We start from the raw sequence: 288,358 nt of genomic DNA, 5'->3' as shown, positions 1-288,358 counted from the left end.
CATGCACCATCTCCCTCCACACCCCCGTTTCACTGAGAACCTGCCTCCAGTCTCCCGGGCAGCACATCCATGACTCAAGTGGTCCCAAATAAATTATCATCCAATTAACCCATTCCAAATTGTAGTAGATATCCAATAACAGACATCATGAGAAAAAGTATCATCCAATGTAAACACATATTATATACACACCTTAATTATTGCAAGTTACAAAATGCCTAAGGGAGACATACATTTTTCCTGTAACAGCCATTATTCATTCTCAAATTATGTGTGAAACAGCAATAGCAATTTGCATGTAAATGATATGTTTCTTATGAAGAGCTGGACGTGCTATGGTGTATTTATTTACACACACTCACACACATATACATGCAGTAAATTATAGCTATTAATACTGTCCTAATATAAGAGAAAATACATTTTCTCTATGGAAACTGCTGATAGTGATTGCTGCCATCATTCACATTTTAAATGCTGGGACTCTTGGGTTCTGAGGAAAGAAATGATTTGCCCAAATCCACACTCTGTGCCTGTGGAAGAGTTAGAAGTGGGGACAGGGCTGAGGTGTCACTGTCCGGGGCTTGGTTGCTGTGTCCTCTGCAGACACCCTGCGTCGAGGGAGTTTGGCGGACGGAGCCGCATGCCAGCAGACAAGCTGCCTCCAACTGGTGTAGGTTTGAGAAAAATTCTCACCTGTATCTGTCCACATTCTGCCGGAACCTCTCAGGACCAGCAGAACCCTTGTATGTGACACCACCCAGCTTCCTTCCTCAGGGACTGACTCCCTCAGCAACGACTAGTTTTTAAGGGTCAGTAAACGTTCGTTTCTCCAGCTAATTTGCTCTCTTTTGAGATGATCGTGAACACTGGATTCTGAAAGCCTCAGAAGCAACACTGATGTATTGAAAGCTGCCTCCTCTAGTGGACAACGTGTATCTATGAAATGTCATCTCTAAACCTAAAATCTGGGCATGAAGTCTCAGTGTCATTAGAAAGCAGTTGTCTAAAGCCATCAAAGCCCCAAATGCCATCCGCTCTTTTCTGTCCTCGCCCTGTGGATCGGGGGTGCTGTCTGGGGTCTGCAGACCAGACACTGGCTCCACAGGAGGCTTCTGTGCTAATGAGGAAGGGGACAGAGGCGTCCCTCTCCCCCTCGGGCTGCATCCGCATTCCTCACAGGCCCTGTCCTGAGAATGTCCGAGCTGTGTCCCGGCACTCCATGACCTTCTGCCTTCATCGTGGGCTGGGCTACCGAGAAAGAGGGTGGTGAGCATGAAGCATGCTTTGCGATGTTGTGACCTCCGGGCTCCGTGGTTTGCTGGAGTAATCTTGCACAGGGAGCTGTCACGGAGCCCTAACACACTTATCAAACTCATCACCCTGCCTCACTTCTGAGCCTAACGGACCTAAATGTACATATTCACATCAGAACTTTGTTACCCATGTATTCAAATGTCGTTTTGGGGAGCGTGTGATTTTCCCCAGGGGGAAGTGATGGTGCAATCAGGAGACTCAAGTTGACCCAACCATCCCAAACCCTCATTTTCCAGTATCCAACCAAGCCCTCCCACGGGTGCATTTCAGAGGAGAGGGCGTCGGGGCATGCACATGGGAAGGTCTTCTGGCCATGGCTTTCCTCAGTGGCTCTGAATTTTCACATGTTTGCTTATGTTGTTTCATAGATCAGAACAACCTGTGCATCTTTGCTGAGTTTGGAGCCAATAAGCTTCACATATGACTCAGGTCTGAGTCTCAGTAGGCAGAAGCAGAGACCCGAGGAGCATGGTTGATTCTTTGGGGTATAATCATATTCTCCATGTGTATAGGAAATAAATGCGTTTCCTTAGGAAAACTGTCCCACCTTTCCAGCCTGTCACAGTCTGTGCTCTGGGTCCAAGCCCACCTGGAGAGGTGCCTGGGGCACACCGGGACTTAGTAGCAGCAGTCAGCAAATGCCTGTCCTCATGTCACATTTGCCAGGGAAGCCAGTGACATAGCACAGAACCAGAAGGATGTGGAGAATCCCCACCAGCTCTTTATTTTTCTGTAAAATAACCAAATAAACTTTTCTGGTTGATCTTTGAAATAATAGCAAAATATAAAAGATTGCTATACTCCTAACCTTAGAATCATTTTCTTTTAGTTTCTCAAGGAAGAAGAGAAGGCAACGTACAACTTGAATGCAGCCTCATGAGCCCATTCTGCTCTCCCCAGTGGCCCTGTGATAAGGGATAGATGTCTCATTTGTAATATTTTCACAATAAAATATTATGGGAAATATTAGGCATTTGGGAGTAGCAAGTGAAAAGGTCCCTAGCTGCACACACTTCATATCAGCACAGCGTCACTTGAATAAACCCTAAATTTCTAGTGCGTGTCTCTCCTCCAAGGTCAGTAAGATTTAATTAATAGTAGGGACTATATTCCAGGTAACATTTTCTAAATGACTTTGACTTTACTTCAAACTGTTCTTAAAAACATTCTCTGAATCCTGGCTTTGCTTGAAGGGTTTCTAATTCCCTTGTGCACAGGCTGTGAATACTGGTGGCCCATTTTCTCTTGGACTTGGGAAGTTTCAGCACAGACCACCCGGCCCACAGGGCCACACGGCTCTGGGGTCACTGGAATGTGGAAGCTGTGACTTCATTAAAAACCCGACATGGAAGTAGACGGCAGCAGGTGACCCGCTGGGCTGTGCTGCGGGACCGTCCCGAGCAACCCAGGGAAGGGCATCCTCTCCCACAGTTAAGGAGCCCAGGGGAAGAGAAATACTCCCACCACCGCAGCACCTGTGTTTTCCTGAATGGCGCCTAGAAATGGGATGGTTAATATCAGAGGCTGTTTCTGGCCAGAAGCGGCTAGGGAGGGACAGAGCTTCAGACATGGCAACAGCGGATTTGAATATTGATCTCTGAGGGTCCATTAGCTGTCTGCTGAGCACGGCTGACATCACAGATTGATGTCTCTCTAAACTGTGTCTGAGAGGGAGCCACTGGGGGAGTCTGGCGTTGACCTGCCATGTTTGGGGACCCAGGGAGCAGAGGGGGCTTTCGGGCCATCTCCTCCTCCCCGACTTTTTCTAACCTCCGGTCCAGGTTCCCTTCCTTCTCCTTCTACCCTGTAATTCGCGCTTCTCAAGTTTTGTTATAGTGGCAAAGTTTAAATATTCTTTTCTCTAAGGTGAGGGTATTCCTGTCCCTGGATAGGTGCAGCCGCAGCTCCATGCTGCATGTGGCAAAGGATTGCGAATCGTCGTCTTGGTGCCATATTTGTTTGGATCATGAATAAAACCACAAGCGCATAATGATAAGGGGAGTAAAGTTATCTTTTTTGAGTTATGTTGTAGACCTGATTTATTAGTGGGCTATTTTGATCGATGATAAGGTCTGGAGGAATGTCAAAGTTTGAAAAAGAAGGGAGAATTTTCATCACAGACCGACACATTAACAGGTGAAAAATGGGGAAAATAATCTTGGGTGAATTGGAGACTGTCGCTGTGTGAATGTGAGTCTGACTCACCCTGACTGTTCACAGATCCCTCGACTGTTGAGATAAGCACAGGGCAGTGTTTGAGGGACAGTTTCTGATAGGGGGATGGTGACACTGGTCACAGCTCATCTCTGTCCACCCCATGTCCTGCGCTCTATCAATACATTGAAAACATAATTTGTATCAGCAGTTGTTTCTATAATTAAGAGCTCCTCCAAATCTTCCTCATTGATTCATGCCATTAACTTATTGACTGGATGGCTTATGCTGAGAAGGTAGTTTTGCCGAGTGGCTACCTCTGACTGCGCGTGTCTGGTTACAGGAAACCGTCTTAGGAAGACCAGCGGGAGTAGTGTTTTGGAGCCAAGCTGAAATTCATATATTTTAATTTAAGTGCACTCTGGTAGTAAATGCATTGGAACCCTGAGGAAACATCCTAACATGTTGGTTTTAAAATGGTTACAGAGGTCTACAACGAATAAAAACTTATAAAATTCAATTTAGAATTAGCTAACCAGAGCATAGATCCTGACATTGAAACAGTTATAACTTTTAAAGAGCAATGATGAGCCTTTCGCCTGAGTGAGACGCCAAGAATATACTGGGATATTTGGGTTTTTTTTTTAATTAACTAGATCTTTGTTTCATATTATAACCCAAGTAAATCCTAAATTATAGAGATATATGCAAAAATTAAATGAGACAAGAAAATGAACATAGACTCAAATAATTATGTGATCTCTTGATGAGGAAATTTATTTCAAGGAAGAAAATCAGTAATGTGTCTCAGTGGCAAGACTCCATTTGAAACATCTGTATGGCAACAACAAAATTAAAAGACAAAATCTAACTGTGAAAAATCTCTGTAACAAATATGACAATAGGAAATATTCTCAATATATAAAAGCACTTAGGTGCCCATAGGATCATCACTAATGTCCTCAATGTAAAATGGAGGCAATAAAATGAATATAAATTTTACAGAAGAGAAAGTGGAAAATGGTTAATAACCATAAAGTAGTACAATTTCATTAGTAATAAAGTAAAACAAAAATAAAATAACTTTAAACATAAAAAATTTATAAAACATAAATATTATAACATTCAATACTGGAAAAAGCTTGGCAATATAGCCTCTTTTAGAGATTATGGTGTGAGAAAAAATTGATACAACATTCCATAAAATCAGTTTACCAAAAATGTACACATGTTCATGGTTTTCATCAATACTTCCACTCATATAAATACTGTTTGCCCAACAGAAATAATGAAGACATGATTTCCATTCAAAGACTTTATTACAGCATTAGTTTAATAGTAAATTTGAAAAATTTTTATAAATATAAAAAAATAAGGGAATAGTTCTATCGACATGGTACAGTTGAAATAGCAGTCATTAAAATGATACTTCAAAGAAATGCCAATATCAATGTATAATTAGTGAAAACCAGTAAGGCATTACATAGTAAAGACTTGAAAAATATTTCCCACAATGATAATATATCACTTTTAAAAGTATTAACAATTTTTAAAAAAATCTCTGACTCAGGGAGGTGGAGGGTGGGGGGAGAGGATGGAGGTATGACTACATGGTGAGTACCAGGTGCACTGTCTGGGGAATGGACACGCTTGAGGCTCTGACTCAGGGGGATGGGCGGGACATGGGCAATATATATAACCTGAGCTTTTGTACCCCCATAATAAGCTGAAATAAAAAATAAATAAACAAATAAACAAACAAATAAATAAATAAAGCAATGAAAGGCAGTTGGGGTGGGGTGGGAAAAAATAAATAAATAAAAGGTAGCTGAAAGCAAAAAAAAAAAAAAAAAAAAAATCTCCTAAAAGGATATTTACATGAAAAAATTAGTTTTGGGTAAGTTTTTTTTTCTTAAAATTGCTTGGTCTATACACACACACACACACACACACACACACACACACACACACATGTTTACAAATATGATTGTAGTTGAATTTCCCATCCAGGAACTGTGTCAGGGGCAATAATTTTATTAGTGTATTTGGAAATGATAAAATTACACAGGCAAGATAAAGAAAACAATGAGTTAATTACTGAGCCTTCATTGTGCTAATTCTCACATTACCCGAATGCATCCTTCCAGCCACCTTTGCGGTAACACTCTCCAGCACCGAGCCCCCGCTGCCTCGAGGGTCAGCCCCAGGTACGTGTCCACTTGGACTCCCCTCCCCGCACCTGGCGCACATCCGCTCCCCCAGCAGCGATTTCTTCCCCAAGTCCACCCTGCCTTCCACCGGGAACCAGGTGTGCACCTGCTGCCCCTGTCGGCGCTGCCTGGTGCCACAGCGGGCCGGCGTCCCCGCCGTCCTTGCAGCTTCCCTGGGTTTCAAATCAGTGTTTACATTCACATCCAATATTTTTAAGTTTATTTTCCTTTTTTTCTTTCATCTTAATTAATGCTCGTGATATACATGGCATTAACTGATGCATTGTGGGCATCCGGACTTTACCCAGCATCAACTGTCATGTGTCTTTCCGACTCCTCTCTCATCCTCTATCCTCTGTCCTCCTCCCGCCCTCCCTCTTCCCACCTGCAGAGACACAGGCGCAAACCCCGACCCCTCACCCAGCTCAGGAGAGAGCACCTGTGGACTGCTCTTACGCCCCTGTGAGTCTGCTTAGGACCACTAAATGCACTGATTTCAGAGTTATTTCACTCACATTGGGCAGTAGGACTGATTCTCCCTGTGGCCCCTGTGCCTGGGCCAGGAGGCGGTTTTGCAAGGGGACCTCATGTGAGCAGCCTGCCTTCGGTGACGCGGGCGGCAAGAAGTTCGATTTGTGCTTATTTTAATGAGAGAGTCCCGATTAACAGCTTTCCCAAACAATTCCTCAAAAATAATATTTTCCCTTTCATAGCAACATGTACCGCAGACAACAAGCCTGTTTTAAAAAGAAACAAAACAACTTAAAGAAAAAGGAAAAATACGGACAAATCCCAACAAGGACAAAAATAATGGCCAAATCACACCGAGGGAACAGACCGACCTGTTAAAAATCTGTAAACAATTTGGCAAGCCAGGCACATACAAGTGAGTGAAAAATGACAGATTCGGGGAGCTCCGTTCCTCCCTTGTGCTCATGGCTGTTGCTAACGTGCAGCTGCGGGGCCTTCTTATCCACTCTGTCCCCTGACACCTGCAGACAGAGGCTCACCTGGCGTCAGCACCAGGACGCAGCCCGTCTTTAAAGTCTGACTTGTAAAATTACCTATAATCATTTCCAACACTCTGTATTTACTATTATAGGAAAAATTGCTAGAGTTTTAATGTGTTAATTAAATATTAATTTTTTTGTAAAATCTTTGTGTTTGGATAGCAAGAATGAGAAACTGGAAAAAGAGATGAGCCGGGTGCGGCAGCTCACACCTGTAATCCCAGCACGCTGGAAGGCTGAGGGGGGCGGGTGGCTCGAGGCCATGAATTCGAGACCAGCCTGAGCAAGAGCGAGACCCATCTCTACAAAATACTTAAAAATTACCCGAGTGTGGTGGTGCACACCTGTAGTCCCAGCTACTCAGGAGGCTGGGGCAGGAGGATTGCTCGAGCCCAGGAATTTGCGCTTGCAGTGAGCTATGATGACACCACTGCACTCCTGCACTCTAGCCCGGGGGCCGAGCAAGACTTTGCCTCAAAATTAAAAAAAGAGAGATGAATAGTTTGAAAATGATTTTACACTTCTTATAGCTTTGGCAAAATATAGTTATGCTATTCTTATTTTTCCTTTTTTTTAATTTCAGTATATTACGGGGGTACAAATGTTTAGGGTACTGTATTGCCTTTGCCCTACCCAAGTCAGAGCTTCAAGTGTGTCCATCCCCCAGATGATGCACACCACACCCATTAGGTGTGAATACACCCATCCCCTCCTCCCCTCCTCCTCCGTGCCCAACACCCGATGAATATTGCTACTATATGTGCGCGCAAGTGTTGATCAGTTAGTACCAATGTGATGGTGAGTACATGTGGTGTTTGTTTTTCCATTCTTGGGATACTTCACTTAATAGAATAGGCTCCAGCTCCATCTAGAATAATACAAGAGGTGCTAGATCACCATTGTTTTTTTGGCTGAGTAGAACTCCGTGGTATACATATACTACATTTTATTAATCCACTCATGTATTGACAGGCACTTGGGTTGTTTCCACATCTTTGCAATTGTGAATTGTGCTGCTATAAACATTTGAGTGCAGATGTCTTGCTGATATAGCAGTTATGGTATTCTTAATGGATATAAAATTAAAGATTTCAGCTACAAGGCATAACTGTTCAGACTGAAAAGCAAAAGAACGTATTTCACTTTGTTATGAAGACGTTGAAATAACTATTTTTACGTCCTTTACACCCACTAGGTGTGAATAAAACCAGAGGACATATGACAAGAATGTCTACTCCCAAGAGCCATCACCTGCTGTCCCTTCCTGTCTCAGGGGGCAGGGGGTCCCAACAGTCACTCTGAGCAGTTAGTATCCTCAATCCACCCAACAACCTTTCTAAGGACAAACATTATTATTCACATTTTTCTATGAGATAAGAGACTTAGAGACAAGAAGGAACTCACTCAGATCCCAAGGACACAAGACCCAGTCCACAGGAATCCATGTCCCGGAGCCCTTGGCCACCAGGGGACACAACCCTTCCTAGGCAGCTCCCCTCCCCTCCTGACATGGGGTACCTATGGGCTGACTTTAAGTTGCAGACAATGTCACACAGTTACACACAGTATTGCGTGTGCTGGCTTACCCCATACACCATTTAAAACATTTCCACAAAATTAAACTGCTCCCACAGAAATTGTTTATTTAGCCTCCAAAACATTTTGAGCACACCTAGGTAAACTGCTGGCTGGGTGAGAGAATCTCCCTTCTGATACTGTCCTGACCAGGAGGAACAACAAAACTTTGGAATGGCTATGGAGTCGCTAGACATGAGCAAAACTGAATCAAAACTGGAAAACCAAATGGAATGTTCTCAGTGCTTATTAAGTCTTTTGAAAACTATTTGCAAGGCTATTATAAAACATTAAAATAACATTAAATGCCAGGAATGACATAGTTTTATTTAGAAGATATTAGCCATAGATTAAAACCATCATTCAATTTCATGACATTAATTCAGTATCCAATAATAGTTAACGTCAAGGAAAACAAATTCTGTTAAATATTTTAGTGTTTCATAGACAAAATCATTAGTTAATTACAGAGTGACCAGCTCTTCTGGTTTCCCTCCCACTTGAATGGAGTGAGCGTGGGAAGTTTCACATCCAAGCAAAGCAGGATGGAGGTCACCTTAGCGATTTTGCAGTAAGTGTGAAAGGGAGACCAGTGAGAGGCTCCCACAATAGAGAGAGAGAGAGTGAGTGTCCGGAGACTCTCTGGGTGATGTGGTCCTTGATCTCAATGGTGAAGGAAAATCAGGCAAACAGAGGTTTAGCAATGAGCCTGTGGAACAAGGGAGAGGAAGAACAAAGGCATAAAGAACACAAAGCAGGAACTGTGAGGGGCGAGGGCCAGGCATGCACAGAACGTTCTGGGTTGCTGGGACAGCCAGGGGAGCAGAACAGAATGCAGGAGGTGGCGGGAATCCCACACCCAGGCCTGAATTAACACAGTGGGAGTGCAGGTGGGGACACGTCTTCCAAGAGGCAGGATCCAAAGGGTTTAGTGCCCTTTTTGTAGAACGTAAGACAGCAGTAGAGTAAGTTTTCTTCATTGGTTGGATGTCATTAGCCATGATGGGAAACCAGGAGGAGGAGTATGACTTTTTAAGGAAGACCATACATTTTGTTTTAGATGGATTGAGAATTAGAGATTTCCTGTTCACCCAGGTACGGATGTTCAGCAGACAGGCAGTCAGAGAATTAATCGAAGCCTGGAGTGTGCATTTGGGATAACGGCAAAGAATTAGTTCAAGTGATTAGATCAAGAGTGCAGAAAAATACTCTAGAGAGAAGAGAAGTCCTGGGAAGTTGAACAAGACTTTCGTGGAAGAGGAAAAGGAAACCAGCAAGTAGCAAAGCAAACAGAAATGTGGCTTTTGTAGCCAGCAATAAATAACTACAGATTTGTGCAAAGAATGGCACTCTAAAATCTGAAAAGATGGTAATGAATGTTCAACAATATGTTTCAAATTTAAGCATAATAGGTGATGCAAAACACTAAAAATGCTACAAGATTCGTTTGACCTCAAGAAGACCACCCCAGTCTTCATTTACCCAATAAATGACATGAAGTTTCTGTCCTCATGATGCATAATCACATAAACATTGGGAGCACCTTTGAGGTGCTGAGGGAACACGTATACCAGTGAGAATGATCTGGTTCCCAGATCATTCTTGTGGTCTTTTAGGGGGTGCTATTCATTAAAGAGAAAAATTTACATACAGATGACAATTGCAGCACAAAGCTCCGGGGCTATGACAGCGGTGTGCAACACAGACTGCCACGATGGTGCACAAGACATGGGTGACGGATGTTCCTGGGGGAGGCTGGACGGACGAGGACGTGGAGTCTACACCAGCGACAAAGCTGGTGGTGAACGTGGGGAGGGTTGCTGGGCAGAGGAGCCGTCAGAGCAGAAACGCTACGGAAAGTGGTGCCCAGAAGGTGGAGTGTGTGCACTCGCCATTAGGGGTAGGACGGGAGTGGGGCCGGGGCAGATCTCTCCTGCCAGGTGCCTCGATGTTCTCACTTGGGAAACAGCCATGTGAATGTCTGGAAGTATCACTGGGCAAGGAGAAAGGAGACACAGACACAGAACAGATAAATGCTGAGCCAGCCACCAGCAATGTGTGGGCAGAGCAGCATCTTGGCCGAGGAGCTGTTTCCAGCCTCGCTAGATGAACTGCAAGAACAAAGGGAAATTCGGTGCACTGTGTGTTAAGTACAGATAACGCCAATGGCCAGAAAGACCTTTCTACACTGGGTGCTTGGAGAGAACGAAATATAACGGTTCCTCAAACAAGGAGGTCGGTGAATACTGAGCAGAAATAATGCATTTTAAAAAGTGCAATTAAAGTGCCCGAGTCTTCAATGAACTTGGGAGAGTTAACAGAAGAGTGCATGACTGCAGGAGAATCGGACAAGTCCACGCTGTGCATTTAAGAGTCTTTTTAAAAAAAAATATTTGTCCTATAAAATTACATTAACTATGGGTGTTGGAGAATGATTGAACTTTCTTCTAGCTCATTGCCTGGTGCTCCTGAAGGAGGGGTCTCTTTGAATGATGCTTTCCCAACAGGACTCTGCACATCCCCCACATTTATAGAGGGCGAAAAATAAATCAAGGAAACAGTGTGAGGAATTCATGTGAAATTCTTGCTTAATGATTACTTAATATATTTTACTCCAAGTTCAAAATTTCTAAGATAGTTTGATGATATGTTGATATTTGTTTAGAATGCAAAATCAGTGACAAAATTTAACATAATTCTTAACGTTTTTGTTCAATCTGTCTCTTAAATATCAACTGTTATATAAACCCTTTGCACCAATACATATTATTAAGCCAAAAGCAAATTGGTAAAATCCAAATTTAGGCCAAATAAATTATTGCTTAGTATTTGCAAAAAAAAAGTAATCTTGGGTATGAATCGCATTTATGTATAGCACATACCTGTCAAAGGCTACACTTTAACATTTCAAATATCATTTAAGGAATTTATAAATGGATGAAACTCTGTCTTTCAAAGCATGTAATTGTAAGGTTGTTCCTGTAATACCCCAGTGTCTTTAGGACAGATACCTTGGAGGACTTGCATAGATTGGTAACTAGTACACTATACTAATTATGAAAACCACAATCTAGATTTTAAAGTTTAAGATGAGAATGACCATAAATATTTAATTTTGTAAAATGTTTCAAAACATTATGAAATTCAAGATTTATGGAAAACTCAGCCATGAGAGGTTCAAGTTGTTTTGCTCTTAGCAAAGGGAGATGACCTTCCTTGAGACAAAACCTTCAAATGGCTGGAAAATCCCATTCTTAAGGCTCCTTGAACTTCTAAGAGCTCTTACAAATAAACATTTTCTTAAGCTAACTTTAAATGGATTAAAAACACATGGTCAAATTGTCCTGAAAACACAAAGGACTTATTTTCTAAAGGATAATATATTCAGCAAGATGCATTTTGAATTTGACAGATCCCTTTTAACACTAGAACGTGCTGGAGATTTTGAAGTATCTAAACCGTAACTGGTTTCTCAGATTCAACACCCAAAGCTTCAGAAAACAAATCCATGCATTGGTGATGCTCATGAGATAAAATTAGACTCGTTTATAAAAGAACATGCCTTAGAACCTCCTGTATTAGGTGATCTACAGTGGGTTTTTATATGTGACACATTTCTCTGGGAGACTTTTGGAAGAGAAAACATTTATGTCAATGATTTCCATCCTATATGCAATATTTTAGAAACATCCCTAAATAGATCATGGAAAATATCATTCTAAGAGGTAAAATAGTCTGTAACATTAATTGCTCCAGAATAATTCCCAAGAGTTCAATATCGACCAAAATATTGTACAAGGCATTATGTGATTAGAAATAAAGTAAAAAAAAAAAATCTCCAGAAATTTTAAACCTAGTCTTAGATACAAGCACACTTCTAGGTAAGAGACCAAAGCTCGGGATCCAAAGAAGTCTCTTGCTAATGCACATGACCTTTTCCTCACATCTGTCCTTGTCCCCTGTTTGCAGCACTGTTGTCAACAACGCGTACTGTGTCCTGAGCACCCTTTACCCACACGGTTTAACTCCCCAGCAGCACAGAAAGGGAAAGAGCAAAGCTAGAACCGTTATGAATTTTTAATGAAATTACAGCAAAGCAAATTTCAATTATCACACCCAGCACTAATGATCACTTAGCATATTCAGGGTTTATTGGCTTGCCCTCCCTTCCTCAAGCTTCCTAATTCTAATAATTTGACATAATGTGAAAGGTTCAGGATGTCTTTATTAATGATATATACATAGTGATTTATTTTATTTATAGACAAGAATACACTTAGTATATTAGCTCCGTTAGCAAACATGAAATTTACGTAATCCCTTTCCTAGAAAGTCTGGAACCAGCTCCTCTTCCTCCTCTGTCCTATTAGAGGAAAGAGGACAAAAGGCCACAATGCAGTTGGGGTTCTCCACACGAGACATAAAGGAAAATAATATCTATGTCCTGACATATCCAACCACCATTAAGAAGCCAAAAATCATAGGAGATGAGGAAGAACTGTAATAACTGAAATTTGTAAAGCTGATTAGTCACATTTTTAAAAGCTAGATATCACAGCTTGTTTTTTTATACCAGTATTTAAGTGCAGGTGTGTATGATATATATGATATACACGCGCACACATACACACCATGAAATAGCCTACAATATTAGATTTATTCCATAAATTATGGTGCATCTACACATGCAATGCCATGAGAATTCAGATGCTAACCTTACACCAGAGTATCTGTGTGTCATGGAAACAAAAAGCATCAAGATCCTCCACTAAGCCATAATTATGCATTTTTGACCCCCACGAAGCTATCAGCCCCTTAAGAAGAGCAGATGTTCACCTTCAGCAGCTAGCTTTTAAATGCCATTACATTTCTGGGATTTTTTTTTTGTTATTTATTTTTATTTTTAAAATTCCAATTTTCCTCTGCCACAGGGGTTTACTGTTTAACACCTTGCTCCATCCACTGACTAGAGGTGGGATGCTTCTTTCAGCAAGATAGGCATCTGTTCCAGTTTCAGCAGTGTGTCTGCTCACAGGGTGACAGCAGCAGGCTTGCAGTGTGTCTGGGAGTGCACAGGCCGCAGAAGAATAAGGTACGACCAGGTATGCAACCTCTTGCTCTTACCTTGATTTTGCTGTGTAACAGACGTGTAGCCTGAATTTCTGAGTAACATTATTCTTTTGGAAATAAGTGACTTACATAAGTACAATTTTTCTTCTTAAAAAAGTAAAATAAACCCTGCATACAATTCTACATATAATTTGAAGTGCTTTACCACTATTCAAAGGTATTGTAATACAATTTAAGAAATGGATTCAATTCAAATTCCCTAAATGTTTGCTCTACATGACTGACAATACCTGGAGAAACAGGCCTCGATTCCAAGTTCTCCCAAAGCAGAAGGGTATCCTATTCAAAATGATAATCCATAGATACCAAAGAAATGATTGAAAAGAATACTAAAATATAAAAAATAATATATTTTTGAAGATGACTCAGTCTAATAATTGCTCTGGCTAGTACTTCCAGTACTATGTTGAACAGAAGTGGTGAGAGTGACCATCCTTGTCTTGTTTCTAATTTTAGAGAAAAAGATTTCACCTTTCACCATAGGATATGATGTTTACTTTGGGTTTGTCATACATGGCCTTATATTGTGTTCAGGGGCATTTTTTTTTCTATACATAATTAGTTGAGAGTTTTTATCATAAAAGGATGTTGACCTTTGTCAAATGCTCTTTCTGCATCAGTTGAGATGATCAGTGATTTTTGTCTTCCACTTTGTTCATGGAGTGAATCACAGTTACTGATTTGCATATTTTGAACCAACCTTGCATCTCAGGATAAACCTCACTTGATCATGGAAAATGATACTTTTAATGTACTATTGAATATGAGTACTTTGTGGAAGTTTTTGCATCTATGTGCATTAATGATTTTGGCCTGTAGTTTTATAAGTGCCTTTGTCTGGCTTTAGTATCAGAGTAAGACTAGCCTCATAAAATAAATTTGAAAGTATTACCTCCTCTTCAATTTGTTGAAGACTTTGGAAAGGGTTGGTATTAGTTCTTCAAATGCTTGATAGAATTTAGCCATGAAGCCATCTGGTCATGTTCTTTTCTGTCATGGGAGATTTTTAATTACTAATTCAGTCTCCTTACTGGTATTGATCTGTTCAGATTTCCAATTTCTTCATGATTCAGTGTTGGTAAGTTATATGTTTCTATAATAAAAATGTATGCATTTTTTTTCCAGAGCAATTGAGAAAGAAAAGGAAACAAAAGGCATCCAAAAACAAAGATGTAAAATTATCTTTTTGCTGATAACATGATTTTAATACAGAAAATCCTAAAGACTCCACCAAAAAACTGTTAGAACTGATAAAGAAATTCAATAAAGTTGCACAATACAAAATCAACTTGTAAACTCTATAGTGTTTCTATACACTAACGATAAACTATTTGAAAAAAAATAAGAAAAAAAATCCTTTTACAAAGCATCAGAAATTCAAATACTTATAAATATATTTAACAAAGGAAGTAAATAAATTTGTGTACTGAAAACTTAACACATTGATGAAGTAAATTAAAAATGGCATAAATAAGTGGAAAGACATTCTGTGTTCATGGATAAGAATTAATATTGTTAAAATGTCCACACTGCCTAAAGAGAGAAACAAATTCAATGTAATCCCTATCAAAATTCCAATGTCATTCTTCACAGATACAGAAAAAATGTCATAAAATTTGTATGTAACTACAAAAGACCTTGAATAGTCAAAATAATCCTCAACAAAAAGACAAAACTGGAAGCATCACACTACCAAATTTCAAAATACATTACAAAACTATAGTAATGAATATAGCAGAGCACTGGAATCAAAACAGAACCATCAACCAGTAGAACAGGATAGAGGGCACAGAATCAAACCCACCCATTTATGGTCAATTGATTTTCAACAAAGATGTCAAGAACTCACAATAAGGAAAAAACAGCCTTTGATAAATGATGCTGGGGAGCTAAATGTCCACATACAGAAGAATGAAAATGGACCCTTAATTCACCCCTTTTACAGAATCAACTCAAAATGGATTAAAGACTTAAATGTAAGTCCTAAAACTATAAAACTCCCATAAAAACAAACAAAAAACAAACAAACAAACAAAAAACCCAGATAAAATCCCCATGACATTGGTCTAGGCAGTGATTTCTTGGCTATAAGCCCAAAAACACAAGTAACAAAAACAAAAATAGACAAATGGGATTGCGCCAAACTAAAATGCTTCTGCCCAGTGAAAGAAACAATTAATAGGATGAAGAAACAACAAACAGATTAGGAGAAAATATTTGCAAATTATACACTGATGAAGGGGCTAATATGTAAAATATAGAAGGAACTCAAACCAGTCAATAATTAGAAAACAAATAACTGTATTAAAAAGCAATGGGCACATGACCTTAGTAGACATTTCTCAAAAGCAGACATACAAATGGCCAACAGATATATAAAAAAATGTTCAGCTTCACTAATCATCAGGGAAATGCAAATCAAAATCACAACGAGGTATCACCTCACACATGTTAGTTTGGTTATTATCAAAAAGATAACAAGTGTTGGTAAGAATACAGAGAAAAGGGAACTCTTTTTTTAAACTTCAGAATATTTCAGGGGTACAAATGTTTTGGCTACATGGGTTGTTTTTGTACTGCTTGAGTCAAAGTTATAACTGTGCCAGCTCCCATATAGTGTGCATTGTACCCGTTAGATATGATTTTATCCATCCCCTCCCACCTGAATGATTTCCATGGAGTTTTACTTCCATCTGTGCACATGAGTTCTGACTGGTTTGCTCCAATCTAATAATGACTACATGTGGTGTTTTTTTTTCCATTTTTGTGATACTTCACTAAGGAGAATGGTCTCTAGTTCCATCCAGATTGTTGCAAAAGATATTAATTCATTTTTTATGGATAAATAGTACTCCATGGTATACATATACCACATTTTATTAATCCACTCATGAATTGATTGGGTTGATTCCACACCTTTGAGATTGTGAATTGTGCTGTAATAAACATTCAAGTGCAAATCAATAGCATTTTTATACACCAACAATAGTCAAGTGGAGTATCAAATCAAAGGCCCAATACCTTTCACAAGAGCTACAAAGAAAATAAAATACCTAGGAATATTTTAACTAAGGAAGTGAAATATCTCTACAAGGAGAACTATGAATCACTGAGGAAGGAAATTGCAGAGGATATAAACAAATGGAAAAATATATCATGCTCATGGATTGTCAGAATCAACATTGTTAAAATGTCCATACTACCCAAAGTGATTTACAGATTCAATGCAATCCCCATCAAAATAACACTGTAAGTTTTTTTTTTTCAGATCTATAAAAAAATAACTCTATGCTTCATTTGGAAACAGAAAAGGGCCCAAATAATAAAAGCAACCTTGAGCAAAAGGAACAAATCTGGCAGCATTACTTTACCAGACTTTAAGCTATACTACAAGGCTATAATAACCAAAACAGCATGGAACTGGCACAAAAATAGAGACATAGACCAATGGAACAGAACAGGGACCCCAGATATAAAACGATCCACATATTGCCATCCAATTGTTGACAAAGTAGACACCAATGTACACTGGGGAAAAGAATCCCTATTTAATAAATGGTGCTGGTAAAATTGGATAGCCACATGTAGAAGATTGAAATAGGACCCATATCTCTCACCATTCACAATAATTAATTCAAGATGGATAAGAGACTTAAATCTAAGACATGAAATCATAAGAATTCTAGAAGAAAATGTTGGGAAAACTCTTCTAGATATTGGCCTAGGCAAAGAATTTGCAAAGAAGACTACAAGGGCAATCACAGAAACAACAAAAGTAAATAAATGGGACTTGATTAAATTAAAAAGCTTCTGCACAGTCAAGGAAACTATCAACAGAGCAAATAGACAACCTACACAATGCAAGAAAATATTTGCATGCTATATATTTGATAAAGGGCTAATAACCAGAATCTACAAAGAACTCAATCAAATTAACAAGAAAAAGTCAACAACCCCATTAAAAAGCAGGCAAAAGACATGAACAGAAACTTTTCAAAAGAAAATAGACTAACAGCCAATAAACATGAAAAAGTGCTTCACATCACTCATGTTCAAATTGTGTCGTGCAAATCAAAACCACAATAAGATATCACCTAACTCCAGTGAGAATGGCTTTTATCAAAAAGTTCCAAAACAATAGATGCTGGGGTGGATGCAGAGAGAAAGAAATTCTTATACACTGTTTATGGGACTGCAAACTGTTACTCTAATACCTACAATGAATATCTAGGGCACTCTCACTTGTTGACCCTGCCTGCTCCCCACTCTACTATTTTTTAAAGATAATTGAATTTTTTATTTTATTTTTAAATGAAAATAATAATTGTATATATTTATGGGCTACAATGTGATGTGTCAATACATACATACATTGCAGAATGATCAAATTAGGCTCATTAACAAATCCCTAACTTCAAATATTTACCATGTCTTTGTGTTGAAAAGATTTAAAAATCTCTTTTAGCTATTTTTAATGATATAATACATTATTATTAACTATAGTCACCATTTCTGCTGTCTAACTGAAACTCCTTGGTCACCACCATTCTACTCCTTCCGGGAGTTTGACCTTTTTGGATTCCACATATGGTGAGATGACGTGGTGTTTGTCTCTGTGTGCCAGGCTTATTTCCCTTAGCATAATGTCCTCTAGGTTCATCCATGTTGTCTGATGTGACAGAATTTCGGACGAGCTTCTCCTTTGTCGCGGGGCCTGTCCCCTGCACTGCAGGTGCTTCGCGGTGTCCTTGGCTTCTACCGCTTAGGTGCTGGTAGAACCCTCCCCCGAGTTGTGACAATCAAAAATGTCTCCAGACATTGCCAGGTGTCCTCAAGGGGACAAAATAACCCCCAATGGGGAACCATTGGCACAGTCCCTCAGGTAAGCTGGAGGCTGAGGACAAAGTATTCCTCCGCTGCCACCTCAGATGCGGAGCAGGCTCTCCATAGCCTGTGAGCAGGTGGGCTCAGAGGGCAATTATGGAAACCTCTATGGAACCTCTATGGAAAATAGCATGGAGATTCCTTAAATAACTAAAAGTAGACCTACCATTTGATCTAGCAATCCCACTACTGGTTATTTACCCAATGGATAAAAGGGAACTGTTTACACACTGTTGGTGGCATTTGTAAATTAGTACAGCCATTTTGGAAAACCATATGAAGTTTCTTAAAAAAACTAAAAATAGAATTACTATATAATCCAGGAATCTCACTTCTGGGTATATATCCAAAGGAAGTGAAATCAGTATGTCAAAGAGATGTCTGCACTCCCATGTTCACTGCAGCACCATTCACAATAGCCAAGATACAAAAACAAATGAAGTGAACACCAAGAGATGAATAGATTTCAAAAATGTGGAATATATACACAATAGGGTACTATTCAGCCTCTGAAAAGCAGGAAATTCTGTCACATCAGACAACATGGATGAACCTAGAGGACATTATGCTAAGGGAAATAAGCCTGGCACACAGAGACAAACACCACGTCATCTCACCATATGTGGAATCCAAAAAGGTCAAACTCCCGGAAGGAGTAGAATGGTGGTGACCAAGGAGTTTCAGTTAGACAGCAGAAATGGTGACTATAGTTAATAATAATGTATTATATCATTAAAAATAGCTAAAAGAGATTTTTAAATCTTTTCAACACAAAGACATGGTAAATATTTGAAGTTAGGGATTTGTTAATGAGCCTAATTTGATCATTCTGCAATGTATGTATGTATTGACACATCACATTGTAGCCCATAAATATATACAATTATTATTTTCATTTAAAAATAAAATAAAAAATTCAATTATCTTTAAAAAATAGTAGAGTGGGGAGCAGGCCGGGTCAACAAGTGAGAGTGCCCTAGATATTCATTGTAGGTATTAGAGTAACAGTAGATGTGACTTCACTCTTTACAGTGAAAGCTAAACTATAAAAAAAATTCTTGTGGTCATCCTTTAGGTTAATAGTTAGGAATTTACCAGGCTCTAAAACAGTAAAGAAATTAGAGTCTAAGAAAAAAAAACCCATAATAGATGGTAATAGATCAAAATATCAGTTATAAAAATAAATACAAAGAAATTATTACAACCACATTAAAAAATAAAGTTCAATCAAAAGCTGTTTTCAAGAAAGAAACCTAAAACTACAAAACAGAGTGAAAAATATGATTGTTAATAATTATGTTACCAAACACAATAGCAATATCAATGCCAAATAAGTGGAATTAAAATTAAATAAAACTAAATAGTACCAAGATAATAATTTGTATTGATAAAATGTAATGTAAAATAGTGATTGACTTCTCACCAAACTTTAAAGGCAAATACTATTAAAAATGCACAAAGAAAAACAATTTGAAATACAAGAAATCACTCTTCATGTATCAATTATTTTATACTTTCAAGAAGTAGATAAAATGACATAATATACACACAGCTCTAAATAACAGAAAGAATACAAAAGTAGTTAAATTCATGTATTTGAGTTAAAATTTACATAGAGTAAAATGAAGAGATTGTAAGTGTGTAAGTAAATGGATTTTATAAATACATGGGTCCATATGACCTACATTCTGGTCAAGATTTAGAACATTTCCATTATCTTGAAAAGTTCTCTCATGCCTTCCAAAAACACTTTATTGATTCCTATCAGCTTGGATTTCCTTTGTACATTCCTAAAGTTTATACTAGTGGAATAATTCAGTATGTACTCCTTAATAATTGGCTTCTTTCACTCAACATAAAGTTTGCAGGAGTTGCACGTATTAAGTTATGCGTTAGAAATTCATTCTATTTATTATCATTAATATTCCACTGCATAAACACAGCAATCTGCTTATCCATTCTACTTTCAATGGCCATCTCAGTCATTTCCACTGTTTGACCATTACCCATAAAGCCAAAACAAGCATTCTTAAACCAATTCTTTGGAGGATGTATGTTTTTGATTCTTTTGGGTAACTATCTAGGAGTGGAATTGCTGGATCATACAAAAGGTATAAAAGCCAGTTTATTACCAACTGCCAAACATTGTTTATGTTTTATGACAAGAATTTCAATAAGTATGTAGAAACACATACATTCCTATGATATTTTACCAAGATTATCTGTCTCATAAAATTATTGTATATGTTAAATGAGATATTGTGTGCAAAATATTTAATACACAAAATGCTTCAATCTGTTATTAAATGTTAGCTCTTTTTGTTAAAGAAAAAAATTGAAGAGAAATGCATTAAAATATTATAAACTGAAAAGGAGAATTAAAGTCTTTGACAAGTTTTGTTTTCTTACAAATAAATGGTTTTCTAATCAATTTAAAAATTAATTTTAAAGGAAGATCATAAACAGGAATATGCTTTGCAGTAGAAACCTATTAACATAAAAGCAACAGAAGACGTTTTTATTGTATTCATTAGCAAATGCACAGAGCTTCCAGCAAGTTTAAGCCTTTAAACATTTGTTTTTTTACAGATATTACTTAGAAACAAGAATACCAAATTGTTCAAATGGAAAACATATTTCCTTCAATGTATAACACTGTGTGAAAGAATATATTTTTATCCAAAACATTTGTTTGTGTTTTTCTGTGTTCTGGGATAATTGGGAAGTAAACTCCTCCTGAAGCGTTTCATTGAATTTCTCAAGGGCTTCATTACAAGTTTAATTCACTGTTGTTTTAAACATTTTGAACTGCAATTTCCTCACTTTTTTATTACTGAACAAATAGTACATAGCAGGTTTACATTTTCATCTTTACCATGATCGGAGTTAAAATATTAGCATAAGCATTGGACTAGCTCATTGGAAAATACTTTACAAATCAAATTCAACCATTGTTTTCTTTGCCATTAGCTACCATTTTCTTTCTTTATTTAAAAGGGTACTTAGAACTTAAATAGCCTTAGAGTATAATTTTTGTTGTGCATAAAATCTGACCTCTAAAATATGTTTTGAAAATGTCTAGGCCAGTGCAGGAACTTTTTCAGCTCTAAGACTTTACCCGTGTTATAGGTGTCAACACGTGGCCGGGTCAGGCACAAAGAATCTACGCGGTGGGGCGACACCCACCAATGAGCATAAAAGCGTTTGAAGGAAGCTTGCCTGGGAAGGTGGGTGCCAAATTAACCTAAGCTTTGTTCAGTCTTCCAAAGCATATGTTTTTGTTGAGGTGCATAATTGCCCTCTGAGCCCACCTGCTCGCAGGCTATGGAGAGCCTGCTCCGCATCTGAGGTGGCAGCGGAGGTATACTTTGTCCTCAGCCTCCAGCTTACCTGAGGGACTGTGCCAATGGTTCCCCATTGGGGGTTATTTTGTCCCCTTGAGGACACCTGGCAATGTCTGGAGACATTTTTGATTGTCACAACTCGGGGGAGGGTTCTACCAGCACCTAAGCGGTAGAAGCCAAGGACACCGCGAAGCACCTGCAGTGCAGGGGACAGGCCCCGCGACAAAGGAGAAGCTCGTCCGAAATTTCCACAGTGCGGAGGCTGAGAAACCCAGGTCTGTGCAAATGTAAACACACCGGGAGAACCATTTTTGTTTGTGACCAATAAATAAGCATAATATTTTCCATAAATCTTTCAAATGTGTGGTTCCAAGGAAATACAGCCATGGAGGAAGAACCAACAGTTTCAGCTATGTATGTGCACACCTCAAAGGTTTATTTTCTTTTATGCCGTTACCACACACATACACAAGACATCATCAAAAACGGCAGCTTTCCTCTGTGGGTGGGATTTTTGCAGTGGTCCTGCGAGAAGCAGCCCTGCTTCCCTGCTACACACCGCGAAACAGCCCCCGGAGGCCCCTCAAACCACCGCCCGCAGGTGCCTCCGCTGGGAAAGCCGGGCGGGGCTTCAACACACCGCCCACCACCTAGGACCCGTACAGCTGCAGTCCGTGTTACTAACTCTAATAAGAACACTTCAAATAATGTGACATTTTGATTTATCTAATTTTTTTTTCTTATTGCAGTTTATGTTTGATGAGAGGACTTGGCATGTGTCATGCTGTTGGCTGACATTGTCCACTGGCGTGGATGTTCTTTTCGTTCCCCCAGCCCTAATGATACTCCTCTAGGTTTGAAAATCTGAAAGGTGTTTTTGTTATTGTTATTGTTTTGGCTCTAAGTCAAGATAACATAAAAAAAACAGTGTTTCACACTATGACAGCTTCCAAAGTCTCTCTGCCGGGGTGTTCAGTGTGTTTCTTTCTATAGCTCAACCGGCTTCCATCCTCGTCCAATGCATGAGTCCTGCCTTGGAGCCCTAGCTTTCTAATCCTTACACATGCTCACCTTACTCAACTCTTTTCAAAGTAACCTGTTGTGAGTGAGTCTATCTTGTCGTCTGTCGTAAAAGCCAGATGGCCAGGGGGCAGCTCTCCCCGCCTTATGCATGTCCCTCCTTCCCCAAGCTTCGGGCTCAGAGTGACAGCACCTGGGTGAAGGACACAGCAGGTAGGAGGTGGCTTCTTGGCTCTCCATGAAGCCAATTTGTGGGATACTGCCATTGGAGAAGACTGGTCCCAGTGGACCACCCCCTCCCATGTCTCCCACTGCCCTAATTAAGAGGGAATGTGGAAGTTCTTATTGAAACGAATGCCACCGTTTTGTGGCCAAGCACGATGAAACTCAGGCATCAGGCAATTTTTTACCACCCCAATAAACAAAATGAATGCTTCTCCCTCAAAATGCAAAGCAGCAAATCTTCTGAGAAGCAGACAGATACTGAGCACGCAGTGGGTCTTGTTTTCTTTCAAGGGCGACAGCTGCGATTCTGGATTATGGTAGCACGAGGATGCCGTGGGGAAGGACCCCACCCTGCTCTGCCCCAAGAAAATCTGTGCAAGACACGTACATTTCTGCACGTGGCAAAGAACTAAAGTCCCTATTTCCCCCTCTCTTCTTATTTTAAAAATTCTAGGAAGAATTTCTAACTTGAAACCCATCCATCTGCCTGATTTCCCCAGCCCTGAAGTTCCTGAAGTGGTAGCCTCTTTACTGGAAGATTTTTCCTGGATAGACGAGGGGGGCCGGTGAGAAAAAGGAAAGCAAGCAACACTGTGATGATTGGAAAGAGGTTGGGGGTTCTTTAGAAACAGTGGTGTGCTGGGGTGCAGGGTGCGGGTTGGGGTAAGTCTCCGCGGGTCGGGTTGGAGCCCGCTCTGGCCACATGGAGACCGGCTCACACATCCAGGGCTGGTAATCTGATCATCTTCCTTCTCGTCTGCACTCTGTGCTTTCTTCAGAGCCCCTTCTCCTGCTTCCAGCCTGCGACAGTGCGATAAGACACAAGACATTTAGTCATCACGGCGGCGGTGGAGGAGCTGGGGAAGGGATTACGCTGTCCCATAACCTCACATTAGCCACGCCGGGCCGCGCTGCGACCGCAGGACTGCACACCGCCGTGCTTCCCTCCCCGGCTCCTGCCTGGTGGTATTTCTGTCCTTTCTTATTTATATATTTACTCCATAAAAAGAAAGCTTTGAAAGATTAGCCCAGACATAGTCAGCATCGCAATCGGCTCCCGGAACCTGGGCGCACAGCACTCAGCAGTGGCGTCCCTGGCAGCCTGCTTCTCCCCTGCGCGGCTCCGTGACTGTCCAGGCTCTTGTCACCAGCACTCATTCATCTGCCTTTCTGTCTTTATTAGCAAACCCAGACGGGGTGAGCCGAGCAAGTCAGCTCGGGACACAGGGCGCCAAGGGGACCGCGGTTCTGGAGAAACAGGGTGGGCTGCAGAGGCCAAGCAGACAGGGCTGCTTCCTGTCGCTGGCGGATGCCACGGTGTTATTTATTTGTTTATTTTTGCCAAGAGGCTTTTGCTAACAAAGGACGATGCTTTCTGGCCAGGGCTAATGCTGAGTGCAAGCTGGACAAAGTGCAGAGATGCCTCGGAAAATGCCTGTCGGTGGGAAGTCTGCTCCGCAAATCTTTCTTCGCAGAGCTCCTACTCGTAGTGAGAGCAGTTAAAAACGAGTTAAACAAGAAAGAAAAGCCATCAACCACAACTTTACAGCAAATATGTTTCTTTGGGACAATCTAAAATTATGTGGAAAAGATGACAGTTTTTCTCTATAGAGAGGAAAGGTGATGTAATTTTTATGTAATGCGTGGGGAGGGCAGATAAAATATACACACATGCCTTTGCATAATGCCACAGGGATCCTGTAACTTTCAAGTTGTTGCAAATAGAACCACAAATCTAAAATAAACAAGCAAATGATGGTCTGAAAAATCAATTTTCATCCAATAGAAAGCAGGATGACTAAAGATCTTGGTTCAGGGTCTTGTAGGAGAAGAGTCCAGATGCCAGATGTGTGCTCAGTGCTGTCTGGCCACGGGTTCCCCCCTCATCTGTAACAGCCACAGTCATGTTTTCCCCCAAATGTTCTGGGTTTTGTCAAGTGAGATAGCACAGGTGGAGCCCTGGCAACGTAGCCTGTGCTCACCAATGCCAGGGAAACCAAATGCCATCATGGCTGCAGCAAGGGTGGGGTGAACGTGAGCAGAGCAGTGGGGTCAGGCAGGGTGGGCGGCAGAGTGGTCCCTGGACCTGCCGGACCAGTGCTGAAGTGGGCTTGAGACAGGGCTCGCTTGGGCCTTCAGTGTGTGTGTGTGCTCCTGCCCACTCTCTCTCATTCCTGCAAATCAGATGGTACCTGGCTGGCTGCCCACGGCTCTCACTCCTAGGAATGCCGCAGTCTGGTCTGTTAGCATCTTTTGGGGCACGCCCAGGCCACGGCACTCTGCTTGCCACCAGGCCTCGCTGTCTGCTGCGGTGACGATGCCCATCTCGTCACTGATGGTTAAGCTCTGCCGCTGTAGGATGCCATTATCCCCAGCGATACTTGGGACTCCGTGTCAGCACATCTCACCTGCGCCCTGGTCCTGTGCTGAGAGCATCACTCGCTCCCCAGATGCAGGAGAGCCCTCTGGGTCCTTTCCCAGAGTCACCATCAGGTGGCCTGTTTGGTCTCATGTAATCAGTGCATTGCCCAACCCCCTCCCTGAGCCTCCTACGCCTCCTTGGAACCCTGGCCGCGCACATGGGCTTCTCCTGCGTGTAAGTCCAGGCTTCTGGGAGCTGCGGAGGCAGCACAGTCAGGTCCTCTTGGTGTCCTAGTTGATAATTCACACTCCAGGCCACAGGACTGCTCCCATGTCCATACCCGCTCTCCCATCCAGACCTAAATTCTGACCTCCCCGGTCTAACACCTTCAGAATCCATTCCCAGCGTCTCTCCCAGGGGTTGCCCAGGCATGTTAGAGAAATCTGCAGTTCTTTCGGTTAGTGAGCGACATCTCTGCAGAGCAGAAAACAGAATGTGCTGCTTCCCTCTGCTGTGACATGAATGTTGTCACTGGTCTGGAAGGAATGAGAGACAGTGTCAAGGTCACATCCAAGGGGATCGACCTCTGAGGCTGAGATCTGAATCCAGGCTGTTCACGGGCTGTGCTCTCAGGGACACACCTGCGCAGGTGGGGGGAGGAGGGCCGGGCGAGAGGAGGGGTGGAGGGATGGCGCAGCCTCTGCCTCCAGGGCCGTCCTCGGCTGCAGGTGGCCCTCGCCACTCTCCTGCACCGTCCACTCACAATGTCCCCACCATGACAACACCCCTGCTGGTCACCAGGTCCGTTGTGGGCTGTCACCGCTAAATCATCCCTTGTGAGCACAGGCCACAGGAGCGCGCTGTTGGACACGCCAGTGGGTCACCTCTGTGCCAAACGTATCTTCCCACCTGCTCTTATTCAAGAACAGCCTCATCCCTTCCCGGTCGGAGCCCCCCTGCCTGCTGGCCCATCAGCACAAGGAGCCTGAAGTGCTGGAGGAGCCGGGACACACCGAGCCGTGGAACCCCCTCTGGGCGCGCTGCTGGGAAGTGCTGCCCTTCGGAACCACGACCTCCAGCCCACAGGGGAAGCGCAGACTGGCCAGGTGAGTCCCTGCGAGGGACGGCAAGTGGGCCACTCTGGCGTCCAGTCTTGGTCCCCGCCAGTGTGCTCTGCCTTTTGTCTTTCCTCCTGGGGACCCGGCCTTTTCTTCAGCTGGTGGGCTAGGGTTGGAAACGAGGCCAGGGGTCCGTACGACTTCCTGGTGGGGCGGCTGCCGCAGCTCCCTCATCTTTCACTCTCCATTTCTTTTGGTTGTAAGGATTGAGCCTTTTCCTTGTGACAGTCCGTGCTCTTGGCTGCTGGGAACACCATGGCGGAGCTGCTCTGAGACTGGCGCCAGATCAAGGGTGTTCACGTAGTTGCACCCGCCTTGCCCCCGTAGATCAGGTGTTGGCGGACAGGCCTGGCTTTTGTGGTTTTAAGATCCCCTCGCCACACGGGTGGCAGGAAGCCCGGTGGCAGGACAGTGTGGTCCACTGTCAGGTCAGACAGACGCCACTGAGCATGCTGAGGACACTGCGCCTTTCCTACAAGTCTGTCTTCTGACATTTCAGTAAACAGAATGTCCAGCGAGCACTCCCACACCACGCGGTTCCGGTCTGTCTCATTCCCGAGCGCTGTGGTTTCTTCCTCTCTGCCTCTACCACTTTGCGGGGCGGGCCTGGCATTTCTACTTGACTGGCGTGGGCCACCGTTTTCTCCCAGGAGCCAACTGAGCACTGTCCCAGCGCCATCTCACAGGGTCCTTGCCGGGGTTGTAATTTCTGTGTGATGAGTAATCCTGTATGAAAAATCTTGAACAAACTCTAACCCAACTTTCTATTCCATCCTCTTTAATCGAGAACCCTGAGGACACAGTACCACACCGAGTGTCCGGAGTCCTGCTGGCGTACATGCTCTGGGAGCTCAGCTCCTTGGCAGGCCGAGCGTTCCTGCGGCAGGTGCTGACCTAACACAAGGCATCGGTCTGGCATGTGGGAGGGGAAGGCAGTGCGAATCTTCAAGGGGTGCATACAGTTTTATGTGGCAATAACCTCTGCACTATTCTTAAGTAGTCAGAGTGTATAAACATTTATTATTTGCATATTTAATAATAGATACTGTAAGCCGAATTTTTAATTTTCTTTTTTTTTGAGACAAAGTACCCCTCTGTTGCCCGGGCTAGAGTGCCGTGGCATCAGCCTAGCTCACAGCAACCTCACACTCCTGGGCTGAAGCGATCCTCCTGCCTCAGCCTCCCAAGGAGCTGGGAATACAGGCTTGCGCCACCATGCCTGGCTAACTTTTTCTATATATTTTTAGTTGTCCAGCTAATTTATTTCTATTTTTTTAGTAGAGATGGAGTCTCGCTCTTGCTCAGGCTTGTACGGGGCTCCTGAGCTCAAAGGGTCCGCCTGCCTCGGCCCCCCAGAGTGCTAGGATTACAGGCTGAGCCACCGCGCCTGGCCTAAGCTGGACTTTTAATGGGGGGGACCCAGATACTTCTCCTGTCAGTTGAAGCCAAACCACAGCTCCACCCATCCCAGAGGCCAGGAGGGGTGTCCGATGTGTGCACTTCCATGAGTCTCCATGCTGGGATTTACTTACTGAAAACATTTTGAAATTCCAAATATTTGATGTCAAGGCTCCCTGCATTTTCATATGGGGCTCTGAAAGTTATAACCGGTCCTATGGACAGGGATGGGCGCAGAACACGGGGGATACACAACCGACAGAATCAACGTCTGCCCCACTGTAGAAAGGCATCTGTACCTGCAGCGTGTAAACGCAGAGAGTGGGTGGGGCTAGACGTGCATACAGGTAATCCCGAGCCTGTGTGTGGCGGAAGGAGCCATGCATGTGAGCCGGACTCGTGCGCGAGACAGAGGCTCCTGAGGAAGGCATAGGCCGAGGGTGGACGCTGAAAAGCCAGGAAGATCCTGAGGGACCAGGAGCACGGTGTGGGGGACGTCTGTGGGGGACTGTGGAAGCGGGAAAGTGACAGGTGCACACCCCTTGGGAGCTGTGTATTTCGCAACAGAAAGGATTAAAAAAAAAAAAAGACACAAATGGGCGGTGGTTATAAGATAAGGAGTAAAATGTGATTCTTAAACTTAAGTAAAAGTAGGTAATACCCCCAGCTAGAGCCCTTCCAGTTGAGCGGTGGGCTCAGAGGAGCAGGAACTGAAGGTCAGGGCCAACCCCGGATGCACCCTTTGCAGGGCTGGGGTGGGAGGAGGCAGCAGGGGGACCGTGGTCACCAGGCAGGATCTGAGACAAAGGGGGGCTTTAAGAATGGAGGGCGCTGAGTGAGCGCCTAGGGTGGGAGAAAGAAGCCAGTTGTGTGTGTGCGTGTGTGCATGTATGTGTGAGTACGTGTATGTGTGTGTGCAAGTGTGTGTGTGTGTGTGTGTGTGTGTAAGATCTGGTCTCACAGGTAGTTATGATTTTTTATATAACATAGAGAGTTCTCTAAATCGACCATCCTTTTCTGACCTGGACATTTTAATTTTGACAAACCTCCTGACACGTCTAAGACATTTTTCCCTGTGGAGTTCTTACTTTTATAAACACTGGCAGTCATTTTTTCTTCTTCCTTAAGGCAAAAAGTCAAATGACAGAGTAAAACATAAGCCTTCCAAACCCAGGGAATGGCTAAATTTATCAATGTTCTCTCAGTTTATGTGAAGTATTAAGTTGAACCTTAATTGGTGTGTTTTGTTTATTTTCTTTGGTTTATTTTCCCCTTTCTAAGGGAAATTTATCATAGAACAGAGAATTATATCTCAAAAGTTTCATGCAGTTGACTATATTTCTTGGTGAAAACCCCAGGCTGATCTAGTTGAGAATCCACTGTTTAGGTCCAGGCTGGAGGTCACTTGGTGGTTTTGTGTTTTGTTTTGTTTTTAAGTGACTAGATCATAAAAAATAAAAAAGCCCCCAAACTTTCAAGCTGCCACACTGGGGTTATTAGGAAGAAGTGTAGCAGGCCATGGAAGAACAGGCTTTTCCTCTTGGTATCAGAAAGAACAGTGAAGTTATCACTGCACTGATCTGTAGATCCAAGGTCATGGTCGTGCTGGTAAGAATAATTTCAAAGATTCTGATGCAACTCCCTATTAATAAATTGCAGGCAAGGAGCAGTGCACAGACTAAATGCTTTACAAATTATAATAAACCATAAAAATATTTCTGTCATCCAAGGACACTAAATTTAAACCTGTAAATTTTAATTTCATGCAATGCAGATATATACAAACAGTGGATTCTGAGGTCTAATTTGAATTCTTGGCATGTAACAGTGTTGTGATGAACTTTTCTAACCTAGTGTTAAGGTTTCAGGAAAAACAACTTTCTGTTTCTGGAGGAGTAAGATGTTTAGTCTTAGTCTAGTGAAATATTGATAAGGTTCTGATTTGCAATGATTTTCTGTCTTTGCTGATTTTCTCAGTCTGTAGTCAGTTCACATTTCCCTGTGATTTGCACACATCCAAAGTCAGATGAAATTAGGCCAGAGCTATTTCACCGCTGCCCACAGTGACAGTGATGTCCCCAGATATAGGAATTTGCCATTACATTGCTTCTGTATTTGGTCCACCATAAATATTTCATGCAGTCCCTAAACGAGGCAGCTATTCAATTCACAGTGATGATGTATATATGGTAAGATTGTTTGTAGTTCATTTAGAACATGCTAATTTTTAAATTGTCTGTAAAATATACACTTTGGCTATCTGGATCATCAAGTTTTAAAAAGATATATCTATGCTAACATTCACAAAGTAAATTTTAGGTTAAGTCATATGAAATTACCACTATTTGAGCATTTTGGACACTCAAGAAGGCAATTTCATATGGTTCAACCTAAATAGTATTTCCTGTGATACATGTACTCACATGGTTCATCATACTTATGAGCGACCAGAAATAATTTGTAACACAGCTTATAGGTTTTTTTTTTCTTTGGTGAAAAAATTCTCTCAGTTTATTTTTTTATTTGTATAAATTTATGGGATAAAAAGGTAATTTTGTTCCATGTACAGATTGTGGGGAAGTCGGGGATTTTAGTGCATCTGTCACCCAAATAATAGATATTAAATAATTTCTCACCAAAATATAACACATGTTGAGGATGTGGAAAAAGGGAACTCTTAAACACTGTCGGTGGGAATGTAAGTTAGTACAACCTCTGTGAAAAGCAGTATGGAGATTCCTCAAAGAACTAAAACTACAACTACCATTTTATCCAGCAATCCCACTAAGTCTCTACCAAAGGAAAAAAAAATGATTACATCAAAAAGATACCTGCCCTCCTGCCACCGTCCTGCCACCTCCCCCACCCTTCCAAGTCTCCAACGTCCATTATTCCACACTCTACGTACATGTGTGCACATTATTCAGCTCCCACTCAGAAGTGAGAACATCTGGAATTTGATTTTCTGTGTCTGACTTTTTTCACAGAAATGGCCTCCAGTCCCATCCACGTTGCTAAAAAGGACACGATTTTGTTCTTTTTTATGGCTGAGTGGTATCCCATTGTGTATATATACCACATTTTCTTTATCAGATATCTGGTGATGAACGCTCAGGTTGATTAGGTATCTTTTCCTTCGTGAATAGTGCTGCAATAAACATATGAGTGCAGGTGTCTTTTTGATGTAATCATGTTTTACTTTTGGGTAGAGACTTAGTAGTGAGATTTCTGGATCAAATGGTAGTTGTATTTTTAGTTGTTTGAGGAATCTCCATACTGTTTTCCACAGAGGTTGTACTAATTTACATTCCCACCAGCAGTGTATAAGAGTTCCCTTTTTTCCACATCCTCAACAACATCTGTTATATTTTGCCTTTATATATTTTGCCATTCTGACTGGTGTAAAATGATATCACATTGTGGTTTTAATTTGCATTTCTCTGATGACTGGTGATGTTGAACATTTTTTATATGCCTGTTGGCCATTTGTGGGTCTTCTTTTGAAAAATGACTATTTATGTCATTTGTCCAGATTTTAATGGGATTATTTAGGTTTTTGTTGTTGTTGTTGAGTTGTTTGAGTTCCTTGTAAATTCTCAGAGAGAGTCCCCTGTCAGATGCACAGTTTGCAGATATTTATCCCATTCGGTAGGTTGTCTGTTAACTCTGTTGATTATTTCTTTTTCTGTGCAGAAGCTTTTTAGGTTAATTAAGTCCCATTTGTCTATTTTTGGTTTTGTTGTCTATGTTTTTGAGGTCTTAGTCATAATTTCTTTGCCTAAACCAATGTCCAGAAGAATTTTTCCTAGGCTTCTTTTCTGGTATTTTTATAGTTTCATGTCTTAAATTTAAGTCTTTAATCCATCTTGAGTTGATTTTTGTAAATGGTGAGAGACAGAGGTTCAGTTTCACTCTTTTGCATGTGGTAATCAAATTTTCCAAGCACCATTTATTGAAAAGGGTGTTCTTTCCCCAATGTGTTTTCTTGTCTACTTTGTCAAAGATCAGTTGCTGTAAATATTAATGTATGGCTTTATTTCTGAGTTCTTTATTGTGCTCCATTGATCTCTGTGTTTTTTTATACAAGTACCATGTTGTTTTACTATAGCCTCATAGTATAATCAGAAGTCAGGTAATTTGATACCTCTGGCTTTGTTCTTTTTGCTTAGGATTGCTTTGGCTATTTGGGCTCTTTTTTGGTTCCACCTCAATGTTAGGACTTTTTTATCCTAATTCTGTGAAAAATGACATTAGTATTTTGATAAGGATTGCATTGAATCTGTAGATTTCTTTTGGCAGTGTGGTCATTTTAACGATATTAATTCTTCCAATCCATGAACCTGGGATTTTTTTTTTCTATTTGTTTGTATCACCTACGATTACTTTTATCAATATTTTGTGGTTTTTCTTGTAGTGCTCCTTCATTTCATTTGTGAAATATATTCCTAGGTATTCTTTGTAATTACTGTAAATAAAATTTACTTCTTAGTTTGGCTCTCAGCTAGATTGTTATTGATGTATAGGGTGCTACTGATTTTTGTACATGGATTTTGTATCCTGAAACTTTACTGAATTCAGTTATCAAATCTAAGACTTTCCTGGTGTAGTCTTTACCTTTTTCTAGATATAAGATACATCATAATGGATACAGATAACTTGATTTCCTATTTTCCAATTGGATGCTTTTTATTTGTTTCTCTTGCCTGATTCCTCTGGCTAGGACTTCCAGTACTGTATTGAATAGGAGTGATAAAAGTGGAGATTTTTATCTTGTTCCAGTTTTTAGAAGAAACAGCTTATAGTTTCAATGGGATAAATAATAAGAATTTATTATTACAGGCATTTTAATTGAGATACTTTGTTTTAAATATTTTTATGCCTTTGATGTTATAACTATCTTATTTAATTGAAAGATACCACCAGAGTGTAGAGATCCAAAGGAAAGTATTATGTTTCCAGTCTTAAAGACTGTAAAAACGGGATTATATAATTTCCAAATTCAAAATAGGATGACTCTCTGAATGAAATAAGTTTATTGCATTAATGTGTCGATGTGCATGAAGTTTTTGATTGTTTAGTGACTTGTTTTGGAAACTTCACCAAAATAGTAATGCAAATATATATACTTCTAATCATTATAGCCAACAGTTTGCAACAGACACTATTCTTATCATCACTTTACAGCTGAAAAACTATGGTATGTCAAAGTTAAGAAACTTGCCAAAGTCACACTGCTGCATAGTGCTCCATCAGGGCTAATTTGGGAATATATACATATTCCTAGGAATATGTATATATAGCAATATATATATAAGAATATATACATAGGATTATTTAGGAGATATATATGTGTCTCCTAAATAATATGTAAATCACATATATTTAACTAAATCATATATATTATAAATTTTAAATATTTAAATAAATTATAAATTTAAATAAATTATAAATATAACATTATAAATAAATAATAAATTATAAATCATATATTTAATCATATATATTTAACCCAAGTATTTCCAAATATTGTTCATTTTGCTATAATGTGTATAGAGGTTTCTAGCTTTTACATTTGTAAATCCCCAAGGTTATCTCAATACATGGAGATTTTAAATAGCCTAAAGAAAAACATACTGGAAGAAGGTGAAGGAAAAAGAAAGAGCTTGAAAATAATATTCCTGTCCATAATCCTGTCTTGGTATGTTTGGGTTGCTATAACAGAATACCAAAGATTGAGCAACTTATGAACAACAGAAGTTTATTCTCACGATTCTAGAAACTGGAAGTCAAAGACCAAGGCACTGGTAGGTTTGGTGTCTGGTGAAGCCGTTTTCTGGTTCACAGATGGTGCCTTCTTGTGTCCTCACATGGTGTAAGGGGCAAGGGAGATCGCTGGGTCTCTTTTACAAGGGCGCTAATCCCATTCATGAGAGTTCCACCCTCATAACCTTATCTACCAAATGCCCCATGTCCTAATACCATCACATTGGGGGTGAGGATTTCAACATATGGATTTTTATGGGACACTACATTCAGTCTATAGAAAACCCCATGTTTAAAGAGGAGATAGAAGAACAAAGACATTCAGTGCAGAGTCTGTTTAAACTCTTCTTGTGTTTCCCAAGCCATAGAATAGGGTCAGGCACAGACTAGCATCGTTGAGAACATTCCTGGTCTTCAACTTCCAGATGTTATTACTCAAATCCTGCTGCTGACACTTGTTGGCTGGAAGACTAGACCATAGTTTGAATTGAATGCCTCATTTAAGTGTAATAATGTATTGAGATGACCATACTCTATTGCAATACACAGCAGATGAGACTTGGTTGAGCGAAGAAAAGCAAGGAACATGACTTACAGTGATAAGGAAGAACGTAGCAGAGCCAGGGACTGATTGACCCACAGCACTGGAGGAGGGAATGAGTAAATGTGAGACTATTTCAGCTGGTCAGCACAGCAGCAGGCCCCCATCATATCTTCCCATCAAGAAAGAAAGTATCTTGATTTTTTAATAAGAACTTGCCGATTCTCTTTTTTGTTTTTGACAAGTTGACCATAGTCTTCAGTGAAAGCCATTAGTTGCTGCGTTTGCATGTTACTGTAACTCTGAATAACGTAACAGGGAAATGGCTCTCTGCTATCCTGCCAGGTGCACAAGTGGCCCCACAGAACACAGCCAGGATGGAGATCCTGACTACCTAATTGAACGTTTACTGTTTTCCTTCACTCTGACAAGAGTCTCAAGAAGTGCCTAGGAGGGCTTCAAGAAGCCGCCAAGTGCCAGTGTTGGAACCTGGAAACCTGGAAACAATCCTACTCCATACAAGGAACTTGAAGGTGGAGATCACCCTCTTCCTCTGGTTCAACTGTTACGTTTGTGTCACTGCTGTTACTTGGTTGTCTATATTCCTCTTGAGGAGAATCCATTCCCCGGAACCACAGCCAGCATTACCACTGGTTTCTTTCCTCTCCTCTTTCCTGTTCTGCATGTCATCCTGAAATGCTGTTCCCGGCACGGAATCTCACCGCAGCCCCTCTGTGCCAGGCAGCACCTGCACAGGTGGGGGGGGAGGCCAGTGCTCAAGAGTGAGGGCGTGACTGCCTCCCTCCAGCACCGACAAGGCCGGAGCCTCAGGGTGTGCCAGGCTGGAGGAGTTTCTCCCAGAGTTTTGGCCAATTCCACTCAATCAGAGAAACACAGGAACTGTGTCAGCGAAGAGTGGACCCGGGCGACACCATACCTTCCAGATCAATCTTGGAAACAGAATACAGACCATAGGGCACCGCAGCAAGGATGGCTGTAGGATTGCTCTCCATGTTTCTCCCAGAAACTCCTCTAGAAAATGGGAGTTGGGCTTTTAAAACACTCAGGAACTCCTAAGTTATTACTCTATCAAGTTTAATCTAACGATCCTTTACTTGTTCCTATTTGTCAGTTTATGATCATTATGTGGTTTTATTTTGTCTCATTTATTTTGCTTTTTGATTTCCTTTAATGTTCATATTTGTATTATGATTTCAGCCTTTTATTATTTTACTTATATTGTTTTATTTTTAAAACTGTCATATATGTTGTACCGTGACATATTAAAGTACAGGAAAATCCACATTCCTCCCTGGATTGCAGACCCCTGAAGAAAGGATTCTGCTGGATTGGAATCTCTGACACATTAGCAGGGTCTTACCCTAATGTTTGTTAGGCAAATGGACTTGAATTTCAACTGCAGTGAAATATAGCATCATAATAATCTGGACAAACAAAGCTATTGAAGATGTTAAGGACCAATGCTTTTCTTTATTTTTCTTTTCTTCCCCCCCGCTTTTTGGAATTAAACTCACATAGTGTGTAAAAGCAAATAAAGTGCAAACACACTCAGAGCTGCACACACCCGCACAAAAGCTGCCCTGGGTCTCCAGCGGTCCGTGCAGGTAAGGGGATCCGGTTTTTGCATAAGGTCCCTGCATTTCCATAATCGCTCCTCTGTGCCCGGCACTCACTCACCCTGTTTTCCACTGCTGATTTATAACGGCATGCCTAAGCCCCATCAGTATTCAAGTTAGCACTCTAAAATGAAACTATAAATTTCAATTTGGAGAAAATAAGCCCTCATTTGGGTTCATAAGTTTTAAATAACACATTACCATTGGCTACATCAAGTTTGCATTTCTAATGTTATTTTATGCATTTGACAATAGATGTTCCACTCTGCTCGGGAGAGGAGAGCAAGTGCATGTGAAATGTAAGTCTGCTTAAAATGTAGGAATTTATTAGAGCTGTCAGTCAGCCCTGACAAGAGAGTGAAATTATTTCTGAAGATATTTGAGCCATTTGCGTCTGTGCCGTTGTCTGCAGGTTCTGAAGTTCCAGAATCCTGTCTCTAAAACCTCTTCAGCATATTGTATCCAGATTTTTAGGGCCTGCAAAACAAAGCAGGGCCCAGTTTTAAAATATATCAGGAAAATAGTTCCATGCCAGTCTAAAAGCCAAGAGCCGGATGTCCAGAGATGCCCAGGGCAGAGCCCAAGTGACAAGGACCACCGTGTCCTGGTGACAGCCACTCCCTCTGCTCTGTTGTTTCCCACCTTGTCCACACAAGCTAAACCCACATTGCTGCAACGCGTGAGAGACTGTCCTGTGCTGCCTTCTGCCTTCTTACCAGCATTTATTGTGCATTTGTTACTAATAATTATCTGATACTTTACTATAAAATGCAAAAAATTTAGTGAAACTGTATTATATATCATCTCAAAAAAGCTATCACTCAGAGCGAAGTCATGGTCAATACTGTAGTGCAAATGTTTTTGAATAATAGTCACCCTAAATTGCAGAGAAATAATAATACAATATTTTTGAGAAGTCAATCAGCAGATCTGTATGAACACGAGGTTCATGGCAGAGTGATTTTTATGGGAAGATCCCTACGTTTTGTCTCATATGGTGTCCGATATCACAGACCTGTGCATTGAAGTCACCGTTCTACAATATCAGTGGGTAGCTTAACATTCTATTATTGTCCGGCTACATCCAGGTCATGTGTGAGGGTAAGTGACGGCCACAATTCTGAAGCAGAGAACGAGCATCACATTCAACGTTGAGAACCACACTTTCCACGGGCAGCAGCCAGAGGCGTTTACCTACCACACACGCTTTCTGTTTTCACTGTCAGCAAGCACGTGTCAGAAGAGTGGAGCATTGTCATCACTCACTGGGGAACACTGACTTCAAAGTGGGTCCGCATCAGCCCTTCTGCACCCATGGCCTTTGCCAGGAGACCCTGCTGCCCTCCCACTGGACAGCAGGATTCATTTCCTCCCTTTGAGTCAGGTTGACCTGGTGCCCAGAGCCCCACGGCACTGACAAAAGGGCAAACCCAGACTAACGTGCTGGGGCTGAGAGCACAGGGAAGGTGGTCTGCATGGGCCAGTCTACCCAGGCCAAGCCACGCCAAGCCATCCCTGAGCACAGTGGCATGACAGAGCCCAGCTGGCCTGTGGGCTGCTGAGCAATGACAAATGCTGATTGTCTGAAGTTCCTGAGTCGGGGGATGTTTGTTACACCACAACTAACAGATACACTATCACCATTGCCATAATTACCATTCATTAATATTAGAGTGCACCACATGATTTTTCATGCATTTATTGTTTTAATAAATATGAAAACCCTTCAAAAACGATAATACCATTTTCAGTTTACAAAATGAGACTGAGGTTAAAAAATTTTGTCCAAGTTTTTGAATATAGGTCTATATTATTCCAAATGTTTAGCAATCCAATTGCCTCTTTTACCATAAGAGCACTGCCCCGTGGTAATCAAGGCTTGCCTCATTACTTTGCGCCAAAATCTTCACAATCCTGCTCTCTCCCTCTTTCCAGACTGCGGGACCCACTCTGCACGTTATCCACCCGCAGTCAGCTCCCGGCCTGGGAAAGGGCGTTAGATGCTGCCTCGCGTGGCTTCCAAGTGGCTCTTGTCTTCCTTCCTCCCCCCGCTGGAGCAGGGAGATCTGCTGCAGCTGGGAGCCGTGAGGGCGTTAAGGGTCATCTAGTGTCACTGTATCATTTTGTAGATAAGGACAGCGGACATAGGAAAGGTGACAGAATCACATGATTTCACAGAGCTAATGTGTCACCACTCTGGGACGTAAATCCACTTCTACAGTTTCCCTCTCACATGTCCTTCCTCTCACATGGGGACTTCCTGGGAAGAACATCAGGAGTGATGCCTTTTTGTACATAATTTCTCAAAGCACCTGTGGTCGTCCCTGTCCTAGGAACCTGCATGGTTGTTAGACCTACCTGAGACACTCACACACAGGTACGGACACAGGGGACCGCAGCTGGGCGGAGCATCTCCTCAGTTCTTGGCTAAAATTGTCCATGTGGATCTGCGGGTGTCAAGGTGGCTACGCAGTCCTTGGAAATTCTCAGACACAACTTTTTAAGAAAAAATCGTTGGTTTAAATAGACTTTCATAAAATTAATTCTCTCTTCTCAAAAAGCTCTGAGAAACAGTATAATTTCATTTTGTAAAAATGTCTGGCAGCCAAGAAGTTGCCACTCCATCCCAGCAACAAGTACAAGTCTGAACAAACTGAAAAATCAAGAACTCTTTTTAGATCTGTCAGAGAAGCAAGGTCAGGGCAAACCCCTGACCTCGGTTGGAGAGACAGGCAGACAGACACAGAGAATCACGACGTTCCAGAGCAGAAACCTCTATGGGAACGACTGTTAGGGTAGGAAAGCGAGCTGTGACTGATGAACTGCTGGACGCTCAGTGTGGACAGGCTCGCAGTGTGGACAGGCCCAAGCACTGCAAACCCCGGGGACCCAGTGAAAGGCACCCCCACACTTTGTGATTTCCACCGCCAGGAGCTCCGCCAGTCCTCACGGTGAACACGGGAGATGGGCCGTTTGTAAGGAAAAGGAGCCACTGTTAAAATACACTGAAGCATCCTGTTCTCCTGGAGAATGCCTCCCTCCAGAAAAATTACTGAGCTTGACCCACTAGATTCATTGTAACCTAACCTACCTGCGGAGGGAAAATGCCCAATTCCAGCCCCTCTGGCCTCCTCGTTCCACGCACAGGGAAAGCTGGGGAGCACTTGTGAGGCTCACAGCCCAGGGGAACAGATTCACCAAAAGACCAAGACTCAATTCTAGGACTGTAGGACACGTGTCCACACACACGCTTTACCACTATGTTACTAAAGGCCTGTTGACCACAGTCCTTTTTGTCCAGTGAGTTATGTCCACCTTTCAACAAAAAATTACAAGTCCTATCAAAGGGTAAAAACCACAGTTTGGGAGACTCAGCAGCATTAGGACCAGAGTTGGATATGGCAGGAATGTTGAGATCCTCAGAGCACAAAATTTTAAAATTATGATTAATATCTAAGAGCTCCAATAGATACATTAGACAACATGCAAGAACAGGCTGATAATGTAAACAGAGAAAGGAAAATTCAAAAAACCAATCAAAAATAAATTAGGAGATCAAAAACACTGTAGCAGAAATAAAGAATGCCTCTGATGGGCCGATTAGTAGACTGGACACACCTGGGGGAGAGTATCTCAACAGAAACTCCCAAAACTAGAAAGCAAAGGTTAAAAAAAAACTGACAAAAAACAAAATATCGGACAACTGTGAGAAAACTACAAATGATGCAACGTACCTGTAATGGGGATGACAGAAGGAGAAACACAAAAATAAAGAAAAGCAACATTTGAAGCAATAATAACTGAGAATTTTTGCCAATTAGTGTCAAATACCAAACCACAGATCCAGGAAGCTCAGAAAACACCAAAATCAAACATGCAAATAAACAAAAACACTACTCTGAGGCATATTATATTCAAAGTTCACAAAACTAAAGAAATCTTAAAATAAGTCAGAAACAAAAACATCTTACCTATAGAGGAGCAAAATAAGAGTCACATTTGATTTCCTGTCAGAAATTACACAAGCAAGAATAGAATGAAATAAAATATTTAAAGCATTAAGAGAAAAAATCTGTCAACTTAGAATGCTATATTCTGTAAATTATCCATCAAAAGTAAAAGAGAGAGAGATTTTCTCAGGCAAATAAAAGTTTAAGAACTTTTTGCTAATAGTTCTTTCTTGCAAGAAATGTTTAAATAAGATTGTGAAGGAAAAATATACTTCAGAAACTCAGATCTACAGAGACAAGAAAAGCATTGGAAAATAATAAAGTAAGTAGAAACTTTTATTCTTCTTATTCTTAAGTGATCTAACAAATAATTTGTTCAAAATAACACACACATGCACAAGTATAAGTGACATAAGTGATGGCAGTGATATTAGGGGTGGGCGTGAGGAATTAGAACATTTTTATTATAAAGTATTTCACTCTGTAAACAATTATAGTGTTATGTGAAAATGGACTTGGATTAATAGTAAATGTGTATTGCAAACACTACAGATACCACTTAAATAAGTAAAAAAAAGAAAGTATATGTAGTGAAAAAGGACAAAAAATTGAATCTTGTAAATGCGCGATTAAAAACAGAAAAGGAAGAAAAAAGAATGTGGAAGACAAAATTACGAACAAAAACCAAAGACACCAAATAGAAAATAGTAACAAATATAACAGATCAATTCAACTATGTGAAGAATCACTTTGAATCTTAATGATATAAATATATCAATTAAAAGAGGTTTTCAGAGAGGGTCCAAAACAAGAGCCAACTAGATGTTACTGACAAGAAACCCACTTACAATACAAAGACATGTGTACATTAAAAGTGCATGGAAGGAGAACATACACCATGCTAACATCAATCAAAAGAGAATAGGAGTAGCTACAGTAACTTCAGACAGAGCAGATTTCAGAGCCAGGAAGTTTATCAAAGATAAAGAGAGGTGTTATATAATGATATGAGGATCAATACTCCAATAGCAATTCTTAAAGTATATGAACCTAATAACAGAGAGTTAAAGTATGTGAGAAGAAACCTGATAGAACCACAAGGGGAAATAAATTAATCCATGAAGAGTTGAAGAGTTGAACACTCCTCTATCAAAAATAGACATATCCAACAGGTAGGAAATCGGTAAAGGCCTGTGGAACTCAACAGCACCACCAATAGGCTAAAGAAGAAGAAAAATCACATGTTGCAAAATCAGTAGTTGCAAAAATTTGACAAAATTCAACACCTACTCATGATTTTAAAAAATCCTCAGCAACCTGAAAATACGGGAGAACTTTCTCAACTTGATAACGTTTACAAAGACCCTACAGTGAACTAATTGTGCTTACTGGTGAGAAGCCTGAAGCTTTCCTGCTAAGATCGAGAACAAAGCAAGTGTGTTACCTCTCACTACTGCTTTTCAACATTATAGTGGAAGTCCTCGCTAATGCAATAAGACAAGAAAAGAAAATTAAAATATACAGACTGGGAAAGAAGAAATAAAACTATCTGAGTTTGCAGATGAGCTGATCATCTATGTATAAAATCTGAAAAAAAATTGACAGAAAATCTCCTGGAATTAGCAAGCAATTTTAGAAAGTTTGTAGGATACACACTTAATATACACGAGTCAATCACTTTCCTATATGCTTGCAATAAACAAGTGGAATTTTAAATTAAAAACACATTGCCATTTATATTACCACTCCAAAACATATTTAGGTATAAATCTAACAAAATAGGCACAAAATCTACATGAGAAAAACTACAAAACTCTGACAAAATATATCAAAGAAGAACCAAATAAATTAAGAGATATTCCATGCCCCTGGATAAGAAGAAAGACACAATATTGTCAAGATGTTAGTCCTTCTCAAATAAATCTATAACTTCATTGCAACCTTGAGCAAAATGCCGGCAAGTTAGTTTTTAGTTTTTTTAGGAAATTATTCTAAAGTTTATTTGAAATGAAAGTCCCAGAATAGATAACTCAATATTGAAGGAGTAAAACAAAGCTGGAAGACTGACACTACGTTTTGTACAACTTGCTATACAAGCTACAGTAATCAATCTAATGTGTTATCAATGAAAGAATAAACAAATAAATCAATGGAACAGAACAGAGAGTCCCAAATAATTACAGGCAATTAATAGACCCAAATAATTATAGCAATTAATGTTTTACAGAGGAGTAAAGACAATACAATGACACAAAGATATTCTTTTAAACAAATAGTGCTATAATAACTGAACATCTGTGTGCAAAAAATAAAAATGAAACAACACAGATATTACACCCTTTAAAAAATTAACTCAAAATGTATCATGGACCTAAATGTAAAATGAAAAACTATAAAACTCCTAGAACATAGTATAAGAGGAAACGTAGATGACCTAGGGTATAGAGATGACTTCTTAGATACAAGACCAAAGGTACCATCTAGGAAAGTAAGAAAGAATAAGTTGGAGTTCATTAAAATTAAAAACTTCTGCTCTATGAAAGAATATATCAAAAGATTTAAAAGACCAGTCACAGGCTAGGAGAAAATATTTGCAAAATACATATCTGTTAAATGACTATAACTTAAAATATACAGAGAACACTTAAAAGTCAACAATGAGAAAGGAAACAACCCAGTTGAAAACCAAGCCACGGACCTTAACAAACACTTCACCAAGGAAGATACACAGAAGGCAGCTGAGCCTGTGCGTGGGTATTGAACATCCTGTCATCCAGGAACTGAAAAGTGAAACAGTAATGAGAGACCCCGACATACCTACCAGCCTGGCCAGTATCCAGGACTCCAGGATGCCACATGCTCGCCGGGCTGTAGGACAGCAGGGACTCCCATTTGCTGCTGGTGGGAATGCACAATGGTGATGCCATTGTGGTAGAAAGTTTGGTCGTTTCTTACAAAACCAAGTGTATTCTCACCGTCTGATCCACCCATCATGTGCCTTGGTATTCATCCAAATAAGGTGATGACTCATATTCACACAAAACCTACATATGGATGTTTACAGTAGCTTTATTAATAGTTGCCAAAAATTTTAAGCAGCCAAGATGTTCTTCAATAGGTGAATGGATATATACACTGTGGTACATCCAGAAATAAAATATTACCTAGTGCCAAAGGGAAATGAGTTATTGTGCCATGAAATTATGTGAAGGAAACAGAAATGCTAATTACTAAGTAAAAGGAGCCCATCTGAAAAGGCTACATAGTCTATGACTCTACTCTATGATGTTCTGGAAAAGGCAAAATTATCCTACAGAGACAGTAAAAAGATTGGTGGTTGCCAGGGGTGAGGGGAGGCAAAGATGACAGGTATCGCACAGAGGATTTGGGTGTAGCGAAACTACTCCGAATGACCCTACAGTGCTGGGTACCAGTAAACCTTCATCTGAGCCCCCAGGGTGTACAATCCCAAGAGTGAACCCTCGTGTGAACCGTGGACGCTGGGTGATGACCACACGTCAATGTGGGTGTGTCAATTGCAGCAAAGGTGCCGCCCTGGTGGGGTTGTCAACAGTGGGGGAAGATAAGCATGGAGGGGGCAGGGGGCACGTGGGAATTCTGTATTTTCAGCTCATTTTGCCGTGAACCTAAAACTGCTCTTAAAAGGAATGTTTATCAATTTTGAAAAAAATCTACAAGTTGAGATAGTCATTTGATTCTCTTTTTTTTCAGTTTGCCTTTAGTGTGCCATAGTTTTTCATACCAGGGAAAGAAAGATGTACATATAGAAGCCTTTGTTTTATCACTTCTTTAAAAAGAAAAAAAAAAAAAGGCTTGCACAGAAAACATTAATATGAATCACAAAGCATCCAGAATGAAAATAAAAGAGTGTTTTCCACAACTCATGTCTTGATATTATAGTAGGAGAGCATTTTTTTCCACTGAGCAGAAACTCCATTATCATATTCTCCCAAGAGCAGCTCTAATGATCTGAATCCAGAATTTATTTTTAAGTGAGAAGAACAAATTGGCTTAATAGGCAACCATTTGTTGCCAAACAAATTAACAAAATATTTAGACATGCAAGGATCACACATTTGTTGAGGAAAGGAATAATTTATTTTACACTTGCTGAGTTGTACCTGTTGGCTTAGAGAGCTGAGATCTGCAGAGGGCAGCATGGTGCCCCCTGGTACAACAGGCAGCCAGCGCCTGGGATGGGACTGGCGTCCCCACCCGCCCCTGATCCCAGCCCTCTCTGCCCTCCTTCCTCAGGGGACACAGCCTTTCTGCCCACGTTCCTCCCCCACCCTCACCTTCGAGCTGGTCTGCACTAAACTTAATAGATTGCTCATTTTTGCTAAGATGCCACAAACTTACCCCAGGGATATCTGCATTTTGAGAGCTGTCAGAATTTTAAGCAAAGACGTGATGTTCAGCTGACAGGCCAGACCCGAGGGTGGGGGAGGTGTTCTGATCCCTGGGAAGCCCTGGCGTCTTCAGGCACGCAGCCTCCCACGGCCCTGACGGGAGGGGGCGAGCCTGCCAGGAGTGATGCGCACTTGGCCTTGTGCAGCTTTTCCATCAACACCCCGCACATTCCTCAAATAAGAGTCCTTACCTGTATTCCTTCTGCCAACATTGAGAGTTCTGATTTTCCTTTTCTCTCTTCACCTTTGCTCCAGTGTCCCTGAGTTATGCATTATGTTTACGGTGGGAGGAGCTCATGGGGAAGGTTTACCCCGAACCCCTCACTTTACAGATGCGGACACCAGGAGGTCATGAGGTTAGGGGATGTGCCCAAGTTTGCTGGGGTGCTGGTGAGCATGGAGCAGCCTGAGGGTTAGGATTCAGGCCTCACTGCCCAGGGCAGACCCCTCTCGTGGGCATGGCCACAAGGGACCACCCACCTCCAGATGTTCAGATACGATGTTGAGAATGGTCTGAACCCCACAGACTTTATCAGTGACTTTGTTCTGCAAAAACAGGGGCATAACATCACTGGGTTACTTAGAAGGAGGCTAATGAAGAGCTTGGAAAATTTAACCAGAATATATGAGAAACATACAAAATACATTTATGTTTAATAAAGGTGCGGGACGGTGGTGGTAGGAGGGGTGCTTGGTGTTTCTACTCTTTGATAAGAAATTAAGGATCTTTTATGTCCTGATACCTTTGTATACATGAAATTACAAGCTGTAGGGTATTGGCTCATGTGATTATTGGCCAAGAGGCTCTATAATTCGCCATGCACAAACTGGAGCCAGAGGAAAGCTGGCATTGCAGTCTCAAGGCCTGAGAGCCGGGGGCTGAAGGTAGATTCCAGTCTGTGACCAGATGCACCAGGGGTAGGAGGGTATTTTTAAAATAAAATTAGTTTTCTTATTGTTTGTTTTAAGATTCATTTCATGTCTTTTGTTTGGAGCTCTAGGCTGTTTGTCTCATTTTGTGTCCAGTATAAATAAACAAATCTGGGACACAAGGAGGTGATCTCCTTGTCATGACGGTCTCTCAGGGACTTTAACAACTGCCAGTGTGCTCCAGTGAGCAAACCTGGTCAGGGCACCTGCCAGCAAACGAGGTCCGGACACCTCCGGCCTTCAGCCAGGAGACCTGGCCGTGTCTGTCCCGGCTGGGCTCCTTCATCAGTCATGTCATGTCTCCTATGTGATTCGGGCTTCAAGCCTCCCAGCGCTGTGTTGAAGTAGACAGTCCTTCCACACATAGACAAATAGAACCAGGGGACTGAAAAATGAACGCCCCATTCTTTCTCTTAAGATAGCTGTTCTCACGGTAAACTACCTGTAATAAACATACGAATACTAAGGAGCACAGCTCCTAAACCCAAGCATGGAACTTCCTTTGTTCTGCTATTATATCCGCTTATGCATGTCATAAAAATGGCCAAGAAAATGAAATCGAAGTGCTCAATTATGTCATTAGCATTTAATTCCAAATCAAACTTCCAGGGAAAAGAATTGGTGATTCAAAATATAAATGTCTCCAGCCAGAATTTAATAATCTGTGAATTATGCATTGAGATCACACGCACAGAAGTTATTGCCATGCTAGTCACATTATTAATGCATCATCATCTTCCCTGTTTGCAGGTTGAAGATGATCATTTCCCATCTACCCAACCTTTCAAATCAAAGGTGAATCCTGGCTTAACAATCATCACCGTTGTGTTTATCTGAGTCCTCCCCCCGCCCCCGACTCTGAGCACTTCATCCACCCTCTGTGGAGTAGTCTTTCCATGTAATCAAGGTGCTGTATCAAACACAGAAGAAGTCTACAGTGGGCAGAATATTTCAATTAAAAAGTGCAAGTTTGGAAAAAATAAGAAAGGCTTTCATGTGCCTCCATGTCCCCGAGCTGGATTAGCGTAGCTGGGGGCAGGCTGGGTAGTGAGCTCATCGCCCGGGGAAAGTTAGCAGGCAATGCTCATTTGCACAAGCAGCACTTGAAAGACCCCAGCACAGCCCTGCGTTCCTGGCCACAACAAAAACACCTGCTTGAAGCGGAGACAAAATGCCAAGCTGGAGAGAGTTCAAAAGCACAGGGTGAAAATCACAGCCCTGAACAACGACAACAGCAATCCAATAACTGCAGCCTTTTGTCCAAGGCTGTGTGACGGGGGGAGACCTGGCCAGGCTTGGCCCTTAGAAATTTCTAACAGTGCCTTGACCTTTTCTGTCGAATCACGACCAGCTCATAATGGGTTCAAAAGATGTGTCAGGTCCAATTCAGACATACTGAACCACACATTCAGAGCCAGAAAACATAAAGGGTTCTGTTGCCTCGGGACAATCCAATTGACCTATTTTTCGTGGTTTTCCTTCCTTTCTGCCTGTGCCTGGAGGCACCTGGGCAGCCCTTAGCGTACCAGGGTCCCTGGAAGAGTGGGAACCCCCTGGGCCCTGCCCAGGGTCCTTCTGGACAGCGTGGTGGCAAGTAGTTCTTTGCACAATGTTGCTTGCAGGGCCAGAATTTAAACTTGTATCCACACCCAGAATGTGGTGTGGGAGATCTGTGATGTCTACGAACAGGACATACCCGTGCTCAGAAAAGGCATAAACACACCCCCTGTGACGAAAGCACAAGCTTTATTAAACTTTTATTTAAAATGTGGGGCGAAGACACCAGGAAGCAAAGGAAAGATGAAGAGACAAGAGATGGGCCCAAGAGGCAGGAGAGAAGGGGAGAGCTCTGAAGGCAGGCTCAGTCGATTCTGCCATGCCGTCCGGTGTTGGCTCTCACGCTCTTCCCGTCACTGCAGGGACAGTCTTCTGCTTCCCTCTGTCCCTGGGAGGGAAGAGAGTGGATGATCAGTGAGCCATGGCTCCTTGCTGCAGCCTCAGGAAAGCCCGGGTGGGTGGGTGGTGCGTGGCTCGGGCTCTGCGGAGAACATGACTGACAGGAGACACAGTCATCCCACGGGCTCCGAGGGGGATCAGCCCCGGGACCCCCTGCAGACACCCAAGCCCATGGTGCTCCAGCCCCATGTATAAAATGATGTGTTCTGTGCACATAACCCACGTTCCTCCTCTCTTACGCTTTACATCACCTCTAAATTACTTACGATACCTGATAAGAGCTTTATGTAAATAGTTTTTATGCCACAGTGCTTAGGATATAATGACAAGAAGAAAAGCCTGTACATGTTTAGTACAGACAAAATTATTTTCTGAATGTTTATAGTCTGCAGTTATTTGACTACATGGATTCGGAACCCATGGATGCGGAGGTCTGGCTGTATACACACACGTACAGAGGTTTATTGGGAGGGATCGGCTCGCGTGATTATGCAGGCTGGCAAGTCCCAAAGTGTGGGGGACAGTTGGAAACCCAGAGTCCCAGGAGTGCCACGGTGTAGTTCTAGTCCAGAGCCGGCAAGCTTGGGACCCAGAGAGAGGCTGTTTCTGTTCCCAACTAAACTCAGGAAAAAGGCAGAATTCCTCGCTCAGAGTCAGATAGGCAGGAATCATTCGCTCTGTTCAGGGGAAGATTAGCCTTTCCGATCTACTCAAGTCTTTAACTAATTGGCTCAGACCCACCCACGTTAAAAAAGGCAATCTGCTGGACTCAGGCTACGACTAAATGTCAAAGTCAGCCTCACAGAAACACTCAGACATTGTGACCACACGTCTGGGCAGCCTGTGGCCCAGTCGAGTGGACACACAAAATTAGCCATCACAGGAGGCAAAGCGAGGTGTGAAAGAGGCCATGCCGGGACATCGTGCTGCCAGGGTGGGGTCCCCCACCAGGACTGGACATGTGGGCCTGGCCGGGGAGGTCTTTGCAGGCCGCCCGCAGGACCACCGCACCGCGGAGTCTCCACAGAGAGAGAGGACAGAGGACCTGTCCCTGCAGCTGAACAGGAGCCAGTAGAGGGAAAGGACTGTCACATCTTCCGAAAACCCGTGATTCCAGACATTTACCGTTATGTTGTTCAGTGTTCTTAATTTAAGGAATCTGGTGACCATTTATTGTTCCAAATTAAATTGTAAAAAGTCTCTGGACGGACAGGCACACTCCCTTCATGTGAGCTAGTGGGAAGTCTGGCAGATCATACTTCCTTCTTTGCTACGGCGCCTGGGCAGCCTTCGCACAGACAGCTCCCGGACCCAGGCGCCCTCCCGACGTGAGCATGGCTGGGAGTTCCGGATGCCTCTGGCAGACACAAAGGCAGGGCCAGGACTCAGAGCCGAGTGGACGCCACATGGACGCAGGGGACGCACCTGAGCCTCTCCTAGTGGTCCCCTGTGCTGGGACTTCCCCTTCCAGTGATGCTCGGCCCATCTCCTCGCAGCCAGTCGCTCCTCCGGCTCCTCCGAGGGGTCTCCTGGTTCACTGTGGGCGGCCTGATGTTCCCAGCACAGACCTCAGGGGCAGGAGCGTGTTTGCAGCAGTAGGTTTTTGTGAGGATAACTTCCCTGGAATTCAGAATCCGAAAGCTAAAATAGTTTCCTTCTTGGCTAATACCCACAAAGTGCATTTCTGATTACAGCTGCAGGGGATGTGGACTCCCCTAGGAGAGAAGGTCTGCAGATCTCAGAAGGGCGCAGCCTTATTCCAGCACAGAGCTGGAGGCCCCTCCAGAGCGTGGCTTGGGGCAGCGTGAGGCCAGCGACAGGCCCCCAGTTCGGCGTGACACATCTGGCCTTCTGTGAGCATCCCCTTGCTGGTCAGACCTGAAATATGCCTCAGAGAAATCACAGAGGTTAAAGTGTTGGCAACACCAATAACAAAACAAATAAATAAACCAGCAACAACAAACAAGTCTTTGAGGCAAGGGGAGGGAAGGAGTTCGAGCCCGCAGGACAGCACCAGGTCCCTGTACGGAGTGGCACCAGCCAGCGGCAGTTAACACTGTTATATAAACATCGTGGAATGCGCCCGGCGCTCCAACGATGGTCATTAGCCACTGGGGGCTGCCCGATGCCCCCCAGCTCTCCAGCTGCGATCCAAGTGTGTTTAAATAAAACTTAGCACTCTTAACAAGGAGTTTGATAGAGTGTTAACAATCCTCAGCTTCAGGTCGAGCTGTTAACCAACAAAGTCATCATTAACTGCTGGTAATGACTGCGTTTCTTGGGATTATTGCTTAATTATGAACTGGACAGCCAGAGTCCTGCCTCCTGACTTGGGGAAATATTTTTTCATCGTAGTTGTGTAACTACAGCCTTCTTTTTCTCCACCGACAGTCTCTGCCTTTTGGAACTAGGGAACATGCTGCAGGCGATGGCGCCGTCGAGAGCCTTTGTTTGCACAGCGCGGGTTGCTTTTGCGTCACCAGCGAGCCTGGATTCTCAGGGACCACTGATTTCTCATAAACCAAAGTCGCCCCTCCAGTGGGGAGATTCCGCGTCCCGACTGGCTGAAAGAACTTAGGGGTGGGAACGCGAAGCCCCTGCATGCGCACACATGCACTCTCACATCTTGGCAACGTGCGAGGGAGGTCATTTCAGAGGGTCTAAGATGCTCGTACTCACTGTCACGGTGTGGGGACGTGGATACTGACTTTCAAGTTCAGGTCACCAAAACTCATGAGGTCTGGACCCATGTGGATGTTCCCACAGGGAACCCACAGTAATGATTTCCCCCAAAAACAATTGCCTTAGGCTGCACTTCCTCTTTTGAATTAAATCAAAAATATCCATGGAAAAGGGCGAGTGTTCCTCTATCCAGGACAGATCCTCTTCACTGACTCTATACCCTCACCCACAACTTCCTCCAGGGCAATATTTGTGAGTGGCGTTGACATTTCCAACACTGTCCGGTTACAGTGTGCAGCAACCATGCATCTGTGTGCGACAAAGGCCGTTTGCACCATGTGTTCACCACGTGAGACGGTGAGAGGTTGTGTGTGCTCCTGTGACGTTGCAATTTGATTCAGAGTAGCTCACCTGCTCCCGCCGACCTCACAGTGTGCGACACACCTGAGAGGTTCATGCCATAGTAGTTACTCAAGAAACGCCTGCTGAAATGTGTGTGTGTGTGTGATTCTGCACGAGTGCAAATCATATTGTAAATTATGAATATGCCTTTCTTTTGGGCTTGCTGTGAGCACACAACCTTCCCCTCATTCCTCTAGACATTCCCCTGCCTGGGGCAGTTAGTGTTTGTCACAGGAGCATAGACAAGTTCCTGGAAGTAGACAACTGTTGTTGTGCCAAAAGCGGATCCTGCAGAGAAAAACAAGCTTAGCGAGCCAAGCAATTGTCTTGAAAAGGATCCTCCGGCAGTCACCCTCCCCTTCCCTGAGTGGGGCCGTTCCTCAGGCCCACGGAAATTGTGGGAGGCATGAACCCCCAAAGTGAAGGGCCTCAGGACTCCCCTCGGAGAGGGGACTGTGTGCCCTGAGTGAAGGGGACCCCAAGGGCAGAAGGAAACACTTTCCCCTCCCCACCTCCTCCTGGGACTCCGTGGGGGCTGCCGCAGGCCCCCCCTGTGTCTCTGGCCCTGCACCTCCAAGGACACTCAGGGAAACCCCCTGAGTCTACGTCCCCTGAGCCTCCCGGGGGTCCCGGGCTGTGCACTCCCCGGGGAGCAGGGAGAGTGGGCTGCCGTGTGGGTGAGGGCTCCAGGAGAAGGCCGGCCCGTGGGGTGACAGGCAGCCCTCGGAGGGTCCATCCCGGGGGGAGCGAGAGAGTGTGCCTGGGCTCTGCCCACGCAGGTCAGGATGCCCCAGCCAGGCTGGAAATGCAGGTGGTGGCAGGGGTGGTGGACGAGAGCCTCGGCCAGAGAGCCAGGGTGCTGCCAGGACCCCGGCTGCCCTGGGGAGCACAGCCCCCCTGCCCCCCAAAGGCAGCCCTGCGGGAGGGTGGGGGAGGACTGGCCCTGTGCGCAGCGAGGGCTGACTTGGAGAGTCGGACCACCCCGAAAGCATTTTTGGTTGTCCAGGTAATTCTGGCTCCTGCCAGGTCGCAGGTGGGGCCAGGGAGGGTCGAAGGACAGAAAAATTAACTGTGTGGCACCGGCATGTGCGCTACGTGAGTCTGGGGGTGTCACCGCGTCAGCGGCACTTTCTAGATCTACATTTGGTCCTTTTACTGTAGAATATGAAAGGCATAGCTGAGATTTTTGTCTATCTCCACCCCTTGTTTGTAAGAAGCTTCTAGCATGGACTTAGGGGAAACGATTGTGCAGACACATTTCTCTGTGCCAGACTTAAATGAAAGCAATATTAAAAATGCCTTTGAACGTGTTACACAAATTTGGAAGAATATTTGTAAAACGTGCTTGGGAGCACACGCTGCCTGTCGTCCCCGTGAGCAGCACTCGGGACGCATCTGTGGCAGACGGAGCTGCAGGTGCCCAGCACCTCCCGGGTGGCCGGGCCTCGCCCCTGTGACTGCCACCAACGGCCAGTCCCCGGCCTCAGGGAAACGGACTCCACGCAAGCAGAATTGAGATGATTAGTGTTGACAGTATGTACTGTGTTACTTACATTCTTACACTTAATGAAATTAAAGAAGATTTAGGTTGAATAAATATGCTATAAACTGGCTGAAGGTAAAATTAACTCTCTCTCTCTCTCTCTTTCTTTCTGAAAACACTAAGCTAGGCGTATTTTCACAGCAATGCAAGGGACACTTGCAGAACATACAACCATTCAGACAACCAGTACAGTCACTTTCTGCGAATGTGCTGTTTGTTATTTCAGACCACAGAGACACTAAGTTCTGGGAAAAAATGACATATTGTGTATCTGGCTTCCACAGCAAACAAGCTTGTTAAAGCATAGTGGACATAATGCATAATATATATATATATATCCAACTCCACAACACACACACACACACACACACACACACACACACTCAAGCAGGGCCGGATTGTATAAAAGTTAAATGTACGTAGGAATCTCACCTCTGCTCATTAGGCCTGACACTCAGTTCTCTCCCAATTTGCCTACGCGGGACATGAGAACTGTGTCCCATATGCCATCTTGGTCTTGTTCCTTCCTCGTCTTCTGCAGCCACAGAGCTCTGGTGAGCCTCTTGCTTCCCCACAGACGAGCAGAAGATGACGTCCCCAGCATGCGCCCCAGCGGGCTTTGGGCCCCCAGGTCCCTGTGTCGGTGTGAGGAGTGCCTCTGGCAGTCAGGAAAGCCCCGCGCTCCTGAGCCATCTCTGCGTGTGTCGCTTTGATATAAACAATACAGTGAGTTTAGGTTAGGGTCGCAGTGCTGTGTATACTCTGAATGTTAAAATATTTGCATATGGTCCGTGAAATGCCTCTTCTTTGCATTACAACCATGACGTGGAAAGCTTTGCATTTTTGGAAAGGCCAAAAATTTTCTTTCAAACTAAAATATGTCACACTTGTGGATGCAAGAGAACTATTTTTAAAGAGCATTGTTAGTCTTTTTCCTTCTCCTTGATTTGTCTCACATTTCCTAATACCCCCCAAAATCATGTTAATAATACACCAGTTGGTGGTTTTCTCATCTGCAGTATGAAGACAGGCACCATAGGTGCTGTTATTCTGTGATAGATGTTATCATATTAATTATTAATTGAGTGAATATGAGCTCTCATGAATTGTATAACATTATACTGTATGAAATTATGACTGAGAATAGAATTTTATTTCTTTGGCATTGAATTAATAAAACTGTAAACTGGTATATAACTTGAAGTCATGCAATCATAAAATTTTCAAGAAATAATAATTTTTAATGAATGAGCAACTCAGCAAGACTAGCCGTCTTGGACAACTGAAAGTTCTGTGCCTTAAGCTCTGTTTTATGAATGTTTCTTCTATACATTTTAAAGAAACACCTAGGAAGAAAAGGTACCTGTTGTCAAAAGGGACTTTGATAACCGTTGTATGATTTTTGGGCCTTATAGCATATTTTGCTGTGGGTCTCAAATATGGTTTGAAAATGAAATTTATAAAATATAATGTCATTATATAATGTCTTCATAACAACACAATAACCACCTCGACACCCCAAATTTCAAACTGAACTAAAGTGGTCATAATGGATAGCAGGGTTAAAGGCTAAAACTGATAACTTCATGTATTAGTGTTAGATGTAAAAGAACTCAAATCTTATCAAACCAAGAGAAATAAACGGCAAGCGGCCAGCAAGAGCCATGCCTATCTCCCTGTTTCTGTGAAAAGAAGACTAGGGGCAATGTGGAATTTCCACCCCAGCTGAGACCCACAGCATCACAATCAGGACTTAGCATCAACATCACCTGGAAGATTGTGAGAAATTAGAATTGCCACCCAAGCTGAAAACAACTACATCAGAATCTCCACTTAGCAACAACATCACCTGAGAGAATAGGGGCCATGTGGAATTTCCACCCAGCTGAGACCCACTGCACCAGCATCTCCACTTAAAACATCACCTGGAAAACTAGGGGGCAATGTGGAATTTCCACCCAGCTGAGACCCACTGCACCAGAATCAGGACTTAGCAACATCACCTGGGAGACTAGGGGCCATGTGGAATTTCCACCCAGCTGAGACCCACTGCACCAGAATTAAGACTTAGCAACATCACCTGGGAGACTGGGGACAATGTGGAATTTCCATCCCAGCTGAGACCCACTGCAGCAGAATCAAGACTTAGCAACATCACCTGGGAGACTAGGGACCATGTGGAATTTCCACTCAGCTGAGACCCACTGCACCAGAATCTCCACTTAGCAACATCACCTGGAAGACTAGGGGCAATGTGGAATTTCTACCCCAGCTGAGACCCACTGCACCACAATCTGAATTTTAGCGTTGTTTGAAAAACACTGGTCTAGATCATGTTGCTCGCAAATATTTGTTAAAGGAGAGAAACCGTGTTTTATAGGAAATGTGCAAGTAGAAGAATATTATACAAATGAGCAATTGTGGGAATTAACTCCTTTTTGTGAATCGTGATGGGATCTAGTCCTTTCCCTTTGGGCCGCCGACCTTACACACCTTTACCCTGGTTCCTGCTCTCTGCAGTGGGGTGTAGTTTCAAAATCAGGGGTATGCATTGTGTTTGGAGTCTCCAAGATATACGAAATTTATAAGTGCCCGATATTTCATAGTTCAGACTTACATTGAAGTTATTAGGAACAGCATCACGGTGGCCTTAGCCACAGCGTGGACGTGGTTTCACGGTGTAGCCATGCACTTGTCTGGTTCAGTGGCTGTCAGACAAGGCCCGTCATCACAATGGTTGGGGAATCTCACTGTTAGAATGCAGATCCCACAGGGTCAGAATTTCCAAGGGTAGAGAGTTAGCGATCTGTTTACTGAAGACATCCCCTGCTGCATTTAAAAGAGTTACAAGAAATCCAGCTACAGTCTTCAAAAGCGCAATATCATGTTTCTGAAGGAATGTTTTTTGTCTTGACTTATTCCAATAAGTGCTTCAACTCTGTATCTTTCAGTACAAACCCAGGTTTTTGCTTTACATTTCTAATTGTGTATTTTCTAGATTTATACAAAATGTAAGGATTGCTAACCACTACCTGATATTACCAATTTAAGATTATTCCCACCGAAGCTAAAAGCTTCCCACACTATTATGAATTGTTTTCTCATAGAAACTAGAGCAACAATGTTATCACTGCAGTTTTTGTAAGAGGGTGAGGCGTTTGTGCTTTGTGCTCTGTGTGTGCTGATGCACGTGCAGCCTTGAGTAGGAGAAATATTTTGTGTTGTCCTAACATGTTGTTAAAGATTATTGTTGTGTAAAATGCAAAGATGTAAAAGGAAAATAAATTTTCGTATTTATTTAGTAAATTAGCCTGGCATCCTGATGAAACTGAAAATGGGTCCTCAACGTAGGAGGGGAAGAAGTAATATTCTGCATGTAACTTTCCCAGGACACTGAATCACCCACACACCCTGTGGTGGGGACACTTATGTTTCCCCTGTGTAGAGGGAGCTAATTTGTCATGCTATTTGTCACCCCCACTCTCTGATTTAGGAAAAAGGACCAGAGAGATACTATGAACATTTTATCTCCATTTACGTTTTATGCTTAAAATTGTACCCAGGTGCTGAAACAATGACATAGATAAGCATGACAATGGGAAGAAAAATGACTTTAAAAAGTCTCTGTCCTTGAGGTCAGATGTGTTTGTTCCCATGGGCTTGGAGACGAGCCTCCACTGATGGCAGAAAACTCTCCTACCAGCCGCAGAACTTGCAGGAGCCTTCTGTGAGGAAGGGAGAAACCTGTTTTGTCTGCGTATTATTGCTTTTAAGTATTCTGACACACGTTCAAAGAGTAAGGAAGACTTCACTCAGGACTTTTGCGACAGGTGTCCAAACTCTGTTGACAGGGGAGAGAGAAGGAGCTCAGCTACAGGAGCAGCCAAGGCAGGTGCGGCCCGGCAGGGCGGGCCCGTGGGTGGCGATGCCCAGGAGTGGGTGCTGGGGGCCAACCAGGAGGGCTGTCACTGCAGGCAGGGGGCATCAGGTGGCCCAATGTCCAGGGTGGTCAGATACCAAAGCTAAGAAGTTCCCACCAAACTAAACAGAATCCGGCTGGAACCGAGCTCTGCAGGCCCAGCAAGGGCAGAGGCCAAGGTCAAGGCTAGTGGACAGGAGAGGTCGGAGGAGCCTGGCTCAGGTGTGGCCCTAGGGAGAGTCTTTGCCATGTCCACTGTGAAACCCAGCCTGACTAGACAAAGAGACCCCGATGATGTATTTTAAGGGCGGGAAACAATATTTGTGCTGACTCAGCAGTTATGTGGAGTTATGTGCCTGAGTGTGGGAGGAAGGTGCTACTGTGAGTCGACAAACACTGACCGGAGGGGAAGACTGGGAGCACAGCGTGTGCCCCTCTGCAAGAGCAGGCTTCTCTTAGCTTTTGTGCTTCGACCCCACAGATGGAAAAGGCATCTGTCCCCGGCACTCTCCAGCCATGATGCACAAAGCCCAGTGAACAAAGGCGCCTGCCCGGCTGCTCTGGGGCCGCTCGGAGGCCGGCCCTGCGCTGTCACTGCCGTCTCCGGAGGCCCACAAACCGCATTAGCTTGAATTACCAAGTCAGAACTTTATGTGCACTCATCTCCCCACGGTCTTTAGCATTTTTATGTCATAATCCCGCCACGGCCCCCTCCCCACATGCCATTACATTATTGAAAAATTCTCAGCGGATGTCATCGGAAGATGGATGTAGCCAGTCCCTGGTGTTTGGGCTGGAATCTGAATACTGCTGGGCTTCACTGAACACACTGAGGGAGGAAGAGTCGGCTAGGAAAATAGGACAGGGGCCAGCAAGGGTGGTCTCCTCCTCTGCTTCCCGGGGCTCACGGGTGCACGGTCTTCACTACTAGAAGACATACCCTTCCCTCCCGAGTGTTGGTTGGCGGGGAAGCCTGGGGCAGGTGAGTCGGTGGGAAGGACGGCAAGCCCAGAGGTGTTTGATCTCAGGGCAGCAGACCAGCACGGGCAACCTCACTGCCCTAGCATGTACTTGCTCACGCAGGAGGCACGGGTGTGTCCCTGCTGCGGGAGGAGCCCCGTGCGGTGTTGGGAGGACGCAGGTGCTCTCTCTGCAGCCGGGGCTCCTGGGGACAGGTGTGGAAGGGGCAGGTACCAGCGGGAAGAGAGAAAAAGCCAGCCCAGCAGAGCCTGGCAGGGACCCCAGTGCAGGAGACGAGAACATGTCCACAGCGCAGAGCCAGGTGCAGGCAGAGGAAGCTGCTACACGAGCCGGGCCCAGGAACGAAGCCGGCAATTGCAGGGTGGAGCGAGAGGGGCAGGTCCAGACAGTGGCGTTGAGGAAACGGGTCACCATCTTGTGCCCATGGGGGACCAGGAGCCCCTCTAAGGCCCATCTCTGTGCTTCAGGAAGAGCCTATCCTAACATGGTGCAGAGGCACAGACTGGGCAGAAGAAAGCAGAGCCAGGCGAGCAGCGGAACGGCTTGTCGTGCAGACAGCCGACAGGGCGCTGAGAAGGGGGACTGAGCAGGTGCTGAGGGCCACGAGCACCTGGGAGGGAAACTCCCCAGGGCACCCGGGGACCTCAGCACCTGGCAATGACGGGATTGGGGGAGGGAGGAAGGCTGGCTCCAGGCAAGCATTGGGCACGCTCCGTGGTCAGACACGCAGGGTCCAACAGGCTCGGGGCATGTGGGGATGGGATCATTTTGGACACAGGGAGTGTCAGGTCTGGGGACTTGCAAAGCAAGGACATAGGAGCTGGAGATCTAGAACCAGGTAATCCTCAGACCCTACGTGACCCGTGATGACAGGCGAGCTGGGGGGAGCTCAGAGGGTCCCAGCATAGGCCTGGGGATGAGCAAGGACAGCGGGAGACAGGGGAGGCGGAAAGTGGCTTCTGCAGGCAGCCTTTGGGGGAGGGGCAGGGTGGTGGCCCCGGTGACAAAGGGGCCAGGGAGAGGGTGAGAAGTGAACCCGGGAGCACAGGTGCCCCGTGGAAGGCTGGCAGCACAGGGAGCCGGGAGAGAGCAGTGGTCAGAAGAGGAGCCAAAACAAGCAATGAAATGGTGTCTGTGCTTTTAAGGTGGCCCCACTGGAGCACAGTGTGAGACTGAGAAGGATCCATGGAGAAAAACAAATGGAAGGTACGGAAGAGGGAGAGTCACGGCTTATAAATACGAAAGAAAATAATAGTTTCTTCTCACCTGGTTTTGTCCAAGGTTGAAAGTTGGAGATATTTTGAATTTTGCTTTGTCCTCTAGGATCTCCTCAATATGAAAAAAAAAAGAAAACCAGTGATTGGGTTGGGGTCAGCCCACATGCTGTAGTTTGAGCAGGGCGACAGCCAACCCCAGGCTGGTTTAGGAGCATCTCGCGTCTGTTTGCAGGCAAGTGCAGGTCCTTGGGGAGCTCCACCAGGGAGGACAACTACCCTGCCCCAAGAGCATGGACATCTGAGCCCGATGTGTGACACCTGTCCCCACATTGTCTTTGTGACATTGCACAAAGCCTGTCCGTGCCTCAGTTTCCCCATCTGCAAAGTAGACTTTGGGGGAAAAGTGCTTATGATAGTAGATTTATGCCCCAAGGCATTATTGTATGGGTTTAGGGACACACTTATGCATCCAACATTAGGACAGTTTTTTCTGACCTCACATGTTCACTTGCTGTTGCTATTAAGCATGTCTTGCATTCATTAATTCTGAGATTTTACTATACCGGGGGTTCATTCGTTTACTACCTAGTTACTTTATAGATGGTTTTCTTTTACATTTTCTTCTTTCCCTAAAAAAGCCTGGGTATGTCTTGTCAGTTATCAGATGTTATTGTGGCATATATTGCCACCAAGTGTTACAACAGAAATGTGTCATTAATTAGTTTACAGAAATCCTATTCTGTACGTATAGGTGGAGGTCGTGCTTCACTTCAAGGTAAACCTTCTAGGCTGAAACCTTTCAATCATGGCAGAAGAATTTAGTCGGTGACTATACATGACATTAAAGGACTTTTCACCACGCAAAACCATCCGTGTTCCTTGGGGCTGCCAGAGTTAGAGATCATGGCCCAGGTGACATAGGACTGTCCCTTGAAGGTGCATCAGAGTGTAAGAAAGACCACTGCTCAAATGACACCAGACCTCCAAGAAAATGCAACTTGACGCACGAAAGTTCGTACATATTCCATGCCAAACTGAGTTTTACTTTATTTGATTCTTTTGTTTTACCTTTCTGAGTTTGCTTTGGCCAAAACCTCAAAGCTGTTTGTAAGAGAAATAATGTCGAGAGGACTAAACTCGGGAGGCTGCGCATGGCGGGGTGGGGGTGTTGCCTCTCAGGGCCGTGTCTGCTAGGGAAATGCGTTTCCTATGACAATCTCAAACCCAGTGACATTTTATTCCGGGCAGGGATGACAGTGAGACCCTCAGCATCACCTTGGACTTGAATACACTTTAAGGCCAGAAGACGTCTCCAGCTGTCTTCTCACAGTGAGTGTGTCTGGGCCTTAAGAAGTCACATCGCTTTCCCAGGGTTGAACCGATTTGAGCATCGGTCCTTACGTGACTGTCATCAGAACGCTCCTTTGTTCCCCTGAGAGCTCCTGCGCGTGGCCTCACCCAGTCAGTCATCAGATCAACTTGTGCCAGCGTCCCAGCCGTCCTCGGGAAAACCATCCCAGCCTCAGAGGGACTGGCGGGGGGCGGGGGCCCCCTTGCTTCCCTTAGCCCTGGGGGCTCATGTCGGGCTGCCCTGCACCCACGGGACTCAGGGCTGCTCTCTCCAGCCGCGGACTCACCAGGACCACACGGGAACCCTCTGTGCCAGCCGCAGGCTCTACCTGCTCTGCACCTGCCCGATGCTCTGCCTCCCTCGAGAGTGTCTGCACGGCCCTCCCCAGTCTGCCCCCTCCCCGGTCTGCCCCCTCCCCAGTTTCCCCCTCCCCGGTCTTCTCCCTCCCCAGTCTGCCCCCTCCCCAGTTTCCCCCTCCCCAGTCTTCTCCCTCCCCAGTCTGCCCCCTCCCCGCACTGCCCCCTCCCCGGTCTGCCCCCTCCCCAGTCTGCCCCCTCCCCGGTCTGCCCCCTCCCCAGTCTGCCCCCTCCCCAGTCTGCCCCCTCCCCGGTCTGCCCCCTCCCCAGTCTGCCCCCTCCCCGCACTGCCCCCTCCCCAGTCTGCCCCCTCCCCAGTCTGCCCCCTCCCCAGTCTGCCCCCTCCCCTGTCTGCCCCCTCCCCTGTCTGCCCCCTCCCCGTCTGCCCCCTCCCCAGTCTTCTCCCTCCCCGGTCTGCCCCCTCCCCGCACTGCCCCCTCCCCTGTCTGCCCCCTCCCCTGTCTGCCCCCTCCCCAGTCTGCCCCCTTCCCGCACTGCCCCCTCCCCAGACTGCAGACTGGGAGGCTCTCCCCTTGCTGGCCGTCCTGCTCTTCCCACGGCATCAGAGCCTGCCGACCTCCTGCACCCTTCCCGTTCCCACGCCTGGCAGGGATTTCAGCCTCTCCTCCCCGACTTGCTACCGTGTCACTGCACTCACGTGGACGGTGGCCTTGCAGGTCAGCAGTGGAGCAGGGGCCACTGGTCCCACTGCAACTGATCTTTTCTTTTCTTTTCTTCTCTTCTCTTTTATGTTGACTTTTTGTTTCCTCCAATTATAATTATACTTGCAATGTCCTGGAATCTTCTAAAGTGCTTTTTGATGTTGTTGTTGGTTTTTTCTTTTTGCAGAAATTGCCAATATTCATTTTAAATTACCCCAAGAAAAGTGTGTCCTTCTGCAGTTTACAGAGTTTTTTTGCCTAATCAATGGATACGATTAAAAAGCCACATGAACAAGGCTTTGGTCTTGTTAAGGCTTTTCATTCTTACAGAAGCAAAAAAAAAAAAAAAAGATGAATGTACATTTTCTAAGTGTTCCTAAGTATCATCACACTATCATGCCCTGACTTTCTATTCAAACTGTCCTGCTCCATCAGCCAGAACATTGCTAACAGCCTTCTTATGCCACACAACTTCACCTTCCTCTAATAAACTTTTATCTCATCTTAGGGAAGTTCTGATTCTTCTTTGCTCAAACTCTACCTACATTAAATTCTAGCTTGTAAAATTAATTCTAACCTAGTCCTTTGGTTACTCGTGGGCATAGACTAACAATTGGTAATGTTACTATAAACATGACTACTGACCTCTTCTTATGGTTATTATTTTATCGCCATTTAAATATGGCTGTGTGCACGTAAATTAATTAAAGTGGTAATATGGTGGCACAATGTTTAATGCCTCAAGCAAATTTTGCAGAAAGCCTTAATGCATTGATCAGAGGCAGGAGTATTTTATGTAAAGTTTGAGGAGTGAAGGTTTAAGTATGCTCATTCCACACATTTGCTCGTGGAACAAAACTTTGTCTGTGGGCCTAGTCTCGCCCTGAGTGGCAGAAGATGCTGTAACTTACGGCCCTACACCTGGGGCCTTGCGCACTGCTGGGGAAAGTTAACATTTGAAAATATAATTATTACATAATGTTAAAAGATATTGGTAGGGATGACGAACAGAGGGCTTGGGAAATCCAAGGAAGAAAAACCTAGTGACTCATTTTGCACACATGACAAACAGCTGCACGAAAAGACAATGTTTTCCCCTAAAAAATACGGAAACCTGAGAAAATCGTGCCCAGGACGGATGCTCTCGCCAGCGAAAACTGCTTTGCGGTGAGACTTTCCCTGCTGGGTCCCCACATGCTCCTCCAAGCCCTTAGACATGCGGCTTGGTCTCAGCACAAGGGTCTGTGTGGAGTTAAGCGTGTGGGTCTGCGACAGGGTACCCGGGCACCTGGCAGAGCAGGTGAGCAGCTTTTGTCAGGGTCGCCGGCCCCTTGATGTGCCTGTGGGCGCAGCCCAGCCCCGAGCCCTGCCCACCCTCGGTGGGCCCAGGCCACCGGCCTGCCTCCGTCACTCCCACGTGGCAGGGGGACTGGGGTCCGAAAGGCCCAAAGAAGGAGAGCCACGTGCCTGACTTTCTGGACACCTGTGCAAGACAGGAGGTGTCCAGGCTTTGCTGTTGCCACTGGACAGAGATGGACATGGTCCTATTTTCCCAATGTCCAAGGACCACCACCATCTGTCACAACCTCACCCCAGCCCTCTTTGTGTCCCTTCATGAGCTCTGGAGTAATTCACATCCAGCCTGCTCCTTCCAACCCTGTTGCTTCTCTTCACAATCTTCTCTGCCCTAAGGATGCTCTTTCTCTGTCCCTCCTTATTCCTTGGGATTCAAACACTTCAATTTCAGACACAGAGAAAGGACGACCTACCACTCCATGACAACCGGCTGGAATCTTCCTTCTGGGAAGGGGTGGTGACATTTATGATGCCCCCAGTGAAAAAGGAGGCGGCATGTCACCAGGACGAGACCTTGAAAGCCGGGGCCAGCTGCATCCTTGAGGTGGGGGAAGTGCGGTGAGTACAGGGTGGGGGGCGGTCCTGTGACCCGAGTCTTAACAGAAATCACAGAAGGACCAAGGCGTCCCAAAAGTGCAGGGGATAGAAGATAGATTGCAGGAGCTTAATGAAGAATGTGTGGTTACTAAATGGTAGAAATGAAAAGAAACAAACAAAAACAAAAACCTGAAGTTTCAGAAGACCAGTATCTGCAGAATAAGTTGAGACTGTTATTTAAGCCGCTGGCCCAATCTCTTCTTAGAGGATAAGGCGTCTTTGGGAAAATATTTTCAACGACCTCTTGAGGAAGAAGCTGTTGTTCTCAGGCCACGTGAGTCCACGAAGCCCAGGCCGCGGCAGAGCTGGGGAGTGAGGGACGTGGGGATAAGAGGAGAGCAGGAGGACGGGGCTGGGGAGAGAAGCCGGGGTTGGAATGAGCCAGACGCAGCAGCCAAACCAGGGGGACGTCATCGCCGAGGGACAGTTCATGTGTTCATGTCCTTAATGCAATTTTGAAGCTTTGCTAATAGACAGACCTTTTTGCTTTTTTCTATAACCTCCCACTGTGCCAGGAACTGGCGCTGCATGGACACATTCTCACAATTTGTGCAGCAGAATGTCACAAGGGATCGTCCCTGGGAGGGTGAGCCATCGGGTACCCTGGAGCCAGGTCTTCCCAAGTTGTCTGTGGGTCCTGGTGCAGCAAGGTCACCACGCCACTCGGAGGCTGATGAGCAGTGAGTTGCAAATGCAGCGTGAAGACCAATGTTCTGTTCTGAAGGTTTAATCAGAGAAGCTGCCACTTCCTCACGGAAGGCCGTGGGTGGTCCTGCAGCGAGCGGCCCCAGCTAGCTGCATCTACAGTCGCTTGTATCTAGACCTACTCAGCACTGGTTTCTAATCACCGAGTCCCCACAAGGATATGACAATCTCAGCTTCTGGCAAAAATCCAGATTTAGTTCTCAAAGTCCCAAGTGACGTAAAGTAATTTAGCCTCACAGCAGCCCGCCGACGTGGCACCACCCCCTCTGGCGGGAGAAACTTCCTCGGGCTTGGAAGTCCCATCCGAGTCCAATGCCGCTTTCCATGGAAAGTTCCTCAATGCCCTTCCCCAGTTTAAAGTAAATTGCCTTCTGTTTTCACAGGGTTTTGTTCCTCTCCTCCGCACACGGCGGGCATCAGCGTGTCCATGTGTCCGGGAGCTGTCGGGTTTCCCATACCGCGGTGTAAGTGCTGAGGGTGGGTGCTTCTGTGTCCACAGCCTCCCGTTTGCAGCGCGTAGTAGGGTTTGGGAAATGCTTGCTTGATTGAAAGTCTAAGCCTTTGCAGGAGACAGATGAACAGTGCTGGGAAAGAAGAATGCTGGACTCGTAGCAGTGGAAATATTTTAAAAAGGAGATGTGAAAGCTTAAATAAATAGACTTGAATTTAATAGTTTCTTAAGAGTTTCTTAATTTTTTTCCTTCTGTATTTCTTAGGAAAGTTAAAGGTTCCTGCAAGAAAATAATAAACAAATTGTTTCTTGACCTCTGACCACAGCTATTTGAACATCTGAAACGGTAGTTGAGTTGTGTGGGTGCTGTGTGTGTGTGTGTGTGTGTGTGTGTGTGTGCGCGTGTGTTTCCCATCAACAGTTGTAGCGTCTTAAGGATCCCTAAAGAATTTTCTAGCCCACCACCCGATTTTAACTTCCAGAATATGAGGAGCGAAGCCTGAGGTCACGTGAGTGATCTACCCAATCTAAAAAGCTTCGACATCTGGCCACAGTCACATGCTGGGTTAATCCAATTATATGGAAATGGTAGTTTTTAAAGAAAACAAAGCTCATGCTGAGTTTTGGCAGAAAACTTAGTAGGGTAAATGAGAGGCTCCTTTTCAGAAATCACTGGTCCTGGTCACATAAGTAATTGAGTTTAAACAAACTGGTGCTTCGAGGTGAACAGGTCAGTTGGCGCAAGCTGCTGTTTTACACGGGCCCTCCGTGTAATCGGGGAGGGTGCGGCCCCCGTGGGAATGGGCACACTAGCCCGCGGGACTCCACGCTCCAGCTGGGGTTGACTGTCCTTCAGTTATCTTTTCTGTCTGACTCTCCTTCAAATGCCTGGGTGCTATTATTTTGAGGCCAAGTTCTGATGTATTCTCATTTGATTGAGCTACATAGAGACAGCACTATGCACATCAGAACTTACCTCACTGCAGGAGGGATTTTATCAGCATCAAGTAAAATTAACTCTTGCAAACTTGCCCTACTAATCCTATAAGCAAATAAGAGTGAGGATCAAATTCCAGCTTCTGGGAGGAAGTTCTCTGAGCTCTGAATGTGGAGTTTTGTGTTTATTACTACTATAGAAAGTTCTTGGCCTTTGTTACTTCAAATACTCCTTTGGCTCCGTTTTCTCCTACCTGTGGTATTCCCTGTGTGTATGTGAGAGTGTGTGCGTGTGTGTGTGTGCGCACCTTCTGAAATTGTTCCATAATTCTTGAATATCCTGTTCTATTTTATTTCTATTTATTTCTTCCTTCTTTTTTCTCCTACAATCATATTTGGGAAGTTTCTATTGACTCGTCTTCAAGGTCATTTATTCTTGTGACTTCTCCAAAAGTTCTGTGCTTTTGTACAGTTTTGATTTTTAGCATTGTCTTATTCTTTCCTAGAGTTTCCATCTCGCTGCTTGCGGCACCCTGTGTTCTTCATGTTGCCACTATTTCATTGTGTCCCGTACCATATTCTTCATAGGCATCTTAAATTCCCTGTTTCATATTTCTAATATTTGTGTCATGTATGAATCTGGCTTTCTTTGTCTCTTCAGAATTCCTTTTATTTTCTTTCTTGCCTTTTGTCATGTCTTGTAATTTTTGGTTAAAAGCTAAACACATTCTGTTTGGTACTACAAAAAGCTACTGGCACCAGAATTTTGGCTCTAGTGGCTTGTATGTCAGGTAGGCAGGTCTCACCTGTCACTTTCCATGCTTGCCTGTGTCTCCAGATTTAAGGGTGACAGTTTTCCCTGTAAACTCAGTTATCTTTTAGGTCAAAGAAAGTCATTGATTTTTTATTTGTCCATCTTTTTTCTTGTTGTAAGAACAGGAATTATACCTTTCATGTTCTTTATATATTGAAACTGAAATCGAAAGTTCAATAACTAGATTTTTATCCTATTACATAAACAACAATAAAAAATATCTCCGTGCTTCATCTGACCAAGATACAGGTAAACGGACACTTTACTCCATGTCTACCGTAGGTATGAAGCAGTGCACATTTTTGAATGAAATCAGCTATAAAGTTTTTAATTCTAATAAAATATTTGATCCAATATGCCCACTTTGGTAACTGTAGCCCATAAAAATCAATGCAAATATATAAAGGTAAATATGTAAGAATGTATACTGCTGCAGAAGATTAAAATGATAATAACAACTTGTAATACTCTAGAAAGAACCAAAATGGCCACTGACGTGGAGGCTGGTTGAATAAATGAAGAAACATCTGCACTGTGTTAAGTTGCTCAAATGGCCTCAATTTTTTAACCCTCTTGTAATCCTTACCTTTGCCATGTAAATGTGCCGCCCTCCCTCTCTGTCTTTGGGGTCAGCTGTGAGACTTGCTTTGGTGACTAAGGACACAGAATGTCAGCATACATGACACAAGGAGCCACTTAGGGAGCATTTGCAAGACTGCACTTGCTATTGGCTCTGGAGCTTCTGCAGCCACTGTAAGAACATTCCCCGGGCTAACCTACTGGGGGAGGAGGAACACACAGTTGAAGAGGCCACCCCACGTCCCCAGTCTGAGCCCTCTTAGATCAGTTGGCAGGCAGATGGCCCCCTAGACACGCAAGCAAGCCCACAGGTTGCCTAGGCAACTACCCAGCTGCCTGCACAAGAAACATTTATTCTTGTATGTCCCTTAAGTTGTGTGGTTGTTTATTCCACAGAATTATTGCAGCAATAGACAGCTAATACCCCATGCCTATTTTTAAAAAGTAATCTATCTATGGACCTAGAAAGAGACATATTGCATATTGTCAAAATTTTAAAAGACAAGTTGTACAAATATATGTTTTCTAAATGTGTGTACACATGACTGGGAGAATATGGCAGTAGGCGTGTGGGATATGACCCAGACTTGAGGGGAATGCACGGCCTCCCAGAGATCCCGAAAAGGAAACGATGAATGAGGAGAGATTATTAATGTCTCTTTATGCTTCTTTAGATTGTTCCACTATCCCTGCAAATAGCACCTTTTCTTAAATTTGTAAAATTCTAATAGAAAAAAAATTAGCTTGGTTTGTTTTTCAAAATTTAAAAATAGTACATCTTGAAAATACTTTATTTTTTTTCCTCTCTTTTTTCTTATAAAGTATAGTGGTTAGTATTTTTCCTGCGGATTGCCTCTTAGTTTTTAACACCCAAAATCTTATCAGGTACATATTTTTCAATAAAATGTTTTTTGGCCAATGATAATATAGGAAAATTTTATAATGATATCCTCAAATTTCAACAAACATTTTTAACAAAATGAAGTGCCAGAAAACTGTTGAGTAACTTTCCAAATACAATTAGGCATTCATCAAAATCACACTGAGCCCTTTTGAGAAGTGTGCCGAGGTCACTACAGTGGGTGTTCTCAGACGCACTGGTGCCCACGGCACACTGGCCTCTGGGGTGGGATCCACCCTCTGCCCTGGTACGTTGGTACTGGCTGCTTTCCCACATGCTTTTTGTGGTTAGATCTTACTTTTGCCTAGTTCTTGTTGGAAAAAAATGGTGGTACAACTGTTGAATGAGGAGCAAAATGAGTAAGAGAACTTATTATAATAAAAAGGAAGATACTGCAAACAAGCAACTGCCCACAACCACAGTAATTGGACATCAGAAAGCAGTGTGGTAAGCATTTTCCATCCTAACATGATAGTTTAATTGTGTGTCTGTCATGTTTTATATTATTAGCTATAAGTTTTGGACCCATGTGTCAGATGCTGTAATTTTTTCTATGTACAATATTTGGAAACAGGCACCCACTTAGCGCTAGCAGAGTGATTACTAGGAATGGATTCTTGATAGTCAGTGCATGAGCTGGGTCGGGGGACAGGGTTCCCTGAATATAGTTTCCTTAAAAGCCGCACTGGGAAGTTGAGGTGAACTCAGGGCCATGACTGGCCCATAGGCTCTTCTCTGTGGACGGGGAAAAGCCACAGTGCCGTGCATGGGTTCACAGCTGGGCAAGGGGGTGGAGTGGAACTGTCCCCCCAGCCCCAAGACAGTGCTCCCATGAGGAGCCACCTGTGCAGAGGCTCTGAGGGGGAGGCAGGGCCACCAGTGTGTGTCGGACACTGACTGCATGGTTTGCACGTGGGATTGCTGACTTTTCAAGCCATGAGCCAATGAGGTAGTCACCATTATCCAAATGTCACAGACATTGGATTATTTTCCAGACAATAAAGCTAGACAGGTGAAGTACCCTGCCTGCCCTGCCCAAACTTACGCACCTAATTAGTGTCAGGACCAGAACCCAAATTCAGGTCTGTCTACTGGAGCCACTTTCCTAACAAGGGTTGGAAGTTGCCATGAAAGAGCAGCACGGCAAGTGAAGTGTGCACGTGAGCCGCTGTCACCGGCCAATTCAGTAGGATTTTGTGTCTGGGGATTGAGGGGAGCAGAGAGGGAGAGAGCGGGGGTGGGGGGAGACAGTGAGCAAGTTCCAGAGATGAAGGTGAATATTCCGTGCATCTCTGGAGAACGGGAAAGGACGTGAAGAGCCCATTCTCGATGGCTGATTTGACAGCAAAGACAGTGAGTGGTTGCAGACAGAAAGTCAGCCCTGGACGGAAGGTCACTAGTCCCTTAATGCAAAGTGAATTGGTAAAGATAATAGTAGCATCGGGTTGGGGAAAAGAAAAGAAGTGATCTAACCATGCAAACCCACGAGCGCAAGATGCCGGCAGAGGTGTGAAGACACGTTCCCTGCCTCAGCCTGCCAGGGATGGAAAACCAGCCCCAGTCACACAGTGCCACTTTTTCTGCCCAGAAGGAAGGCGGCTGAGTGAGCACAGAGTCCTCAGGGGAGAACGCAGCTGGGGCCCGGGACGGCGGCACGGAGCACGCTGGACACAGCCTTCGGAAGGCCAATGTGACCATGCTTCCCAGGGCAGGGCCCTCCCCCTGCGCAAATCCAGTCTAACCAACCTGAGGAGACAAATGTATAAAGTGGAATAAATTCGTTATTATGCAAATTGTCATTGCTAACAGGACCTGGCACCGCTGCTCTGGCCAGTCCACCCTGTCCCTATGGGGAGACAACACAGGTGGCCGAATAGTAGTCTGGAGGCAGGGAGCAATCAGGGAGGGTGTGGACATGTGGCCTGAAGGCCCCACGCACCGGCTCCACGTGGGAGCCTCACTGCTCCCTCAGAGGCGTCCCCTCTGACCGCCCACTCTGAGAACCCCTGAGGCACGTCCCGGCCACTCACCAACTGGAGTCCTGAGCCGAGGACGTGTGCACCTGGGCTCCGTGGAAGCTGGTCCAGCAACTGGCCTGACACCTCCCTGAACCTACGGGCCCCTCAGAGCTCTGCACACTCAGCAGACACCATATATATTTGGGATCATTCAATCAGTTAAGTTGTGAGGCACTGACAGAACTTTCATTATTAACGTAGACTCAAATATCAGTGAGAAATCACAGCCTGGGGGAGGGAACGCAGCCCTGACTGCAGAGCAGGCCACGGAGGCGTGGCAGGGATGAGTTGCTTTTGCCGGGGCAGCCAGCCTGTGAATTTGCACATCCTTCCCGAAAAGTTCTCCCTGACCCTTAGCCTGCATGACTCACGTGCATTTTAGTGACTGATGCTGGCTGGGTTCTTGTGTTCCCTCCAACTCCACGTATTGAAGCCCTAACGCTCAGTGTGGTGACATTTAGAGTTGGGAACTCTGGGAGGTGATCAGGGTTTGATGTGGGTGGGGTCCTCAGGGTGGGATTAGTGCCCTTATGAGAAAATATAGCAAAGATCTCTCTCTCCGCCAAGTGAGGACACAGTGAGAAGGCAACCGTCTGCAAGCCAGAGCCCAACCTTGCTGGCACCTTGGTCTCAGACTTCCAGCCTCCAGAACTGGAGAGAACAGATTCTGCTGTTTGAGCCCTTAGGCTGTGGTGCTCTGTGATGGGAGCCAAGGTGACCAAGACAACATTTACTTCCAATTCTATTACTATTCACAAGTCATGAATCCTTTTCCAAATTGCTGTAGATTATACTAAAATATTTTATTACTGGCACCTACAGTTCTGGGATATGAATGGTACCTGGTGAGGGAACTATCTCTCATTAAGTGAGTTAGTCCATGACCCAGTTGGTCCAAAATTCAGTCAGTGCAGCATCTCCACAAAAATAACAGCCACTAGAGCACTGAAATCATGGGCCAGCTCTCCTATGGCATGTAATACGGTCTATAATTTTTATTTCCTTTAACAGTCTATTTATAAAAATTGACTTCAATAGGTTCTATAAATTATAAGTAAAGACCCAAGTCTCTCCCCTAAAGAGCACCTACCATCCATGCCCCCGTGTTTGGCATCGTGCTGTGACGCTCACGGCCCCCTCAGACCTGCAAACCGGTGATGTCCTCCCGGGCACTCGTTAGCTTGTGGCTCCCTCCCCCTGGGGGGCCTCTCGGGCTGCAATGGGGAGCCAAACTCAACGCAAACCTGAGTGCACAGTGATGAAAGAGGAAGCTCCACCCTGAACCGTGCAGATTGAGGATGGACAGCTTGAACTTCATGGGAAAAAGGCATGATTTTGGTTTCACCTCAAATGATTTGTATCAAGAACACAGTGCAACTGTGAACAAGTTAACACGGTCTCAGGCCTTATGGCCGGACGAACCATTCCTGACCTAGGGAGTCACAGGGCATGAAGATCCTGGGTGCTTGGGTCACGCCAGCCGGGAAGGTGACATCCCAGGGTGGGACAGGGGTCTGGTGTGCAGGGGAGCAGTCAGTTCTGGATGCGCAGCACCCTGCAGAGGACGTGGAGCTTTTGTCCCCTGAGACTGAGCCACCAGTCCCCTCCCAGGAGCAGCCCCTGTCTTCTTGAAGGAAAAGGGCCGAGATTTTCTGCTGAATCACTCCAAAAGCCAAGGGAGCCAAAAGGGTGGTTCGAGTCTCAGTACGATGCTGGGCACTGAGCAGGGAGCTATCTGGGCTGGATGACACCTTTTCCACATGGCACCTGGCTCTCGTGGTGGTGGCTGGTTTAGACCAGGCACGCTTACCATCTGCACGGACCAGCGCCCGTGGGGCCTGGGCACTGCACCTGGCGTGTGGATGCCGCTCTCCTTAGACGCCAACCTGCCCTGGGAGCACAGGAGCCAGGGCGCCAGCTCAGGGCAGCGGCAGAAATGCTGGTGTCACGCTGGGCACCCACCACCTCCAGCAGAGCAGAGCAGCCAGCAGGCTCACTGCACACTTGCATGACCGCTGCCTTCCGGGATGAGGAAATTAGCAGAGACCACCCAGAGGTGAGAGCGCAGAGATATATGTTCAGAGTTCCTGGGGCCAGGGCGTCAGCTACCTGTGACTTGCACTTGTCAGGGACTCAGGGCAGGCAGGTAGAAGCTTTGTGGTGGGGAGAGGGGAGCCTTGGTGTGCTCGGCCGACAGGCCAGGTCGTGTCCTGGGGAAGCTGGGGGTGGCCCGCTGGAGGCCCGGCGCCCTGTGAGGTTGGTCACAGGGGCACATGGGCTTTCTCTGGCCGGCTCTGAGCTGCAAGCGGGATAGGAACGAGGAAAGCTGGAAGCCATTGGGTAAGTCCTGACCACTCCGGGCCAGCTGCTGCAGATGCTGTGAGTCGGCTTCGGGGCAGGCTGTGGCAGAGGTCGTGGGTCAGAGTTCTGTTGTCACCTGACCACAGTCTGAGGGCACAGTCTGTGTCTCAGAACCTTCTCGTGCTGGGATGGTGCCATCAGCTTCTCACAGTGGGCACGGGCAGGAGGCAGGATGCCACGATCCAGAAGGCCCCGCAGGAGCTGCAGAAACGTCTGGAGGTTCCGGGAGGATTTTGGTGCCTTGGCCGGAGCAGGTTCCTCACTGTTTGGGTGAAAACTGTTGCCATGTCGCCTGGGCTCCTGCCCCTGTTACCCTCCAACCCCGTGCAGGACTCATCTCAGTGAGAGAAAGATGGGTTGTTTAATTTATGACGAAGGTGACATTTTAGTTCCACTTAGTGCAGGGACAAGGAGAGCTCCCGGCCTCCCTGCATTGAAGTTGGTATTTCACAGAGCCGGGATTGTGCCTTTTAAATACTCACCGGGGCAGAAAAGCCCCTCGTCACGGGAAAGTCCTCTGTCTCTATTAATTGTTCTGTGGCTAATAAGGCCCAGAATGACACATTGTTAACCTAAGGGCCCTATAACATTTTTATAAGCCGTTTAATCTCCAAAGAAAAGACTACTACAGCCACTTCTACATAAATCACACTCAAGCATGGCTTCTCTCCTTTCATGTTAATAAAATTCCGTAACCACTACACAGAGAGTACCCAAGCCCGCTACATCTCAGCAGCACGTATCGAGTCAAAACAGGTGGATTAAAAAAATAAGTCATTTTCATTTTTGTGTTTGACTCCCCATATTAAACAACTTTCAATACCTGCAGTGTCAGCAAGAGTGCAGGAAATCAGAGCCTGGGGACCAGGGTGGCCGGAGCTCCAGGTCTTTGGCCTCCAGGCACTGGGCCACACAGCCCTGGGCGCCAGGTGGCCAGGCCAGCGGCTGTGTCCCGCCTGTGCACAGTTTAGGCAGCCATCGTGGCTCTGCCCGCAGGCATGGAGCGGGCTCTCAAGGTAGGGGCAGGCTGGGCCAGGTCTCCCCGCCTGGGTTCACAGAGGCCCTGCGTGCGGCGCGCCAGGGGGGCCCAGGGCCCCAGGTCTTCACCACGCAGAGCTCACCCTCTCTGGTCCCCACAGCAGGGACCACATCCCAGGTCAACTGCCTGGAGCAGCTGGACCCTGCGTGCCGTGGCTGCAGCCTCTGGGAGCTGTCTCCCGGCACAGGGACTCACCCAGGGCACGGTTACCTCCAGAGCAGTCCAGTAGAGGCTTGCTTCGAGGAAGGATTTCTAGGGACGTGCGAGAGAGCAGGGAGGCTGCAGTCTGGAAAGCAGCCCCTGGACGCAGCACTGGCCCAGCCTCCACCGTGTGACAGGCTCTGCGAAATCTCTCCCGCGCTGGAGCCGAGCCCGGGGTCTCTCACCGATCCAGTGGGGTCTTCACTTTGCGTGGCAAGAACCGGGCTGAGCTCCGGCCTCACGGAGGGGCCGGGGAGTCGTTTCCTTGCTGAGCGATGATCTCAGCTCGCCGCCTGCACCTCGGTGCCTGGGACCCGGCTTTGTCAGAGGCCCAGCTCTAAGCGGACAGACTGGCGGCTCTGCAGGTGTGAGGGCTCCCCAGGCACCTTAAGGGACCCTCTCCATGGGACCCCGAGGGAGGCAGCTCGAGCTCCCCTCCTGGGGACGTTGGACAAAGGCTCAGGACTTCACCTGACACCGGCAGATTCAAACTGGGGATCAAAGACACGTCTGAGACTCATGAGCTCTGAAATAAATTATTATATTAAATATGAAATAAACAATATCACTGAGTAACAAACTCCTTTTTGGGCATTTGCCACATTTTCATTTTATCCACATGTCTAGACACCTTTGAACACCATAATTCCCAGAATGAAGCAATACATAATCAGAAGCTAATCTGCTTTCTGTGGCAATACCATGATATATAATGGTTGTTATAATTACGGGAATTACAGAGATTCTTTAATGCTTTCCAAATGAGATGCCTATTTTGTCAGCTCTAGAGGACCTACTTTAATTTAAAATTCAAATTACCTGAAGGATTATTATAATTTATTAATTATAATAAATGTAAAATTATATTGTTAATAGTATTGTCAATAAAATATTCATAATATATAATAAATATAATAATCATGTATTGCTATTTATAATAATTAAAAACAAATCAGATCAAGAGTCCAAGTAGCCGCAGACGTATGTTGTAAATATTGAAGATAGGTGCAGACTTATTTGTTACTTATTTTGGGGGCCTCTGGGTTCTTTGGCCAGGAAGCTGCTGAGCCCTGTTTGTGCCTTAGATCACACTGCACCAAAACTCATTTTCTGACCTTCACATTCAACTTGGATTCTGCGTCATGGTCTAAGCAGGAAACAGGCCGGTGAGAGTCAGAGGAGCCCCTGGGCGGGTCTGCAGATCGGGAGGGTGTGCGTGTTAGCCACGGGCGTATGGGAGGGAAAAAAGCCAGATAAAAGCCTTTTTCAAAGACAGAAAGTAATGACTATGAGGAAGAGAGAGGGGGAAAGAGAAAGGGTTTTTGTGTTTTTAAGTGCAAAGAAGAAATTCCTTCAAAAACAAAAAAGATTCCTTTTTTGTTTGTTCTTTTCCTGAGACGGAGCTGTCTGGCCTGGTACTTCCAGATTAATCAAGTGTTTAAGTCGAGGGGCTCCTTGACATTCTGAAGTGAGTTGAGACTGAAGTGGTTCACCTCTGACACCTAGTCCTCAGTGGTGAATTTTTATATTTAATGGGATGCAGGGGCATTTCCCATGAGCGAGTTAGGGGACCTCTGTCGCTTCTAAATGCGATTCTCCCCTCAGAAGTGCCTACAGCTGATTATTAAGCACGATTCATAAATTCTTCAGAAGGTGATCAAGTTAAGTGTATATACCCGGGCGCAGGCAGGCGGCAGCCCTCTCTGCAGCCGTAAACACCCTGAGCAGCTACTACTTCAGGGCATTTTATTTTTCTTTTCTTCTTCACCTCCTTTTATTTGTACAGCATCCTACTTGAAAATAATGTGGAACCTCCTTACCTGCCTTTGAGAATGGGAGGGTGAGAGTCGGTGGAAGTCAAGATGCGAAGTCAGAAATGGAAACTGGCTCTCGTACCCCAGATCCCAAATGACAATTTCCAGGAATCACTGATGATGGCAAACACATTTGAACAGCAGAAGGGACAAAAAGCAATAACAAATGGGCACCAGGTTAGTGCACCTTCTGCACTGAATACATTCCAGCTTCCTAGTTTCATTTGTGAACTCGAGTTCAGCACACACATTCGAGGGGCTGATGCCTCTCCCACATCCCACGTCCTGCTAGGTCCCCGGTGACCCGCTCCCCAAGGCCTGCACTCAGGGCAGGGGCTGCTTCCACCTCACACAAGCGCAGCCTTTCCTTCCTGGCCAAACATGAAAGAAGACTCAGGCCAAATCTATTGACACGAGAGTGTGTATGTCCTCACGTGGAGACAATTATGAAACATGCACTTGGAGCCCGGCTTCCTCTGCCATGAGCTGTGAGGGCGTGAGCAAGATGGTAGCCCTGCTGGGGGAGGCTGGGCCAGGCTGGCATCATGTGGGACGAGGGGACGCCACACTCCTGGCCCTGCAAAAGCACGTTCTTTTATTTTATCACAAAACTTCCAGGTTTTAATGGTGGGGTATGGCCTGTGGCCTGGTTCTTGACCAAGAAGCCAGGAAATCCAAAGTCATAAATTTAAATTTGACCATCCATCTTTCCGAGAGTGGAAATTTCCCTTTTCTCTCTGGCCTCCCCTCGGTAAGGACTTAGAAAAGAATTAAGAAACTGAAAATGAAAGTCCTAACTAACTAAGGGTGAAACTGTTAAAGAAGGGCCCCCATGAAAGAGACTGTCAGATGTCCACCCCGTGGAGCCACGTTCGGTGCGATCTGCAACGTGGATGTCACGAGCAGTGGCCAATCTGGGTGTGCAAGTGTTCAGGGACACATTTGCTACTTATGCTGACACTTTAACAACACAATTGGAAAAAGTGAAATACTCAGTTAATACCTACAAAGTTCTTTAATTTTGAGAACTCCTTATCTTCCAGTAATTTATTTTGATCCAAGCTCCATTAGAGATATTACCCAGCTGACAACTGAAACATTGGAATAAATTTCAGAATTTTTTTATTAAAAGGTTAACACCTATTAAAAATATGGGTACAGCTGATGTTTCCCGCTTATATTGGATGTTCTATGCCAAACAGATTAGCACATTTCTTTGTAGTGTTTGGTTAAGATCCTTAGACTAGCACTGTTAAAATAGTTATACTCAGGGAATATCAAGTTGACATAACAATGTAATTTCATTCCTCTATGCCTGGGAATTGGTTTTTAATAGAAATAAAATTCTGTCAGCGTTGGGATTACTCAGAAACATAATCCAGTGGTTGTCCTTCGGTGATCAGAACCTTTGTGTTTACTCTTTTAGGGTATCGTGGGTTGAACTTCATCACCCGGAATGTCTGTGTTGAAATCCCAACCCCCAGTAGCTCAGAATATGACTGTATTTGGGGGTAGGGTCTTTAGAGATGTAATTAATCTAACACGAGGTCCTATGGGTAGACTCCAATCGAATCTGACTGGTGTCCGAATAAGCAGGGAAATGAGGACACAGACACACAGAGTGGGAGACCACATGGAGACACAGGGAGAAGACGCCGTCTACACGCCAAAGAGAGAGGTCTTAGGAGCCAGCCGGGCTGACACCTTAACCTCAGACTTCCAGCCTCCCCAGCTGTGAGACGACAAACATCTGTTCCAGCCCGCGGACTGTGGTATTTGTCATGGCGGCCATGGCACACCGACACACAGCTCGAATGACAGCACAAAGGATTTCACTTTTTTTTTGAGTTACCAATAGATAATTTCAGCTACCACCATTAATACTTTACCTTACGGTGTTTTGATAGAAACCTCAAATCAACACTGTCCTGTAACAGACACTTGTCCTCTGAAGTGGCCCTCACCAAGGTCACTAACCTTGCCACAGGTATTGGAGGAAGGTCAACAAGCGTGGCCCGTCCACCCGAGGAGGTGGGACAGGACGCTGTCACCAGGGTGGGGCGGTGCCAGCACAACACACGGAACTGAGTGGCACGGGGTTATTTTATAAGGTAATTCCCAAGTCTAAACCTGAATATTAAATGCAGGGTGAAAAGCAAATAGTACAAAATTAATCTCCTTAAAACAGAACCATAAATCTCATACTTCCAACCACTCTTGTTCATGCCTGAGCAACAGATGTTAATATTTGGCTATGAAATTGCTTCCACCAGATGTTTAGCAACCCCAGGCTCTCCCAAAACACAGTATCGGCTTCTAGGCCGCACTGGCGCTGTGTCCACAAGCAGGGTTTTGTGCAGTGCGGTTCTGTGTCCTGGTGGGCGGGCGTTTTGCAGAACCATTCGGACCCCAATTAGGGATGCTAGTAACGGCTGCCCATTTGCCTGGTGACCCACCACGCCAAGCTGCTGTAGTGGTGGGTCAGGTAGAAACGCAGATGTGCCCAGTGGTGGTCACGCGCTGGGCTGGTGTAAACCTACGTCCGTCCCCAGCCCACGGTCACCACCAACACAGCCCACCGGGACGCCGCCCCCGGCAGCCTGCTCTGCCCAGCTCCGGGACCACAGTGCCCGCCAGGAGAGAGGAGAGATAAAACAGAGCCCTGGGGAGGGGAAGGCAGCCCCTGGGGCGATGGCAACCAGACCTTCCCCGAGTTGGGCAGGGGAAAATATCCCTGCCTTGGGCCCAGCAGTAACCGTGGTGACGTTTCCCGGGCTACACGGAAATGGGTGCTGAGGTCCAGGAAGGCAGACTCCACTGTAGAGTGGGGCATGCGGGTCCCTGAGTTGGAGGCCAGTCCCCGAGCCCCATCCTGCGGACTTCAGATGTGCGTCCCCAGCCGGCTGCACATATGCAGGCCCTGCGTGGTGTGTCTGAGCCAAAGCCCCAGGTGGCCTGGAGCCTCCTCTGGGAGCCGGAGCTCAGGCAGGGAGAGGACATGGTGGGGTGGGGCCTGCACAGAATGAATGACCTTCCCCAGACCTGGCCGGTGCCCTCCCACCGTGTCCCTGGAGGTCCAGATGGCAGACTATGCAGCAGGGCTGGCCCGTACCCACCACCCACGCCCGGCCCAGGTAAACGCACATGGCGGGCCTCCTTAGCAATTTTTACCTAAAATCAATGTGTCTTTTCAATGCTCCACCTGCTGGAACAGAGCTCCCCTTGGAAGCGCAGAAAGGGGCTCAGGAGGACCTTCCCAACACCCAGGGACCAGAGGCCTGTCCCCTGAGACTCAGGCCTCCCCGCATTGCTCAGCGCAGACTGGCACACTCAGAGTGGCTTTGTGTTGGGTCATCCATTCTCCTTAGCCTTCTTGAAGAACATCATGCTGTTATCTTGCAAAGTCAAGGGGCCAAGATGACTATCCATTTTCAATAGACACATTTCTAAAGCTTTTTTAAATTTCACATTAGATCTCTCTCCTTTTAATATTATTTGTTGTCCTTTCTCAATAAAGTTTTAAAATTTACTGTATGTATATGTTAAGAAACAATGTGAATTTAGTCATATATTAGCCAGTAAAAACTGCTATTGAATAAATATTTGATATTCAATTGTAATAATGTCTAACTGTGAGCCAAAAAATGTCAAATGCATACTTACTAGAAACATTTATTATATTCATTAATATAAAATTTTAATAAGAGGTAATCTAAGGATTATTTTTCAGTAATGCATGTCATATTCCTTATTGTATTTGATTTGTTTCATAAAATTTGCTGTTTGATTAGGGTGATAATGAAATGATGCACATGTACTAGCCTGATGGCTCTCCTTGGCTTTTGGCCTCTTTATATTTTAAAGAATTATTGAAGAATCCCAAAGAGCTTTTGTTTATGTGATGTATGTATTTACGGAATCCATCAATATTTATCATGTTAGAAATTAAAATTGAGAAAAATGTTAAAAACATATGCAATATTTAAAGATGAAAGCATGGCACGTCAACATGTGTTAATATAACATTTTCATGAAAATAACTATGTTTTTTTAAGACAAGAAAATGGAATGGTTGCATAGTTTTTACATTTTCAGGTATCTTTTTCACATCCGGCTTAGCAGAAGGCAGCAAGATGACCTGTTTTGAATCCACTGGACTCTCCCAGGTAAAGCATCCCCCCAAAGACCCCGCTGTGCACTTGTGGGAAGACCAGTGAGAGTGCGAAGGAGTTAGCATCCTCTTGTGACTGTGACCGCGATTAGGAAACGGGGTGGTGCTGGTTGTGCGAGGAGCGGCGGCCCAGGTGACGGCCGTGCAGGGAGCTGACATGTTCACGCTCCACGCAGAGTGGTAAGTGCTGGAAGCTGGTGGGTCCTGAGAAAAGCAAGCTCTTGAAAGCACCACAGGAATTTTTAATACGATGCTCTCAACTTTCAAATGGGAAAACTGACGTGTGGGTGTTATGGTGTGATGTGTCTCCCAAAATCCTATGTTGAAAATTGCCCCTGTGATAGCGTGAAAAGGTGGGGCATTTAGGAGGTGATTAAGGCATGAGGAGGGAACCCTCACGAATGGGATGAGGGAGTCAATAAATGGGCTGGAGGGAGGGGGTCCACTCTCCTCACTCTTCCGCCCTGTGAGGACACCTAGACCCCGTCACCTGTGAGGACTTCGCCAGGCACCAGGCACGCAGGTGCCTTGATTTGGTGTTGAACTTCCCAGCCTCCAGGAATGTGAGAAAGTAACCTCCCTTCTTTACAAATCACCTAGTCTGTGGTATTCTGTTATAACAACGTGAGCTAAGACAGTGGGCAAGTTTCCATAATAATCAAATTCACATAATTAGCGGAAGCACTGCGCCCGGAAGCCAAAGCTTAGAAGGTTGGTTTAATGACGTGCCCCATCCACCCCAGTTCTGTTTTTCATGAATGCCTTTAGTTCACGAATTGTTGTCCCATTTAGTAGACTTTGAAAGTAATCCACACAGTCCTGGTCCAGTGTGAGTTCCCGACCTTCATAGACTGACCTGGGGTGGGGCCCAGGTTTCTGCGGGATTGCACTCCGAACTCCCGATGACAGGCAGACGGTGCTTAGCGAGCTGCCCACCTGGCATGCACGGATTCCTGCACCAGGGTTCCAGGGCTCATGCACTGGCATCCGCTTCTGTGAAAACTGCCTGCTGGCACGCAGGGCTCAGGAGCTGACTGTATCCTAGCTCAACCCCACGGTGAGCAGCCTCCCAGAGCACCAGCACGGCAAGTGTTAACTGAAGCTGCTGTTTACGATGACTCCATTCCTCACAAAATGGGACCTAAGGAAGTCTCCTCCTCAAGAGCAGAGTGTCTCCCACCAGGGAATTGCAAATATGGGATCTTGTAGACGGCAGGAAATGTTAAAATTGTGCATTGTCTCCAGTTGTCTACCAAGGATTACTAGGAGAGGGACCAGTTTGTTATTCTGCAGTTTCCAATTTACAATAATAAGCCTTTTTAATTGTTATTTGAATAACTTCCTTCAAATAATTATTTTCTGACAATACAGTTATTTCATTTTGATTCTATTTTCTGTGTTGAGTTTGGCATCTCTGTTTCTCCAAATGACCACTTTGTCTGGACTCGCCTGAACCTGCATCGCACCCAGCTGTCATGGGTACTCACTGTCCTCCTACCTGGAGGCAGGTGGAGAGGCTCAGATGAGAAATGTGGCCTCCTATTTGGAAACTGAGAAAGAGATGAACTGTGTGCTCTGGACCCCCGGTAATGGCCTAGGAATGTAGAATCTTCTTAGGGGGTAAGTGAACATATCATCATAGAAAAGAGTCATAAACTGTAACAATTTGCCAAATTTTGAGAGCAAACTTTCTGTCTACCCTCATCCTGCACATAATGATCAGTCTGCAGCCAGTTCCTTTCCCCAAGACATCATGTCATCCACGTTCTCTGCAGTGTCTCAGTCCCGGTGGCCGCCTGCTGACTCCGGCACCCAGGTGGGAGCAAGGTCTGAGCTCCTTGAAGTGGTTTCCCTGGTAATAGATCCAGCACGTGGAGATGCCGCCCCCGCCTCACAGGGTCCGTGTACTTCACTTATCCTATAACCCCGGGAAGGTAAGATGAAAATCTCCTAAGATATTAAAATAAGCTCCGAGACGTGGGATGTTCTGGCCACATCTGCTGATGCTCAGAAAAAAGAGAAACAGGCACAGACAGAAATGTAGAATTTTACATAAAGGAAAAGGGCTAGGCTGGCATAGCCAGATCAGAAGTACTTTTTCTAAGTACTATGATAAAATATGTCCATGAGTACTATTAAGAAAAAATATGTCCATGAGTACTATTAAGAAAAAATATGTCCATGAGTACTATTCTGTGCTACCCAGTGAGGTTTTCCTCTTTAGGGATGAGCGCCGGGTGCATACATACACATGAAAACCTTTTTTCCCTCCTTCACTGGTTTCAATTGTCTTGCTCCAGCAAGTCCTTCTGTTTAAGGACTTTAAAGCTCACAATTTAATAAGTGAAAATGGAGTGGGTCACCTCTGTGTTGATCCTGAAATTAATAAACCTGGATCTAAAGCCAGAATTCTGCACACCATTAATGCTGGATGTGAGCTGACCTTCTGCACATTTCCAGATCAAACTCAGGGCTCGATTTAGATTTGCACACACTCGAAGTTCACCAAGACCCAAGTTCTATTCGAATGTGAGGTTTTTGTTGCACGTAGCTTTAATCAAAAGTAGAGCTGCGTGGAATGACTTAAATTTAATCCAAACCTGGGTGAATTTCATGAATCTGCCTCCTCAAGCTTGATGCAAGTGGGCTCCTACATGCTATTTCTGCTTTGTGTGTGATGTGTGCAGCAGCCACTGCTCCGGGCTCCATGACAGATGCCACAAACCAGAGTTTCCCTTGGCCTTCATGCAGATTTTGTGGCAAAAGCAAAATACAATTCATTCTATTGATTGACGATGGGTAATAAAGTATGACTTTTCCTTGAATGGGCTTCACTAGTAACTGGCTCGGGCCATAGACAGGCAGGATTAAGAATCCGATGATCCAAAAAGGCGGTATATGTGCCATAGCAAAGAATGTGTTGCCAGTGTGTGTGTGTGTGTGTGTGTGTGTGTGTGTGTGTGTGTGTGTGTGTGGATGCTGGAGTTGGTATGAGGAACAGAGAGGGCTTCGGTGGGGGTGTAGGAAATAAAATCCTTATTAAATTAAGAACATAGGATGCTATTTCACATTGGAGTTGAATGGTTTATCTCACTGGAGAAGAAAATATTGAAATTTATTCAGGTTTTAGAATTTACAAAAATAGAACAGGTAATATGTAGCAGCCTTAAAATTTCAGTAGTAAATTCAACGTGTCTCTACAGTCCTTTATATACTGTCTGAAAGGAAAGAAAGGTCAAACAAACGTGAAGAGCCATTTGTCAAAAAGTATGAAAAGAAACTTGACCCTAAAGTCGGTTAACCCTTACGTATAAAAATAATTTTAAATATTCCAAGCACACTCAGAGAAAACTGATTTTCAGGAATAAATCGACTTAGAAAGGACAGCGTACTCAAAGACCGTGGAAAGAACTGAAGTGGTGAAGGATAATTTCTGACTTGCACAAAATGAAATGTTCTGTGTCACAGACAGCTCTGCACTGGCCCCAGACAACTCTCTGATGGAGAAGATGCCTGGAGTCGGGGACTCACTCCCAGGAGGGGCTGAGACCCAGAACACTCGGCGTCCCTGGGGAGCCCTGAGCAATGAGTCGGGGCTCAGCAGTGAGCGCCCAGCAGTCCAGCTCTGAGGGACGCCCTTGCTTTGCTCTGCGTGCTTCCCCTTCCTCACCCCTTCCTCACCTGCCACCGGGGTAACCCGGCAACCCACCAGCAGACCTTGGCCTCACCCGCTGCTTGGGGAACAGTACCCACTCCCTGTCTGCGCTTGGAACAACACAGAATTCTCTCCTCCCCTTGATTCTGCACAAGAAATGGTACTTTGTCTTATGCCAGAGAGAGGTGGTAAAAATCAAATCTCATTAAGAATTTTCTTTTAGGGCCCAGGAACAGTGGCTCATGCCTGTAATCCTAGCACTCTGGGAGGCTGAGGTGGGAGGATCACTTGAGGTCAGGAGTTCACGACCAGCCTGGGCAAGAGGGAGACCCCATCTCTACTAAAAATAGAAAGAAATTAGCCAATTAAAAATATATAGAAAAAATTAGCCGAGCATGGTGGTGCATGCCTGTAGTCCCAGTTACTTGGGAGGCTGAGATAGGAGGATCACTTGAGCCCAGGAGTTTGAGGTTGCTGTGAGCTAGGCTGATGCCATGACACTCTAGCCCAAGCAACAGAGCAGGACTCTGTCTCAAAAAAAAAAAAAAGAAGAAGAAGAATTTTCTTTTAATTCAATATATTTTTAAATCAAATATATTGAGGTATAATTTAATACATGGATCAAAAATCACCCCTTTTATGTTCCTGAGTTCTGATGAATGTTTGCAGTTGTGTGAGCAGCACCACGCTGCAGAGGTAGAACAAGTCCATCAAATCAAAAGCGTCCCCTGTGCCCTCCGCACCCCGAGCCCACCCCCAACTCCTGGCAACCCCCATCTGATCCTGGCCTTTCCCACCACGTCACATTGACAGAATTATACACCAGGCATCCTTCCAGGCCTGGTTTCTGTCACTTGGCAAATGCTTGTGAGGTTTGCCCGTGCTGTGGTGTCGGTGTGGATGGCTACTGCGCCCCTGTCCCACTTTACCGCCGAGTAGCAGTGCACGGGATGAATGTGCGAGAATTAGTTTCTACGCTCACCAGTTGACGGGCGTTTGGGCTGTTTCCACTTTTTGGCTTTTGTGCATGATGCTGCTGTGAACATTTGTGCCCAGCGTTTGTGGGGACGTTTGTCTTCACTTCTCCTGGGTGAGTGCCTGGGAGGGAAAGGGCCGGGTCATGTGGTCAGTGCACGCTTAGCTGCTGAAGATCCTGCAGCTGTTTCCAAGCTGATCGTAGAACGTTGCCCCGGCAGCAGCAGCGTACGAGAGTCCAGTCGATTTGCGTGTTTGCTAGTACTTGGCACTGTCAGTTTTTCTCCCTTTTAAAACATATTCCACTGGGTGTGTGGTGTTGCCTCACTGTGGTTTAATTGTGTTTTCCTAGTGACTAATGAGGTTGACCATCTTTTTATGTGCTTATTGGGCATTATTTATCTTTTTTGGTAAAACGTCTAAATCTTCTATGAATTTTCAAGAGCAGTTTTAGGTTCACAGCAAAATTGAGCGGAAATAACAGAGGGTTCCCACACACGCCCAGCCTCCCCGCTGTTGAAATCGCCCACCAGAGTGTGGTGAACCCACATGACACAACAGTGCCTCAGTGTCTCCCAAAGGCCACTGTTTGCATTCGGGATCACTCCTGGAGCTGTGTTTTCTATGGTTTTGGATGAATATATAATGACATCTATCCACCATTATATTAATAGTATTAAAAGAATAATTTTGCTGCCCTAAAAATCCTCTGTGTCCCACCTGCATATACCTTCCTCCTCTTAGTTCCGGCAACCACTCATCTTTTTCATGTATCCATGGTTTTGCTTTTCCAACTGCCATATAGCTGGAATTGTATAGGATGCACCCTTTCCAGAATGGCTTCTTAGTAACATGCATTTATGTTTTCTCCATGTCTTCTCGTAGTTTGATAGCTCCTTTCCTTTTAGTGCTGAATAATGTTCCACCGTCTGGACATCCTACTGTTTTTTTAATCCACTCACCTGCTGAAGGACATCTTGGTTGCTTCTGGGTTTGGACAGTTATGGGTAAAGCTGCTGCTGCAAACATCCACGTGCAGGTTTTTGCATGAACACAAGTTTTCAACTCCTTCAGGCAAATACCAGGGAGTTCAATTTCTAGATCCCATTGTAAGAATATACTTAATTTTGTAAGAAGCCACAAAACCATAACCTGTCTTCCAGAGTGGCTGCACCCTTTGCCTCCCACCAGCAAGGAGTGAGAGTTCCTGTTGCTCCACATCCTCGCTAGCACTGGATACTGTCACTGTTTTGGATTTTTACCATTTTAATAGTTACGTTGGTGTGGGTTTTCAATGTGAGCAGATGCTATGTTCTCTAAATGATTTGGAATTTGAATTAACTAGAGCAGACTCCAGAAATTACTGCAGTGCAGGCTCTGAAACTTGAGGCATCAAGAAGAGACCCTCCCTGGGAGCTGCCTTTGGTCCACGTTTCCTAGACTGGACGTCTTGTTAAAGGGAGCACTGTCTCCTCCAAGGCCCCCAATCTACTTCCTTTTTGCCTGTCACTAAATACACCTACAACTCCGTTTGCTGGGAAAGTGAAAAACAAATAACCAGGAAAATGTCAAATTCTGAAGAGGGAACTAGACTCTGCTGTAGAAGGTGCGTCTCTGTCTTACATCAGTTCAGCCCAACCTGTGGGAAACTCGTCTGGAAAATTCAGACCGAGCATTATACTTCAAGTTTAAATTGATCCAATAATCTTATAATCTCCAGAATAATCTTTCACCAGAAATACCAAACATGTGGTGACCAAAAAATTATCCCGATGGGGTCTCATGTTGTTTCCATGTTTAGATGCAGAAAAAGTGAAAGGGGAGGCTAATTCCTTCTCCCACCCACCTCTTTGTTCCCGCCCTTTCCTGCTAGAATTGTCAGCAAAAAGACTAAAACTGTTCCCTTCTTACTGGGTGTCCTTCCTCATCCCCTCACAGTCTGCTCAGCCTGGAGGGAGACCCCTGGGAGACCCACACTCTTCTCTTTCTCTCTTCACGCTTCGCCTGTCTCCCGCACACTTGCCCATGGTCTGTTCACGGGCACGCAGGGCGGGCTCCCTCCTGCTCCAAGATCACCTTGTCTCAGCTCCCAGGGCCAACACAGGAGTTTAAGACTTTGCTGAAATGCCCAGGTCACTGTTTCTGTGCACAGTCTACTCCCCGGGCTTGTTCTCTTACTTTTCATGTGAGGTCACGGAGCTGACGGTCCTGACAGGAAGTAGCAGACGTGCGTTTCTAACAGGCAGAGACGGACCAGAGCCCGACCGACCCCAACAGAGAGAGGGTCTACGGCCCCCCGGTCCTCAGCAGGATGGCGCTGGAAGAATGCGGGTGTCGGGTCCCAGAATGACACAAGTGGGGTCCCTGCAAAGCAGGGTCGTGCGTAGGATGAAAGGGTTGAAGTACAGGTCAGACAGTTTCCCTCAAATAATAAATACATGACCAGAGCAATGCTGAGGAAGTGGCCAGTGATGTCAGGTTTGGCCACTGAATTTTTGCACCACCTGTCAGAACACAAGACGTCAAGAACACAGGACCCCAAGAGCACAGAACCCCAAGAACACAGGACCCCAAGAGCACAATACCCCAAGAACACAGAACCCCAAGAACACAATACCCCAAGAACACAGGACCCCAAGAACACAGAACCCCAAGAACACAGGACCCCAAGAACACAGGACCCCAAGAGCACAATACCCCAAGAACACAAGACCCCAAGAGCACAGGACCCCAAGAACACAGGACCCCAAGAGCACAACACCCCAAGAACACAATACCCCAAGAACACAGAACCCCAAGAGCACAATAGCCCAAGAGCACAGGACCCCAAGAGACGCCAGCTTGGCATACTGAGTGTTGCAAACAGACAAGCCAAAGAGAACTGAGAAAACCGCAGAAGCAGGAAGGTCACTCTCTGACCTTCCCCCCCTTTTACCCCTCAGGCCGTACAAACAATTCTCCCTCCTTCCACCCGAAGACCCTCATGTGCTGGAGTCCGGCCCTAGGAAAGGAGACACGAAGTCAGAGAAGAGTCGGAACAAACCGACCTTGCCAAGTTCCCCCCATTATTGCCGCTGGATCTCAGCCTTTTTGTCCCAGCCCACACCTGGGTGACTGTCCTCTCATTCTCCAGCCAACCTAAGCACAGAAACAGGTTCCCTGGCCTTGGGGTCTTCAGGTGCAGGGGCCCCATGTCACATACGACTTATGTGTGTCCACTTTCCTCTTGCTCCTCCGTCTTCTGTTCTGGGAGTGTCAGCCACACACGTGGTGCTGGTGAGGAAAAGGTACTGATTTTTCTCCCTTACAGACTCAATAAGCAAACAAAAAACCCACCTAAGATTCCATAATAAATTACAGACGTGCACACGCACACGGATGCTTGTGTGCCACACGTGTGAATTTCCTTCTGATGAGTCACAGAGAGTTACGTGGGCAAACTCTCCTCACAGGTCCCACGTGGGCCGGTGGGGATTCGCTCGTCCCGCCCTTGCTTTGCTCCTTCTCTGTTGCTCCCGCCCCATCTCGGCTCATTAACCCTCAATCTCCCCACAGTTCCAAAAGCGCCACCTGGAGCATGATGCTTCCGCTCACACCGTGAGCAGGCAGATTGTCTTTCTCTCCAAGCTAATGGCACCTGTCTTTCTTTTTAGTTCAATCTCTATTTTCATGTTGACACACCACGAAATTCGCATTTCCAAAGAGCACTAATCCAAGTTATGGATGTGTTTATTTTTGTTAAAATATTACTTGAGGGAGGTGTACCCTTAAGGGAATAATTTTGCTTAAAGTCTTGTGTGAATTCATTGAATCGCAATACAATACACTCCAGCGACCATTTGTCTGTGAATATCATCTTTGATTCCATCCGGACAAAATGCAATGCAGGAAAAGCATGCTGAGGGCCAAACGAGTCAGCCTCGTGGACCATCCTGTTCTCCCGTTGTTCTCACTGTCTGGTAGAGCCCTTAGGTGGAGATGGATGTTTTCAGGGGAGCCTGGAAGGGGCCTGTTGCTGCCTCCTCGTCACGGTCTCAGGTCTGGTCCGGGGAGGGAAGCTGCACCTGCACCACACTGGCCACGGCACAGGCTTAAACCGTGTGGCAGACCACAGGAAGGAAGGAGTTCAGCAAAAGCTCAGGACATGAAAGGGATAAAGACATACACGCAAAGTTGACTCGGGGTCTGAGATAAAGCCACATTTCCCAGCGGAAAGAGAAGACGCAGGAGGCCCGGGGCACAGCCAGCCCATTACACGGTTACGACCGTGGAGACGGCGCTAACTCCCTCCCGCGGGAGCGGTTAGCAGGTGCTGCCTCTCAGAGCTCTGCACAGCGCATCATTGGGGTTTACTCACACCATTTAACCTGTCATTTAAACAGACAACTAAATAATGCACAGGGATATTTTCCCACATTGGTTTTGAGGAGATCTGTAAATCTGAAAGACATTTCCCATCATTGCACGTTATACTATGCTTATCCTAATCTACATGCTTTCCCAAACTTTGACAGCAATAACTTTTTATTGTAGTAAAATATACATAGCATCTAAGTTTCCATTTTAACCACCCTGAGTGCACACTGCAGTGGCGCTAAGTGCACTCGCGTTGCTGTGCGACCTCGTCACCACCCACCTTCAGGACCTTTCCATCTTCCCCGGCTGAAACTGCGAACCCATCAACACGAACTCCTCGTCTCCCTTCCCTCCACCTTTCACCAAACACTGCTCTACTTCCTGTCTTCGTGAATTTGGCTACTCTAGTTTTCTTAAATAAGCACAGACCGTATTTGTGTCTGGTTTGTTGTGTTAACAAGTACCTAATGTCTTCAAGGCACATCCATGTCGTAGCTTGTGTCGGGATTTCTTTCCCAGTCTGAATAATATCCCCCTGTACGTGGGTATCACGTTTTGTTTACACCTTCGTCTGTCCGGGGTGGTTGGGTTGCTTTCACCTGTTGGCTGTTGGGGTTAGTGCTGCTATGAGCACAGACGCACAGATGCCTGCTCAGGTCTCTGCTCTCAGTTCTCTCCAGTGTGTGTTCCACCGTGAGCAGATTACTAGATCGTACAGTAATTCACTTTTGAATTTTCTGAGGACCTGCCATATCTATTTTCCACGGCAACTGTCTCATTTTGCACTCTGGACAGCAATGCGTCACTTATGTGTTCCAATTTCTCCATGTTTTTGCCAACACTTGCTATTTTCTGTTTTGTTTTTTTTTTTCTTTTTTTGATAGTAGCCCTCCTAATCAGTGTGAAGTGGCACCTCACTGTGATATTGATTTGCATTTCCCTAACAATTAGCGATGTTGAATATCTTTCCATGTACTTATTAGCCATTTACATACCTTCTTTGAAGAAATGTTAATTTAAGTCCTTTGCCCATTTTTTTTAATTAGATTGTTTGTTTTTTGGTTATTGACCTGTTAAGTGGTAATTTTTTCCCATTAGTTTTTCGAATTCACAACTCTGCACTACAGTTTATGAAGCAGATACATTGTGTGTAGGACAACGTCCTTATTTGGGAGTTTGATAAATAATTGTGATTATTTATTTTCGATAACAAAACGGGGGTTTGATAAATAATTTCTTCATTAATGAGGTATATAAAAGCTAACAGTGACGTGTCTGGTACATGGTAGGTACTTGATTAATTTTAGTTGCATTTTAGTCGAATGAATTATCTTGGTTGGATGTTCTATGAGTGTGCTATCTCTCTGAGAGGAGAAAAAGAAAAGAAATGCAATTATCTGACACAAGATATGTTAGTAGTGCTTTTTATTCTGTAATGTAATAACAAAGTGAAAGGGCAAGATAAGTGAATTTAATAAAATACTGTACAACATTGAGTGTTTGTATATATTAATGGTGTACTTAATGCATAAAATATTGTATATGTAGCAAATAGAGATAATTAATTTTATTTCTTTCAAGAACCTGCTTTGTTTCTCTTGGCCACAGAGTGTTTTCTGAGACAGCTGAAACTACCCTCCCGCAGGATGAGAAAATGCATCGCTGTTTTGCCTGAACAAATGGAGCCAATATGCTAGTTCAAATCTGAGATTTTTTTTCTTGGAAAGTTGAGAAGAAAAAACTTTCAACCAAACGCCATAATGCTTTACGAAGACTCTTGCAGAATATCATGTTCTGAAAAGATAATGGTTAAAAAGAAGGGCGGATGTTTACTTTTTTTGACATCTAAGGTATTTTCCCCTAATTAACATCCTTTGAGACTCATAATAAAACTGCACATACAGGCACAAAACAGGGGACTTAGTTCTGTTTTTCCTCTGCTTGCCATTGCGATGGACAGAAGGGTGGTTGGGGAAGTCGTCATATTAATATTTGTATTAAAATCCACCTAGAAGCCTTCTTTTTTCCTCCCATGAGTGGTTGATATAATGAACTTTATACATCCCACGCAGGGGTGCAGAGGCACCTGCTGACATAGCGGTGGGTGTCTTTGGAGCAAAGCGCCGTGCAAACCAACACCCAGTTTCTCTCCAGCCTCCCCACAGCTCCTGTTGCCTGGCAGCTGCCCGGGCCCTGCAGCCTCCTCAGCCCATGGCCTTCTCAGCCCCCTCCTCTGTGTCACCCTGTCCTTTGTCCTCGTCGGCGGCTTCATGCCTGTGGACAGCCTGGTAGGATGGCCAACTCCCACCCTGGATGCTACTTTTGCATATTTTCCAAAGTCTTCAGCCTACGGTCACTTAGCACGATGTCAAGGTTCCAATGGTTGAACTCTTGTTGGTGGCATACTTGGAAGAGTGGAACCTCTTGAATTAAATTTATCTCTCTAGTCTCAAACCCACGCCATCCCCCAAAACACACACACACAGAAATGCACACACATGCCACCCCTTGTGAAGCATAGGCAGGGCCACAAGTTTCAAAGATACAAGAGAGCAAACATCTTAATAAGGTTTAGCCCGTTCATAGCAAACGACAAAGCTGAGTCTGCATTTCGCTGTTTGGATCACCAACTGCCTTTTTCAATCTATAGCTTAAGTCCGTTGTCTCCAAGTTAAAATAATTTGTACAAATTAATTCTCATCTGCTTTCTCCATACACATACTGGTTATTGACTTCAGGTTGCTGCAAATGTCTATATATGTGTTTTTCTACTGGCAACAGGTGAGAGACAACTGCCTGCAGTATTCCTTAGCAAAGCACGTAACAGTCATTCACTCACTCAGCAAATACCACCCAGGGGCCGGCGTGACGCCGGGCACATGCTGAGCACCAGCAGTCCAGAGACAAAGGACACTCTGCCCTCCCTTGGAGAGCAGTCCCCCGCGCTGCACAGGGGGACTTTCTGTGACGGTGCACATGTTCCACGTCTGCACTGCCAACGCGGTAGTCACCAGCCACACGTGGCCACTGAGCACTGGAAGTGGGCCTGGTACAATGCAGAAACCGAATTTTTGTTTTTATTTCATTTTAATTAATTTAAATTTAATGGCAAGTGGCTACTGTGCTGGTGGCTACTGCTGCGGACAGCACACGATTGGTGATAAACATGGGGCCCCACCCCCAACTTCACCATTCCAAAAACAAACACAAAACACTGCTTTGTGAATGTGCCAGGCAGCATGGCAAAGGGAAATAAGAGTTGCAGGTGGCATTAAGGTTGCTAACCAGCTGACTTTAACATGGAGAGATTATCTTGAGTTATCGGGGAGGCCCAAAATAATCGCCAGGCCTTGAACATGGAAGAAGGCGGTGGAGGAAGAGAATCAACCAGAGGGACCGTAGCTAAGAAAGGCACAGGAAGATGCCACGTCGCTGGCTTTGAGGATGAAGACAGGCTGTGACGAAGGAACCCAGGCAGCCTCTGCCAGCTGGGAGGGAAGGGAACGCCTCCTCCCCTGGAGCCTCCAGGAAGAACCGCAACCTGCTGACACCTCGCGTCCCGCCCAGGGATGCCCGTGTCAGACTTGCCTCCAGAAATGCAAGGTGACACGTCTGGGTTGTTTGAGCCAATAAGTGTGTGTAGCAAAGTGACACACATGGCAACACAGACACCTGAATCTGACGAGTCCTGCTCCGTTTGGGGTGGTGGTCCGGACCACGGTGCATAACGGGTGGATGGAGGCAGCCCAGCCGCGCACTGAGGAGGCTGTCGGCGGCACGCGGGAGGACGGGGCAGGAGGACCTGCCTGTCCCGGGCAGGAGAGGCAGCTCTTGGGACCCTTGTCCTGCACGCCCAGCTCCTGCCCGGCTGAGCGGAAGTGGGGGCGGCCTTTCTGTGGACCCCAGGCCTGCACAGTTGTACTCAGAGGGAGAAGCTGTTCCTCACCAGCCAGATCACCGTAGTTTATTTATGGGGATAAGATTTGGCAGCATCAGGGCTCAAAATAATACCTGGCCTGATCTCTGATCTTTTATACATTTTTAAACCAAATGTCTTCAGTTATTTAACCCAGAATATTGTTATAGCACACGTCTCTTTTTCAAGAGAGAGAAAATAAATACTGTTTCACACAGAATAAACCTCAGCGTGTTGACTGACAAGTTGGATATTGCTTCCTTCCCACCACCAAGACTCTATGATCATAAATCAATTTTTGAGAAATATCTCCTACGGGGTAAAACGATCTCCGTCACAACATGGAAAACACGCTCCTCCATATAACACCACTGATGACAATAATTTAAAAAGTAAAATACTATATTTTTAATATTTTTCCTTAAGAGGTGATTATTTTGTGTGTACATTGAAAAAATAAAGTGCTAGAAATATATATTGAATGCCCACTGGAAATGAAATGCTATATTGTGTTCCAAACATCAGTTTATTTTTCAATTAGCATTCAAAAGCCCAAGCTGAAGCTCCACCCTCTGCTTTGGTGCAGCTTCCTTCCAGTCGCTTGCTCTTGCTGTGGACTAGGTCTGTCTCCCCAGACTCACACGCGGAAGCCCTGACCCCCACGTGCACACACAGGAAGCGAGTAACTAAGGCTAAGTAAGATCGTAAGGTGGGGCCCTGATCCAGTGGGACTCACGTCCCTGGAAGAAGAGACACAGCTGTCTCTCCACCGTGTGAGGGCACAGCGAGGAGCTCGGCATCTACGAAGCAGGAGGACAGCCCTATCAGAAACCAGCCCCTGCTGGACCCTTGATCTTGGATTTCCCAGCCTCCAGAACTGTGAAAAAATAAATGTCTGTTGTTTAAGCCACAGAGTCAATGGTATGTTGCTATGGCAGCCAGAGCAGACGAAGACAGAGTTCACTAAATTCTTAGAAAGTCCCTTTGCACATGGACTGCAACTCAAGAGGAAACGCTGGCTGATCTGCTATGACACTGTAATTATGTTACAGAAAATTCTCTCTGGTGTCCCCAGGCTGCACCCTTTTGTATCTACGATGTGTTGATATGGACCCAAAGATAATAAAACTCTCCGAATGTTAAATGAAGAGATGATTATACATAAAATATTTTAAGGCAAAGCCAATTTTACATCAGAGGTTTGTGTTCCAGACACACACTTATGCTGAAGGGTGATTTTTCTTTGCTTAAAAATAAACCTGCATTTTAATTTGAAGCAAAGTTTGGTTTAAACTGTTTTCTTTTCTTTATTTGTCCTGACTGCACGTGCTCTCTCTTGCTGCGGAACACTTTTTATAATATTGCATTTTATTCGGCAGAGTTTCTATTTTCACAAGAGCAAGGCTTGATTTAATAGTTTCCATTTATGCAGCAGACACCCAGAATAAGCAGAACATTTGGTGCTGTGATTGCTTTGGAGACAAAATGTCTCTAGTAGGTAATTAGACAAATGCCCTTAAAAAAAAAGATTTTCCTACAAGATTTGTTTTCATTAGCTCAAATATATAAAACCCACAAACCTCAAAGCAATGCTGCAGTGTGAAATCCGTCACGGATGCACAAATGCTCCACGGCAAGTTGCAGAAGGGTCCTCCCCAAGCAGGGGCGGCAGCGCCTGCAGGAGCACTCGTGTATCTGTGTCTTCAGCAGAAACACACAGTGGGGTAGGCGTACGTACGGCCCTCGCCTGGTTTGAATCCGCGTCCCACCACTCTTGGCTGTGTGACCTTGGGCAACTGACTTGCCATCTCTGAGTCTGTTTCCACATGTGAAACGTAAGGTCCGTACATCCTCCGTAGGGTATTACGAGGACCAAGTGAGTTAAAATATGGAGCAGCCTGTGGGGCAAAGTGATTGCTCTCTGCTGTTAGCAATCACCACTCTTTGATCCGTGGGGTGAGGGGCTGATTTAAATCCATGGATTTTTTGAGGATGGGAGGTAACTTTTGCTGATCATCATGAATTAAGTTGTGTCCCCCAAATGTCATATGTGGTGCACCTAACCCAGAACTTCCTAAAGCAGGGACCATATTTGGAAACAGGGTCACTGCAAAGGTGATTAGTTAAGATGAGGTCGTGCGGCAGCAGGCTGGGCCCCTGGTCCGGTAAGAGCAGTGCCCTTACTGGACAACAGCTGCGCACGGGGAGAAGGAGGCAGAGACGGGTGATGCTTCCACCGGCCGTGGAATGCCAAGGTCGCCAGCAGCACCGGAAACCGGAGAGAGGCCTGGGACAGACGTTCCCGCACAGCCTCAGAAGGAACCAGCCTGCGACTGTGCCTTGACCTTGAACTTCTAGCCTGCAGAACCGTGAGAGAATAAATTCCTGTGGTTGAGGCCCCCAAGCAGGTTGTACTTTGTCAAACAGCCACGGGAACCTCGTGTGCTGGCCGCCCGCTGTGTCCCCAAAGGCAAAGGCTCTGCGCTTCTCCCAAAGTGAGCCCCAAGTCTGAGAGGGGGATTTGTGTGGTGATTAATCTTTCTGTTCCCACATCAGGGGACAAAGAGCTTCTCCCTGGGGAGGGTCTTCCTGGGTTCAGGTGTGGTCCAAGCTGGATGACACATGGCTGCAGAGCAAGGAGGCTCCCCCTTCCTGGCTCCCTGGGTCCCCACTTCTCCAGGGGACAGCTCGAGTCTGGCTCCTTGTCCCTGGCTGCCCTTCTCCCCATCTCCCGGCCATGGTCTCCCAGCAGTTGGGCTGGCAGGTGTCTCTGGGCCCCGTTCAGCCTGCACTTGCTCCCCTCACACCTCTGCCCACGGGGCTTCATCTGTTCTCTGCTCCCAAATCCCTCCCTGCCCAGAGTCCCGGCCAGTCCCCCTCAGCCCGTGATGCCTGCCAACCCCACGGGCTCTGGTGCCCCAAGAATCCTGTATCCCCACTGGTCCTTCCCCCTCCCTTGTCACCTCGGTTATAGCTGCTGTGATTCTTACCAAGCCGCAGGTGTGGGGCACCTGAGTGAGTGTGCACAGACTCAGCACCTCCCCTTGCCCTACGAGTTCCCTCGGAAAGCAGAGGGGCAGCCGGGCTCCCCCGTGTACAAAGGGCTTGGCCAAGCCTGATAAAACCCCGGAGCTCAACCAACGCCAACCGTGACGGTTGCTGTTCATCAACAGGGGCCAGCATGACCCAGAACAGAGATTCTCAGTGTGGGGCGCAGGGTGGGTCTCGGTGCCCAGCCATCCTCACGCCCGAACTTGCAGCCGCGCAGCTCAGCTTCAGTGAGCTTAAACCTCGCCCTCCTCAGCGACGCTTCCTTTGGGGAGACGATGACCTAGTCCAAACCTCTGAAAATAACTGATTTAAAAGATGAATCCTAAATATAAGGAAGATGCCCTCCTATAGGGAAAATATACATGAATGGAGTTCAGCTTCCCACATCTGCAAATTCAACCGAGAGTGAACTTACAGTGCCAATCCCCGCCTTGCGAAGACCACTAGTAGCGTGGCAAGCCTGCCTCTCCCTCCCCCACCTCCTGCACCCCGTGGGCGGCCTGGCACCTGCTTTGTGGGCCGGTGGGGAAGACGCCCCAGCCCTGGACTCTCTCACTGTTGACATCTGCCTCCACATCTGCTCGGGGATCCTGGTCACACACCAACAATCCGTACTTAAGGAACACGGCGCTGTGGGAATGAGTCTTTGAACTCCGTGGCCTCCCTCCACTGCAAGGCCAAGTGCGAAACCCGCACAAGCTCTGCCCGCGTGGGGGGTGGTGTTGGCTTCACCTGCCCACGCTCCCCACACGGCTCCCAGGTTTCCTCTCCTTGCAGAATCACTTCCTGCTGCACTTGCTTCATTTTTTCCACATAAAAGCAAAGAATCAAACAAAATCCGTTCTCTTGGCTCATTGCCCCCTGGAGCTTCCCCTCACTTCTTTGCCTTCCTTTGCAGCAGAACTCCTAGGGAGTGTGTTCTCTGCGCCCACCCACTGCGCTGCCCACCTGCTCTCGAAGCAGCCGCCACCAACCGTCACAGTCTAGGTCCGTCGGTCACTTCTGCACTGTCCTTTTACTCAGCGGGTGGAGCGTGTGTGCTGGGGACACTCCCTACCCTCACTCCTGGGTCACCTCCCACTGGGAGGCCCCTCCAGCTCAGCCTCCTCCCCCGAGGCTCTTCCTTGTCCATGGGGTCGTTTGGCGCTGGAACCAGGACGCAGCCTGCGACCCTCCTTCCCCACCTCAATTCAGCCCTTGGTGAGCTCATCAGGCTGTGGCTTCTGGTCCCACCAGATGTCAACATCCCAGGTTCATTGCCCAGCCTTGTCTGCGGTGCTCCTGCCTGTCCAGGGGGGCACCTTCATAACAAATGAGCACCTCCCTCCACAGCCCCGAAACTCTGCAGCCCTGAACCGGTGTCTGGTGCGGGTCTTCCCTCCTCAGCCGACAGGAAGCCTGGCCCGGCCCGCCGATCTCTCAGGACACAGTCTTGGCTGCTGGGCTGCTTTTGTTCCGTTCTCATCCCTCAGGGAAGCGTGGCTTTGCCGTCCACATATGGTCTGAATCGGACCACCTCTCACCACCTCCTTCCAAGGCTTGCTCAGACGACACCTGCTTAGCAGGGCTGAGCCCGACCACACTGCTGAAAACAGTGATATCCAACCCGAACCTCCAATTTCTCTCACTCTGCTCTCATTGTATTTATACGTGGCACGTATCACCCGCCAATTGATATGCTGTTTTATTTACTTTTCAGTGATATTTATAGTCAATGGCGATTGTCTTCTGCTATGATGGAAGCCCCACAAGCCTCCAAATCTCTGAGTCTCTCTCTGTTCATTGATGTACCCCAAAGTGCACAGCAGGCAACTGGTAATTTTCATATATCAATTGATAGAGTTAATGTTTTTATATATCAGCTGATAGAGTTAATATCCCAAATATATATGTGTATGTGTGTATATAAGTATACACACACATATACAGTTAAACATGTGTGTGCATGTGTATATATATATATATATATATATATATAAAAGAATATTGAGAAACTGGAGCAAGGCTCCAGACTCTAAGACCCAAGCGAGCACCCGAGGTGCCCTGCCACCCTAGTGTGTGCAGGGGACACTCGGCTCCCACCCCTGCCTCTCTCCCTCCGGCCCGGAGGAGCCGCGCTGAGCAGCCTTTCCTGAGAGTCCCTGGCTCTTTCAAGTCAGAGTGACTTGTCTGGGGATGAAACTCACTATCCTCGCTCATGCATGACCCATCCTGGGGACCCGCTGGGCTCACCCGGACCCTGCACTCCACTGCGCGTCCTGCTGCCTCCCTGCGGGGCAGAGCAGCCAGCTCTCCTCCTGCCCCCCGACCTGCAGAGAGAGGGCGCAGATGCCCCCACGGCCGTGGGCTGGGCACGATTCCCCAAGGCAACTTTACCAGAAATGGAGCAGATAGTTAAGCACCACCTGAGCCTCGTGAGTATCTCTCAGCTGATGGAGAATCACTTACGAGAAGGAAGAGGGGGGATATGGTCCCCCAATCTCTTGACAAAATACATGGAAATAAACTAAACGGTGGCCTTTGATGGCAAGTCTTCAGCTACTGCTCTTCTCTCCTTTGAGAGTCCAATCCTGTACTCCGATTGCAATCGCCCGTGATAAATGTTACTGGACAGAAAAAAATAGACACTAAATATGATCTTAATCATAAACACAAAACAGTATCTGATGTATCCACTAGGAAACTCTTACGTAACTTTGATTATATGTTTATTAATTGGCTAACAGTTGAACATTTATAATACTAGACGTTCTCACGGTACCTAGCAGAAGGTATTAGAAACATTCTACATTTGCCACCTGGGCATTTGATACTGTGCGTTTCAGATAGTGTAGTATCAGATTCTAAGACTGAATTGCTAGATTAGGGACTCTGGGTGATGAAGATATTTTTTTAAATGATTTGATGAGGTTATCATAATGTAGAGTAAAAAAAAAATCAATATTTAATCAAATTCACCTCTCAAGCTGAACACATTAAACTTAGCTGGAATAATACAACCTCGGTAAAACTATCAATGATTGTATTAGATGTTGCCCTGATAGTCTGAGGATGTCATAATGTCTAGTTCAAGGTGAATGTCTTACGAATATTAAAAAGCAGAGGTGCCCTCATGATGGGGAGATTAGGAGGAGGAGGTGGGATTCTACGGCGTGTTCACAGCTGTGAAGCTGAGCCACGTCCTAAGAATGTGGAGACTGATTAGGAAACAGAACACCCTCCACGGCTTCCTGGATGTTAAAGCCCTGTCTGTGCGGGGAGCAAGGTGGAACACCGTCCCTCTGTCCGTCCTCCACGGGGGAGAGTGGGCAGCTCTCTCACGGCACCCGTGGGAAGTTACAGGTGGGCAGGCCCGGCCAGAAGCCCCCCAGGCCAGCTGCCTCCCACCCCAGTCAGCTCTCTGGGTTCTGACGTCTCCTTGGGCACCGATGGCCAGAGCTTGGCAAGGGCACAGCCCCTCCGACGGGGATCAGATCGCCCGGCCCGTCTGCGGCAGAGGGTGGTGCCCTCGGCCTGTCGGGACACAGTGTCAGGAAGACGCCCTCAGCCTCAAAGGAGCAGCTTTACTCGCCCTCCCGGCTCAAATTTAAACAAAGAGAAAGCCCTGGTCTGTGCTTTTCTGGCTGCAGCCACGGTTTATCAAGCCAGGCCAAATCCAGTTAGCCTGCGGCCTTCCTCCCGACCTTATTAACCTGCTCAGCTGCCGGGGCTCCACAGCCCTGCCAATACCCGATTTCTCCAGCGCTGATAGGATCAGGGGAGACAGTCAATGGGTTTCCTTTCACTTCGGCTCTGGCGCGGCCCGGCCGGGGCATCTCAGCCCTCCTGGCCTGATCTCAGGAAAGGCGGCAGCTCCCAGGCCCACGGCGTGGGTAGGACGGCGACGGGCTGGGTGGGGGCGACAGCGGCCTGATGCCCCTTATCAGGGCCGGCCCACAAAGCCCCGGCCGCGCGATTAGCATTCCTGGGCGAGCGCGGCAGGCCTATTTCTGTCACACAGACAGATTGAGCCTTTCACTCAGCCTCGCGAGTGAGTGACACATGGCCCGACCGGGAGGACAACATTGTTACTTGAGTTAAGAAATCAATTTGTATCAAATGTACACTGTAATTTATTTGTTGGCTTTGAAGGGAACCGAGCTGAGATAAATGGGAACGGGCTTCTTTCTTTCCCCCCCTCTGCCGAGCTGATAAAGTTCTTGTGAGGCCCCGGATAGCTGCAGTCAGAGCCAAAGTGACAAACACGTTTAAAGTTGCACAGTGATCTTTAAATCTCAAAAAGAACACCTTGTCGGACATGATAGAACATTTTTTACCTTTTCCCTCTATCTGTCAGAAAGCTGCTGTGACACATTGCTTTAGTATTTTTGCTGACATTTTCTTTATCAAGCACATCTGTTTGTGGTCGAAAGATGCTTATTCCTATTTTCTTCAATCTACAGAGGAGGAGAAACTGCCAACAGGAAGGAGGAAAATGAGCCGCTCCATCCCGGCGGCAGGCTCGGGCCCTGGCAGGCTGATGTCTGTCTGCTTTTTAAACGCTGATTATGTTTCACCCTGAATCCTTGGGTCCCCTCCTCTTCTCCTCCTCCTCCTCCTTCTCCTTTTTCTCTTTCACACTGGTCTGCATCTCCATCTCTGTCTTTATAAAGAATTTCTTTTTATTCAAATTCTTCTTGTCTTAGAGAAAACCACAGAGGGTGACATTTCCCGCCCGCTGCTGTTGCAACGCGTGTGTTTGGCCTCTGTGAACGTGTCGTTGTCTCTGAGACTGTGTGAACAGCGGTGGAGCCCAGGTGTGGCGCCAGTGTGTTGGTGCCATCGCTGGGCGGCACGGGAGGATGTGCCCAGGCCCACAGCCCAGGGCAGACCCACTTCTGGACATTCCAGTGCAATAACTCTGTTGTTTATCTCTTTTCTCCTTCTTTTTAAAAACAGCGCTGTACAGGTAACTTGCCACGCTGGCCGAAGGCATAGAACATCCATCATTTTTCAACCTGCCTTTCCTGTGGCTTGGGAATTCGCCTCCTCTCAGGGCTAGAAGGATTGTAGATGTCCCGTGTCCCTGGCCTTCTGTTTGGCCTTGTCTGTCCTCACTAAGCATTAGGACAAAGCTCATGGGGATTCCATTTATTTTAAGCTAAAGCTGGAATCTTCCTGAGACAAATGTTACACAGTGCTATCGCAGCACCTGCTCAGGGTATAAGCCACTGGCCCCCAGGTGGCTGGAGGGATTGGGTTCAGTAACCAGTAACGAGGGAAGTTTTCCATGTTTAATGAAATGTCACTTCACTGCTTAGATGGCATCACACTGGAAGTAGAGCACGTGTAACTAGTTATTTGTTAATTATTAAAAATTGAATTTGGATAATTTCTGGGGAGTGCAGTATGATTTCACACTCCTTCATTCAGCATCCATCTGTTTCCTGACTGCCGCTTCTGCTCTGGGCTCTGGGATGAGATCGTGGCAGGCAGGGGACTGGGGGACAAGAGGCCATGGCGTGACCTCGCCCTGGTTGGGAGGGTCACACTCTGTCCTGGCAGTGAGCATCTCCAGGAGCTGCTGCAGGGGGTGACGTGAAAGCAGGACACCGGCATGGTGGCAGGGTTGGTCAGGGGACTGCTGGGCTGGCCTGTCCTCTCCGCACCTCCCTCATGGCTCCTCCTCCCCTCCTGCCCCGGCCACCTGCCTCAGCAAGGGGCCCCCACGGCTTGCCCTCCTCACCCGCCCAAACACACTCACCCTGGACTGGCCATTGCAACACCTCTTCATGCACTGGCCTCAAGATGTCCCATTTGTGGATCTAAGATATGTGTCCCCAAGCCCTGGAGGCCCTCTTTGCATAAAAGGACACATAAAGTTTGGAAGTAAGTGGTGAGCCAGCCAGGCCACGGAGCTCTGACCCAGGGCTCACGAGCCATTGTTTTGTTTTGGTAATAGCTGTATCGACATACAGTTCACCCATTTAAAGTGTTCAAAACAATGGCTTTTGGTATATTTACAGGCTTGTGCAACCATCCCCACAGTTTTAGAACACTTTCATCACATCAAAAAACAACTCTGTCACCTTTAGCTCTCAAGCCCACCGCTCCATTGACCCTCCCCCAGTGCTGGACAACTGCTAATCTACTTTTATGGACTTGCCTGTCCTGGGCATTTCATATAAATGGAATCACATACGCTGTGGTCTTTTGTGACCGGCGTCTTTCACTCCGTACCGTGTTTTCCAGGTTCCCTGTGTTGCAGCATCAGCGCCTCGTTTCCGTCTGTAACAGGATAACGTCCACTGTGAAGACAGGTCCTGTTCATATTGTTTATCCCTTCATCGACTGAGGGACGTGTGGGCTGTTTCACGTTTGGCTGTTACGCATAAGGCTGCTGTGGACACACACGAACAGGTCTGTGTGGACGAACGTGTTCATTTCTCTTGAGCCTTTACATCCCCAGCCGAGGGAGGAACTGCCAGACTGTTTTCCCAAGTGGCTGTTGCTACGTCCCGGTTTTAGATACAGTTCAAACAAACTGGATTAACTCTTGTTCATTAAACAGAAGATCAGAAGCAACAAATTAAAAATAGCTCTAGAAATGTTGTCGTGGAAAAGCACAATGAAGCTGCAGAAACCACCGCTCAATGCCGATGAAGAAAGCATAAAAATTAAGGGTGCAGGGTAACAACTTAGAAGTGTTACAAGGGCCCTGGGGTCAGGGATGCGAGCTGAGCAGCCTCCGTCCGTGTCCGGAGCCCACACAGGGCTACTGTGTACTTGGAGTTTGAAATGTTACCTGTGTTATAAGGAAGATATAAAACCGCACCCTGTACGTTCAACTTAAGAAGTCATACCAAGGTGTATAATTCCATTTAAATATCATACGAGCTACAAACAAGGTCAAGTATAAGTCTGTGGGTGAGAAAAGCACACGCTGAGGTGAAACACTTTCTTCCCAGGTGCGGCCAGACAATTCTGGCCTCCTTGAGCCCACGTGGGTGCAGCACGACCCTCGAGGACACTTGCACACCCCAGTCGGCACCTCAGGTGGTGATGATCCTGCTCAGGGGGAAGCTGCACAGGACCCCCGCACCCCCCGCCACCCGAGAGGAAGGGAAGCCTTTACAAAAGTAAAGAGGTTCTTGAAAATGAGTTGGCGTTGACAAAATATTGCTCTGATTAGCTGAGTGTTGAAGAGCAAGTGCATGAGGAAATGTCGTAGTTCCAGAACACATATTGCTAGCTATTCAATTACCTGTGTCTTTGTTTATGCCCTGTGAAGTTGTAGGTTGCATTTCTGTTTTATTTTTTTAGTTATTTCTAACCATTAAAGTGATTCTATTTATTTTCAGCACACGTGTGTCTGCATACGGTGTTAATGGCTGACGGAGGCCAACACGGCACTTTACGTGCCCACGTTGCAGGGTATCCCGGGCTGCCCGCGTCTAGGCCTGGCCACGGAACGTGGGAGCAGGTGCCGGGACCTGAGCAGGACTGAGACCCGCGCCTCGGAGCAGCGGACTCCTGCCTGGCTCCACCAGTCTCGCTCTGCAGGATGCAGCACTTTGTATTTCATGTGACGAGGTAACTTTCATGATAATTCTACAGTATGATCAGTGTGAAAAACAGACACATAGTTTGTTATAAAATGTGAGAAATATTTTATAACAGCAAGGACCGGGCTGGAAGGAGAGGTTCATGCTCGTGACAGGGGACAGTTTATGGAGAAACAAAAAATCAGCCCACCTGTGTGCCGTGTGTCTGGCCAACGGTGCCGTTACTGAGCTCGATCTCACCCCAGGTCCTTTCTCCTGTTCGCCCCATGCCCGGTTCTCCTCCAGGAAGCACCGAGGCAGGCAAAACGCACACGGGAGGGCAGGGTGTCCTCCAGCCCGAGCTGCAAAGCTCACATCTCCTCCTGTGCCCACCCCAGCCCACGCCTTCGGTGACCAGCCACATCCAGTGCACCACATTCTGCTCACAATGAATGAATAAATGAGCAAACAAAGGGACAAATTTTTCTGCATCTCCTGAGGGAACCAATGGTTATACTTTCTCAAATATAATTGGGAAATTGGCCAGTGTTGTGGGCACTGTGATTATTCTTCATTAACAAAAAAAGTTATTCTTTCAACTCAGAAAATTTGTCCAGTGTTTATTGGGCCAATGTGTGGGTCCTTTGAAACTAGACTGAAGCAGGCAGCCTACATTGTCAACCACAGGTACAACTCAATCAGGAATAATGGTGGGAAAATCCTGAATTATAAAATGTCTATTTAAATTCAGTTTTATTACTTTCATGCTACACAGTACCAAGCAAAATATAAATCTGTATTACTATTTGGAGGTGGGTTCGTGAAAAAATACAGTATCATCTAATATATTACAATTATAAAAACCTAGTAGCCCATGGAAGTTAATTGCTAGGCTCAGAGCTAACATAATGCAAAGACATCTTAAACTTACTGATTCCTTGATTTGAAACAAGATTGTTTTTAGGTTGAATTTCCTTATGAGTATCCTGACCATTCCGACACATTTTTTGAGATATGTAAATTTCAATAAAAAGTCCCATGTGCTGGGGAAGTGACAGAAATATCAGAAAGGGTAGAGTTCAAGCTATTGTTCAAACAATATTTCAGGAACAGAATGTGCCACCAAGGCAATTATTTGTGGATAGATAGATAATATGTAACACAGTAGCAACATACGTGGAATTAAAAGAGAAAGATACATTGAAAACATTCACTTATTAAGATCCCAGAAGTGTTTATACTATTTGTTATTTAAAACAAAAGTTAATTAAAGGGTTTACATTTTACCAGGAACTGTAAAGAATTCCTGACAGGCGTTGTTATGATATGAAATGCTTCTGTCGCCAGCAGAGTTTAATTTAGAGCAACAACAAAGATGGAAGACAACAGAAATGACACCGCAGAGACATTGGGAGGTGCCAGCTCAGGCCCCAGGGAGACCTTCCGGGAAGCGCGTGGAGAGAGCTCCGCACGCCCAGGGCTGTCCTGGGAACCATATTTTTCCTGAAATTGTTCCAGGCTGAAGTGTTTATGGGAGACCGTCCGCAGGTTATATACATGTCTTTGACTACCTGGTGGAGATGGAAAGCCTCGATCATGGCTGGCCAAGGTAATATCAGAGCCCCGTGTTCACTCAGCGAGGAGGAAATGGCCCCGGAGTGGCATCTGCCGCCACCTGCCTGGCTGTGTGGACACAAGCCACGCGCCTCTCGGACAGTCTGCGGCCAAACCACAGAAACCCTTCTCTACAACATCTGCCTGCCTTTACTTCCTTCCATGCCTCTGCCTGGCAAGTTCAGAAGATGTTCCAGAGAAAGAATGTCCTTTCATTATGATAACCATTTATTACAAAGAATTTTACAGAAAATGAATAGAGCAAGGCAGTGGCAGGAGGCAAACGTGTCAGCAGTAACCGACAAGGCTCAATGTTCGGCCAAGGTGAGGCGCCTGGCCCGTGCGTCCCCAGACCAGAAACCCTACGGAGCAGAGGATGCCCGGCATAGCACTGAGATGCTGCAACGTGTATTGACCCAATGTTCCTCCTGCAGACAACGTCACACGTACAGAGACCTCTGCTTCCAAGGACACACTTATCCTCTGCCCCATCCCATGTTTTAATAGGATTCTACTGTATCAAGCCATATGTTAACAATGTGCCAGTTCACTGTACTTTCACAATGTTGCCTTTCCCTCCAATCAGAGAGGACGCTCCTGGGAAAGGGAGACTCTGTCTCATTCACCCTCTTACTCCTCTGCCAGAGTAGACATCAACACATCGGGAAGAAGGAAGGGAGGAAGGAAGGGAGGGAAGGGAGGAAGGGATAGAAGGAGAGGAAGAGAGAGGGAGACCGGGATGGGAGAGGAACCCCAACAAAAGACCAGGAATTGGATATTTTTGATAAAGGAAACTGAGTGTATGGCAGTTTCTATTATAGTTCTTTTAAAAATTCTGAAAATACAATAGATTCTGTTAATACTTATAGGTCTTCAATTACCTTCTCAAAAGTTAAAATGGTAGAAGTTTAAAAATATCAGCTCTCATATCGTCTTTATTTAGTACTTTTTTCAAAAACTCAAATATCCATATTTTGAAAGTCTCCAGCAAAAGGGAAAAAAAATGCTGTATTCATAATGATGTGCTTGTCATAAGAACACATTTTTCAAATCTAAATCTATGTAGAAGTCAATATTTTAATGTGTTGGTCTGTATGAGGTTTTTGACATAAAATTTTCCCCCAATGACCTACTTATGCCAAATTTATTTGGCTCATACCATAGTAACAGGGGATCAGATGGAGTGTGTGTACCGGGTGTGGTCAACACGGATGTTTGTCTGCAGCAGATATAACCAGTGTGTCCTGATTTACAAGGTTTGGGGTGTGATGAGGTCCTGTGTCTTTTACTAGAAAATCAAACAGTCCTGAGCTAGGGGCGCAGTTTCATGGGGAAAGTTATTTGTCTCCTGACCTGGGCCCTGGCAGCCCCACCGAGCTGGCATCGCTGAGGGCCCTGCAGGTGCGGGGCTGGGCCTGTGGCAGACACTCGGCCTGGGCTCCCTGAGCAGAATTCACAACTGCAGCTTGTTGGGCCCCAGCGTCTATTGCTGCAGCTCAGCACTCCTGCCTGGAACACCCCTTGCCCACGCAAGGTGCCTGGCAGGCTTCGCGTCCCCTGTGTTCATCCCTTGGAAACACCCCTTTTTCAGTACAGAGCCCATCCGGGCCACCCTTCTGGACGTTGTAATGTCCCTTACACATCTGCAAAATTGGCATTTGTTATGAAGAATGAAAGCCGTGTCTTCTAAAGTCAAATCCAAGCTTAAGCACAGGCTAAGCAGGTTCACCTAATCAAAATGATTCCAGCACTGCTGTGGGGATTAGTCACCTTGACCGAGGCTGGGCCAGAATCCTTTGAGCAGCCATCTTATATGTGGGGATTTTCTCACATGCTGTGCCTACCCCGCCCCCCAGAGAAGAGACAGGAACTCACTTTCCCAAATTCTCTTGCACCTGGGGTGCCACCCTGTGACCAAGGCTTCCCAGTGATCTCCCCCAAGGAGCTGCCTCAGTGTGGGGGCGGATGCCAGGTGGGCCCCCGTTCGGGGAGGAGGCTGGGCACCGTTTGGGCGCAGCAGTCGGGGAGGCTCTGGGGCCCAGTGACCAGCATCGTTGGTGAGCACTATGTCCAAAGCCAGCAGCGGTGGGTGGTCTGGCCTTTCCAGGGGGCTGGAGGTTGTCTAATAATATTTAATATTAATAAATCCTGTTTTCCGATCAAGGTAGCAGAGGTGAGTTCTGCTGTTTATAGTAAATTATAATTTTTAAGATAAAAATTGGAACCAGCTGGGAGGTTCGAGGATTAGTACAGCCTCAGTCATCTGAGTCCCCTCGGACGTCCCCATTTCAGTGCTGGGGTACCCTTCCTTCCTGATCAAAGCCCCAAATCCCTGAGGGGTGTGGATTCAACCAGCCTTGTCTTGTGTCAACCCCCAGCTTCCAACCTGGAGCCTGGCCGTGGGAACAGGGATCTTTCCACCCCAGGCCCACACAGCCAGGCCCTGCTTCTCTGACGGTGCTTCGAGTCGCAGGTTTGAGAGTCTGTGCCCAGGACCACCCTTCCCTGAGCAGGTCCTGAGTAGCCAGTCCCGTGTGTGCCCCCAGCCCCCGCACCGTCCTGTGACATGGCCTCGTGGCCTCCCGGTTTCTTGCCCTCAGCAGTCGCCTGGCTCCAAGGACCACAGGCCATCCCCGAACTAGATCTCTCAGTCTCCCTAAGTCTCCCCTCCCTCAGTCGCCAGTGACCTGCAGAACAAGCCAGGTCAACCCGCATCAGGGTTCTCAGACACAAAAGGTCAGCGCTTCTGCCAGTTGGGACAGAAAAGGGATTTATCAAATGAGACCAGGACGCCCACAGGGAAGCGCGGCTGACGCAGACCTGTGGGCGGTTCCGACCCCTCGCACCCGCCGCTGAAGGCACCTGTTGAAACGCGAACGCCCCGTTCAAGGGCGGCGAGTGACCCCTGGGCCGGGTTTGTGCAGGGCGGCTGCACGGTGCGACCTGCCAGCAAACGGCGTTTCCTTCCAGACAGGCTCAGCGCCTGGGACGCTGGATGCGGAGTCCCCTCCCCTGGCAAGCTGGCGTCTGTCCCACCCTCGAAAGCCTGGGATGGAGGGAACTTTGGCTTCCTGGGTGGGAAGCAGTTCAGAAAGCCAAGGGGTCCGCTAGCACCACCTGAGCTGCTCCACCCACGGGGCTCTGCGGGCACCCTAACCCTTCCCCAGTGAAGGTGCCGCATGGGCATCGCCCCACGGGGTGCAGAGTCAGACTTCGCACCTGTCCCTGCAGCAACCGAGGCCTGGCGCTGCTCCTGCACCCGCCGCGGGCCACGCGCCTGCCCGGCGTCCCTCCAGCCCCGCTGGCACAAGGCAAAGCTGCTGTTTTCCTCCTCGAGTTCCCGCCGGTTCCCGTCTGCTGAGGGATCCTGAGTTTCTTCCCTCTGCAAGTCCTTTCCGCTCTTCTGGGCTCTCTCTCAAAAAGAAACATGTTGTCCCTATTATCATCCCACAAATAGAGTCCGGCTCTCCTTTTTATTCACTTTCTTTAATGCGCATTGGGTCCCAGGGAGACCCCAGCGCTGCCTTCCACCCTTCCACGAGGGCTTTGAAGCTCGTGGCCAAAAGTCAACACAGAAGAGACCACTTTAAAAACCCATTCACAACCGTTTAAAACGGGGAGGATAAAAGGACCGAGCACCGTGCAGGTTCACCTGTTGCAGTCCGCAGTGTGTGTTACCGTGCAGGTTCACCTGTTGCAGTCCGCAGTGTGTGTTACCTGTTCAAAAGCTGCGATCTAATGAGTCCGCCCGGCTTGCTCGTGAGCGCGTGCAGACACGGCTCTGCTGGCTTCTCCCACAAAGACGTTGCTCTTCACACTTGAAACAGAGATGCATCTTCTCCGAGAAAACGCCCACAGCGAATGTCGCTTTCTCCAGGCAGGAAAGGTGCTTGTCCCCAGGCCGTGAGCCCGCGCGCAGGACACAGGGCTGGGCCCACGGCCGCCTTTGAGGCTTCCAGGCTCCCTGCATTTGTAGCAGGAGGAGGGAGAAGCCGGACTCCGCAGGGTGACACTTCAAAACAGCCTGCTAAGTTGGAGATGACGTTCTTGGAGCACCCTGTAGGAGGACTCACAGGTGTTTGTTGACACAAATAAGCCTCTTAGACACACCAGACTGGTGCCTATTTTTCTACCTGGAAAAAACCTTATGTAAGAGAAAAACAAAAGGATATCATGGCATGGTGTTGCACATTAACTATCCTATTAATAGACACCATGGCAGATAAAATTATGTTCTACTATCATCTGTGGCATTAATGTCACGATTACCACATTTGTGACATGACCTCTTTACACTCCAAAGAAATAATCTGCTGCACAGTTTGTTTCCTTCAATATTAGATTTTGATTCTAAACTAGTAATGAAATTGGTCTTTATTTTGATGTATCTTACTTTATGCCAGGGACACACCAGTTTAGCCAACAGATTGGATCGAGGATTTTTCCACCTCTGATCAAGACATGATTGGAGACTTACACAAAATAAAGTGAAATTATTGTCATTTAAGACATGAGATACAAACAAATTTCCTCATGAAGGATTACGTATGGACCCACTGCTCTTGTGACCAGCATGCATTCCTGCCCGTGGCAATTGAACACCCTCATCTGCAGTACGTGTCGCAGGGCAATGGAAATGACATGAATATATACATATGTATATATACACACACCACACACATGCACGCACACATGTGACAGGTATATATTGTTGCAGGAATTTCTCTCTGTATACATCAACCCTCCAAGGGCAGGAATCTTTGCCTTTTGTGTGTACTGATGTATCCAAGCACCTCACTGTGCACCACTTGGTACATGCCAGAAGCCCAACACACAGGTGTGAAATGAAAAAAGAGCCTGTCTCCCCGTCCCCTTTGTCTTCCCTGAAAGGAGAAAGCCTTCTGCTTCATAGCTCAGCGAAGGGATTTCAGTGCCTGAGAATTGCTTCCTCTCCAAGAACACACATCGGGTGCCTTTTTTCTACTCACACCCCAACGTTTAGGACTGGAGACTACACGGCTGTGTTGGGACACTGGTCCTAGATCTGGTACAGAGCGACCATAAGATCCACAGAGGTCTAAGATGTGTGGTCAGTGTTGCAACAAGATGATGTGTAAGGTCACAGTGTGTCCCAGGGGTCTTGTGAAAAATGAAAAAGTAAATACATAAACTGTTAAAATCCTTCAGTTTGTTTTGACAAATATTTTGAAAACCATAGTGTAGATCCAAATAAAATTTATGTAAAACCATCCAATATTATATGACAAGTATTTATTATTGTCTGAGCTCCTTAAATAGGAATCTGTAGCTCTAGTGGGCCAAGGATTTACAAAGGCATCTCCCAAATGGTGTTGGAAGGGAAGGCAAAGTTGCCAGAAAATCAATGTTCACTTAAAAAGTGGGCTAAGGACATGAACAGAAACTTTTCAAAAGAAGACAGACTAGTTGTCCAAAAACATGAAAAAATGCTCAACATCTCTAATAATCAGGGAAATGCAAATCAAAACTACAATGAGATATCATTTAACTCCAGTGATAATGGCTTTTATTAAAAAGTCCCAAAACAACAAATGCTGGCGTGGATGCGGAGAGATAGGAACACTCATACACTGCTGGTGGGGCTGCAAACTAGTACAACCTCTATGGAAAGTAGTATGGAGATAACTCAAAGAACTAAAAGTAGAATTACCATTTGATCCAGCAATCCCGCTACTGTGTATTTACCCAAAGGTTAAAAAAGACATTATAGGCCGGGCGCGGTGGCTCACGCCTGTAATCCTAGCTCTGGGAGGCCGAGGCGAGTGGATCGCTCGAGGTCAGGAGTTCGAGACCAGCCTGAGCAAGAGTGAGACCTCGTCTCTACTAAAAATAGAAAGAAATTATCTGGCCAACTAAAAATATATATACAAAAAAAAATTAGCCGGGCATGGTGGCTCATGCCTGTAGTCCCAGCTACTCGGGAGGCTGAGGCAGTAGGATCGCTTAAGCCCAGGAGTTTGAGGTTGCTGTGAGCTAGGCTGATGCCACGGCACTCACTCTAGCCCGGGTAACAAAAGTGAGACTCTGTCTCAAAAAAAAAAAAAAAAAAAAAAAAAAAGACATTATATAAAAATGGTATATGTACTCAAATGTTTATAGTAACACAATTCACAGCTGCAAAGATGTGGAAACAACCCAAGTGCCCATTAATACACGAGTGGTTCAATAAAATGTGGTATATGTATACCATGGAGTACTACTCAGCCATAAAAAAATGGTGAACTACCTTTTGTATTAACCTGGATGGAGCTGGAGCCCATTCTTCTAAGTGAAGTATCGCAAGAATGGAAAAATAAACACCACACGTACTCACCATTAAATCGGTACTAATCAATCAAAACTTATGTGAACTTATGGAAGTAACATTCATCGGGTGTCAGGCAGGTGGGAGGGGGGAGGAGGGGATGGGTAAATTCATACCGAACGGGTGTGGTGTGCACTGTCTGGGGGATGGACACATTTGTAGCTTGGACTTGGAAGATGCAAAGGCAATTTATCTAACTAAAGCATTTGTACCTCCATAATATTCTGAAATTTTAAAAAATTCACCCAGTAGAAAAAGGGTAAATGGGCTGATTTTCAGAAAATTGCTGTGGCTCATCAGATAATGAAAAATTAATTTAAATGATGTGATTTGAAAAATAAAGGACTAGCATTTATGACATCATGAAAATACATGTCTTAGAGAATTGCTGTTTAGTTACCCAAAAGTAAAGGCAGCATTAGAACTCCACAAATAAGCTTGCTTGTTCATCAGCTCATTCAATAATTGTGTGCTTTTAGTGTCAAGCACTGAGTTGCATTTTGGTGATTCTTTCCCCAATAATCAACAGCTTCATCTTTTTTGTTGAGGTTAAAATTTTATGTTGTTTCCAGCTTTCTGGATTTTGAATCTTGCAACCAGAAATGAAATAGTAAAGAGAATATCCACTTAATATTTCTTAAGTATTTATTTTTGGATTCTGGAATTTGATCATTTTCTTATTATCTAAACTAAAATTAAATATTCTCTAAAAATTCAAATAAAAATTATGAAACATGCAAATTATGAAGCAAATCAACATATTGAAGATCAATTATTTAGTCAAACATTTGGTCTACATTAAAAGAAACAAGGTTTGACTGTTGGCGGTCAGTTGGGTGGCAGCTTCAAGGTGACCTTCAGCTCTGCATGTGGGGAAGAGAATGCCCCCCAGGCAAGCCCTGGGCAGGGGCCAGCCCCTCACTTGGCTCCATCTCTCCCTGGCTTCCTCCTTATCTGCCATCAGAGGTCCTCGGAGCTCTCTGATTCTGGAAGTATCCATTGCCCATAGCTGCTGTAACTATTACCATAAACAGGTGGCTCAAAACAATAGAAATTTACTCTCACACGGTTCTGGAGGCCAACAGTCCAAAATCATGATGTCTGGGGATTTTTGAGTATGAGCAATTTCAGGTAAAATTATGACTTTCATTAGCCCGGCTCTGATGGGCACAGCTCTCACAAACGGAGTACCCACCCCGAAGGGCAGTGCCTTAACCACCGAAGAAGGAACCGTTGCTCTGCCCAGACTCCGGGAGCCTCTGTCTTATTCAAGGACACAGCGGCCTCTGTGTGTGCTATGCTTGACGTCACTACGAAGTCACTGCTTCACCGGCCGCTGGATCAGGTCATCCTTCTGGACAGTTGTATTAAACGGCTGCTTCTTTCAGCTTCCACGAATATCCTGTCCTTCCTGCTCACCGAATCCTTCTCTAAAACCAGCTCTGTAAGTTTTTAAGACCAGAGTTATATTCCACAGTCCTTCTGTCCATGCACAATCCCTTCTGCCTTCTGGGCAGGCTGTCCCCAGAGGCATTCCTGAGCCCCTGCGGCCCTGGGCCCACACTCATGTGCACCCAGGCGTCAGCACCTCCTCCGAGCACACCTCATCAGAAACGCCCTCCAGCGAAAACCTCGGTGATTCCAAGGACACCGCAGCCCCCACCCCCAGGACCATGTCACCTTTCCATCCAGGACTGGTTGGGGTGGAGAGGGTGTTTGACCACATGATTGAACTTTCCCATGGCCTCCACGGAGGCTTTCCTCGCCCTTGACTAAGTACAGGTAAAAGTTAAATTAAGTTGGTAGTTGCTATTTAATAATTCATCCCACTTAAAATTCAAAGCGCTTTGCGGAGACTTTTATGGGGCTGTGAAAGTCTTCCAGAGGCCTCGTGAATATTGCAGTTCTGTTGATTCTGTGAAGGATTGATTGGTTCGTGCAGCCAGTTCACTGGTTTAGATCTCTGTCAATTACTTTTAACCCCCACACGGTACCAGAGCCCTCCTTGTGCGGAATATGATCTTCGACCATGAAAAAGCCTTTTGAGAGAATGCCCCCATTCTTAAGAGGGCTCGGCAGATAGAGATGACAAATCTCTCAAGCCACAAAGTGGCATAAATCCAGAGGTAGAGAGGAAAATTATTGCACTTAATTTTACTTTGTAGGAGAAACATTTTAATAAAGTTTAATATATTAAAGATCTAGCACATGGTGGTCTGTCTGAAGGAACAATGGCATTGTACCTATATTTGTACAAAGATTTTTTTCCAAAGATAATTTGTGCTCAAGTCAAATTTCACAGAGCTTTTAGCTTCTCTTTATTAGTTGTGCACAGCTTGGTCCCTTCCTGGCCATTATATATTACTTATGTTTCTAGTCTAGTAGTTTCTGTGAGATCCCAGATATGCCCTACAGAAGGAATAATAAAGCTAAGTAAAATTTTATTACCAGGGAAAATGCCCGTGGCTGTAAAAGCCTTTTTATAGTGGTAATGTTTGGTTTTAATATTTAATAAGCATAAACCACCTTAAAGAAACATAACATTATGTTCAATCCCTTGAAGGATGGTGAGGTTTGAAATTGTACAGGTAGAATCTTATCTGATGTGACTAAAAAGGGTTTGGAAGTACTTCAAACTTAGATCCAGAATCCAGATGTCTAGTCTCAGCCCCAGCAAAACCCAGGGCTTGCTGGTAACGAGTTCATCAATTGCATGGTCTAAAGAAAGAAAAATGCAAGAAAGCAAGAAGTTGCAGGTATGTGGAAGTGACTCATGTCTCTAACATCTGAGGAAGAAGTCAGAATGGGGTTTGTTGATATAATAAATCTAAGCCACAAGTAAATGGCTTTAGTGGCTCTAACTTGGATCAATATAAATTATTTTATTTTAAAAATTGAATAACTGCTCCTAAAATTCTTTGAAGACTGTTAAGTAAATGATGATGCCATTGTTCATAAACATTAAATGACAACGCCATAATTATGCTTTGGAGCCCAAGTTTACTCACTATTATTTTGAAAATGGTGAAAAATTTAGTGTTAAACTACTCAGAGAAGAGAGGTCAAAGGCTACTTATTTCGACTTTGAAGGCGTTTCCTATTCTTGAGTTTTAGAGCTGTCAAGTGACATAGATTAATAGCAATCAATTTCAGAACCTCCAGGGTACATGTGTTGGCTTTCCTTCCCTTTCTTATGGTCATGATATGTGTGGATTCGTCTCCATCCCCCGTGGAAACACTAACTAGACTTAAATGCTGGGGTTGAGGTGGAGGGGACAACTTGAAATTTAAAATACACACACCACACACACACACATACCACACACACACACACACACACACCACACACACACACACACACACACCCCAAACACACACACATACCACACACACACACATACCACACACACACACATACCACACACACACACACACACACACACACACACACACAGATATATATATTCACTGCAGAGACATTAATTTTTGAAAAGTAGAAAAATACAAGAAAGGCAGCATTATGACTACGATACAAAATAAAAAAGAAATGTTGTTCACTGTGTTAAAAACTGGATCACCCAGTGAAAAATAAGTAAGATTTGTATGTTTGTTTGGAATTAACTGTGTAAAACATGGGTAAACGTATTGCAGTCATGCCTCACCCCATGGAGACGTCTAGGTCAGTGACAGACCGCATGTATGAGGGCTGTCCCATAAGATCATAATGCAGGTGAAAAGTCCCTATTGCACTGGCACTTCCCACTGTGTGCCAGCTGCTGACAGCACCTGGTGCCGAGACACGCTGTGCAGGTTCGAGCCCCAGGAGCAATGGGCTGCACCACGCAGCCTCGGAGTGCGGTGAGCTACACCATCCAGGCCTCTGTAAGTACATGCTGTGATGTTCACACAAGAATACCTACTGACAAATTTCCCAGAATGCATCCCAGTCATTAAGTGACATATGACTGTAATTTATTAAATTTGGTACCCAATTGTATCAGTTCATCCCATAAATTACAGCAATTGCATGGCCATGGGACTCTTCCAAACATATTTTTTCACTGTCATTCTTCACACTGGCCCGTACATCCATGATGATCAATTTACTGAAAATCCTGGGATAGTAACCAGCAGATTTTGGCCCTGGTGGAGTCAGGTTAAGTTTACACCCTAACTTTACAGCTAATATAAAGTTATTGCAGTTTTACAGTCAGAAATGGTTTGACTGAGTGTAACTGCCAGTGCACGTAAACTGATTATCGGGAGATAATATATACAGACCTAATAAAATAATCATATAAGTTAATCAATTCTAAACAACGAGCTATAATAAATACTCTATATAGTATTAGTCTCAAAACTAATAACTCTAGACTTAGGTCCTTAGGAAACAGCCAAGGTCTACTAACCATCTTCTGTCTAGGTAAGAATTTGGCCCTTCTAAGGCCTCAGAAAACTAGGATCAGGTGACAGAGTCTCAGCAAAGAGGAAACCAGGGTCAGTCCAGTCTGACTGGTGGGAGAAGGTGGAGCCGCAGCTGTGGGTGCTGGGTGATGCCCATGTGTGCTGAGCAGGACGCTGACTGGTCCAGCTAAACAGAAGGAGCGTGGAGAATCTTCCTTGCAAACTGCATTATATTGTATCATCATTACACCTATAATTTTGATAACACACCAAATTCTCCTTCCAAACCTAGCCCTTAAAAGTATAGTACTTAATGTTTTGGAAGTTTTACAAAATTATTTTATTCCACTCATATTTGATTGCCATAATTTTAGTTCAACTTAACAGATGTTGAAATGTCTTGAATATTTACAGTTAGTAGTGTATGTCACATTAAGCTTGTTTAATTGTTTCAACTGGGGAATGACAAAGTCCACAGAAAAGAATATGCTGCCATATAAAGTACATGGTTCCATATTTCTCTGCATTTTAAATCATATTTTCTTTGCAATCCCCTGGGTTTTATTTAAGTCATAAGAGGGACCCAGGAAGTCAATTAAAGCATGAGTTCCCACTCCTGAGAATCTGATTCAGCAGATGAGGTCACAAATTTTTAATTTTTAACAGGATTCCCAAATAATTTTGATGCAGGGACTCCGTGGACATGACTTTGAGGAATACTGTCATAAACAATACATTTTACCACCTGTAAATTTTTATGAGGAAAAGGCAATAACATCTATTTATCTTGACACTAGCAAAGATTGTTTCAGAATCATTTGAGATTCACCTTTGGCATTGCTTGCCCTGGACACAGCAATGGGACACAGTATGCTGCCTCCAGAGCCAGCCCAGGTGTGATAGAGCCAGTTTCATCCCTTACCAGCCAGGTAAACTTCACCCACCATCCATGTGGCAGTACAAAGTGTGTCTACAGGTACACTGGAGACGTAACAAGAATGTTAAGATAAGGAGGATTGGATGAGCTCTTGTATGTCTTATGCAAGATAGTTATCCCAGTGCCTGGCACATGGTCAACAGATAGTAGTTATTGCTGTCATTGTGGTTATTTGTTTTCCATTATTACACTGAACACATTTCAGAAGCTGGTCATGTGTCTTATTTTATTAAACAAATTATCGACAAAAAAAGGCATTATAGACACAATGTGAGATTATCAGTACCATTTAATAAAATTAAGAACTAATCTTACTCCAGTTAAATGGCTTTTATTAAAAACAAAGATGCTGGATGGATGCAGAGAGATAGGAACATTCACACACTGCTGGTGGGACTGCAAACTAGTACAACCTCTAAGGAAAAGTATGGAGATTCCTCAAAAAACTAAAAGTAGACCTACCATTCGATCCAGCAATACAACTACTGGGTATTTACCCAAAGGAAAAGATGTCATTTTATCAAAAAGACATCTGTGTCTGAATGTTTATAGCAGCACAATTCACAATTGCAAAGGTGTGGAATCAACTGAAGTGCGCATCAATTCATGAGTGGATTAACAAAATGTGGTACATGTACATCATGGAGTACTACTCAGTCATGAAGAAGGATGACTTAATGCCTTTTTCAACAATCTACATGGAACTGGAGACCATTATACTGAGTCAATTATCTAAAGAATGAAAAAACAAATACCACATGTGCTCACTATTAAACTGGAACTAAGGATGGACACACGTGCACACCAGTAGATAAAACTCAGTGGAAATCAAGCAGAGGAAAGAGTGGAAGGAGAGGGGATGGGTGAAAACCTACCTAATGGGTACAATGAACAGTATCTTGGACATGGGCACACTTATAGCCCTGACTCAAACATTACAAAAGCGATCCTTGTAACCAAAAACATTTGTATCCATGTAATATTTTGAAATTTTTTTTTAAAGAAGCAATGCCCTCATGCCTGATCTTCAATGTGCTACCAAAGCTTAGGATATAGCTCTGTATTCTACCTTGAATATTAAACATATGACTACTTGTTCAAGTCTTTCCTTTAGCATGGTCATCAGTGAAATATTTTTATCGGTAAATTAGGTACAACGATGCACGTCTCCCAGAACAGTTGTGGCATCACTGACGCAGTGTGTCTGGAAGCAGCTAGAAGCATAACAGGCAAATCAACTGTAAGGGGCTGCGTATTTCAGCATCAGTCTCACCACACTGAAGTCATCACGGCTGAGCTTCCTCAGTGTCTCAAATCACTTAACTCTCGTTCCGTGTTCACAGTTTCCTTAAGGTCATAAAACACTTGTGAAGAAGGTCTGCACACCCAGACCTATAAAGTGAGCTGGGACGCGACACATGCCGAGACACCTTGGCAAGGACAGGTGAGCCCCAAGGACAATGGAGAAGTGCCTGGCCTGGGCGGAGCTCCTGACATTCAAAGCAAAAAAAAAAGAAAAAAAAAGAGAAGGATTTTGCACAAAAAAGGAGAAGTGAACATAGTTTGTGAAATATATTGTGAGTATATTATAAAATATGAATAGAAAATTAGGCATTTGTTAAAATCATTAGTAACCCCCCCCAAAAAATAAAACATGGATCCTAGAAAAAGTAAGAGGAAAAAAAACAACAGATTGGGTTTTGAAAAAGAGGCTAGAACTACAGAAAAAACTATAAAATATGAAAATTGAAGTGTTTTAAAATAGTATTAAAATCAACACTGTAGCTGGAAAGAGAATCAGTGCTGTGGAGGGCCAACTTCAAAAAATCAACAGAAAACAGAATAAAACCACAAAGCAATTATATCAAAGACGTATAAGAATGTGAGGAACATAAACAAAGATTCAATATGTTGATAAAATGTATAATATTTCTAAAGAGGCTCAAAGGACAAAGGCAAAGAATCAACTTAAAACAGTGATCCAGAAGGAAATCTTTTTGAACTAAAGAAGACATCAATGTGCAGATTGTTTTCCAGGGTGGGAAAAAGTATAGACAAGTGAAAGCATTGACTTTCACAAATGCAAATTCAAAGAAAATTGCTCCAACAGATATTCCTAACCCAATTCAATGTCTTGGCAGGAAACTGGGAAATTATTTCTAGTTTCTGTTGGCTTCACCCATGAAGTCATACTGAGATGTAGAGTTTATATGAATATTCATAGCCAGCATGTAATTGTATATATTAAATATATATGTAGTCATATATAATGTTAAAATATATTTCTTTAGAATTTTAAAACAATCATTCTTGGAATATTTCTGCATGCAAATCTCTCACTGATGCTTAAAAATAAATTTGATGCAGAGAAAAACATAGTGCATGAAAAGCAGAGAATAAAAAGAGTGATCATTTAAAAAGCTTACATACACAAATATGTTTCTATACGCCTGGTATCTTAAAGATATTCTAAGAGCACTATATGCTAGAAAAGCAATGCAACTGTAGCACTTTGAGCATGTTAGAAAATATGGTGTCTTTAGCTTGGAGCGACTAAATTTAAATCACAAATACACTAAAATGATTGCTATCAAAATAAAAGATTGCCACTCTAGTTTTAGGTAGGAAATCTGAGATTATGTTGCAAGGTTCGGGTAGATCGGGGGTTTCAAACACTGATTTGAGAATTGCTGCAGGTGCAACATATTCCAAGAAATTGAAGCCATCAAATGTAGTTATGCTGTATGTTTCCATTCCTGGTAGTTTAAACCTAGGTCTCCAGGGCACCAGAGCCACATGGAAGAAGCTCAGTTGCGCTGCCGCCCCTACTGGTTCATCTCCCTCCTGAGTCGCTTAGTCACTGTCATGTGAGCACAGGAGCCATCCTGGATCTCTGGCCCCAGAAGGAACCACAGAAAGGAGAGGAGCTGCTCTGCTATGCTCAGGCTCCTAACTCCACTATGAGAAATAATAGTGTTACTGGTGCAATCCACCAAGGGTCTGTGTGGCTTGCTAGTTGTCTGTCAGTCGACAGCTAAAAGATGCATATGTCATATAATTCATATGCTAAAGTATTATTAGCATGAGAGAGAACACAAAAGAAACACAGATATCCAAATACAAAAATGTAACCAGAAGCACAAAATTATAATAAGTTTGCTGATTTCCTTCAATATAATCTCTTAAAGTTTCTTAAGTTGCATTCAATTAACCCCAACTTTTATAGATCATTCAAAGATTGCTTTAATATTTCAAAGAGAATGTGAGAAAATTTATAGTAAATATTATATCCAGTTTGCTTTTTCAATTTCTTTAGACAATATTAACCATATCTGGAATGTGCAACTAGAAATAGTTGCAAATGGCAGACTGAAGTCTCCCTGTATATTCTGATTAGAAATAACATGAAATTTATTAAAATGTAAACCAACTAATTATACAAAGCACAAATATAGATGTTTCAAATAGCAGGACAGAATAGCAAGATTTATACATCTTTGATATCATAGCTTGTACTTAAAGTTCATCTGTATCCTAAAATCATTTGATATTAAATTAAATAAGATGACACTTTTTAATCAAATTATTGTTAGTTAATACACACGTAATTGAAAATTTAAAAAAAATTGTTACATGGGAAAAGTGAAAATGTCTCTTTAAATTTTAACTACTGCTATAGAATATATGAAAATATAAATTAAAATAAAATTTAATGATATTCTGAATTAAAACAATTTTAAAAAATAACTCCTTCATTATATAACAGATGAAATGCTTAAAAGAAATTCCTAAGGGAAGATATTAGCTATGTTAATGCAAAAGGAGTTTATGGATCCAAAATGTCTGGGAAGCCCTAAGCTAAAATGTTTTAGTTAAAAATTCAAGTTTTCCTTCTTGTTTATTTTTTTTTTTCTTTTCTTTTTTTTTTTCATACAAATGACTAGGATAGTTTATTATGGGAGAGGATATGGGTGGGTGCAGGGAGAGGGTATATGGTCACCTGTGTACTTCTTGCTTAGTTTCGCTGGGAACCTGAAACTCCTCTAAAAAATAAATTCTATAATAAAAAAAATTCAAGCTTTTCTCGTAATCACTCAGTGGGCAAACCTCCATCACTGCTCCTGCCACCAAGTGTAGGCAACAGACATATTGCTAGAGGAGACATTAGCAGGGAACTAACGAGAAGCAAACATGGACAGGGGTGTTTGATGACAGCTGTGGAGCCCCGAGGTTTTCCTTCATCCCCTTGCTCGGTGCTGAGCGGGGCGCCTGATGCAGCTGGGAGGGAGGGGTAGGTCCTTCCAGGGAACATGAGGCTGCCCAGCAGACCCCACCTCCCGAGCAAAAATGTAACCACCCCTATGTTGATCAAGTAGGAGATTTAGTAACTCCTGAGTAAAGAGCCAGGGGGAGAGACGGCAATGCCTTACTTCTCAAAAAGGCTGTGAGTTTTAGAGAGCAAGTGGGAATTCTTTGATGCTGTCTTAGAGATCCCAAAGTCCTTTAGGCAATCATGCCTTCCAGAAGGTCCAGACTCAGCATAAAACACCATGACCCTTCCTACTTAGATGTCAGGGGGAAAAAAAAAAGAAAGAAAAGGGAATGTTATAGAGGGGGAAAAAAAATATGTTCAGCACGCAAGACCTTCTGGGATAAAACTTCATAAATTCATCCCACAATCAGCAACGCTGATGTTTTAAAAGACCGTGGACTGGGGAAGGTAAACAGGTAGTGAACAGGTAAAGAAAACCTGCTGCCACTGCGAAGCCATCGCCTAGCATTGCACTGGGAAAGGGAAAAAAAACAGGAACGGCACAGAGTTTTAAAAAGATAAAAATCCTCCGCCTTCAGGAACTGACCGTTTTAGAAAGAAAAGAGAATCCATGATGTAATGGGAGAGGGGTCTAGCAACATCAACAAAATCAGCTAATTTCACTGCGATGAAGTCAGTAACTTCATCCTAACAGGACATTATCAGCCGAAGGGATCTGATCTCGTGAGCTAACTGAAGACCCCATCCCCTGGTCGGAGCTGTCTCTGTCCCCTGCCCAGGGCTCACCATTCTCTCCTTCTGCTCAGCTCCGGGAGGCTCAGCCAAGGTTGCATGCCCTTGTTTGGGGTCACCCTCTCTCTCAATTTGCAATGTCCCCTTCCCTTGCTATTCCATTTGTTCTCCCTGTCTAAAGGTATTTGGCCCCAGGACACAGGCTGGGTGACATAGAAAATGAACAACAGACTGCACTGAACTTGAATGGAAACCAACTGGCCTGTATCCTCGCTAAAAACTTGACTAGAGTGCCAACTTCAGAAAATACCTGAAAGAGTTAAGACATTTTATGAGCCCTGCCTAGGATGCTTCTTCGTTGAGAGTAATTCCTTAGAATTTTGTACTTACATTATGTGACCGTGTCTGCTTTACTTCAACTCTATCATCAAATGCATTATTTTTCCATCCAATTTGGGTCAACAAGTTTAATGTTTTGTTCCAGGGATGACAGGAAGAAAAGAGCGCACCCCTCCTGACTCCCTATTTTGAGATTTTTTACTCCCTCTGCATTTCAAGACAAGAGCCACGCAAGGCGACACACTGGCTCAGTGTTCCCCGTTCTGTTGGGAATTCCCTAAACAAATCACCCCGGTTCATAAAGGGGCAGTGATGTGCTCCTCTGTGGAACCGTTTCCCGCCAGGCCAGACGCTCACGTAGCTCACGGTGGGGCTCCAGCAGGGTGATCTATGCACATTCCGTGCGATGCTTGTTTCCCTCAAATTCACTAAGATCTCTAGCCACGAATCATTTATTATCCTGAAGCCGTCTTTTTGGAGGCATTATGTTGTGAGCTAACTAGGAAGAGCTCTTCCATTTCTATGAGCCAGCCATGGACTGGTTCCCATTGTCAGAAGCTGCAGGGGTTGCAAATACTTGGCATCGCCTCACGCTTTGCTTGGGAAAGTGCTCACATCCCAGCGCGGGAACAATGTGCGAACAGTGAGCCGTCCTCCCGGCCACAATATCTGCTCAGGTCCCTGAAGGGCCGTGAGTCTCACAACACAGATGACAGAGTAGCCCGGGAAACGGGTTCCCAGGGAGCTTTCATTTAGTGGGATTTCAATGGGGACCAAGGTGGCTTGTTCCAGTATGTGTGATTTTCTGTGTCTGCCATAACCCCAGTTCCCAGTCTACTGAAACCGTTCTCATACACGTAGCATGGTCCAAAGAACAGATGTGTAAGCAATTTTTTATAAGGATGAAGCCAAATGTTTGAGAAAATGGCTTACTCAGTAGGAATGCTCTTTGGGAACTCTGAATCCATCTGGATGGTAGAAACGCATACAAACATGTGACAAATGTGCGCAAGAACTTGAGACTGGTTTCTATAATCCAAGGTGATTATGATATCTGAGAAAGACTGAGGCACACACAGTTTTCAAAGAACTGAATTCAGTTATGGCTGATTTTCATCTATTAATATCATAGAATTAAATTATCTTAACATTTCCCATTTTATAATTAACCATTCCATTGCTCCTAAAGTAATGTTTCTGGGGTGCATCTGGAGAGCATCTTATCACAGAAGGAGTGTTTTTAATTTGGACTCTGGGAAAAAGAGAGCCACAAGGAAGCAGTCGTGTGAGCCCTCATGTTCAGGAACATCTTTCTTCTCCCTGCATGTGCAGCAGTCAGGGAGAAGGCAGGCAGAGAAAATGGTCCAAAATTAGGCCCTGCAGACCCTAGCCCAACCATGTGAGGCAGTTCTGCTAATGTCATCCCCCTTGTCCTTTTCCCATGAGTAGTGAATAGGGGAAGTTTTTACCAACCCCCGATTCTGTACAGATTCTGTGCCCTGAGCCAAAATTACAGTAACAAAAGTTACGCAAGCATCACCATGTAGAGTTGATCTATTTTTTTTTGGTGCACATATAACAATTGCATTTTTCTCTCCATTGAAGCCTGGATTGGACAGATGTATGGTTTTACGTTTACAAGTGTCTCTCCTGTAAGATGTGAATGTTCAGCAAGAAGGGTGCATGCATTGTTTCTCTTTATATCCTTAGATATATTAATTGCCTAATATGTATCCGTCAAACATGTTACTCCATTTTTAAAGGCAGTCTTTCGATTTTTTCCTGTCTTCATACTTGTTGCATATTTCTCCCCCGTGTAAAAATTGAAAAAAATAAATGTAAACTAACCCTGAGTGTGCTACAATTGCTGTTTTAGCACAGATTTTTTTCACGACGTAACTTTTTAAAATATTTTAAAAATTACAGAATCATCTTTCAAGCTGAGATCATGTTTGATATTGTTAAAGTAATTAGTATTAATGTTTCATAATGTCAGGCAATGCCATTGTTCCCATTAATCCATTCAAAGGGTGGTAATTTTACAAATACTTTGTTTGAAAAGACAAGATAAAAAGTTCAATAGAAACTAAAAACCGATGGGTTAATATATAGGGAAGAAATTTCATTAGTTTTCTTCTAGCACAATATAAAAAATAAAAATGTGCATGTATTAAATTCTATGTTGAGTGAATTTTGGAAAGAATGCACTGCTTTGGGGACCTTTGAAATAGTAAATATTATTTAAAATAACAAGCATGAACTAGTTGTCCAACATGGAGAAGGAATGGAGAGAAAACTTGTCCCTGAAGTACGGGTTCAGCGAGGCCCTCCCTGGGGCCCTCATCTATTGAAACTGCAATCACGCTTCTGCCACGTTATGGTAAAGCCTGGCGCTGCCAAGACCAACAGTGCCGCACATAGTTCTTATGAAACGGACACTTCCCCACGCTACCCTTATTGTATCCACTTTGAAAACCTGGGGTCAAGGAGGTCACATCTAAAATTCTTGCGGTTTTGGTGTGTGTCCCATTTCGGTGACTGGATGACTGTGGTCATCCTTAGAGCAGTTGTTGGGAGGTCAGGGCAGGAGCAACCTACCCCAGTCTTCTCCCCACACCCTTCTGATCTGGACCTTCCTGCTGCTTCAGCCAGCTCCTCACACATTCCAGAAAACTGTGGCTCAGACACTCCCACCCAACTGCACGCAGAATGTTCTACTTGAATCAGCATTTATTTTGATACAAGCAAATCGTGGATTAGCAATATCTCACAGGGTCCCTATTGACTTCACGTACCAGTCCGAGGACTGGTTTGTCCCTGGGTTACCTTAGGCCGTCCCTCCTCATTATACGCAGATTGCCTACTCATTAAAAGTTATTTTAACCCCAACTCAATACCGTTTGCATCGTTTGCAAACATGCTCTTGCACAGAAAGGTGACAATGTGAATAATATGCCTTGACTGTTCTCCCCGAGGTTGAACAAGGCCATACTCTGCTACTTGTTTTACTGTGTGCCATGAACTAGTGTCCTTTTTACAGTCTATTTAGTGTCATGTTTTTCACGTTTGTGCTCATGAATCAAAAGTATATGTTAAATAAGATGCCTTTAAGTGAAACCCACATAAATCACGGGTATGTATTAGTAGCTGACAAATGAGTTATGACCAGAGACTCACAGGAAGCTGACCCTGCACTTCTCCCAGGAGCAATGGCCCAGCTCTCACTAATGCAGGGTCCACGGGGGGACTTTATAGAACACAAGTCCCACCCATAAGGAGTCACTGTAATTGTTCCGTTTCCTTCATTTGTGTCATTTCCCCTCCACAGCCTCCTCCTTCTCCTGCCTCCTGCATGAGCCCAGCATGTGCCCAGCCTCCGGGGTGTAAGCCAGTGTCGGACACATAGTAGGTGCTCAGCAGACCACAGGCTTGCTGTGCTTTCACCAAACGCACGCCGAGAAACTCCTCCTAGAGTTGATTCCACCTTCTAAAGACCGTATGGGGTGGCCGGTGAAATTTTGAAATTCATTTCTTCCCTCTTATTTCCTCCAAAACCTGGACTTGATCTTCAGCCTCTTAGGAAAGGCCTTTGTGCCGTTTCAGTCTGGACCCGCCACGCCCAGCCTGTCCCTGCTGCCGCCGCACACCCACGGCACAGAGGCTGCCAGCCAGCCATACTGCAGCACGGACCGACTGATCCAGCCAGGAAGGGTGATGTTCACGTTGCCTTCACCTGAAGCTGCCGGGGTGGAATCTCCTAGCAGAACCTTGGGGTTAGAACCCGCCTAGAGCCAAGGGCGGACACTGTCGCCACAGGAGACTTGGAGTGCAGAGTACCAAAGCAAAGACGATTATTAGAATCCGGTGGCATCTGTCACGCTGTGCTCTGGACTTGCTTGGGACACATCACTCCTTCCTCACTTCCTGTTTCTCTCATTTGGGTTGGGAACATCTGTCCTACAACTGTCCCACCACTGTGTTTGGGGAGCACGTAATTTGTCTGGTTTCACAGGTTCACAGCTAGAGAGGACGCTTCCCTCGGAATGACTTGGACCTTGAGTTTCACCCATTTGATTTAGATAATATTGAAATGAGACTTTGAACTTTAGACTGTAGAGTTGATGCTATAACATGTTAAGGCTTTGGGGGCTGTGGGATGGAATAAATGCATTTTTCATGAGAGAGGGACATGCATTTCAGTGGACCAGGGGTTGAATGCTATGGATAGAACTGTTTTCCCCCCAAATTTATATGTTGAAGCCCTGACTCCAAATGTGATGGTATTTGAAGATTGGGCCTCTGAGAGGAGATTCGGGTTAGATGAGTTCATGAAGGTGCAATCCCCTTCATGGGATTAGTATTTGTACAAGGAGAGACCAGAGAGCTTTTCTTCTCTCTCTGCGTCATGGAGGACACAGCCAGAAGGCGGCCGTCTGCAGGCCAGGAAGAGAGCCCTGCCCAGAAGCCAAACCTGCTGAGACCCTGATCACAGACCTCCAGCACCTAAAATTGTGACAAAATAAATTTCTCTTGTGTAACCCACCCAGGGTACAGTATTTTGTTATGGAAATCCGAGCAGAGTGAGACACCTTTATACCACCAGCCATATGGAGTTCATCACATTTATCACATGGACCGTTCCGAGACATCTGGACTCTAGAAAACCAGGGAGTGCCGTGGCAGTGACCATAATTTGTGGTTTTATGGAGCAAAAGCATTGTTCGGAAGGACCTGAATTATTATTTTTTAACTTTAATTTGCATGGTCGTCATAGCCCAACCTGCCATTTACCCAAACATGCCAAAAGCTTATTTTGAATAAAGTCAATTATTCAAAGTTGACTGACTGTTTTCCTGCTAACTCTATCCAATCTAGGATCAGGAGTGAAAATTCTGAAAGTGTGTTTTTCCCCCTGGAAAGATAACATTTCATCCAAATAAAACATATGGCCTAATGACAGCCTGAATCTTAAAACCTTTCAATTTTAATTTTAAAAAGTGTCAAAAATGTCAGTGTGCTCTAATGAAATAAAAGGCGGCAGAGATCTTTTCCCGTGGTCTCACCGTGATGAAACTGTATGTGAAGCCTCACTTCCCGCCCGACTGCGGGGCGAGCAGAAGATCTGCCCTTGATCGGGAGGTTTTACACATGAAAGGCTGAAGCTGTCCATGCCCGTGACTTGCACAGAATACTAATTTGGATCCACATGACACACTGTAGAAGCAAATCCTTCATTTTAAACTGTTGGTAACCCATTTTTCTAGGGCTCCGTTATTACTAATAAATCTACTTGAGAAAGTATCCCATGTGGCAATTGTTAAAATAAGCCCCAAGTGTGTGTGTGATAACTCCCTTCCCACTGCCTGAATAACAACACATTTATTCAAATGCTGATTTCAAAGCACTTGCTGTGGTATCACTAGAGAGACTATCTAGCCTTATTGCTTGAGCATAGCAGGCCTGGGCATGTCGTATCCCTCCTCAACTTTATGATAACTTAGTTCTATTCAGGTAAAGGCTACGAGAGAGAAAACAGAACTTACATGGGGTTGGACCACACAGGGTTGAACAGTGCACACACTGGGAAACTGCTCTTGCTTCCCCAGTGTTTTTGTATGTGGTGTAGCACTAGTTTGGCCCCTGGAGTTAGAGTTCTAGGGTATGGCACGTTCTGTGGCAGCAGTCACGAGAGGCCGTGGGTGTGGTCTGCATTCAGGGACTGCATTTGCAAAACCCCTTCCCACCACAGCAGAACTGGATGGAGCCCAGAACCAAACCATTGTGTTGTTTGCCAGTAGCCGCTGGACTTCCCTGTTGGTTGAGAGCCTGTTAGTCAGCATCAGCTTCCTCCCTGCCCCACAGGCCCCCGTCCCCAGGGCAGGCGGCTCCCTCACACGCCTGGCCCACTCCCATCCTGCCTCCTTGAGCCCTGTCACCTGTCTCGGCTCCCCTGCCAGCCCCCACCAGGTGAGCTGTCCTCAGGCCATGCCACGCCATGTGCACCTGTGCTCCCAACCACCTCTCAGCTCCTCCCTGGCTAGGTGACAGCTGGCATTTCTGGGTTTTCTCCCACACAGGCAGAAAATTCTGCACTCCAGCCAAATTGGACTCCTAGAAGTAATAATAATGATGATAATAATAATATCTAACCTTGATGGAGAACCTGCTAAGGGCAAACACATCTCATGTGTGGTCTCTGTTCATCTTGGTCGCAGCCCCACAGCCAGCAGGCGAGGAAGCAGGCACACAGCGCTGGAGACTACCAATCTGTCTTCCCAAGTGGCCGTGCCATTTGCACTCTCACAAGCAATGCATGTGGTGCTGTCCGTGTTCTGGATTTTGCTCATACATTGGTGTGTCGTAGCATTTCATTGTTGTTTTGATTTGCATTTGTCTGATAATATATGTCGAGCGTCATTACATAGCCTTATTTGCTTTCTGTATATGTTCTTTGGCCCAATTTTTAATCAGGCTGTTTTCTCATTGTTGAGCTTTAAGAGTTCTCTTTGTATGTTTAGGATAACAGTCCTTTATTAGAGTGTCTTTTGCAAATATTTCCTCCCAGTCTGTGTCCTTTCATCTCATTCTCCTGACAGTGTCTTTTCCAGAGCAGAAAATTTTCATTTTAATGAAGTCCGGCTCATCAATTCGTTCTTTCAGGTGTCATGCCTTTGGTGTCATATCTAAAAAGTCATTGCCAAACCCCAGGCTGTCAAGATTTTCTCTTTTGTTACATTATAGGAGTTTCATAGTTTCCCACTTTGCATTGTGGTCTGGGATCCATTTTGAGTTAATTTTTGGGAACATTTCTAGGTCTGTGTCTAGATTCCTTTTCTGGCTCAAGGATGCCCAGTTGTTCCAGCATCATTTGTTTTGAAAAGACAAATTTTTCTCCATTGTCTTGGTTTGTTCTTTTGTCGAAGATCTGTTGGCTCTATTTCCTGGATCTTTATTCTGTTCCATTAATCTGTTTTTCTATTCTTTCACTCATGCCACAATGTCTCGATTACTGCAGCCTTGTAGTGAGTCTTGAAGTCAGGTAGTGTCAGCCCCCAACTTTGTGCTTCAATATCACATTGGCTATTCTTGGTCTTCTTCCTCTCCGTTTAAACTTTAGAATTAGTTTCTTGATATCCCCACAGTAACTTGCTGGGATTCTGAAGGGTTGCATTCAACCTACAGATAAAATTGGGAAGGGCTGGCATGCTGAGTCCTCCTACCCATGAAAATGACATGACTCTCATTTATTTAGTTTGTCCACTTTTCTCATCAGCGTCTGTAGTTTTTCTCAGATAGATCTTACACATGTTTGTTAGATTTGTTCCTAAGTATTTTATTTTGTCAGGTATTAATGCAAATCGTATTGTGTTTTTAATTTCAAATTCTATCCTTCATTGCTATCTATACATCTTAGCTTTATTTCGTTGTCTTTATCAATAACTGTGATCTGGAAAGTAGGTACCCAGGCACCAGGCATGCAAGATTCATGATATGATCGGGAGCGGCAGAGGAGAAGAAAATATGAGCACTTTCATTCTCATTTATTTTGACTTACCATTCACATAGAGAATAGATAGGTACGCACGTCTCATGCATCATATGCAGATGTCAGTACAGAAACACACACACACATGCACGGAGATTCTAAATTTTTCTACTGATGCAGGTATGGGATGGAAAGTATTTAGGGAACACCGAGCCACGTCTTTGTTGTTTTCCATGGTGAAGTTCTTATTTTCCACTGAGAGTCATTGTTTTCCATTGATATACAATATCTGAACATATTTGTGGGGTACATGTTATTTTTTTTACGCACATAGGATGTGTAATAATCAAGTCAGAGTATTTGCGATTTTCGTCACTTGGAGGCTTTATCATCTCTATGTCTCAGGAACATTTCAAGTCCTGTGTTCAAGCTACTGGGAATGATACAATATATCCTTGCCAACTATCAGCCCCCTACTCTGCTACCAAACCTCACAGCTATTCCTTCTACCTATTAATGCCTAGATGCTGGTCTCTGTTAAGGTGGCTCTCTCCATCCTGCATGCCCTTCCCGGTCTCTGGGAACCATCAGTCTGCTCTGCGCCTCCGTGAGATCAGCGTCCACAGCTCCTACCCGTGAGTGAGGACACACGCCTGTCTTTCTGCACCTGGCTCATTTCCTTTAACGTGATACCTCCAGTTCCATCCATGTTGCTGCAAATGACACACGATTTCATCCTTTTTTTATGGCCAAAGAGAATTCCATTCTGTATATAAACATTTTTTTATCCAGTCATCCATTGAAGGACACTTGAGTTGATTCTTGTAGATAGCGAGAGATTGGGAACCAGATTCACTCTTCCACAGGTGGATGTCCAGGTTCCCAGAAGCATTTACTGAAGAGCATGGCCCTTCCAGTGTATGTTCTTGCTTCTTTGGTTGAAAATCAGTTGGCTCTTATTTCTGAGATCTCTATGCTGTTCCATTAGTCTACATGTCTGTTTTTACACCAATACCATGTTGTTTTGGTTATGATAGCCTTGAAATAGAGTTTGAAGCCAGACTGTGTGATGTTTCCAGCTTCATCTTTTTTGCTCAGAATTACTTTGGCTATTCAGACTCATTTTTGGTTCCATACAAAATTTAGGATTTGTTTTTCCTTTTTTTGTGAAAAAGTGGCATTGGTGTTTTGACAGGGATTACACTGAATCTGCAAATTGCTTTGGGGCATGTGGTCATTTTATTAATATTAATCCCTTTGATCCATAGCATGGAGAATCTTTCCATTTATTTGTACCTCTTTGATTTCCTTTGTAGTTTTCCTGCTACAGGTGTTTTGCTTCCTTTGTTAAATGTATTCCTAGGAATTTTACTATTGTTTTTGTTCCTATTGAAAATGGGATTGCCTCCCATTCTTTTTCAGCTAGTACATAATTGATATATAGAAACATTACTGATTTGGGTATGTTGATTTTATATCCTACAACTTTACCGATCTCATCTATCAGTTCTAAGAGATTTTTGGTGGGGTCTTTCATTTTTCCCAATATAAAATCATGTCATCTTCAATTTGACTTTCTCTTTTCCAATTTATATGCCTTTTATTTCCTTCTCTTGCCTGGTTGCTCTGGCCAGGACTCTCAGTTCTACATGGAATAGGAGTGGTGGGAGTGAGCACCTTGCATCATCCCAGTTCTTAGAAGAAAGGTCCTCAGCTCTACTCATCCAGTGCAATAGTAGCTGTGGGTTTATGATGTATGGACTCTATTATGTTGAGTTATGTTCCTTCTAATCCTCATTTGTTTAGAGTTTTTATCATGATTTGTATATTTGGTCACTTTGTAGACTCTCATATGTCCTGTAGGCATTGTTCCTTTTTTTAAAATTGTTTTTTCTTCCTTTTTTGTCTGACTGGTTTATTTCAAAAGACTTGTCTTCAAGTTCTAAAATTTTTTCTTCTATTTGATCTATTCTATTGATGAACCTCTCTAATATATTTTTTATTTCATTCAATGAATTCTTCAGTTCCAGAATTTCAGTTTGGATCTTTTTTCTTTTCTTTTCTTTTTCTTTTCTTTCTTTCTTTTTTTTTTGTTATCTTTATCTTTGATAAATTTCTCACTCATATCCTAAATTGTTTCTCTACTTTCCATGTGTTGTTTACCTGTGTTCTCTTTTATCTCACTGAGCTTCATGAGAATCAAAATTTTGAATTCTTTTTCTGGCATTTTATAAATTTCTTTTTTTATTGGTCTCTGTTGCTAGAGAATTATACTGTTCCTTTGAAATTGTGGTATATCCTTGCTTTTTCATGTTTCTTGTGTCCTTATGTTGATATATACACATTGGATGTAATAGTTACTTCTCCCAATTTTTTGGATTTGCTTTTGTGGGAGAGGATTTTTATATGAAGATGTATCTAAGTGTTATTGGGTAGGGCACTTTGGCTTTGACTCTGGGTGCATGCAGAAGTCTAGTCTTCTTATAATTTCTTCAGCTGTAGTCAGAGTCAGCATCCTCTGTGATTTTTCTCAGTGGTTTCGGATGCAGTTCTTAGTGGAGGTTATGGTAAAGTTTTGCTGGGGACAATAGGTGGGCCAGTTCTTGGGCCCCACTGGAGGCAGCAGGGGGCCAAGCATGCCTGTCCTTGGGCCCCTGGGCAATATATGCTGGCACTGGTGTTAGTGGGTCCAGGTGGGAAAATTCTTAGCCCTATGGGTACCTTGCTTGGGTGCTGGCAATGACACTAGTGGGCTGGGGAGGTGAACAGATGCTTGGGACCCTGGCCAGCAGACATAACATGGGAACAGCAGTAGCAGTGATGGGACAACCCTCTGGCTCCCAAGCAGTCCGTGCTGCTGTTAGTCATTGCTGCAATGGGTTGGGCAGGCCAATCCCTGGGCCCAAAGGTGGTGTGCGCAGATAGCAGGAGGCTGGGTTGGCCCTTCCTCAGGCTCCCAGGAGGAGTGCTCAGGTGTCAATGATGTAGATGGGGTGGAGTGGTCTCCAGGTCCCCAGATGGTGTGCTTGGGTACTAGAGAGGGGGCCTAACCTCAATGACTACAGTGGGCACAGGCAAGGTGACCCTTAGGGCCTTGGCTGAGTGTCCAGTGGGGAAAGCAGTGTCTATGCTGTGGCCCTGAGGCTGGGGAGGGCAGAGCTGCTCTCAGTGGCAGCAGCTATTAACAGGTGGCTGATGCTTTGGCCCTGGGTGGCAGCTATGGGAGAGGCAGGCTGTCTTCAGGGTGCTTGTAAATGTGTGGTGGCCCCACTGCTGGAGGTGGGGTGGCCATCAGTGGATCAAGCTTCCCCAGGCCTCAGTGCAGCCACAGCAGCAGCAGCAGTGCCTGGCTGTGGGCAGGGCATGCCAGTGGGCTCCAGGGCAGGATGCAGGCTGGTGGGGCTGGGCTTCCAATGTGGCGCCATGATGTAGCTTCTTAGGACCCAGGGGTGTGTGGGACTGGCGTAAGCTCCCTCTCTGGAGCAATATTGTCATGTGGTCTCCAGGGAGCTCCTTATGTCAGTCTCAGGGCCTGCAAGGGTGGAGGAGTTCTCCCGTGCCCAGGGTTGCAGGGGACTTGGTGGCAACAAGACCTGTTGGGGTTCTCTCACTTATGTCTTCCCCACAGTAGGGGGCCTCTTCTGGGCTCCCAGCCACTCCCTGATAAGCAGGCTGACCATATGATTCATGCCCTAAGGGGAGGAAGCACCTGAACTGGTGTTGTTTGTTTTACTTTTGGTCAACACCCGTGATCCAAAATAGATTAATGACATAAACCAACAACTAATAGAAGAAGATATCCAAATGGCCAATTATCTCATGAAAGAGAAAAGACATTTCATTTCCAGTGTTTTCCTATCAAACCTTCAGAGCTGGTAGAGCTTCCAGTCCCCACTGATGATGGGCTGAGGGGTGAGTGGGGCCCTGTTTACTGTGGTTAAACGTGGAGATTAGGGCGACCACTGTGGAGGACAATTTAAGCCGTATGTATCAAATTTCTTAACCATGAATAGTATTGCCCAAACAATTCCATTTCCAGGGATTTTTCTAAAGAGCTAGTTAAGCTCGTTTTCAAAGCCCCAGTTAAAGAGATGTTCATCTCATTCCTGTTGAGGTGAGAAGGAACATGGGAACCAGCTAATTATTTGTTAGTTGATAGAGTGTATAGCATACCCTAAGGTCACTCAGAAAGAACTTCAGCATAGGAAAATGTCTATTTGTTAAGTGAACAACTGTAAAACATTTCTCTCTGTGATCCCATTTTTGAGCAAATATACATGTATGGGGGGATCATGCGTGATTTCACCTTGCTTTTGTGTGTACCTGCATCATGTCTGTAATAAATATCCATTGCTTTTAAATTAAGAAATATAAGATTATTTTTATTTTAAAAAACACTTTCAAACACTAAAATAAAATATAAGTATAAAATTCTATGAATTTTGACAGAGAAAATAAGAAATGTCTGTTTAGTTAGTAGAAATATCTTTAAAGTTATTTTCCATAAAGCATCCTACTGGTTAATTTTTTATTTTTTCATTTCTAAAGAAAGTGGGTGAGGATCAAAAGAATACCATGGCATCATTCATTCATTTTGGTAATTTTTGGTAAACTCTTGATATTAGTGTTTTAGGTTTGTGATATCACTTGTTATTCAGATAAGCTTTTGTTAAATTTGCCAAATATATGATTTTTAAAAATTTGACGGAAGTGACAGCTTCACATGTTTTGCTCTACTGAAGACAAGTAGCTCCGATCCAGCCTGCTTCCACCCCGTGGCATTTTTCTCACCCTACTGCACTGCTCAGGTTTAAATTTAAACAGTGGCTTAAATGCAAGCCACCCAGGGCTGGATAAATACATATTCAGCTGCATGATACACGGAAACAGCATGTGAAAATGGACTACAGAAAGTGGTACCTACAGTTAAAAAACTGACGAATTATTTGAGTTTGAGACGCACACATGGAGATTTTTCTTCTGAGACCATTCGGATTAATCTAATCCACCACGACAAATTCACAATTCAATATGAGAGGTGAGGGGGCCTGAAGATGCCCTTTCCTCTCACCTGAGGGGGAAAATGTGTCTAAGTGAGAGATGAAAACTCAGCAATCTTAAGCAGGCGATAAGGATCTGAACTGTGCCTGGCGTGATAATGCCAAGTGACAGCTCGGGGAGGAGGGCACCTGTGTCCTCCCTGCTCTCGCGGCTTGGACAGGCGGGAAGGGCTCGCCACGCTCGCTGTGTCTCTCGCGGTATCGTCGAGGAAAGGCAGGTCCCGCGTGCTTAGGTTGTATGCCCACATCAGCACCTGCAGAGATTTCCTTATCAAAGAGAAATTGCACTTTCTAAATAATTATGCACTTGGGTTTTCTCATGCTTTTCCCGAAAGAATATTGTTAAGCTTCCTAAAAGCAATTGTTTGAATTTGCACAAAAAACAAAATAAGAGAGAGTTAAAGAAGAACATAGATTAAATCTAGATTAACTGAAAAAGGTGTATTATCTTTCTCTAATTTTCCAGGTGGTTAAGTTTGATTTTCCTTGTTTGATCTCAAATGTTTGTTTTCTCTGCTTGTTCTGAAGTCCCCTCAGGGTCTGTCCATCCATCCACCCACCCATCCTTGCACTCACAGTCCCTCCACCCCCGGAGCACCTCTGTCACCAGGCACCCACCCTGCGATGCCCTCGGCAGTGAACTCCTGGCTTTCAGGCGTGTGGAGGAGCAGATGTCACATGACAAGTCCACACTCGGGGTTGGAGCATCGCAGTGGAGAGGAGCAGATGACAGAACTAGCGGGGCATCCTGAAGCCATCTTACAAAGGACACAAAATATTTGGAGAGGGTCAGGGACAGGGTCGAGCTAGCGCTGGGGCAAACAGAAACAGGACCTTGAAGCTGAACCCAGGAGTGCGGGAGGCGGAGGATCCCAGACAGGCAAGACGCGTGGAGGTGGCCTTTGTAAGCAGGGGGGAGTTTGGCATCTTTAAGAAACCGAAGGCGGCAGCTCTGCTGAAGTTCAGGGTGCAGCGGGAACCGGGCTGGCAGAAAAGGTGAGACTCCCAGAGAAGGGGAGTCAGGCGGGATCTGGGAGTCTGGTCAGCTGGGGACAGTCTCTTCAGGGACAGGTGATGGACAGCCAAAGAGTTCCATGCACTGGAGCAACAGAGTCTAATTCCAATCTTCCTGACATCTAATAGCTCATTCCTGCTCCTGGGAAAAACATACCCCAGAGGGAGACAGGGTCCATGCGGGACGCTGAGCAGCAGCGAGAGGGGATGGGGAAGGCAGGAGATGGTGGGACAGGGTGGAGTCAGCAGTGTTGGACATGGCATCTGCTGTCCCCACATGGGGTGACAATCGGGCCGGGGAAGACAGAGGTCTCAGAAACAGTTCCTGGTCCTGACCTTGCCTGGGGCTGTGGGGACAGCTGGTCTTAAGGATGGAGAATGCTGAGGGCCGGAAGAGATTTGTTAGAGGACAGCTAAAGTTCAGTTCTGAAATGGCAGAAAAACTCCAAGTCCAGGTGAACATGCAACATAGACAACCATTCCAGAGCTAAAATAAAAGCTAAAAAAAAAGAATAAAAAGTCCTTGGTTGGAGGGCACATGTGGTCTAAGTTCTACCGTTTATGAAACATGCTTGAGTCTCTTAAATCAGCAAATAATAATGTTGTTCATTCACCTCATTGGCCAAGAGGTGAGTTGAAAAAAATCGGATATGAAATTTTATCGTTCACAGGAAAAGTCAACTAGGATAAATTCTTCCTAAACCTTAGGCTAAGATCGTTCCTTAGCACATGAGAAGACCTTGAGGAGGTCTTGCAGCGTCTGCAGAGCCCTCCCCGAGCTCTGCACAGGCGCGGTCCTTGCACGGGACGCCCCGAGCCTGTTCCCGTGGTCGCCTGCATCCTCCAGGTGCAGCTCTCTTCTGTCTTATTTAGTTAACTGTGCACAGTTTATGAGTAGGAAAAATGGGAATTTCCATGTTGTGTGCAATGTCCCACACAGAAAGTGACAGTACTGTAAGTTATTAGTCTGTATCACCTGCCTGGCACACGGCTTGCAGGTCTGAGCTAACATTATCAAAAACACCGACGGGACACCCTGAGCCCTCGGCTGCAGAGCGACACTGCAAATCATGGTACGGGGTTTCCACAGCAAGTTTTTTCTTTCAGACGAACAGCTTTCCGTTAAGTAAAAGGAGAGAACAGGAGGGACATTGTCAGTCACTGGCACTATGACAGGCCCTGGGACCAGCCCTTCGCGTGCCGGGCGCTGTCACAGAACTGGGTGGGCAGTGAGGGATGGGAAGTGTCCTGCCCCAGGGGCTCCTGCTGGAGGAAGGTTCTGGGAGAACAGCAGACAGTCGCGTGGGACACGGAGGTGGGATGAGAGGCCAGCTGCCTGAGATGCCGGCACAGGCTGCGATGCTTCTCCATGCTCTGCTCGTGCCCTGCACACCGGGGGTGGGGGGTGGCGGGTGGTAGATTCGGGGCAAGTGCTATCCCGAGACCTCATGGTGAGCGTCTGTGCACAGAGGCCGTGGGCACCTGTCTGATCTTCCTAAATGTCCTCATTTGCTTTTTAGCCTCCGTCCCAGCCACACCCAGGCTGCACTTCCCTGGTCCCTTCCCCAGCCCTGGAAGTGCCTCTTTTTCTCGTGCCCATTCTTGCATATGCTGGGGCACCCCTCATTTAACTCCTCTGGGGACTCCTCCTTGTCCCGCAGGACCCCTTTTCTTTGCAGACGTCAGCAGCCCCCCATCAATACTTCCACAAAACCCCCCTCTCTCCCCACGTGGTGTGAGGTTCATCAGCCAGGACCGGGGCTGGGCCGGGAGAACTCAGCAGGGGACTTAGCACGAATAAAGTATGGACAAGAACTTGTTGTCATTATTGTAACTTTTGAGGTTATCATGACTACTGCTTTCTCTTCATTACCTCACATTGCCTCCCTTTGCTTTTTTTTTTTTGGTTATTTTTTACTAAAAAAAAAAAATCACTTCTATTACCATAAAATAATAACAAAGAAAAGAAATCTAGTGCCACATTCACTATCTGATTAAGAAAGAACACCAAATGAGTAAATTTAATAAAAAATCTATTTGGGACCTAATCATCCTAGAGATGTGTTAATTTCAATTTCATATATTTTATATTATTTAGGGAGAAAGAGTAAAACGTAGCGTTATTAACTCTCGCTGAGAATGTAGTGAGTTGAATAGATAAAATTTCATTGCTTATGATTCAATTTTACTTTTATGCTAAAGTCAGCTAGATGGGAAGGAGACCGTATCTGTAGCCTCAGGACTAATGTCCCTACAATCAAATCAGCCTTGGAAGAGCTAATGGTGATGGGGATTTTTAAAGTAACATTAAAAACCCAAGTGGCCCAAGTTGAATTTGGCATCACTGGAAAAAGCTTGAGGAGAAAAAAAGTGAGCCCACTAATTGCCAGTATCTCATCCATCACTGTATTCTGCAAAACTGCACAAAAAATTATTAAGGAACTTTACATGGTAGATCACAACTGCATTTTCCTAAATCTATATAAGCAAAAGCAGCAGAAGAGAGAGCAGCAGGTGACCCTCAGCCTGCTTTGTCCCTCCTTCAACTGTCCTTCGCCTCGGTGACCCAGGAGCCCGGTGCCCGTACGGAGAATCATCTCCCCTTTCTGGGCAAACTAGTTCACCAGTATCACTGTCCGCGCAGGGAGAGCTCACTGTGTTTGCCTTCTGAGTGCTGTCACTGACACGAAGCTGTCTTAATGGCTTTGGAGTCTAAATAAATGCAATTAGAAGTGGTGATTCCATTTTAAGAGAAGAAATATCCAAAGTAGCATTTCTAAGCAGGGAACGGCAGGAAACGGTTTCCACAGCAGGGGGAGGGGAGTCCGGGGAGCCAGGGTGGGGTGAGCAGGGCTGGCCACGTTGACTGTGATTTATAATCAATATTAACCATGTAACACACCGGGAGGCTCCGTTTGCAGAAGGAAGAGCTGGAGCTGGACTTCTTTTGTCCCGTGAAGGTCATAATAGGATGGGTGGAGTGATGGAAAACATTGATGGAAGGTAGTTGGTTCAACAATGGAGAAAAAGATCTCTGTTCTGATGAAGAATTCGCTCCAGCAATCTTGCAAAAGTACTGGTCTCTGTTGCAAATTTGCTTGAGAACTAGAATGGAAAGTTTAAATGAGATTTCTAGTGATTTCTGTCCTCACTGAGAGCTGGAAAATGACAATTATTCAATTTAAGAGATTTTCTGCCTGCACGAGGTGGGAGGAGCCCCTGGCTCCGTGGCTGGGCAGGGCACTGTGTGCAAGGGCCACCACCCTGCTCCGGGAGCGCCCGTTCTAAATGCCACCAACTGTGCTCACACGTGTGTTCCCGTGTCAAGCCCTGCAGGGCGCCGAGGACTGATCCTGATTTCTGTTGAGGGAAGCGAGGAAGAGATGGCATTAGCGCTCCGGGGGAGCTCTCAGGGAGACAGACGTGAGGGATTTCACCAAGTAAAATTCCCACGGACACTCCAGAAATGTCTCAGTGTTTCCTCGAGTTTTGCTTTTCTTCTCTAGTGCGGTCCGTGTGTTTCCTTTTGATTGCAGTGTGCAGCTCTGCGGTGTGTCTGGGATGCAGAGCTCCCAGGCCTCTGTGCACGACAGGGGCTGGGCCCGGGTGGCACGAGCAGGGACCCGCTGTCCAGGGAGGGCACCGCAGGCCCGAGACCACACTGCTCGGGACCCCACGGGCAAGATGTGAGCCCACTCCGCGGTTCTAACTCAAAACACACGTGCGTGGGTACAACACGCTCCTCCAACACACCGCAGCTGTCTGGGGCCTTAGTTTTGTTGTCTCATGCTCTGTGCACCTAGAGGAGTCTATTTTTCTAGAAATCAATATTAAGAAGGAAAGAATCTCTTGAAGGGTCAATTGTTACAGAGAGGTTAGCAGCCCTGTCCTTGGCCGTGACTCTCATGAACATGAAGATCGTGAAGCCACAGCAGACGTGGCTGTAGACCCAGACGCAGGCGTGGCCGTGGGTGCAGGCGCCGGGGACGCAGAGAGAGACTCCGACACAGACCCTGACAGGGATGCAGAGGTGGAGACAGAGACCGACGTCGGTATTGGTGCAGATGTTGGTGCTGCTACGTTGCTAGAGGTAGATGCAGGTACAGACACGGTTAAGTAAAAAGATAGATGCAGACATTGATCTGATATAGATACTGATATCGATATAGATCCACGTAGGCACTGATAGATCCAGACACAGATATAAATAGATACAGACGCAGACATTGGTATAAATACATTGATATATAGATAGCTATAAGTACAGTTAATAATTCAAGTCAACAAAGCTTTCATTGACTATTCATTCTATTTAGCGCACGAGACTAAAGGCAACAGGTAGATGAAGAAAAATTCAGTTTAGCTCTTAGTCTCCTGTCGATTACAATCTCAGGAAGAGGATTTGGGGTGTGGGGGAAGGGAAGCAGTCACAGTTATAAAATAAAGCATAAGATTACTAGAATGTTATGCACCTTGATGACAAAATTTATGCCCTGGAAAAACATATTACTAGGCAATTCTAGCAAAGTCATTGCTACCTCTCCTGCCACAGGGGTCTTGAGTCAGTGTGTTTAACTGGTTCTCCTCAGGACATTAGCACATCCTTGTCATGGCAGAATAAGGGCCTTGCAATCCCACCAGATGGACCGGTGGGGTCATCTCATCCCAGTCCCTCAACGTGGAAACAAAGAGGCTACTGAGGCCGAGGACACCACTGGCTGGAAGCTACGGATCTCTGTCCTAGACTCGGCCACCGCTCGCCTTGGGCCAGAGCCTCAGACCCACCACTCACCTGGCTCCGGGACCAGACGTCCAGCACCAGGACGGACATCGCTTACCTATTTCCATGTAGGAAATTTTTAAAAGTCTTTACTGATTTATAATATTGGTACATATTTATGGGAGCACATGTGATATTTTGGTACCTGCATAGAGTGTATAATAATGTCAGGGTATTTAGGATATCCGTCACCTTGACCTTTTATCATATCTTTGCACAGGAACATTTCAAATCCTCCCTCCTAGCTACTTTGAAATACACCACACGCTGTTCAGTGAGTCGCCCCACTGAGCTGCCAAACACTGCAACTCATTCCTTCTCCCCAACTGCGTGTTTGTGCCCCTTAACCAGCCTCTCCTCATCCCGCAACGCACACGCACATCCTCCCCGGCCTCTGCAACCTGCCCTTCTGTTCTCGACCTCCAGGAGGTCAACTGTGTAGCTCCCTCGTGAGTGACAACCTGCAACATTCGTCTCTCTGTGCCTCCCATTTGCAGTAGTGGACGTCACGCTGCCCCAGGGGAGGATGGGGTGCGCGAGAGGGTGAGCCCACGCTGGCTGCGGACACAGAGCTCCAGGTGTGGGCCACAGGCGAGACTGAAAATGACACTGTCCCTGGCGGTGACGCCAAAGGAGACCGCTCCAGTGGTGCCGGTGCAGCCCAGCACTGGTCTGTACGGGAGCACAGAAGCAGCGTGACGCCGCCCACATGCACGTTGACTGGAGACGTGGGGGCGTTGCTGATGGTGTTTCTTTAATTCAACGCCGAGAACTTGTCACAAAAGAAATTACGTTGGTGGAAAACTTATACGAAACAGAAAATCAGAGCTGTGGTCCAGAAAGGCTACTGCAGTGTTAGATATTTGCTTTGTCTGTTGCACTGGGTGATTTTATACATATGTGGGTGCCTGTGTGTGTGGCAGAGACTGCCCACGGGCGCTGTCCCCAACCACTGCTTGCTGTGCTCCTGCAGCATTTTCCTGTCTGAGCCACCCACCAACCCTGTGCAGAAAGGACTGTTATTAAGTGGTGTGGATGAAAAACGATGCTCAGAAACACCATGTGACTTGCTAAGGTCAGAGAGCTTGTGATTGTCAGAATCTGAACTCTAAGTCCCATTTTGACAGACTCCGACCCCCAGAGCTTAAGTATTGCCCTGGGGGCTCTTCAGTTCAATGAGCTCGAGACTTTCCTGAAAAGGAATCATCCTCTTTTTGTCTCCCAGGATCCCCGATCTACTCCTCAGCCTAGTAGCTGGTGGAGACTGTGAAACACCGCAGCTTGGGTACGGCCTCCCCCACCTCTCACAACCTTCCCAGTGAAGTTGCCACTTCCTGGATTCAAGGCATATGGTGATGGTCTCGGATGTGCTGGATGAACCGAAGGTGCACAAACACATTATTTAGAAAAAAGCTTTATCCATAAGCCTGCACATGGTCTAGTCCCTAAAAGATGACAAATAAAAGGCATACCTAAGTATTTGTCATGCCTTAGTGCAATACCCTACATAAATTTTATGCATTTTAGAAACCCAGAAAGTCACCTTTGAAAGTTCTTAAAGCTATCTTTGGAGCTCTCCATCAAAAGAAATGGAGGTTGGAGCTTAGCGACGACTTTAAGTTCCATCCGTCTATGATGCTGCAGCAGTCTCAGCCTGCAATTGGCACGGAGCGGCGCAGACATTACAATGCCCTTTATGTGGCATCGGCGTGCTCACGGTCCAAGGATGAAGTGCCACGGAGCATCTGTTGGCATTCCCGTGCAGCACCAGGGCCGCATTGCCAAGGAAGGACTCCCCAGCATCTGGTTGAAATGAACTGTGTAATTTTAGTATTTTGGAATTTTTTTATTTTGCTGAAACAAACCCCCACTTCAGGTCATGATACCTTATTTTTTTAACCCTGAAACTTAACTGAAACGGTCACTCCCAGTTGCAAACCTGTCTTCAGGCCTCATGCATGTTTTAGGACCCAGCCATAGGGTCCCCCGAGCCAGCCAAGCTTACAGAGCACCTTCACTCCCATTGAGCACGGACTGCAAATAACCTCAACTTCCTAATGGCCATTTGAGGGAGAATTGTCTCAACCACATCCATGTTTTCTTCCCAGACTCTCTTTTTTATTATATGTATTTTTTTTAATCCCAGAAATGCACAGTTGTGCAAGTGCCTTATTGTGCACGTTCCCAGCCTGTCCAAAGTGGAGTTTCTACAGCAGAAGAGACGCTGACTGGGGAGAGCCACAGGCGAGCTGAGACGGGTCCGTGAGTCAGACGCTGTCCCTTTCCGCAGCAGGAAAGATGCTACTTGCCTTGACGGGGCTGTCCGTCCTCTGTCGTCTTGGCCGGGATTCTACTTGCACCTGAAAAGCAGGACGACGATTCCAGGAGGACAGGGCCCCGTTGCCTGTCACCATGGGCTGCTCTATGTGCGTACTGTGTGTCCCTCTCCAGGGGCTGTTGCTTCAGCAGAACACAGACAAGGGTGGGACATGTGGCTGGTCTTTCCCGAGTGGCTCCAGGCTAACTCCTGCAGATCACAGTGGGGGTGGTCCACGATTCCCTCCCACAACTGCTCTGTAGGGACCACCCCAGCCGCACTGTCCTGAAAAGCCACCCAAAGGGGACAGAGGCAGGCAAGCCAGGAGCGGGCTTCCTGGCAAACTGAGGCTCAGGCACGGCCCTCGGTGCCCCTGTGAGCATCGGCCACTGGCTCCCCGCTCCGCCTGGGGCATTTCCGTGCCAGGGGACACTCCAGACACTGCTCTTTGCTCCGTGGTTGTCCTTCCTGTGCAGGGGCCGGCGAGTTGCTGATCATTAATCCCCACTTTGTCCTCGTTGCCCAGCCGCAATTCCCAATCCCTGGGCCGCCACACGTGGGCTGCCTGGCGCTGTTTCCACGGAGGCCGTGAGCTCCTCCTTCCTGTGCAATGTGGGGCGTTGGGGGAGGACAAAGTGCAAAAACAAATAGGCACGAATTTTTGTGATTTCCAGAGTTTGGGGATCCAAAGATTCAAAATCCACCACACCTTCTTCAACACAGGTGACAACTTCTCCAAAGGGAGTAAAGATCTGTCTCACATTTAAAAATATCTTTAATCAGAGGCTATAATTCGTGATAACTATGTCTTTACGGGTTTTTGAACTAAAAGAAACCGTGATGCTGCGGCAAAGGACTGGCGAGGGCTCGGAGGGTGTAACCAGGTCCCGTGTGTGAGGCGGGGTCGTGTCAGCGTGTGTGAGGAGCCCCCTTTCTATTTCTACAATAACATAACAAAATGAGTAACATGCCCCCACGTTTCACTGATAACAGTGCAATTCAGCCTCCAGAAAACTAACCGCAGAGAAAAGATTCAAACTCAGGCCCATTCACTTCTGACTTACATTATTATATTTTATACATTTTAAAAAAAGAAAAAATATTTCCTTCAGGGAAAGTAATTGATTTGCATTCTCCCATCCTACAGGTACCCAACTAGAGATACACAACGCGGTTTCTATTCTCCTTTTATTGTGTTTGTGGTGAGTTTTGAAGACCCGGCTGTTCACTTTTTCTAGATTTTCTGAGTGTGTATATGTAAATACCAGAAGATCACATTTTCAGTAATCCTAACTTTTTGTTTTCTGAATAATAGGCACTTAGTTTAAAAATGGTCCATCTCAGAAGTAGCAGCTTCTCTGCAGATTTGCCTTAAAGTCACTGCCGTAAATTTTGCCAACACTTTTCATGAGTACACTCCACATTGGACTTGAGGAATCGAGGCCAGCGCTGAGTAGCTGGCACCCAGAGGGAGGGGCTGCCACGGCAAGGCGGAGGGGAAGTCAGGGGGGGCACTGCAGGCCCCTCCACACCCAGCAGAGCTCTTCCGGGCAAGGGTCACACACATGGCGGATCCCACGCCTCCAATGAGCACCGGTTTGTCTCTGTACACGCAGATGAGAGATGTGTCCAAGGGTCATATTTAAAACATGTGTGTTGACTACCTTCTCGTGAATCACCACGACCACAGCAGGGTAAACACAAACACTCTTGGTAGCGAGCGCTGGGTGGGCTAATGTTTGCAATCTGCTCTTTGAAAGCCTGGAGTGTCAGCTTCAACGACGGTGCTTGGAGAGCCTTGAGCTCATGGATGTCGCTGGGGTGAATCACACAGCCCGAGTGCACCCAGCCTGTTTCCAATGGCCGAGGTCCTCGTCCCAGGCAAGTGCTCATCACTGGAGGGACCCGTGGCTGAGGAATGAAATGGAAACACTGGCTCTAGGCTGCACACACTCCACCCTGCCAGATCCCACCGCTATTTGGAAACCATTGGCCAAGCCTCTTAGGAAAACCTCCACGCAGGGGCACAGGGAGTGCCAGTGAAGTTGTACGGCAAAAGCCAATTTCTCTGCATTTGAGAGCTCTGAGCCTTCATGTGGTCCCAGGAGCCAGCAGTCAGAAAGGCGCAGGGCCATCTGACTTTCTGTGGTTTAAATCTACCGCTGGCAGCGAAACAGCTCCCCAAAGCCGTTCCTGGTATGTGTGTAAATTCTCTCCAAATAGGGGGAAATTTCTCAATTGGAAACTTCACCACTAAATCTTCGGTGGAAATGGAATAGCAGGCGTCCACAGCATGACCCAGCATGGCCACCACCCGCACCACTGGGCAGCCCCTCGCGGTTTGCCTAGAGAGCGATTGACCCCAGCAAAGGGCTGGGAAAACCACAAATGCTCTGGAAACAAGGTCACCAGGTGATGCCACGGCACCAGGGAGCTGGTCTCACGCCAGCAGCCCAGCTTCCAGGCCTTCCAGCAGCGAGAGGAACCACTTTCTCTCATTTATAGAGCATAAGAAAAAAAAACTGTAGGCCACAGCAATGCGGCACAGGATAAACTTTTGCCTTTTACTCACACTTTTGTCTCAGATGAGAGCAAGGTGATGTGAACTGGAGATGCCACAATTTTCCCCAGGAAAGACAGCTTTGCTATCAGTCACTGCTACGGCAAACGCTTCATTGGGAAGTTCGCTTATCAAGATTGCATGCAATAGACGGAGCTATTTTGAAAGTCAATGTCTCGCTCTTTTTGAAAGCTTCGCTGGCTGTGTGTTTTTAGATGCAAGCTTCAAACTGTCAGAGTTTTGTTGCCGTTGATAAAGCCGGCCTGGGATTGATGCCCAGAGGGTGGTCTGACTTGAAATTATGAGACAAAACTTGAATTAAATTAATTCTCTTGGTATCGCAGGGAAAGAAGGCAAGGAAGACACACTCTCTGAGCTGCACGAACAGATAATGCATAATTGTTATTGGTCAATGAGCGTCTTGCTTTCCCAGCTTTAATGACATTTCTTACACACTTAGTATTTGCCAAGATAATATTTCTGCCGACCTTTGAGTCTAGTGGCCTCCAAGAGACTTTGCCGGCAGCATCCTTAAAGCCTTTAGATGCCAGCTGGCCATTTGTGTGAATATTGATATCGGAAACGAAAACAACTGACTTTTCTTCAACAGTGTTACATGTTTACATCATTAACCTTGGTTAGTTTTCTGTCCATTTTAAATGACAATTTACAATAGAAATTCTCCTATTACACTGTAACTGCTTCAGATCCTACATAAAATTCTGAAAACGTCTCAATAAATACTGTGGTCACATAAATGATCTCAGAGACTCTAAAATTAAATGGGTGCAGAGTGTTTTTTCTGGTGTGATGAAAATGTCCTGGAATTAGATAGCGGTGATAGTTGTACAACTTTGTGAAATGCACTAAAATCCACTGGCTCGTACACCTTTAAATGGTGAGTTTTCCGGTATGTGAATTACTTCTCAGTAAAAACAAAATTCGCTCTCTAGCCCGGCATGCCCACCAATTCAACTTTAAGCCAGCCTGCCTTCCGAAGGTTTTGTTTCTCAAATGTCCCTGTGGCCTCACTGTAAAATTTCTGCCCGTTTGAGCAATGAGCCTGGGTTTTTTAAGTTATGGGGCATCACCTGTCAATAAATGCCTTGGATTGGCAGATTTTTATTAAAATGAATCAGAATGAGAACGATGATGTGCGTGATCAGCAGCTACCTCATACCGTGGAGTGTCTGTGTGAGCTTCCATGCGGACTGGGCCACGGTGCAGGATGCACTGACTGCCCTGGTTCACAGTGCAAACTTCTAAAAGCCATCGCCATACGTCTACCTTTCAGCTATGTGCAACCAGGTAGCAGGCATTCCTGGAGGTATGTTTAGCCACTTCAAGAGATAGAAGGGTCACACTATTAAGCTGATAATGTCTTAAGTGCTTGGAGTACTACATGGGGGACACTTAAAAATAAATATACCAAAGCTCTCCCCCTCCTGGACAGTCCAACGGCCACGCATACCCTCTGTTTCCAGTACGCCCAGTGCAGCGCGGGCTCCGTGCGCAGACAGCTGCCAGCCCTCTGAGCAGGCCAGGCAGGGATGCTGTGAAAATGCTCACCTACTCCGCTGTTGGTTTCCGTGAAAGAACTTGTGTCCTCATGACAATCTTTATCTTTGTCAAAAACATTTAATTTCCTGAGAGCCAGAGGTGTGTGCCCTTTAAGTGGGGATTTTCTACCAAGACAGACGACAGTAAGTGGAGGGTGGGATGGCATTTTTACGGAGCCCCGGTTGCGTGGGAAGCCGTCGAGTCCCAGGGTCCTCTGTCCGCAAGAAGGCACGGCCGCGGGATTCCAAAGCAAAGACAGCCCCTTGTTAGGATCACTGTTTAACAGCAATCACATCAGGACACCAGGCTCTGCACCTCGTCTCAGTATTGCAAACCAACACCAATGTCTTCTAAACTCAATCCTCTGGTGTGAACAAAAGCTTCCTGCATGTTTAAGGCATATCCATTCAGAAATTGTTTCTCTTTCACAGACATCACCTCTATTCATATTTCATCTCTTCTTTCTACCCTCTTCCCTCTTCTCCTGGCTCCAAGCCAAGGTAACACCGTTCGCAACCTCTGACCATCACGAATGTGTCAGCCTACCCACCCTTCGGGTTCTACCCCCGTTCATGTTAGGGTGTCGTGTTGGACTCACGGGACGTTTGTCCTAGCGGGACCTGTGCACCCGCCTGCCGGTGCCGCGGCGGCCCACCTGCTCGCCTGAGTTCCACACGAGTGGTCTTCCTCTTCCCTGCACTCACCCTCCGTCCCCCTCCCCTCATCCTTCTATGACACACAGCATCCTGTGCCTCTGTGGAACCTGGGATGGAGGGAGGAGCTACCCCAGCAGCCTGGGCACAGCACCATAGCCCCGCGATACCCCCATCAGGATACTCACTGCAGGGGCCCGGAGGACTCTCCTAGGAGGAAAGGTAGCACCAGGTGAGGCGGGGCGGGACAGCCTGAGAGAAGGCGCTGCTGACCCGGAGCCACGTCCTCCAGAGGGAGCAGAGGAGCAGCAGCCTGACTTTGCTGGTGACAAAGTTTGGCGTGGAAGAGGCAGGGGGCCCCGATGCCTGCCTCTGGGAGGCCACAAGGCAGCTTGCACTCTGGGGGCACGCAAGACCCCACTGCGCACAGCGGTCGGCACAGTCAGGGTGGGTATGCAGGGATGGTGGCGGGAGGGCTCTCAGCCGGAGGGGAGGACGGGGCAGAGGAGGAGCCACGGGAAAGACGGGGCAGGGGCAGGACTCAACAACACAGGTGAGCACCCTCAGGCTGGTGCCTGGCAGAGATGAGGCCCCCTGAACGTCACTAGCAGTCAGAGTGGTCAGACGGTCCAAGGCCAGAAGAGCTACAGTTCTCACCACGTTGGGACAAATTTAGGTGGAAAAAGAGAAAAGGAACAGAGGTCAGAAAAACAACACGGTGAATTCAGTCCAATCAAACGTCATAGGATTATTTAAAACAAATGCATTCCGCTGGGTTTGGGATTTTCACGATGCCTTAGATCCTTTCTCAAAACTGCCTCCTTAAATATCAGAACAAAACACTCCCGGTTCCACAGGTGAGGGGACGCTGGGTCGGCCCTTTGCTTTGCTAGGTGGGACCGTCAGAACTCTGCTTTGTGAAGGCGGACGGACGCGGGCTACCGGAGTGCGCAAATGCCAGTCACTAGTAACAAAAGCAGCTCCTCAGTTTAGTCTCAGACTGAACAGGGAAGATATTTGATGGGTGTGAGCCACTTCAAAGAAGAACAAGTTGCGTTGTCTCAGTGTGAATAAAGGAGGTTTTATAAAGATTAAGGAGACCTGGATTCCAGGATTAGCTTTCTGTGTAGGTCTGGAACCGAAGCTCCCGGGCTGTCAGCTTCCCACCTGGCTGGGGGGGTCGTCTGGAAGCTCTAAACAGGGAGCTGCCCCTGGAGAAAGGGCCTGGGACCCCAGCAGGACAGGTGTCAGGGCAGTGGGCCACCCTGCCGCAACATACCTGCTGTCACCCACTCACCCAGCCACGGGCGTCCTGTGAGACCTCCAGGAACTCATAGTTTTAGAAACATCCTCAGGTAAAGGCCGAGGTGGAGAATCTCACTGGACCGTCTAGTTCTTAATTTCTGTGCAAATTTATAATCTCTATCATGTCATAAGTTTGTACATTTTCTGATGCAACATGTAAATGGTGTTTCTTTACAAGGCAAAAAAATAAGCAGTTATTGTTCTTTGAATAGGCGCTGGCTGCTGACGGAAATCAAATTAATTATGCCAAGAAAAGCCTTTCTGGGGAATAGTTTGCATAAAAGAAGAAAAAAAGTTTTAAAATACAAGAATCTGTTTCTGCTCTGGGAGACATGACCATCAAGGATAAAAACAGGTTTTAATTTTGCTAATTGTTCTCCTTTGGTGCACGTTGCATTTGTGGGGATGGCAGTAGCATCAGAGCAGGATTGGGCAAGGAGGGTTTCACTTCTGCTCCCGCTTCATTTTCACTCTCATCGTCCACCCGGCAGCAGAACAGGGCTGTGAGGAGTCAGTTGGCTTAACGAGTGCCATTTCCCAGGGGAGCATCTCTCCAAAACAAGCAAATATTTTTGGTGGGGTTAAGAAGCTGGCAGAATCGACAGTCAGTGCATCAAATGCAGGAGACCCTCCGGTGTAAGCACGTGGGGTTCTCTGGAGCATGAGACCATTGTCTGGAATACAGTGGAGTATAATACTAACACAGCATCCGCGTCAGAAGGAAGCTTTTCAGGGATCATTCTATTTTAATTTTTTTAACCACACCCCTGAATGTCCTAGTCTGTCAATACTGTAAATTAATTAACATTAATTAATAATTTGAAGAATTAAAATTCTCTGCTGTGACAATACTATTTGATATCATTGGAGTAGACATTTCTAAAACAGTTGACACACTTTGTTCCTTCAAAACCCTTCTCAAATTCAACTGCACCTGAGAATTCCTCCCTAATCACAAGCTCTCAAATTCACCCCCCAGCACCTGATATCTGCAACGTGGTCATTAACTCTTAACGTGATTACTAATTATGAATGTTCCGTGTTTCTCAGAGTCTAAGGCACCGTCCTGGTTCCAGAGCTGCAGGACAGGAAAGAAAATGGATGTCACACAATGGACAAGCCACGTGAGGGCTGAGGCCAACCTGCCCACAAAGTCCAGCGTCTCGGTGGGTCTCCCGCGCCACGCCTCTGCTCTTTCCCATCCTCCCGCGTCCTCCGTGTCACCCAGACACATCTTCCGAGCACAATTTCCCTCCACTCTCGGCCCGGTGGCTACTTCTTCCAGAAACCTCTTCCGACTCCACACAGCGGCCACGGTCATGGTCACGCCAGGCGGCTGCTGTGACATCCTGTACTCCCCGTGGACCCCAAGTGGCACTCACTGTGCGTGAGTTTTCCGGAGCATTTGATGATCGTCTGTTTCCCCTGGGGGTGGGTCACTGATGTCCCCACATCTTCCTGGACCCACCACCAGCAGGGCTCGTGCCGTGGCAGCCAGACACCTCTTCACATCTCATGTGGCGCGTGGGATCCCGGGAATGTGCGTGGAGTTGTGACTATGTCACACAGCACCTGTGCAGCCACTGGCATAGGATGCCCTTTAGCTTATTATTGCTACTGGTAGCCATTGTTTTAATAACACCTACTTGTTATCAGTTCATCTTTCTGTTTCCAGATACCGAGGTTTAGATTGAGCACACGGAATGGAAAAAAAATAATAATAATAAGAGGTGCAAAGAACTAAAGTGTCAATATTGTGATGAAAAGTGAAAATACAGATATTTTTGTCTGTGAAAGAAAAGTTGCAAAGCCAACACTATTTGAAAAAACAGACTTAAAAAATTGGGAAAGCGTTGAGTGCCATTGAGTGACTGGCTCCTCTCTGTCGTGTCAAAGCTGTCTCCTTTCCTCCTGCAGCCGCAGCTGCACAAAGTCCGGTCACTGAAGTCCCTCAGACTTTAGGTTCCTCTAATCCTGTGGATTTTAAAATGGCCTGCTGGATGCCTACACCACTAACTCTTCTAAATCAGTGAAAACGAATTAATCAAAAGCAGTCTTTGGAAGTCACTGCCTTGGATGTCCAGAAAACCGCTCAGCTTCCCCAGAACCAGGGCTTCCCGGCTCAGGGTGCAGCAGCCCCTCTCGGGGTGACCCTGGTGTGGTGGCAGCACAGCTCCCAGACCCACGCTCAGGCTGTTGTTTGCACTGGGATTTTCAGGGTTGCTTTTAAGTGACACTATTTGTGAAGGACAATCCTTAAAAGACTGAGGCCAGTTCCCCCACAGGGATGATTCTGTGTTCGTTTACTCCGGGCACCAATGATTTGTCCCTACAAGCAGAGACTGGAAAGGGCAGTTTGTGTAGCTCCGTCCTTCCTGACTCCCCAGCGGCCACTGTGGCTGAAGGCTGGACTCCCATCCGGCGACATCTGCCGTGGCTGTGCAGGAGCACTCGTGTGGGGCCGTGGGGACCCAGTCCTCACGCGGAGCGGTGGATGGAACGGCAGGCGGGGACTGGGCACGCCGTCCTTGCCGGCATCGCGGCAGTCCGTCTGGGTGCCCGTGCCCTGCGCCTGCGCGAGCGGGAGTGAGGAGCTCGTGTTTCTGGTTGCAGCACTCAGGCGTAGGGTGGGATGCTGATGTTCGATAGGCCTGACTTGGAGAGAACAGCAATGGCCCTGATATAAGAACGGCGCTATTTCTACTTATTTCTCAAAAGTTAAGACATGTTGTCCTGTGTTTTATAGTAGCTGAGTCATGAGTCTTCCTTTACTTTCTGTAGATCTCAAAAATGTCCATTTGAGGCAGCCCAGGGCTGTCTGTGGACGCACAAGAAGGTGGGACAGTCAGAGGTGGGCACAGCCCGGCAGCCTCCCAAGCGGGTACTGCATCCAGGAAGTGGGGGTGCAGCCAAGTGGCTTGGTCCAGTGTCTCCTGCGTGTCACCCAGCCCCTCTCTGCTTTGGTGACTTTTAACTATGCAAAACACACCTCTTTTACCTTCTGTCCTGCAAGGCTGGTGGCCGCAGTCTCTGTTACTGCTGAGACTCTGGATTCGCTGCATGAATTGAGGGCTGACTAGGGCGTCCCAGCTTCCCTATCTACACTGGTGGCCGTGGGAATTATCAATATTTTCTTTACAATTAAGTGTATGGTGGTGTGTCTCTTTCAGTGGCATTTGTGAGGATGATGACGTCTTTAGAATTAAGGTTTCTGTTTACTCTGAGAGAGACGCTGATGCGAGTGTGCCTTGAGCATAGTGTCCTGATGTTTGTCCATTTCTTAGGTGCAGAGACAGCACTGGGCATGCTCAGCATGGCCACAGAATCACATGGTCCTTACTTGGCAGCTGACGGGCCCACTGCTGCTATGAGTTACTGGAAATGGGTTTTCCCATCTGCGTTTTTCTGGCACACGGCATTTCTGGGGATCTGCCCCTCACTGCCACGTTCCGGGGGTCCCATCTGTAAGCACCACTCTGGCTTCCTCACATAGAGGCTGAAATGCAAAGAGAGACGTCACCTGCTCTCTCCCCTGTCCCTGCTTCTGCCCGGCCCATGGGAAAGGCAGGGACAGTGACCACAGAGCCCGCCAGCCTCTGGCTGAAAACAGAAACAGCTCAGGGAAGTCCCCGGAGTCCAGAGCCCCATCAGGTTGTCCACTTGTCCCTAAAGCAAAGCAAGAGGCGTCCAGTCCTGCCTCACGGAGAGGCTCCCTGGACATCCTAGGCCTTGTCACTGTGGGTCCAGCCACGTGCTGTCACCCACGTGGCCCCTCACCTGCACACGACGGGAACCACCCCGCAGACATCAGCATGTCCTAAAGGCGTCACAGATGTGCTTGTTTAGAGAGTGTGGGATGTGTTCATGGGAACTGGGACATACATCAAACACACTTCATCACTATCTGATAAACCCTCAGTTTATTAATTCTCAAAAAAAGAAAAAAACAAAACAAAAGAGGGCAACAAAGGTCAGAGTGATAATGGGAGTAACTGGTCTACAGTCCACACCGACCGCAGCGCTGATCCCTCTCATTCTGAGTATCTGGACTGAGAAAAAGATATTTTAGAGAATTTTCCCAGAGTCTACCCTGCTATCTTATGTAATTTACCTGAATAATCACAGATCACTTTAAAAATGAATGTGATTACAAAACTGTTGTGCAAAAACTCTGTAAATACATATTAATGCAAACAGGAATAGATTCTGCTGCGTTTTCATGAGCATGTTAACGTGTTGGCAGCTGGGCTTTTTTAATTGATAAAACATTTGTTAGAAGACATTAAGTGGAAGACAAGTATAACAAGTGTTATATATTTTAAATTATAAAACGTGGTCAACTGTGCAACAGTTGCCCTGTGAACTTCAAAAATGCGATGTCTGCGAATAGAAGGCGAATTGGAGAAAACCGGTAGGACCGGGCAGGGGCGTGCGCAGAACAGCGGGCGAGATGTCTCGCTTGGAGACCCCATTTGCAGTAACTCGAAAGGGATTCCTCGAGCAACTAACATTAAAAACAGGTAGGAAAGCCGCATAGCCGTTCAGAAGAGGGGCCCATGCGGCTGCGTCCTCCTGGCAGGAAGGATGGACGGAGGCTTTCAGCAAGGGCTTTGTCAGCCTGTTTTCTCCACCAGAAAAGCACCCTTTAGGGCAAGCTGCATTTTTCTAGACGACCTTCCTGTGTCAAAGCACTGTTGGCTGATACACTGTTACGTCTGTGCACATTTTTTAAACCAGCTTAAAATATTAAATAGCTAATGCTTAAGCATAAATATAAACAATTATCTTTTAAGAATGAAGTATTTTTATAGCAAACCTTTGCGGTTGTTTGTGTGTTTCCTAGGCCAAAAGAAATCAAAGGGATTTTCTTCCACTCTGGGCATTTAGAAGCAGAGTTTCACTTGTGACACATGCCAGGCCCAGACGTCTATTTACGCGACCCTCAGCGCCACCGTGGTGTCTGACGGGGACCGTGGCATCCGCCGCTCTTGGCAGAGCACACGGGGCCGCGCTGCTCAGCTGCATTCCAGCAGAGTTATTAGTCAAAGTAATAGTTTATTTTTTTCAGCAGAAAAATAAACCCTGATGCACTCAACACAGCAATTCCCTGAACTATACTTAGGCTTTGTTTGACTTAGGAAGTGCTTTTATTATGAAAAATTATTCAATAATGGATGAGGAGTCTGTGAAAACTTCTCCCACACAACATTAATTTACCTGAGTTATACGGCAGTGCCACTGGAGGGACCACCAAGGTTATCTGGGGTCTGACGGGGCCGGAGGGGGGAGCAGCCGGTGCAGCCGGGTTCCCAGGCAGCTCAGCCTGCGTCCCGCCGCCCAGAACCCACAGCGAAGGAGCCCAACCTTGCCTGGGGACGTGGGGGTTGTCTGCCTCAAAGGAACAGCTCAGCCGATCTAACAGAGAGAGAGGCAGACAGAGGAGCCCAGGTTCCCTAAGTCACGGCCTTATTAGGGGTCACAAAGGTACATTGTACCATCTATTCCTAAACATGCTCCTAAATCTAGGGTTCATTCAGGACTCTCATAAATGCTGTTTTGCTTTGCTTTGAATGCAAGCACTACTTCCGGGATGGGAGGACTAAACGTTAGTCTCCATAAGGCAACTCGGGGATCCAAGGGGGCACACGTGTTATGCAAGTGTGGTCACGTCACAGCTCCCTCTCCCGGGCTCCCCGTCACCCTCTCTGGTTTTCCCTGCAACGTTTCACGTACCTTCCCCCCCCCCCACGCTGAGGTCACAGTGGACACCCCAGCAGATACCTGCCCCCCAAACCCTGGCTCCCCACTTGGACGAGAGCCGCCTTTCCCAGTGGGCCTCCCGCACTCACGGGAGAGCTCTGCCTCTCCCGAGGCACCGGCTGGGACAGACCTGTCCTGGCCACGGCTCTCAGTGCGACCAGAGCACAGGGCAGCGGCCTCTAAGGATGTTTGCATTTCCTGGGTAGCCTACACACAGATCTACACAAGAGTTAAACCAACCAACTAAAACAGAACCTGCCAATGTTATCTAACTTTGGTTGAAATTTCTTAATGATAGACACTGTAGTATTTCAGGTAATGTAGGCATTTAGACTAAAAATTCCTCCTCAAGGTGATGCATCTTCAAATTTAAAATATGCATGTCTGAAGCAAATCATGGATTGTTTCATTATGATTAGAATTATGAGTGGATGTTGTGTTGGGCTGGGCTAGAGGTTTCCAGCTTTGGGGTAAAGTTAGAGCAAATGATTGCAAGTGTTAATGCAATGACATAGAGGTCAAAACTGAAGAGCCATCGACCCACGAGCTCCCTTGACTTGGGGACCAATGGTTTCGCCTCCTCATTGCCCTCACGAAGCCTCGCCGACAACACACCTCGTAGCGCCGGTGTCTTCATTCACCTCTAACCCTGGGGCCTCCAGAAGAGGAAGTGGGGGCTTGGGTAACTCCATTGGCCCCACTGGGACTGATTTGAGGTTCCCTGAGCTCAAACGCTCTTCCCCTCCCAAACCCTCTCCCCCAGAGCTGCTGCGGAGGGCCGGGAGCAGCCGGGACCCGCTGAGCAGCAGGGAGAGCCTGGAGAGCCCAGCTGGCTTTTCGGGCTGTCATTGGCCTTGTCTGCCGACCGGGACAGCAGCCTCCACGTCCTGCACCCAGGGTAGGGGCGGCCAGGAGGTGCCTGGGGGGACACTGGCCCAGGGCCGCAGCCTTGCTATAGTGCCCTGCGCCGCCACGGTTCCAGCGACAGCCCCTCTCAGGGAATTCCAGCCCAGAGAGATGCAGACACGAGCGCTGTGACGCCCCCAGGGTACAGACAGACATCCGGGGACTCTGCCTGTCTCCTCTTCCCCCTCGCCGTCAGAGAAGCTGAAGGCTTAAGTGCTTTTGTGTTTAGCCATTCATAAATAGTCTCTGCTATAACATTTCTAAACACAATGGGAAATGTTTAGCTTTTCCCAGAGTGACACAGGGCCCCAGCAGGGCCAGGTACAAGGCTGCCAGCCCAGAGGGTCTGCCGGGGCCACGGCGAGCAATTAGTCATTATTCTGAATGTTCTGTTTTCACTTAGAGCTCTTCTGCGCCCGGACTCTGATTTCAGAGCCAGGACGGCAGGCTCGGTGCTCAGGGCTGGGGATATTGTTCCAAGGGGCCGTGGCCTAAGGTGGCTGCTCCATCCCGTTCAGACGTCAAACCAGCCACCTGGGGCTCTCCCGCCCCTGCCTGGGACCCCGCCCCTCACTCCCAACCCCTCCACTCCGCCGGAGGAAGCCCTGACGAAGGAACACCGACAACATCTAAATAGAAAATGAGAGAATCACAAGAGAGATGAAGGAATAAAGTTGCACTTTGTGAAGCGTATTTGAAAGTAAAAGAAACACGCTTTCCTTTGGATTTATGAAAATGACTTAAAATATATCCAAGAAGTTGTTTCATTTGGGTAAACAGAGGGAAGGGCTACTTGCTGTTTGCAGAAAACAATTGTTCGCGTGGGAGAACTTTGTTGAGAGCACGTGGCAACGCTTCCTCCTTAGATTAAAACTAAGCATCTTTTTTATGTTGTGATAATTGCTGCATTTACTTCATTTAAATAAAGAAAAATATCATACTGTGATTGAATTTAAACTATGGGGAGACTTTCATCTTTGAACGATTATACAATACTTTAACATATTAAGATGCAATTAGTAGGGCTGGAATATTTCCAGAGCATTGGCTTGTAATATTTTCTGAATAATTTCTTTAAAATGTTTTTTCTTTTATTACGCTTTCCTATTGCTTCTATAATTATTTTAATTATCATTTTCAGTGACTGCTCCGTAGCCAAGGCTGGGAGTGGGATTTCACACGCGCAGGGCCACTCGCTAAGGTAAAGCCGGTTAGTCACCGCACACCGAGGAAAGGGACGACTTTGACAAGTCCCCGCTGAAAGGAGCGCTTTGTGACAAGTGGTGTCTTAATGCTTCCGGTTCTAGATCATCAGTTCTGATCGTAAACAAGGAATGTCTAGTAACATACACATTATAACCCATCAGAAAAAAATTTTAATTTCAAAACAAAAATTCACAGTGCATGTTTCTCTCATGAGGCGGTGGAGGACTCGCACTGACGTCGTGGGTCTGTTAAGAAGATATTTCCGTGTTGAAAACCTTTTGCCTGGAGGAAGACGCTCCTGCTCTTGCCAGCATTCGGGCGTCTGTTGTCCGCAGCGAGTTTCTGTGTCTGAAATGGCAGCTGCGGAAACAATTTTCTCACAGATGGCCAAGTCCCTAAAAAGGAGGAGAGCACTATATGGACGTTTTTGTGTTGTTTATCCAGCATTTCAATCATTTCTTCATTTGTCTTAAAACTTAACCAAGGAAGCCCAATGTTGCTCACTGTGCAAGCAAAAGGATGCCCTCGCGGGGCGGTGCGGCGGGACGGGACGCTCCCTCTCCTCCTGTGCCCGTCTCCTCGCCAGTGGGAAACGTCCCCCGTCCAGGAGAACAGGAGACTCGGTCTCTGGGGAGCGGTAGCTCAGCGTGCTTGTCTGCCCCTTGCAGGAAAGATTTCAAATTTGTCTGAACAAAGCCACCCGGCCCCATGTTTCTCGAACAGGCAGCCCCTGAGCAGCCCCGAGTCTGGTTTCCTAGAAGCACCAGCTTTGGAGGCGAACGCCCAGCGCACGGTACCTGTGGATTCGTCTACTGGACGCAGACACCTGCTGCCGACGGGCCAGGCAGCTGCGACCCAGAGCTGCGGGAGTGGGGGGAGCACTTCCGCTCCCCCATGCCAGGGCCAGCCCTTGTCCCCTGTCCCCCGTCTTCCCTCTCCCGAACCTCGCTCTCCCACACAGCTCCTCTCCCGCCTCGCACATGCCTGCATCTCGTTTCTCCTTCTCTCCTTCTTCTCTGTCTTCTCCTTTCCTTTCAATATGGAGAAAAGACTATGACTAGAAAAAATATGATTAGCTAACCTAAAGCCCAAATTAAGGCTGAACACTGATTATTTACTCTCTTATGAAAAAATTAATCAACAGATGGTTAACAACTATAGCAACATCCATGTGTTAAGCGTGTGGCTGGGGCCAGCCGTTTTCCGAGAAGCCATTCATGAATCAGTTTCAGGTCTCACAGGTAGGATGTGTAATCTGGGACTTAGAGAAGTCAATTAACTTTAACAAGATCACACAGCTACTAAGTAACACAAAGGGAAGAACACAGGCTGTGTCAGGCTTCGTGTAAACTCCTGCAGTTCTCACCACAATCTGCTACATGGCAGGGGAATGTCCACTAGTTTTTAAATTCTTAAAAAACAGGGCTTTTTCTCTCCATTTTTATTTATATTCTTGTATGTGTACATAAGCAGACCATGCTTTGTTGGAAATTTTACAAAGTTTTTATCTTTTCAAATAAAAAAGGAATCTTCAGTGTTTTGTACAATTGTTCTAACCTTAGAACTGAAAAGGGAAAACTAAGAGAGACTGACTGAGTTACAAAGCCTAAGTGTGATTTCTCATCCCCCGCAAGGGGCAGCAGGAACCAGGGAAGGAGCACAAAGGACTGGGTATTAAAAGGGCACACCCAGCAGGGTCATTTCACCAAAATGCAGGAAGGAAGCTCGCTCTGCAGTGATTCTCTGGGAAGGTTCAATCTCCCTGCAGTCCGGCCGTCGAGAGCTGGCTGCGGGGCACTGTAGCATGCAGCCTGCGTCCTGCCTGGTGGCACAGGGCAGGGGTGCCCCCTGAGCACAGAGCTGGGGTGTCCCTGCAAGGGACAACACCCTACGATGGGAGTCAGGGACAGGGAGGGCTCAGCCTTCTTGTCTGGGGCCCAGTCTGGAAACGAAGCTGCTGTCCGAGGTTCTCTGCAGGTCGCTGTGCTGTGAGTGGCTCGGCCGGCAGAACGTCCCGAGGAACGCAATGTTCACTGCTTTCCAGGGGGACACGCAACCGTGACAAACTGCTTTTCTGCAACCAAGAGCACTCATTTATTTATTTATTATAAACCACAATTTCATAGGCTGGATTATGTTTAAATGAGAATTTAGGTCTTTATTTATTTCTTTCCTTTCTTTTTTTCCTAAAGCAACTACAATGTTGAGAAAAATGATGATCACTATCATCATATTAGAGACAACCACCATGGGGCAAAATAGCAAAGTCGTTTAAAATTTTAGACGTGGACATGGTACAAGTCCCAGCTCTAAGAACTGGCCTCATTTTATGCAAATGTGAATTAGCCGCCAGCGTTGCAGTTATAGGGTGGTGACGTCCTCCATGGCCCCAAAGGCGTTTCCCGTGTGGTCAGGTCTGTGGAAGTCCTGGGACGAGGATGATCCAGCCGGCACGGAACTGGCATTGACCTTGGTGACCTTGAGAGGAGGAGGTGGCGCCCTGCCCCTGTGCCCCAAATCTGCCACGTGTGGTCCAACATCGGGTGAGTCACTCACTCCTGAGCCTCGGCCACCCCACAAGCCAGTTTTCCTGGCCAGAGATGGAGGCAGAGCATGTCCACACACACACAGCCCACTGGGCCGCGATGTCTCCTGTGTCCTCTCAGCGAAGGGAGGGCTGGAGTGACAGCACCGCCCCACCCTGAGCAGGGGCTGAGGCGGGGAAGGGAGTGGAGCCTGGCCTGGCACGGAGGTCTCCCAGACGCTGTGCCACTTTTTGTCCATCCAGGAAACAGGAAGGAGAGGCTCCCATGAGCAGTTCTGAGGACCTGCCGGGCCTGGCCGGGGACGACTGTCGCATGGGGCCACCAGGCAGAGTGAGCCCTGGAGCCTCCTTGTAACAGAGTCTCTGCCAGCAAGACCCAAGACACTCCCCAGAGTCGGCCGAGCATCCCGATGGCCTTGGGAGGGTCAGGTGCTTAGGGGCTGGGTTGTCCCACCCCAACCCCAGGGGTCTGCGACCTGGAGGCTTCTGTTTCCCAGGAGCAGAGCAGCTCACCAACCTCCTAAAACATACACGAACTGCACAGTTCATTTCCAGACACAAAAGTGAGTGGTGTCTAAATACAGTCACATTGCAGCACGCACATTTATTAATACTTCTAAGACTCTAATTACTGTAGACAAGGGGTTAGTGACCACTTACAGACTTATTTCCAAGACTTTAATTACTGTTGACAAGAGGTTGGTGACCATTACCAACTTCTTTAGCTGAGAAAGTTCAGGGCCCAGAATGGAATTGCCAAGGTATCATTAATATGCGAGAGACGACAGCAAGGGCACTTCCCCGGTGCTCTTGAGGGAACCGCGTAAGACAGCAGAGCAGACCACGGCCTTCCCTGCTCACGGCTGTGGATGCCGGTCTCAGGTGGTCTCCGATGTGGGGCTTGTACGTTTGTGCATCTGTCTATATGTTTGCTGTTGTTAGCACGTAATATTTGGGATATTTTAATTTACCAAATTAATACTTTGTAACAAATACTTGGTCACATTTTGACACAGGAGTCTGACAACAAAATGCAGATGTCGGGGAAAGGTCCTGGAGTGGCTTTGAACTTTCAGTTCCTTCAGGCCACCACGGAAGCCGTGCCCTGCAGTGCCCGGCCCCCACAGCTCCCCGTGTGCTGCCCCTGGGACGTGGGAATTGCTCTGAGGTTTCCAGAGTCCCCTCTCTCGGGATGCACCAGCGGGCACTCTGCTCCGCACCTGGCACTGCTGCGGGAGCCGGGCAGGGAGCCTGGCAGGGCCTGTCCTCTCCCCTCCCGCCCCGGCCTGGAGAAGTGGCTTTCCGGTGGCTGCGTGGGCAGGAACAGGAGGTCCCTCCCTCCCCGCTCCGGGACACCACGCCTCTCCCTCCTTCAGCTTCCTTCAGCAGCTCCTGCATAGTCTCCAGCATGAATTTCGGCTTTTAGAAACAAATTAGCCACCTGCAAATTTCCCCCGAGTGAGCAAGCTGAGGCTGCTGCTCTCCACTTGTACCGCAAACGGCAAGCGGAACACACAGCAATAAAAAATATGGTAATATCGCAAAATATCGCAAAATATGCGCCCACCCTTTAACTGGTGGACCTGCTCTCGTTAGGGAAATGTACAAAAGGAAACAGGGCTCGATGTGTTTGCAGAGCACCTGCTTCCGTGGCAAGGCCCTCTCTCCGGAGAAGGATGCTAAGGCAGCGGACGTGCCCGGCGTGCCGGGGTGGAGGCTGCACACGAGGTACGCAGCGGTGGCCCTGCGTTGGCATTTTCCATTTCCACTTTCTGGGTCTCCTCGTGTATTCAAATAATGGCTAAAAGGGCTTTCCCGGCAGACAACAGAAGCCGTACAAAAAGGAAGTCATGCATTTCAAGTGGCCGTTGTTAGTACCCAGGTCTTAGACAACTCCTGCTCTGAGAGTGAACAAGCACCTGCTACAAGAAGTGAGATTTGCAGCCGTTGGGAAGCAGGCAGAGGAGGCCGTGAAAGGACAGAGTGTGACGTGGGGAAGTCCACTCACATCTGACAGGATCAGCGTCCTTTTGCAGAGTCCACGTGAAGGACAGGGTGGGATGAGAGGGGGTGCCGTCCCCTGAGTAAGCTGCAGGAGTCTGCGATGGGGAGGTTAACAGTAGCCACACGCTGAGTCTGCAAGGGTATCGTGGCTTCAGAAACGCTGCAAGGACCCATGCCACCTTGAGTCATCAGAAACATCAAGGGTAGATGACTGTGGCTCTCCCGAAGACAGCCACACAGCGCCCTGACTGGTGGTGCCGGGCGCCCCTAGCCCGGGGCCTGGTCTCCTTTCTCACAGCCGACTGCGAGGCACAGACGGGCAGCAGGTTTGCATTGCAAATGCTCTGGACTGTTTCTTCTTCTTCTTCAAACTCCCCTGCTCCGGAGGGGTTTTCCTTCTGTATTTGCTTATCCTGATGTTTCCCTTTGCATAAAAAGCAATCCCATAATCCTACGGATCAAAGAGCGTTGGGTTTATTGACCGACTTCCTGGTGTCAGAGGTGAGAACGCACCGCCAGACACGGGGGATGTCAGGAAGTAAAAAGGGTTACAAATATGAAAGTCGGGATAAAACGCTGCGCCGAGAGAGACCCTCAGCCCGCGGTAACCAGTGGCAGTAGGTTTTATGCGCCACTCGGCAGTCAGTGCAAAATATGAATAAGAAAACAGATCGTCCTCAGCTGCCCTGAGCCGGAGCCAGAGTCACTGCCGCAGCCTCCAGAGCTACAAGGGGAGGAAGGGGCTTGGCGCTCCGTGGGGCCACTGCCCGGAGGAAGATCTGAGGACAGGGGGGCTAAACGACTGGCCCAAGTTCATGCCAGGATGCAACACAAATGGAGATTGAACTCAGGAACCCTATGAAGCCCTGTGAAAAATGACAGTGTATCTAAGTGGGTCCTCTAATGCCACACCCCGCAGTGGAATCGCAGGGGAGAACTGAACAGTGGTGGGGAATAAACATGGAGACCCACCTTTGCCTATTATGCTGATATTTTAATTAATCTGATTAGACCCAATTGGTTTGCTTTTGGAAATCGCCATCTGCTTTTACTAATTGACCACACATGTACACCACGGTGGCTGGTGGCACCAGCACAGGGCACATTTCCACACCCTCAGACGAGTGTGAGGAAGGCAGAAGATTCATCTGCAGTTTTCTGTTCTGACCTCCAGCGTCTTGCCAAACCTCAGTGCCTGTGTGTGGAGGACTAAGTGACGCCTACAACAGGCACAGTGTGTGTGTGCGTTCGTGTTCTGTGTGTGGGTGTCTTTGCATTTGTGTGTGTGTTTGCATTGTGTGTGGATGTCTCTATGTGCCTGAGCATGTGTGTGCTCATGTGTGCGTGTGTGGTTGAAGGTGATTTGAGGGCACCAGCTGCAATTAGCACTTTATAGCTCGTGCACCCTCTCAGCAGGAGCACTCGCTACCAGTCGGCCAAGAGGAAGGTGCTTCTGCCGACGGGAGGAAGTTTCCTGGGTCTTCGTGCTGCACACCCCCTCGAGGTGCCACCCCCACCCTCTGGGGCTGGACTCCCTGCGGGCAGCCAGGAGGGCAGATGCTGCATGACTCCCCCTGAGACGTTGCAGGAGGCCGTGCCTCTCCTTCCTAGACCTCCCAAGCTTACAACTTAAGCATCCAATAGTCTTTTCTGCTAAGCCACGTGTGTGCTGAACACAGAACCCCACGTGCCTGCTGTCCCCTAGACACCCAGGGCCTGTCCATGCCAACACTCAGCAACGTTGGTCAATCCATTGACTGGGAAATGCTTTAGCCCACAAAGTAACGGAGGACCAAGATTGTTCTATTCACCATCATCCAACCAGCCTGGGGTCCAAACTGGCACATCATGGTGACTCTATGCATGTTGGAGAAAGAGGTCACAAAAGAGTCCTTCCCCCTTCCTTCTTTCCTTCCTTCCTTCCCTCTCTCCATCCTTCCTTTCTCCCTTCCTCCACCTTCCTTCCTTCCTTCTCTGCTTCCTACATCAACCCTAAGGAATGTGTAAAGTAACCACTGACCCCACAGCTCACTGACAGGTTTCACTCAACCTACCCAGTGGTTTCTTTCAAACACATTTAAATTACTTGCCAAGATTATTTAAGTGACATAATCCAGATATGAAACCCTAAATGGCTACCTGCTTTTAACAAAAGGCATAGCCTGGCCCCGTGGGTCTGTTGCCTACAGGTAACCATCAGATGCAGGGCGCCAGCTTCCTTCAGATGTGGCCAGTGCCCCCCGTATGGCCCAGTCCTGCTGAGTAGGTTCCTGTTCACCAGCCCACGGGGAGATGCCAGCTGGGGGAGGACAGCACAGACCACAGCTGTGCCAGCCACAGAGCGGGAGGCCAAGCTCTCCGCCCACTGCACCTTGGGCTGCAGTTCCACAAATTGCCTGAGTCCAGGAAGACAGAACCTGCATGCAGCAAGGTACATGAAGCAGGTTTATTTCTTACTCCTAGGCAGCAGGGGACAACAGAAGTCAGATCCACTGTGAGCCGTGGCCCAAGGCTCAAGAAAGCTGCCCGGGGCAGATGGAGTCTGGACCGTGTGTGGCCAGTTGCACCGCAGCTGAGGGACCTCAAAGGCAGCCCACCCAGCTCGTATACTGCAGGGGCACAGGAGTCACTTGGCAAAGCTTCGAAGGACATCTGCGTCCAGGGGAGGGAGGAACAAGGCATGAGGTGTCCTGGGCATTTCCTCCCTGACTTGAGACGTTACATTCTCCAGGAGGGACAGGGGCAAGGCCTGGGCTATTTCAGGCAGCTCTCCGTATCTCAGGACACTGCACTCCCAGCGCTTCCTCTGGTTGTTCTGAGACCCACACAGGACGCAGGGGAGAGAACCGAGCCACCCAAAGCCACCAGAGAACTGTCTGCAAGTCCCACCCTCCCCACACTGGCCTTCCGACCTCCCCCAGCCCCTGCACCTGCCCGTGGCCCCCTCAGCTGACAACTGTGCATAAAACCTGTATCCGCAGGACTCAGTCCCAGGTCTGCTGCAGGCAGGGAGGCCGGTTCACGCTTTCTGGATGAATGAGTGAGTGAATGAATGAGCTAGTGCTGAATCTGCTTCTGTGCCTTAAAAACTACTAAGAACATTAAGAGAAAAAACAGGCTAAAATTAGAAATGCTGTCTTATTAATGCACTTCAGTCATATTCTGCTGAAAACAGTAATTTTGGTCAAAATTTGCATAACATATGGAGTTACCTGATGAATTATTTACAAGGTGTTCAATATAAAGATAATTAAAAAAATGTTTGTAGTAAATAAAGATTCAAAATCAGCAACTCTTCTCTTTGCTTATCTGTTCTTTTGTCATCCTTTTTGGTTGATGTTAACGTTCTAAGGCCCAGGGCGCGTTCCTTGATTCACAGCAAATGCAAACGCACTCGGTTTAAGGTGCTGCTCGCCATGAAACTGCAGGTGTTTGCAGGAATGTTGGGGCTCAAAGTGGCAATGCTACAAACTTAGGGCTCTGCTCCCCTTCCTGACACCTCGGTCTGTGTCTGTGGCTCCTGAAATTGTCCAAAAACAGGCCCTTTCCTTCCATCTGTGCATTTCCCTGCACCCCAGACCCCTGGCTTGTGCAGCCTGTGCATCAGGGTAGTGTTTCTGCCCCAGAGTCTGTGGGACTGAGACCAGAACGAACATCTTGGTTAACGGGAAAACCCGAGGTGCTGCAGTCAGCGAACGCTTGGTGGGTCCCTGCTGCCACGTGACAATGGGGGCTGGGTGTGGGTTCCGTGGACACAGAGACCCAGGCCCCAGTCCCAGGAGCACACAGGGAGGACTATGCTCCCCTTTCAGCCCCGATAGAACCTGTGATGGACTCGTGCTTGGTGCTCAGTAAATGCCGTCTGGATGGATTTATAAATGGATGTTTCTTACAAGCAAAAGTACCTATTGGCCCCAGCCAGTGTGAAGGACAAATAAATCTGTGTCCTGAGAAAGACAACACAAAAGACTTCCCTTCCAAGGTTGGCCAATTCTTCCGTGCCCCGTGGTCCTGCACTTCCCAGGTAACCCAGGGTCCTGGGAGGGGTTTTCTCTTTTTCTGCTGATAGAGTAGGGACGCGGGTTCTCAGGCAGGGTGGGCCACCCTCCCCCCACCCCCACACCCTGGCTCCAGGCCTGAGATGAGCTTGGCTCCACCTCGCTCCGTGATGGGCAGCCCCTGGGAGGAGGGAACGCAGCCTCAGCACGGAGACCGGGCTGCTTCCCACTCGGCGGAAGGTGATGTCACCCAGACAGAGCCTCAGTGCTCTGGGCCGACAACTTTGAAGAGCTTTGAGAGGATAAAGGTCTGAGCAAGTGGCACATCCCTGCAGGAGGACGGCTCAGAGGCAGGGATGGCATCTCACGTCTGCAAGCGACATGGGCCCACCCAGAATTGATGCCTGCTAGGTGCCAAGGAAGTGAAGGGTCCCATCAGCTCACAAGAGGAGGACATCTGTCCTGGTCTGGGGTCAGGGTAGTGAACCCCCCCACACACACACACGAAGGTCCCTGAGGCCACGAGGGAATTTGGGGGTAGTGCAGCAGCCCCCACCGTCAGCACACCAGGAAGTGCTCTCTTGATGGGAAGCCCATCACAGCCCTGGGCCTGGGCACTCGCGTTCCTGGGGAGGAGAGGGACCGGGGTCCTTGGCACCGCTGGGCTGTCTGACCCAGGAGCTGCAGCTCAGCCCAGAGCTCTGGCCCCTCCGGTGCAGACGCAGGGTGCTCCCAGCCACGTGCGCTGCCGGTAAGGGGTGCAGAAGCGCGGCCCTCACGGGGGCTACGAGCTCTGATCTCATCCACGGAAAGCGCTCGCCTGTGCAGGACCCCCACGGGCAGCACCCTGACCCCAAGAGCTGCCACTCAGGAGGCGTCTCCCGAGTTCTTCCCTCGTGTCACTCCCTTCTCTCACACGGAGAAAGGGCCACCTTCACACACAGTGTTTTCATTCTGCAGCCCTGGCTCCAATGCACTAGCTCAGCTATCATGCACGTAAGCCAGACACGAACTGCTGCAACTAATACCCACGTGACTCGGCCAACGAGACACAAGAGGAGGCCTGGTCCCTCCGTCTTCCCTCCAGGAGGGCTTGTGGTGCTGCCCTGTGGGGACTCAGCCAGGGGCAATGCAGGTCCCTACTTCTGCTCTGGGCGTTGTTACAGGAGGGGCGAGAAAGAGACTTTGGTTCCCTGTGCCCCACGTTTATGCTGATTAGCTGCACACACAAGTAAAGTGACGAGTCAGCAGTAAGAGTGACTATTGCTCCAGTGCTCACATCACAGGGGGGGCAGTTGGGAGCACTTGTCACACACACACACACACACACACACACACACACACACACACACACACACACTAAAGCTTAGATCAAAATTCATAAAAGAGTTAAAGTATAATTTCTTTAATAACGTGAATGAAAAAAGAACATTGACCCATGTTTGCTTTGCTTTTAAATTGGAAAGAAATGTGGCAATTGAGTGATTCATTTTGAAAGAACTTGTGAATGCTGTTTTCCCTTGGTGCCCGGGAGACCAGGTCTGCTTGTCCTCCTGGGATTTTCTGATATTGAACCTCTTGCTGTCTCGAGGGCCAGGCCTGGGTGGAGGGCAGGCTCTCGGTTCTGGTGCACATCTGTGACCATTTAGGGATCAGGGGCTGCCGTGTTGCTGCTGTTTGATCTCCGGTCCTCACCTGCCCAGGGTCCAGAGGCAAGTGGCTGGGTTGCCAGATGACGGTGAATCGGCACGAGCGTTCGAGTGGGTCCTGAAAGAAGCAGTGAGTCAGGTGTGACCACTTGTATGAAACAGAAAACAGGGAAAACCTGGGCCTCAGATTCCCCATCTTGCTACAGAGTACACTGTGGAAACGGGTCAACTGGAACTTTACCGCAGGGACGCTGCCACACGCTGCGTCGTCCGGGTAACCAGGGTCAGTATCACCCGTGATGAGCCCTCCTGCTGGCCGGAACCCTGGGCGCGATGCGATGAGAACGGCATTTGCCCTCTGTCGTCTTCCTCCCAAACACCATGCCCGCCTCCAACCGTGAGAAAGTCATTCTAAAAGCCCAGATTGAGGGACATCCTATAAAATACCTGACCGGTTCTCCCCAAAACTCTCAATGTCATTAAAACAAGGAAAGTCTAAGACACTGTCTCAACTCAGAGGGGGCTCAGACATGAAGACTAAATGTGATGTGGTCTCCTGGACCAGGTCTTGGATCAGGAAAGGCGATGTCCAAATCCAGTGTGCAGTTTAGTTCTTAGCAAGGTGGTGGCCTGGATTCCTTAGTCGTGTCTGCGTGTAAGTGATATAGGTGTTAACCTTAGGGACACGAGGCGGTACAAGAACCCACTGTATGACATTCTCAACTTCTCTGTGCGTCTACACCACACTGACACGTCCACTACACGTTTAGGAAAGAAGTAGTCTTCATTGCAATCCTCAGACACGGCCCTCTGGGTCCCCGTCCTCCCGGCTGGGGGCTCCGTGCGAGGCGTGAGTCGGGTGCAGCCCGGCTGTCTCTGCAGAACGAGGACCGCAATCCTCAGACGCTTACAAACAACACGGGGACATTTGGGCTCCAAGTGTTGTCACAAGGAAGACAAAAGGCACCGGCCCACGCTGGTTTCTGTCAACAGAACCAGGTCTGTAATGATATTTATCTTACGGGGAGTGCCAAAAGAATTCTTCCTTTGTGTAATCCCAGGATGTTAAACAAAGAGCTATTTTATGGTGCTATTGTCATAAAAAGTGTGAGCAAATAAGAGTTTTGCAGAATCGCAGATCTGGGAGAACAACTTTCATGGGCAGGTGGCACAAAACTTATAAAATATTTGCTTCCAGTTGGGGTAATTATTGTTCATTAAAGCAGGGGCTGAGTGTTACGGTCTGGAGCCGTGTGTACTGTTTGTGTAAAGCCCTCCACAGACACGCAACCTGGCCCTGGGCGCTTGCCAGAGCGAGGGGAAGGGAGCTTTTTATGAATAGACCCGGGTTTTGCACCAAAGAACATTCTTTCCAGGTGAGCTGTATGAAAATCTTTTCTCTAAACACATGAGGATTAATGAATGATTAAATACTGCCATGCTCCAGTTTTGTCTGGTCGCCAGGCGCGGTTTGAGTTTAAATTGCTCCCCTGCCCTCACTTCCCAGGGCCGGACGGTCGCCCTGCCACGCAAGCGTGGTCCCGCTCACACGCTTCTTATGCGCCTCCCTGCAGTGAAGCAAAGTGGATCTCAGAAAGCGAGAATCATGAATGATGTCCCCGTCACGATGGCAGTTGTCACAAAGTCTTCAGAGCAACTTTCGGATAAGGAGAAACAAAGGAGAATTTCCCATTGTTGTGAAGCAAAACGTAAGCCACGGCCCAGCTGGTCCCAGCGCCTTGGCTGACCTGGCCACACAGGGTGGCAGAGGCCTTAATGTTGCCATCGAAGTGCCGCCCTCTGAAACTGCCGTGAGCCGCTGCGCTGCTCCGGGCCAGCGTGTGAGTCCGCCACTGCCTTGGCAGCCCTCGGAAAGGAGAGAGGGGAGGAGGAAGTGAGAACGACCTTGGACCCTTGTAGACAAAAGCACAGAATCCTCCTACCTCCATCCTACTGTCTTATCCTCACCGAGTGTGGGGAGAGAAGCACGTTCAATGTGCCACTGCCAGTTTGCATCTGGAAAACCTGTCCCTAACGCACAATCCAGCCGTCGTTGCAGAAAACCCGTGAGAAAATCCTGCTCCGTGATCTGGAGATGGCGGATCCTGCAGCCGGTGACCCCGGTAGAGCCAGGAGGCGCCACCCGCACTGCTCGGCCGGGACTCACGGTCATGGCTTGCGTTGTCCGTAGTTTCGAGGACGCTCACTCACTTGCACAGTGTTTCCCTCCACATTGATCCGCCTGCTCCACTCAGGCACCTTCTGAGATGGGCGAGGCAAATGCCGTTTCTTTTTACAAATGAGGAAACTGAGGAACATGACCTTGGCCCACGTCCCACAGGCGGTGGTTCAAGAAATCTCAGAGGCACCTGCCCGACCTTCGTGAGGAAGACTCACAGCTGCGGGTGTTTCGCTCTCCGGGTTGAGATTTGCATGAAGGGAATGACGTTGCGTTCTCTTTTTCAAAGGAGTTTCGTCAAATAGGAATCTTGCGGGAACAGCGAGGCCGGTGTGGACGCGGGCAGGGCCGGGCTGTGCCCACTCACCCTGGTGGAAGCAGCCCAGCCAATGTGCCTAGCCTGTGTGTCTGCCCAAAGCGGTCGCTAGCCAGGGTAAGATTATAAAGCAGGTTTAGTCTTTTTCCCAAGCTCAGAAGCTAAAAAGAGTAGCCATGATATTTTCACTTAAAATTTAAGAGATGTTTTAGCACTTTGTTTTTTTTTTTTTTTTAAGAAAGCTGTGCGGGCTCTGGCAACCGCCTTTACTGTACCATGTGTTACAGCCAGGGCCTCCTGCTTTAGGTTGCACAGGTCGTGCCTCAGTTAACAAGTCCTGCCTTGCAGAATCCTAACTGTGAAGTCCGAACACCCAACCCACAGCTATTCGGGGGAGACCCCTACCTGGCGTACTGCCGAGACCCTCCGGGCAGTCTTCCTGCACTTTAGGAGCAATGTCGGCGTAGCCTTCACCTGGCCTGTGATGTCCTCTCCAGCTTCCTGACAAGATGACAGACACTTCTTTGTCATCGAGCAGCTGCCTTCACTAGGCTTCCTTTAGGAACGCTGCAGTAGGGCTCTGGGTTTAATTGGCTTGTGTGTTAACATGGGCTTCTCCACTCAGCAATGCATTTTCAGGGCTCTGTCACACACAGCTAAGACAGCTTTGCTTTCAGAAACATGTAATTAGTATAACCAGAAAAACCTTAGAAAATAATGTTCAGAGCTTCAAAGTGGATGCAGTTTTATTGGCAGAATTTTAGAAGAAACTCACTCTTTTAACAGACGACAGACAGAAAGCCAGGAGTCTGTTCTTAGGGAAAAGTGTTCCTGCAGCTCTGGGGTTGTCTCCGAACCCTGTCTGACACTGCCGCCCTGCGAGTGGGCACAAGCCAGACAGGCAGTGCCCAGCGTCTCCCTCCAGCCCAGGCCAGGGGCACACCCGCCCCTCCGCGATACCACCCCCGTGGGGTGCCGTCACCTCGCCCTGGGAGAGCACCCTGGGCATTGGCCCAGGTCCTTCAATACCCACGTCTGCCCACGCTGGGTGTTGGCGAAGGAGGCTGACGTGACAACACACACGTCTCCAGGAGCCCCTTTGGGCATCTAAGCAAAGCCTGCTCCAAACCCGGCACAGGCAGGTGGTGTTTCCAGTGGCCCCAGGTGGCATCTGGTGGGGATGGGCTTCCGAGCCAGTGGGTGCTGGGGACTGGGCCGCCTTCCTGGCCACTTCCCCGGGAGGGCCACTCAGAACCACAGAGACGATGTAAATAACGCATTGGATGTTTCCAATTGGCCCCTGTGTTTTGTCTGCGTGCGATTTTACCAGACGGCCTCTGGTTTCCAACCGCTAATGTTTCTTTTCAAGGAGAGACCAAGTCTGCGCAAACGAGTGGCCCTTTCTGAGGGTCCCTAGTAGGAGGTACTAGTCAATGCTCACTTAGGGAACGGCCCTCATGTGACGGTCGCGGTGCCGGGAAGGGCACAGCACGAGCCACGACGTCGCGCCCTGTTGTGTATGTTTGTGTTGGCTCCTTGCGGAATTTCTTTCCCTGTTTTTCTGTTTCTTTGTATTCGCTATTTATTTTTAAGATTGGTTTAAGGCAGAAGAAAGATCTGTCCTGGATATGCCATGTGGTTCTGAATAAACACGGCATTTTTTAAAGTCAATAAACTAGGAGTTAGGGATAGTTCTGAAAGAAACTTTTGTGAGCTCTCAACTTGGACTCAGTTATAATTTATTCTTTTCTTCTGCATGTATACGTCTTGAGTGAATTTTGTTTGTTCTGGTTTTAAAATACCGTAGACAGTACACTTGTGTTTCTTTCTCGATTCTACCCCAACCAGAGGTACCATCTTTCCTTACCCGAAAGGCAGGCCTGAGCACATGGCCAGGACCGCAAGAAAGACCCAGAGTGGGCAACTGGCCTGGAGCTCCTGGAACGTGCCCTCAGCAAAGGCCGGCCGGCTGGCTGACGTGCGGCGTCCCCGCTGGCTCTGCCCGACTTGCCTGCCCTGCTCCTGTACCTCCACCATCAGCACCGGCGGTTTGTCCCTTTCTGCCCCGGCTGTGTGCGCAGCATAGACGCAGAGACTCGCGCCCCCACAGCTCCCCGGGCCCGCGCTTTGTTCCTTTGGGACACACTGATCTCTTCCGAGATCTAAGCCAGAGGCCGTGGACATCCTGGAGACCACGTCCTGGGCCCGCCGAATATCACCACATTTGCAAATATCTACGAGTAAATGTCGTCTTCTCAACTCCCTTGTTTGCAGAAGGGAGCTTTAAAAATCAGTGGTTATAAAGCTACAAAGCATGCTAATTTGAACACATGCTGGATGCTCAGCCAGTTCTTATCTGATGAAATGATATTCACTTGAAAATTTTAAAAGAGTGTGAATTACATAACCATAGTTGTTGATTCTGAAAAACTTAGATTGTTTTAAGGGTTCGGTAACTCTAGGGGGCGAGTAAGCTGTGCCAGCTTTCCAGAAGTATCTATTGTATCAGCTGTAGTTCTCCAGTGAAGCTCACGCGGAATCACACACAGAGTCATGCACCACATAATGACGTTTGATGAACAATAGAATATCTATGTGATGGTTATCCCACAAGATTATGACGCCATTTTTTACTGTACCTTTTCTATGTTTAGATATGTCAGATATTCAAATACTTACCATTGCCTACAGTATCCAGTGTGGTAACATGCCATACAGGTGTGAGCCTGGGAGCAACAGGCCACACCATCTAGCCGAGTGTGCAGCAGGCTGGGTGAGTGTGAGTGCAGTCTGCGATGCTCACACAGGGAGCTCACCCAGTTGGTGCCTGGAGTCTCTGCTCTGCACTTCTCTGTGCCGACACTGAGCCACCGTCCTCGCAAGCAGCCCCCCATCAGCCCTGCAGCTCGTTGCAAGGTGGTGGGGCCATTCCCAGCCTGCAGGTGGCAGTGGGAGGGGCAGCACTTCCCCAGGCCCCTGGCTGCCCCCCGCCCCCCGGCTGGTCCGCGGTGGGACCCAGCTCTGTCTCGCTGCAGAGCGTCTTGGGTTCTCTCTTCACCTGCCCTCCTGGCTCTGACTCGTGTGCACCAGCTGTGCCTGGAGATATTCTGTATTGCGGTGGACATTAACTAAATCCCTAAATGTATGTTTGACTCTAAGCGATATCCCTGAGAGCTAATGAAAGTATTTAGAATAAATCGACACGCTGGAATCTTGAGAATTATTGACTTTAAAATGCAGTCATCATTAAATACAAAAGTTATATACTCCAGAATATCATGACATTTTCTAACACAATATTCAAAGGTATTTTATTAAACTTGTGTTATTGGAGACATGAACTTTCAGATGATGCCAACAGTATGGGAGAATATGCACTTACACGGGAAATAATACCGAACATAGTGTTTATATCCACATCTCCAAATTCTGAAAAATACACTTTGTAGATTTCGATTGTTAAGCAAAAATCAGTTTACCTGACTTCCAGATTACGCCACTGTGGTGCTACTCAGGGTTCCTTGGAGAAACGGCTGACACCGTGTCTGGGGTTAGACTTGGAAAAGATGAGTCGCTGTCTTGTCATGCAAGGAGAAAGGACGCCATACTGGACTGTGCACAGAGGACGTGAGACCAACAGGGACAATTTTAGCACCGGGCAATGCTGGCGCTCAGCCTACTGAGCACCCACCAAGCTCCTTCTCCAAGGATCTGCTCACCACACACATCTGGTCCTGTCCTCTGTGCTCCCGGGGCACCTGTGTCTCCTACGATTCCTACTTGCGCCTCCCGGAACTGGGATGGTTGGTCAGGTCCTGTCCCTCCAGCCTGACACTCCAGCTGGCTCAGAGTCCAAGCTGTTTCTTGTCATTGACTCCCCAGTCCCTCGCATAGTATGTTTCTCATGTTGTGTGAGCAGCAAACATCTAAGGATCAAGCTGCTCTTCCAACATGGGTCTCCGTGCTGTGGAGGGAGACCTTTCACAGAGCCACAGCTACAGAATAAATTTGCGACTCTCAGCTCCCTCTTACTAGGAATGTTTTCCACGTAGTCAATGATTGCAGAGCTTGCCCCGCAGACACTAGCTGCAATCTTACTGTCAATGGGGCACTTTCTGTTGAATAGGAAGGAAAAAAAGACGTGCTCGTTTACATGCAGAAAATTGATATTTCTGGGGTCCTCTTCTACGGGACTCTCAGCAGGCTGTAGGGTATGTCTGGGCAGGGCCCCTGGGCATGCAGCACACAACCACACCCTTACTAGGAGCATTTTGTTTGCATGTCATAGTTCGGGAGGTATTTTCATGTCTACAAATGTAGGCCATGACTGTCCGTCATAGTGGTCAATAAGCCACAGCCAAGAATTAATTAAAAAGAAAAAAGCGAGTGAGCATGGGAGTTCTTTTGCTGAAAGGGGAAGAATTAAAGAAAAACAAGCTCAGGGTGCCTTAACAGCATAAAAATCCCCTCACGGGTGAGGCCCTTGGACAAACTCTCGGGGCAGGCGCCTGGCTAGGAGTAGGCGGAGACTGCGGTTTGCTTTAAGCCTGAAACCAGACATTTAGTGGTTGAAAACATCACTAAGCAGGCAATTTCATTTCTGTTGCCCCCAAACCCAACCATCTGAAGTCTGTTATACAGACCCAGCCACAATTATTAACTCCATCCTCAGATATATATGTATTTTTAAAGCAAAATGCATTTAAGCCTCTCTCAAGGGGATTTATGTTCAAATCTTGTATCACTTTGGAGCTCTCTTCTGAACCCTCCGTAAGCCTCCACGTTGTGCCCATTTTTTCCTCATTCCATTTAGATCTGTCAAACTCAGCTCTGTCGTAAGCAGTTGTGACAGTCAAAAAAGGAAAGAAAAACCCTTCAAGATTCAGAGCATCAAAGCCTGAGTCTCTCAGGTTATATCTTCAAGAGCCTTGCAGCAGGGCAATCTTCATGTTAAACAACCGAAAGTGTGACATTTAAGTGGGGACAGATGCCTACATTTACCATTTATGATATAATAAATGCTCGGCAACTCTGCCCCAAATCTGCAGTGCACACAAGTAGCATTCGAGGTCAATTTTCAAAATGATCCCTAATTCTTTCATGACAATGTATCACTTTGCCAACGACCCTAACAAAAGCAGTTAGCTGCCCTCATATCACACAAATCCCAGAGGCAAACGGAATGATTTCATGCATAATATAAACAGCCATTTAGAAAATAAAATCAAATCAAGGAAAACCACAGTGAAGAAACAGCCACAATTGGGGGCTAACAATTTCCATCCCTGGAAATATTTTTCTAATCTAGGATAAGTCAGGAATGGTAACGCCACAAATCAAGGCGTGGGCTGTAACAACCAACAAAGAGATAATTCGCTCTGGAAGCTTGTGGTTCTCCACCCCGCACTCTGGGTTTGCAAAGAGATAGTTGTGTGAGAAAATGACACCAGGCACAACTGAACTCGAGGTGCAAATCCGAGCCTGTAGGTGACACCGGTCTTGCTGCTGGTGGCCAAGGTGGCAAGTAGATGACCTGAAAATAGCAAACGTGGGGTTGTCCTTTCCTCTGCCTTGTAGCTCTGCCATGAATCAACAACTATTCTGTAAAAGCACGTGCCAAATAAATCCACGTAAGAAAGCAAAACGACAATGAAAGGGTGAAAACATGTGAATTAAAATGCATAAAAGATTAGAGCACACATAAAATACAACATTGTTTTTATTAGCATCCTGCTTTTGTGCTTTGCTTTCAAGTACATGAAATCTGAATATCCTGCACTTTGCTTTGGCCGCACATATGATAAAGTCTTTGTATCCTAGGGAGGCAATTTTTTCAGAACAACGAGCTAGCAAGAAATGTGGACATTAAGCTCAGCAATTCTGATATTAGAAATTATTCTATGCAACAACATTTTTCTTTAAAAAATATGATTGTTTCAAGTTGTTTTAGTCATTGAGCTTTGGCAAATAAGCAGGAAGACCTACCTGGGTGATTTCTGCCACATGGATTATACTTACTCTTCCTCCTCTTCCTCACAGAGATTAGTTTCTGTTGTTTACAGTTCTGTGAAGTCAAAATGTATTGTTCTTTACAATTTCCATCAGAGCAATTATTGCTCATTTCTAGAACGAAATGCCAGCTGGAAGGAGGGCGAGGGACCCTTCGTGGACGACCACAGTTATATCTGCACCGGGCGCGTCTGCACCTCTGCCCCAGGGTGCCGAAACTTGCTGATTTCTTTTAGCAACATTTTGGGCAACGAGATGCTTTTCTCTGATAATTCCTATAACAGCTTCATGCTACTCCTTAGAAACAATGACATCTAATGCAATCTCAAACATAATCATAGCAAACACAGCCATTCTCTCTCAAAATAAAACAAAATTAAAATACAATAAAATGTTTAGGGCATTAGAAAGGTAGGTTCCCACGTTTCCAGCGTACAAGGTTGTTAGCCCTTCAGAAAGTGACCTCCCTTCGAACAGCCTAACAAAACACCTAAGGATGACGATGATGAGGAAGCTCTCTGAGGCTTATGTGGGCTCAGAAATCCACGCTAAACTGTTAGATAAAAGGATTTGCTTCACTTTGTTTTGACATTGTGCTATTTCCTGCTAGCAAGTGTATAAACCTTGTTGGCCTTTTTTTTTTTCTTTTTTAACTGGTTCCTGCCAATTCAGAGTAATGGCAGGGAAGAAACATGAGGTCTGAATGTTCTTAGAGAAGTTTTCCTTTTGAAGGAAGCACGTCTGTGCAGTGGAGATGCAAAGGGGCCTCAGTGGACCGAGAGAGGCGTTTTCAGGCAGTGACACGGCACTGCGGTGAGAGGCGGCTGGACCCTGCGGAAGGGTGAGGGGGAGAGGGCTGCACCTGCCACTAGGGAACCTGGCCCACGTGGGACCCAGGTGATGTTAGATGATTAGGACCGTTGTTGAGAATCTTCTGGGGGAGAATCGCACTCACCACCATGTTCTGGCCGCAGGCCTTGTTCCTGTGCTTGCGGCAGGCGTCTGTTCACCCGCGAGACAGCAGGCACAGAGGAAGGGCAACGTGGCCCAGCGGTATTCCAGCACCTGGTGCTGTGCCTGGCACCCACAGGCGATGGACGGACGGATGGACGGACGGCACAGGTGGGTTGAGCTGAGGACGCTCAGGCCCAAGACACTGCTCACAGAGCCGTCCCGAAGGCCGTCGGGGTCCCTAACACCATCTGCCCCGTGCCCCAGAGGCCCTGCCTCCCCTGAATCTGGGATCTCCGCAGAGCCCGGGCCACCCCACAGACCCCACTCGTCACATTGGTCTGAAGGCCCCCTCTGCTGGAACCAAGCGGGTGGGGAAGACACGCACAGGTAGAGCCGGAGCTTCCTCACTCAGCCACACTCTGCTCACGCGTGTCTGACCTTTGACGCTCTCACTCACACCCGGATTGAAACGCTGTTTTGCAAGACGCCGTGGGTGCATCATCCCAGTGGGTTCGGGAATCGGCGTCTGTCTCCAAGGGCCCCGCCAAGCTGCCGTCTGCGCGGCTCTGCAGGGTGACCGAGACGGCGCCCCATGGACGGTGTCGGACATCACGGCACTTCACCTCCCGCAGTTCTGCAGGCTGGAAGTTCGGGACCCACAGGGGCACAGAGGTGACCCCTCCCGGCCCGCAGAGATGCCTTCCCCCGCTGTCCTCATAGGCCTTCCCTCCCCGTGGCCCGACCTCTCGTTGTCACACTGGGTCCAGACTAAAGGCCTCGTTTTACCCTTAATCAGCTCTTCAAAGGCTCTGTCTCCAAATGCAGCCCCACTCTGGGGTGGCGGGAGTGAGGACCCCAACAGGGGAATTGCCAAGGGGACACAGTTCAGCCCATGGCTCTGTGTCCTTCTTCTGTTTCTGAAAAGTCGGGACTTTTTTTCTTCCCTAGCAAGAAATTATCCCCACCCAGAAATTCCCCTAAAACCTTCCGAGGTGAGGAGCAAAAATCCCTTTCGTGGCCCCTTGACTGGAGCCGCAAACAAAGGTCTACTCGGAAAAACAAGGTCTTTCCTCTAAGTAATGCCTCACCAGTTCCTTTAGAAACTACCCTAATTCAGATACAAATTTATTTCTTTTACTGCACTTCTGGTTACAAATATAGAGTTATTCTAAAACAGAACTTTAAAAATTAATAACATATTTAAGTAGAAGACTTTACAGGTTTTAAACATAAATTTAAAGTGTTTCCATGACATACGGTAATAACTCTCCGAAGTGAGAATAGAACTGCTAAGTCTAAATTGCACTTAATGTAATTCATCAAGACATATTAACACAACATTTATAACATATTTCAGAAGCAATGTTAATATTTCATCAAATCTGAAGCAAATAGCCTTTCAATCCATATATTAAAGTCCTAATAGTCGCTGTGGCACCAGAGGCTAAAGGCAACAATAAACCACATGGAAATAAGACATTCATCTCCAGCCAGAGCGCTAATATTTTCAGAAATTATGTTGGGCTTTGGCTTCCTGACAGCTCTTGTTCCCATTCCCTCGCTCATGTTTATTGCACATCTTTATGGAAAAGTTAAAAATATTATAAGAGTAAAATCTTAATAGAATATAAGCTAGAGCAAGAACTCTTTCAGAGAACGTCGCTGCAAAGAGCGGGGAGGCGTCCACGTGTGGCAGCCGTTCCAGGGCCACAGGCCACAGCGGGGCTGCATGGTGCGTTCACGTCACACTGCTCTGCCCGGAACCTGCGGGACGTCGGGATCAAGAAACCTCACCCAGGGCGGGCAGGGGAGGGGGTCATTACGTATTATAAAAACAATTCCTAGATTCCTCTTCTACGTGTGAAAAATAAAAGTTATTTAGAGCATGTTTTGCATTTATTTAAATGCGTTAAACGCTGTAACACTGAGCATGGGGTTTGCTAGTGTCCTGTACTGTCCTGGAAGGAAACGTTTGCCATGTTTTTTTTTAAGAAATTGTGATTTTATGCAAAATATGTGTTGATTCAATCTTAAGAATTTTGTATAGTTTTCTTTTTTGTTTTTTTTTTTTTTTTTTTTTTTTTTGAGACAGAGTCTCGCTTTGTTGCCCAGGCTAGAGTGAGTGCCATGGCATCAGCCTAGCTCACAGCAACCTCAAACTCCTGGGCTTATGCGATCCTACTGCCTCAGCCTCCCCAGTAGCTGGGACTACAGGCATGCACCACCACGCCCGGCTAATTTTTTCTATATATATTTTTAGTTGGCCGGATAATTTCTTTCTATTTTTTTTAGTAGAGACGAGGTCTCACTCTTGCTCAGGCTGGTAAGAATTTTGTATAGTTTTTTAATCCTCATGACAAATTCATGAGCATATGTAGGTGTTTTTCTGTGTCTATTCATCTTCACAACTAAAATATTAGCAAAATTTGACTTTGCTACATGGAGATGAATAATGTTTTAAGGTAAATCGAAGCAGCAGTAGGTAACACGCTTTTCCTATCTTTTACAATTTTGAACAGTTTGCAGCAACCACTTCATTTTATGGCTGCCTCTTTTTCGATTTTTAAAAAAGTGTGGTTACTTTAATTAATTTAACTAAAGTAACAGGGCTCATAACTTAATGTGGCCCTTTTAGGAACCGCGGGCCAGAAGGTGTGTGGGGCAAGGAATGGAAAGTTCCGTGGGATCTGAAGGCCTGGGGATGGGACAGACCCGCGGTCACTGCTCGCTCTCAGCTCACACGACGTCCACTTCCCCAGCCCTGGTGTGGCTCCACACGTTTTTAGAATTTGGAATTTAGAATTGTCTCCAGAGTCCGCAGCATATCAAAAGGAAAAAAATAAATAAAATAAACGCTCACAGAGGACCTACCCCATGCCAGATATTGTAAGAAGCACAATCTAATCTCAATTTATTTACCTAATCCTAGAGAACGGCCTTTTGTTTTCCGCTTGTTTGTTTCGATTTGGTGGGTTAGTTCTTGTGGTTGTTATGTTTGCACAGATGAGACAGCCGGGATGCCATGAGTTTAAGTGATGTAAGTGACCTCAGTGGTTTGCAGCCTCCATTACAGAAAGATGCATTTCGATTTTTGGAAACGGCCAAAGCCTTTTAGGGCCAAGTCTGTTGATTGATGTGGTAACCACACTGGGGGATTTTGTAAACTCTGCTTTTTAAAAAGTTGCTCTTAAAGAAAATACAGCATGCTCACAGGGCAGTTTTGATGCCAGTTCCTTGGGCAGCTCCCCACATTCGAGGTCTCCCAGCTCTGTGCCCCCAGGCGGCTCCAGGCCCCTCCTGCAAAGACCTGGCCCACCCCCGATGCCAGAGCTGGTGCAGGCAGCAGGCCCAGGGGTGCCCTTGCCAGCCGCCTGCTCCTTCCTGGCCCAGGGCTGTTTTCTTTCTCCCTCCTGACCTCTGGGACCTGGTTGAGACTTCTATTTTTTCCTTCTGTTTGTTTTATGTCCTTTCAAGAGAGGCAATCTTGTGTTTTTCCCAGTTTTTAGGAGCCCCCCTGAGACCCATACCCAGTGCTCTCTTTGGGTAGGGACAATGTATGACCTCAGTGTCCTCCCCAAGTGTCACATGGAGGGACATACTGCTTTGAACGTGTTAGTGCTGATATTTTCAACAATGACTCAAAAATATGCATGAACACTGACTACAATATATACACACATTACAACTGTGCCGGGTTTGAACTTCTAAAGTTTGAATTAAGGTTCTTACGGTGGAAATTGTTAACAGACAGCTCCCTTGGAACCAGCACAGAAGGATGAAGCAAAGACTTCTTTGGAGAGTGCACTCCCTTCTCCTCCCGCTGCCATTTCCCCAAGAACAACGCCAGTGTGGCAGGAGAGGAGGGGAGAGGACGCGGTTGTCTCCCTCTGGTCCTGGCTGGGTGGGGGCTTAGGACCCTCTTAAGTCTTATGCCCGTGTGGTCTGGGCAGGTGATGCCACAATGTGGTCTGTAGGGAGAAAAAATAATTTTGCCCATTGCTCTCCTGGGTTCTCCCACTGGGGGCCAGTAAATTGGAGTCACGAAAGACGGACTAACAGGAGGAAAACATACAAATGTATTTAATGTAAGCTTCACACGACACAGGGGGCTTCAGAAGGAAATGAAGACCCAAAGACACCCTTAGACCTGAGGTTTTGACAGCAGGTTTCAGGAAGAGTGGACAGTCGAGGGAACGTGGTAAGACAAGGGGAGTAGGTGGGGGAACTGAGCAAAGCCTACTCATTCGGTCCCTCCGGGCCTCAGGGGAGCAGGAGGTGGTCAGAGAGCCCTTCCTGCATCTGCAGTTTCCCACGTTCCTTCAGCTTAAATACTGTGTGTCAAGGTGCCTCACACTGGGTGGCGAGTCACGTCTAAACAGCCTTAAACCCACCAGCAAGGGCTCCTCTGCACATTCTGGGTGAAGGGGTCCCCTTTGGCGTGGCTTGGTCGAGTGTCGAATTAGTGCTATCGGATCTCTGTCTTTGCAGCCCAGGCCTTGGATGGAGGAATCCTGCCTCTCCCCAACTTCTTGTGAGACGTCCTTTTCCAACATTCTCTAACCTGAATCCCTTTTCTCAAAAGATGGTTTAAATTAGTTCCCTAATTTATTACTTGTAAGTCTGTCTCAGCCTTCACTCTCTCGATGCACATCTGTCGTAATGTTGGCGCATTTATGGAGGTGAATTTGAATTCTGGAGTGTTCTAACGCTCTGACGAAACCTTTCCCTTCTATGCTGTTTACAAAAGCAGTGTTAATTGTAAACAGTATCTCCACCATGATCTCAAATCCTCAAACACTGCAGGTGGGAACGGAGCCGTCTGTGGCACTAACGCTTCCCAGCAACGGTTCCTGGCCACGAGTGCGCAGCTGTGCCGCCATACATGGGATGCTCTGAACAGACGCTGGGACGTTCAATTTTGGGGGAACACTCCACGGACAAGCATGGGCAGGATTTGGTGTCCCCCTCTCTAAAATCAAGGTGGAGGGGAGGAGACTGAGTCTCCACCAGGCACCTCAACGTCACTATCAAAGCACCCGGCAGCCTGGGCAAGAGGCAGCTCACAGCAGCCAGCAGCCCCCTCCTCACTCACCAGAGAACGACAGACGACGAGTCCTGGACACCTAAGGAAAATGTCTTCAGATCCAAACCAAGGCGGCAGATCATACCTACGCTTTTCTTCCTTTTTGTTTTGTGCTGCTTTCCATGGCAAATTTGAAGCCCTTACCAGTGTCCTAGATTCTTTCAGTTCTTAAGGTGAGAACCCAGTTCAGCCTGATACGCCCCCCACTGCCTGCAGCACCCTGAGCTCCAGGGGGTCCATTGTGCACCGGCCCCTCTGCACCCAGCCCGCTCCACACAGAACCTTCTGGAGAACCTGGGAGGAAACCCAGTCCCTCCTAAGCCGCATGAAAATGGTCAACTCGGTAGGTAAGTCCCATGCCCTCCCTGTTTTCAGGAACCTCCAAACTCTGTTACCGGTATCTCAGCAGGTGATGTGGGCCAAGGTGGACATCATGACCCCCTCGGGCATCACACCTGTGGGGTCTGCCATTCTGTGAAAAGCCATCTTGGGGACTTGCAATGGATTTAAAAAGCCTTCTCTACTGCTTGATTCTAAGGTGTGTGGAGAAGGAAGACAAAGCAGGAGGAAGCACAGGGTGGAGCGGGGCCTCACCTGCCACAGCTGTGGGGGTGTGCAGGTGAGGGGCGCCTGGGTGTCGTCTTGTCTGGGTTCTCCAGAGACAGAACCGTAGGCTGGATGGATGGGTGGGTGGATATAGATTAGAGATGGAGATAGATGGATAGATGGATAGATGAGAGTCAGAGAGAGAGGAGGGGGCACGTACCAGGGGGCGGCCCACATGCTCTGGTGGCTGGGAGTCCCACCATGTGCCATCTGCACCCTGGGGCCCCAGGGAAGCCCGCAGCGGGACACAGCCTGAGTGCCAAGGCGGGAGAACGCGAGCTGCCATGGGCAAGGGCAGGAGAAGACGGGCACCCAGCTCCAGGGTGGAGCATGGATTCGCCTCCCGCTGCCTTTGTGTCCCTCCTGGGGCTCAGCCGACTGGCTGGCACCCCCCACACTGGGTGAGGGCCGATCTGCCTTACTCAGCCCACTGATCCCAATGCCATCCCTTCCAGAAACATCCTCACAGACATGCCCAAAACAGTGCTTTACCAGCCATGTGGGGGTCCCTTAGCCGTCGAGTGATCACCGAATCCCACCCTCACAGGTGTGGAAGGTTTGCCGGTAGAGTGTGTTCTTCAGCCTTGAACCCACAGCACGGCATCGTTTCCTGGGACTCTCAGGTCCCTCCAAGACACAGATGGCATCACTGCTATCTGCAGACCGTTGCTGTGACGGAAGCTCAACAGACCTCGTGGGACAAGAGCCCTATTCTTCTCGTGTTTTATTTCATCAAATGCTCACACAGCACCCTCTGCTCCAGGTGCTCCTCATGGTGCTTCCCAGTCACTGCAATCCTGATTCTCACACTAGCCCGCGAGGCAGCCGCCCACCCTACAGATGAGAACACTGAGGTGCGGGGGGCACATAGCTAATGAGCAGAAGACCCAGAATTCACACCCAGACTGCCTCAATGTCTGTTCTCCCAACTCCGTCCCCATGGTGGCCTCAACAGACACCTGCTGGTCCAGGAACGGAGTCGAAAGAGGAGAGCGATTGTCATCGGAACTTCCTACCTGCTGGCTGGTGTGGTCACAGCCCAGCTGGTCCCTGTGTCTGCTCATTACTGTCCACCTGCCACAGACACCCAGGGCAGCCAGGATGGTGGGGACCCGCCCAACTGCAGAGCTACTCCCCGTGAGCCAGGTGGGCAAGAACGTGCTGGGCGTAGAGTATTGTCTTGACATTTAGTATTTTTTAAATGACCAACACCATGAACTTGAGTGTGAGATTTATACCTATTGGGTTTGAAACCTATTTCATTTTCTTGTCACTTATGGTACCAATATATTCAAATACTATTTGTATTCAGTGATAAAAATAGATTAACCTTAATGGACAGTCTGACAAATGTGTAGAATAGCAAGTAATTTTAAAAATGTAGAATCAAGTGATTTAGACATGTGTTTGCAAATCATCAAATAATATACTGAAAAAAATACAATTTGGGTTGTTAAAATATGAAACCCATAGCCAATGCTCACAGTGCTGCCACCACTCTACAAACGGAGGGGCTTCCCACTCCTCTGTTCTGATGTTCCTTATGCGAATCGCTGGATTATGCTTCTCTCTAGTGACCTGTGTCAGACTTTCATCTACTGGAACCCAACCTCGTGACCCATGAACCTGGTGGAGGACAATGTTTTTATGACTCTGTGGACGGAGCACAAGTGCAGCAGCTCGGGCCAGTGCCATAGGGGCATCCGTGCCGTTCCATGCCCATGTTGTTGCCACACGTCCATCGATGTGAACGCCCCAAAGAAATGATTTCCTGCTTTGGGCTCAATTCCTAGGAAGCTGGTTTTCCACCTAAAAGAGCTCCATGATGCAGCCCCTGGCGCTGTCCCTGGCCCCGTCTTAGCCCCTGTGGCACCAGGGAGGAGTGAGCACACAAGCTTTCGGCTGCCTGAAAGCTCCCGGGCTATGCCCCGGGGAGGGTGGCATTCCAACGTGCCAGGAGAGGTCCTCACGGGGACACTCGGAGCATGGACAAAAGACTTCCATTTTAATGGCACCTTTCATTAAAATTTGCTTTAACAGGAAAGAGATATTTCAATGCTTGAAAGATTACAGACCACCTCGCCACCCGCTTTGGACATGCATGAAGCTTGCTAATTACCTTGCAAGGTCGCCGTAGTATCAGCAATAAAGTTCACTCAGCGCCAGCTACCAGATTTTAGAAATCTCTTTAAACTGATGAGGAAGGATGGGACGGGGCCTGAAATGAAAGCCTCCCACCTTCTCCTAATTATATGAGGTTAGTTGCTTTTGACCCACTGCCTTGGCACGGATTCCCTCCGTTTATGTGTATTTTTCATTCCTCCCACCAGCTCTGAAAGCAAAGCAGGGGTTTACTGCATGCTATAAATATGTAATATGAACGCTGTGCTAGCTGAGAATATTCCAGGCCTAATGACAGTCCTCAAGACGTGAGCTGTGCAGATCCTAGATATCACAGTGGCCGCAGCCACTGCACTGCATTCATGCTTCTGCGGAATCTATTTGAATATTTCAGCATGCTAAGCTATTTGCATGCGTGCAAGGCTAACCCACGCCTGGGATCTCTGAGTAAGTACTCCTCACCAGCCTTGTTTTGGAATCACAAAGGGAAAAAGTCAAAAGCGTTAACTGAGTGAAGAGATGGTTGCAGACAATCCACCCACTTGAAGTGCAAAAAGACACCGTCAAAAACTAAACTTGTCCTACTTTTCCAAGTCAGCTATGAAACATAAAAGTGTACGCAGCTAAACGCAGTGCTGTGAAAAAAGAGGCACAAAAACGCCGCTGGAGGAGCAGAGCCCACTCTGAGACGCGGGGCTGACTGCTCAGGGGGAGTTTTAAATTGAAGTGCAGACCTTCCCACCAGGGGCAGCTAATTACGGTGGCACTGCCATTCGGGCTGGGCCAGTGCACAGGGGACACTTGCTTGCCCACACTAGTGCCCAGGCACCAATATGTTCTATGAGGTTATGTTTATGGGCATTATTGCAGCTTTTTCAGCTTTATTTGTAATTCATTATTTAATGGATCTAAGTGTAGTTACTGGTGCCATTCATAGATACCCTTTCTTCAAATCACGCGTGTTTCCAGGCTAATATATTATAATATAGTTTAATGTACTTGCTCAGAGGTGCTGCTAAAAAAAAAGAGAGAGAGAAAGAAAGAAATCCTGTATCTTAATAAGATTTTTAAAAATGTATTCATCAGAGCTCAGCCTTAACATTTCAGGAATTATTGGTTTTGGACTTATTTTCTTTTGAGGTTAATTGTAGTTTCATTCCTGAGATCTAATCCCCTGCAGCTTCCCAAATTATGTAGCAGACACCAAAATATAATTTTGATATATATATAAAGCTATAGATTCTTATCTCACATAACCCTTTGTTTATTTTTAACACATATAATTGAGGTGTAACATGCATCTGAGTGTCTGAACTGATTTGCAGAGGGCTCTGTTTCCTTCGGGAGACAGCAGACTGTGGGCTGCTCTCCGGGCCAGCACACCTGGCCCAGAACCACCGACTTCAGGGACTCATCCTCCCCTGGCACTGTCAGGGCAACAGGGTCAGCTCGTAGTCACTGCTAGATTTTCAATGTATTATGATGCTTTTCAGTGAAGGGTACTGACTTGTATTTCAAATTTTAAAATTGCAGGGATCTAGTCAGACCAGATCACAGTGGAATTGATCTGAAAGGCTGTGCTGAGATCTCTGAGAGCAACACTGAACTCACTTAGGATGGGCGGGGCTACTTCAGCACGTCTTAATTCAGTGAGGCTGGATTCACACCTAAGTTCCCAAAGATCGCTTCTCTCCCTCCTGAGAGAGTCGCACACCTGTCAGGGCCATCGCGTGCCTCTCCTAACGGGCGTGCGTGTGTCTGTGATAGACATCGTAATTCCATTCCAATCACAATATTCCAATCAACAGACGGAGCATGTTCTGAATATGCAATCAGTGGAAAAGCCAGAAACTATCAGAATTGTAGAAATGTTTATAAACACAACTTCAATAAACGTTTTCTATCACAAAATAAAGATTAGATAGATTGTAAATAATGAATTCAAATGTTGTCTCTCTCTTCTTGGAATTTTATCTCTCTCATCACCTGGACTGACGACCGGGGCCACAAGCCCCCTGTCTAGAGGTGAGTAGGTCATGATTGCATCTCCTAAGTGCGCCCCACGGAACCGGTCTCTTCTCTTCATTTAATAGCATCAGTGTTTCTTGATTTCCTTTGCTCTTCAAACCTTCCATCTATTTTACAAATTCATAACGCAACAGGAGTGAGACGTAAACACACGGTAGTGGAAGTAGAGAACAGAGTCTCACATGCTGTGACGGACACTTGTCCTCAGCCACAGCGCAGCCACCAAGGAGCCTGCATGTGGTCAGACCTGCCCCAGAACCGCATGGAGGAACAGGAGGGTGGATGGGCCATTTCCTAACATGGTGATGTGAAATGTGGGAATGGGGGAGGGGAAGAAAAAGGAAAGGAAGATACCAGAGGGTATCAGAAAAGGAAAATAGGAAAGAAGAGAAGAAGGAAGGAAGGAAAGGAGGGAGGGAGAGAGGGGTGAGGAAGAAAAGAAGAAAATAGGAAGGTAAGGAAGAGGGAGGGAGGGCGGGGAGGGAGGAGAAGGAAGGAAGGAGGCAGGGGAGAGAAGAGAGACCACAACAGAAAGTGGCTTCATCTGGGCCTTTGATCGTGTCCAGGTCTACATTTCACTCCCCGAAACGAGCTGTGAGTTGACCGCGAAAGGCTGACTGAGAAAGGTAGGGGCCTGGACGTGAGAAACAACATAAAACTGTGAGAAAAATCTGGAGGAGCAAAGCCGTGTTGAAGTTACAGGGCCTTCTGCACCCTGAGGCTCCTCTGTCCCTCCTGTCCTACACCTCGGCCTGACCTGATGCAGAGCAGCCATCCCCACAGTCCCCACACACCCAGCAGAGCCACCACTGCCCTGGGGAACAGGTGCTCGGGGCAGAAAGGACGGGACTCAGGGGCGGAACCACCACTGTGACAGCCCACGGGCACCCAGCAACATGCAGGACGTGGGGGGGAACTATTGGGTCAGGCTGAGGATGTAAAACTCACTTGGTGAAAAGCCTTTCAAAGGTGAAAATGACGAACATGTGCTCCAGGGACTGTACACGAACTCCTTCAATCCTCGATGCATTTGTGAGGCAGTTGCTATTGTTATAATGCCCATTTCCCAGACTAGAAAACAAAGGCAGAGAGAGAACAGGCAGCTTGTTTAGATCACAGAACTGTAAAGGGGCACAGCTGGATGTGAATTCAAGCAGTCTGCCCCGACTTAAAAAATATGGAACTATTGAAATGGTGGAAAATATAGTGGTTGAAATAAAAAGCACAATAGATGACAGAGCAGGCAGAATAGATGCAGGAAAAGCAGAAAATCAGTTTGAGAAGCTCGACCAGAGGGTATCAGAACAGGAAAAACAAAAAAAATCAAAGGAAAATTATGAGTTAAGGGGGATGAGACATGTCCGTATTCACTTCATAGAAGTCCAAAAAGAGTGAAAAAAATCATTGAAAATTTGTTAAAAATAGAGATGAGAGATGTCATTACAAGTGCTCAGATGGGCCACAAAGGTTAGAAAGGACAAAACCCACACTGTGTATTAATACATTATAGAGAACGTAAGGGCAGCAAAGCCATAGAGAAAATTCTCTTCAGGGGGAAAGGCCAGATCCCTGCAATGCGGGGCCGGGAGGAGCCTGCGTCTCACCTGCCGGCAGTAGCCCGGTGCAGAAAGGCAGGAATGGATCATTCCAAACTGATGAATGTGGGGAAACCTTTGAACTTAACATATTGCACTCAGCCAAATTCTTATTTAAATGTGAAAGCAAATTAAACATATGTTTGGGTACACAAAACATTAGATTAATTATAGAAAGATTCACCTTGACAACATTCTTGAAGGAAGACCAAAAAATTAAGTCCCAGAGAGCTCTGCAAGAGATATGGAAAGTAAGACTGATCAAATAAGTTAGTAAAACTTTTTATATAAAAAGTAAGAACAAAACAAAAAGAGAGACATAAGTCTATATTCACCAGAGCTAAACTTATGAAATTCTTCGTGATATGAACATGCAAGAGGCAAAAAGAGAAGCTACCAAAAACATAATACACAGAAAGTCTTCTTTTGTTAGGCGGAAGATATGTATATCTTAAAAATAAAATTAAAGGAATAGTATAGAAATAGAGAAACATATCATTTTGGTGGGAAAAAAACCTCAAATTTGTTAAGATATCAATTCTCAAGTTGATCTATCCATTTGGTAAAAACATGATCAAAATCCCAGGAAACTATGTTTTTAAGAAATAGATAAGCTGGGGAATGGGCAGGCTTGAAGCTCTGACTTGAGGGGGAACAAAGGCAATATTTGTAACCTAAACATCTGTACCCCTGTAATATACTGACATAAATAAATAAATAAGAAACAGATAAGCTGCTTTTAAAATCTATATGGAAATGTAAAAGGTATAGAGTAGCGAGAATAGTCTTGAGAAGGAAGAATAAATTTGAGGGACCAACACTGCCTGGCTGCAAGATTTACTGCAAAGCTTGGCCTGAGATCCCGGTCAAGGTCAGGCAAGGACCGGGATGGATGGATCAGGAAGGGGCGCAGGAACCAGCTGCCAGAAATGCTGCTGGTTGATTTCTGTCCCAGGTGCCCAGTCAGTCCAGTGGGGCAAAGAAGGTATTGTCACCAAATATCGTTGGGACAATACGAAGCCAGATGGGGGAAAATGAACTTGGACCTCATCTCACTGCAACAGAGAAATCAATCCAAGGCCAGGACCTAAAGGTGAAGTCAAAAATCATAATGCTTCTAGGAGAAAGAATAATAAAGTATTTGTACAGTCTTGAGGTAGGCAAAGTATTCTAGGAAATGACACAAAAAGTAGGACCCACAAAAAAGTGGAAATGATTACTTTCACTTCATCAGATTTTTTTTTAAAAAATGACAAATCAAAAGATATCATGAAGAAAGTAAATCAATAAATCACAAAATTTGGAAAAAAACTGTAGCACATACATCTGATATGCATATAAAACTTTTTTAAAGTTTGATCATAAAAAGATAACTCAATTTTTTTAAATGAGCAGAAGATTGTAACAGGCAATAAACAAAAGTAGACATATGAATGGCCAATAAGCACATGAAAAGATGCTCAATAACATCAGTCACCAAGGAAATGAAAATGAAAATTCCCGTAAGATACCGTTCGCGCTCACTGAGAGACTGAAAACCCTGGCAGCAGGTGCGTCGTGGAGGAAGTGGACGCCCGGCAGTCGGGTCTGTCACCAGTGGAGGCGTGAAATGACGCGATACCTTGGAGAGCTGTGTGTCAGTTTCTCGTACGGTTAAGCGTGCCTGTGCCATTGGCAAGACTACGATGGATTTCCACTTGAAAGAAATGAAAACATGACGAAAAATAAACCAGGCACAAGAATGTTTACAGTAGCTTTATTCACAATAGCCCAAACTGGAAATAACTCAAATATTCACTAAAAGGAGAATGGATTATTAAAAATTATTATTTATATATTCATAAAACAGAATGCTATTTAGCAACAAGAAGCACAGCACAGATAATTATAAATATGAATAAATCGCAAAATAATAAATGTTAAACAAAAGAAGCTGGACACAAAAGACCTTATGCTGTAGAATTATTATTATTTTTTAATCAGGAGTATATGACTAGGAAAAGGCATCTACATAGTGTCATCTCTGGGGATAGGACAGACTGACTTGGCGTGCCCTGAGGGTCTCTGGGCAATGCAAAGGCTCAGGGTCTTATTTGAGGTGCTGGCTACAGAGGTGTAAGAAGTTGTCCAAACCCACCAAACTAAAGACATAACACTTATGCACTTTATTGTAAGTTAATTTCATCTCCATATAGAAAGATCAATAGAAATTAATAAACATAATTATGGGTTTCTAATATTAGGAAACCATCATGAGCATAGAAATAAAATTTTAACTTGTAATTTAAACCTGATCTGTTCAATAAGAATGACAAAAGGAAAATAAAAAATAAACAAGTATAATAAATTGGACACATACATTTAAGACAAATAAATTATACTATATCAGTAGTTATAATAAATGAATATTTGTTAATTTGAGCAACAGAAAAACCAAGAATTGCAGGTTGGATTAAAAAAAAATCCATCATTCCAAAAGAATTAAGAAAGGTTAAATAGAAGAATGAAAAATATATACCATGAAAATATTACCGAGAAAAAGCTAAAATAACAACTTTAACATTTGACTAAATATCAAAACAAAAATGTGTTATGGAAAAAAGAAGAATGTGATACTAATAAAAATAATATGTAACCACTGAGAAAATGTAGGTACTTAGCAATGTATACTCAAAATATACAAAAACAACTGACAAACTGGGGAGAGAAATAGGTTTTAACCCACCCCTTCCTCACCTGCAGGAGACAAAAACGAGCAGTGACAGAGACTATGCAAATAATAATCTCAAACGGTTGAATTTGGAACTCGCAGCCTCATGAACAAGGGACTGTCTCTCTGGTGACCTGGCGCCTGCTCACCGCTGCTTCTTACCTGTCTGCAGGGAGATGGACATAAAGATTGAGAGTATTTAATAAATTTTGTAACAATCTGTTATTGTGAGACATACAATTACATAATCACTTTCTCTAGTCTTTCATTTTATTGAATTTTGAAAAATAATGTTTGAGATGGATTGGAAATGAACAAAAACCAAAAGAAAAAAACTGGTCCTTTACCACAAGAGGTTTTAGAAGTGCTATTTTGAGCCTGCAAGGAAGAGTCACACATATTCACTGCACATTAGACCACACATGAATCCTTATTAAAATGAAAATAACTTAGTATCATAAAAACACACATTTTTATGTGTGTTTTCCTCCCACTACAGTGAATAAAACTAAAAATTCATTAAATGAACTCAAAAAATTCCTCTATTTCTAGAATTTCAACAACATGCTAAAAAGGAAATGATAAAGGCAATTGTGAAATACTTAGAACTGAACAACATAAAGCATTCTATTTAAAAATGCGTGGGACACGTCTAGAATCGTCTGTCAAGCAGAATTTATACGTTAAAAAAACATTTTCATGAGGCAAGAAAAATTGAAAACAAATGAGCTAATTGAAGGCAAAATATGTTGAATTTATTACATTAAAATAGAGATTGATTTTAATGAAAAACACATGGGCAAAGTTAACAACAGATTGAGAGAATATATTCGCAATATCTAAACCCAACAAGGGACCATATTATCTAGAATATGCAAGAAATGCCTATAAATCAAAAAGAAAAAACACAATAGATATGGACACACACACAAAAAAAAAAAAACACAGTAAAAGGCAATTCGCATGAAGGAGGAGCCCAGAGCCCGGCAGCACATGGGAAGATGCTCCCATCTTTGGTGAGTAGAGGAATGCAAGTCAGGACAGCAGGGAGGTCTCACCTTGCAGCTGCAGCCGGGCAGGCATCAGACAGCTGGACTGCGAGTGTCCTCAAATGTGTGGGGAAAAAGCACCTTGGTCCACAGTGATCCCAGGTAGAATCACAACCGTCTGCAGGGCTGGATGACTGCTCACCCCACTGAGTTAGATTCAAGGAATGTAAAAGCAGAGAGTGCAAGGGCGGTTAGCAGAAGCTGGGGGTGGAGGGAAGGGGAGATGTTGGTAAAATGTAAAAACTCTCAGTTAGACAAGAGGGGAAAGTGTTTTTGAGGTCTACTGCACAGCATGGCAACTACAGGTAATAATAATAGATATTTCAAAATTGTTAACAGAGTAAATGAATTTCAAATACTTTCACCACAAGAAATAATAAGTATTTGAGATGCTGGATGTGTTAATTAACTTGATTTCAACCATCCACATTGTATATGCATATGTCAGCATGGCATTGTACCCCATGTATGTACATAATTATAATTTGCCAATTTACAATTCTAAAATATATCAAAATACATAAATAGATTTAATGTGTATATATTGTCTGACCCAGTAATTTCTCTCACAGGAACAAACAACAGAGAAGACACAAGGACACAGGCACAGGAATGTCTCCCGTGAGGTCACGTGCAGGCACAGGGAACCGGGAGAATCCCAGCCGTTGGTGCTCTGGGGAAAGATGAGTAAAATAGCACATCACACACTGTGGAAAACGAGCAGTCAGATGCCAAGGACTCTAAGGATATTTTGCAACGTAGAGAAATAGTTAAAATATTTAAAATAGAGTACTAGGGGGGAGAAGTGAAAAACAGAAAGAGGCCTTCTTCAATGCCCGTGTGTGTGCCGAGAAGCAGGATGCTGCTCCAGTGCTTGATTGTTTGCTAAACCGCCACGCTGTCACCCACAGGGCTGCACTGTCTTGCACGCCCACCGGCAAAGCCACCAGCGCCAACTGGAGACATACACACAAGAGGGCATGGCAGTCCTCGTGAGGTCACGGCAGCAGTAGGAAGGTCACTCCTCACCCACTGCAGGGCTGTAGGTGGGAGGATGCGGGCAGGGGAAGGGGATATATGTGTGGGGACAGGCCGTGGGGGCTGCAGGTGCTGAGTCAGGAACGGAGGAGTTTGAGTAACGGGGCACTGCACCCCAAGGAGCCAAAACCTTAGCATCACCCGATTTTATGGGACGGAATCCGGCTAAGTGCGTGGCCAGTGACAGCAGTGCTCCCGCGAGGATGCCACTGTTCCACGTCGCCTCCAGTCACTGAACTCATCTGTGTGGGAGGAGACTTGGAGAGCCTGTTCTATGAAAAGCTGTGATGAGAAGTGATTCATTGTATGCATAAGAATAAAGGAAGCCTCTAAAATATCCAATATGATCATTATCTCCCTTTGTTTAGACTTTTTCAAACCATCTCCATACACCCTGTGAGGTGACAAAAGCATGGCAGTGGCTAGGGGAAAAATGGTAGGAACCAATCAGTCATAATTAGACATTCAAATTAAGTAATTTACATGGCAGCGTTGCTTCCTTCCCAAATCCTAAACTGCTCCCTACTTCACACAGATACGGCTTTTGGAGGGATCAGGAAAGCATTTACGAGGAATGGTGGTAAAACCAATAATTTGTTTATGTGGACATTTTTTCCAGAACAGCACACTGGGGAAACATCTCCAAAATTAAATAGTGCAAAGGCAATAGCCACGCATTTGTTTCTGTCTCTGCTACAGATGCGTGTCAATCACAAATAGCACCATTTAAAAGGCAGTTCTGGAGCCAGCAGGGCAAATGGCCCTGTGCCATAAAAACGCAAACTTGCACCCTGTAGCTGCTGTCTCCTCTCTGGGACCATGGCTAGCTCGGGGACATCTCCTGGCAGGTGAGGCAAAGGGAACACAATTCTCCACCACCAAGAGAATGTGAGTCTTTCCTGGAGCCTCATGGGGGGCTCAGGTGGGAAGACCAGCTGGGGCCGGACCCTGGTGGATGTTTCCGAGACTGTCCTGCTCTGGCTGAGGAACGGTCCCCACCCTCAGGCTGGCCACACCGCTGCCACCTGTACTGCAGGAGGAGGAGCTGGGCTCTCGCTTGGGAGGGGAGGGTGGGATGCAGGGGCTGGAGCCACACACTTCCTTCCTTGTCCCTGTGCTTTTAGGATGTGTGGGTTACAGTCAGGCCTCGCACAGAAAACCAGAGTGCAGATGTCCGCAGCCCTGGCAGTGGGGTTGGGCCAAGAAATCCTCCGGTGTGACCAGGCTAAGGGGCAGGAGAGGGAAGTGCTGCTGGCCGGCGAGTCCAGCGCGAGAATCGCTGTGGTCTCATACCTCGGCCAGAGGCTGGGCATCTTCCCAAGGGGCTCCAGCGCTGGCAGGGCCAATGGAAAGGACCAGAAGGGCTTAGGAGCCACGCAGAATGGACCTTAATGAGAAGACGCGTTTTTACTGGGAGCTGTGAAATAGCTAGATAAGGAATTATAACTCGGTGTAGATGGAATCACACTCGTCCAGTCTTTTCTCTAACTCCCTTCTTTCCGGTAAACAAAACTACCTCAGGAGACATAGTTAATTCCAGAATGTACTGCTTTACATGTAGTAAAATTTCAATTAATGAAAAAGTTAAGGAGAGAGTGATCTTCCCAAGAACGGATTAACTGCTCAACAGAGGATTCAGCAGAAACTATTTCATGTGGATCTTAGTGCTGAGAACCTTTCTAGAACACACTAATTCTATCTCCTTGCCTCTCTGAGCAGCACGGAGTCCCACAGAAGTGTCTGAGATGTTCTCTGCATTCACTTACTCATTGTACAGAGATCCGAATGTCTGCTCCATGGCAGGGACCCTGAGGAGCTGCCAAGATACGAAAGGAACAATTTCATTAATAGCGTAAAACTGGAGTTTGGTCTGTGACCTGCTAAGACGGCCCCTGCTCCTTCGTGGACGCAGTCAGGTCTCGCACAATTGGCGTCAGGATCGACATCCTGCATTTTACCCTCTGCTCTCTCACTTCACAGTCGGGGTTTATTCTACCTGGTTGCTCCCTCCCTGGATTTCTTTGCTGGTTGAGAGCATTTCCCGCCCCTGCTCCCCGGCTCAGGAGTTCAGTTTACCTTCATCCCTGCCTTGCTTCTCTGTTCTTCCCTCGCATTTAAAACAAAACACTAATGTATTTAAAATATGAAAATGAGACAACTATTTTCTGCAGCAAGTTGTTCTACTTTTCCCACTGCCCTCCCCTGCCCCACGCTCCATTCAGTAAAAGTCGCCATTGCTAAGTTAGGATACGTTTGCTTAGCCCTGTCCACCCTGCAAACAGTTACTCCAGCAAACACAGCTACTCCAGGGCACACAGATACTCCAGCACACACAGCTACTCCAGGGCACACAGGTGCTCCAGCACACACAGCTACTCCAGGGCACACAGGTGCTCCAGCACACACAGCTACTCCAGCACACACAGGTGCTCCAGCACACACAGCTACTCCAGGGCACACAGGTGCTCCAGCACACACAGCTACTCCAGGGCACACAGCTACTCCAGGGCACACAGGTGCTCCAGCACACACAGCTACTCCAGGTGCAGCTGAAAGGGTTTAGCGGCTTTGTTTAGGATTGTTGTGAGAACTTCCCTGGAAGTATGTCTCTTCCGTTTCAGAAACACAACTTAGTACGTGACTGCGCATTCCCGGACAGTAAGTAGAGTCATCCCTGCAGAGTGAGAGAGAGGCCCACACAGGCTCCGCGTGGAGTGGCCGGGCTGTCTCTGCCCCCCTACAGTCCAAACAGCTTTTCTGGAACATTTGTTGTTCCTTTTAGAGTCTCCTTTTGCTCAGACAGACTCACGGTGTGCCTGTTCTTTGAACGTGTGTATCTACCCACCTCTTTCCCCTGGGCCGGGCAGACGTAGCCAGGCTGACGTGAACCTGGCAGGGCCGTCCCTCCCTGAGCCACCCACCCTGTGTGTGACAACCCACTGGGTTTCACTGGGTTTCACTTGCACTGTTTATACTTGAGGAAACTAAGAGCTACCCAATGCTGCTGTTTCGTTAACCTCTGGGTAGTTGAGCCTAGACATGTGTTGGATGTCTTTTCTTTGGTTTAGAGATGCCCAGGTATAGCTATCGATTAGCCATTTCAATGTGCAAATCCCTTTAGCTCAGAAATGCTCATCTATCATTTGTTTAGTTATTTTTCCCTTTTATCCCTTTTCTGCGTCCGTCTGGAATGCTGATCATTTTACTTTGCAGCTCTCAGATCTGGTGCCCGTTCGTCTGTTCTCTTCCCTTGTGTCCTGTCTCCCACTGTTTGAGTTCATTTACGGGCCACAAGTTCCTGGTGTAACAGTATCATCTTCCTCTTTAGCTGCCATTGCGACTGGGCTGACCTTGGTTTTGCTCTGTTGGTCAGTTCAGGTCCGTTCCTGCCAGGCTCCCAGGTCCTCAGCCCAGAGGGGACAGCCAGAGAGCAGGTGTGTGCCTGCGCTGGCCCCTGCCTGCCCACCTGTCCCCGGAGCTCAGGGGAGGGACAGGTGGGCCTGGGTGCTGAGGGGCAAGGGGAAGGCAGAGTCAGAGATCTTTCCTCAGAATCTCCACAAAAGTCAAGGTGGAAAGTTTAAACTACAGAAGGTTAAGAAGAATCTAGAAGGAACTAGAGAAGATACAGACACACACAGACATACAGACACATACACCAACACACGCACACACACGCATGTACCAGAGCAGAGTGCAATCAGAGCGGAAGATCCCTAGAAAAGATGTAGAATAAGGGATTTCTTTTCGACATTTTATTCTGTGCCATTGCGGGAGCTGTGGAAACAGTCTCGGGCCTCTGGCACTGAGCCGGGGGTCCCACTGTCCCCCAGCGGTGGTGGGATTCAGAGCTGGATGCAAAGAGGGCAGGGCTGGCCCTTCTGGGGCCCATGGGAGAGGACCCTGGGCCTCCATCTGACTCTGCCCGTGCCCAGGCCCCCAAGGTGCTGCCATGTCTTCACGATGGCACCCACATTCCTCCAGACTTGCTGTTCTTCCAGAACGTGAGCCCCCAACCCCACCCCAAGCCACGGCCACCACCATCCTCAGTCAGTATCCTCAGAGCCCAGCGGGCCTGACGCTGGCTCGTCCGTACCCCACACCCGCACCCCAGCTCCACTGAGTCCAGCTCTCCCATGATGTCACATCCTCTACAGGCAACCCAGCCCACGTGACATGAGGGTCAGGACCCCAGGGGCATGTGGACTCACCTTACACTGTCCTCCTGAGCCTGGTGACAGCGTGGGGGACAACTGCCCATTGCTGGTCGCAGCACCTGACTCCCACCTATGCCAGCATGGCACTTCCGAGCCACATTGCACCAAAACATGCCGTTTTCCTGGGGAGAAACGCCGCAACCAAGAGCAAACTGGGTATAAAGTCATACAAAAGCCATTCAAAAAGTAGAGCTATTCTACATACCCTGGGACTAAAATGCAAGTGTACGTCGAGAGTTAAAATTCCTTTTAGGTTGAAGAGCCTCTGGGCTCACTAACCTTTCCTTACATTATCCTACTGTTATCCTGACTCCTGGAAGTAGTGAAGTGAGCAGCAGACGGGAGCGCTGTGATTAGGACATTAACAGGGGGTGGGGGGGCGTGTTGGGCGAGTTCTGTCTCCACGAAGGCTCAGGCTGACCCAGACCCAGGCCTCGCCCTCTTGATGGGCCTACGGGGCTTTACATGCAGTGAAGCTGATATTGAATTTCTTTGTTTCTCGTTCCGAAGGCCCCTGAAGAGAGGCAACTACAAAGCCGCCCTGAATCACAGCAACGTTGGAACAGATGTTATTTAGGCATTTCCACATAATAAAGACTTCTGAGAATCCCCAGCACCCAATTATCCTAACCATTACACCAAAGTTTTCACTCGATGCATGATAAATGCAGACAATATTGACTTGAATGAAACCACAATTATTTAGGACACAGGTGACGCCCATCAAAGGAGATGTCCGAACAACCGAGTACCACATTCTGAGGACCTGGGTGAGCCGATAGCCTAACTTCGCACTTGCACAGAACCGATTAGGAAAGCAATGATTCCATGACGAAGGCTGTGTTCTCTGTGGGGCATCGCTAGATCAAAAACATACCATGATATTTAACAGTGGGCGTACCTGCCAGCACACCTGCCTTCCACCCGCCCAGCTCAGAAGGCAGGGAGGTGCAGTAAGAGCAGAGAAACATCCTTCCACAGGGACTACGGTTTGTTTTTTAAAGTGTAGGACGAGGATAATCGCAGCAGTGGTCAGAAATTACAGTAACGCTACCCATTTTCTGTTCTGTGTTCTTTTACAGTGAAAGAGCAAACCACAACCCACAAATGTACCTTCTGATGAAGCCCAGCTTAAAAAATAAATTTATGTGAAACAAAGCAGGTTTATGCACTAAGATGTTTCTTCACTTTCTCTTTAAAGCATTTTCTGGTCTTACACTTACTCTGTGCCTTGGTGATAATATGAGGTGTAGATTAATGAGAAGAGTTTGGAAGACCAGGCCACGCCCAGTCTGAGAATCCAATATTTTCATATTAAAAGCAGGCAAATACCTTTCTACTGTGTCCAAATAATACATATTTTAAGAAGGAGAAAAATAACCTTTGGTGTCAAAAAAAGCAGCTCTGATGGCTGGCAGCTATCTACAGAGGAGCTGTAATCTCTTCGGAAAGAGATGTAAAAGAATTAAAATGAGAAGCCAGAAACTGATAACGCTTTCTCTCCGCGGCCACCCTCCCCCATACACGTAGAGGCCGCGTGAGCCGATCGCCTGGCGCACGAGGCTGCGCTCACGGCCCCCAGGATGCAGCCGTCGGGAAGGCCGGAGATGGAGAAGCCCCAACGGCAACAAGGCCACGCTCTGGGGGGAGAGGATGACAGAGTGAGTCTGCCAGGGTCCCACAGGGGTGTTCTTCACTCTGGTGATGGTCACAGGCCACAGAAGTGGCTTGGGCCACTGGCCCCTTGTGCAGTCCCACCCCTGACCCGCATGGTGCTCACTGCTCCCCCCTGGCTAGAGAACGTGGAACTCCCTACCACCCCACCCCAGCCACGCTTGGGGTCACTGCGGTGGTTATTGCCCACGTGGACAGAAGTGCCCCAGACTCAGTTGCCTTTGGGCCCCTCAGTGCCAAGAAGACGTGCAAGGACGGGAAGGTCCCCAGCGGACAGACCCCTCTGTCAGGGCTGGAGATTCAGCTCAAGGAGAGTTCTCCTTTCAATTTAAGAATGTTTTAATTATAGTCTATTAGAAACATGCAGAAAATAATTAACATTCCCATACTCACCACCAAAGCTTAATATATGTTAATATCTTTCCATATTACATCAAAATGGCTTTATTTTAAAGATATAAAACCTTGCGAAACATATTCTGTAGAGCCATGGAGACTTCACCAACCTCTGTCAAGAACACTTTCAATTTAAGTGACCACCAGGACTCTGGGACTGTAGGGCTGTCTGAGGACCAACTTCCCTCCCCCCCATCACTTTAGAGCATCTTGTGAAACTGATCACATTCAGTGGTGACTTCTGTGATTCCACCTCACACCTAAGGGTGAGGGACAGCTGACCCACAGGCCCAAGCTAGAGCTCCAGTGAAAGAAAACACCCCAGACTGAGCTTGTGCAGATAAATGATGCGATTCTAGGACCCCAAAAGACTACTCAAGGAGAAAGAGTTTGAACCTTATAAAATCCTCATTTTATACGGAACACCCAATGTAACTGGTCAAAACAGACGTTGCCTCTATGAAACAATGATAAGGTCTACCTTGCTATGTAAAAAAATGAAATAAAATATTAGAAATTCTAAAATACTGGACAGCATGTAATTGAAGAGTGAAGTGATTAAATCTAAAGAAATCTAAGTCTCTTATATTGTTTAGAAAGTCAAGATGTGTTTAATTTGGAGTTAATCAAGTTAAAAAAAAATGTTGTTACAAATTCTATGAAAACCATCCAAAGACAGTGTGTATCTTCCAAATTAGTCAAGGACAGAAATGGAATGAGAAAAAAGAAACAAACAAACTAAAGGAAGAAAAAAATTATGGAATAAAACAAACATGGTAGAAATAAATTTAAACACATCAGAAATTATAAAAAATATAAACCTCTAGTTTAAAGACAGATTGTCATATAAGATTCAATATATTTTTTAAATAGACCCCCCTTTAAAAAGGGATATAGAAAGTTTGGAAGTAAAACATGGAAAAGAAGTAGCAGGCCAACTGCTAATCCAAATAAAGCCAATGACATTAACATCAGACAAAAAAAGATTAAAGGGAAAAGTAGAGCTAGTGTATAATTCTCCCATTACAATGAAAGCATTTAATTCACCAGGAATATATATAAATTCTAATCTTGTAATAACTTAATAGTAGATCTCTAAAATAAATATAGTAAAAATTATGGGTATTTTTGCAATGAAGAAATGAAAATATCTACCAAGATAGTGAGAAGTTATATCTCTTGAAAATTGGTAGATCAAACTGAAACTGACTTTAAAAAAATATCAGTATGGATACAAAATTTTTAATGATCAGTGTCATAGACAGGACATTCCTGAAAAAAATCATGGTGTTGAATTTTTTTTTCCTACCAGATATCAGCATTCAGCCATAGCAATAAAGAGGATGTATAAGTAACAATGAATTGCAGCAAACCTTTGGTGCAGAATAGTCTAAAGAGAATTATACACATACGCGGACATGAAATACAACAGAAGTACCTTCAATCATCAGTAGGTTGATGAACTATTCAATAAAATCTTACCAGAGCATTTGGTTACCCATATGGGATAACTAAGCATGTATGAAAATCAATGAAATCTATGAAACTTTTAAAATTTTAGAACAGAATAAACAAAATATCTTTATAACCTTGGTATAGGTTTCTTACTAATAAGAGAAGAAAACTGTCACTTTAGAAGAAAATATAAATAAATGATAATATATTAATATTAAGAACTTTATAAAAACTCTCTAAAGAAATTGAGGAAAAGGCACCCAGAAACCAACCGGAGATATTTGCGACACATACAGCAACAAAAATTCTATATCAGAATTCTACCCGGAACATAAACTTCTTAATGTAAATAAGAAAATGACAACCTAAAAGCAAAATGAGCAAACGATGTGTGCAGGGAATTAGCAAAAGAAGAAATACAGGAAAAGAACCAATGAACACATGAAGCGATACTCCACATTGAGGAGATACAAATTAACACTCAAAGAGAACAATTTCTAATCACCAGATTGCAACGACCTCCTCCAACCCAGGCCTTGGCGGGAGCGGCGGGGCGGGGAGGGCGCGCGCGCACCTGCTCTGGGTGCGGGTCCCACGTCGGGTGTCCCCCCCCCCACGGCGTGTGCCCTAGGGAGGCGTCCACACCTACTGCCGGGACATGTACAGGAGCGTTTCTAGAAGCATGTTTGCTGCAAGAGAAATCAGAACCAGCTGACTGTCAGTGCACGAGAGCGTGGGTCAGCGGCAGTGTTTGCGCCCGGAGAAAGAGCGCGGGGTGCGGGTGACCCGCAGCGCACACCAGCAAGGGAAACACAGCGCGGGGTGAGAACAGGCGCGTCCAGAAGACAGGGTAGAATGAGATTTCATTTACATACAGTGAACACAGGCAAAAAAAAAAAAAAAAAAAACCCAAAATGAAATACCAATCTGGGTGTCAGGTGCACTCCTCGGCGACAGAGCTGTGGGAGAAACAGGCATATGAAAGAGAAACTCCACACAGGAGCCCGGATGCAGCGCCACCCGCGGGGAGGGCAGGTCGGGGCTGGGCCCCGAGTGCTGGGTGGCGGGGAGAAGGCTGTCCCCAGCCGGGCCCTCTGTTCCTCCCACAGGTGGCCCTTGTGCAGCCCGTGGACAGCGCTGGGGTTGTTCCCAGCAGGAAGGAAAGACAGAGGCATTTGATGCGAAGCACTTAAACCTAAGCCGGGAAGGGGACATTACTCCAGGACACCTTTAGGTTTGTAAACCTCATGACATTTTTGTTAGCAGAGATTTCTCCGAGCACCCCTCCTGGGGGTTGTAGTGGAGTTTTCAAAAGTCTCAAGGTTGCACAGGGCCAACTATTTAAAGGGTGGATATAACCGGTTCCAGAAAAGCCAAATGAGAGTACTGGTCTAATCTTTCCACCCTGTATTTCCTTCTTTGACCTGAGGTCTAATGGTGAAAATCTATTAAAAGTCTTGCTGATAATAAAAAAAAGTTGACATTTCACTTGGTCAGAATTGAAACCCAGCAGGGACAGCCTCACTTTCCGACAAGGCGGGATTGACGTGGTGGCCCCTTTGCTACTGCACTGGCCGAACGCAGCCTGGGCTCAGCGAGACCCCCACATAGGGCGGGCAGGGGCAGTGCCAATGCAGGTGAATGGCACAGGTGCGGGATGCCAGGGGGACCCTGCGGGAGTGGTTCCCCGAAATCGGCTTTCCCTGCTCAGCACGTGTCGGCACTGGAAGCAGACCTGGCGCCTGGGTGGGAGTGGTGGGGCTGAGGGGCACGCCTGTCCCCTCCTGCTCACATAGAGTCCAGCCTTGCTCAGGGGAACTCGTGTAATGTGGCCTTTTGTGTATCTGAGTCTCACAGCAGGTACAGAACTCAGCACTCGTGCAGCTCTTGCGAAGGCTGACTCCTGTGAACAACAGACCTTGCATGAGCAGTGACTCGCGTGGAAGCTGTCGATTTTGCAGTCTACGTTGCGCTCACACTTCAGCTCATTTCTTTCGCCCCCAGCTCGGGGAAGGACCGAGGAGTCCTGCTGTCCCCATTTCACAGGGGAGGACGTTGTGTGGAGCTCCACCTCCGTTGTCCTGAGGACCAGATGGCTGGGATGCCAGTGCAGCCACGTGACCGAGGGCTGGACCGCACATTCAGGAGGGGCCAGGCTTGCTCTCCGGGCATCTGGGGGCTGCATGAACAAGGGGCTCAGCTCTGCCCTGGGTGTGAGGGGCACGCGTGTGTATTTAAAGCATATTGAGATAAGAGAATTTATATTGGATTTAACAAATAACGTTCTGCGAAATGCAATCAGAAATATTTTTAATACTTTTTAGTAACAATGTCTTCTGACCGAATGGGTGGTGCCTCTGCTCCAGCACCCGGAGACTTCACTGCAGGCTCCAAGTTTCTAACAGAAGCAGCTCTGGCGCTGGCACCACCACGATGCTCCATGTTCACGCCGTTTCCTTCCCAGTCTGCAGCCCCCACCCGCCTCCCACCACCCACAGGAGCTGACACAGTTGGAGAGAGGGAGAGACAGCGCACAGGAAGGAAAAGTTTGCTGGCTCATTCAAAGGCCACCGGCAATTGCTGACATTCACTGGCTGGCACTGTGGACCAGGCTCCGGCGGCCAGATGAGCACCTCATACCCCATCCCACTGGCTCCTTATGGTAGCAGGAGGATGTCACCCTGTCTCAAAGCTGAGGGTATGTGCCTCACGTCACCAGTCAATAAGCGGTGGGCTGGCGTTACAATCCTGGCTGTAGGACCCCAAACCACTGGTGCCAGTGTCCCTGATTACGTGTGGAGCCGGCCCGCTGTATCCAGGGGCTCTGCACTGTGGATACACCAATCCCAGACAGGAAAGATCTGAAGCATAATTGTGTCTGCAATAAACGTGTACAGACCTTTTTCTTGTCATTAGTTCCTACACGATACAGTATAACAACTACTTACGTGGCATTTCTATCGTGTTTGGCAATAACTAGTGCAGAGGTGACTGACGTGCAGGTCATCTGCAGATACTACCACTGCACCACGTTGCACAGGGACTTAGCACCCCTAGATTTTGGTACTCAAGGGGGTGCTGGAACCAGTCCCCCAAGGATACCAGGAGACGATTGTCTATTCCCTGTGACATAAACCTAAATTAGAAGGTCTCACTGTCTCACACAAGAATTAATTTTGATGAAGTAAAAACAAGAATCGTATTAGGCATCATTGTTCCAAACATGACACGTCAATTTGCATGAGTTCTCCTCAACATAGTCCCATTTAGGAACCAAAATGAGACTAAAACAACTCTTGTTCTGCCAAATTAACTTGGGGGAAAAAATCACTGTTATAAAGACCCGAAGACCATTTCTAAGCTCTCAGATTTGCCCAAAAGGAAAGGAAAATGAAAGTATAAAGGAAAGCTAGCATGAGTTCCCTGGAAGCATTAGCATGCAAAACCATTCTCCTGCCCCCGACCCCTCCAGACTGGATGGTTGTGGACTCTCTTATGTCAACAGATTCAGCATCCAATTAAAAAGCCATCAGCCAGCCACCCACGGTGCCCCAGACCCTCCCGGCTCAGGCTGGACCTGCACCCAGCCTCAGCCGGCTCTCCCAGGAGGCCTGGCGGCAAAGAGAGCGTGAAAGGCAGGCGACTGTGTGCCCGAAACAACCCCTTTTCGTGGATTCGCCGATGGCATCCACGGCCGCTGAGGTTGGTGTGTGCGGCGGCTCCCCGCCCGCAGTCTAGCGGGGAGAAGGGGCCTCTTTCCTTCTGGCAGAAGTGAGGGCAGAAACCCCTTCTGTCCACTCGAGGCAGCTTTCTGCCAAGCGGCAGGTCTGGGCATCCTGGAGCCTCTGGAAAGTTCCACCTGCAGAGGCCCTGGCGGCGTGGGTGCCTCGGCAACCTGCCCGCGTGTGGTGCAACTGCTCGGCTCACCTAGACACGCGCCCACCGGCATCTGGACCCCGCCACGCCAGAAGAGATTTCCAAACACCGTCTCTGAGCCAAGCAACGCGTTAAGACCATTCACTGTGCGCTTCAGAATCGTCAGAACGCCGGAGCACGTGCTCCTATTTAAGGTCCATCTCACAGGTGAGGAAACTGAAGCTTGGAGAGGCTCCTGACTGCCGCCACCTGCGGAGTGAGGGGCCAGGCCAGTCTAGAGGCTTCCACAGCCCGCCCGGTTGCCTTGTCCCCAAGGCCGCACGTGCACGGACACAGCTGAACGGCAATATTTGGTTGAAATACATTTTTAAGTTTCCTAAATGCAAATCGCTTAACTGGCAGATCCTAAACTCAGCTGGTTCTCATTTCACATTCCCGATCTTGAAGAGGATCGAGTCGCAAAGAACCAAAGCAATGGGACTGTTCTCCTATCTGGAAGCACTTGAAAGTGGGAGCCGGGCCTCCCTCTGATGGATTAAGTGATCTGGAGAGAGAACAGCGGCCACCCTGGATGGGGTCCAGGGGCTGCTCCAAAGGGAGCCCCTGCTGCAAGGCTGGGAGGGGCCCCTGTGTCCGTCAAAGCCCCCCGTATGTCCTCAGATAAACGGCGCTGGGCTCCATAAATAACGCGCACTGGGTCGCCCTGCAGCTGCAGAGCTGGGAAAGTTGTGTCTAGTTGCGTCTCCAGGAGAAATACGGGAGGAAGTACCGAGAGCACCACGCTAAGGACGGAGCAGACGAGAGCCTCATCTCCGGATGAACGGGCTCCCGGCACCCGGGATCCCACAGCCACGCTGCTCTGCCCGTGTTGGTTTTCAGGTTATTTCTAAAATAGCATTTTTCAGAAGGAACAAAATAAAGAACTTCAAATTCAAAGCGATCACCTAAGTCCTTTTAAAGACACAAATGCCCTATAACGGGCAGTTTAGAAGTGTAATATCCATTTGTGTTCCGGGTAATGTGTGGGCTGTAGGTCCAGGTCTTGGAATCAGGAGGAAATACACTTAACAGGGAGGGGCAGGCGGGGACTCAAGAGGAGAAGTTTGCTATGAACAGTCGTCCTTCCTAGAGGAAGACGGTCACTCGGTCGGTATTTTGAGCATTTATTCCGCTGACAGTGTCTGCCACATCAGTAAAAACGGTCATCGTAAGAAGTTTTTCCTGCCTCCTGGGGACGTGTCGGGGACTGTGCCAACTGAGACTTCTGTGGGAAACAGACTTTTGAACTGATGGATTGATTGACTGAGGCAATTACAAAGAGATTGCAGACTGGGGGGCCGGGTATGGGAAAGGGGAGATGCTGGTCCAAGGGTACAAAGTCTCAGGTAGGAGGAATGAGATTTAGTGACCTGCTGCACAGCGTGGCTCTCAGAGCTAATAACGGTGTACTGTGAATTTTGGAAATGCTAAGAGTAGATTTTAAATGTTCTAACCACAAAAAAAGGATAAGTAGATGAGGAGATGGATATGTTAATTAACTTGATCCAATCACCCCACTATATTCATACATCACATTGTACCTCGTAAATATCTGCAATTGTTATGTATCAATTGAAAATAATTTTTAAAAATTTAAAAGGAGATTGTGAATAGAAAAAAAACAAAGAAGGAAGGAAGAGAGGGAAGGAGGGAGGGAAGGAAGAAGAGAAGAAAAATAACTAGCAGGATAATCATCACATCCATCTAAAAATTAAATTTTTTGAGAGTGAGACAGAGTCGAACACCTGACGTGTCCTTGTTTGCTTGCTTGAGTGATTGTGCTTCATAAACACGTACATGATTATAAACACTCACACCCAGAAAGACTCATACGGCAAATTTATTTTGCTTATAAAAGCATTTGTTGGGCATAAATCACTATGACAAATGTGTCAAAAGAGATTTGGCTCTAATTTTCTTCATCATAATTTATCATGAAACAATGAAAGAATGTGTCGCACGATAAATCCATTTGTTCATTGAACAAATATATGTGCGTGCCCGGCATTGGCACAGCGCTGGCCTGGCACTGGGTGCACGGGGCCAGTGGAGTGCCAGGTGGCAAAGCCCCCAAGGACACTGACAATCTCCGTGTAAGGTGCTTTTTAGCCATAAATGCAGCTCTTATAATTCTGTAGAGAACTTTAGTTTTTACTCAAAGTTCTACGCACATGTTTGTGTGCCCCTTGAATTTTCCTAAGAGCAAGTTACAATTTCTCTGTTTAAAACAAGTTGAGAAAGTGAAACAAACCACCAAACTGTAACACTGCGATACCTCACAGACAAGACAGGAAATTCTGGTTAGAAACACTTTGAGTAAGGGTGTGTGGCCCACCCACCACACGTAGCTCTGTGAGGACGCTCACCGGGGTGAAGCACACGTTTTCTGCTATTTTTGAAGACTGTCGATAATGTGGAGTGAGATTTATTTCTTTTTGCTGAAAGTAATAGGTTCACAAGTTTTAAGCTAAGACAAGATCGACACATAAATGCTTCGCCAAGGTCATGACAAGTTATTTATAATAATGTGACTTTCCTAATAATTCTAACATTAAATCGATTACATATTCATCAGCTTAATAGAAAGCACATCTCAACTTCACATTAGCATAAGAGAAAAAAGAACAGTTGAGGAAGAAGAGGTGAATCGATCTTAATTACATTTCACTGAGAATTTCCTTTCACTGTGACCACAGCGAAAGCTTCGCTCTTGATCTGGAGTGAACCACACTCAGCAGGATTAATCTGTACCAAATGCTAATTTTTTTCGATTGAAATTGTGCTTCCTGAAGATATTTTTTTATTGAAAGTAAGTAGCAGCAGACCAACAGGACCGAGAAAGGAATACCCCGCTTTAATCCTGTCCTGACTGGCAGCCACCAGAAGCTCTGAATAATTTAACAAAAGGCTAAACTTCTAACAGCAGAGGAGCAGCTTGACAGAAGGAGGCTGCAGACAGCTGGGAAGCCCTGAAGTGACGCAAAACCTCGCCCGCCTGCCCTGTCCCCGGACACGCTCCCCCTTCCCCTCGGGAACCCGTCTTCCATCAGGAAACAACAAGCCTAGCGGTCTTACAGCATCTCCCATTAGTCATTTGTTTTATAATTTAAAATACTAAAGTTGAAAGAAAAGCTGAGAGAAAGGATGCCAAGTAGTCCCTGGGCTCTCCCGTTGTCTGTCACTGGGGAACGTGGGCCCCTGGCTTTGCTGGGAGGCGGTGGGCTGGCCGCACGCAGGGTAGACCGCGAGAGCCGCCATCTACTTTCCTGAAATCCACTCGTGTGTTCACGCCTTTGACAAAGATGCTTGCTCCGGGCACCTGGGCCGGCCAGGGAACACAACGGACAGGCAGCTCCGACCCCGCCCTCCTGGGACTGGCACTCCAGGGCTTGGGGAAGGGCCATGCCATAAAAATAAACATATAGACAAGGAAATTATCTATATGTGCAACAAAAACATTAAAAAGAAGCAGAGAGCAGGAGAGTGGGGAGAAGCATCTGGGTGGCACCAAGTAGGTGCCGTGGAGGAAGGCGCTGAGGCCCGAGCCCTGCGGGAAGGTGGGAGGGCACCGGGCCGAGGGCACAGCAAGCGCGAGCGCCTAGGCCAGCCCGGGCTGCTGAGCACATGCAGGAGAGGCCAGGAGCCCAGGACGCAGAGAGGACGGTGGCGGCGCGAGGTGAGGTGGGGGGGTCCAAGCCAGCCCACGGTGAGGACCGCAGCATCCTCGGGGGACCCTTTGCTGGTTTGGTCCCATGAAGGAACCACGTTAAACCTGAGATTGGAGAGCTGAGATCAGCAGCACCTCCAATACTGGGAGGAGTGGGCAGGAGAGGCCGGGGCTGCAGCGGCTGGAGAGAGGCTTTGGGCATTTGCTAGCGGTTCAAGTACAGCCAGGACTTGGTTTCTCCTCCTGAGAGGGGTTGCATCACTCCACACACTGGGTTGAACCACCTGGCTGGTAAGTGTCCCTGCCACAGTCCCTGGCTCCTGGGGACACAGCCCAGAAGGCGGATCTGTGCCAGGTTCTCTGGGACTCCCTGGTGCTGGCACAGCGCTGGCACATAGCAGGTGCCACCTAGGCAGGTGACCAGTGAGCCGGCCATGGAGCCGCAGCCCCGGGTGGAGTTTGTTCCTGCATCGAAAGTCTGCACCAAGTCCTCCCGTAGACACCGGCTGGGAATACCCAGAAGGTTCCCAGGATGTCGAACAACAAAATTGTTACCGTAGATAAAAATTTTTAACTTGCACTAGGACTTTACAAATATGTGATCTCCATGTCAACATAGGTTGGGGGGTAAAGTCACATCAGTAAGTAAAAATCTGCAAAGACAAAGGTGTAGAACAATGTGTGGTCTGGTCCCACTGTGTGAAAGCATTTGTGTGTGATTTACATACGCAAATATCTCTGGGGAAAGCGCACAGCCTGGCGACATCCACAGACTAGTGGGAAGGAAACGGTGGCTAGGCCATGGGAGGGGAGGGAAATGTTTTCTATGTATCCTTTTATTTATGTTTTTAAGTTTTGAACCGTAACATTGTATTCAAAACTTCAATTTAATGTTTTGGAAATAGTGGATTATTTAACGGAAATGAAACACAGTTGTATCTGTTTGCGGACAGAAGCTCAGTAACAAGAGACCACTTTCTCAATCACTATTTTCCAACCATTTTGCTCGTCTTATTCATATAACTTTCCAACCACAGAAGCCCCCTTCAGTGGGCAGGCCCAGGAAGCTGATCAATAAAGGAATTGTATAGCTATTAATGGTGCATAATGTAATATTCTTAAATTGCTTCCCTACAAATGTAATGAAGTTATGTCTCACAATGAAAACTGAACCAATGCAAAGTTGCATCTGCAGAACTCAAGGAAAGCTGTCTTCAGATGCTGTGACGTAAAGGCCCTAGAATAAGTCTTAATTGTTTCTTGACAGTCACTTTCTTCCTCCCAGGAGGGTCCACAGATACTCCCAAAATCCATGTCTTTTCCACGACAAGATAGTTCTACTTTTTCATTCTGCCTTCAATTACAATTAAAAAGATGTATGCAACTATCTTCTATCCACTGTTTTGTGGATAAATTGGCCTTGATCATGGCCCAGTAATAAGAAAGGACAGAACTGGACTTGTTAGTAAGTGATTCTTCTCCAGCAAACGGGACATTTGGCACCACGGTGAGTGCAGGATGCCTCTCTGCAGTGCAGTGGGGAAGAGGGAGCGGGAGGGTTTTGTCATCGCATAACACATCCTGTGTCCAGCACAAAGGAAAGGGGCCCTAGAAGCCAGAATAGCGTTCACACGGAACAGCAACTCAGTTCCAACCAAAGGACCACATCGATGTTACTAATTTAAACATTATTGATAGTAAGGTTACATTTGCATCTAATTTTCAAATTTTATTTACAGAGAGGCAAGCAGGGAGGGGTTATACTAGTTTTGTTAGTATACATCTTCAAGGCACAAACATTAAAATCATTTATGTCAACCGCAGGGATTGTTCAGAAAACGCATCCCCGACGCAGAGAGCCCAGGTACCACTCAGGTCCGGGAATTCTGCTCTGCGTAAGGTCTCTATAGAGCAGGAAGCCCAGGGTTCCTCTGTGAAGTGCTGAGCCCTCCTTCAAGCAGAAAGCAGGGAAGAGCCACCTGGAAGGAGGTGGTCTCGGCTGCACTGGGGCTGAGGCTAAGAATTTATGCGTTTCCGTGAGAATGTGCATGCAGGCTCCGTCCTCCTCTCCCCTCTGTCCGGGTCCTCGTGTCCAGACTGGGTTGTGGGTACAGGAGAATATTTCTGCTCGTCTGTTCTGCAGCACAGTTCACGTTTTTTCATGCTGTTACACAATAATAACGACCATTTTCTTCCTTCTCTAACTTGACGGCATAGAAGAATGGTCCGAGAATACTGCGCGTGGCCTCAGGTAACAGACACTCCTACAGAGGGTGGGTTCTGTACAAACACGAAGGCTTTGCTTTTCTTTGGAGCAGATCTCTGTGGGTGGGCGGCTTGCAGGCTTGAGGGTGCCGGGGCTGTCCCCCTGCCAATCCCTTGGACTGTCCTCCTCGGTGGTCACTGTGCTCCTTGTCTCAAGACTATGGTGGAAACTCCAGGGTGCACGTCTACCCTGTAGGTGGGAACTAGGCCAGCTTTGAGGGCTGTTCTGGTGTGACTCTGTGTGGGTTCCATTTTGTTTCCCAGAAAAGGAGTTCTCCCAGCCGAACATCGCTCTTGACCCCAACCAAAACTTGACCCTGTGCCCACAGTCAGGCCAACACCTGGTCTAAGGGGAAAAGGTGACCAGGACCCATGGTGTGTCCAGCCCCACTGTGACCCTTATCTTGGCATTGTGGGCCTCTTCCTCCCCAAGACCACAGGAGCTGCGCCAGCGACCTCAGCGACTCCCCAAGCCCTAGCAGGAAGGCCGGGAGGAGGTGCCCTCCTGCCACGAATGATGCTGCATTCCGATTTTTAAAAACACTGTCATGTGGGCTGATAACTGTAAGAAACCTCAGAATTGTAGGAAAGTCTAAAATTTATGAAAACAAACTAAAGGTTTATAAAAATGTGCTCAGAATATCAGCCTATTACATGTAATAACAAAAATACTTATTTGGTATATCCAATATTGTTTGGACAAGATTCAATTCTATTTTTAGGAGATTCCAATTTCCTTTCCCATAAACTCTATGAAATACAGTACGTGGCATATTTATAGTGACCCTTTTGAAGAGTGTTACACTTTTGGACCCTTTAATAAGTCTAAATGAGATGGTGTCCCCTCACCTCACTGAGCAAATAAATAGATGGCGTGGCAGCCATCGCGCCCCTTCCCTCCCACGGTTAGCAGGTTAGCAGTCGGGGCTTCCAGTTCTTGCGACAAAAGCTCTCTGCAGACTGTTCTAGCCCATAAAGACAATATTTAGGGCCATCTGGTGATTCCATTCAATTTATTTCATTGACAAGACTTATAAATAAGAAGGCGTAATTTCCAGAAGCAATCACGAAATTTACTATGCAAACTGCAAGCCTCGGCCCCTCTGCCCCTTCTGCCTTCTGGTGTCCACGTGGGGCCTCCTCGCATCACGGTGATTTCACAGCACTCTGCATTTTCCAAGCACTCTGCAAAATTAACCAATTTATTCTCCGAGAGCGGAAGGTCATATCAGCAAGGAAATGAAACAAACTGGTGGGGGCCGTCTCGGGCCTGAGGAAGCTCACCCTGGACTTGCCCTCTCTGCTGGGGGACACGTACTGCCCCCCCGGCGTTCCTCGGGTGCCTGTTTCAGGGGTGGCAACCCCGGGAGGAGATGCTTCCCACGCGCCCTGCAAGGAGACGCACACGGTGGCCTCCCGACGCTGGAGCAGCGGCAAAGCCAGCACCCCGTCCCCAGGAGCCCACAGAAGCGTAGGAACCCAAATGGCCAGTGGCTGCAACTGTCCCCACTCGCCCAGCCCAGCGATGCCTGTCACGGTGCCAGGTTTTCCTAAATGAACCCTGCACGTAGAGAGTCACACAGGTGACATCATTTGCATTGGCACAGACCCATCCCCGTGACCTGCCATCACTCAAAACATGTCAGAATACCTTCTTTGGAATTTCTTTCAGTGACTGTGAAAATGAGAAATGTACTTTGGTGATGACTTAAAGGTTTTAGAGAAGATGCTGAAGACGGGGGCTGAGATATTTCAAGAAACGGAAGCGCCATTTTGCACAGCGGCGTGCCCATCTGCACCGTGGGTGCCACTCCGCAATGAAAAGGAAGGAACCATTGATACCGGCAACAGCCTGGATGCATCTCAAAGGATTTAGGTGGAGTGAGAAAAGCCAGACCTAGAAGGTGGCATACTGTATGATCCCATTGATGTCATATCCTTGAAGGGGCAAAATTCTAAAAATAGGGAACAGATTAGTGGCTTCCAGGGATTAAGGAGGGCGGGGACTCGGGGGAAGCGGGTGTGGCCACAGCAGGGCAGGACATCCCATGAAATTCTTGTGGTGCTGGAAATGTTCTGCCTCTTAGTTGCGGTGGCGGATACGTGACTCTACGTGGGTGATGAAATTGCTTACAGATAAATGGACACACAAGTGGACATGAAGTGATGCCAAAGTCTGGTCGTGACGTTCCGCAGGAGTCTGCAAGACAGCGTCACTGATGACGACCAGGCATTCGGGGTCTCTGCGTTGTTTCATGCAAGCAGGTGTAAATCTGCAATTACCTCGAAATGAAGTGAAAAGCTGAATTTAAATATAAGTGTGTTGCTCTGCAGAGCGTTGCTCGCACACTGGGCGGCGTACGCTCCACTCCGCGGATGTGCATCGTGGTCCCACGTGCTGCAGCCTCACCTGCTTGCTCAGAGCCGGTTCTCGGGTGACACCGTGAATCAGTGTTTCCGAGGCTTCCGGAAGGCCAGCCAGGCCAAGGCTGGGTGAAAGGCCTCCTTGTCCATTTTTGAAGTATTGTTGTTACTTTCTGGTTGTTCTTTGGCCAAATCTGACCCTAATTTTCTGTAAAAAGACATGTAGAAGTTATTTCCACATCATTAAGTTTCTTCTAGATATCACTGGGGGGAAATTATTCCTCACTGCAGCAGGTTCCAAGAAAGCTGAACCAACCTGCACACTGAGCCCGCCAGAGCTCCTCCAGGGAAAGCCCGTGGACTGGCTGCCCCAGGAGCCGTTCTTAGCACAAACAGGGGGCATCCCGGAAACCCTGCGTGGGACAGGCGACTTCCAGGAGACCCACCCTGCTGCCTGTGCCGCCACTTCTAGTCACTGTCCAGTGCCAGCCCTGCGGTGCCCTCACCCTTCTAGGGGACAGCCCAGGCCACTTCCACCCCAGGGCCTTGGCACCTGCTTCTGTCTGGAAAGCTTGTCCCCTCGGTAGCTACAAACTGCAGCAGATCCTGGTTTGCATGTTAGAAGCTCCTAGGAGGGCGGGACAGGGGAGGGAGGTGGAAATTCTTAAGGAAAGGAACACAAAATGACCAATGGGAAGTTAGTCACATAAGTAAATATGTATTTAGAATCAGTATATGAAATAAATTACAAATTCTTGAAGCTTAATGAAGACACATGTACCCAAAATCCAAACTAATGACACATTTTGTGAGTCTACCGGCAGGCACACTTCCATGATACTCCATAATACTGCCCTTCTGCGGTTATTGCTGCTTCTGATGACAAAGCTTTACTAATGTCACTTTTCTATATAGAGAGATTGATGATGTAGCATGGGGGACCGAGATTTTCTGTTTTTGATGTTTGGAATCATAACCCCAGACCCTCACAGACAGGTGTCCTTGCCTTTTGTAGGAATGAAACAGGTCTGTTTTCTACAAACAAATAAATTTTATTTTGGTGTATTACCATTTAAAGAGAGAGAGAGAGAAACACAAAGAGGAGGAGGAGGCGGGAAAGGAGGAGAAGGAGGTGGGAAAGGAAGAGGAGGAAACTGGCATTTACAGCGGACAGTGGCCACAGGAGAGAATATTCCTGGGTGAGAGCTCCTGTTCTGGCCTCTTGCAATTGTGCACAAGCCAGGACTGGAGGAATGTTCCAGCACTGGGCCCTCCAGACCTGGTTTCCTCTCCTTCCCCCAGATTTCCAGACCAGGGCCTGCTGGGGTACATCCAAGGGGAGCTGGTCCCTCAGGCCCCAAATCCTCGTGCCCCACCCACATGGGGTGGCCGGTGGGCGCGGGGCTATTCTCACTGGGGGCTGTGTAGCTAAGCAGAAAGCCATTATAAGCCACATGCTTATACTACACCCAACTGAAGTATCCCAGCTGGCCCTTAGCCAGGTACAGCCCTCGGGGACCACTCGCCACAGGGCACAGTGACAGAGGGGGAAGCATACAGTGCTATGACCCCATCACTTGGACCCGCAGGAGTGGCCCACCCAGGAACAGGCTGTGGCTTTGGGGAGACGCCCGCTGGCTGTGGGGCTCTCTAACACGGTCATCTCTCCCATCCCCAGGAGCACCCCTCCCCCACTTGGTGGCTCTTGCACCCCCAAATGCACTCTGTGTGTCACACCAGCTAACTGACCACTGGCTTCCCACTGCCAGGACGTGAGACGCTCCTCCCAGTGCCTGCTGAGGTCCCCAGCCCTGAAGAACCTAACACCTAGAACACCTTCAGGAAGCATCTGGGGGCTGGCGGATCAGTAGCCCCCAGGCCCCTCGTCACCCCTGGCTGGGCAGGTTCCACAGACCCTGTGATGGCACCATGGCCTCCGGATATGTCTCCACACCAGGGAGATGCCCTTGTCACAGTGAGCTTGGGGGACGGAGACCTGCCTGGCAGGGACTGAGCCAGGGCTCTCAGAGCCCAGGAGCAGAGACGGGGGCTGTGGGGAGGGAGAGCCGTGTCTGGTGTGTTGGGGACATTTCATTTCTGTGTCAGGATGTTCCTCCTTGGGAGACGATCAGTCTGACAGGCCACACTGACCGAACTGGGTGGGATATGGGGTTCTGTCTCAGGAAAACTGTGTGGCCTGAAAACCCAGTTGGCATCCATTTGGGGGCCTGATGTGTCCTCAGGGCAGCCAGCACTGGCCCTGGTGGCTCTGCAGGACACTGCCGCCTCCAGCCGGGGGCCCAGGGAGAGCCGTCAGGAAAGGCGGAAGCAGCTCCAGGCTCTGTGTGGCCGACATTCCTGACTCCGTGACAACTGTGCAGCCCAGCGTCCCGGGAATGCCGCGTCATCTCGACAGATGTGGCGGAGGAGCATGTCAGCGGCACCGACTGAGAACGGTGACGGACTTACTTCCTGGGCTCCAAGTCCTGACGCAGCTTTCACTGTCTGGATCCAGATGCGGACCGTGGAAAACACACACACTGTCCCCGTCAGGCGGGTGGTCAAGGCACGTGTTGAATAGCTTTTTGGTATTTCCGACGTCCTTCTCCCCACTGTGGGAATGAAGTGTCACCGTCACATGTGCTGGACGACAGGAGAGTGGGTCACTGTTACTCCCGAGTGCTGACCGGGGCCTAATGAGGAGTGAGACACCAGGCACACGGCGCACAAGATCCCCCGTATTCTCATAACTACAGGCGCTGTGTCACCGTGGGTTGTGGTGGTCTCTTCAGAGGTGTATGCGACAGATAATGGAATTCTCAGACTCCCGCACACCTGGGCACAAGGTTCAGCCCCGCAGTCTGCTCAGCTCTACCCAGGGCAGCGGTGAGAGGTGCGAGGGCTCCCAGCCTCCCTTTCTCACCTTGTACCTGCCTCGCGGAGCTGCGTCAGGTTAACCCAGGGGACAGTGAAGTGAGGAGCAGGTGTGTCAGCATTTGACAACCTTGGCACCTGTCCTTCCCCTCCCCCAGCCCATCCCTCAGAGCACAGCAAACAGGGCAACACAGATGAAACAGAAGTGATAATAATTAAATTATAAAGCCAAAAAATAAATTACAAGACAGTTTCTGAGTTCATAAATGAATCTCACACACTATCTGGGTTCCTTAAGTAAATCTACTCATTCCTTCCAACTTAGTCTTTTTACCGAATGTTTCTCCACTCTAAATTTGAATCAGTGCAATAGACTGAACCAACTGGAATGTTCCTTACAGTGCAAACTAACTCGCTTTTCAAAGCTGCGCTTTAGATATTTTATAAATCAGCGTGGCAGGTCTACTGAGATGAAGTGAAATGTGGACGCTGAAACTAAATTATTAGGAGGTGAGAAATGTTGGTCTGTGACATCATCTAAACCTGGGCCAACAGTGGAAAAGCCCTTCTTGTCCCAGCCGTCCTCATCACAGCTGGTGGCAGGTACCCAGCTGCGCCGTGCTGGGGTTTCTGTAAGGGGACAGGTGTTTACATCCCTTCCCACTTTCCCTGCCGTACTCATGCTCTCCACGTCCCGGTCGTCACCACCGACCGACACGGTTACCGGGGAGGAAAATGCAGACCCAGGTTAGAAACACTCACTCTAGGATATACATTTCAGGAAACTTTAAATTAAGGTGAAAGTAGTTGAAAATCAAGGTCTGAGATTGCTTAGAATGCTTGACACTGATAAAGAAATATGGGGCTGAGAGTTACAGATGGAGACATTAAGTTGTTTTGTCACTCCAGGGAATTCTCCCGAGCGCCGATCAATGAGTTCCTTCGATGCCTCCATATCCTCCCTAATGGAGTCATCTCAGGGGTGAACGTTCCCCAGATGAAATAGCAGGAAAATAGCAGTGACTATTTTGTCAAGTATGATAATAAAAAGCTCGAAAGCGAACATATGGGATGATAATATTAGCAATGGAAGGTAATACTCCTGCCTTTTCAAGGACGTTTGGAATATTAAAATGCTGAGTTCTATCGCCACAGATCCTGGCACGGGAGCTGTAGTGTGTACACAAAGCAAAATGATGCCTGTAAGGAACACATACCCTGTTAGACAGTTTGCTCACTTTTAAAAACTAATTGCAGACACAATTTAAACTCTAAGACTCTTAAGGAGTGAGGTGTGAGTCAAAGCAGGTGCACAGTGGACATTGCTTTGAGATCCGATGACACAGGAATCGCGCTGTGCAGCCCCAAGTTAAGGGCAAGTCTGGAACACAGCACATGGACACAGACCCGGGAGCTCAGCCACCTCGTCAGAGGGAGCTGCAGTGGGGCTGAGATGGGATGGACGGCTGGGCACGCAGTCTGCTCAGCAGTGTATGGCGGACGAGGGACCAGGGATTTATGACCCTGCCACTCCCTGGCTGCCCGACTTGGGGCAGGCTTCTCGGCCCCACCCTCTCCACATCTCATCTCTGGGATGGGCTCACACCATCCACAGAGCTGCTGTGCATCGTCAACTTCCTCTTGGGCACCACGGGCTGCAGAGAACGCCTGGAGCTTGGGGCTCGCTGAGAGTTGTCCCCGGAACTGGTTAGCAAGGGACACCATGCCCTTCCCACCAAGTGTGGCCCTGGGAGCCCCCTGCCAGCTCCCAGCGCCTCTGCTGCAGCCCAGGTACTGGGGGGCACCATCCTGCAGGTCACTGCTGCTCTCAAGGCTCTCCTGAGACACAGAGGACCCAGGAGAACGGGGGAGCAGAGAGCTTGCTTGTGCCAGTAGCACATCAGCAACCGGGATCCACTCTCTTCTGCTTCCCATTTCCTACCCACCATCTGTGCAGGGGCAGCATTGTCCTGCCAGTGGCTCCCCTTGGAAGTCTGACTACATAGAATCCAGAGTGCAAATGAGTGTTTGGAGTGGTCAAGTTCACCATGAGCAGCCTGGAGCCCAAGAGTGCAAACCACAGCAGGTTCCCGTGGGCTGGACTGATGTCAACTTAGGCGTGACCCCCACTGCCAGCATGCTGATCCCAGGACACGACCGTGGCTCCTCTGGAGGAAACAGTGTGACGGGCTGCGTCAGCCAGACACAGAGAACAATCCCCGACCCATCGGGCCGGCACCCTGCCCTCGGCCGGGAACGGGGAGCACTGTTAACAAGCCAAGCTGTAAAAAGCACAAAGTTTCCGTGTACACAGAGGGGGGAAAATCTAGTGGAAAGTTCAACCATTCCAAAAATTAAGCTCATAAAATAGTTTTGAGCAAATGACTCTGCTTTTAACAGTTATTTACTGGTTTTTATAGCCCAGTGTTAACCAAAGCCATAAAAATATAATGACTTAGACTATGCAAAAGTAGCAGTGCTTTTCAAATTTCATTCCCAGAATAGCAATGCATGGTTTTAATGTTTAGTTGGGATTATTTGAATGTCCCAAAAAATGTGCTATGAATTATTGTAGAAATTAGAATTAGTCCAACAGAAAAATAAAAGGCGTTGTGTCTCCCCTCCTTCCCACTCTGAACCCCACTCCACCGTCCGTGGCCTGGGCCCCTCGGGCTGGCAGGCCAATGAGGCTGACACCAGGGAGTCCTATCGGCCAAGAGCAAGCTTTTCATTTCTCACTCCTAGAGCGGCCTGACATCCCAAGCAGCCATTTTTGTGATAGATCTTTCCAATAGAGCAGTTTGCTGTTTCTCTAACTTCCTGGTGGAGTTGACTCGATACTGCTAAGAGTGGCAGAAGATGAGGCTGTCCATACGCCGGGTCAGCATCCGCGTCTGAAAGGCGGAAAATGCCCCTCGAGGACCTAACGCCTGCGCTTCACCTGGGGTGGGAAGCAGGAAGTGACATTGCTACACGTTCCCGCAGGGCCACGCGGCCAGGTAAAGGTAGGAGGCTCCCAGGAAACCTGGCTGCATGTCCCAGACCAGCAGAGCTCACAGCACCCCCGCTGCCCACCCTTGCACCCTGGACTCAACCCAGCTCCTTTTACTGTCACTCCTTCCCCAGGACCATTGGGACTGCCCCGGAGCTCCTAAGCTCCTAAGCCTGTGGGCACCAGCTTGGCCTCTCTGTCTCCTCGTGAGGGGCCAGGGCTGGCGGCGTGCAGTGCGCCACTTGCTAATGTCCAGGTGAACAGGAACTAAAGCTCAGATGTGGCAGCCCCCAGCCTGAGCCAGGGTGTGGGGCTGGCTTCACCTCTGCAGTACAGACCCTGACCCCCCCCCCACATGTGGGTCACACTGACAGATGGCCCAGAAGACCCTCATCCCTGCAAAGACAGCCAGGAGGGAAGAGAGAGGAAAGGAGCCCCACACAGGTGGGGAGAAGTTCCTCACTACCCTGAAGACAAGTTTAGCATTTAGTTAGCATCTTTCGTAGAACTCCAAATCCCGGGAAGGAGATCTTAAAAGAAACCAGCCAAGGAAGATGCTGCAAAGGCCGTACAGGGGGCTAGCAGTGTCCCTACCGTGACTCGTGCAGGACCCCAGAGCAGCACATGCACAGAGGAGCGGACGTGGAGCACCTGCTCTGGGCAAGGCTGTGCCAAGGGCTTCCCCGCATGTCGTCCCCTTGAAGCCTCACCTCGGTGCGCAGGGCAGAGGAGAGTGTCCTGGCACTCGGATATGCTGAGCAAGGCTCCCAAGGTCACAGGGCTGGAGGGCGGAGCTAAATCCCACCATGTCTTCCGATTCGCTGAGAGTTGTTCTTCGTGCTCCTAAGATGCCTCAGGGATTTCACCAGAGGGGACCACCCCTTGGTGACAAAGGCAGGCCAAGCCCATCTCTGTTTCTGAGATCACTGTGTGTCCAGAAGGGTGAACCGAGCAGAAGTTGGACCCCAGGACCTGAAGTGACCTGCCCATGCAGGGGTTTTCTCCCTCATGGCTGTGATGACGCCTAAGCCATTCCCACATTCCGTTCACTGCAAATGGCTAAGTCCAGACTATGAGAAAGTCCTGCCAAGGCTTCGTGAACATAAGTAATCACAATTATATTTTTATTTTGCACATAGGGCCTTTTGTTATGATACAGCAGGTGCAGAAATTTCATTGTCTCAGTTGAGGGTGCTCCCACTTATCAATAAAGCCTACAGGAAAGCATCCACATCTCCTGGTAGAAACAGCACCCACTTGGCTTGGAGCCACCCGGACACCCCTCCATGCTCAGTGTGCAGAACAGAACCACGGCTGCTAGGATCCCGGGGTCATCCTGGCAAGCCCTGCCCTTTGCCAGGGAGGAACCAGTCCAGAGAGTGGCCCATCCAGGGACGCCGTCCACAGCCAAGCTGGGCTCCCTGGCACCCAACCATGGACTCCTCTTCCTACATTATAAAAGGAAATTATAAGCCAGGCACAGCGGTTCACACCTGCAATCCCAGCCCTCTGGGAGGCCAAGGCAGAAGGATTGCTTGAGGCCAGGAATTTGAGATCAACCTGGGCAACACAGTGAGACCCCATCTCTACAGAATTTTGTTTTTTAATCATCTGGGTGTGGTGGTGGTGCCTGTAGTCCCAGCTACTCAGTAGGCTGTGGCAGGAGGATCACTTGAGCCCAGGAGTTGGAGGCTGCAGTGAGCTGTGATCACCCCACTGTATTCCAACCTGGGTGACAGAGCAAGACCCATCTCTACAAAATTTAGAAATTAAAAAAAAAAATAAAAGGAAATTATAACTTGGATTTTGAAATATATAATGCCATCACTAAGGTAACAGAAAGATTTCAAAAAAACTAGACTCTAACATCCCGAAGTAATTCAGGCAAACGCTGGAGAGCGACCGTTCCTGTTCCTGCTGGGCCGCTGACCCGGAAAGACGAAAGGCTGCCTCTGAGGGCTGTGCCGTCGCGATATCAATGTGCGGACCCCCTGGGCCTGGAGTTATCACAGCCCCTCCCTCCGGAGCCAGTGTGAAGAGCCCGGCAGGGCCCCTCCGACCCACCACGAGCTGCAGCATCGGCCGGCGTTCCCGCGAGGCCCACTGAGGAAGGCCCTGCGGCTGCATCGGGTCCCGCGGGCGGCCCAGAGCTTGCTGAGGCCCCGCACAGACCAGCCTCCAAGGAGCGTCTGCTGAGCTGCTGACTGGCAGTCCTGGTGGGTCAGGGAGTGAGCTGGTGACTTGGGAACAGCAGGAAATCGTGCGTCCTGTCCAGCAGCCGTCCTGGGGCGCTTTCCTCAGTGGGGCACTGCGGACACGTGCCCTACCCTTGGGGGAAAGGGCAAAGTTCAAAACCCTTGGCCCTGCCGGGTCCACCCCAATGACCAGAGCGTCAGTGCGGGCCTGTTGAGAGAGGTGCTGCGGGCCAGAGTTTGTCTGGAAAATGCAGAACAGTCCAGGCTCCATCCACGACAGCTCGCAGGAGTCCCGGGCATCTCGGGGGAGAAGACGGAGAACGTTCCGTGGCAGCCTTGGCTGTGGGCTGGTGGCAGGCTCCCCTCAGGGTGCCCACTGGAGCCATGAGGGCTTTCTGAGGGCGGCTCGGAAACCAGCGCCAGCCCTGGCCTGGCAACCCGCGGGCTTCCCTCGGCTCCCACGGACCAGAGCAGGTTCCCTGGTGACCCTGCAGGGCCTGGGAGGGCACCTGGCAGCCACCCGCACCCACCACCCACCACCAGGAGGGTTTGCCTCGCAAGCGTTGCCTTCCCCTTACTCCTGCCCATTCCCTCGGCTGGGGAAAGCAGGGGGCACGGCTCTCACAGCCCCCTGCAGGGCCGACCAACTTGGGGGCCAATGTGGGTCAAAGGCAACACAGGAAGAAGGTCCCCCCACCGCACAGCCTCTGAAACCACCACGGTGGGTTCCTGGAGACCAAGCTGGGAGGGCACCGGCTTTGGCTTGAGAAGGATTTTGTGAGGATCATGCTCAAGGGCAGCTTCTGGCTGTGCAGCAGGTTGGGGGTGCTGGGGGCTTGGGGATGCCTCTGTGGACACAGGGCCAGAGGATGTCAAGGAGAGCGAGTGCTGGCATTTGGTCCAGAGGATGCTGGTGCTTTTGTCTCGACTGCAGGAAGGAAGATAGGGCCTAGAGGATCCCGCAGGCTCGGACCCAGTGTGGGCTGAGGGCTGTGATGAGGGCACGTGTGCAGCAGTGGCACCGGCTGCCACCCTCCCCTCGGAAAAAATAAATCTAAGCAATGATTTCAAACACGGCCCAGGCCCGGGGCCTACAAACTGCTGGCGTCTGAGGGGCTTGCAGTGGGGACAGGGACATGGCCTGCCAGATGGGAGCTCTACTGTTTTAGCAGCGGAACATGGTGGTCAGAGGAGAGCTGTGACTCCATGAAGCTGACACCCCCAGTCCCGCTGGCCCTGGCTGTGCACCCCTTGCCATCCTGGCCCGGCTCCCGAGGGAAAGGAGACCCGAGGACCTCACCGCCCTGCTCTCTTGGGTTGCAGTCCCCGGCGGCGCAGGCCTGCCCAGCCCTGCATGTCCCTTCCTGGGGAAACGAGGAAAACGCGAGTCCAAGGACAGCTGACAAAGGACAGCCAGGAGACCCTCCTTCCCTGGCCAGGCTGGCGTTTGCCTTCTTAAAAATGCAGGGAAATCTGGAGGTTTCCTGAAAACACCCGGATGGCGGAGTCGCTCCCCGGCTCCTACGCGCTCTGAGAGGGCTCTGCGGCCCCGTTAAACGTGTTTGGCCAGTAGCAGGGAGAACGGTTTCTTTCCACAAGTCTGTTTCTGGAACGGGTTTACGCACTGTCCTCACAGCGCACGGTGAACGTTTGTCAGGACGCCTATGTTTCGGTGCAAAGCAAATTAAGCCTTAACGAGCCCCCGTCCTCAGGGCTGCTTTTACGACCCTGATTCTGCGCTGTGCTCCCCACGCACTGCCCCGCCTGCCTGTCACTGCCCTCACCCTCGGCCTCGCCCTCGCCGGGGTGCAGATCTGCCTCCAAAAGGGGACCCCAAAGGCAGGGTGGAGATTTCTGCGTTCTAGGCAAACCGTGTGTGCTCCACCCAGCTCTTTATTCGAGTTATTGCCGTCTCTCCGTGGTAATTACCTGCTGCTACCGGAGTAGCGTGAGGGGTAAGGAGAGCAACACAGGCACCCGTTCAATGCCTGGAAGGGCCGGGGCTGGCTCGGTCCATTCTTATAAATGGGGTCAGTGGGAACGACCGTCTGGAATAATCAAGGACTCAGGGTCCATGACAGTGACGACGTACCTGTATGTGGTGGTTTGTGATTCCAGCGTCGCCTGTCCCTCCGTGCCGTCTGCCGTACTGTGGGCGGGAACTCAGCGGGGTCCTGGGAGCCTCCCCACCGAGGCCGGAGGGGGACCCTGCTCTCCAGGTAGAGACTCTGACCATGCCCGACGTGCCGGACTCAGACCCGGGGCTGTGAGGGCCGCGCTCCAGGGAGAAGGGGCCGGCGCCTCCCCTCTGCCCCAGCAGGAAGGGAGGGACTGACCCCACTGCCACCAGCCTGACGAGTTTGAGTTCCACTTACAAGCAGCACTCAAAGAGCAATTTGGCTAAATCACTTCATTATCGGCTTCAGTCCCTCTCAGGAAAGTCTGGCGTAGGCCATTGGCCACTCAGCTGGGAGGAGACTGCAGAGTCCAACTCTTCGCCCCTCGGCCTCAGGCTGGAGGGAAAGCGCAGGACCAGGGAGGAAGGAAACCCAGATGAGAGCGGGGCTCCCCTCCCATGGCCCCCCAAGAGTGAGCCCTCCCTTCCCATCACCCCCCAAGAGCTGGCCCTCCCCTCCCTTGGTTCCCCAAGAGTCCGCTGTCCCCTCCCACAGCCCCCCAAGACCAGGTCATGCCCTCCCACTCCTCTGGGCGAGCAGGCCACGTGTTCTTTCAGTTTGTCTTTTCTCTGGTTCCCCCAGGTCTGTGGGCAGCACCCGAGGGGGCCGGAGCCCTGTCCTGACCTGCAGGCTGTGGGGCTCCCGCAGGAGGGGCAGCCAGTGTCCGGCATGTCCCACTGGCCCCAGGCCGGCCCAATCACTGCTTCTCTCCTTGCCTCCTGCTCCTTCCTCTCGAGGGTCCTTGAAACTGGGTCTGGCTCAGGAGCCAGCGCCCTTTCCCGGAGAACAGGGACAAGGTCTTGCTGGGTGACTTTCACCAGGCCACGCCATGTTTGCTGAACAGCTCCTGTCCCGTGGAGGAGAGAGACTGGGGTCTTGCTCTGTCCCCTCAGCCTCGCCCCGACGCTGACTGGCGCCTGTCACCTGGAGGCTCTGCCCCTCCCAGGAGGAGGGCAGCCCTCCCTGCTCCCCAGCTGCCTGGGTATCTCGGGCAGAGGCAGTGGGAGGAATCCTCAAACTGCGGATTCCTGGGCCCCATCACACACCTGCAGTTAAACAAGCCTCCAGGTGATTCTGCTTCAGGTCCAGGTCTGAGAACCTCCACCCTTCACTGTCTGACAGGGCACTTGGCTAAGGGTGAGGCTCAGGGCCAGGAGAGGTGGGTCTTCACAGAATAACGGAAGCACCAGTGACTCAAGAAGCCCTGGGATCACAGCTTGGTGTCCCTGTGTGTGGATCACAGCTCCTCGCGGGATGTGCCCAGGCCACGTCACACTCACCTGATAGGACACAGCTTGTCTGAGGAGCAAACACAGCCTGAAGCAGAGTGGGGGTGGGGCAGCCAAAAGCTGCAGGGAAAACCCGCCCAGAGCCAGGGACGCCGTCTGCGTCAGAGCACTGCAGGGTTAGCTAGGACACATGGAGACGGCCAGCACCAGGGTGCCAGGGGGACTTTCCTCTTGCCTGGGAACTTCTTCCAGAACCCCAGAGAGTAAGAAAACAGGGAAAGGCACCACAACACTCTAATGAGGGCTCTGGGGAGTAGCAGACTCCCCCCGCGACTTAGCAAGTGTAGCTGGCTGAATATTGCACCCCAGAAGATATGTCCACCCTAACCTCTGGAACCTGTGAATGTGACCTTATTTGGAAAAAGGTTTTTGCGGGTGTAATTAAGTTAAAGATCTCCAAATGAGATCATCTGGATTTAAGCTGATCCCAAAAAGCAAAGACAAGTATCCTCATAAGAATGAGTCACAGGGAGTTTTGTACAAATACCCAGAAGTGAAGTTGCTGTGGTAGTTCCAGTGGTAGAACTAGAACGAGGTGGTCGTTCTAGTCTTCATTTATTTTGAATAATATAAGCATAGCCACCCTGATTGCCTTTTCATAGGATGTCTTCTCCCATTCTTTCAGATTCAGGCTATAAGTGTCCTTAAATCTCTTGTACACAGCCTATAGTTGGATCCTGTTTTGTTTTTTTTATTCAGTCACTCTATATGTTTTGAATGGGAGTTTCCGTGTTCACTGCAGCAAGATGTGGAGTCAAACTAAATATCCAGGGAAGAACGAGTGGGAGAAGAGAACGTGGTATGTACTATGCGTGCTATTTGGCCTTGAGGAGGAGGGAACTCCTGCCATTTATGACGACACGGACGAGAGGACCCTGGAGGACGTCACACTAAGTGAACCAACCCAGCCGCAGAAGGACGCACACTGTACGATTCCACCTACGTGGAGAATCGAAAATAGACCCACACGGACAAGCAGGCAGGGCAGTGGCGGCCGCCGGGGGCTGGGGGAGGGGACGTGGGAGCTGCTGACCAGTGGGCATAAAATTTCGGTTGAGTAAAATGAGTACATTCTAGAAAGATGTTGGATTGACACAGCATTGTGTCTGTGGCTGACAGAACTGCACTGTGCCCTGAAACCTGCGTTAACAGAGGCCCAGAGGAAGAGCTGCATCTCGGGCGAGGACCAGAGACGGCCGCGGGGAGAGGGAAGCAGAGGTTGATGTGGCCCCAAGCCCGGGATCACCTGGGACCACCAGCAGCTGGAAGAGGCCAAGAAGGACTCCCCCCTGCCCCCCCGCAGCCTTCAGAGGGAGTGCAGCACAGCCATACCCTGGTTCCAGCTGCCGGGCTCGGGAACTGGGAGCATGAATGTCTGTTGGTTTAGTCCACCCCCTTGGGGTGATTTTGTCACAGTAGCCAGAGGAAGCTCGTACGTCAGGGTCATGAGAGAGCGAAAGGGCATCTGACCAACACCCCCACCCACCCACCCACCCGGTGGGAGGAAGAGGACAGTCCCTGAGCTGCCCGTCAGAGGACGACACAAGTGTGCCTGCAGAGGTGAGTGTGTGGCCAGGGCACTAAGCTGTGGGCTGAGGGGGGGGGCGGCCCCGGAGACCCACCGTGGGACTGAGGCGGCTCTTGCAGAGTGGACCCCCCTCCCTGCCCGACTGGCCAGTGACGAGCTGCAGAGACGCGGCTCTGACGGGAGAAGGAGGCGCCGGTGCTTGTCCCAGAGCAGCTCCTGGGCCAGAGCCTCCTCGCCACACGTGCCACTGAGTGCCACGCGGCGGGGGGAGGCTGTGTCTCTCCTGCACAGCTGTGCAGATTCTCCCCCTAACCACACCACAACGTCAGCTCTCAGCAGTGGCGTCGGGACGAAGGTTCCACCCACCTCCCTCTGTGGCAGCAAACACGAGGACACTCGTGAATAATGGCCAGCAAAGCCCTGAGAGGGGCCAATGAGAGGAACGGTGGCATTTATGAAGTCAACGTTTGTGGAACTGGTTCATTCGCATGAACTGAAGGAAGGGGATTTGTGAACAAATATATTGGAGGTTCAAGTGGTGACCACCAAAGCCTGTTTACACCCACGGTGAGGCGCCATGGATGCCACGGACCCTCCAGATCCTACCAAAGGCAGTTTCAAATCCAAATACCCAAGGCAGCGTCTAACTGCATGAACCCAGCAGACTGCAAATAGCGAGTGTGGGTTTTCCCCGTCAGAGCTCTTTCGGGAGACTAGATGAGACTTCTGCGAATGTCTTTGTAGTGAGCTTCCATATTAATTTTAATAAATCAGTCCGATGTGCAGCTTGCCAATAGTACTGTAATTCTGTAATACAAATTAGACCAGCCTTCGAAGTCTTTGAAACGTAGTGTGTTAAAAATGGTACGTACAGGTTAAAAGATACAGATTCGGAACACCAGGATTTACATGAAATTATCACACAGACTTTGATAGAGCCCTGGACTGATTCAAAAGAGCAAGTTCCGTATGAAGCTGTCTCCTTCCCTTTGAACGCACCTTGATCTCCGTGCAGTCATCTATTAATTATGGTGCAGATAAGGTAAATAAAAGGGTGGCAATATGGAGATCACAGCCTTCTTTCTTCTCGAGGAGACTAAAGGTGCGGGGGCCTGTGAAGGCTCCGGGCAGCCAGGGATGATGAAGGTTTTCTGTAACCAAGAGGCTGTGTTTATTTGACACGTGATGGAGAGATCTCAAGTTCAATGGCTGAGAGCAGATCCGAGGGGACAGCCCGACATGGCAGAGAAGGGGCTGCTAGGACGGCGGGTTCAGGCCAGGGCCGGCAGTGGGGGAGTTGGCCTTTTAGGAGGAGTGGTGCTGTTGCTGGTAATATTTTGGTAGAATTTATTTTTAGAGCAGTTTTTGGTTCAGCGAAGTTGAGTGCGAGGTGCGTGTTTCCTATATGCCCTGTCCCCCTGCACACGCACGGCCTCCTGGCTGTCAGCAGCCCACGCCTGGAGGTGCGTTTGTTACAATCGACCCACTCAACAGTCATTGTCATCCACAGTCTGGAGTTGACATGAGGTCTTGCCTCAGGTCCTTAAATTGCACAAACTACATGCCTGAGGCACTGTCTTGGTCCATCTGGGCTGCTAGAGCAAAACACCACGCCGGGGCGGCTCCTGGACCACAGAAATTCATCTCCTGTAGTTCTGGAGGTTGGAAATTCCAAGATGAGGCCCTGGCTCACTGCATGTCTGGGGAGGGTCCGTTTTCTGGTTCACAGACGGCACCTTCTCACTGTGTCCTCACGTGGGGGAAGGGCGAGCCGCTCTCCCGGCCTCTGTTATAAGGACACTGGCCCCTTCACGAGGCTCTGCCTTCTGGACACAGTCGGCTCCCGAAGGCCCTGCCTCCCAACGCCACCGTCTCCGGGGTGAGGATTTCAACACTGCACTTGAGGGGACACGAACGCTCTGTTGCAGGCAGTGACAGGGCTCTCGGCATCCGTATGCACGTCCCAGGCAAGTGTGACGTGTATTCCAGCAGCCACGTCCCTCGCAGCCAGGGCCCGGCGCGTGCCACCCACGCTCCCCAGGGCTCAGGCGATTAGGACACCAGGTCTAAACTTTGAGGGGAAGAAATGAGCACATTTTCCCTGGTCTAGGGGATAGAATTCTAGGGTCTCCATGACAACTCACATCTGTCTCTTGGAAAAAAAACTTTGGTGGCTAAATCATGCTACAGGCTCCCATGGATTCCAGAGTTTCCATAGCTCCCCTCGGGAGTGCATCTTCCCGCGGTCCCTGAGCGGCTCCTGGAGGTTGGGACCACCTGGTCGCGAGGACCAACCCTGGCCTCCAGAGCTGTGTGTAGCAGGAGTCAGGGGCAGCACCTTGGCCGCTAGGAGTGCCGGCGTGAACACCGCAGGCCGGGGCTTGAACAGCGGAAATGTATTTCCACAGCTCGGAGGCCGGAAGTCCAAGACCGAGGTGCAGCAGGCTTGGGTCCTTCCAAGGCCTTTGTCTGTGGCTTGCGGGTGGCATCTCCTCTCCGTGTGTCTTCCCGTGGTCGTCTCTTGTGTGTCTGTGTCCTAACCTCCCCTTATGAGGACACCAGTAATACCCCAATGACCTCATTTTAACGTATTTACCTCTGCAAAGACCCTGTGTCCAAATGCAGTCACATGCTGAGCTTCTCGGGGTTAGGCCTTCGGCGGATGAACTTGGAGGCCACAACTTAGCCCATCACACTTAGGCCATGTGGGAGGCACCTGGTGGGTCACTGTGGTGACTCTCCTGTGGGCTGACCACCAGCAGGGGCCCCTAAGGGGGAGGTGGGCTGTTCTCTCCTGCAGAGGCTCAGCTCTTAGTGAGTCTCTTGAAAACTGCATCTGCCTTTGCCTTAAAACCCACCATGGGCTGCACCTGTAAACACTAATTGTGATGGTGGAGAAATCTCCTGTGGAGCTCGGGTGGAAGGAAACTTCACACTGGGCCAGTGACTGGGCGCGTGGGCCGTCAGCAAAGGGTGTCAGCAGTGACACAGACAGCATGGGGAGCCGGCCCGTGGGACGCCACAGCCAACAATCAGGCAGACTCTGTGCCTTCCAGAAGTTTCTCCATAGGGAGAAGCAGATCATCAAAATAAAAACAAATACGAAACAGTGATAAGATTCATGGAGAAAACACAGCTTGTGTGGGGCAGGGGGTGCAGTTGTTGGGGGGCTGGGGCAGGGAGAGGTGTGGGTCAGGGGAGTCCCCGTTGGAGCAGAGAGAGGCTCACAGTCGGCAGGACAGTGGGGGCAGGGTGTCCTGGGTGGAAGGCTTGCTGGGGGCTCAGGGAACAGGCGCAAGGTCCATGGCCAGGATGGGACGTGGGGACCCAGCACGCAGGGCCTCAGCCCAGCAAGGCGGGAGTCACCTGAGCCTGCAGCAGAGGACGGCAGGGTGCTGCTCTGGGGGATGTGGGGGCCCCTCGGGGGCCGAGAACGCTGGCTCCAACCAGCACGCCCTGGGGCAGAGAAATACTGGGATCCTGAAGGCATTTTAAGGGCAAAGCTGACAGGACCCCCAGACTGATGGGACGGGAGACTGCAGGGGAGAGGAGCCTCCGGGAGGCATCCAGGGTTCGGCTTTTGTCCCAGCCCTGGCAGGTAATAGAGCTTCAACAAGTGTTTGTTGAATGAATATGTAATCTATTTCCTTTTTGCTCCTGGTTTTGTTTTTCGTCATTGTAGCTACCTTAAACCTGGTTGTGGGTGTTTCGCTCCTACTGCTCATGTTCCTGACATTGTATGTGTAGCTTATTCACCTTTCAGTGTGTGTGCTTTCCTGTAAACTACCTCAGGCCGTTTTCAGAGATATTTAGGGAAAAGAGAAACCAGAGCAAGGGCACGCTTTGGATGTGGACACGATGCTGCATTTAGGCAGAAGCCAAGCTCAGAGCCTTATTTTTAAATGTGACTGATTATATCTTTGATTGCTTCAACCTGACACCCTTACAGAGCTTTTCAGAAAACACTGCACCTGTCTGGCTCTAAGGGGCTCTGGATGAATTACCCCATTACACAAAGTCTCCTGGGGCTCATGCACGCCATCCTCCGCATGGGAGCAACGGCACCCGGACACCAGGATGGGGACTCAGTCTCCCCGGGAAAGGGCAGCAGGATTAAAGCTACTGACTGTGACTCTGTAAAAATGCACCAGTAGATTCATAATGAAAATATTACCAAAAGATAATCTGTATCAGAAACAACGTGGGGCTACCTTTGGTGATGCTAATGCAACATTTCAGAGAAAAAATTAAGAGTCTTCTGTCATGTTGAGAAATAAATATAATAAGCACTTCTACACAAAGACATTTTTAACACTATCTTAGAAACCATCCAAGCGAAGATGCATGTTGGAACCAGGAAGAGTGAGAAGTGGCTGTAAAACCCGGCCCTGGCTGCTCTGCTCACGCCTCTGAGAAGGAAGGGGGCCCTGGCTGTCACGTCTGCACGAGTCTGATGGAAGCTCCCTGACCTCTGAGCTCCCCGCGCTGCGTGTGGCACTGCTGTGTGGAGGACAGCTCTGGAGAAGGAAGGGCGATGCCCACTCGATGCACCCCTCTCTGTGCCAACCAGCCCACGCGCATGAATACGAACTCAGAAACTTGGAGATGCTCATCTGTAGGAGAGAGGAGTGGACACGGGCCTCAAATCTCCATCATCTTCCCCCAAAATATCCCAAATAAAAATAAAATCCTTGCCTTGGAGACATGTCCTCTATTCTTCTGGCCACAGCACCACCCCTGAGCCTCAGCATGGAAATTCCAGAAACGGCCCCCGCTATCCTGCAGCTCAGCCGAGGTTGCCCATCCCAGCTGCTCCCAGGAGGCAGGGCCTTCGGACCTGGGAGGAGGAGAGAAAGCCCCCAGCACCCTCCAGGGGACACAGGCACCAGGACCACGGGGCAAGTGTGGGCTCTTGTTAACGCGCTGATTCAATAACTGTCTGCTTTACATTCCAAACCTCTTCCTAGCTATAGCTTTCCATTTCATTTACACTTTGTTTATGCCAGGGCCATAATGATAAACTGCAACAATTACCCATTTGTAGCTACAGAGAACCCAATTTCATAAAAATTTGTTTAGCTGGCTATTAATCCCGATCTTTTCATTAGCAAAAAAAAAAAAAAGCCAAACGAATTCTGGTCGACGGCAGTGGACACAAATATATGAAGTCTTCTAATCTTAAAGCAGTCTCTTATCAATGCAACAATGACATTTTCGATTGAAAAATCAATTTTTTCCCTTCGCTCCTTTTAACCTCTGTGCCATCATCTCTCCTTCCCAGCACCCAGATAGCATAAGTCACCATGAAAGCCAGACAGAAACAGCCCTGGGCATGTCCAGGGGACACGCAAATCCGTCTCAGCAGCAGCAGGCCTCATTTTCCTCCCGCGGACCCGCTCTGCCCAATCACACCTTTCAACTCCCCTTATTAATCCTTACAATTCCTGGGGGAAAAAAAGTTGAGTTGTTTCTGTTAATAATGCAAGAAGGCGTGAGTGCCAGCTGGGAAGTTCTGGAAAAAAGGGTTATGACTCTATTAGCCAGATGCCCAGATTGGCCTGTGCCCAGACTGACGCGAGCCGCGTGGAGTGCAGGAGGCCGCTCTGCCCCTCGGAGGGAGCCTGTGTCAGACCCCCGTGCGCTTCTGAAAGCCCCAGACCCGTTTTGCCTCTCCTGCTAGTGACAAAGTCTGCGTGGTCAGCAAAGGGGTTAGGACTGCAGGCCCTGGAGCCAGCTGCCTGGGCTCTGGTGGGCACAGTGACGCTGCCAGACGGCCGAGGGCCCTCTCTCTGCAGGTGCTGGACGTCTGTCCCAGACAGCGCTGCCGTGGCCTCTCGGGGAGCGGCCTGGGTGAGAGGAGGCTTCACCCAGCTCATACCCGCTCCCAGGCTCTCCACATTTGATTCCTGGTTGACGTGAAGGTACCACAGCCCGGCCCCACCTGGGAACAGGGTTGCAGTGCCTGTTCATGGGCATGAACAGGCATCTCGGTGCATGTGCATGGCTGGAGCAGAGGCCTGTTCTGTAAAAGCGGGAGCGGGCAGACCTTCCCATGCTGCCCTGGGATTCTGGGACTTTTACCCTTTTGCTAAAGATCTTAAAAGTTCATTTCATAGCCAAGATACTGATGTCTGTAAGTTTATTATTATAAACAGGAATGCCATCAAGGGGCTTTTGTCTGGGACACAAGCCCGATGACTAGAGTTGACAGCGTGGGGACAGAAGGACCTGGTGGTCCTTGCTATTTCCACTAGAAGTGGACAGACACACAGCAGCGCATGACGTGGCTCGTCACCCACAAGACACGCATCTGGCGGGTTCAAGAGTGTTGATGCTGAGGACATACATCTTCAGGGGTAAGTGTGCTCCAGGAGGCGGCTTTTCATCATCTCTGTTGCTGCTTCCCACAATCTCACGCGGGTCCTTATCCGTCTAGGACGGTTTGCAAGTGTGCACGTGCACAGGGCCTGAGCGTGGTTCACACGTGCTCACCACTGTTCATTCTGCGTCTGCCTGCACGGGCTGGAACACACATGAGAATCACGTCTGATTGTAAAGAACTTTCTGGGTATGAGCCCAGATCTCAGAAAACTGGTTTAATTAAATTTAAAATTTTAAGCGAAAAGTATCCCAATAACATTCACACTGTAAATTTTTTATTACATAACTTTTCTGTGTCATTAAAAAATGTTAAACATTCATATAAGTATAAATAAGAAACATCAATTAGTAGTCTCCCACCACTTGATAGAAAAAACACAGTTAATATTTTGTAAATCTCTCTCCAGGCTCATTTCAGTACATTCATGTGTATATATAGAGAGAGAGAAAGAAATATTGCTATAGATATAAAAATACATAATTTTTCCAAAATTGGGATCAAATTAAAAACATAAATTCCATATTTTGTCACTTAGCATTATGATATAAAAAGATTCGTATTGTTAATATTTTTGAAATTTGCTTTTTAATAGCTGCATATTTTTCCATTGGGTGGTTGGATCAAAATGTGTTTGGTTGCTCTTCTTTTTTGGGATTTTAGGTTGATTCCCATGTTTCACTCTCATAAATAATGTGCTGAACATATATGTTTCCCTGAAACTCAAGAATTTTCTCATACTCTTTTCAGCTCTTCTTATATCTTCCTGTACTTCTTATTCTTCTTTCACTTTCTTTTTCTTTTTAACAGAAACAGGAAAAAATTCCCTGAGCTTGCTCTGGGGCTGAAAGTGAAAATGAGAGCCGTGGCTCGGGGCAAGGCCATTGCAGACGGAGCCACGTGCAGAGCCACGACAAGGGGAATCACCTCCACAGGTACTTGCCGGCCTGTTTCTCCCCACGGATTTAGAAAGATCAGTCACATGGAGATGATAACTGAGCTGGCTTTTCAGCCCCTGCCTGCTTCCCCAGGTCTAAAGGGTGACAAGACCCTGGTTCCCAGCTTAGAATCTGTCCCGTGACACCCAGACCACAGAAGCCACGTGAGGGGTTCCAGCGCCTCCCTCCCCTCAGTTGAGCATTGCAGCTCGATCCTGTGTCTCCCTTGGTTTTGATGTCAATCTGTCCCATTAAAGAATCAGTAAGTTAATCAGTTTGCTTTTAAAACAGCTCCTCAAATTTCATTTTGTTTCTTACTAAAATGAAAAAGGGGAAAATAGAGCATGTTCCCCAGGAGTTTGCCATCTGGGCTATCATGAAAAAGCCCACCAGGTGAGGTGTGTCCTATCTACCCAGCACGGAAGACTGACAGCCGGAGTGGCCCAGCCCCTGGCCTCAGGCCTGTGCACACAGGGACCTAACATCTTGCATGTTTTACACGCCTTGGTCCTACCCTGCTCCACCTGGGTGCGTGAGACACGGAAAATGGCACTTTCCATTTCGGAAGTGCTGGCTGTGCTCACCGAAGTCCTGTTCCCGTGGGCTCGTTTCCCTGAACCGCGTGCTTCAGGCTGTACCAGGGGGTCGCCCACCTCTCTAGACCCCCTGGAAGTTCACGTGCGACGAGCACACGCCCACGACAGAGGAGCCCCCATCTCCCAGGGCCTGACTCCACCTGGGCCGGGTCCTGCTCAGCGCCGGGGTCGATGCGCTTGGGCTGCTGTTCCCGCGACCCCAACACACTGCACCCGTCCCAGATAAAGCCCCGTCCTCCACCACTTCCTTAAATGTGAGGTTTCTTGTTTTCTGGGGATGTTTTAGACTTTTTGTTCATCCTTACTCACTTCCTTTTTCAGTTGGCTGTTTGTTGTAGACATTGTTCTTACCTTTCTGTCATTGCAACATAGTAGTTTGCATTTCATGCAGCCGGGGCAGGTCCGCGGCCCATCAGCCCAGCTGTGAAATCAGGTTTGTCCCTGTATGCCATCAGGGCTTGAGGACGGAGGCCTTTGCAATGGGTTTCCTAAGAAGGGAAGGAAATGGATCTGTCTGGACACCCACCTCTTGCTCTGCCCATCATGAATGTCACCTGGGCCCCAGGACTCATTCTGTCTATGCTCCCAACGCCTTGATTTTCTTCTTCCTAAATTTTTCCTCCCAGTGTCTCGGGGCCACCTGGGGCAGACGACTGAAGGACTGTGCTGCCTTTCGAGGGGCGCAGGCCAGTGTCTGCACTTGTTCCCCATCTTCCTTGGAGCTCAAAATGCCACCTGCTGTGGAAGGTGAGGCCCAGTGTCTCGGGGCCACCTGGGGCAGACGACTGAAGGACTGTGCTGCCTTTCGAGGGGCGCAGGCCAGTGTCTGCACTTGTTCCCCATCTTCCTTGGAGCTCAAAATGCCACCTGCTGTGGAAGGTGAGGTGGTCCTCACAGCCAAGAAGGCAGCAGCCTAGGCGGCGTGGCTTTGGTTTAACATGGAACATTCTTTCTCCAGTGGTGACGTTTCTAAACTGCGCGGTGCACTGGTATCTGGGGGTGAGGCCGCCACAGAGTCACTGGCCGTGCCACCCACCTGCAGGGACAGGCTGGTGTGTGGACCCTGCTTGTGGAGTTAGAGAACGCGGGGAAAACAATCTCACAGAAAGGATAACACAGAAAGGTGCATTCTCAGAGGGTCCAGTGGGAACTTTGGAGGAAATATTAGGTTTTATATTGTGGTTCACAGTTATTTGCCACTGACAAGAGCTGAAGCTGGTATCAGGGAGGCTTAGGGACCAGAGTTTTTGTCCTTTTGGTACCCCAACGACAGAAGGTTTGTCATTGATGTGCTCCTTGTTGTCATAAACCACATTTTTAATCTTAAAATTACACATTCTTATCAGCCCTGTGGTCAAAGAGAAATGCACTTTAAAAAGTCAAAGAAAATTGCTGTGGTAGAACCGTGTGCTTGCCCCCAAACGCAATTATTTCAGCATAATTATATGGTTTTCATACCACTTTCACTTTCACTTATGGGAAGGATCAATCCGAATTAGGGAATATCTTATTTTCTGTTTGCTAGGGTGACTGATTAAAAATATGCTCATAAACCTTTAACAGTTATTTTATTTATGTATTTCATGTTCCGTTATTAGAACACACACATCTTGGACACATCACAAAAGATGAGACAGAAATAGTTTGACTTTATTTTGTAGTGACCTGAATTTAGCATCAGATGTGAAAATCATGACATGAGATTTTGGTGGAAAGATAAAAGTCAGACCACATGCCGAACGATATTAGTGGCAGATGTGGTCGTCGGAGGGGCGATGGCATTTCCTCCGAACGGGAGGACACGCTGCTCCAACTTGGACGCGAACGTGATGAGCAATGAAAGTATGCTTTGTTCCCGGCCTTCACATGGTCTCGATATGCGCAGTTATCGCTTCCTTGTATTTTTTTAATCAAACACTGTCCCATCCCGTGTACAAAGGCCGCTGCACGTGAGCTGGGCCGTGCAGACGGCTGTTCAGAAGCGTCCAGCTCCAGGGGCTAAACGTAGGTGCCGTGGGAACACGCTCGACCTTTCTCTTACTGCCACTGTGTACCTACACACACGCTCCCACACGTGTGCACACAGAACCGGTTTTCTCCGCGGGTTCCCGGGGTTCTCAGCCCCAGGACGTTTTCTCTCCACGCCGACGCCCCTCACATAGCTCTCCGCCCCCAGACACCCATTAATTGACTGCAAATGCAGCTTTATTGGAAAATGACTGCAGCTTTATTAAGCAACTGGATTTACAGGCAATAACATAATCAATATAACATTAATATAGCACATAATTAAATAAGATTCCTACAAGGTCCTGCCTGTATCCTGAAATATAGAGAAGTTAATTGTTTTCACGGATGGCATTAACCAGCAGGATTGGAAACCAAACTTGGAAGAACACAGTCCCCAGTTGTTCTCATGTTTTAAGTATTCCACGTGACACCAAAAGGAAACGATCACCAAACCCACAGGAATGCTGCGTCACCATCCGCTCCCCGGGGCCCCTCTCTCCCAGCCTGGGGGACATTGTTACCGGCCAGCTAACGCTCTCACGAGGGACTAAGAAGCAAAAGGCAGAGCAGACTGTGTACTTTGTTTCCCCGGCAGTACAGAAAGGACGCACCACCACGGGCTCTCGGAGAGTTGTGTGGAACGTGCCACCTCTGCCGAAAAATGGAAGAATTTGCTCCCCCTGGAAATGCAACCAGCCAGCACTGTCTCTGGAGTCATGTGCTCATATAAAAATTCAGGGAAGTTCCAGTAGAATGTTCTTGCAATGGGCCCAGAAAGCAAAACGCCAGGAGAAGGAAGCCTGTTGAGTGGGACCTTGCACATGTGCGCGGCCGATGGAATACTGGAAAGATAAACATCGTGCGCGGGGAAGTGTCGTGAGGGAGGAGGCCGCTAACCCGTTAATTCCACAAGGCTAAAGCTCTTAGCCACGCTTCGCCCCAGGGGGCCCCCTGCCTGTGCCGTCTCTAGCTTCAGCAACTTGGAAACCGGCTGCTGGAACGTTCCATTCCCCATCATTGCCATCTACCTAACACTACCACCAAAATTCAGTGTTTAGCACATTGACTGCCATGTGAGTTGTATTTAACTCATGCTAGTGTTAATCCCGGGGCCTCCTGAAGCACGTGTAACTCACACGTCTCTGCACCTTTCATTTTTCTGCCTGTGTTTACCTTTAAATTACACTTGAGCCTGACAAGTCAAGAATAACACTTTACCCTTAGGAACTATTTTTCAGGTTTCCACATTACTTTTTACATTACTAATTTTCAAGTTTTTATATTAGTTTTTTTATTAAAAAAAAACAGAAAATAAAAAAATAACACAGTTTCCATTAAATTATTTACAAAATCTTTATTCTATTTTTGTAATAAAACGCTGTGGCCCGAAGGAAAAACATTTTTTTTCTAGTGCGACAGTCAGTGAGAATTGAAATAAATAACAAAAGTTTGTGTGGCTTTTGGACAGAAGGGTGAACAAAACCATCTGTAAGCCATTGGGCGTCACGTGCAAGTAGACGTGCTGAGCAGGACTGAGGTGTCATCCTCATCAGACCTTTGCCCGGGACCCGCGTTGTGTGTGACACTGATGGGGGACTCTGCAGAAAGGCCTCTGCTCTCGAGAAAGACCCAGTTGCAGAAGCAAAGCCGCACGGCCACAGGCCAGGGCACAGGACCCCTTCTGCAAAGGGACCACTCTGGATGCATCTGGGCACGGAGCCCCATGCTGATCCGGAACCAGAGCAGTTGCTCTGAGCCAAGTGAACTTCAGCAGGTCCGTACAAAATCCCTCTGAGTGAGAAAGTTGTAGAGCCCTGATGATTCGGGAGAGCAGAGCTGCTCACCTGCCAAGGCACAGAAACTGTGTTGCCAGGATCCAGACAGTGGTGACAGCAGAGTCAGCATCATGACAACAACGTGTGGCCAGCCAGGAGACGCTGGGAGGAGTTGAAGGGGACACCTATGCAGCCACCCTGGCCCAATTCCAGCTTCAGTGAGGACCATCTGCAGGGCACTGTGAGAGCCCCGGGTGATGGAGTTGGGGGAAGAAGGCTGACCCCAGGAAGAGGGAAGGGGTGGACCCCTTGAATCTGACGTGAGCACTCCAAGCCGTGTAGACCAGAGGCCCACGCTGAGTCTGACTGATCATGTCTACCTGTACTCCCCACCTCTCCTTACTAATGCACTTGTCTCCCGTCCCCTAAAGTCCTTTGGAAGGCACCAACACAGAGTGACACACTTCCTCATGCAGGTTTTCCTGACCACGAGTGTTCATAGTGAGCACCGTGAGTCCTTGACTAGAAGCTTCTTCCTTCCCAGCATTCATACACAGACTTGTGGGTCCTCAGAGAATCCACTTACCCGCATGGGGTCTCCCTGGCTACCTGCCAGGGAGTGGGGCGTCATGTGCCCTTCAGAGTCCACGAGTCTGTCACCATGAGACCCAGCAGTTTGGGGATAGGAGGCTTTCTCCAAGTCAGGCATGTTCTAGCAAGTGAGGGTAAGTGGAGGGTCCGTGGACAGAGAACATCCTCCTGTACCTGAGCGTCTCAGTAGGTGGCAGGCGGGCCTGAAACAGTGCATCACTGTCATCTGCTAGCTAACGGGTCAGAAGTGAGGACAGTCTGCCCATCTGCCTGATCATTTCTCCGCTCTCCTTCCAAAATGAACACCTTCCTAACACGGGCAGGGCACCTCCACACTCCCATGCTCCCTACAGCTTGGGAGTTAGAGACCGGCTGCAGGGTGAGACGTCAGGGGCAAGAAGGCTGCGCGGCTCTGGGAAGAGAGACTCTGCTGCTGCCAAGAGGGAAAAGAGATCGCAGAATGATTTTTAAAGCCTCAGAGGGATTCCTGCACATCAAAAGCTGTCCAAAATGAGCACTTGACTCGGGTAATTGTAAATATATATGAAACATGTGCATTGAATTCAGCCCCTTAAAATTATGGATGGGTGTACCCAACTGCACAGCGTTTGAACACCTCCAACTTTCTAAAAATATTTGGGGTTCAAAGTAAGCCTTTTAAGGAAAATCAAAGCCATATGTTTCCGATTCATTTATACTCAGCTTATCACAATGTTGTTTGTTTTGAACAGATATTTGATGTTCAAGAAGTTTTGGGGTTTTTCTTAATAAAGTTAAAAAAAAACTTTTTTCTTAAAAATAAGAAGGAATATGTCTTAAGAGAAAATGAGCTACCATTCACATAAACTAGGACGGTTTTCAAACTTGGTCAGGAAATTCTTTTCTGTATTTTTAAATATGGGTGATAGTGGGAGGAAAGACAAAGAGGAAAGTGGGTGCAGTGGATTTAATGACATTTTTGATTCTTCTTTTTCCCTGGAAAGGTCCCCTGAGTTTTTCGTTCCTCGCCTTTCCTTGGGGGCCCCGTGGGCACACTCAGCTCTCATTCCCAACACTGCACCAAATGACACTTTGTTATTCTCCAATGCGTTATCACTTTATTATTTATTTGTCAAGTTATTTTATTATCCTGTAGCAGGAGCTGCCTCTTACAATGCGGACTTTCCATGAGGCAGCGTCCCCCTGGTCGTCACCTGAGAAACTCTGGCTCATGTAATGCATTTTCTGTCTTGGACAACTGCCATCTACTTTTGGAATTAGCAACTGCATTATTCCAAAAAATGTGTAAAAAGGAAAAAAAGTGCACAAGGTTAACTATATGCACCAATCATCATCGACTCTCCAATGCGGGGGAGACCTTTGGAATGGAATGTCCCAGGACCAGACAGCTCAGAAGTGCCGCTGCCACTGCCCCTGACAAACGAACAGCCAGCATTTCCGTTCCCGCCATGCGTCGGGGGTCAGGCGACATTTTACTATCCGCCTTTTAACTGCTGGGAGTTGATAAATGGCCCTGGTGGCCATGGACACAGCAGGACATCCATGCAGATCTGCTGTCCCTGTGCAGCTCTGCAGCCACAGACGTCCTCACAGTGACCAGGGGGGCCCCGAGGGGCCGGCGTGCAGAGCCCTGCAGGGAGGCCCCAGGGGATCTCCTCCCTCTGGCCAGCATAAATAATTCTCACCATTAAAGATTAATTTGTTTGGTTCTGCAGTGCCTTAAAACCTTCCCCTCCAGTTCAAGTGTTAATTAACCAGGCAGGTGACACTGAAGCCTTTGAGCGTGGTTTCCCCAACAGGCAGTAGTTGGATGCAGCTTAGGGTGCAGGCAGCCTGTCTCCAAGTGCAGGCTGCACAGGAAGCTTCAAACCACCCTGATGTAAACCCTCACTGCTGGGCCCACTCCACCCCTGCAGAAACGGGACATGGGGAGGAGGTTGCTGAGGAATACGCATTTTTAACTAGCTTCTCTAAGGCTCTTCTCCAGAGGGTGGGGGTTACCTGGGAGAAAGGATAAAGAGAGGGTAGATTACCCAGAGGGAGAAACCCAGTTCTGGGCCTCCTCCTCCCCCAGGCCCCAACTCTGAGCTCCCACTCTTGCGTTCTCTCTCTCTGTCTCTGTCTCTCTCTCTCACATGCACAACACACACACACACATACACACACATACTCCAACTTGGGCAGCTCCTCTTGAGCCACTGCCTGGCCTCCCTGAACCCAAGCAGGAGATCCCCATGCCTGAGGCCCCCGTCTGAATATCCTGAGGTGGTGCACACCAGGGTTCGGCGCTCTTGGTTCTCAGCAAGATGTGCAGCTGCCTGTCCTGGGAGCCCTTGCCCACCTGTGAGCTCTGGCAGCTCAGGTTTAGTGCTAATGAGAATGTGCTAATATGGCCAGTTAGGGAATTTTAAGAGGGACCTCTAAAATTCTCCATCAGTAGGTCTCCCCACATCCAGTCTGATAAGTTCTGGTGTCCGATTAGTCTCAGTGATGGTGCAGAAATACCTAACACTCCTTTAGGAGCATTTGAAGTCAGAGCAGTAATTTCCTCTATATGCTACACAGATTTATTCTCTTGCACAATTTCAGAGGCTTCACTGTCATCGTTGTTACATTTCTCATTGTTTTTTTTTTTTTTTTTTTTTTTTTACCAAAAACAAGATGTTGTCTGCTGAGTTATCTGCGGAGAGATTTGCCAACCCCATCCCAACATTGTGCTGGCAGGAAAATCAGACTGTCCACCAGGAGTGACCTCAAAGGAGAAGAATTTGGAGAGTGAAGCCCCTGAAACTCCTGGAGGAAAAAGAACAAACAAAGGAAAATGGGAACGAAATGTGAACCATCAATCGGGCCATGATCCACCCACACAGCATGGCCAGCCGTGACCTGTTCAGTGCTGGGAGTAGAACAGTGCAGTGACAGATTCTAAGTCAGGAGCCGCTATTCAGAAACTATCCTTAACACGTCCAAATGTGCAGGGGAAATTCACAGCCTCAGCAGAGTGTAGGTGCCAGTCAGTTGGTCGGAATAAGGGGACCCAGGGATGCTCTGGCAGGTCTTTATGCTGTAGCCCGGGCAGCTCCGCAGAGAGTGTATGGCAGAGGCCTGCACAGCGCAGTAGCACGTGAAACACACACACCAACACAAACCTCAGAGTGTCCACATGGCCTGACACCCAGAGTCCCCCATTCCCTTCGGGATGGCAGAGAGAGGCGCGTGAAAGGGGTCCTTCTCTGCTGAGGCCGGCAGGGCCCTGGGGTCAGGCTCGGCGGGTGGGATCCGACAGCCCCTTGGGGTATATTTATTCTAAGTAGATCTTTCAGTGAGAAACCAACTGAAATTCCAGCCCCATGCATTTCACGAGGACATTCCACTTAGAGGCAATAAATCAATACCTGCATACAGAAACAAATAAATAATAACTGTGAAAAAGGAGAAAAAGGAAAAAAGTCCTACCAGAACCTTGAACTTTTCCCGCACACCCTCCCTTTAAACCCCGTGTTTTCAATTACGCACACGGAATCTATATGGATGCTAATATGTTTGCATTCCTGGCTTTCATTTTATTTTTTTACAACTCACCACAGGATAGCAAAGTCAAAAATATACTATTCTGATCAACAGGACACATCTGTGGTGAATCCACACAGAAGCAATTAATTTCCTGGTGGTATTTTTACACTGGGAGCCTTATGCAGGTCCCTATTGTACAAACAAAAACTCCAGACAGCTCCTGCTGCCTGATAAAAAATAAATCAGATTGCAGAGGGCGGTTTGGCCTAGGACTGCTACAGGCTATGACTTGTAATGAGGCATCCCAACACTAATTATGAAGCTTATTAAAGAGAATTGTCGAACTTGTACCAAAGTGCACGTGGTAATCACGTTAAAGAAGGCAGGCCCCGGGAACCGCAGCCCGCGCGCCCGAGCTCGGCAGAGTGGACCACGCAGAGACAGCCGTGTGTGGATCAAATCACAGGAACAATATTATTGTGTTTGGCAAATTGGTCAGGATAAATTTGATCGAGGGGCAGGTGAGAATCACAACAGCTTGGTGATAATTCACACATCAGAGCCTGCCTGCTCACTAACATCTGGCAGGGAAGGGTCCAAGAAACTGTCAGGAGCAAACGTCGCCGACACAGTGTTTTATTATTAAACTTATTCCGAATCTTCTCAAAGGTTGCAAAAGCAATATTTCAATGTACTCTTTCTGGAGGGTAGGGAAAAAAGATTAATAAAGATGTTAGGAAGCTGAACTGCTGTGAGATTTGTTTAATTATTCCCCACAGGACTGCCCCAGCAATCTGCTGACATTTAGCCCCGACCTTGCAAATCCTCAGTAAATATTAATATATCAACTCAAACAGGGAACGTTGTTTCATTGGTTCACGGAGCTTGGAGAGATTCGCCACAGCAGTGAAAATAATGTGCAGAACTGAGGAAGACGGGCCTCTTTGATTTCACCTTCTGCTGCACACATGAGCTGGGAGCACCAACAAAATGGAAATGCCGCTCCTTTGCCACAGCTGTAGAGTGACACTTCAGATGCCGTCGTTCCCTTTGTACAGCCTGCTGGAGTCATCCCAAAACCACAGTGGCAAGAGATTAGAAAGGAGGCAGAAGGGGAGATGGAGAGAGGAGAAATCACACTCTATTATCTGGAAGAGGGGAAATTTTAATACTGCGGAAGGCCCGCCCTCCAGTCCAAGCCAGGAGGAGGCTCAGGGAGGGTCAGACCCCCACGCCCACCCCCAGCCCTGGGATCACCTCCCTTGCTGCCCTCCCTGATCCTGTCCCACACGCTCTCGTGTGTAGATCTGAGATGGAAATGGTCTGTTTCGATTGAGAGTTTGTTAAAGGAAACAAAACAAAACAAAACAAGACAGGTGCTTTTCAATTCTGCCATGTGTCTGTATGCATATGGGTTGGTGGCGGTGGTCTTTTTGGAGGGTTTTTTTTTTTTTTTTGAGCCTTAAATTTAGATAACTATTACTGACTTATGCCCATATGAGTGCTCTGAAATTCCCAATGTCCCAGTGCTTGCTGTGGGCCGAGGAAGCCTCCACTTATCGGGTGTAGGAAAGGGGGCTTTGGGGCCACATTTGGCTTTCAGATGTACTGCGCTGCAGAGTTAATGCGTGATTAATTTTATTCATAAAAATGTTAATCACTTCATTGTGAGATCTTTTTAACATTCAGTGCAGCGAACACCTTTTTAATTTCTCTTGCCCACCATCTCGCAGATGTAGTTAATATTTTCATACATTGCTGCAGCTATCCGAGGAACTGGCAATTAACCATACGTTTAAAATTCAGTAACAGCGCAGCTACCGCAGCCACAAACAGCACGCAGAAGACAGAGAAAAGCGCACCAAGGCTGCAAGTGGCCAGCTCGGAATCCAGAGTGTTGTCACCCCCGCTGTCAGGGCTGGAGGGCCCAGTGTGACCTTCTGGGGAGCCGCCCAAGAGTCCCCTCCCCCCAGCGCCGGTACAGATCTTAAACCCGCAGCGCTGGAAATCGAGCCGGCTTCTTCCCTGTCGGAAAGGGCAGCTTTAGAGTGGAATCGGCATTAAAAAGAAAGCCCTCAGTCTAGGAGATTTCATCTGCCTTGAAGTTTTCCCACCACCGCGTTGTGCCACCGAGCGCGGACCGCGTGGACGGCGGGAGAGTGGGGCGGTGGGCTCGGCTGGGGGGCGGGGCAGGGACGGCGGCGCTAGTTGGGTGCACCGGTTTCCTCCGCCCCTGGCCCCAGGGCTGCCCAGCCATTGTGTCCCCGCATCCAGTCAGCGCGCTCAGGAGGATGGATAGGATAAATGGATTAGTGGATCAGAGACACCCGCTGTGTCTTCTGAAGCCAAACTGCAGGCACGGAGAGGACGGCCCCAGGGGAGGAGGGCGGTGACTGCAGGCCTCTGCCTCTCCTGCCCCGGCTTGACCCGAGACCCTCCTTGCCTTCAGGCGGTCACGTGGTCCGGGGGAGCCGGGACATCAGGGACGTGGGCTGACTCCGGTGCACCCTCCGCGTGGTCATGCTTCAGGCCTGCAGCCCGGCTCCTGCGAAGTGGCCTACCTGTCCGTGGGGCCTACCTGTCCGGGGCCTACCTGTCCGTGGGTCCTGCTGTCGGCGGCGCGATGGAGACGCAGGCGCGCTGCACCACCGGGCTTCAGGGACATCTTTCTTCTTTGCCTCCCCACTTAGGCCAAGGACAGACTCTCAGGAGCTCACGGGACCTTCCGCGCCCCAGGCCACTAAGGTGACCTTCCGCGGGCTTTAGGCACTTTGCCTGCTTGAACCTTTTCCTCCATTGAAAACAAACGTTAAAAATTATATTTTACGACTCCATTGGTATAAAGACGAATATGTTGATATTACATAGTAATACATTCTCTTCTACCTAAAAGTTACCTTGTTTTTCATTTGAAAATAAATTAAAGCATTTTCGTAGGCCCCTAAAAGTATGGGGACCCAGGCTGGAGCAGGCAGGGGAGCGCCCAGCCTCGCCGGGTATGCGGCCCCCTGCGCTCGCCCCAAGGGGGCCCGTTCTCAGACCTCATTATCTGCGCTGGGGAAGGGGCTCTGCTTCCAGCCGCCAGTCTCGGGGTACAAAAGGCCGCCAGCGGTCCCCACGGGATGACCTTTGGAGGCCTTTTAGCTGGGAGCCATAATTAGAGGCGCTGGCTCGGTGGGGAGCTGGAGAAGCCCCGCGAGTCCCTCTCCCCACTGAGCAGCGCAGGGATTGCTGCGGGGGTTTTTCTTGGAGGCCATTTATCAGGCACCCCAGGGCGCAGCCAGAAGCCGGGAAGTTTCTGCGGCCGGGGCTGCAGGAAGCCCTCCACAATCTCAGCGTCCCCCAAACCCACTCACAGGGGATGCAGGACCCCTCAAGGAGTTGGCTTCGTCATCACACCCGGAAAGCGCCCCCTCCACCGCTCTGTTTCCCATGCTCCCACACTGTATTTGCCTCCCAGGGCCTCCCCAATCTCCTGCATGCCCACCCCTCCTGAGGTCACATCCTCATTTGGAGGCCAGTGAGACGGCAGGACTCTCCATGGGGCCAGATAAGTGACAGGGCCACCAGGCATGTGCTCAGTGTCCTGTACCCCAAAGCCGCCCCCTCCAGTTCCCGAAGGCCCCAGAGCCCGGCTGACTCCAGACATGGTACTCAATCCTGCGATGTGGCCCAAGTTGCACAGGCTTTGGCCAGAGACCACCGGAGCCGCAGCGACCTCCCCCCCACAACGAAGCTCCGCCCCTCCGCGGAGCCCGCCCGCTGCCCCAGCCTTCTTGCCCGCCAGCCACCGACCGTCCCTGCCTTGCTTCCTTCCCTCCTTTTTGACCCCCAACGCGTCCCTACCAGCAAACCGGGCCCTGTCCCTTTGAAGAGAGCGTTCTTTGTTCCACTCTCCCCAAATCGATGTCCACAAACTGCAGCTCCTTACTCCATGCCTAGATGGGCATATGGCAGCCAGAGGGGGACTGGACTGGCGTTAGGTCCCCTGCTCAAGCGAGGGGTTGGAACAGAGGGGCCAGGGCTAGCCCCACCATCCACATGGGGACCAAAAGCCTGCCCCAGGGTACCCCGTTCTCTCTCTCTCCCCGCCTTTCTGGCTCCCTCCCTCTCTCCCCAGCTTCCTTGCTCTCTGGCACAGTCCCATCTACAAGGACGACTGAAACTTTATAGGGCATGATTCATCGGGTGGCGCGCCCCTCAGAGCCAAGGCGCGTATTACATTAATCAGTGTCAGACCACTAAAACCGAGATATGAATATGAATTCTCCATATTGCAGGCGAGATAGATGTGCGGGTGAACGTAATTGATTGGGGAGGGAGAGCAGGGTGGTGGGAGCAGAGATTTCAGAGGCTACAGCAGGTCAACCACTGGGGTGGCCCACTCCCAAGTCCTCAGCACGAGAAGCAGGGGTGGGGGCAGGACTGATACAGAAGGGCTGCACCTCTGGTGCCTCCTCTGTCACCTACACTGACCTGGGCTAGAGGTGACAGGATCCCTGGACTGGATTTGTTTCCTGTCCCCATACCCATACACATCTCCAAAAAAAGCTCAATATAAAGGCAAATCCTCCTCCATTTGGCACACAGTGTCTCTGTCCTGCTTCCCCTCCAGACAGGGGCCCTGTGTCTAGCACATCAGTCCTGGGGACATCCTTAGCCTACCCTTTCTGGACATCAGTCTCCTCCCTCCTGGTCACAGAGCTTCTGCTACCTCTAAAACTGCCCCATGCAGCGTGAGAAAGGGAATACCTTTGCTCAGGCAGCAAGTTTCTCCAGAACTAACAGGGCTTTAGTTTTAGAGGCAAGGGAGGTTTCTGCATTTTCTAAGTCCACCCCCGCAGATTATTTCAGAATGTGAAACGATGGGCACACGGGGTGCTCTTCCTGCCCTCCTCCCCCCAACATGTAAGTTGCTGTAGTAACCTGGAAAGATGTAAACAAATACTGCACAAAGGACAAAAATGCTCTTCAAGGGGCTCAATTAAAATTTCATTTCTAGCTATTCACTGGAGATATTCTGAGGCTGGCCATCTGATTTCTTTGCAAGGGAGCTTGGTTCTCTGGAGGGCATTCAGACCCTTCACCTCTAGGCCACTGCATTTAGTGCAAGTGCTGGCCCAGCCACCTCAGCAGACATGGGCAGGAAGGCCCAAATGTCTTGTACAGGGAAAAAAGAAGAATGGAAATAGGAGGTGTGCAGCCAGCAAATGCCGGCATGAACCGTCCTATGTGACTCAGGGAAACAAAGAGATGAGCAGGCCCAGGGCGGAGAACTCCAGGGTCCTGGCGAATTCCACCTGCTGTTTCCAGCAGTCGCCCAGGAGGATCTCCCAGCGCACTTGGGATTCCAGAGCCCTGTGTATGTGACAGAAAGTGTGCAGGATGTGGCTGGGTAAAGCTCCTTAGGGGTGCAGTCTCTCTAGGGACACAGGATTCATTTAGTCCCAGTGGTCAGAGTGCAGTCTGAGGCCCCTTTCCAGGACGTTTGGAATGAGTAGCTCAGGGCCCTGATGATGCACGAAGCCCTAGCGTCGAGGACAGAAGAGGAACACCTCTCTGATGTAGCAAGCCCCTTGCTGGACAATAAAACACCTGGCATAAAGCCCGGAGACCACTCCCTCCCACCAATGCCAATAGCCTACCCAGCAGGCTGGCACCCTCCAACACACACATACAAGGGACATGTGGGTGCACACCTGGGACACAGAACAAGCCTCACCGCTACAAATCCAGGCACGTGCCCAGGGAGCCCCCAGGCCCAGTACCCCAGATTTGCGCCACACCCCAAGAGCTGAATCGGCGCTGGTCACGGCCCCATTCCGAGTCCGGACCATAGAGGGCGCCGCGAGCACGTCGGTTCAGAACGCTAAGCTGCTCCGGCGGTGGCGGCCCAGCCCGCCGGCCGGTCCACTCGGATCCGCAGCCCGCTCCTCCACGGGCTCCGACTCGCGCGCGCCCGCCCTCCGCTCCGCAGCGCGCGCTTCCACACGCCGTCTGTCCACTCGCCCTTGGCGACACCTTTGGAGCCTCCTCTGCAGCTTTTCCTCCAGACTCGAGGGCCAGGAGAAAGCCTTTCCCTCTAAACGGACGGGGCGCAGGGCTGGAGAAGGATGCTGGCGCGGGGAGGCAGGCAGGGCGCCTCCTCGCCCTCTCCAGGAGACGTGGGCAAAGGCACCCCACCCCGACGTCCCCTGCTGCCGGCCGCGCACCCAGTCCCCACGCGCAGCCCGGGAGCCCGCGGGTCCCCAAGAGGCTTGGGAGAGAGGCTGAGGCTCCGAGTTAGGGGTTAGTTGCGGGGGGATCCTGTCCAACGTCTAGGACTCGGCCTTGTCCCCACTAGACCGATTTCCCCCGCAGCCCACATCCTGGCTGGCAGTTTTGCAAATGTTTGCTTTCTCAGGTTTCCCGAATTCCACAGTCGTCTGCGCCCCGAGGGCCTCTGCGGGGCGTCCGCAGAGCCTCTCCACAGTGCGGCTGCTGTGACACGACAGGCTCTGAAGGACGCGGCCGGTGGCCCGGCTGTGCGCTGCTATCTCTCGGCTCCCGAAACGTTTCTCACTCGCGCGCGTCCTTGGCCAGCTCTGTCTCTCATTGTTCCCTAACTTAGCTCCAGCTGCCTTCTCCGCGGCCCAGCCGCGGCCATCTGGGGCTTTATTTGCTCCTGGCTTGCTCGGCGAGCGCGTCGAAGGGCGGAAGACTCAGTCCTCCCAGGAAGACCCAAGCCCCCTGCCCTCCTTCTTGTCCTCCCCCTCCCACCGCAGCCGCAGCCCCTCGTTCACATGCCTGGAGAATCCCCGCACCGCACCCCTGCCCGCCGAACCGGGGAATTTAAAAATGCCTTCCAATTTTTCCATGTTAGATTTAACCGAGTAACTAAAAAATACATCCAAAGCAATATTTCTTATTCCATCATTTCCACACTCTACCCAGAAAACGACCCGGCGCCACGGTGCACTGTTTAGACAACTAGTTATAAATTGATTTCGAATCCGAAGTTTTCCTTTAAGGGTTGTGAATTGAAATTCTTTCCATTTTTGCCCACCTTAAAAATATCGTTTTATAAACTGCCTAAAATTGAACTTATTTATATCCTGAGAAAGGCATGTGCCAGATGATGGTATAAGCTTTGGAAAGAATTAAATTGGCGACGAGAAAGTACCCAAGTGACAATATTAACAAATCCGGCACCAACCAACCAACCAAAAGTGCTTAAACACTGGCCTTTTGCGTGAAAACACACTGCGAAGGCTCTCTTTGAGAAGCCTCTCTCCCCAAGACAAGTCCTTGGGCCCTGTCCAGGGCTCCAGGACGGGGTACACGCACCCCTCCCCCATCCCACCCCCCACGCGCCTGGCCACACACACAGCCGCAGGAGGGGGGAGCTTCATTTCATTCAGTTTATTAGACAAAAATATATGATTTAGACAAGTTCGCTGACGCGCTATTTACAATCTGAGATCACTCTATATACAGAAAGGGAAAAAAAAAGAAAGAAAGAAACACGCACTGGGGGCGTTTACCGAACCGGATAATCACCGCCGCCCCGAGCCGCCAAGGCCTGCGCCTGGACACGAGCTCGGCCGAAGGAGCCCCTTTCTGCGGAAAGCGATGGATGGGAGTCGTTGACGTCGTTGTCATATTTGTCCTTTACACCGGTCTGAAATATTTGTCTTAATTCCTCCCTCATTCCCTCCCTCCCCAACTCCTCCCCCCTCCCCCCGCAAAAGTAAAAGACCCTCAATCAGGCTGACGGGAGGGCTGCTAGGATCCGCGGCGTTCCCTCCTGCGGGGCCAGCGAGCTGCAGGGGAAACAGCAAGACAGGAAGACAGGAGCTCTGTGAGTACGTGGACGCTGCGCCTGCATCGCCGGTCCTACCCGCGGAGCCCTGGGCCAGGGTCGCCGGCCAGCCTGGCTCCCGGCTCAGAAGAATCTCAGGCCTCCGCAGCTCACCCAGCGTCCAGGCTGGAGGTAGCGCCCCTTCCATAAGGACTGCACGATCCCCACCGCCGCCCGGCCTCGCTCCCCCAGGGCCCCGACTTCCTCCACCCCAACCCCTCCCCTACGGCAAAAGCAAACTGCACTCACTTGTCGCGTACCGGCTGGAAGGGCGACTTTAACTGCTGTGCAGGCGAATCCGGCCTGGGAACGAGGTCTCTCTCTGGGAGGGATCGGAAGAAGCAGAGGGTTAGGACAGGGAGCCGGTGGGAGGGGGCGCACAGGTGCGCAGGCCTGCTCCCCACCCACTCCCGCCTGCCGCTCTGCAGGGTAACGGGGAGAAACGCTCCCCCCTCGTCTTCCCACCCCCCAGCCCCTTGAGTGGAGCCCAGCCCTCTTGGGAGAGCCCTAGGCCTTGGCCTCGCTCTCCAAATCTCCCAATTCGGACAGGATGAAGCTGGGCCCAGGGCTTAGAGGCCAATGCTTGGCGCCAGCCCCGGCCCTTGCTACCCTTCTCCCCCACCTGGCCAGGCCTCCGTATTCCTAGCTGGGATCCAAGTGGACGCAGCTCCCTGGAGCTGTACCTGGGAGCGTGGGGCTGCTGCGGACCGAAGCTTTGTCTCCGTGGAGCGCCCCCGCCGCTACAGCGATGGGTGGCTGCGGCGGTGGAGGTGCAGGAAGGTGCGGGCCATGGGGCGCCGCATGGGGCGCGCCAACGCCCAGGAAGGAGCGCATATTGAGCAGGGAGCCCTGTGCGAGGAATGCGCCGTTGGTCCAGTTGGAAAACTTGCCGATGTGGCAGGTGTACAGTCCATGGCTGGGCAGGAAGGCGGGGTGTTGCAGCGGCGCGCCAGCGGAAGGCCCGTGCGCGCCCGGGTGGCCTGAGGGCGGGGGCGGCGAAGCCTTGGGCGCGCCGTCGGGGCTGGTGGCCGTCTCAGCCAACGACCAGATCTTGGGCTTGCTGTGCGGCGCACCCTGCAGGCCGCCCGCTGCAGCGCCGGGGCTCAGCAGGCGCGTGCTGCCGGGCTCTGGGACCTCCTTGGCCAGGCCCAAGGGCGAGTCTTGGGGCTTGAGCACGTCGGTGGCCGCCAGAGGCGAGCTCTGGTCCCGAGTGAGGGCCGTAGGGGCGGCGGGCGCGTGCGGCGCCTCGGCCTTGTCCTCGTCGTCCTCGTTGCTCTGGTCTCCATCGTGCTCATCGATCTTGTCGATATCTATGCTCTCCAGGTCGATCTCCTCGTCGTCCTCGGCCTTCTCGGGGTCGCCCTCGGTGTCGCTACCAAAGAGGGCTCCGTCCTCCTGGTCCTTGCTGCGTGCGCCCCAAGTCACTTTGTTCTCCTTCTTGAGGCGCCGGCGCGCGTTGGCGAACCAGGTGGACACCTGCGTGAGCGTCATCTTGGTGATGATGGCCAGCATGATCTTCTCGCCCTTGGTGGGGTAGGGGTTCTTGCGGTGCTCGTTGAGCCAGGCCTTGAGAGTGCTCGTGCTCTCGCGAGTGGCGTTCTTGGGCCGCCCGGGATCCCCATACTGGAACTGGCCATAGGGGTAGTAAGCTGGCGCCGTGTGGGCTGCAAAGGTGGCGGGGTGCACCCCCGGGTTGTCCTTGAGTTCGTACTGTGAGCCCTGCAGCCACAGGGCAGAGCCAGCGAGGAGAGAGAGGAGGAGGGTGGAGAGAGAGAAAGAGAGAGCGAGTGAGAGGTGAATCCCCGAAGCTGGGAAAGACAGGGCAGCCACTCTGCGAGGCTTGAGGGGCCCTGGGCGCCCCATCCCCTGGGGCACTCCCAGGCCTTCTGTCGGGCTGAGCTCCCTAGAGCAGGAAGGGCCCCCAATCCACTGCTGGGGGAAGGGTGGGGAGAACCAGAGCGGACTCCAGGAACTGCTCGTTCACAGATCTTGGAGATTATTTTGTCACTCTAGAAAAGTTCCAGAAACCGTGCCTCTCTAGAGGAGCACAACAGGAGCGGTGGTCCCCTAGCATTTCCCAGGGCCGTCCTCAGTCCTCACCACCGGCAGCTCAAGCAGCCCGGATTTCCAAGTGTATCTTACACTAGCTAGAGGGGAAAACCTTTTAACTGGACTGATAAAACACGGTCTCCAAGCATTAAAAAACCGAGAGCCTAAACCTCCTCCCCCCTTTGCCTTTGGGGCAGGGGGGATGAAAATAATCCATCCCTGGCTTTCTCGGGTAGAATCCACCAGTAGTTTAAAACGAAAGCACACTCCTCTGACCTCCCAAATTAATTTGCATATAATGGTTCACCCGCACTTAAAGGTCTGCAGTGGTGACAGCTAATTTAAAATTTTAATCTTAGCCAACACCAACAACAATAACAAAAACACCATTTGTTTTTTTAAATACAAAAGGAGGGCTTATCCTGTAAAATATTAACGCGAGGGCCAGAAGCAGCTGACAGCAAAGAGGGGAACCGGTTCAGTTTCCTAGGCCTCTTCTGGGTTACTTTATCTCTTAAGTTTGACTTTGATCTGCAGGGAGCAAACACAAACTGTTTGCAGGCATTTAGAGGCTCTGATTTATTTGCAATCAATATTCTTTTTATCATCAGTAGTAAAACACAGCAAGTCAAATTATCCCATCAGGTTTTTTGGTAAATAACATTTTATCTTTCTAACAACCTCATTAGGCCTCATTATTACCATAAATTGCCCAGACAGATATTCACTCACAATTTTATCTTTTGACTTTCAAACACCCAATCATAATGGCTGGGAAACCTAGGCCTAGGATCTGGGTTTGGATTTAGGCTTATTTTCCAAGAACAGGCAGGAGAGCTGGAGGAAACACACACACACCTTTTGGGAAGGATTTTTACATATTAGCCGCATAGTTAAAAAAAAAAAAATCAAGCCGGCCCTAGCTCACCTCGCCACAGTCACAATGGAAAACATCCTGGCCAGCAGCTTCCCCCACCCCAAACAGAGCGGGCTCTCAAATGGCACACATCTGTATTCAAAATTTCTGTAAAAATTATCATCCTCCACGTAAAAACAGTCGAGTTGCCATGCAGCCAAGGGAACTCCGGACTGGGAGGAAGTTGTACAGAAGATTTCTTTGACTAGTTTAGTAATTGTGGCCACAGAGACAAGGTTTCTGTGGCCAGATTTCGTTTTTGCCTAATCGTTGCGAAATGTATCATGCGCTTTTCTAATTATTATGTTTGTAATTGTAAAGACGACATTTCAGCCTCGTCTCTACTGGGAATTCTTTTTGAAAGGACACCTTGTAAATCTCTCGTCGCTGCCGGGGCGTCCCGGCTGCCAGAACAAAATGGGGGCTGATCTTTTTCCATGGCAGACACGAAAGGCCGGGCCGCTTTCAGAGAAATAGGCTTTCTTTAAAAAACTACAAGAAAAGTGACAGAAAAACACGCCTGGTTCGTTGCTCCCACAGAGTTGGCGGGTATGTAGTCCCAGTCTCTCCTTCAGGGAGTGGGGAGAATTCAGGGGTGCCTGGAATTGCGTTACCCCAGAACACAGTAACGCCGGCGGGGGCTGCCGCCCGGCCTCCCGCGCCGCCCGCAGCGCAGTTCACGCGCAGCCCGGAGTTTACGCCCCGATCTTGCAGTCAGACCAAGGAAAATGGATCATTTGGACCCACAGACAGGCCAATGCCCCTGCGGAGAATTAAATGTGCACCCCCGCCCCCCACCCCCGCGCACACACCCTCACTGGGACGGCAGACTAAGAGGACACCATTTATTTTAAGCCAAGGGACACTGTTTTCTTTAATCCTCCATTATGTAACTCGGGAAGAAAAGTGCTTTTCTTTAGGTGCAAATGAAATGAAAACTTTGGCAACTTACAAAAGTAAAAGCAAACACCATTTCAGACGCCCAAAATTATTTCAACTTAATTTTGTTTAATCTCAAATTCGCACACCCGCCATTAAGAGCTCTCTCTATCCGTCCGATCTATTGTTAGGCTTATTTTGACTAACTACTAGGCTTTAAAGGGTCCTCTCTGGTAAACTCGCACACAACTATCTCGGTTCTGCCAAAGAGGGAGAAAATCGAGTCTTCCCGACCCAGTCCAAGAGCTGAAGAGCTACGCGAGCGGCATCCACGGCCAGGAAGGCGAGTCCTGCAGGACCCGGCGGAGCTGCCGGAGCCCATGGGCCTGCTGTGGCGCCCTAGCCGGTCCCGGAGAGTTTGTCCCCGACCTCCAGCGCAGGCAGCAAGTCTCAGGCCTGCTCCTGAGGTTTCTCTCAACTCTCGCCACGACCCCTTTCCTGGCTCGGGCCTTCTGCTTTCCCAGGCCAAGACGGCCCAGGCTTCTCAGGAGGGGCCTCTCCGCGCCCCTGTGTCACCGGGAGCATGGCCTTGCCGCCTGGAACCTGCCAGCAGGACCTTTCCCGCTCCTTGTCCGGAGCCACGTCCACCCGTCATCTCTCCCGCCCGCGCGCCCGCAACCCTCGCCACGCTCGCCTGGGCGCCTGAGACCGAGAGGAGAGGCAGCGGAGGCGAGGAGGGCGCGGGGAGGCCGGGCACACTCACCATCTGCGAGAAGAGGCTGAGATCGGCGGCGTAGGGCAGGAAGGCGCTGTAGTTGGGCGCACCCGCGTAGGGTCCCGCCGCCGCGTACATGCCCAGCACTGAGGTGACGGCGGCCGCTCCCGCGCCAGCGCTCAGCTCCGCGGCCCCCGGCCGGCCCGACGAGGCGGCAGCTGCAGCAGCTGCGGCCGCAGCCAGCACCCCTGGGCGCTCGCTGCCGTAGGCGCCGGGCCCCGCGGCGCTCAGGTACTGCGGGTAGCCCAGCTGCGGGAAGGACATGTCCGCGGACGACGCGGCGGCGGCAGCGGCGGGCAAGTATAAAGGGGCGGGAGAGGGAGGCGGAGGCTGGCGGGAGGGCAGATCGGAAGGGACGCGGCGCTGGGGGTGGGGGCGGCCGGGCGGCCGGGCGCGCTGGGGCCGGCCGGGAGGTGGGGGCCGGTCGCTGCTCCTCGGCCCGGTGCTCGCTGGCGCCCGGCTCCCGGCTGCGCCCGGATCCGCGATCGCGCGCCGACTGCGGCGGCCGCCCTCCGCTCGGCGGCGGGGCTTTCAGACACAATTTGAAGTTGATGCTTTGATTGGCATCCCCTTGAGCGCAGGCCCCGCCCCTGGCTCCCCTCCCGCCCCCTCCCTGCCTCCCGCCCGCCCGAGCCGGCCGCTACCGCCCCTCCCGGCGAGCACGTGGTGCCCCGCGCCGGCCGGGCCAACTCCTCCCGCGATGGGCGCGCGCGGCCGGGCGGCGGGTGCGGGCCCGGAGGCCGCGGGCTCCTTCCCGACCAGCCCCCACGGCTGTTTGACAACCTGTCGACACGAGTTTACAGCTGTCTGACACCGGGGTTGCAGTTTCGCAGCCGAGGTGGGTCCCCTTTTCTACAAAAACAACTCGGTGCCTGCTTTTCTACCGTTCGGGCAGCGGCAAGGGGCCGGCAGCCTGGGCCTGGGTGCCAATGAGAGCCCGCGCGGAGAGGCCTCTCCTCCGAGACTGGGGCTGCCTTGGCCTCCCCGGGACATCTTCGGCAGAAGTGCACCGGGACGCTCGCCGCGCAGCACTAGATCAGCGTGGCGTGACACCCCGATGAGAGGCGCACGTCCCGGTGGTCCCCCCTAGGTATTAACCGATCGTCTGGCAATGCCTGGCCTCACTGCACTTGGAGAGGCGGAAAGCGGCTGCGCTCTGCGGGCTTTTCAGATTGTGAAAACTTTGAGAAAGGGCAAGCCCGCTGAGTTGCTTGGGGGAGCCAACGGACGCAGTCGCTGGCGGTGGGTTCTTGGGGGGAGGGGAGGGGATCTTCAGCGGGGAGGGGAGGGGCTTCTTTTTTCGCTGATTAAGCACCGTTGCAGCCGGAGGGAAACATCCCCCCACGCCCCCGGCGATGGGGGAAGCCGGCGTGGCTAGACGCGCTGGTTTGTCCACTAGGTGTGCAGATGCAGGAAGTAAACTTGTCTGGAGCGCGCGGACCTGAGGCGGTGCACGGACAGGCAGGGGGCAGGGCGGCCACTTGGCCCCACTGCCCCGTGTCCGTCTTCTCCCTCCATCGCCCCTTTCCATCCTTATCCTCACCGGTAGAGCTAGCTGACGCGGTCCGGCGCGGCGCGCTTGGGGCTGCCTCTGGGTCTCTGCAGGCCTGGCAGCAGCGTTCCTGGGAGGGGACGCCGTGTGCACGATCCTCCTGGCCTGCCGGCACCGGGACGGCTCTGTCAGACCACTTCTGCGTCGCGCTCACTTGGGAGGGGAGCGTGCACAGGTACCCGCCCGGGTCCCCGGGCCGCTTTGCGCGCCACCTCCTACGCAGCGGCCTGGGCTGGGAGTGCGCCCCCACCACTGCAGTCCCTGGAGCTGGACACCGCAGGAGTTTCAGCAGCAGACCGCAGTCGGCCTTAGTCTCGGCCTTATGGGGCTATGGTAGGAAAGCTACCTCTGGACCCCGCCATGCTGTGCTGCTGGCGACCTGAGCCACCGGTACCCTGGACCCTGGCTGGGCCTCCACCCCTTCTTCGCCCTGCATCAGTGCAGAACCTCCAGGCCTGGGACTCCTGCAGGCACTGGGGGGGCCCTCGTTTTCCAAGCCCGAGGACAGACACTGAGACACCGCATATAATTAGCAACAATAATGCCCATAACAGTAATTACTAATTACCAGCTCTGAAATCAGACTGGATTTCTCTGCTGTGAGTCAGATTTCCTTCCTATTCCTGCTGCCCCCACACACTCCAGAACCCCCTTGCAACTGCCAGAGCTCCTTTCCTGCTTTGATTCAGGGGTCCTGGGTGGGCATTGCCCGCTCCAACTCTGGGAGTCCCTCACTGCACCTTCTTCCTGTTCCTCAGTCCACCCCCAACCATCTTCTAACCCCAAGATAGACCTCCGACTCGAAGCCCCTCTCCTCTACCCAACCTTTGCAGGTGAGTCACTGTCTGAGAAATGGGTCAGCCTGCCACTGTCCTGTTTAGCAAACTCCAGGGTCACATTTCAGTGTAACAGGTAAATACAGGTGAGATCAGCCCTCTTGTGTGGCCTGGAGAATGAGGTGGAATCTAAGTCCAGAGACATTTCTCAGTCTCAGGATTCAGCTGCACTGATTGATTGATTGATTGATTGATTTCCTCCTTCCCACCCACTTCGCACAACTGCCCACCCCATCTTCAGGTCTCAGGGCATCCCAACTGGGGTCACTCCGTATCTGTCACCTTGTGGGGAGGCAGGATGGGAAAGGAAAGGCTGTCTTGCCCCGAGGCCAGCTGGCCGTGCCTCCCTTCTGTGTCCTGGCTGTATCACCTCCACTGTGGGCATGAAAAGAGGGAAGGCTCCTGAAGACACCGCAGAGGTGAGGAGGAGGATGTGACTGGGCCCTACCTGGAAACTTCCCTGTGAGCCCCGCCAGAGGACTGTGCAGTTCCCCGGAATTGGCACTACCAAAGCCTGTGTACTTTGCAGGTGCACCGAAGCCTGCTTCCCCTAGAGCAGCCTGGGACACCCGGGCTCTGCATACAAAAGGCTGCACCTGAGTCCCTTGGGCTAAACCTCAGTTCTAGGAGGTCCTAGCAGAGCAGGCTGTGACTCACCTCCTCCCTTCTTTTTCCTTGGCCCTTAACCAAAAAAACTTGTACCTAGAACACTAGGAAGCAACTGGGAGAGGGAGAGACAGGAAGAAAAAAGTGTCAGCCAAGCATCTCACTGGAGAAGGGGAGGAGCGGAGAGGGACCCAGGACTCAGGGAAGAGTTGCCAGAGTGTTTCATCTTGCCCTGCCCCTCTTTCTTGCATCACAGGGTTAAGGGGGGCCCAGAGCTCCATGGCCTGTTGTCTGGGATCCTTGGGACTGACTTGAATATCCTTTAAAGAGAGTCCTGACTTTCCCCTGGAGGGGCCTTCCTGGCTCACCCAGTTAGCCTCTCTGGAGTCCCAGACCATCCCTCTGGTGGCTCCTGGGGTGCCAGGCAAACAAGAGGGGTCACCCGGGTCCTGCGGGGTCCCTCGGGCACCGGAGTGGGGGTGCCCTGTGGCTCCATCTGCTTGGCCATTGGAAACCGAAAACAGACGGCCCCAGTTGCACTATGCTGGATCGCCAGCCAGGAGAGATCCTCTCAGTCACACCCTCAGCCACCGTCCCTGCCTAGCAAGGGGATGGCTCAGACAGGCCCAGCCACGCCTCAGGAGGCTGCCCTAGGCCTGAGCGGACCCAACTCAGTCCCTGCCTGGTCGTCACTGTGCGGGAGACGGAGCCAAAGATCCGTGCGGAGCCAGACCTAGGGGTCGCTGCGCGGCAGGACCGGAGCTCCGCCTGGCCGGCGTCCCCATCCGGTCCGGGAGCCTTAGGACAGGAGCGCCAGTGCGCCCTGGACCCCAGGCAGTTGGCCTAGCTCGCCGGTCAGCGCGGAGGTGGCGGGCGGCTGGTGGAGCCGAGGTCTGGGATGCACTTGGCTTCGCCTGCAGCTGCGGGCGCGCGGAGCGCGGTTCCGAGGCGGCGCTGGAGGGAGGGACCGGCCAGGACAAGGGCCCTGGGTGGCGGGGGCGGGGGACATTCGTGAACAACTCGCGCAGTGCAGCCAGGTTGATTTTTAAGCAGGTTTTAACGTTTGACGGAAAGTTTACCTGCTCATTGTTATTTTTGTTATTAATCACTCGGGAGGTCTCTAGATGGGAGGGCACTGCACTGTCGTCAGTGAAAAAGACCGAGGTCTCCTCTCCCCAGCCCTGCAGCAGCCTTAGTGTGAGCGGCCTCCCCGCCCATCCCTGGGGCATATTTACCTGAGGAAGAGATTAAACCCAACAGCCTCCTCATTTACAATTTTATTTCTTGGGAAATAATTCTTCACTGATGTCTAGCTCTGCCATCCGAGTGTCTCAGATGGAGACGAGGCAGCTCCAGGCGACCGCCTCCCCCCCCACCCCCCCACCCCCGCCACCTTTGGGACCAGCCTCCAGGACTGGGCGACGAAGACTCATCACGGGGAAGCAGTGGGTGGCGCGTGGCCTTGGTCGCTTGCCTTTCCAAGTGGCCATTCTCTGCTCCACCGATGGCAGGGCTGCTGCGCTGGGCCACCGCTCGACGGCGGGCCTGGGGGCTTCCCCTGGCCAGCACCGCGCCAACCCCAGTCGGGCCCTGGGCCCAGACGTGCGCCCTGATTTATGAGTCTTGTTAAATACTCATTAGGTTGCGCACCTTCCTCCCCCAGGACCAGGAAGCCACCTTGCTCCGCGACAGCGAGGCAAGGGTTAGACCTTCCCTAGCGGCTGAGACGCGCGGGGGCGCGCAGCTGCAACCAAGCTACCAGTAGGCGCCAAGTCAGGACCCCAGCTGGTTCCGGCTGGGAGGACCCCATGGCTCCCAAGCCCCGACCCCTGAGTGCCCGACCAGCCCTTGCTCGCCACTCCTAGCAGAGCGCGACAGCCTCTGAACCAGGGGGCCAAAAGTAGCACAGAGAGAGCTCCCGAGGGCGCGGCGGCCCGCGCAGCCCTCCTGGCCCGACTAGTGGAGTCGGCGCGCGCGGGATCCCACGCAGTGAGCGACTCCGGGGAAAGCCCGGAAGGAAACGCCCGGAGCGACGGACACAGAACTGTGGGACGCTCAGGGCGGTGCCCTGCAGGGATCTGAAAGCCAGGCCTCCTTGGAAGGAGGTTTGCGCTCCCCTCCCGGACGCTGCGGGCGGGCTCTCCACGGGGGCCGGAGTTCCCCACCAGCGCAGGGCAGAGGACTGGCCCGCAGTAGTCCGACCCTTAGTGCCGCTATGGCGTCGTCCCTGAGTGTCAAAGGAAGGAATTACATGCGTGTGCACACACGTAAATATTTTATAAACCACCCCTTAATTAACCAGATCATTTCCATTATGCCTCCGATATGACCAACAGCAACGGTGCGAGGGTTTTCAGGGTGTATAATTTGATGTCACCAGACGGTTGCTCGGGGGCAGAAGCACAATCGCCATGCCAGCTGCACTTGTATTTATTTGTTTTTCTGCCTTGTTCCTGTAGGGCTCCATTATGCAGTTTTTAATTAGTTTGTGTTTGTATTTCTCCCGTCCCAAATCAATGCCATCCCGAAGCAAGGTGATGTAAATTCTTGCAGTACAGGTGTAGCTGCCTGCTCCGGCACACTAGCAAGCGTGTGTCTGACAAATGAAAGCGGGGCTGCCGCGCAGCCGACTGTCAGCTCTCTCTCGAAAGGCACAGATCAAAGCCAGCTGGGACTTCTGCACCCCCAGTGAGCTGTGACTCCTAATGCCATTCCAGAGGACTGGGCAGATCGCAGCGTAGGGGACAAAGTGACTCTTCATTTTGCTCAGGTCCTTCGATCTTTGGGCCAGCGCTGGCCTCCGGACCGCCTTTCACTTAGGGCCTTGCCAGCAGGGCCGCACTGCCTGGCTGTGCACCCCTGCACATAACCCAGCACCTGAGAGAGGGCAGTGTGACTTCCTGCCGGTTCTGCTAACCCTAACCTAGAGACTTAGAGGCCCGCTTATTCTGGAATCTCTGGACATGAATCACCCTCTTCTCCTCATGTTGTGTTTGCAGTCTCTTCCTTCTTGAAATGACCTCTGTGGAGTGCTTGTAAATCTATTCTCCCAGGCACTGGAGAATTCTTTCAAAGCTTTTTTTTTTTTTTTTTCCAGTCGAACAAGAGATTGTTCATCTTTAACTAGGCCACATAGAAATTATGATTCAACAGCAGTTTATATTTAATTAGAGTAATCTCAACTTGAATTTAATTACCTAATGAATTATTTGTTTAAAAGGTAGAACGTCTTGTTTGCCAAGTACTGTGCAGACCCCTGATAAGAACTTATGTTATAAGGACATCACAGGCATGTTTAAGGGCTATATTTTAACCCTTTGAGTCTGAAACTGTTATGGTACTCACACAAAAACTAAGATGCCTGTGGTCTGTTGCTATTTTATCTCAAAACTCATTTCATGTTGCTTTCAGTGCCATTTCCCCCCTCCTGGTGAAGTCAGGACAGTTGTCTATTAGAGAGCTCATTTTATGTTTAGTCTTTATAAGGAAGTGGTGCATCCTTCAGGGAAACTCCAGTCAATCTACTGGGCCTCAAGCCCCTGCCCCGCTCCTCTCCCAGCCCAGCAACTCTGGGTCCCGGAGGCATTCCTGCTAGGAGCAGGAAGTCCTTCCCAGAGTTTGTCAAACTTACAGGAAGGGAAGTTACCACATCCCAGACATTCACCTTACCCTTAGTTCCAAAACTGTGGAGTAACTTCATTTCCTATTTTTTTCCAAAAGGAAGTGCAAATCACTCTAAGGTGTGCTATCCTTTGAGAGGCTCTGAGGCAAACTTGTTTCCAGGTAATGCCAATAGCTGGTGCATCTAATGCAACTTCAAGACTTTTCTATCCCTGCATGATGGAGTTTCACCAGGGAATGCTGAAGAGAGGCAGAGAGCATGTCACCCTCTCACTGTAAAGAAAACAGGAAATAAGAACACCTCATAACAACTTGGTTGAATTTCACTGTTATTTTTATTAATATTTCAATAACTTAATAATTTTTATCAATATTTCAAATAATTTAATTGCAGGCTTGGGCACTATTGTCACATAAATATTGAATGTTATTAATGTAATGTGCAACCAAGTAGGAATGGGCTTATAAGAAAAAATACAATAATTTTATAAGAATTATTAATTTTTGTTTCTTTTTATGATTTTTATTATAGCTGTGCATTTTGAAATTGATGCTCTAACAAGCAATATTGGTTAAATTATAATGTAAACTTAATTATATTCAATTATGGTTACAGTAGCATCTTTCTTCCAAAAAAACAGATCTCTGTGAATGCATATGTAATGCTCATTTATGAATTTACTTCACATATTCTTCCCAGTAACCACTGACCGTAACAACCAGAGTGGATGTGCGATACCAGTTCAGGAATGATAATACATTTCTCAGATCTGAGCAACCCAAGCATGATTTCCTAACAGAACTCTCAAAGGAAATTATATGTGTGGGACGGGAGAAGGGAAAACACTAAATGGGATATTGATGTTTGACTCTTCCAAAAATGTTTGAAATTTAGACCAAATGGTGTTTTATCTCCCCTATCTTCATATGAGCCCTCAACCATTTATACTGTTAGAGATAAAAGCCCACTTAGGAGATATTCCTTAAAAACAAAGCTACTGAGAAACGTGTGCCCACAAAGTGCGTCCTGTGGAGAAGGCTTAGCATGTTCCAGGTTCCCAGCGGGTGTGCACCAGACTTCAGGGTGGAGGGTCACAGTCACTCTCCAGAAGAAAGTGCTTTTCCACAGCCCCTGTCAATGGCTGCCCTTCCCAGATGCTGCTTTTGGTAGAAGCAAGTCCAGAAGAGCCTGCAGAACCCGGCACATTTCCTCGTCTGCCGGGGCAGCTGCAATCAAGCACCACAGACTGGGGGTCTTCAGAGACAGACATTTATTTTCTCACAGGTCTGGAGGCCAAAACTCCAAGGGCAAGTTGTTGGCGGGGTGGCCCCTGCAGGCCCCTCTCCTCAGCCTGCAGGCAGCTGGGCTGTGTCCACGTGGCCTTCCCTCTGTGCCGCAGATCCCTGGGGTCTTTCGGTGTACCCAAACTTCCTCTTTTTGTCAGCACAACAATCAGATTGGATGAAGGTCCCTGCTAAGGGCCTCATTTTAGCTTCATCATCTCTTTAAAGGCCTTATCTCCAAATGCAGTGGCACTATGCTGTTCTCAAGGTTAGGCCTCCGACATACAAATGGGGGGGCATGATTCAGCCCCTAACTGCATCTGTGGCTGCCTGCACCCCCGCCCCACGCAACGCCAGAGTTCAGTAGCTGGGCCGACAGCCACTTCCAGCACTGCGATGTAGCCTTTAGCTTTGGGACAAATGTCTTAGAAGAAGCTCTAGAGTTTCCCCTCTTCATTATTAAATAAAAATATGTCGTGTTTAAGAGGATTATATTATTCTGTATACTAAGACTGTTCAATATTGGTTATTATCAAAGGTTAAATTTGCCATCCTGATTCAATGTATTCATCTATAAATGGACTTTTGAGTTTTTCCAGTTTATAAACTCTCTTTGCAAGAAGGGCTTTAGATTTGAAGAAAGGTCACTTGAGAAAATGCGTTTTATCTGGGGCCCCAAGAGACTTCTCCTTCTTCCCTGTAGACTCCCAGGCAGTAAACAAGCCGGCAGGATCCTTTGTGCACCAAGGAGGCTGGTGTGTTGCTCTTGTTCCACGCAATAGACATGTCAGTAGCACTATCTTGATATCATTTCTGGCATGAAAATTTAAAAGCTATCATTAAGCCCCATTGCCTAGGTTTTGCAAAAGAGAAAACCAACAGTAGTTAAGCCCATCGTGTGAATTCCCCTGGGTCCCAAGGTCGAAGCTCAGTGTATGCACGTTGAGCTTGGCCAGGAAAGAACTGCCATGAAAACAGAAAATGTGAGTCCTCTCCTGTCTTTCACCAGCCTCCGCCTCCCGGCCACAGATGCATTACCACCACGGCAGTGATCCTGGAGACAAGGGACCAGCGATCATTTTACAAACTGAAGACCTTGTGACATTATCTCTAGGGTTGAGTTAAGTGGTTTGTCTAAGGTCGCTCAGCGAGTGTGTAATAAATCCAGGATTAGAACCTTGGCACCCCGTCCAACGTCTGCATGCTGGCCCGGGGCAGACAGACTTGCTGAATCCTGACGTAACCCTCCCAGCAGCCTCTCCTCCGCCCCTGCGCGACTGCTCCTGGGTCAGCTCATCCAGTTACAGGCTGTTCCCAGCTCCTCACAGCTTTTCCTTCCCAGTCCTCTCTCCATCCTTCCCCTCCCGCCCTCTTTCTTCCCTCCTTTCCCCTTTATTCATTTATTCACTTAATCCTTTGTGGAGAACCACTGTGAAAAAGAGACAGCATCTTCTGCTGTGGGTGGGGGGAGCTAAGGTAAATAAGACGGTTGTCTAAGCATCCACGATGAACGTCTAAGTTAGACAGGTGGAACATACAGGGCCCTAGTGATTCAGCAAGGCAACACTAAGCACTAGGAGGGACACGCTATTACTGCATTTTTGTCTCTCAGCTTCACATCCCCCCTCTGTGAGAGGCTAGGGCTCTGTAAGCCCATTTCTGCACGGCCAGCTCTTCTCTCTAGACTCTGACGAAATGGGGGGAGAGTAGAGGGAGCCTGCAGGGCAGGTGGAGGGAGAGTCAGACCCTCGGGTCCCCTCTGCCACCTGGCAGCATGGCTGCCTCCTGAGCCTGAGTCTGGGCTCCTTGGGCCCCTCTCTTGTGCCTGTTCTCTTTCTGTCGCTCCCCAGCCCGGGTGGCAAATGTGCTCTGCATTTGCCTCTGCAACTTTTTCCTGCTTTGTTTTTGCCTTTTCAGGTAACTAGATTCACTGCAATGTATTAGTTTGCCAGAGCTGTTGTAACAAAGCCCCCCAGGCCAGGGTCTTACACACGGTGGAACTTACTGTCTGGCAGCTCTGGAGGCTGGAAATCCAGGCCAGGTGTCAGCGGGGCTGGTTCCTCTGGAGGCTGCAAGAGAGAACCTACCCCATGCCTGTCCCCTGGCTTCTGGAGGTTGCCGATGGTCTAGGTGTTCCCTGGCTCATAGGTACCTCGCCCCCATCACTACCTTCATCTTCATGTGGCGTTTGCCCTGCCTGCTGTCTGTGCCCCAGTGTCCCCTTCTCATAGAGACATCAGTCTTATCAGATTAGGGCCCACCCTACTCAAGTCTGACCTCATCTTAACTAATTGCATCTGCAACAATTCCATTTCCATATAAGGTCACCATCTGAGATACTGGGGATTAGGATTCACCATATGAATTTTAGGTGAACACAGTTGAACCCATAACAATGCCTAGGTTATAATTCTTCATATTAAATTTTCTCTGTCCAAAAGACTGGCATCGTTTCTGTCTCCTGATTGCATCCTTACCGATGCAAGGGATCTGGACTTCAGGACTCAGAGGACAGAGTGATTAATTCTGTCAAGCAGGAGCGAGGGCATTGACCTGTGATCCAGGCTTTGGAAGATGACTTGGATTTGGATAGGCAACGTGAGTAAAGGGTATTCTGTGGTCTCCGTCACATCTCAGAAACCAGTGTGTTGGCCAAGGCTGCAAAGTAAAGTTTATCAGGGGCTGCAATCTGGGGACATGGTGGCCTAATCAGAGTGGATTTCTGTAGCATAGAAATGAGTCCAGACTTTATTCTCTGGGCAATGAGGAGTCATCAAAGCATCAGAGCAGGAGAAGATTTCACGTATAAGAGGAGTATCAAGAAGTTGATTTAGGCCACAGCTGGAGGACTGAAAGAACATCTGGCAACAATGGTTCTGCATTTCAGCTCAAGTTCACGGTGTGGTCCTGTGAAGAGCCGGGACTCAGAGGCAGACCTCGGCCCCAGCTGGCTCCACCAGCCACATGCGTAAGGGGTGTTTCCCCTGGCTGGGCCCTCCCGTGTGGAAGTGGTTGGCACAGGGGCAGGAAACGTGCCCTAAGCCATATGGACGCTTTTCTTGGAAGCACATTCAGAAGCCTCGACAGGTGGGTCCGAGGAGCCCAGATTGGGAGGACAAGGGGGGCCTTTTCTCCTCATCCTTAGGCAGAACCACTCCAATTTCCTCATTCGACATCTTGAAATTCCAGATAAGATTTTGTTTGAACAAAGGATTTTTGCGCCTAGATATGGATTTGAAAAATCCCCGGAGAACATGATTGTCAGAGTCCTGATTCTGTTACCTTCAGCTGATTTGGTGATGCTAAACCTCCAAATGCTTGTGAAACCCGAGTGTTAACACATCTCCTTAAGCGGTCAGCACCAGTGGGTCCCTTGTACGTGCACAGAGTGTCTAGTCGTATCCCTGCTCCTGAATTCTTAGATATTTAGTTGATTCCTTATGATACATAAAATGTTAAATTAAACAGAAATCTGGAATGACAAAAAGGAACAAGGAAAATAATGCTGTTAAGTAATTACCATTAGTATCACTGTTAAGTCTGATGAAAATAATTTACTTGTAAGCCTTCCGTTGGCATCAGAACATTCAGGCCATAGGACAAAGACGGTGTTAACAGTGTCCTCAGAGGGAGGACAGAGGCAGTGGCTACAAAGTGGAGCAACCCTGTGCTGCATCACAGAGCGCCCGGAGCACTGCCCAGGAGGAATAATTCAACAGCGCAGGAGAAAGCGATGCTTCTCTCTCCACAGTTTCCTGGCTAACTCCACACACGTGTAATCTATGCAGAACATATATTGGCTACCACCAGCCATACAGCCAACTCAGTGCCAATTAAGTAGCAGTAACATTCACCGGGTGTCAGGTAGGTGGGAGCAGGTGAAGGGGCATATTCACACCTAATGGGTGTGGTGCGCACTGTCTGGGGGATGGACATGCTTGAAGCTCTGACTTGGGTGGGGCAAGGACAATATACGTAACCTAAACATTTGTACCCCCGTAATATGCTGAAATTAATTAAACAAACACATAAATAAAAATGCCCTAGCAAAGAAATGAAAAGAAAAGCAAGAAAAGAAAAGAAATGTTATCAATGACCCTGGGCATGTTCACTCAGGAATAAACTCTGTCACGGTTCCAGTAGGTAGGTTGCTTCGCCTGCATGGAGGAAGAGGAAGGAAGGGTACATGCTTCTGCTGCAGTTTCCTGAGTAGCTGGGTAGTTTAAAGCCTCATCAAGTCTGCAGCCCATTTCTGGGCAGCTCGCACCTAACTTAATTATGTCACTCTGCAACCAGCTTATGTAAGAAGTTAAATAAAAGAAGCTCCATTAAAACCTTAACCTTAATGCTCTTCCCTCCAGGGAGATTTAAGGTCTTATCAGAAGGGATATAACTTTGCAGAACAGCGTTGGTGCAAATCTATCGGTCGTGTGAGGGAATGTCTATTGTTACACAAGGATGAAGCCTTTACTTCTCAACACTTGTTCTCTAATATCTTGAAACACTAAAAGCTTTTGACATACATTTGCTTATTTCAAGAATTTGATTATTGTTGACTTTCTGTAAATTCTTCTTTGTCCATTATATTACCTGTTTCCTTTTTATCATCACACCAACCCATCTAGGGAGAAACCACCTTCTTCAGCCCTTACTACCTGCATTACGATTCTCCAGATAAACAGAACCAACGGCAGGTACTACTGAGATATGAGAGATTTATTATGAGGAATTGGTCCATACCATTATGGAGGAGAAGAAGTCTCACGATACACTGTCTGCAACCTGGAGACCCAGGCAAGCCCACAGTGTAATTCCAACTCGAAGTCTGGAGATCTGAGAACCAGGAGGGCCCGTGGTGTAAGCCCCAGTCCCAGGGCGGGAGCAGACCTAAGTCCCAGCTCACACAGGCAGGTGGGAAGCAAAGGGGGTGTATTTTTTTCTCCCTCTGCCTTTGTTCTATCTGGGCCCTCAGTGGGTTGGCCGGTGCCACCACTGTTGGGACGGGCGGTCCGGTTGTCTGAGCCCACTGCTCCAAATGGTGACCTCACCTAAAACACCTTCACAGAGACACCCAGAGCTAGTGTTTGACCTGGGCACCCCACAGCCCCATCAAGTGGACACATGAAATGAACCCCCACACTGCCTGACACCTGGAAGGCATATCCGCAAAAGTCCCCCAAAACGTGATCAAAATGTTCTGGGTTTTCCTGCCCATCCTTTAGTCTGTCCACCCCTGGATATGTTTCCTCCTGGAGCCCCACAGTTCATTTTAGTTTAGCTCATCCTTTACACAGCTGTCTACAGCCATTTACTGTGAACTGTCAATTATATCTCAAAAAAGCCTGTGAGATCTAGTCTCCCCCTCCCCAGTTTAAGTCCTTAGAATCGCCCGTTGGGATCATTGCCAGGACCCCCGAATGATCTTCCTTCCATCATCTTCATCTTTTATTCTCTGGTGCACTAGTCCTTTGCCCACCACAGCCACTCTCACTTTGTTACCCTGCTAAAATACCCTCAGTTTTCTCTTAGCGAGAAAGAGTTCTGCCACCTGATGTACCACATGTCAACCTCTGTGGTCAAAATGCATCAGCTGAGGCTTGAAAGAAGTGAGCACCTGTGGGTCTACTGTCTTCATCTCACAGAAAGTTTATTTTACTGCAATCTACTGTTTGCTTCAGAAGCAGGGAGTGTTTTGGTGAGACATGGGGTTTTGGTGCAATATGGGATATTATTACTATTTTCTCTTCCACTTTCCAACCCAAAGTTCTCAGCCCAGAATTGGCTTCTCCTGTCTAAGCCCATCTTTTATTCCCTCATCTTCAAAATCCAGGTGGAAAGCCCCTATATTATCCTAGAATTCTAAAACCTCAGAATCCCTTGAAAAACAGGTTAAAATTCCTGGACCTTGCCCAAAGATATTCTGATTCATTAGGTATGGGATTGGACCCAACATCTGAATTTTAAATAAGTACATGAGATGATTGAGGTTCAGGGGGTGGAGAAAATATTTCATGAAATAGAGTCCTAGACAGGGTTTTATCCGTCACCCCAGGGGACATCAATGCATTCTGCTAAATACTCCTAAATCCAGCTTTAGTGCCTGGCCCTGGCACCCACCATCATGGATGCAATCCCTTCTACAGGTGTCTGCTGTCTCTCTGGTGGCTCCTCCACCCACATTTCCCTGAATTTTTTTCTTTTGCTTCTTTACTGGCCTCAGTACTCTTGTGAGTTCTGGTCCACCCTTTATCTTAGTCTACACACCCACTCCAGAAAATCTCACGCACACCCTGGGCTTTAAACCTCTGTCTCTAATGCAAACCTCAGCCAAGAGTTACAGATGCCCATTTCCACACACGTTTGACCCCCTCCAGCTGACATCTGCAAATGCCCCTGCCCCTCTTCCTTCCTGTGACCCCAGTGGGAGATGCCGTCGCACGCAAAGTAGCCGAGATCCTGGCAGCCAGCCCGGTGCCTCCTTCAAATGCACGTCTGTCTTGCCTGACATCCACTTGTCCGAAGACTAGTTATTGAGCACTAGGTGTCCCTGGCAGTGGACCAGCTCTGGGGACGGATGGTAAATAGCGAACAGGAAAGGGGGCCCTCATGGGGATATGAGACAACACGTGACTGTGGAGACATGTGCCTTTCCAAGGTTTCTCTTCTCCTTCAACTCCTAGTAGTGGCATGACTACATGTTCCAGTTCGCCAGGGACAGTCCCAATTTATGCCTTCTGTCCCCATGTCTCGCTGGCTACCACGTTTCCCTTTCCAGAGTGTCCTGGGTTGACAATAAATCATGTGGTCACCCTGTCAACATTTTTTTTTTTTTTACTTATATGGACATCCTCAACAGCCTGGGGTGTTGCCACGGTTTCCTAGAAGGTCTCTCTGCCTTCAGTCTGGTTCCATCATCCTCACCTTCCATTCTGCTCCCAGAGTGAGTTCCTACTCATAACTGACCAAATTATCCCCATCAAGGTAGAGTGATCCAGTTTTCCCCTGCCTAGAAGGTAAGTCCAAAATGCTGAGCAAGGCAGAAAGGATCCCAAATGGCTGCTGTGGTTCCTGTCCACGTTTCCGACCCGTCTCTGGCCTATCCTAGGTGCGCCCGTTATTGTACATGGCTTCCACCACCTCCTGCTGCTCCCGGCCTTGACTTTCCTTGTGCCTGGAAGTCGGTTTCCCTTCCCAGGCTGACCAGTGCTGGCCCCTTGCCCACTGGGGACCACAAGGACCCCCAGCGGCTCCCGGGGTTCCGGGGGGAATCACGCCCTCTGCAGGCCTTGCGGGAAGACGCGGTGTGCTTGTCTGCAACTTGAGTTTTCCCGGAAACAGTGGCTTTCCTATTTTTTCTCACCAGCACATGTAGATCCTCATCAGGTTTTAAAAACTGTTGCTCAGGAACACAGAGCCTGAATATGCTGTAGTTTATTTGATTAACTCCCTATTAAAGGGCATTTAAACGGCTTCTAACTAGTCGTTACTGCACATGGGCTACAGGGCTGTTCTTGCATGTGTGTTTTTGCGTCTCTGCGAGTGTGTTTCTTGAGGCTTCTGGCTGGGGACAGTGTCCATGTTCCCGACGTGACTGCCGCAGAGATGGGTCTGCCTGACATCTGGGGGTTCAGCCTCCCGGGGACAGTGACTCTTGGTGTGGGAGCCCCTGGCCCTGGTGAGATGGAGACCTCGCATCCTGTGCTGGGGGCTGCTCCTCCCTGCCCATGTCTGTCACACCCACGGGCAAGCCTGGCAGAAGTGCGAAGGGTGCCAGGGCCCAGGAGGCACCTTCTGGGAAGCCCCTCCTGGAATGAAGGGACAAGCAGAGGGGACTTCCTGAGGGTGGCAGGGTGGATGCCTGTGCTGGTGCTGGTGTCCTGGGCCAGCCCCCCTGAGGTCACAGCTGAGCACCGAGGAACACAGGATTCAACCTACAAGACGGGCCACTTGCCCCGTGTCTAAGTGTGGGGGTCTGCGGGGACTTCTGCTTCCAGGTCCTGCGGGAGACGCACCCCAGGGGCCGTGCACAGGCCAGTGAGGAGGAAAGAGGGGGCCGAACGAGGCCAGCCACGGCCAGAGACGGGCCCTCCAGGCCCAGCATGGAGTACACCTTCCTGCTCGAACACGGAAGAACGGGAAATGTTTATTATGTTATCCAAGTTCCTTTGCCATTGGCATATTGTCCCCTGAATCCTGCTGGAGGATCCCTGGAGTTCGTCACCCAGAACAGGTGGCTGCCTGGTGTTTGCAGCAAAAGGTGGAGCTTTCTGCTTGGAGCTCTCCGACTTGCCGTGGGTTTGCTGTTTGGAATGAGCCCGAGACAGTGACGAGGCCCCAGGCATGTCCCAAGGGAACCCCCTGCCCCCAGTGCCAGTGCAGAGTCGGGTGGCAGGGCCCCCGTGGAGCCTGTCCTACCCACGCGGGGAACTCAAGCTGGTCTGTAAACACCACAAAGAAAATGTACCGCGGGCTTTATAAAACACCTAAAATAATGCGAAGAATGATTTTTGCAAATTACCTGTATGTGTGTTGCAAACTTAAAACCTCAAGGACTTGCTGCTGAGGATTTTTGGCCCCGGTTTTGTGTGCAAGCTGCCAAGGGCACACACAGCCTTCCCAAGCAGGGTTACACAACAGATTGAAAGACTGTCCTTGAACAAATATTGATGGGGTGATGGCCACAAGCAAGACATGGCGCTGGGCTTTGGAGCCAGTACTCGGGACACCCTGTTCACTGACATCGAGGGCCCTTCGAATTTCCCGAGGTGACATCCGGCAGGTGGAGGCCCCGAGGAGAGAGAGCTCTTCATCCACAGAGGAAGGGCTGGTTCTGGGAGTGTCACCGAGGCCAGCCTTCTCCTGAGCTCCCCGGCAGGCGGCGACGTGATGGCCAGTCCCGGGTGAGGGTGGTGGGACCTGGAGTCTGGGCGCTTCTCTCACTTCCTGGAGAAGCTCCGTGTGTTACCACCTGCCCCGTGAGTTAGCACTTCCTCCTATTTTTCCAAATATTCTAGTCATGCTGAGGACTTGAGCAAAGTTTTCTTTTAATTCTTTACTCACCTGTCATGATCTTACGGCGTGTAACCGCCTCTCCTCTTTTCCTTTCCACACAAAACACGTTTCTTCTCTGTGCGGCTCATCCCCGACTTCGGCGTGCAGAGGGGGAACTGAGACAGACACCTTTGATGTGTCTTTTTAGTTCAGCACTGATTCGATGCTGTCTGAATCACAATTGATCAAATTAAAGAGGGTGAAACTGCCAGATTTTAATGTAGTTTAATTAAAGCTGCCCTCATTAAGGACACGAGAGGGAAGTGGAGTCCTTCTAAAGCTGCTTCAATTGCTGTTGCCAGCTACGGACTTCTCAAATTTTCCACAGTTAATTGCACTCTGAGTTTCTAGAGCTGCTTTCATCCAGGAATTCTGAAGCACGTTCAAGTTGTTTGCACTCTCCGATTAAGTCGGGTTCTCCGGGCTGTGCGAGGCCAAGGTGGGGCTCAGAGCCCACTGGACGACAGAGAGCAGAACTGGAAGAACACATGCGGTGACAGATGTTGGCAGATATAACCAAGAGGTCCAGAGGTGAGACGACCTGCTACCTCCTGCACGCCCTGGCACAGGTGGCCCCAGTGCTCCTGCTGGAAACCTCTCTCCTCCTCTCCTTCCCGTCGCTTCTCGGTGTGGCAGTGTGGTCCTATTGTCAGGCAGGCTCTGCCCACGTGTGCCACAGAGAACACGGTCTCTGTGCTTCTAACCCACCAGTTTCCCAGCCGTGGAACGAGAGCATCGTGGTGCTGCTTTCCCACAGTGGGGACAGGAAATACCCTGATCGGCTGAGTCTCCCCCGCAGGGACCCAACACAGAGACTGGTGCCGAGTCAGTATGCCGTCACTACGGGAAAAGTTAAACGCAAGGACCATGTCCTCTGTGCTTGGGCTCTGCAGACAGTCTCCATACGCCAGGCTCCGACCAGTCTGTCAGCATCTTTACTCCTCACGAGAGTGTCTCCAGCTGCTCCAGTGGAATTAGTTCCCCTTCCTGGTCTCGTCACTGAACACTAGATCTCTGTTGCAGTGCTGCTAATAATCTACTTGGTGGCTAGTTATTTGCAGAAGTGGGATTGCATGAGTTTGGATTATTCAGCTACCAGCAATAAAATATCTGAGTAATCATGGCTTAGCAGAAAAGTGACTCCATTGTCCCACATAAGAAACCTGCAGGTTTGCAGCTCAGAGTTTGCTGCAGGGGCTCCATGTACCATCGGTGCTCAGGCCTTTTCCATTTTCCTTCTCTGCTCTCTTCAGCATGTTGGTGTTGCCTCATGGCTTCAAGGTGGCTGCCACAGCTCCACATGTCACATTCTCACCCAAACATATTTAAATAGTGAGAAACTCAGGGAGAGGAAAAGGGATTAACTTATATCTGAAAGAATGACCCTTCCCAAGAATCCCCCAGCAGAGCGTGGCCCCAGAGCCGGGCACATTCCTGCCTATGGTGTGTGGTGGTTCTTAGCTCTGAACATGATGAGTGCCTGTCCCTCACTCACTTTGGGCTGCGTGTGGTCCTGTGACATTTGGAGCAGTGACATGTGAGCATAGGAGCACATGCTGGTTCCAAGTGCAGTCTTCAGGGATGGTGCAGGATCAGCACATACCTGTCCTCCGCCCTGGTTACACAGACGTCTGTGCTGACAGGAGGCGTCTATCAGCCGGGGACACTGGGTTAGGAGGGGGCAGAGGGCCCCTGTGCTCCTACATGGACACAATAGGTACTTCATACATTGGGTTTGATTTTTTAATTTTTTAAAAGTTTTAATTGACAGATAATAATTATGTATGTGTATGGGGTACAAAGTAATATTTTTATACATATATACATTGTGGAGGGATTAAAGTTAATTAACATATTCATCACCTGATATTTTCATGATGGAAACATTTAAAATCTACTCTGTTAGCAATTTTGAAATACAGAGTCCATGATCATGAACTCTGGTGACCACAATGTGCAACAGATCTCAAAAGCTCGCTCCTCCTGGCTGCCCGAGACTCACACCCTTGGACCAACATCTCTCCGACCCCGCGCCCCGCTCCCCAGCTCTGGTAACCGCTGCTCTGCTCTTCACTTCTATGAGTTCAGCTTTTTTTGTTTTCTGCACCTGGCTTATTTAACTCAACATAATTTCACTGAACATAGCCCCAGGTCTGTCCATGTTGTCCCAAATGAAAGAATTTCATTGCATTCTTTTTTCTTTAAAAGTTGAATAGTATCCCAGTGTGTACGTACATTGTGTTTTCTTTCTCCATCTACCTGTGAGTGGATGCCAAGGCGGATTCCGTGTCGTGGCCACTGCGCACAGTGCTGCAGAGGATGCAACAGGGCGGCACCCAGTCTCCCATTGACCCTGTTCCTTGGAGGGGTACCAGCGTGGGACTGCTGGATCCCGGGATGGCAGTTCCAGTTCTAGGTGTGTGAGGAACCTCCGTGTAGTTTTCCACAGTGGCTGCACTAATTTTCATCCCCCCAGCAGTGCACAGGCGTTTCCTTTCCCCACACCCTCGCCAATGTTTATCTTTTTCTTTTTGACAGCAGCCATCTGACAGGTATGAGGTCACATCTGATTGCAGTTTCCCTTTGCATTTCTTCAGTGATTAGCGATGTTGAGCACCTTTCCATGGATCTATTGGCCACTTGCATGTCTTCTTTTGAGAAATGCACCCATTTTTAATCAGGTTATTTGTTTTCTTGCTATTGCGTTGAGTTCCTGATGTATTTTGGATTTTGATTCCTTACCAGATGTGTGGTGAGTAAATATATTTGCCCAGTCTGCAGGCTGTCCCTTCACTCCTTGTCTGGCTTCCTTGGCTGTGCAGAAGCTCTGTAGTTTGATGCCATCCCATTCGTCGGTTTTGCTTTTATTGCCTGCGCTTTTGGAATCATATCCAGAGCTTTTCCTCTGTATTTTCTTCTACTAGTTCTATAGTTTCAGATCTTAGGTTTCAATCATTAGTCATTTTGAGTTTTTCTCTGTATAGATAGGGGTCCAATGTCATTCCTCTGCATGCACATTTCTCCACTTTAATTAAGACCATTTCTTTTTACTTACTCAACACTTCGTGTTTTAAGAAAATAAGGAGAAAAGGTGAATATACAGAAGAAAGAACAGTGGAACAGGAGCCCGGGGTCACCGACACGGGACAGCGGTGTTGCAGTCTCCAGCAGGAGGAAGAGCTTCTCATGTCCACGTGGCACCTGCCATGGGCACGCCTCTACCAAACAGACCTTCAACTGGAAAAGCCAAGCGTGCGTGCGCATGGGTGCTATGAAAATCAGTTAGTTTAAAATAGACTTAGAAGTTGAGTATTTAAATGAATGCACTTGTGAAAATGTTTGCGGAATGGGTAACGACCTCAAATTTATCCTTAAAGCATCACCACATTTGCTTAGAGTAGGACATGCCCAAAGTGAGGATTCATGCCATGTAAAGACACTGAGAGTGCCCTGAAGACCAGTGGTCAAAATCTACTGTCACTAGGGATCACTTTGCCCACACTAAATGTGTCCAAACAGGAACAATCATTCACTGCAGGCAGTTTTTCTTGTCCCTTTGTTTCATTTTAGAATTATTCCCTTGATGCTAAGAAAGTGTAGTTTTGAGGGTAGAACAGAAAAAAAATAGAATTCCCAAGAAACTGTTCTTTAAACCAATTCTGCTACTTTGCACATGTGTGGCATTTTATACTCTATTTTTCTGAGATTTTTTTTGTTTGTTTATTTCATTTTGTTTTGTTTCAGTTTCAGATACAGAATATGCAGTGTGACCTAGTAATCATTCTTGTAGAATCTTGTAGAAATTTGGGGGTGAAACAGACGTTTTGGATGTTAGGCTTTTCAAGCTGAATTTGCATCAATGCATCTTCATGAATTCTGATGTGAACTATGTTTCCAAACATGCAGGGAGCAGAGCTGAGACCGCTGTATGACATGAGGGGCAGGAGGGGAGGGACCCCTTCTGGGGTTGGGATGTCCATCCATCAGCGAGAATGGACTGGATGATATAGCATTCATTCGTTTATTTAAAAAATCGGCATCTTCCTCCAAAAGTAGTTAAATATGGGAAAAATGTGATCTGTAATTTTTACTTTATTTTGCTGATAATTTAGACTTTGTTGGTTTTCTAAAAATATTAGGTAGTTGTTTTGGCAAACATCCTGTCAAAATGAGAACGTCTAAGTGAGATTTGAGGGTCACTACTTATTTTAAAAGTTCACTTCTATCAATTATTTATTTGGAGGGCTGTTTACTTTCTGTTGGAAGTAGAGGCTGGCGGAGCAGAAACGAGATGGGACTCTGACAGCAGAGAGTGCCAGGAGTTTTGACAGGGTAGAGGGTCCCCTTCTGCGGGAAGCCGCACTCCTTTTTGACGTCTGTCGGGAGGAGAGGCTGTGGCACGGCTGACGCCTGGGGCAGGATGTCAATTGGACATCTTCTCCCCTTCAATTATCCAGCAGCTGATAAAAAATAAAATAAAATAAAGTTTAAAATTTGACATGATTCACCAAGTTAGTCATCACAAGTTTGCATAGAATTCCATTTCGGAGCCATTGCCTGGGCCTCCCGGTGGGAAGGAATTAGACTGTGCACTCTGGGAAGCACCTCAATTCTCCCAGCCACCTTGGGCCCATCCCGAGGTGTGGTCACAGCGATTGCTCAGGTGGACGGGCCCGAGGCAGGAGGAAGCCGCCAGGAGGGGGCTCTGCCCTGCAGCCCCCAGAGCTTCCAAATGCACGTCAGGCTGCCAGGCGCGTGGTCGTTATTTCTCAAAGTCTATCAACTTCTGTCAGTGGGTTTTTGTGTCTGACTGTTTTGCAGCTATTATTATTTTAATTGATGAGTGCTCCACAACGTCAGGGCCTGTGCCATATTTTTTCCTCTAGGAATCAGAGCTTCCATGGGACAGGCATCCTTGTGGAGCTGCACTCAGCCAGGGGAGTGTGTGGAAGGGATCCACACGTTAAGCCAGCAGTCAATTAATTAATTCAGCTAAGAACACGTGTAAGTGAGGCCCTAATGGCCCGAGAGAGTGAGTGCCCAGAGCGTCGACTCGACTCCCCGGGTACCATGTACGAGTCCAAACGCCCATTTCTGAATGACACACTGGAGGACTGAACGGATTAATGTCATTGATTTTTTTTTTCTCTTCGTAAAAATACTTTAGGCACATTTAAGAAAATACAGAAAATTATCAGATAGAAATACTCCTTCCACTCAGATTTGACTGTAGGCAATATCCCTCTCTGCCTTTATGTTAGACCTGCAAATGCAAGCACCAATAAACAAAGGATCATATTTTACATACAGTTTGGATCCAGACTTTTTCAATTAAAATGATATCATAAATAGTTTCCTATGTCACTTAATATTCTTAGAAATATGCCATCTATTTGGATAAACTGCATCTATTTAGCCATTCCTCTGTTCTTGGACGTTGAGTAGGTTTGGGATTTTTTTATAATGTGAATTAATGTTGTTATTGGTAATCATGCACCTTATTCATTGTCTGAGTTTTCAATTAGTCCTTTAAGATAGATCTTTAGAAATGAAATTCCTGATACCAAGGACATACACGTTTTTAAAGCCTTTTGATAAATGCGGCCAATTGCACATCCCAAAACATACATATATGTATATAGATAGACACAGATACAGATATACATATAGTTACATAGACACATACTACATTGGTTTTTTGGCGGGGTTCCATTTCACCATGTGCTCACCAACATTGAGTATTCTAATGGAAAAGAAATATTGAGGATACATATTTGATAGGTTAAAAATATCACTGGTTTCATTAGCATTTCTTTAATTGCAAACAAAATGCCATTTTTATTGCTTTTGCTCCAGCTTCTCGTTCCGAGTTCTGAAACTGTGCTGTCCAGTGGGGCAGCACCTGCCACATGTGCCTGTTAATCTTAAAGTGCACATAAAATAAAAGAGAAGTTTAAATATAGCTCCTCAGTTCCACTGGGCTTGTTTCGAGTGCTCAGACATAGAGAAGGCTGAGGGCTCACGGATTGGACAGTGTGGTAAGGAACATTTCAGGCATCCCAGAATGTTCTATTGGACAGTGTTGTTCCAGCATCCTGCCCAGGAGAGGGGCCCTTGGTTATTCTGGACTTCAGGCAAAAATTGGTGACTCTCATGTCTAACTGGCTTGTCAGTGACCTGAAATATCCACCTTGCAGTTTTCCATCCTCCAGGGAGTATGTACTAAAGGTGGGGACTGTGTGGCGTCTGGAGTCTAAGGAAGCAGGTGTCACTCAGGGGACAGGACTTCATTTGAGGCTTGACAACCTTCATAGCTTTGCCTTGCATCATGGTAAGGTCAAGAAATGTCCAGATCTCTATTTTAAGTTGAAACACAGGTCATGTATTTTAATTTAAATATGGCAGATATTTAACAGAGTACACAGTCTTGGAAGGTTTCTGCTACTTGGTTTCATAGAAAACATTTTAATGATTCTGATATTCTAGGCATTGATGCATGACAAAAATAATGGGGAAATTTACTGTATATTATTATGATACAACTATTATTAGTACTTTACACTTCTTCAGATTTGCAGTTCATAAGGTTTTCTGTCTCATTTAATTAGTCCCGACCACAGTGGGAGGGACTCAGCAGGTGCCAGTGTAGCAGATGAAGAAATGGATGTCTTTTCTAGACTATTAAGTTACTCCTGCAAGGACACGCAGTGGCCAAACTTGAGGCTCGTGTCTAGGTTGTTTCGCTTTTTTTATTACAACTTAGCTTTGAGACCATTGGTAATATGAAGAATCTCTCGAAAAGAAACCATCAGATTGGCCTTCTAACGAGAACGTGCTTCATTTAAGCTTTTGCAGATCTGATGGTTTCATGCTCCAATCAACCATGATAAAAACATCCGTAGGTCTTCACAGCCAGCCCTCTCCACGTTTGCCGGCGGGGTTCTCAGCCCTTGGTTCTCTGCGGCACCGTGCATTTGCCCATGCATTTGCTCGCCGCTGTCCCAAAGCCACTCTGGGAAGTGGCAGGGCAGTGAGTCTTCTCCTCGTGGGGCCGGAGGGCAGGGGCCCCTTGGAGAAGGGCAGCTGTGAGGCTCAGAGGCAACAGCATAAGGGACAATGATTGATACGTCTGCAAAAAGCAAAGGAAATTTTGTTTTTAATGGTGGATCATGAAGTTATTGCTCTTATGTGGTTTTAAGCATCTGTACCTTCAGGAGAACGTATCAGCTCAACTCCACACGCACAGGTGTGTCCTGGCCCCGCCTGGCAGCTGGGACTGGGCTGGTCCTGGGAGGCTGTGCCCTGTGCATCCTGATGTCACATGGCCACGGGCTTGGTTTGTCTCCTACTGCCAGCTGGAGAATTGTCCAATGCCTCCTCAGTGACATCGGATCCTGGCGTTTATGACGAAGTGGCTAACAAGGAAAATCCTATGAATTTACTCACGAAGTGCTGTGCAGTGCGGGGGCATGAGTGTGGGGGCTCTCTCCCAGCACGTGACCCCCCCACAGGGCCAGCATCCCACGGTGGACTGGGTTAGCGAGGACTCTGTGCAAACCACCTGGGACCTCTAGGTGCAGGAGCCACACACGCCCCATTTGGTCCCATGTCATACATGGTCACATGGACAGGGGAGCCACAGCATTCCTGAGGGTGACCAGCTCACCCTGGTTTGCTGGGCGCTTTCCTGGTTTCGACTGAAATTTGAGTTCCAAGAACTCCCTCTATCTTAGGCAAATCAGGACTGTTGATCACCCTTTGTATTCTGGCCAGAATAACCTAAGTTCTTAATATTTTTCTAAAGATGTGTCCCTTTTTTATTTGATTAGTTGCAACCAAAGGCTCATGAGATAATTTAGCCACTTGCCTCCCATAAATCAATGTCATTTCCATGGAACTCTGGCTTTGAGTCAGGTGTTGGGGGGTTTCACAAGTCCTCCCAGTGGGAGGTTTCACAAGTCCCAGTGCCACAAGTCCCTTCCAGGAAGGCCCCCCCCAATGCTGGGCTCACTGCTGCGGAGGTAGGGGCCAGGAACAGGGGTTCACATTGGCTGAGCCCAGGAGAACCCCTCAGATGTCTGCCTCTGGGCTCTTGGCTTGGCACTGAAGGAGGCTGCCGGTTTGCCTCTAATCTGGGGTTTAAATGCAGATTCAGCGGCTGCCGAAGAGAGCGGGGAAGCAGGTAGGAAGGGCTGCTGTGTGGCCCAGAGTGAAACTCCTTAATCCCAGCCCCAGGTATCTGAGTCATGGCCCAGAGAGAGCCGGCTGCCGAGAAAGCCGCCCGGTGTGTTTACCAAGAGCCTGGGAACATTCTGTCTCCACGGAAATACTCTTCAGCTTCTTTACGGTTCATTAAAGGGTAGCAAAGTATTAAATAATTTTATCTGAAATCCGAAGTGCCCAACGAGTAGAATAAATGTTTGGCTTTATTTTTGTGATGTTGAGAGATGACTTTGATTTCTAGTGCTTGCTAATCTTTTAGTTTTCCTGAGTACAGGTAATTCCATTATAAATTAACAAGGGAAAGTAAACCAACAGGGGGTTTTAATTGCATATAATTACTTGGCATGCCAAAGTATTTGACAATTGAGATAATTTGCCTGAAAGTGTTGGTATTTAGTGAATAGAATTTATGGTAATTCCCTTATTTTCTCCCAACTGCCTAGTAATCTTTACAATAAGGAAGTAGAAGCACAGTAAGAATTCCGAACTGAAACAAAGTGATACATGAAAGTGCTTAAAATGTATCTATTTGTCTTTGCTTCAACAGGAATCCAAAACAAAGTTAATCTGATCAACAAGGATCAATAGAAAAGTGAGTGAAGATTTGCATTTCTTTGAAGCTGGGGAAGGCAAGGAAGTAATCCTTGCAGACAATGGAGCCTCTAATTCCAGGCTCCAGCACTGAGAGCCATTGTGAAGTGGGATTTGCCGGGTTTCAGGTTTTAATTTGAACTGTACAAGCAGGTGCAGTAACGGAGGCAGAGCTGCTGTTGGGGCACTGCTGCCACTCCTGGCAGATGCAACGCGCCGTTAATCCAGCTTTGTGCTCTGAGAACAGAGCTTCTGCGAGCGCTGCCTTCTCCTTGCTTTGCTTTGCTCTTCAGGTGCGTCTCTTACCTTGGGACTTGGTCTCCTGAGAGCGGAAAACGAAAACAAGCGAAGGCAAGTTCGGTTTGAAATCTGAAAAGCAAAAATTCACCAAAAAAATTCTAACCTAACCCTAGAACTAAGTGGACAGAAACATTTGAGGGGAAACTGGGGTAGAAAATGGTGGTTTCTAAAGCAAAGGGCTCTGACCTCATCCCTGGCTGGGCCCCAGGGCCCCGCCCCCACCCCAGCAAGCTCCCATCACGATGGGTAAATAGTGGGCACTTCCACTTCCCTTTGCATGTTCTTGCATCGTGGGCAGAGTTTGAGAACCACAACCTCAGGAGCAAGAGTCCGCGACTGCAGGAGAGCGTGTGGGTGTCCGTTTCTTTGGGCAATCCCTGCTCAGGCATGTCACCCAACATGCTTCTGTGAGGGTCCTCCTGTTTCCGGTGACTAGTGTTTGGGGACAGGAGAGACTGGGGCCCGGAGCAAGAGGTTTCCGTGGGCAGACTCACCTGGGCACAGCCCTGCTGCCCTCTCCTCCCCTCCCACGTTAAGTCAGGGCCCTTGCTGTGAATGTCCCTTAAGCTCTCCTGGCCTCACAGTGTGAATACTTTCATCTCAGCCTTCCACGGTACACACCCTCTCACCCTCACACCCAAGAGACAGAGAACTGGGACAGACAGCCCTGTGCTGCTACTCACAGGGACAGCGAAGTGAGACTCCCCTCCCTGCCGCATGGTGTGGCCCGAGGGCTGACCGTGAGTTAGGACAGATGATCTCTGGGACACCAGCCGGGAGATGTGAGTGGAGGAAGCGAAGACACGCAGGCTTCCCCCAGCTCCGGGAATGATTTCCCTTTAAAGTAGTTACTTACCTGCCCTTTTCTACAATCCCACTCCCTGTGCCTGCCATGGGTTGGACACCCTGTTGGGCTCTGGCAGTGGGGAAGGGAGAAAGAGCCTGCTCTCAGGACGCCGGGAACAAGGGAACGGCAACGGCCACACTGTGCGGAGGTGCAGGGAGAGGCTGCCCGCTGCGGGGGGTCCCCAGGGTGCATCTGACTCAGCCCCAGCGAGGGTGGCTCTGGAGCTGAGGGCAAGGGGCTGGTCCAGTGGGACTGTGAGTGGTCAGACACATTGCTGACCCTGAAGGACTTCTGCTTGAAGCCACGTGCAGAGGTTTGGAGGCCTTTGGAGGTGGAGGGGTGTGAGGATCAGCAGCAGATTCAGTGCTGGGAGGGGGACCCCAGTGTCACATGAGGGTTGGCTCCAGGTTAGTGGGAAGGGCAGGATGGGGCATTGGGCTGAGGAGTCCACCCCACATCCTCAGCCTGGAATCAAGTGATGGCATTTCCTGACAGTCACTAGGACCATGCTCTGGGGGTGGGATTGGGAGAGGGAAGGCTGCCGGTTTGCGGATGTTCTTATGAGAGATGCCAGAGAGGATAAGGCGCAAATTCTTCTTCGTCATTTTGTACCTCTGTGAACTTGGGCAGGCAACCTACATCTTTTAATTTTTTTTTAATTTTTAATTAAAAAATTGATGCAAATTGATATCCACAGTTTTAGGGTTCATGTGATTTTTTTTTTTTTTTTTGAGACAGTGTCTTGCTCTGTGGCCCAGGCTGGAGTGCAGTGATGCAATCATAGCTCACTGCAGCCTTGAACTCCTGGGCTCAAGTCATCCTCCTGCCTCAGCCTCCCGAGTAGCTGGGACTACAGGCATGCACCACCACATCCAGCTCGTTTTCTAAAAAAAATTATTTTATAGATGGGGCCTCACTGTTTTGCCCAGGCTGGTCTTGAACTCCTGGCCTCAAGCAATCCTCCCACCTCCCATAGTGCTGGGATTATAGGGCATAAGCCTATAATCCTAGCTGTTTGATATGTACAATAAATTATTATAAACTTTAGTCACCCTACAGATCTGACACTAGGTCTCATTTCTTCTATCAAACTGTATATTTATACCCTAAAATAACTACTTTTTCTCATTCTGAGAAATGAGAAAGCTACTATATGTAAAGTAGTTAATAGATATGCCTTAGGATATTGAGTAAGCCATGTTTTTTCTTATTGCTTGGTCTATGAGGTGGAAAAACATAGCTCTGAGAAAACTCAGGTAAATCATGGTTAGACGTGAGTGAGTTACTAGCAATGGCGAATGAAACAGGGTGACATCAATCACCAACATCCTTTTCTGCTTCCACCTGGGAGAGTGCTTTCTTCCTGAGCCTGCACTAGCCAACGGGCCATGAATCGGGTATTGAGGGTGATCAGGTGCTACCTGAACAGAACTGGGAAGAGCAATGTGCTCAAAATGCCCCTGCAGGACACAGCCACATGCATGACATGCTTTGCAGCAGTGGCTGCTGTCCCTGTATTGCAAATCCTAAAACAGTCCTTCAAACTATCCTGCCCCCCACTGTTGCGTATTCTCCCACTTTGCAGTCTCTGCGTGTCCTGTGTTGCCCTCCTGCCCCCTGTTCTTCCTAAGCTGCATAATCACGAGATGGAGGAGCCGCTTCTGCTCCAGGAGGAGGTTAACAGAGACGGATCCTGCATTCAGATGTAAACCCCGGTCCCTTAGTTCACTCATCACCTGTGGAGTACACATTGTACCCAAGGGGTGATTTTCACCACTACCCAGGATATAAATGGAATGATTCTGGTACCCTCTAAATCTATGGAAATTAAAAAAATAAAATTATTAATATCATTCTTGTAGATGATATAATTTCCCAACAAGAAAATAAAACTAATCGAAAATGCTAAAAATAATCACCTGGTCTTCATATTAAAATAAAGCCTTTATTCTTTCATTTCTCACAGCATCTTATGAGGCATTTAAATTATCCCCAGGTTAAAAACAAGAACACTGAGACTCACGGAGTTGAACACTTACCCGGGGGTTTCAGAACCAGCAAGTGGAGAAGTCAGGATTTGAACCCAGGTGGTTGCACACCAGAGTCTTTGCTTAGACATCATGTTGATATGAGAAAAAAGAAAAAAAAATAAGATTATAAAATATAAAATAGAAAAATAAGATTATTTGGTGAGCAGCTCTAAATGGTCAATAACACCCAGTATATCTATATTTCAAAATAGAATTTCAGATTACCTCCCACAGGCTTTTATAATTCAGTATCTCATCTCATGCCTAATGTTCATTGCAAGACCTTCCCTAGCAGGCTGCGTGGGCCTTTCAGATGTCTCGATAGAGGAGTGCTGTTGAGTCCGCGTTACGACAACTTGGTACCCTGAGTTCTTGGTCTGTGTGGCAGGGGAGGCTTCTGCCCTCCAGGTCTCTTAGCTCAGCAACCAATTTGGGGCCAGTAAAGATATATTGAATTAGCTCATTGATTACTAATGGGTGACACTTTCTTGACACAGCATGGTATGTGTGACTCCCCCTCCACAGATCACTCTCTTGTGATCCTGCTTGTGTTTGGTTTGCACGTGTGAGTTTTAATCATGCCATCAGCAACGAGCACTTACGAATGACAAACCAAGTGTTGCACCATTGCTTTTTATTAGCGCTTTTATGAATTCTGCTCAGAATTAAGTGAGGTTTGCCAGCTCCTCCACCTTCCTTTTCCCATTAGTAACTTCAAGGCGACAGTTGTACGTTTCCAGTTCTCACCTGTCGGGAACTTGCAAAGTGTCACACCTGTCCCAGCTCACCTGGCCACCCTTCCGATTATAGAACGACCCTAGAAACCACTTCCTTTGAGGCTTCTCTTCCTGACACGATTGTCATCAGACTCTTTGTCCAGAGTGCCTCTGCAGGGAGTGGCCGCTCCTTGTCGCGGTCCCTGCCGGCTTTGCCCCAGTGAGGGCGCGTCTGTGGCCACGGTGCCCTTCCCAGCAGCGGGTCAGCGTGGCGGGGCTCACGGCACAACCTGGCTTCTTGTCCCCCATGTAGTTACTGGATCTCGTATTAAACCTTTTCATCTTTTTCTCTTTGCAATTGTCTCTGCCATTTTACATTCTCATCTGAGGCTAATGGGACGTTGTTTGTGCTGTGAACTTTCTTCAGATAGGAGTTGCTGGGTGGGCTGCATGGCCCCACCTGCTGCAGGTGCCCCCTCCTCCTGCCCTTCAGGTCTGGCATTTCCAGCTCTGGGCAGCGCCTGTGACAGCCCAGCGCTTCCCTGCAGCCTCCCAGCTGACTCCGTGTTACCTTAAGTTTCTTTTTTTAAACTTTGCTCCTCAGTTGGCTCTTAAAATTTTTCTTCCTAATTTTGAGTCTGTCCTTTTGAGATTCATTGTTTCTGTACTATGGCTGGGGGGGGGGAGTCCCCAAGTGCTGATGATACCAAACCCGCTTGTGCAGTGGCCGCCGGGCCTAGTGGGGGGCCCTGGGCCCTCTCCAGGCATTTCCTGGACCAGGGGACGAGCACCCTGTGAATAGTAAGTTAAGCATCAGAGTCTCTTACAAACCAGATTACCGGGTTGTTTTTCAGTACTCCTGTGAGCACGGTGGAGTCTCTGAGACCCAGACCGGCTGACAGCCGGCAGAGAAGTGCATGAGAAGGGCCGCGGCGCCTCCGCCTGCTTCCTCTCCAGACACCGCACTCCGGCCCGTGGGTGGAAGCCTGCAAGGAGGGCGGGGAACCCCAAAATAGCTGCCAGCTCTCCAAGCTCGGGCCTGTGAGACACCCAGCCTGACAGCTGGAGCGTGTTGGGCCACGGATGGGGCAGGTGCTGTCCCCACAGCAAGGGGCATTATTAGAGCAGGGGGGCTGCTGGTCCCGTGAGCCCGCTGTGGCTCTGAACTTTGTCTCACGCTGTACGAGTGGCTGCCCAGGAAGGGCCTGTAACCGTGTGAGCTCTGTGTTCTGAATCATAGTTTTCAGCTGACACATTCCAAACTTTCTGCCAAGTATGAATTAAAGACTTTTATACTGTCTCATAAAAGACCTAGCCTTTGTGGTAGAACACGGTGGCTCACATCTGTAATCCCAGGGCTTTGGGAGGCCGAGGTAGGAGGATTGCTCGAGGCCAGGAGTTCAAGGTTGCAATGAGCTATGATGATACCACTGCACTCCAACCTGGGTGACGGAGAGAGACTCTGTCTCTAAAGGAGAGACTTTGACTTCTTTCAGCAGAATTTTGTAGTCTTCTTCATATAACTCTTACGTATGTTTTGTTAGATTTATAACTATTTCATGTTTTTTGAATTGCCAATGTCAATGGTAGTGTGTTTTTAATATCAAAGTCCACTTGTACATTGATGATATCTAAGAAAGTAATTGACTTTTATATATTATCCTTATATCCTAGTACCTTGCTATAATTGCTGATTAGTTCCAAAAATTTTTTGTTGACTGTTTTTGATTTTCAACATAAGCATTTATGTCATCTGTGAATAAAGATAGTTTTATTTTTTCCTTTATAGTCTGTATAATTTTATTTCCTTTCCTTGGCTTATTGCATTAACTAGGATTTCTAGTACAGTATTGAAAAGGAGTCACAAGAGGAGACATTCTTGCCTTATTCATGATCTTAGTGTACAAGCTTCCAGCTTCTCACTATGAAGTGTGATGTTAGCTGTAGATATTTTGTAGGCATTCTTTATCAAGTTGAAGAAGTTATCCTCTATTTTCAGTTTACTCAGAGGATATTTTTTTTCCTAGTCATGAATGTGTATTGGACATTTTAAAATGTTTTTTCTGTACCTGTTGATATGATCATGTGATTTCTCTTCTTTAGCCAATAGACTTGATAGTTTACATTAATTGATTTTAAAATGTTAAGCCAGCCTTGCATTCCTGAGACAAATCCCACTTAGTTATGGTGTATAATTCTCTTTATATACTGTTGGACTTGAGTCACTAACCTTTTGTTGAGAATTTTTTCATCTATGTTTACGAGAGAGATTGTTCTGTGGCTTTCTTGTCTTGTCACTTTTCCCCTGGTTTTGTTATTAGGGTAAAAGTGGCCCCTAGTTAGGAGGTAACTCCTCTGCTGTTAGTCTTCTACAAGATATTGTGGAAAGTTGGTATATTTTATCCTTTAAATATTTAGCAGAATTCACTAGTGGACCTATCTAGGCTTGGAGTTTTCTGTTTTGCAAGGTTATTAATCATTGATTCAATTTCATATGTGTGTGCACACACGTACATATATATAGTGTCAACCTTCCACAGTTTCTATATCTGCAGATTCAATCAAATGCAGATCATAAATGATCACACATATTTGGGAAAAAAAAACCCAAACCACAATAAAACAATAAAAATTATACAAATTAAAAATGATAGAGTATATCAACTATTTATATAACAGTTACATGGTATTAGGTATTACAAGTAGTCTAGAGATGATTTAAAGTATGTGGGAGGAATGCGTAGGTTGTATACAAATAACAGGCTGTTTTATATAAGGCACTTTAGTATTCACAGAGTTTGGTATCTGTGGGGCATTCTGAAACTAATCCCCTGACGGTATGGAAGGAAGACTGTACATACACACAGACTGTCTAGTCTTTCTTGTTTGAATAGCCACAGACTGTGTCTTTTGAATTTGCTTATTTCATCTAGGTTATCAAATATGTGGGCATAGAGTTGTTCGTAGCATTCTTTTATCATCCTTTTAATGTGTATGGAATCTGTAGTGATGTGCACTCTTTTATTTCTGGTGGTAGTAAATTGTGCATTTTCTCTTTTTTTCTTACTTACCTTGAGTAGAGGCTTACAATTCTACTGATCTTTTCAAAGAGCCAGCTTTTGTTGTTGTTGTCATTGATTTTCTCTATTGACTTCCTATTTTTAATTTCAATGATATTTGCTCTAAGTATTTCTCTTATTCTCCTTACTTTGGATATAACTTGCTCTTCATCTTTTAATTTTCTAAGGTGGAAACTTAGATTATTGACTTTAGATCTTTCTTTTTTCCTAATATATGCATGCAATGCTATAACTCTCACTCTACATACTGCTTTCCTTGTATTCAGTGAATTTTGGTAAGCTGTGCTTTCATTTTCATTTAGCTCAAAATATTTTTTAAAAATTTCTGTTGAGAATTCTTCTCTGGCTCCTGTGTTATTTAGACATGTGTTGTTTAATCTCTAAGTTTTGGGGGATTTTCAAGCTATATTTCTGTTACTGACTTCTAGTTTAATTTCATTGTTTCTGAGAACAGACATATATACTTTTTCTGCTGCTGTTTGGTGAAGACCTCTATAGACTTCAATTAAATCCAGTCGATCGATGGTATTGTTGAGTTCAACTATGTTCTTATTGATTTTATGCCTGCTGGATCTGTCTATTTCTGATAAAAGCATGTTGAAATCTCCAACTATGACAGTGGATTCATGAATTTCTCCTTGTAGTTCTATCAGTTCTTATGTCATGTATTTTGATGTTCTGTTGTTAGGCTCATGTACATGGAGGATTGTTATGTCTTTTTGGATTATTCATCCTTCTATCATTATGTGATGTCCTTCTTCATTTTGGATAACTTTCATTTCTCTGAAGTTTTCTCTTTCTGAAATTAATGTAGCTACTCCCACTTTATTTTGATTAGTGTTAGAGTAGTATACCTTTATCCATCCATTTATTTTTAATCTATATGTTTCTATATTGAATTTCCAGTGCATTTGTTGTAGACAACATGGAGTTGGGTCTTGTTTTTGACCCACTATGACAGTCTCTGTATTTTAACTGGTATATTTAGATCACTGATATTTAATGTGATTATTGATATACTTCAATTAACATCTACCATATTTGTTACCATTTTTTATTTGTTGTCCTTATTCTTTGTTTCTTATTTTTGTCTTCTACTTTTTTTTGCCTTTTGTGGGGTTTTTTTTGAGCATTTTATATGATTCTATTTTTCTCCTTATTGAGAATATTAATTATACTTTTCAAAAACATTTTTCAGTGGTTGCTCTAAGGTTTTTGGTATCTTTTTACAAGTAATCCAAGTCCAGTTTCAAATAGCACTATACCACTTCATGTGTGTTGCAAGAATATTTTAGTAACAAAATGACCCTAAGACATTCCTTCTTACATGTAAATGAAGTGAATGTCATTGGTGTCATTCAGTTCACTTACACATAAGCATATATACTCAAACGCATTGTTGATATTATTAATTTGGACAAACTCTTATCTCTTAGATCAACTAAGAATAAGAGAATAAAAGTTTTCTCATACTTTCACATATTCCTTCTCTAATGCTCTTCTTTTCTCTATGCAGATCTGAATTTCTGGCCTATTTTATTTACTTTGTCTCTAAAAAACTTCTTTTGACACTTCTTGAAAAGTCAGATCTAGTGGCAACAAATTTTCACAATTTTTGTTTGTCTGAGAAAGTCCCTTTCCTCTTCATTTTAAAATTAAAAAAAATTTTGGAATATAGAATTCTTTTCTTTTTTTTCTATCTAAACACTTAACATATTTTACTCTACTTCCTCTTGCTTGCATAGTTTCTGAGAAAAAAAATTAGATGTAATTGTTATCTTTGCTCCTATATAGGTAAGGGTTTTTTTTGCCCTTTGGCTTCTTTCAGGATTTTTCCCTTTATCTTTGGTTGTCTCTAGTTTAAATATCATATGTACTAAGTGTAGTGTTTTTTGTTTGTTTGTTCAAGTTTTTTGGGGGGGTGGGTGGCTGGGTATTGTCTTGTTTTGTGTTCCCTGAGCTTCCTGGATTTGTGGTTTGGTGCCTGACACTAATTTGAAGGAATTTCTTAGTCATTATTGTTTCAAATATTTCTTTTCTTCTTTTCACTCCTTCTCCTTTTTGTATTTCCCATACATGTGACATGTGTGTATGTGTGTTATATATCTTTTGTAGCCATTTTGGTTCTGTTTTTTGTTTGTTTCTTTGTTTTGTTTTGTTTTAAGATCCTGTTACATTGCTCAGGCTGGTCTCAAACTTCAGTGATTCTTCTGAATGGCTGGGACTAAAGGCATGCAGCACCATACCTGGTTTTTAAATCATTTTTCCTCTTTGCTTTTTAGTTTTGAATGCTTCTATTGATATATCCTTAACCTCAGAGATACTTCCCTGAATTCTCCTCAGCCAGGCCCAGTCTACCAATAAGCCCTTCAAAAGCATTCCTCATTTCTGATACAGTATTTTTGATTTCTAGTATTTCTCTTTGAGTCTTTCTTAGAGTTTCCATATCTCTGCTTACATTACCTATCTGTTCTTACATGCTGTCTACTTTATCCTTTAGAGTTTGTAGTATATTTATCACAGCTGTTTTAAATTCCCAGTCGATTAACTCCAGCATCCCTGCCATATCTGAGTCTGGTTCTGATGCTTACTCTGTCTCTTCAAACTGTTTTTGTTTGTCTGTTTGTTTGTTTTTGCCTTTTAGTATGCCTTGTAATTTTTTCTAGCTAGCTGCACATGATGTACTAGGTAAAAGAAACTGGTATAAATAGGCCCGTAGCGATGTGGTGGTAAGGCATGGGGGAGGGGAAACATTCTAAGGTCCTATAAGTAGTTCTCAGTCTTTCCGTGAGTTTGGGCCTCTAGGCTGTGAGCGGTACAGCGTGTCACAGTTTTCCTCCCTGCTTAGAGGGACCAGGTGTCTAGAGAGGGCTGGAGTTGGGCATTTCCCTTCCCCCAGGCGAGTTAGGATCCTGTAAACCCCACAGGCTGGGCTCTGGTTGTACAGTTTGTCCTGACAGCAGGTCTCATTAGGAAGAACAGTGCACTCTACCATGCTCCAAAATGGTTCTTTCTGTCTTACCTGCTGGAGGCATGAGGAGGTTTCTCTCTGCTACTCACTGTGAGAACCTGGTGGAGCTCCTGGTCAAACTTTCCCAGGGCCTTCCTGAATCTTTTGACTCTCAGACTTTTGCGCACTGAGCCTTCAGCACTTCAGCCATTAGAGCCCAGGTTTTCCAGTGTGGGTTCCCGTGGAGGGTGCAGTTCCTGGGCTTCTGCTCCAGTGAGTTGTGATGTCTGTATGCACCTGTCTGTCTCTTCACATCTGAGGGCAGCAGTTTCCCCAGTGACCTCAGTTCTCAGCAGGACCTAAGAAGAGTTGCTATTGTTTCTATTTGTTCAGCTTTTTACTAACTGTTGGGATGCAGTCACTACTTCTAGACCCTTTACATGAAACCTGGAAAACTGGGAGTCATCCCCTTCTTTTACACTCCATTTCTTTCCACATCTGAGCAAACAGGAATATGTCTAAGAGGAGGAGGACGGGCAGCAGGGAAGGCACGGGCAGAGTAAAAGGCCGTAGCAGGCGTCTTCTGGAGGTGACCTTCTCGGAGACAGCAGGGCACGATGAAGGGATGAAGGGGCCACCCTCCACGTGCATGGCCTCCCTGGGGGCTGTGCTTCCCCCGGGCATGCATGCTGCATCCAGATGGAGTTGACTTTCTCTTAACAAACAAGCAAGGAGCCCAGTTTGGGGCCTTTTTGCTTTGTGTTTGAAAGTGTAATTCTATTCTGA

General features: G+C 47.7%; 1 protein-coding gene and 1 long non-coding RNA gene across 3 annotated transcripts; one reads left to right on the top strand and one right to left on the bottom strand.

The window, feature by feature from the left end:
* Positions 1-246,812: 246,812 nt before the first annotated feature.
* Positions 246,813-252,424, bottom strand: IRX1 (iroquois homeobox 1). The gene is made up of 4 exons (XM_045565689.1): positions 251,874-252,424; positions 247,950-248,985; positions 247,516-247,588; positions 246,813-247,228 (listed from the first exon to the last, which is right to left on the bottom strand). The coding sequence occupies exons 1-4, from the start codon at positions 252,147-252,149 to the stop codon at positions 247,171-247,173; spliced, it is 1,443 nt and encodes a 480-aa protein (XP_045421645.1). The 5' UTR covers positions 252,150-252,424; the 3' UTR covers positions 246,813-247,170.
* A 16,788-nt stretch (positions 252,425-269,212) lies between these two features.
* LOC123648096 lies at positions 269,213-272,397 on the top strand. 2 transcript variants are annotated; one of them, XR_006738487.1, is made up of 4 exons: positions 269,213-269,366; positions 271,102-271,251; positions 271,374-271,387; positions 271,911-272,397. It is a non-coding gene; the product is annotated as an uncharacterized LOC123648096 (long non-coding RNA). The 2 variants fall into 2 exon arrangements; XR_006738486.1 differs by lacking the exon at positions 271,374-271,387.
* The last annotated feature ends 15,961 nt before the right edge of the window (positions 272,398-288,358 follow it).

Source organism: Lemur catta, chromosome 12 (genome assembly GCF_020740605.2).
Source record: "Lemur catta isolate mLemCat1 chromosome 12, mLemCat1.pri, whole genome shotgun sequence".
Lineage (NCBI taxonomy): Eukaryota > Metazoa > Chordata > Mammalia > Primates > Lemuridae > Lemur > Lemur catta.
This window is presented reverse-complemented; position numbering and strand designations above follow the sequence as displayed.

Excerpts from the sequence above, each read along its gene's own strand:
- IRX1 (XM_045565689.1), bottom strand. The coding sequence starts at position 252,149 with ATGTCCTTCCCGCAGCTGGGCTACCCGCAGTACCTGAGCGCCGCGGGG. Across the intron at positions 248,986-251,873 it reads TCAGCCTCTTCTCGCAGATG|GGCTCACAGTACGAACTCAA; the intron begins GTGAGTGTGCCC and ends CTGTGGCTGCAG. Across the intron at positions 247,589-247,949 it reads CAGCAGCCCCACGCTCCCAG|AGAGAGACCTCGTTCCCAGG; the intron begins GTACAGCTCCAG and ends GATCCCTCCCAG.